The 288358-nt window shown below is 43.8% G+C and overlaps 2 protein-coding genes, 1 non-coding gene and 1 pseudogene across 10 annotated transcripts; 3 read left to right on the forward strand and 1 right to left on the reverse strand.

Moving 5' to 3' along the window:
- The first annotated feature begins 37628 nt into the window (after window positions 1-37628).
- Window positions 37629-218063, forward strand: RREB1 (ras responsive element binding protein 1). Of its 6 annotated transcripts, XM_037158662.2 has the most exons (14): window positions 37644-37722; window positions 45927-46016; window positions 141907-142026; window positions 147660-147783; window positions 148370-148581; window positions 154471-154560; window positions 155556-155719; window positions 178196-178343; window positions 178884-179020; window positions 195737-195926; window positions 197115-200031; window positions 207192-207356; window positions 212528-213352; window positions 214664-218063. In XM_037158662.2, the coding sequence occupies exons 5-14, from the start codon at window positions 148411-148413 to the stop codon at window positions 215170-215172; spliced, it is 5316 nt and encodes a 1771-aa protein (XP_037014557.2). In that variant the 5' UTR covers window positions 37644-37722; window positions 45927-46016; window positions 141907-142026; window positions 147660-147783; window positions 148370-148410; the 3' UTR covers window positions 215173-218063. The 6 variants fall into 6 exon arrangements, with proteins under 6 accessions (XP_037014558.2, XP_037014557.2, XP_037014555.2 ...); XM_037158663.2 differs by lacking the exon at window positions 45927-46016 and having other exon boundaries at window positions 37629-37722; XM_037158660.2 differs by lacking the exons at window positions 37644-37722; window positions 45927-46016 and adding an exon at window positions 80852-81144.
- Window positions 69516-69697, forward strand: LOC119051418 (uncharacterized; annotated as a pseudogene).
- Window positions 218064-237157: 19094 nt separating the features above from the next.
- SSR1 (signal sequence receptor subunit 1) lies at window positions 237158-275277 on the reverse strand. Of its 3 annotated transcripts, none has more exons than XM_037158657.2 (9): window positions 275094-275277; window positions 272540-272652; window positions 267357-267444; window positions 266168-266430; window positions 264523-264599; window positions 263851-263929; window positions 261953-262046; window positions 251095-251158; window positions 237158-237912 (listed from the first exon to the last, which is right to left on the reverse strand). In XM_037158657.2, exons 1-9 carry the CDS (start codon window positions 275170-275172, stop codon window positions 237888-237890), a joined length of 882 nt encoding a protein of 293 aa, XP_037014552.1. In that variant the 5' UTR covers window positions 275173-275277; the 3' UTR covers window positions 237158-237887. The 3 variants fall into 3 exon arrangements, with proteins under 3 accessions (XP_037014552.1, XP_053520061.1, XP_037014554.1); XM_053664086.1 differs by lacking the exon at window positions 237158-237912 and adding an exon at window positions 238205-238238; XM_037158659.2 differs by lacking the exon at window positions 237158-237912 and having other exon boundaries at window positions 248913-251158.
- Window positions 243308-243497, forward strand: LOC119059113 (U2 spliceosomal RNA). The gene has a single exon (XR_005084371.1). It is a non-coding gene; the product is annotated as a U2 spliceosomal RNA (small nuclear RNA).
- Window positions 275278-288358: the final 13081 nt, after the last annotated feature.

Genomic DNA, 288358 nt, shown 5'->3' on the forward strand with positions numbered 1-288358 from the left:
ATGAACGGCAGGTTGAGAGGGGTCACGGATTGGTAGTGCGTGTGGCTGGCCATGATGGTGAGGGTGAGTGGGGTGGGGAGGGAAAGCAGAGAAGATGGCTCACTGCAGAGGGTCCAGGAGTTCACACTGAAAATTAAGACCCTGGTGGAAAAGCATGGAATCATCTTGGAAAAATTGAATGCCAAGAAGGCAGGGAAGATGCCCTCAACTGCAGCATGGAGGCTGGATAGGAGAGAGCTAAAAAGAGACAGAACTACCAACCAGTGTGAGTCAATCATTCTTGGAACTTTCTCTTTCATTCAGTGACACGATATAAATGAAAACATGGTACAGGAAACTGCAAACTAGCCAATTGTATGGTGCCAGGATCAATTTTCTGGTTTTGATGGTGAACCATATTATGTAGAATGCCACCGCTAAGGGAAGCTGGGAAATGGGTTCATGGAACCTCTGTTTTCCAAACTTGTTGCTCATCTATAATTAAATTAAAAGTTTGAAAACCTATTGGATTGAACTATATGAACTTGTTAATACTGGGTTGTTTCTGACCCACAAATACAGCAAAGTTTGTATAGCTAATTCTAGAATTCATCTAAAGGAAAGCTTTAACCTAATGAGTTATATTTGAACCTGTCTGGAGAACTCTAGTAACAGATGTAGAGTGGTCTTTGTGGACTATGAGAACTCAGTGGCTTCGTGGGGCAGCATTAGTCATGAGGCTTTCTCAGGGCTACTAGCTTCCTTCATTCAAGCCCATCCTCACTAAGCAGCACTGGACTAGAAGCATGGGTACTCCAATTCCCAGAAAGTCACATACCTTTTGACATGCATGCTTACACATCATTTCCTTAAAGGTTTCATTGTTACAGAATAGTCTGGGTAAGTGGACAGAATTAAGTTTCAGGCTCTATAAAGCTGAGGACAGCCCTTAAGAGTGTGAAGGTCATGTGTGAGTCCACTATGGTGAGGCCCTGACTGCAGAGGAGACTGCTCAACTCTTTGACCTGGCTTCTGAGTGGTTGGTGCAGGCCAAAGACATACAAGGATAGTGGACCTCAGAGGGACCCACAGTGAGAAGTGGGACCTTTTAGCAGCAACTTCACAGAACCAACGATCCTGGTGCTCTGGCTGCCCCTTTGACAGCTAGGAACCGTGAGTGACACCTAGGCCAAAGAAGGGGAACACGTTGTCTATTAGATCAAGTCTGACACCAATCTTGGAAGCAATAGAAGCTCTGGGACTGGACTGAAGGATCAATAACCTTGGTGAAAATGTCAATAAAATCCCTATGAAAAATTGTCAAATAATTTGTTTTAGAAAGAGTTTTTCACTTTGTGCCTTAAAACTAAACATCCTAAAATGAAGCAGCGTGATTATTTTTCCCTTAATTATTTTGCCCCATTACCACACACTTTTCAGGACTCAAAATGTATATATTAGGGAGCGTAAAATATGTGGGTGACAGAAAAAGCTAACACAGAGCGTGCAGCAGACAGCCAGTGAGGTGTGCATCACGGGAGAGCGCCGAGTAAGGGGAGCACGTCCATTTGCTAGGAGGGCATGACAGAGGGCGGCACACTGGGTGGCTTACACAACAGGAATGTCTTGCTTCACAGCCAGAGTCCCAGTCCGAGGTGTCATCAGGATAGCTTCTTTCTGAGGACTGCAAGGGAGATTCTGTCCCAAGCCTTTCTCCTAGCTTCCAAGTGGTCTGCTGTAGCAGGAATATCTTTGGCATGTAGAAGTATCACCCTGATCTCTGCCTTCATCTTCACATGACGTTCTCCCTGTGCACATGTCTGTGTCCAAATTCCTTTTTTTATAAGGACACCCAGCCTATTGGATTAAGGCCCACCCTGCTGCAGTATGATCCCACCTTAACTAATTACATCTGCGAAGCCCAGTACCAAAGAGGGTCACATCCTGTGGCTGGGCTTAAGACTTCAACATGTGAACTTTATGGGACCAATTCAGCCCACAATAAGGGGCAGAAGACAGTATTCACAATGAAACCTCCCAACCTCTTTCTCTCATACGCACTTGCTTGGTAGTTGTCTGTAGTTACACCTCTTTCACTAAGTAGAAAATGTATTAAAAGTGGAATATCTGAAGCCTCAGGAAAGCTGCCAAAGTAGAGAAAATCTGATGCAGATTCACTGGAATCAAATAATTTTAATAACAGAAGACACCCTGGCCTGGACATTGAAGCATGTGGGCTGCAGTCCTGGTTCTGACTCCACTCAACAGAAGTTCAAGCAAGACAGAGGGGTGCACAGCAGCTGCCCAGGGGCTCCAAGTGGGTTGACCCACCAGCGGAATCAGAAGCAGAACCAGATCTCTTTTTGCTTGGAACTTTCTCCAGTCTATCTCCATCGTTCTGAGATTCCAGGCTCAGACTTTCCAACTGTATGCTTTAAATCTAACCTTCTTCCCAAACCCCTGACCCACCTAAAGACTGGTAAGTCACCCCATAATCTTTCTGAAGGCCTGGTGGCCGGGCGGCCTGTAATTTCTATGACTTGCATCACCCATCCCCGCAGAGCATAGAACTGGTCTTAGCAGGACAACAGCTGGCATTTAGGAAACTCTGGATTTGCTCATCTCAGCAGACAGTTTTCACAGCCACAGTCCTCAGAAGGCTGTCTGGACCCATGCTGAAACCAAGTTTGGGCAGTATTACAGGTTTTCCTAAAATCAGATCCAACACACCAAAGTTTGATCACTCCCACTCCTGTGCCCAGTGAGGATCTCCACAGGGGTTCCACACCTCTGAAAATGGAAAAAGCGCTAATACCTTAACCATTCACCTTCTCTCCGACTGTGCCATTTTCCAGTCCCAAACAGCACAAGAAGTCCTTTTTCTTCCTCCCCATGAGAACAGTCTGAAAAAGGTTAACACAGATTGCTAGTTAGCATTAACCACAGTGAGGGAATATGTAAGATATTAATGTTGCTTTTTTATACAGCAGTGTAAGCATTTGAGGATAATAATAAACTCTTATTTACAGGGTCAAACACCACAATATGTACATATCACTCAAGTGTGTTTGCAAAATAAGCAATAACTGCTCTAAATAGACTGTCTCTGAATGACTAATAAGTAATAAGCATCTTGCCTTCAAAATTAACAACAGAGAAGAAGCATATTATTTGGGGCACTACGGTAAGACGTAGGTTTCGTTGGGAGGGGTGAGGGCCATAACAGGAGTTCAGGCCTCAGCTCTTGTCCTCACATTACTCCCCACAGAACAGGGAGGCAGGGCCACGTAAAGTTGTGGCAAGAGCAGAGCCTGCAGAGTAAACACTGCCTGAACTTCAGAATGTAGATCTGGAAAGAACCTTCATATCCCTTGAACTCCAGCCTGCCTGGTCCTCAGTTTGCAGTAACTTGCCCAAGTTCACACAGGGCAAAGCAGGAAATACCCATGGAAACTTTCCAGCCAGGGACATTCAGATTCTGGGGCTTTGGTAGAAATACAATGGCCTTGAATGTCGGAGCATTCACCCCCAGCTCTGCTCCTGCATGACGTGGGATAAATCACTAAACCTCATGAGACAGCATGTTCCTCTGTACTAGAAGTGGCAGCAGCTACTTCATGCTGCTATAGGGATTAAATGTAACAGAACTGTACAAGTGTAAAATGATAGCAAATAAAATATGTCCGGCAATAATGTAAGAAATGCTAGATTTTTTAAAGTGACGCTGTTACTCTGATAATAAAATCTGAGAGCGCTAGTTGTTTTTAAAGTTGATCAACACCACCACCATCTCTGCATCACCAAATAATTGCCCCTGGCCTCACAATGACACAAGATACTTATTTAGACCTTTTCTGGTTCCCAAATCCCTTTAAAAGAGCCATCTGAGTTGATTCTCACTAAGGAAACCAAGGGAAAAACCAAAATTCAAAGAAGGGAGCAACGTCCCCAAGGTCACCAAGTTAATGAATGGCAGGGCTGAACTTCCAAATCTGTGTTTCCATCGACAAAACCACATGGCCTCTGGAAAGAGACTGGCTAGTCTGGGCAGACCAGAATCACTAAGCCACTGCCCACTGTGGACAAAGATCAGTCAGGACCAGGACTGCTGCTGGACTTGTTTGTAACGTGGCATGGGGAGTTCCAGAGGATGGGGTTGAGTGCCCAGCCCTTCCCCATGCAGCAAGGACCTCACACAACCATTCCAGTGGGAGACCCTCCATCCCAGCTTCACTCTCAGAGTAGCAGGAAGTGAGGCTAGTCATAGCCCACAGGATGTCCCAGATCTCACACCTGCCCTCGGGCTATCATCAACTCCAGTATGTACAAATCCCTGAGTCCTTCCCAGTCCCTGATCCTGGATCCCAGCCAGACCTGCACATAGTACTAATATCCTGTCCCTGCATAAAGAGACATGTCCAAGTACAAAATCTCTGATAGATCATGGAGGGAAAGAAATCAATCAAGTACCCAGATATTTGATTTGTGTGGTGAAATTACTCAGTTGAATGTGTAAGTCTGGTTTTCATCAGAATATTTTTTTCACTGTAAAGAGATCCATAAAGACACAAAGAAAGACTCTCTGCTACTCAATTTTCTAGTGTTAAAACTGCAGTTACTTCTGGAAAGCATTTTGGCATTATCCATCAAGTGCTTTAAAAATGTTAACACCCACTGGCCCCATCACTTCCTTTCTCAGAAACATTATCAGAAATTTAGACAAAGAAACGTTGGTGGAGATACCTTCCCTTACGACTGGGAGGAGTTAGCCATAGTGCCATTGTTCACTATGAAAAGGGACTGTGCCAAGTGTTCACGGTGATTGCCTCTCGGCAATGGGAGCATATTAAAACTTTATTTTTTTCTTTTTCTTGATGTGTCTTTGTCTTTTTCAAATTATCTTTGGTGAGAAACAACGCAAATATCCATCAACAGATGAATGGATAAACAAAACGAGATAAATGAGATATATACAGAAAATTGAATATGGTTCAGCTTTAGAAAGGAAGTCGATCCTGACACGGGCTACAGCCTGGAGGGATCTTAAGGACATCATTCTCAGTGAACTCAGCCAGTCACAAAAGGACAAGTACAGTTATGTCCCACAATGCTTATACAAGGTTCCTGAAGTAGTCAAATTCATAGACGAAAAATGGAGCGGTGGTCTGCAGGAGCTGGAGGAAAGAGGGGCTGGGGGGTTAGTGTTTAACAGATGAAGAGTTTCAGTTTGGGAGGATGAAAAGGTTCTGGGGACGGATGGTGGTGATGGCTGCAGAACAACGTGAACACACGTAACGCTACGCAACTGGTTAAAATGGCAAACTAATGTTATGTCTATTTTACCAAAACAAAAAACTTTAAAGAAGAATATCTATAATGAGTATGTGTTTTACTCTGATACTCGGGGAAGAAATAAAATCTAAAAAATTAAGTGAAAATGCTAGTTTTGACTAGATGGCCTCCCTTCAAGCTTCAGCCTTTCCTGCCTTCACTCCACATTCAACATCCAGCTTCAGGATAAACATGGTGAGTGCCCCAAGGCTGAGCTAAAGAGAGTGCTTCAGACTCAAAACTCAGATTAATAAAGGGACTGTTAATTAAGTAGAAAGAATTAAGCCTGATTATTTTTTTATCCTCACTGAAGAACATGATTATTGATTTTAGAGAGAGGGGAATTGAGGGAGAGGGAGGGAAAGAATCATCAATTGGCTGCCTCTTGCATGTGCCCCCACGGGGGCCTGAACCCTCAACTCAGGCACGTGCTCTCACTGCCCTGACTGCTCCAACAAACTGAGCCACACTGGCCACGGCAAGCCTAATTATTTCCTTTTAATAAGTTTTTAAAATATTTTATACTAAGTATTAACACTTCCCCTTAACAGAAGGGGGAAAAGGAGAGAGAAAGAAAGAAAGAAAAAATAAAGAAAATTACAAATCTAAACTCAGTGCTTTACACTAAAAGATACAAAAATTTTCATAATAATAAGAAAGAAATTGAGGCTAGTGACACATTACCTGTGAATTCCTATATTATGTCACATTTGTTCCATTTATTTTTTAATAGAAACTTTTTAAAGATTTGATTTATTTTTACAGAGAGGAGAAGGAGAGGAGAAAAAGAGGGAGAGAAACATCAATGTGTGGTTGCCTCCTGCACACTCCCCACTGGGGACCTGGCCTGCCACCCAGGCATGTGCCCTGACTGTGAGCCTGTGACCCTCTGCTTCGCAGGCTGGCACTCAATCCACTCAGCCACACCAGCCAGGGCACATTTGTTCCATTTAGATGAGTGATAATACTTGGCAAAAGGCACTATCCCTCCCCGTTCAATGATCTGAAAAACAAAGATGTGGCAGAATCATGACTGTTCAGACCACTGTCCCTCCAGGCCAACTGTGGTTGGCAGACCTGCTGTTTAAAACCAGCTGAAGAGCTGTGGCAACACGGTTCCACTACTTCTAGCAGGTGCAAACCAACAGGGTAAAATAAAATGACTACAAGGTGAAATGTGATACACTTGTGTTCTCATATTGATCAATTATCAAGTATCAGTACTCACTCTGTGTTCAATGCAAAATTTTTCTTGTGACAAAATAGACATAACATTTTAAGCATTTTTTAGTGTACAGTTCAATGGAACTAAGGAGACTCACATTGCTCTGCAGCCATCCCACCGTCCTTCTCCAGAACTTCTTCACCTTCTCACACTGAAACTCTGCGCTCATTAAACACTAACTCCCTATCACCACCGCTCCCAGCCCCTTGCAGGCACCATTCTAATTTCTGTCTGTATGAGTTTGACTACTCTAGCTACCTCAGTATGTAGAATCTCATAGTATTTGTCCTTTTGTGTCTGGATTACAGCACTCAGCATGTTGTCCTCAAGGTTCACCCACGCTGTAGCTTGTGTCAGTATTCCCTTCCTTTTTAAGGATGAATCATATTCCATCATGTGTATATACCACTTTTTACTTATACATTTATTCATTGATGGATTCTTAGGTTGCTTCCATCTCTCAGCTATTGTGAATAATGCCACTATGAACATGGGTGTACAAATAGTTGATGCAAGTTTTGAGAATTGGCGAGCTGCTTATGTCCAGGAAAGTTAAGTAGGTGACCTCTATATCACTGGTGCCAAGAAATCACTCATTTCATGGAATCAGAGCAGGAAACTGTTATAAAATCGTCATCTATATTTTTTAACAGATGAGGAAATGAACATGAAGTGATTAACTAGGAGGTTTGTAAAATGTTTAGTTTCTACATTTTTTGAGTCAAATAACCCCTCTCCCAGGCAAAAACGTCTACCCAACTCATCTTGCTGCATACCTCAAATTCCCAAAACCAGAGTTGGATTTACTTAGATGAAGGCACTGGAACCTTTAACAAGAATCTTCCAGTAAAACTAGGTCTGATGGAAAGTCATTATTGTCCCCTATGCCTTGCCTTGAAAGACTGGTTTTCCACAGGACAATAAGATCAGTGGGGTTCTTAGGGAATAGCGACTGCACAGGAGAGCTCAGTGAAAGGACCGGAGGGGGTGTCCCAAAGAATGTTAAGCACAGATGCCTCACAAGGAGACCAGCATCTCCTGAGGAGCTCCAAGCATCCAGGGGCAGTCCACACCAGTGTTGTGTCTTAAAACCCAGAAAAGTGAAGTTTAAAAAAGCTACAGACCTACTTGGGCAACATTACCATTTCTCTCTGGCTTGCTTCTTACTATATACCTTCTTGATGCCAAAGTATAGGTCTTCCATTAATGACTTGGGACCATGAGTCAATTCTAAATGTTAATAAAATATTTTACTAGGTTTCCTCAGCCATATAGGAATGACAGTTTTTTTCCTGTTAGCAAAAATGAAACATGCTCACTAACAGAGGAGTCACTAATGTATCACTAACTGAGGAATCACTTTGCTTCAACAGGCTTCAATCTCTCCTTCAGATGTGCTTCAGGATGAAGCTGAGGGAGCTCTGTCAAAGATAGTGTCCAGAGACCAGGAGTACTCTATGATGACTCCATGGTTAGCACAAACATCTGAACATTCCTCGGATCAGAAAGTGCTTGCTGTAGGTGCACTAAGTATATTGGCTTCATAATTACAAGGTTGAGTTCTTAAGAGGAGTGTTATTTCTACCTCTAATCCAGTGTTGTGCAGTGGTTCCACTAAGCCTGTGTAAGAAGTTTGCAAATAGTATTATGGTAGCCTGAGGAAAGCATATGCATGCAAATATATTTGACAATCGATACAAGTGACGTATAGAGATTTTTGCAATCCTGAAAATCAAGGCCGGTGACTCCAGAGACATTTTTACTTGTTAAAATAACAACAATTAACCAGGCAAAAGGATATAAGATTTACTGTTACATCTGCAGAGAAGTCAAGAGGATGTTGAAATTGAGTAATTAAGGCAGAGCCAGATAGTAGTAATTAGGGAAGTTTATGCACATTACCTTTATAGATTATGAAACTAGGAATCTATCATGCTCTCATGATAATCCAGAGCACAGTATTTCCAGGGTTCAGCCATAATGTGTGTTTAGTATCTGATAAGTAAGTCCACACTAACAAAATATGTTCACACTAAATTAACCTAAACAATAAAAATAAAATAGCAACATTAATCCAATTCCCATTGTGGTGATGTTTAGTTTGCATCACTGGCAAGTCAATTGAGCAAACATCTGTTCTATTCTCTCACATTTCCCAGTAGGGCAAGCTCACATTACCTATTAAAGGCCTTCCCAGAGGTCTTCTTATCCTCTGTCTCAGACAGCAGAGGGAAGCACCCTAGGCTGCTTTTAGCTAACCCCTCGCTGACAGGGCCCGAGACCGTCTTCCTTACCGATCCTATCCTGTTGTTGGCCACCACCAAGGACCGGGTTGGGATAGTCAGGGACACCAACAAAAGTTTAAAAAAATTATATATATATGAAACACACTTTATTAGCACATTCTTGTATAAAAAAGCTATAGAATGAAGAACAGAATATTCCTTTTGTTGGTTTAGTATACTATATTCTTCTAGCACCTTTTCTAAACATTTATACATGTCCTTTTCACTGTTGTACAAACTACAGTAGTGCGTTTTGTTCAGGAAATAGGGTTCAGATCCTAGGTCTTCTGTAGGTTTCCTGTAGGCTTTTTAACAGAATTAGGAGAGGGGTTGGCTGCTAGACTGCCTCCTCAGAACTTGCCCCTTCAACCTCTCAACTGAGTAAAAGTCACATAGAAGCAAAGCAATTGCCTGTCTCTACAAAATGCTGTGCCAGAAGGGCTTGGCTCTGGCCAGACCAGAAAGCATGCTGGAGACCAGAGATCCAAATAGAGGTAGCCAGAGAGATCAAGAGCCACATCTCGGAAGGCCAGAGGGGGAGACTGTGGACTGAGCTGCAGTACAGAGCCAAGGGCCCAGAACAAAATGAGAGCTGGAGTGCAAATGTGCAAGCAAGGGTGGAATGTGTAGGCTGGTCAGCCAGATTTAAAGAGTTCAGGGCAGAACATACCAAAGAACAGACCACTGGAACCTGGGGAAGGGAATAGGAAAGTGGGGAAAGAAGAAGACAGCTGCAAGAGAAGAAGAAGACAGCGTTTGGACCTGCCCCAGCAGGCTCTGGGTGAGTGAGAGCAGCAGGGAGTCCCACATGACCCACAGTGGGTGGAGGGTGATGCGGGCACAGAAATGGGGAAGTCAGGGCCTGGACAGCTTGGAAAGCATAGGTGACATAAACATGCTGAATGGAGAACAGAATAGTAGGCTTTTCCTTATGGTTCTTTTTCCTCCCTTACATTATTTAGTATAGTGAATTCATGAAGGAAAGGGGTGTCTAGGTGAGAAAGCGGGTTACTTGTATTGCCCTAAAGAGCCCCCAGTCCACCATTCTTTGGGTTATAGCCCCTGCCTAACTTCTATTCCCTACTGTGCTCTGGGCTCCCCAAGAAAAGCCCATCTGTCTTTTCTCCCTATAATACTTCATCTGCAACTGTGGTCATAACAACAGAGGCTCTGAAGCCCACCTAAGTTTCCCAAGGGCAGCCTTCCCAGAGAAGGTGTGATGCAGACTGTGGGGAGAAGTGCCTGCCAACGATCATGGGATGGAATCTGTACGAGATGTCCTGGTCACTGCCAAGCCGCAGGAAGAAAGAGGCAAAAAAAAAAAAAGGAAAGATGAGGAGAGACTATGCAAAAGAGACCGAAGTGAGAAATTCCAGGCCATCTTCATAGAAAGCCCTTACAAAAATATAAGTGGAAGGTATGCCTAGGGGAGAAAAGCAATGGCGGACAAAACCCCCATGGTTTAGCAAGCTTAAGTGCTGCACAAAACATTTGGAAACACTGTGACTCCTTTTTGGCATGAGAGCAAATATGAAAGCTGACAGATTAAATTGGGATCTTGAGTGGCATGGTGCAGACCCAAACCTGGAAGAAGATTCCACAGGTGTCCTTGTAGGGACCTGGGTTCAAGGTCAACCAGGTGGCTTCTCCAACCAGCCAGACTGATTTACTGACAAAAGGCAGTAAGGACAGCCATCTTAGCCCAAGTCTGGAACAGTAAAATTCAAGAGCAAAGATGAAGTTAAAAAGTTGTCAAGGAAAAAGCAGACTTTGCCAGGAGTGGAGGTTACAGCCTCTGGGAGCCTTCATCCTACTCCAGTCTGTCCAAAAACCAACAGTAGAACAAGTTTCTCAAAAACAAGTGAACATAAAGGAGGGGGAGGGGAAATGATGGAAGCATTTGCAATGTAAAAATGATAGTTATAATAAAGCCACTTGGCTGCCTCCACTTTTGCAGATGCATTGAGGAGTCAACCAAGGACAGGCCTTCCTGGGCACCAGCAGCCCATCTCCCAGAGTTCTGGGACACCCTGTCCCACTGGGCACTTGTGAAGGTGCCATGGTGGGAGGTCCTTGCCAGTGTTGGAGTCAGTTTGTCACTGGGCAGTTGTGTACCTGTATATAATTCTAGGTGAATAATAATGATTTCATTGTATTGTCTCTCAGGGCTCCATTCTGCCACAAACACTTCCCCCTTGTTTTTGTCATAGGGAGATTCATATCCTGGATTCTACCTGTTCTGAGGCAGTGCCTAGGGCTCTAATTTTGAACGATGAAGTATGACTTGAAAACTGTTTTTGGAGGAGTTAGTAGTAAGAATTGGTGGAGGAGAAGTGAGGAGAAGGGATTGAGAGAGTCCAGAAACGAGAATGCACAGATAAGAAGAGGGGAATGAGATAACCAAAAAAGCCATTCATTTCATTGGATTTGCTTTTCTTAGTTTCCGATTTCAGTGTGTTCTACTTTATTGCATTTCCCCTTAGCAAGAAAACCAAGTGTCTCCTACCCCACGCTATGTAATTAGCTCCAGCACCTCAAACTTAGCACCACCCCTACAGAAAGGAAACAGGGTTAATGCCTCCAGTGGCAATGAAAAGAAAAACAACTAGAAATCTAAGTTTTAGGGATATTGATTCTTAAATAATGTTCGCCACTTAAATCCACGTATTTGATTTTTAAAGTTCTTATGATTACTTCACCCAGTTCAGGTTGAGTAAAACCATTTTTGTCTGAAATGATTTTGCACCTGGCTGGTATAGTGGACTGAGCACAGGCCTGTGAAGCAAAGGGTCTCTGGTTCAATTCCTAGTCAGGGCACATGCCTGGGTTGCAGGCCAGGTCCCCAGTGGAGGGCCACACGAGACAACCACACATTGATGTTTCCTTCTCTTTCTCCTTCCCTTCCCCTCTCTCTAAAAATAATAAATAAATAAATAAATAAATAAATAAATTGAATGATTTTGCAGATAGTGATTGTTAACTAATTGTTTTGTTACACTTTACACCATACAAATTCACTGAAAAGCAGATGGAGAAAAATCAGCCAGGTCAGTTTCTGGACATTACCCCCTCCCCAACAGGATGAACCTCCAGAGCACTCTGCACCTTTGGGACTAATTCCCCCAGAGACACTGAATCCCTGGCTCTCCCAGGAGGATTTGCTGGCATTTACCCGGAACAGACACACCAGGAAATGACAAACACAGAGGTGCAGGCAGGTCCTTCACTTCAGAAAGATGGCTGCCTCTTGCTTCAGCCTGTTTTCCAGGAGTCTCAGGAAGAGGGACTCCTCTTTGAGTCCCTCGTACTTACCTCTTCCTTGTCCATCCAATGGACATTGATTGCAGGTCTGTACTGGGCTAGGAGCTTAGCCACACACTGGGAATAGCAAGATGAGTCATCCTGGGCCTCCAGGCTCACTGGGCAGTGGGATGGTCAGATGGGAAGGCAGTTATAACCCAGTGTAGAAGATGCTTGACCCAAGAAGGCAAGAGTCCATGTAAGCATGTCAGAGCAAGGCTTAAACCAGACTGGGGTAGAGCGGGAGTCAGGGAAGACTGGCTGGAGGAGGTGACCCTAGCACCTACATCCATTCAACTGATATTGAGTGCTTATTATGTGCCCTGAGCTGCTCTAAGGATTGAGACAGAGCAGTGAACCTGACACACAAGGTCCTCCTGACTAGAACTTACATTCCAGGGGGGAGAGACCCACTAATGCACAGAATAATGTGACAGAGAGTGACTTCATGGCCAGGGAGGCTTGAGAAAGTGCTGTTTAAGCAGAGACTTTAATAATTAGAAGGGAGGGGTTTTTCAAGCAGGGAAAATGGCCTGCAAGGACAGGCTTGGTGTGCTATTGGAGTAGGGAGGAAAAGGATGAGTGTGGCTAGAATTTAGCAGGCAAAGAGTGGTGTGAAAGGGCTGAGATAAGCAAATACCAGATCACACAAGGCTTTACAGATTGGGGTTGCAAATTCAGATTTTACTGTATACGTCATGGGATATTGTTAAAAGGTTTTAAGCAGAAAGTGACATAATTAGATTTATGTTGTAAAATCCAGCTGCTTAGGCAGATGAGGAAATGGGGAAAAGAATGATGAAAGAAGCAGCATGTACAAAGGCCCTTGAAGAGATAGCCCATTCCAAGAGATGTGTGCAAGGCTGGGTGCAGAGGACCAGCTGGGATGCAGAGAGGTGAGGCTGGAGATACAGGCCAGGGCCAGACCCCTGGGGTTGTAATGTTCCACACCAGATGCAGTGGCTTCACCCTGAAGGCTCCAGGCAGGCTCTGGAAGCCTTGAAGCAGGACTGGCATAATCAGGATTTCTAGGCTCACCCAATAGCTTTTGGATTGGTGGGTAGTGGATTCCCCAAACAGCACGGACCAAGCATGTGGATTAAATTATACCTTTAACAACCCAAAATGTATATTATCTTTCAGAGTTACCAAAATGTATTAATAGGTACCACATTCTTACACATCAAAAACAATGATTTTCTCATTCTCCAGGGTTCAGCAGGTAGAGAGAAATAACCCCCAAGGTGATTAATATCACTACTTTATTGTTGTTGTTACTTACCTTCCTACTGCATCTCGCACTGATCACTCACTTCCTTCTTCAAACTCTAGACCATTCTGACATTCCTTCTTCTTCCTGGCTGCTCCTTTTCAAATTTTTTCTTCTTCTTCTTCATCTTCCCACTCCTCAGAGCCCTGACCTCAGTCCCTCCTCCCTAGCCTCACCCCTGCAGCTGTCTCAGCTATTACTTCTCTGTGAATGGCTCCCACACCCTCCTCTGCTGCTCTGCTGTCCCCCACCCCCACCCCCGCCCCAATGCCACACCCAGGTTTCCAACCTTGGTGCTCTATTAGATGTCACAGCAGCTTCTCAGGTTCTGTGGAAGTCAGTCTGCTTGGCATCTTCCCCAAACCATTTCCTTCTTCTGAAGTTCTCCTTGGGTATGTGGCCCCTATTCACCCAGATGAGGGTCCCCAGTCATTTTCGACTCTTTCCTCTCCCTGGCTCTCCACACCCAATTGGTCAGTTAAGCCCCTTCTATGTTTTCTCCTCAATGTCTTTGGAATACATCCCCTCCTTTCTTTTTCTGCAGCCAGCATCCCAACTGCAGCTGTCATTCTACACTGTTGTAAGTGCCTCACACTGGGTCTCCTAGTCTACAGGACTTTTCCTTTATCTCTAGGTGCTACCCTCAAGTCCCAACACCACCTCTGAACTGGCCTCATGCCACTCAGAGTAAAAAGAAGCCACTCGATTTGAAATGTATTGCTTTCCATCCCCAAATATGAAGTCAACATAGATGAAAATATGGAATACAACAACAAGCAGCAAGCAAAGCAATAGTTTTACTATGGTAAACTTGTGGTAAAATTTAAACACATCTGTCTGACATGGTAGACAACAGCTACCTGAGACTATTGAGCCTTGGGAATGTGACTAGTGTGAACTGAGATGTGCTGTACATGGAAATCATGCCTTCAAAAGACCTTATACAAGAAAAAAAAACAGTGAAAACATACTATTAATTTTCTTTTTTTTCTTGATTATTTTTAATGTGTCTGTGGCCACTAGAAAATTTTAATTGCATGTGCAGCTGGTATTTGTGGCTAGCATTGTATTTCAACTGGATAGCATATATAATTGGGGATGGAATGGCTGTGACACTTGCTGTAACTGCTCAGAAACTGCTCCGAAGGGAACAGTGGAAGTACAGATAGCCCAAAGGAAAGTGGGCAAAGGATGGGAACATACATTTCTATAAAGAACATACACAAATGGCCAATGTTCAACAACGTTACTCATTAGGGAAATGCAAATTGAACTCACTAGGGTGACCATACTGCAAAAAATGGAAAACTGCAAGTGCTGGGGAGGACGTGAAGAAATTGGAACCCTTGTGTTTGGTGTAGGAATGTACAATGGTGCAGCCACTGTGGTAAACAATTTGCTGGCTCCACAAAATGTTCAACATGAAGCTACCACATGACCCAGAAATTCCTTTTACTCCTAGAGAAATGAAAGCATATTCGCACAAAAAGTTGTAAAAAATGTTCACAGCTGCATTATTTGTAACAGCTAAAAGGTAGAAACAACCAAATATACATCAAATGATGAATGCATACACAAAATGTGGTATGTCCATAAAATAGGTATCAACCTTAAAAACACTATGCTAAGTGAAAGAAGCCAATCACCAAAGACTACATAATATCTATTATATGAAATATCCAGAATGGAAAACCTGGAAGCAGAAAGTAGATTGTGGTTGTCTAGGACCAGGAGTAGGGAGATTGGAGAAAAATGGAGAGTGGCAGCTAATGAATATAAGGTTTTTTTGAGATGATGAAAATGTTCTAAAATTGAATGTGGTGAAGGATGCACAAGAAACAGATAACAGTTGTCACCTCTAGAAAGAGAACTTGACAACTAGGAGACAGGGGCACCCCTGTATACATATTGTTACTGTATATCCTGTGTGCATACTGAATTTTGTAGCACATGTATAATAACATTCACAGATAAAATTTTTATAAGAAATTTACATAAGCAATGGCAAAAGAGTCATAACTATTAATCTGATAAAAATTCAAGAAGTATTCAGAGAACCTCATTTAAATGTTTGTACCAATACATATCGAAATCTAAAGGGTAGTTTTTAGAAAAATATAAATGTTAAAAACTGTCTCAAAGAAAAGATAGAAAAATAGACTAACCAAGCTGATGGGCAGACAAGGAATTAAAAAGATAGCCCTGGCCTGTGTGGCTCAGTTGGTTGGGCATCCTCCTGCAAGCGAAAGGTCGTCTGTTCACTCCTGGTCAGGGCACATGCCTGGGTTGTGATTGGTCCCCGGCAGGGGCCTATGAGAGGCAACCAATCAATGTTTCTCTCCCTCTCTTTCTCCCTCCCTTCTCCTACCTCTATAAATAAATAAATAAATAAATAAATAAAATCTTTTTTTAAAAGGTAACCAAAACTATACCTTTTCCAAAAAAGGGAACATCAAGTGTAGATAGGTTTATAGGTGATTTCTGCCAGTCTCTCAAAAGCCAGATAATTCATACTTATAAACTATTTCCAGACATGGGAAATTACCCAAGGCATCCTCACTCATTTAATAGAAAGAAATATCATTGTACTAAAAAATGAGTAAGGAGAGCAAAATGGAACGAAGTATGGGGAGCACACTAGTGGTTTTATGTGACCCATAAAATTGGCTCTACCAATTTTTTAAATTAAAATATAGTTGATCTGTCTATTACTTTTGATTGGCTGAATTTGTTGCCAACATTTTAAAAATGGAATTTTTTCCATAAAAATCACACTGAAATAAAACATATGCAATGATTGTAATAAGAGTAATAAAATATTTATATATTTTTTAACACTAAATTTTTTTATTATTGTTCAAGTGTAGTTGTCTCCATTTTCCCTCCACCACTTCCCCCCAACCCAGCCATCCTCACCTCCCACCCTCGATCCTACGGTACATTTACCCAATGAAATACTACACAACAGAAAGAAAGAAAGAAGGCACTCCTACCCTTTGTAACAGTATGGATGGATCTAGAGAACATTATGCTAAGTGAAATAAGCCGGGATGTGAAAGACAAATACCACATGATCTCACCTCTAAGTGGAACCTAATTAACAAAACAAACAAGTAAAATATAATCAGAAACACTGAAATTAATAATATAAATATTAAATATTTATATAAATATTCTTAATTTCAATGAATCAATAGTGGTAAATGTGATGATGCTAATGATCACTAACATTTATCAAGCACTTAGGATTACCAGAAACTTTTTATATCTTGTTCATCATAGAAGAAAAATACCCAAACTTTATACAGTGAAAAACAAAGAATATTTTTATTAAAAGACAAAAATGAGATACCATTTTTATTCTCAGGTTTACAAAACTTAAAAACTGATAATAATCAGTGAGAATATGAGAGAATAGACAGTTTTATTCTCCCCTGGTGGGAATGTGAGTTGGAGGACAATTTGAAGATAATTACTAAAACTGTAAATGTGCATACCTTCAAACTCCATGAAATCCACGGCTTTATGTCTGCCCCAGGGAAATACTAGAAAATGTATTCAAATGGTCATGATATTAGTTTTCTATTGCTGCATAACAAATTACCACAATTTTTGCAGCTTAAAGCAACACAAAATTATCTCAGTTTGAGGGTCAACAGTTAGGCACATTTTAGTTGAGGCCTCTGCCCAGGATCTCACAAAACTGAGTCAAGATGTTGGCCTGGTGTGTTACAATCTGCAGGTTCAATTCAGGAAAGATCTGCTTTTGAGCTCCCTCAGCTTGTTTGCAGAATTTCCTTGCAGTTGTGTAGAGAGGTCCTGTTTTCTTGTTAGTGTCAGAGACAGACCACTCTCAGCAACTGCAGCCCACTCTCAGGAACTTGCCAAGTGACCCCCTCCTTATTCTCCTCACACTTCAGATCTTTCCCCTCAGAGATTGCTTTTATGGGATTCCCTGTTTAAACCAGGCCCACCCAGAATAACTCAGGCTCATTAATCTAATCATGGAAGTTCTATATCCCACCCTATTCAAAAGACTGTATGAGGAAAACAAGGTTTCTGGTTGAAATTGGCCCCAGCACCCCTTCCTCAAGGTCATCCATTTGGGTACATGGGGTATCATTTTAGGTGCAAAGGACAATATTCTCAAAATTGGGGGGGATGGATTGTGATATGGTCTGTGGTCCAGTTGGGCAGCAGAGTCCTGTCCTGGGACAGGCCTTATTGGATCCCACTATGATCTCTTACTCATAATGGGGTGTACTCTCAGGGCCCCCCTTTCCAGTCAAGACACCCTGTTCCTTGCATTGGGTCCTCCTGGATGCTGATTAAAATTCTATCACCTATTGTGACCCTTGCAACTGACCATCTTCCTCTTGAAAGGACCTCCCTCCCTCCCAGCCACTGCAATGGGACTGCCTCTTCCAGAGCCCGTTCCACCCCTTCCTGCTGCAAGAGTGCTGGCTCCCTGCTGGGTGCCCCAAGGCCCGGAGCCACCCCCAAACAGGGGTGTAGTGGAGACAAGGGTGAGGCAGATTGTTGTCCATTTGTTCACCTATCACCCAGTTCCTAAGCTCTTCTCTGGGCTGAGTGCTGAGCTGAGTGCTGGGCTGGTTGTGATGGAGAGGAGCTCACAGTCTGCCAGGGAAGCTGTCTGCAAGCAAATGATCCGGTATAGACGCTGAGTGCTAGGAAAAACAGACACATAGATGAGGGGATGTCTGACAACACAAAAAGGCAAAGTTCCCACCAGAGGGGGAATCCGGAAGACTAAGAAGGGAATTCACTTGCTGCCTCATGAAGCAAATACTGACTGGGCCTCTATTTTGTGTCAGGCCCCAGAGGATGCAATGATAAGCAAAATCAAATAAGGTTCTGCCCTGGTGGAGTTTAGTGTCTATTGGGGGAGACAGATTATCAATCAAATAAGCACAAAAATAATGAATATGGAAAAACTGTAGGAAGGATGAGGGAGCATGGGGAGTTGACAGAGGACCTGGCTGGTCTGGGGGGTGGAAGAAAAACTGAGGTTTGAAGAAGCAGTCAGAGTTAGCCAGGTGTAAAGGGGTTCACTGAGTGTATTTCAGGCAGGGGGACAGGGTTGGCGAGTGCTCAGTGGTTCGGGGGAAACCAGGTGTTCAGGGAGCTGTGGCTGGAGCACAGCAGTGAAGTAGGGGAAAGTCCAGGATAAGGATTTGTTTAGGCTTTCTCCTAGGCATGATGGGAATTTAAGGTCAGGTTTTGAGCTGGGGGGCGGTGGGGGGGAGGAAGGATGGTACAGGGCAGATGCAGGACCAGATTCTGGCAGCAAAATGGGGCATTACAGAGTATAAGAGTAGAGGCAGAAAGTGAATATTTATCTATTTCTATATAATGGGATTCTATTGCATGTATTGTTCTGTAACTTGCCTTTAAAAAAATATTATGTCATATTGATCTATCTCATTCGGTTTGATGATGCCTCCCAGTATTCTGTAGTATAGATGTACATGGTCTCCCCTGTACAGTTGTATTTGTCACATACAACAAATTGTAACAATTTGTAATCTATTTGATGATTTCTAAGTTGTTCTTAATTTTTCGTTTTTACAAAGTCTACTTGGCAAAAACATCCTTGAACGTGGGTGTAGTGGGTAGAATTCTGAGATAGCCCTAAGATTCCCACTCCCATTCCATGCCCCCAATTTTGAGAATATTGTCCTCTGCATCTAAAACGACATCCCATGTACCCAAATGGGTGACCTTGAGGAAGGGGTGCTGGGGCCAAGTTCAGCTAGAAATCTTGTTTTCCTAATACAGTCCAGAGGGAGGAGGAGCCTGAGCCAGCTGGAGAGAAGACCAAGGTCAACACCCATGTGGCTATGTCCTCTCCCAAGGACTAGGCTATAACACTGAGACTCCAGGGCAGAAAAGGGCAGAGCAAGCAGTGAGAGCACAGCTCAGGGGGGAAGCTTGTGAACACAGCAATACCGTGGAAGTTCCCCTACATCCTTGTACCTGATACTCGGATGGGGTGGCTACTTAAGGGCCATCTGCCACATTGGACAGCCGCTCCTCTATTATGATTTCCCAGATCCTCAGCTACAAACATCCGCTTCCCTCTCTCCTCCTATCACCAGGCCAAATCATATAAAACTGCCAACAGTCCACTGGGTTTGCCCTGCCCCCACCCCCCCACACACACACAAAATGGCAATTTCATGTGGTTTAATTTAAAAGACCAAGAGCTTTTGATGGCAGAGCCTCTGTTGCTTCATTCATTTCTCCATAAGTCTTGCCAGGTAGTAGATAAAACAAATATGAACCAATGAAGTCGTTGGTTTTATGAGTTTAATTTTACTGTACCAATTAATTCACCAGTTCTTAGAGAGTTACTCTAAGGCCCTTAAATAAAACTCAATGTGTGCACAACCTTTTGTTGTGTACAGTAGGGCACAGTCCAGGTACAATAAACACAAAGAAGGGGACTGAACTGGCTGAGAATCTGTTTGTGACATTAGCTGTACTTTCATTCACTCTTTCACTGATTCACAATGACAATCTCAAAAGGACAATATTGTTGGTCTCATTTCAAAAATTAGAAAATTTGTCATATTATCTTAAATATAATAAATGACACACTCCCTTAAAAAAAATAGGGAATTGAGCCCTGGCAGGTAGGACTCAGTGGACTGAACGCTGGCCTGTGAACCAAAAGGTCACTGGTTTGATTCCCTGTCAGGGCACATGCCTGGGTTGCAAGCCAGGTCCCCAGTAGGGGATACGTGAAAGGTGATTGATGGTTCTCTCACACATTGGTGTTTCTCTCTTTCTCCTTTTTTTCCCCTCTCTCTGAAAATAAATAAATAAAATCTTTTTTTTAAAAATAGGGAACTGGGGCTCCCAGATGTCAAGAAATATATTGATGATCAAATAGAACTGGTGTAAAGAACAGTTCTAATTCTGGTCTATATGTGGCTGATAATCTTTCAAACTCACCACCAAAGAGATTTTCTTCTAAGCCTTTCATTCTTACTTAGTGAATAAACACCCCCCTAAAGAACATGAGTCCATCTAGGGAAAAACACACACATGCAAAGCTTACAAAGAAGAAAAATTATTGAAAAGTAATGAAACCACCTCTTTAAAGATTCTGATAGTATGGTTTCTTTGCTTTTGTAAAATATTCCATTCTGGTTTGAATTGTGCACAACTCACATGTACCTGTCATTGCTATTTGTCCTGTGTGTTCCAAGTCCTTTTTCTGTGATCCTCCTTGTCATTGCCTGGTAATTGGGAATGGTGGATTCTCATGTATTTCTGGATCTCTGGAAACAAAGCACCTTTCAAGTGTAGCAAGATTTGCTATGCAGATTGAGGTGTTTTAAACAGTGTTGATGAGTTTACAAAACAGGGGCCTTGTTTCTGAGGCAGCCCACATTTATGCTCATAGTAATGTTGAAAAATACCCCCCCCTCCACCCCGTGAACAGCAAGCAGCTCCTGATATCGCCTGTCAGTGAAGGACAAGAAGTGGAACCTTGACCCTGAATTCTAAGCCCTCTAGGCCAATATTTTCCTAGCAGTTTCCCCTACTGCTCCTTGCTCTATGCTCTCTTGCTACTTGGCACCAAACTCTGAGAAATTAAGTGCTGAGCAGTGATGTGGGCAGAAAGTAAAAGGAAAATGATCAAGTGCAAAGCAGAAAAATCAAGAAATGAAAATCGTAAGGGGTGTAAAATGAAAGTGGTCCTTGCTAACTGTTGAGACCAATACCCTCCCTCCAGTAAGTGATGCAAGTCACAGAAATTTGAGAAAATTGTCATATCCAAGTCACTTCACACATTTATTGGGTGAACCAAAGTTCTAGGCACTGGATCACTCCACTCCTCTGTTAAAAGCCATTACTCTCCATCATGCAACTCACTCGGATAAATGTGACTTTCAGAATCTAGCCCCAGAATTTACAAAATAAAATGAAGGCAAAACTAGGAAAAACCACCTAAGTTATTCAAAGGGACTTCCAAAGTAAAAATTCCTTTTTAATAAGGAAATTCCTTATTTCTAATAAGGAAATTCCAAAATAAAATTCCTTATTAGAAAGGAATTTTTCTAAATAAGTTTATTACTTACTTCTTCCTAATAAGTACACTTGGGTTTTCAAGAATAGCAGCTCTTGCCTTTCGTGCCTTTCAAAGGAGTGTGCATCATACGGCAGGCGCTGTGAACAGCGAGGCTATCCTGGATTGCAAAAAAGAATCACTGCCAAGGGACAAAGGGGAAGGAGAGGAGGAAAGAGAATGTCAGCACTTCAAAAGCAGAAAACAAGCTGCTGTCCCTACCCTCCTCCTTCCATCTCTGAATGTCCTTAGTAAAATAAAGTTGGAATTGGGGTTAAATAAAGCCATCCAAGTTCCTGACCCTATTTGGTCTGTGCCACAAATAATCCATTTGCTGCCTAGGACCTTATCTGAAGCTTATGTCTTAAGTTATCTGCATGGGGATAAGAGAATCAAAAGAAATTTAAGCTATGTGCTTAAGCTACTGGGGTTATGTAGAAAGTTGGACTCTGTTTCTGCAAAATAGCTACAAGGGGAAAAAATAAAGCAGCTACAGGGAATTTTCTAAGGGAAAATTTCCCTTTGGAAGAACTAAAAGGAAAAAAATCACCAATGCTTTGGAAAATGATGAAGCACAAGAAAGAGCATCACGAGTGGGCACAGGATCCCACTGCAGTCATCCAGGCAATGACACCTGGCCGACAAATTTGCTCAGGCACTGCCGGGTCTCATTTGAATGAATCTCATTATTTTGATTATTACCTCAGGGAATTGTGATACAGGTTTATCCTTAAATAAAATTATTCTCAACTTGCTTTAATTAAAAAAAATATTGGCAGAGGGAAAGTCATTAATCAAACAGAAAGCAACATGACAAAGGAACTTTAAAATACTCAGTATTTGTTGACTTACTTTATGGGTCCTTCCTCAGATGCTAACACCCACCTTTAAAAATGTTCCCTTTCCCTAAGAAGTATAAATGGTAGGTACAAAATAGACAGGGGGAGGTTAAGAATAGCATAGGAAATGGAGAAGCCAAGGAACATACATGTACAACCTGTGGACTAAGGTGGGGGAGGCAGAACACTAGTGGGAATGGGGTACAGGGCAAAGGGAAATAAAGGGAAGAGAAAAAAATTGGACAACTGTAACAGCATAATCAATAAAATACACTTAAAAATATTCCTCACTGGGATGGGAGTAATAGACAGAAAACTGTACTTGAAAAATAATTAAATTTAAAAAAAATTTTTTTAAGAAAAATATTCCTTTTCCCTTTCTCTTCTTATCCAAGTAGTTAAGGAAAATGGGCCCCATTTCACTCTCCATAACTCATGCAGCAAGTAGCCAGTCTCTGTCACAGTTGAAGTTTCTGCCAGTATCTCAGTTGTATAGGTATGAAACAGGAGTCTTCAATCAGGCGATCTTAGTAGAGTAGTACCACCAACAGTCTCATTACCAATAGCGGACATTCTGACAGTAAGAAATTTTCTGCAGTATGTCAAACAAATAGCATACACATGCCGCCACCACCACCTAATCTTAAACTGTCAGAAGCTACTAGCAAGATTTCTATTTCAGAGAAATATATATATATAAATTATAAAAAGAATGGTTCATTTGAAGTTGCTGAGTTAGGAAACAAAAATGAGGAAATACAGATCTTCAACTGACATGGGTAATATGAAATTTTTTCTAATCACCTACCTCCACCCCCAATAAAAAACACATAAGAATGGTATAATATTATACTGCTAATATTCACTGAGCACTTATATGTCAAGCTCTGCATGGATTATCTCATTTTGGCCTCACAGCAATTATTGTTCCCATTTTACAGATGATCACCTGAGGCTTCCACTGTCTAACAAGTGGCAGCACCAAGCTGCACACCTAGACAGTCTTTCTACACAGCCCATATTTTTAACCATTGCCTCCTTGTTGAATAGTAGGGACAGAGCACACGATAGGAGTCAGGAGACTGAGCTGGCCTCGGATACGTGACTTCTGATACGTGCCACTAGCTCATTTTAAGATATTGAGTAACATGGAGGAAGATCTGAAAATGTTTGGCCAAACTATGCTCTACTGCTATTTTCTACTCTGGTTTTCCAGAAACTACAAGTTTGACTTCCCTGAGTATTAGGAATTGCTGGGGAAGGAAATTAGGATATCTCTGCAAACAAGTGTTAAAAAGTAGGAAGGGCTGTGACAGAGGTTGGCAACCTATCCAAAAGTGAAGTCGAGGTTATAGCTCTTCACATGGGCTTGGGGACAGGAGCAGAGGTGGGAGAAGGGCCCTGGGTGGTTCCCCAACTCTCCAAACAACGACAGTAATAGCAGACCTCTGTGCTGTACAAACCGAAGCTTCTGTGAAGTGCACACCCTCACTCATCTTAGATAGATTGTACCTACACAGTTAACATTTATTTGGCAACTGGTGTGTGCAAAGCTCTGCACTAAACATGACACACTTCAGCTTTGTCTTCCAAGAGCTTATGGTCTGAGGAGATAGAGGACAAATAATCATGAAAAAATGGTTCCAAATGTACATTAGGAAAGAAAAACAAGGAAGAGCTATCATGAAAAGCACAGGGGTAGTGAGAAACAAGCAACAGAAATGGGTGAAGATAGACTCGGAACTGGCATAGTATAAGGGCAGCAATGACAGGACTCCTGGGGTAGAGTGGCCCTTTGGCCTTTGTCACACACATGTTTGAGAGATAAGATACCAGTGCCAACTCTATTTCTATGTTTTCCACTCTCCCAGGGGAACTTTCAGCCTTCTTCTGCCCAGGGCAAGTCCTTCAGTAGTAGGTGCTCAGTAAGTAACTGGCTGAATCAATGAATGGGGGGAGGAGCCTTATATTGGTGCATTTATTCAAAATGTTTAATTTATTCAGCAAGTCCTGGGGTGGTTTCAAAATATATTCATACATTATTTGATACTCTTGCCTATCAAAGTAAGCTAAATACAATATGACTGTGTTTAGTCAGTTCTAATTAGTGCAATGTGGCCCATCGGCTGTAATAGTGGCTTACCTGCAATTAGGACATACAAGCAGTTTCCACATTCTCTCTTGCAAATCACTCTCCCTGGGAAAAACCAGCTGCCCTGTCATGAGGATACTCAAACAGGCATTTGGAGAAGCTCACATGGGGTGAGTGGCTAAGGCGTGCTGCCAACGGCCATGTGAGGGAGCCAGCTTGGAAGAAGAGCCTCTAGCCCCAGTCAAACCTACAGATGACTGGGTGACATTGTGACTGCAACCCCATGAGAGAACCGCCCAACTGAGCTGCTCCTGAATTCCTGACCCACAAAAACTGTAAGACAATAAATATTTGCTGTCTTAAGCCATAAAGTTGTGGGTCTTTTTTTTTATGCAGCAATAAACACCTCTACTCTACTACTTGTAAGGCTCTAGAGAGAAGATATAAGATGTTCTACCCCTGCCCTCACGGAGCTCAGCTTTTTAGGCAGCACAGACAAAAAAACAGTTAATATAGAGCAACACATGCTCTAACAGAGGGAATGACATTCCAATGAGGGGGAGCCTCAGAGGAGCGCACAAAAGTGTCATCTGGTCCAGTCTAGGAGGTCATAGCTAAGTGATTACTGAATTTAAGATTGAGAGGATAAGCAGGAAATATCCATGTGTCTTAGTCTGCTAGGGCTGCCATAACACAGTCCCATGGGTTGGATGGCTGAAACCAGACATGCGTTCCCTCACTGTGCTGGAGGCTGGAAGTCTAAGATCAAGGTGAGGCTGTGAGGGAAGAATCTGTTGTAGGCCTTGTTCTTTGGCTTAGACATGGCCATATTCTCTAGATGTATCTTCAGCCCCTCTTCTCTCTATTCATATCTGTGTCCAAATTTCTCCCTTTTATAAGGACACTAATCATATTGGGCTAGGGCCCACCCTAATGACCTCACTTTAATTCGGCTACCTCTGCAGGGACCCTGTCTCCAAATAAAGTCCCACTCTGAGGTACTGAATGTTAGGACTTCAACATATGAATGGCAGGGAGGAGGTCACAATTCAGCCCCTGACACCAGGTAGAAGCATATTAGGAGAGAAGAGAATAGATCAGGCAGAGAGATTAGTGTGTATTAAAGACTAAATAGGCAAGATATAGCATTTCCAGTTGTAGAATTGTGAGTGTGAAGCAAGGGAATACAGTATAACACAGGGCCCAGACCATACAGAGTCTATAAGCCACATTAAAGCATTACAATTTTATCCCCAGAGCAGTAGCAACCACTGGGAAGTTTTAAGGAGGGGAGTCACATCATCCAATTTGCATTTTAGAAAATCCACTCTAGCTGTCTGGATTGGTAGGGCAAGAATTTGCAAAGGGAAGACTCATAGAAGGCAACTGCAAGAAGCCAGCAGCAGATGATGGTAGCATGAATGAAGATGGCAATAGCAATTGGTTGGATAAAAGCAAAATATTTCGGTAGTTAGAGAATACACAACAGAACTTGTTGAAAGAATAGCCATTGTAGGGAGAAAAGAGGGAAGAATCAAGAACACAATCATCAAGGCCTCTGGTTGGGCAAGTGGCACCTTTCACAGAGACGTGAGAGAAGAGAAGAATTCACAGAGAGAATGTGAAAAGAGGGTTTGGGGTAAAGGGGAGAAGTTTGGTGTGGGGTCTTCTGAGTTTGAGGTGACTGTGAGCCACAAAAACTAGGTGGGCATATGTTCCACACCTCAGAAGAAAGAGCCAGTCTGAAGAAAGACTTGGGAGCCCTTCATATCAAGCTGTTAACTGAAACCTGGAAAATGAATGAGATCTCTGAGGATGAGAGTACTTTGGAACAAGACAATATATCTTTGGAGAGCACCAATGCCAAAGAGACAAATAAAGCACTTCCAGAGAGACGGGAAGAAAATCAGAATATCAAGAGAACAGATTCAGCCCCGGCTGGTGTAGCTCAGTGGATTGAGCACGGGCCTGCGAACCAAACAAGCACAGTTCGATTCCCAGTCAGGGCACATGCCTGGGTTACAGGCCAGTTCCCAGCAGGGGACACACAAGAGGCAACTATACATTGATAATTCTTTCCCTCTCTCATTCCCTTCCCCTTTAAAGATAAATAAATTTTAAAAAAGAGAGAGAATAGATTCATTCAAAAGACCGTAGTTAGTAGCACATTATAGTAAAGGGCAAATAATGAGAACCGTGATGTGCCCCTTAAATATAACAACAAGGTCTTTGTTGATGATCTTGGTAAACATATCAGCCTCAGGGATGCTCATCTGAGATCTACAATCTAATCTTAATAGTTTTAAATACATTATTTTTATAATAGTTTTATAATACATTATAAAAATGTTTTTCTTCATGAATAGGTGAGGGAGAGCTACTTTGCCACCCCAAAATTTCCCTTTCTAAGAAGATAACCCCTCACTGCATTGGCAGAATGGCCAAAGTTCAACAGAGAGCTCACTAAGATAAGCCTGAGGAAGCACTAGGTCAGAAGAACCTAGAACCCAAGGCATCGATACGCTTCAGAACACAACAACTATATCCAATGTTGTGCTAGGACAAAAGTAAGAAATTCTTTTTTATTTTTTTTTTCAGGGAAATGTGGAGGGGAGGACTTAATTTCTAGTGCTATTCCACGTATGGGCAGGACTAGGTCCAAAAGGGCCCTGGTCAGCTTTTTTTCCCTGAATAGCACAGCCTCCCTGCTTAAGTTTGAAATTAGCTAATAACCTACACTCTTACTTAGGCTCCTCAAGCCTCTATTCCCTCACTAGGAAAATGAAGATGAGAATAGAATTCAGCACAAAGACTGAGTGAGGGTTAAAAGAGATTACTTAACACATAGAAAAAGCTCAAGAAATATCTTTATTATAATAAACAATAACATCATTCTATGAATGACTCTTAGGAATATTATTAGTACTAGATCCCAAGTACCTCTAGAAACCTTTCTCTTTGCACCATGACTTATGAGTTAGTGGGTCTTTCTAACCCTCCCCATCACCCTGCACCTCCACCCCCCTGCCCTGCCCACAACACTGCTCTCAGAGAGCAGGGACTCAAGCTTCACAGCTCCCATCACACACGTAGAGTCTAGGGTGCCTCGCACATGCAGTAAGTCAGTCACGCTTGTGGAATGAATTAATCAATTCCAAGTGTATCTACCAAAATGTACTGATGAAAACAGAGAAATGCTCTTTCCAGGAATGGCAAATTCATCTGTGAGGAGCCCAGGAAAGGCTGGTTAAGTCTGAAAAGGAGGAGATCTGAGGTTGGCACCACATTCTGGATGAGAAGCATGGAGGTCCACTCTTAAACGAGGTTGAGATAATGAGCAAAGCAGCAGAGCGGCCTGATGGAACAGCAGGAAGAAGAGATAACAGCAGTGTGGGTTTTGTTCGCTTCTGCCCTTGCAGGGGAACTCCCTTTGCAGGCAACAGAACCGAGGGGGCAGTTACACACAACGCATTATCTCTTGGTAAATGCTGAGGCCTACACATTTCTATCACACTGTGAATCAGGAGGCAGAAGTGGCAAGGGTTCTGGTGACCAGTGATGGTTTGGGAACACAAAAAACAAACAAACCACCAACATAATTCAGCAAAACCCAACAAATTACATGACATTTCAAACACAGCGGGAGACAAAACACAGGACCCTCTCCCCAAAAGAGGAAGTGATATATTCACCCACCCTAGGCAAACAATGAGGCCAACACTTAGAAAAGCACAGATGGACAGCAGAAATTCTCTAAAAGAACATGGAGGGTTGTGTCTGCAGTTAGCAGCACCCCATCCCTTTCCTCAAAAACACTCCCCTCTCTCTCTTTCTCTCATCTAAGTTCTGGAATGATCGAAAAGAAAGTCTCCTGTTTAGAAACAAAACCATGCAAAAGAAAACGTGAAGTCAACAGGGAACAGAATAAAAGGACAGGGGGAAGGAATGTCTTGAGTGGATAAGCAGAAAGATTGCCTGGAAGACTGAAGCTATTCCGCCTATGCCTTGAGTTGACAATAAAGATGTAATCTTCCATGTAATGATGCTTTGCAGTAATAGGACCTCTTAATCCCAGTTATCTCAAAGAAGCATAAACAGTAATTAGGTGTTCCCAATGCCTCTAGGGGAATTCCATGCTCATCCCTCATTTAACCAAGAAACTGAGGTAGAGCAAAGCAGAAGGATATCGCCTAAGGATGGTAGTGTGAGTCAGCAGCCTGACCAGGAAGCTGGGTCTGTGACTGTCACTTCCTGGTTCCCTCTATAAATATTAGAGTAAGTTCCCTTCAGAGAGGCAGCTTTCCAGGAGGGAAGTGGAGGTTCAGGTCATTCCGGGGAGGGGCAGGTACCCGACATCAGGCACATGGGTCAGCAGATACTGAAACTGCTTCTTAGATGGGGCTTTCCCTTTCCTTCACCAGCCTTACTCAGCCTAGAAAATCAATGTACCTGATGCCCCGACTTCCTACTTCTTACCTGGGTATCCTCCCCATTCGCACTCTAAAGCGGTGGCTGCAAAATTGGCAGCACTCTGGCCCAGGCCCTCCAGAGCCCACCTGTGCCCTAGTGTGTGCTAGAAGCTTCCCATTGATGTGTGTTGTGATTGTAAAATGTTGGCACGTGCTTCACCAAAGAATTTTGTCCTTCTTAATGGGCACCAGAAAGTTCGTTTGGCGATCTGTCCCTCTAAAGCCAAAAAAGGAAAAAACAAAAAAAAGGCTGTGAACTGCTTATTATAAAGCTTCCAAAGCTCAGTGGAAGCTTAACCAACTTCAAAGCAAGTACCCACACACTAAACGCCCAACTGCTTGAAGACTTTCCACTTCTTAAATGCACTAGAGCTACATTCTGGAGCAAAGGGCAACAGCGATTATTCTAGAAGTTATGTCATACATGGTGTAACATTACCTTCTGCCCACTGGCATCTTATCAGCCATGTGTGCTGGCTCTATTTTGAGACCCATCTGAGCCTGCTACCTGGGACATGGGTAGTGTTAAATCAACGGACAGTTCACAAGGGTTTAACCTACCTCATCTGGTCAAGAACAACAGCTAGAGCAAATGGTCTCTCGGCAGCTGAATGTGGTTTGAAATACTGCATTTTCTTCCACGTGAAATCTAGAGGCGTGGTGCAAACTGCAACTGTAACCCAAATCAACCTACTAGGGGGGAGAAACATAGACACACATTTTTATTTCAATTTCTTGGTTATTCAGGCAAGAGGACAAACAGTAGTGAAAATTGAGCTCTTTCCACAGGGCAGGGCTGAGGGCAGGAGTCCCAGGCAGGCAGGCAGGCAGGTAGGTCAGGCAGGGGTGAGGAAAGGCTGTCATCTGGCCCTATGTATGGGAGATCCTGGCTTCTCTCTTTGCCTCTGGCAGGCAGCCAGCACTCTGGGCCTAACCTTGCGCTGTATTTTCAGCTACTTGCACAAAGCATGCAGCCTCTCAGACTCACTGAGGGTTGTTAGCTGCTTTGAGAGGCAGTGTCTGGTCTTCCCACTGTCCTGTTCCCCACCTCTCTCCCCACAGGCTTCCTGCACCCCCTCTCCCCTGACCCCACTCTCGCCAGCACCAGCACCAGCACCACCACCAGGCCCAGGGCTATCGGCTACCTGATGGCTGTCACATGCTCTCAGCTGTGCTGTCTCAGTGCTTCCTAGGACACAGACACCACTGTTTCTGGCCTTGCTGAGATACTCCCCTTCTTCCCAACTCCCAAATGCAAGTGGCTTCCTCCTACTTCTGTGCCAAAGGAGTGGTGATGATTTATGCAGTGCATGAAAGATATTATGTCAGCTACTGCCTGTATTTTGTTTGGGTCTTCCTGATAAAAGAAGGGAAAGAGTTTATTTCTGGCAGACAGTCCTATTAAATTTAAAGTAGGGGTGGTTAGAAAGGCTTACTCTTCATCCATCTCAAAATGAGAGGTACATTGAGGAGACCGGCCAGATAACAGTCCTCAGCTGCGATGGCAAAATGGCTTAGGGTCCTGAAATGAGTTTAGGAGTAGAGAGAGTGAGTTCATGTCAAAGCCCTCGAGAGCCTGGGGGAGAAGTCACATCAAGATGTCCCAGTTTTTTAGCCATGTGTTAAATAGTGGGATCATTCAGTTTTCAAGTGTCATTACTGACTTAATAGCTATTGTGTGCAATATCCTTTTAATTAACTTCTACTTCGACAAATAATAAACAAATAATCCCCCTTTCTAAAAACTAGGACTCATTTGCCTCAAAAATAATTTCCCCCTTCTTTAAGGTAGTAAGACCTAAGTAAGTCTTTCAAAATCTCCCCTTTTTTGATGACTATCTCTAGAAGTGAAATGTTAGAAAGGCCAGAGTAATTAGGTTAAGTCACGACTAGCCAGTGCCATCTGTGCATAAAATGCGCAGATGATCTTGGTAACAGTTAAGCCACTTACTACCTACTATTCACTGGGAAGTGATGAAGGAAAAAGTGACTAATGATGGATGGTCTAAGGAAACAGCTGCCAATATTTTGGTTCAGTTTATAGCACTTCTTGCCTCTCTAAAGATAAGAATAGGCAGGTGCTTAAGGCATTAAACCTAAGAGCTAGAAAGAAGGCCCCAGGAGAACTCCTGTCTGAGGTGGAGTCGTCTGTACTGGTTAAGGGATTGGAGTCCCAGTCCTAGGTTTAGCTTCTACTTCTTACTTCTGTCAGCTGTGTGGCCTTAGATAAATTACTTAACCTAAAATTCCTCATCTGTAAAATGGAAGAATAATAGTGTTCACCTTGCAGTGTTGCTGCAAAGATTAGCACAAACATGCCAGATGCAGACTGAGGGCTTACTTAGTAGGTGGCAAATAATTATTGGTGAATAAATGAAGTGAAGAGGATTTGTTAATGAACAAGACTCTCCCAACTAATCCCACCTCCAGTTATGATTTGGGAGCTCAGTGTATCATCCTCCATGCTGGATCTGCTCAGCAACGATGCCATCTGCTTGTTTGCTGTAATAATTCAAGACTAATGTCCCCTAAAACAACAAGATACCATGCTGAAGGAAGAGTGCATAAAGAGCAAGTAGAGAAATTTAGAGACTACGAATTTATTGTATTAGCCTTCTGAACAACATCTGCATTTCTGACAATTTTAAGTTTCCAAACCTAATTTTAAGTTTCCATTACTGTAAAAAGTTGCTGCAAAGCTCTATATCCTGGGTATTTCAGGTCTGATAGTACGCATAGATGGCAAAACCTTTTCTTGGCTTTGGACACTAGAATGTAAAGAAATAGCAAAGAAGGTGTGCCTTCTTTAGCCAAATAATAAAACAAATCATGTGAGTGCATTGAATTATTCCTGGTACCAAGAGACTGTATCATATACCACTGTATGTAAGTAAACAAAAAAATTATGTTACTCAGAATAAAGCTAGAGAGAGAGTTTGCTTTACCAAATTGATGAAGAACAGCCTCTCACCTAGACAGCCGGTTCTCCTGTTTGGGCCTCCTCCATACAGAAGATGGTACAGTTGGCCCTTGAATAACATGGGGGTTTGGGGTGCCAACCCTCTTTGTAATTGAAAATCCATGCATAACTTTTGAGTCCCCCAAAACTTAACTGATAGCCTACTGTTGACCAAAAGCCTTATGTTAAGTTACTGATAACATAAGCAGTCAATTAACACATATTTTGTATTTTAAGAAAATCACAGGTAAGGAAAAATACATATATAGTACTGTACATACTTACTGAAAAAAATCCATGTGTAAGTGGACCCACACAGCTCAAACCCATGTTGTTCAAGGGTCACCTATATTGTGCTTTCAGTACTCATTGATTTAAAAGACACTTAAGAACAAAGCATACATTTGAAAAACTTTTGTATGATAGCATACGTGTTGAAAAACTTTTAAGCAGAGTTTTTCCAATTTATTTATTTAATTGTTATTCAAGTACATTTTCTTTTACTCCCATCCCAGCCCACCCCCACTGTACTCCCCACCTCCCTCCCATTTCCACCCCCTTAGTTGTTGTCCATGTGTCCTTTATACTAGTTCCTGTAAATCCTTCCCCTTTATCTCCTGAAATTCCCTCCCCTCACCCCTCTAGTCACTGTCCCCTTGTTCTCTGCTTCAGTGTCTCTAGTTATATCTTGCTTGCTTGTTTGTTTTGTTGTTTAGCTTCCTGTTAAAGGTGAGATCATATGGTACTTGTCTTTCACTGCCTGGCTTATTTCACTCAGCATAGTGAGGATTTTTAGTTCATCGACTGACAAACACCTCCATTTGGAGAAAGTACATCTCCATGCCAGTCATTTTACTATCCAGTCTATGGAAAGCATTTGACACACATAAAGTTTCTCTACCCCTTGCAATAACTTGGTGTCCCTGAGGGGTATTCAGCCGGCCAACTGGGAATCACTGAAAGATGACGTGGAAACAGGAAGGGATGCTCAACACATCCTTCAAGTGCTTTGTGCACGTAAGCAAGGTGAGATGCAACTACTTTCCCCCTAAACACCTGCGCGCCTGAAGTTAGTCTCATCTTGAAATCAGTCTCATTTTTATGTGCTTGGAAATCCCACCCATGTTACAGTTTTCCAGCTCTCTACCAAACAAGAAGTGTTGCCAATAAAATCTTTACTGAACGATAATGATCTTGCTTATAACTTATGTGGTGTCTATCCCTTTAATTAACTGCGTTCATTGTGTTGTCTTTGTGATATTTTGATAGTTTCCAGATGCAGGTATAACATCTGAATAGAAAGGGGGAAAACCCAAAGTTACTCCAAATAGAACCAGAACTGTAGCTACCACATGTGTTTTAAATATATTACCCATACAATTAAGAATACAGTATTATAAACCAGCTCTATAAATCTTATAATAAAAACAGTAACACACCAACTCTTCTTAGCCACAAAGAGGCCCTTAATAATACTGTAGATTCCGTGATGGTGTGGCTTTGGGATTGACTTCATACTCCATAAGAAGAACGTTAACTGGCTGAAATAAATCCTAGCATGTCCCCTTTCACATACCTAAAATGAAGGGCAAAATAGCTTCTTGCAAGGCAGAAGCAGCTCAGCATGTACCTGGGGTCAGTACTCCTGAAAATCCTTCAGATTTTTATTGCCATTTAAAAGTGCTAGGAAAATTTAATTTTCAGACAGGGCTTCAGGCATTGTTCTGTACAGAACACCAGTGAGATCCTTTGCCTTCAACTTCAGACCTAAACAAATCAGAAGAGTGAGGAAGGTCTGTGTTGATGTGAAGAGAGTCTATAAATTATAAGGGGCCAGCCTATGCAAACGTCAGCAATTAAAATGACTGATTATGCTTCTTCTAACCTCAACTCAACTGTTAGGAAAAAGAACTTTCTGAAACTTCCAACAAGAAGTTATCCCAACACCACGAAGAGCTTTTCTTCCTGGGATGGTGGGGAGGGAAGTAACAAGTTTTTCTGTTACACAAATAAAAGTGTAACTGTGGAAATTTTTGAAGATACACAAAAACAGAGGTAATAGTATAATGAATTCTCACATACGTACCTCCTAGTTTCAGGATGTGGCATCTTAGCTCATTGATAGTCATTGCTTTCCTTCCCTCCGACAAAGAAAGATGGATTAATAGCAGACATCACATAAATTCAGTGCAAATATTTCACTACGTATGTGTAAGACACGGAACTCCTTTTTTAAAATAGCACAATCACGAATTAACTCATACTTTAACCAGTAACCACAATTCCTTAATATTCTCTAATATGTAGTCAGTGTTCAAATTTCCCCAAATGTCCCATATTTATTTTTTATCAAATACATCTTCAACTTTTAATAACAGTGGCTGTTTTTAAGGAACTCACACTGCTGAAATCCCCTTGCAGTTCCTCTTAGAAATAGTTTTTAAGTAAGTGCTTAGTCATGGGACATTTTATCACAGATTTAACAGCCACTCTAGGCCTTTACTGAGGTGGGTCCACATGCTGTACAACTGAAGAAACAGACCCCACTAAGCCTATTTGTCACCCTCTCTAACTGTAGGGCAGCACCTTATGGTGCAAAAACACCCCAGGAGTCAGGACACCCTGATTCTAATCTTAATTCTGTCACTACATTAACGGTGTAACCTTGAGCATACCCTGTTTCTCAGTGTCCAGGCCTGTGGAATGAGTGCGTGAGCCTACAAAATCTCTACATTTCTTTCTGGCTCCTAAGGTTCAATATGTTCCATTGTACATTAAATTTCAAAAACTGTATCTACATGAAGTCATTCACAAATATAAGAGCATGTCTGTTATAGAAGAGAGCAGCGATTTAACTGATCCTAAGACCAGTTAAATCCTGAACTCCAGTTCCCTTGGGTAAGTCATGCACATTTCTAAATCTGTCCTACTGTATTACAATTACTTATCTTACTTATCCATCTCTCCTACAGATGTAACTTCTACAGTGACATTTTCTTATATTCATCTTTCTCTTATCAAAGCCTAGTGTCCTGTCTGGAACCTGGTAGAGACTTGATACATGCATGTTATATAAACAAGTGGATGGATAAGAAATCTGAGGTGAAATGAGCTAATATATGAAAATGCATCTTTTATATTACGTATTAAAAAAGTAAATGTTACTATTTGTATTTTAAATATTCAAAGTAGAATATTTTATTCACTTATAACAATCTGACCTTGCTTTTAACCTTTGGTAAGGGATGAACAATGGGCATGTTTTTCTCTCCCATGCTAAATTTCATCCATCTTTGGTAATTTTTATATGCTTCTTTCCTTCTCCTTTTCTTCTTAATTAAAATACACTTCTACACACTCACCATTTAATTTTTCCATGATAATCACTTATGGAGTTTTTTTGTTTGTTTGTTTTAGTAACTGGTTAGTAGCTTAGTGCCAGTCTAATTTAAATAAGGCTTAAACTTCTACAAAAGGAAATAATGCAGAAGGTAGAATATAGCAACTGTATATACCAGACACATTAATCTTCTGAGGACCTAAATATGCACTGGAACTAATTCCCTAAAGATGACCCTGATTTAGTTTCTACTATACCTGAATGTGAACAGCTCTACCACTGAATATGTCCTCCAATGGTCTCTCCGGTGCCCCAGGACCAGGCTCCCCTGCCAACTTTCCACCCCACCAGTGCCTGCCTCTTTTTGTAATGATGTTAAATTTAGCTTATCATTTAATGATTACACTTGGGTATCATTTTGAAGGGTGAATATTTCCCTCTACTGTGTTCAAATCTGGCACAACCCTCTGAGTAGCATTTCCTGAAAGCAATACTAGTCCTAAGCAATAAGGCTCACCAAAAAAACGGTGAGTAGACAAACACATTTAGGAAAGTTTGCTTATTTTAACCTCTTTTTTGGTGATTCAAAAACACCTCAGCACACAGAAGATTCTCAAAGGCCTTGCAAAAAGCTCTATATTGCATTTTTGGTTGTAAAACAACAACAACAAAAAACTTGTTTAACCCAGCATTTCTCAAACTTCCTTATTTTATATACCACTATGGAAAAAAAACCAAACACTGTTAAACTAGGACTCAATGCTAAGATGCCTCAAACATGACAGTAGAGATGTTAAATTTATAAATATGTATGTGCATATTGGGATAGATGAAATGTGTATGACCACAGGATCCACCCACCCCACCCCCCTTTTTTTTAAAACATCATCCCTGGACATACTGCAGATCTTGTGTCCTCTGGAACAACACTCTGGAAAAACTATGCTCTAGTCTAGAGCTTTCAGTTATTTCGGGGGAAAAGGGTAAAACCCATTGCTTCATAGTAAGAAGTAAAAGAAATGTAAAAACTTGAAGATAAAAAAAGAAATATTGGTCACCCGTTTTTGGTGTGAAATAGATCTTGTTCAGTTAAACGAGTAATTTCCAGGTCCACATCAGGATGTAACTGTCCAGCTGTCCTCCGTGAGCATACAAAGCTCTTTAAATTAAGGTGCCATGTAATTAAATCATCCAGCCAGTTGACAGGCTTCTCCAGAAAGATGGTTTACTTTCGCTTGAAGTTACTAACCCCTTTGCCTCTGAAAAGCCCCACACCCAGTAGGGACTGACTCAACTTCGTAACTTAGTCATTAAAATCTCTAGCACTTTACAGGCAACAGGCTGGGGCATAAAGTATCAGTAACTACAATCAGTCAGACGGTGTGAGTGTTGCGGGTAGTTCGGAAGATTAGTAAATCTGTTTACAATGAAAAGTGTGCGGTGGATGGTCTGGCTCTTAGGGGGTCCCTATGCAATCGCGCAGCCTGACCCAAGTCCACCCACTTACACCCCTCTCCATTTTGCTAACCCAACTCCCAGGAGGGCGTGGGCATGAATTCTTGGACAGCGTGTGCCACTCCCCGCCTGGCCCAGGGCCCCTCCGCACGTCCAAGTTCAGCCCCTCCGACGCTTCTTAAAGTCTGAACTGGATGTATCCACTTTCCCGAACAAGCACCTGGCGTTTCCCTCAAGTTCTCCGGGTTGACGGGACCGGTCAGGCCCTCACGCCGTCCTTCGGGCCCAGAACAAACAGCAGATGAACCCCCGAGGGCCGGGTCACCTTCGCACTTGCATTTACTCCGCAACTCGCAGCTCTCTCCTCTGCCCCAGGACCGGTCTCCCCAGCCGGCTTTCTGACCCGCCAGGGCCAGCCTCGCCAGGCGGCGCCCCCTTTCCCCAGCCCGGAGGAAGCTGTGAGGTGGGAGGAAAAACTTGAGCGTGCTCATTCGCACTTCCTAGGGCTCTGCATCCGCCACTGAGATGCTGGCAGTCTGGGGACGGCCTCCAGAGGCCCTCTCCGTATTTATCCACCCCGCACAGTTTCCATGGCTCCGCTGCCACCCTCCGCCCCCTTTTCGCGCCCAACCGGGCCGGTGGGAGCCGTGGGGGGCGTAAGCGCCGCGGGAACCCCGAGACCGCGCGTCGCTTCCAAGACAGGAGTGCGTGGAGGCGCACCCCGAGTCTGACCCTGGGGTAGCTGTGCTACCGCCGCAGCTCCAGCACGGCCCCCTTCCACTCGCCTGCACCCCGGTCTGTTCCCCGCCGGGCCTGGCGCCGGGGCCCCAGGCGCAGCACAGCCCCCTGCCCGGCCCGGCGGCACGGGGGAGGGGCGCGGCGCAGGCAAAGTTGCTGAGTTGCTTTGCACGCTCAGAAGTTGCAGCTGAGACGGCAGCTTCCCTCCCCCTTCCTGGACTCGGCGGCTCGGAACACACACACACACACACACACACCCGTCACTACCCGCTACCTGCCCTCGCCCCAGCGGCCCCCGCCGGGACTCCGCAGCATCCCTCCCAGCGCCCGCAAGGAGCCCAGGTTTCCAGCGGAGACGGGCTGGGGGAGGACGCACCCCACCTCTCCGCTCCGCCGTGGGTGGAGGGGGTGGCGGACAGGGAGTGGGGGGAGGATGCCTTCCATCAAGGCGCCGCACCGCCGTGGCGCTTTTGCACTTTGCTTCGCCTGCTGGGCCCCGCGCCCTCTGGAAGCAAAATGGGGTGTGCGGAACGGGAACCGGGATGTGTTTCCATCCCCTCCGGCAGGGGGCTTCGCTGGAGGCGGCGGGAGGGGCTCCGCCAAGGGATGAAGTGGCCAACAGGTGCTCGCTAGCCCATGTGACCAGGGAGGGGCCGCGCGGGGGAAGCCAGCGATGGGGGCAGGGGCTGGCTCGCTTCTAGTCAGCAGTGGAGCCCGACGGCCTGTACGCCGGGCCGGCCCGCAGCGGCCTGGGGAGTTTTGGCGGGTGCTCTCGCGGCCTGCCCGGGAGGAGGAGGAAGAGGAAGGGGAGGGAGAGTGAGGAGGAGGGAGGGGATGCAAAAGTGGGTCAGGAATGTAACTGGACGCTGCGCACCCACAACGCAGCGCCCCCTCTCTGCCCCCGTTGCGAGTAGAAGCGGCCAGTACCAGCTGTGGAAAGCAAGTCTTTACTGTTGTGGTTCCCCAGCACTATTGGTGGACGGTTACCAGGGGATCCCGAGCGACATGTTTCCCTGTGACTCTTGGGGGAGAAAAACTTAGTTACCTCAGTAACCGAATTTGGCTTGGATGCAATGATACAGTGAGTGTTCTAGGTGAGCCTGACCCAGAGGAGGCTGCAGTTGCACTGATGGGGGTTGGGAGGGAGAGAATTCACTTTTCTTACTACCGACCCAAAATGTGAAAGGAAAGCTGGAGAGGAGGTGTTTTTTCTTTTGCCCTGTTTCATGTTTGTTTCTCACTGTTTCAGAAAACATGAAAGATATTGCATCAGAATTTGAGTCTCTCAAATGCAGTCACAGGCTGCCATAAATTTACCGAAGTTCTTAGCAAATGCCAACTTAGTTGATACAAAGGTTTGAAGTTGATATCCTACAGTTCGAAGGAGCAGGGGACAGTGACAGTTTTGTATTTGGGGCAGGACTGAGAAACAAACGTGAGAAGGCTTTTATTAAAACGAGAAGAAGAAAAAGAAGAAGAGGGAAAAATAGCAACCCCCAAACCCCAGGCCTCCTCAAAGCAGGAGAGCAGCCCAGTTAAGTTTCCTCCCCAGCACAGTGGCGCCTTACACCCAAACCTGTGATCAGGAGAGGGAGGGAAGCAGATTTAAAAGTAGTGGGCTTTGGATTTGAATGCTGGTGACACAGGCAGAGTCCAGAAAAAAATAAAGGTAAAAGATGAGACTGCAAAGACAAAGCTTAGTTGTGTTGTGTTTGCAGCCAACTCTACCTCAACAACTTTCCCAAGTATTGTCCCATTTTTCCATCTGCTGGTTTTTGTCCAGTGCACTTTAGTCACACAGCACAGGATAGGCCTGCAGAAGCGGGCCCAACAGCCATGGTGCCGAAAACTCAGAAGAAATGTATAGTTGCTGGAGTTTTATTCAGAAGTCAAAACGTTGTTTTATCCTGTAAAAAGATGTTAAGAGTTATCTGAATAACTGACTTAGGAATTCATGTAAATTTCTGTTTCCAAGGCAACTCTAGATACATCTAAATTTAGGTGTATTTTGAATTAAAGGGTATATGTTCATAGGGAGCAAAACTAGTAAGTTGAATTTTTATAAATTGAATTATAGTCTAAATATGTGAAAGAGTTCATTTTGTTGTGAAAACTTGTCATCCCACCATCCTCAATTTGTCTTTAACAAATAAAAAAAACCTCCACTGAGTTGCTCATTAGTATAATAATAATAATAATAATAATAATAATAATAAATAATAGTTGGCCTTCTTTGGAGTGGTAGACTGGACTTTTTTACATTACTGTCTAGACAAAGGATCTTCAGTACAACTGGCAAAAGCCTTTATTTTCACTTACGGTGTTTGCCGAACCTGTAGAACAACCATAGTCGGAAGCTGACGAATGCCATACATTCAATAGTCTTTCATTCTGTATGAAAATGACAGAGTTATATAAAGGTTTTCTGGAAACTTGGGGAAAATGAACATATTCATGATCTTAGATTTTGTCACTCTTAAAAAGCATGATTTTGTTCTTTGTGAGATAATTAGACTTTAAAGTCTTAGTTCAAACCAGAATTGTTGCTATAGAAATGAATTGAAATTTAAGTTAAAAATGAAGTGGCAAACTTCTTTTCACTCTGATTCCTTCTCCCTAACCCCAAAATTTCATCTGAATTAATGAAACGTATATACGGTGATCTTCATTTTAGTTATAAATCAGATTATAAAGCAAATTTAATTAAAGAATAAATATCTGCTAAAGGATTAACAGGAGGATTCTTAACGTGAAATGTTCTTGTTTAATGTGTAATGTTCTTTAAAACATTCGTTACATAAGTTTGTGGGCACATTTTAAGAGACCATCTATACGTAAGCAGGTTTTTACATAAGTTATTTTGGACAGTACCTTTGAAATCATTCACTGTCCTCACAATATATTTTAATGAACATATGCTTTAAACCTCTTAGCCATCTATTTTTTATATAGAATTATGTTAAGCACTGTGGAGATTACAGAGAAGCATATTCATGTTCCTAAAAGAGTCAAGTCTAATATAGTTTAGTCGGGGATGACAACTAGATGACAAACATATGCAGTTTAACTCTTCACGCCCTGGCCAGCTGTCTCAGTCAGCTGGAGCATCATCCAATACACCAACAGGTTGCCAGTTCAGTCCCCAGTCAGGGCACATACCCAGGTTGTGGGTTTGATCCCTGTTTGAGTATGGGAAGCAACCCATCAATGTTTCTCACATCAATGTTCCCCTCTCCCTCCCTCCCTCCCTCTCTCTTTTTCTCTCCCCCCTTATTCTCCTTCTCTAAAATCAGTAAGTATATCTTCATGTGAGGATTTAAAAAAAGAAGTATAACTGTTCATTAATTAAATAAAAACACGGTAAACATGCATATATGCATAAAAAGAGATGATGGCTTCATAGGTAAAAGTTACGAGTTAAAAACTGGAATAATGAGAGATTTAAATTTTTTCTTCTACATAGTCTCTAAAATGTTAACAATGAACTTGCTTTGTTTCTGTGGAAGAGTAAAGGCTTGGTTATTGTAGGGAGATGTTGCCAGGCAGCCTTTATATAGTTGACTGTCCATGGGAGTTCAGTCATAAAGTGCCCATGAACTTCCTGGGGGGGGGGGGTGAGAGGCAGAGAGCAGAGGGTGGGAGGGAAGGTGAGAGAACATACCCTTACTGAAGAAAGGCTGAGATGTTGCAGGGTGCTCTCCGAGTTCTGGGAGGGTGGCTGACAGCTGGCAGCCATCGGGAAGCACTCCAGAGGGAGTTGGTAGAACGTGTACCTGGGTCTTAAAGGATGCACCCAATGTTTATAGCTAAAGAAATGCATTTGTAGTGGTGGAAGTGAAATAAACCAAGAGGCAGAAAGTTGCAGGAGATGGAGCAACTATGAAATTCTGTCATTTAAATGGTAGTTTAGGGACAGGCCAATGATGGACCATAAATGCTCAGCCAAGTTTGATTTAGAACTGTGTCTGCAGTTGATGGGGAATTGTGGCAGTATTTTGAGAAAGGGAAATGCACAAAGCTAGATTTGGGGAAAATTAATCTTGTGAGTTAGAGTAGAGTAGGAGTTTAGGGAACACAGCGGCTATTGCAGGGGTCCGAGGAGGCCTGGAAAGGGGGACTGCCAGTGGGAATTGGTTGGGAGACAATGCTTTGTGAGTTGTTATAAAAGAAAATGGACAATATTAATAGTGTCTGGATGTAGTAGGCAGTGGACTTGAAGAGAGATCAAGGATTTAAATCTAGATGCCTTGAGAGGTAGTATGTCAACAGAAATTGGAACAGGAAGCCAGTGTCGTAAGTAAACTGAAAAGTTGATCTGAAAAAGGAATTTGAAGCCGTGATTGGCAGTTGGGTTCAGGAAAGATGGATGGGTCTTAGCTGAAAGTCGGAGATGTAATTTATCTACAAAAAGTAGGTGAATGTCGGTCAGAGGTGCAGAATGAACTAAATTTGAACTTGGTGGCAAATAACCAGTTTTAGGGGACACTAGAATATATATATAAAATTTTCAGAGTTCTCCTCCTTCCTCATAAAAGCACAAGGGAGTCATTCCTGGGGCTTTAGTTAGAAATGATGTCCTGAATCAGCACTGCTTCGCCCAAGTGCTTTAACCCCGCAGCTCCCTAACCTGGCTCATCAGAGTAATGGGTCCCACCCAGTAGGCACTGAATCACAATATCCTGGGCTGGCTGGCTGCATTTTAAATACACTTTACGTGTCAGTCTTGTGTGGATTGGGGGTACCAGTGCTTTAGCCAGTTTGTTAAAGCTCTCCCCCTGAGGGTACTGCCTCCCCTTGGGAGAGCAAGAGCTCTTACTTTTCATGTGTTGGTTTCAGCCTATTCTTTTGCTTTTGTATCTGATGGACAGTCATTGATAGGCAGTGCTTGAAGTTGTTTATATCCAGATGACCCGCTGCTTACCAAATTTAGCACTGGTTTAGAAGCCTGGATGAATGTGTCAAAAGCTCTCTGCCCTCCGAGGTAGGAAGGATTGGGGCTGACGTGCCGTGTGTGTGCTGAGTGACTCATACTCAGTCCACCGAAGCATGTTGAGGATGATGCAATAACCCAGGCCCTGGGCAGACCACTTCCTGTACCTTTGGCTACGCAGACTCAGGGTGTGGCATTTGGCAGTATTCTTAGGAGGAGACTGGCTGAGCCTCTCCTAGGGAACAGAGTAGTCAGAGGTAAGGCAAAGCAAGCTCTTGGCTCTAAATACCACAGGTCTTCCAGTTTAGAGAGAAATGAGTTGTCAGAAATGTGGGCTTGGGTATCTGAAAGGTGGCAACTATTCACACCTCTCTCAAGGAATACCTGTGTATCTGTAATACACATTTCTCTATTATCAGAAAAACAAGTTTCCCCTGAGGAACAGCAAACATTTTGTCACAGCCAACTAACTTTCAGTTAGCCTGATGCCAATTGTCTGGCTACAAATGACCATTTGCCCTTCCTTTTGCTTTCTCGTTTATAACCTATAAAGAGACAAATTCACATGTCCATATTACTGCATGTCTGGTGGACTAGTAGGCAGAAACTAACGATTAAAATTGATGGTGGAGGTTGTAGGGACAGCAGCCCTTCCCCTCCACCCACATACTTAGTTTAAATTCCCCATTTTTTAAGCCCATAACTGTTGCAGCCAAGGGTGGGTTACTCAGTTGCTGAGCCTTTTCCTCTCACTGAAGAATAGTAGAAGATGATAGACTACAGGGTTTTTTCCTTCATTGTGGTAGAATACATATCACATAAAATTTACCATCTTCACCATTTTTAAGTGTGCAGTTTACTACTGTTAAGTACATTCACTTTGTTGTGCAAGAGAGTCCAAGTGTTTTAATCCATTCAGAATATAAAGGAGTATTCTTAAAATGTCAGAAAATGAAACCCAGGTCACACACCAAAAAAAACTGTGAGTGGGACAGAATAGTGTTACGTGTAAACACAGAGCATTCATATTTTCTCTCCCAAGAAGGCAGATAGAGCCTGTGCATGTGCCCTTCCCAAGTGCAGCCTTTCACGGCAGCTGATGTGTGGTTAGTCAGTGCAGAGGGAGCAGACAATTTTGTGCCTGAGATTAAAGTTTTTCTAAAGTTGTAGGTGTAGAATGAGAGAAGGTGCTCAGTCAAATGTGAATTTACAGAATTTAATTTACATAGTTTCCTAGAGTTTCTGGAGTTTGTTGTTGTCTAATCTGTGGAAATACTTTCTTGATGTACACTGAGGGCCAGGTAATATTTGCTGCTGCTCTCCTAGTTTTTCTAGTGAAACACATCTTTTTATGAAAATATGGGTATCAACAATAAAAAATTCTAAATGAGCAAGCACCTTTATATTTATTATGATGTAAATGGTCGCATCATTATATGAAACAATGTTAAGTTTAAAGAGTTAAGATTCACAAGAAAGACTGGAAACATTGCTGTTCACCAGAGTTCTTAGTAGACCCACTTCTTTTTTTTTTTTTTAACATTAGGAAATTTATTTTTACAACCCCTTACTGTTTGCACTCGGTCATTCATAATACCCACAAAACAGGTTTGAAGGCAGTTGGTCCAACAGGATGTCAACTGCAGTTCCAAAGGAGTTGTGGGTTCGTGTTTTACCAAGGGAGACTTGCCCTCATTCATCTCTCCTGGCTGTGGGTGTTTATAGCTTATTTAGCAACCCTCCGTTGAAAAAAAAAAGTCCTGCCAACTTTGAGAAAAGTTAAAGAATACTTCTGAGTTTACCTTATTCAAAACTGCCTTGGTAAACTTTTGCTTATCAGTCCTGAGAAGATGTGTTAAAACCAGTTTGGCAACTTTTTTTTTTTTATAAATATATATAGCATGCTAGAGGGCCTTGAGAAAGGAGTTTTGAAACAATGTCAGTGTTGGAACTAACTGAATGATTTTTTAAAACAAGTATATTCATGATATATATTTCTCAGTGCTTGGAGGACTCATCTTTGAAAAGCCAAGATTTCATGGTGGGACTTAATTACCAATGGAAATGTAATAATACCAGGCCTGGGCAATTGAGAGTTTCACTAAGAACTCAGAGGATAGTTTCTTTTGTATGAATACTGCCGAATTCACAATCCTGCACACATGCATACCCAATATAATTGACTACTTCTGGGTTTTTAAATCATTTTTTTATTGTACACAAGTCAAAATACATTGGTAGCATGAGGTAAGTTGCTACTTTTGACTTTTCAGCATTCTGAATTTCTTTTTGCATCTTTCAATTTTTCAGTTGAAAAAATTAGAGTTTACTTTTCACGTTGTTTTGTATTAGTTTCAGGTGTACAGCATAGTGGTTAGACAGTTGACTGATTCTGTTTAGTATCAGACTTTTAATACTTTGTAGTCTCCTGATGCTGAAATACAGTGTTTCAGATGAGAGCTCTCTCTCTCTAAAGGACTAACCTGGAGTCAATTTGAAAGGTATGAATCAACTATTTCATAGGGCAGTTTCAGATGCAAGTTCAGATGATTCTGGGAGTCTAGCATACCTCAAATTTGACTTTTAAAACTGGGGTTTTACTTTTTACTGGAAAAATGTTTTTAAAATCCAACCACCCTGCAATCCGCAGGAGCCTATTTTACGATGAAACTCGGTGATAAACGTAGGACATTTCTGTGCTGCGTGTTAGCACAGAAACAGATTGTTCTACTGCAGCCGTGCCCTTGGCTTTGTCATCACTGTGTGGGGCTGGGCCTCTGCCTCCTGAAATGTCAGCCCTCAGACTCCTGTGTATTTTGCTTTTGATTACCTTGGTCCCCAGCCAGCCTCACATTCGACACTTTCCGCATAGGCTGTGTATAGGTGCTTCTTGATGTTGAGCTGTTAATCTTTTTATTATTTCCTGTCACTTTTGCCATGATTGATGCTCTTGAGCCTGAGGGGGGGAAAGTGATGAAATGACTTTGAAAACAGCTTTGAAAAGGAGCGTTTTAAGTTGGAGTTGGGTCTTACCTGAGACCATAATGACGAGTGAGAAAGCGCACAGTCTGTTTTGTGAGGCGGCGCTTGAACACTTTACAACAGAAACGGGGAGGCTTTTCCCTGATGTTTCTGCAGTGATTCAAGTCTCCAGGTTTGTGGGGTGGGGTGTGGCAAGAGCTCACAGGAGGTTGGGACTTGGTGCTGTGGGAAGGTTACAAAAAGTGGTCCTCCTCCTTTGGGATTAAAATAAAATTCTTTTTGAGTTGTAGGCATTACCAAAACTCAGACCCTGTCATCTCCCTGCCATTTTCCCTACCCCATATGCACTTGTCTAATGCTTGCCTTGGCTCTGGAAGTCCTTCCCCCACCCTAGCCCGGGCCTGCAGCATGCAGGTGACCCACTAGAATGTGAGAAGAAAGTGTTAGAACCTCTATTCTATTTTCAGCGTGTTACTTTATTTTTTTACTTTGTTAAAATTGTGGTAGAATAGATCAAACATAAAACTTGCCGTTATAGTCATTTTAAGAGTTAAATTCGGTGGCATTAGCCATGGTCACCATTATGTACAACTGTCACCATGGCCTGTTTCCAAACTTTTTGTCTCCCCTACAGAAGCCTGTACTCGTTACGCAGCACCTCCCCATGCACACCTTTACCCTCCGATCTACATTCTGCCTTTCACGCTCATTCTAGATAGTTCATGTAAGTGTGATCATACAATACATGTCTTTTTGGATCTGGCTTATTTAGCAGAATGCTTTCAAAGTTCATTCATGTTGTAGCATTTTATTTTTATAGTTGAATAATATTCCATCTCTATATAAACACATTTTGTTTATCCGTTCACCTACTGAGGGAGATTTGGGTTGTTTTCATACCTTGGCTATTTTGAATAATGCTGCTGTTTGGTGCTATACAAGTATCCATTCAAATTCCCATTTCTAGCTGTTTGGGGTATATACCTAGGAGCAGAATTGCTGGGTTGTGTGGTGACTCCGTGTTTAACCTTCCGAACCACCACGCTATTTTCCACATTTTTACATTCCTACCAACAATGTATAAGGGTTACAATTTCTTTCCATCTTTACCAATCTTTATTTAATTTTTTTATCATAGTCATCCTAGTGGATATGAAGTAGTATCTCATGGCTTTGATTTTCATTTCTCTGATGACTAATGATGTTGAGCATCTTTTCATATGCTTATTGGTCAACTGTATGTCTTCTTTAGGGAAATATCTATTAAGTCCTTTATATTTCCATTTTATATATGTTTTATAATGTCTAATAGTAGAATATAGTTTATAAATAAAAAGATGCATATGCTTAGATATATGCATCATGTTTTTTAAATTTGGGGGGCATTTAAAAGTTTGGAGACTATTATTATGGACTGTAATAATGATCTATTTTATTTATTTGCTTAACATTAAGAAATAATTGATGAAAATTCTTAAGCAATTCTGATTTAAAACAAATATAATGTTTTTACTGGAGCCCCCATATGAAACTAACTGCAGGGTCCCAAGGCTGTTTTGTAGGATGTTTTCTTTTGGTACTTAAGAAAGTATATCTTCTTGGATGGGTTTCAAGTTAGACTGGCCTTATGCTCAATCCTATTTTGTGGTTAACAATGGGATTTCAGGGTTCTAGTGTATCTTATTAACAGATAGAAATGGCCTTTCATGCTGCGTCACATAGGAGAACCACAATGTATAGAATAAATCTGAAGGGAGAGGCTTGGCTTAAAATAGTAATAATAATAATTAGAGTGTCATTTATGAGATTTGTTTGGTTACGTAAAGAGATTAGCTTTTGGGGCGATTGCACTACCTCATTTAATGACCCAATAAGAGCATTGTAGGCCTTGGGTTGATTTTTTTTTTAACAGATAGGTTTTCCTGTTCTATTCTTTGAAAGTAAACTTTGCGATGTCGCCCTAAAATGCCAGCTTCTATCAAGGGAGTGACATCACCATCCTAGCACATCCTGGTGTATTTCTTGGATAGGGTCCACTCTGGCAGGCGTTTTCCAAATAAAACATTTGATTCAGTAAACAAGTGTTTTATCCAGCAGCCCAAGTGGAGAATTTTAAAACCAGTGTTTGTTTGGCCAGCAAACATTTTGTTTCAATCCTTGCAGCTAAACAAGTGGGTAAACTTTAAGTGGCCTGCTAGTAAAAACAAATGCAGAACTGACTTCGGAAAACTCTGGATGAGGAGAAATCTATTTGCTGTCAGAATGTTAGTTTAGACGTTTGGGGAAATAATTTGTACTTCTGTATAGTTTTGTGCTTAGCTACTGTCAGAGTGGAAAGTCTTAGCTTTGGGCAAGGGCTCTTTCATTCTTTTTTTTTTTTTTAAGAAAGGAAGAAGATGAAAAGATCAAGATGAAGAAATACAAAAATTATTAAATAAAAGGCATTGTTGTATTGCTGTATTTAACCTGCCTTTAAAACGTGACTAAAACATCAACACATATTTGCTCTGCTCTGCACTTCTTTCTGCTCCTCTAAGTCTTCAGTGGTAAATTCCTTCGGCATCCGCCGCCACCCAACATCCATGTTACTTGTCAGGCCCTGTCTTTTAACTTTTCTAGAAATGGCAGTAAAATCAGATTTTGATGAGCTTGTTGTTGCTTTTACTCAGGATTTCTTGTAACCAAATATTCTTGCTGTCTTTAATGGATTATCTTCTGAAATACCTCTTTGAATTTTTAAATTTGGAAGTTTGTGGTGCACCTTTCCTTTTAAAAGGCAGGCCTCTTCTAATCAGGAAATGAATTGCACTTTCTTAAGAAGATAATTAGAAATTAGGGAACATAGCATACGTGCAGAAGAATGTAGAAAATATATGTATGGTTGAATGAATAGTTGGCAAGTGGACACACATGTAACACCATCCAGATTAAGAAACAGAACATTGCCTTAGAACCTTCTCTACTTTCAAAACCACCTTCCTTTTCTATCCATAGGAAGCTTACAATTATGTAGATATACTTAAACGACATCATTTAGTTTTGCAAGTGTTTGAGACGTAATGCTTTTTGTTTTGTTTCTATCAACAATATGATCGCAAGACAGCCACGTTGATGCCTGTAGGTGTGGTTTACGGGTGTCCACTCTTGAGAATCACTCTGTACTGTGATGGTGCATTAATCCATTTTACTGTTGATAGGTATTTCCAGCTTTTGGTTTTATGAAGAAGCCTGGTAAGAACATTTATATCTGTGTATATATAATTTCCTAGCACAGATGTGCCAAAGATCTCTAGGATGTATGTGGGAGATGGATTGTGAGGTCATATGGTATTTGTATGTTCAACTTTATGCTATAATTCCAAACTATTTTCCAAAGTGTTTGTTTCAGTTTGTATTTCCTTGAATGGTGGATGAGAGTCCTGTTGGTCTTCATCTTCGCCACAGTTTGGTGGTGTTAGACTTTCTAATCAGTCTGGTGAATGTGATGTGGTGTTTTATTGTGGTTTTCATTTGCTTTTTCCTAATTAATAATAAAGCCTATTGGCCATTTGGTTGCCCTTTTCTTCTTTTAGCATTTATTCAAATGTTTGCCCATTTTTTTCTTTTCTTTCTTTCTTTCTTTCTTTTTTTTCTTTTTACTGATTTGTAAGACTCCTTTACATATTCTGGAATTAATCTTTTGTCAATTGTATGTGTTGCAAATATCTTCTACTACTTTGTGACTTGTCTTTTTACTGTTTGTGGTGCCTTTGAATACACACAAACTCTTAAACTCTTACTTTTAATATTTTTGGACTTTATGGCTAAGAATTTTTGTATCTTTAAAATAGAAAAATTGTATCTAGTTTAAGAAATTCTTTTTAGTCCCAAGTTCATGAATATATTCTTCTTTATAGTTTCGCCTTTCATATTTTATTTTATTGTATTTTATTAGTCTGAAACGGATTTTCATGGAAGTTGTAAGGTAGGGGTGTGTTTTGTTTCTTGCCTGAATGAGTAGTTGTCCAGCCACTATTTACTGAAGTGCTCTTCTTGTCCACATAATCTGGAATACTGCCCGTGTCGTATATCAAGTGGCCATCTGCGCTGCATCTGTGTCTGTGCTCTCTACTCGATTCCATTGGTCTTTCTGTCAGTCCCTCATTCAACCCTACAGTGTCTTAATTATCACAGCTTCCCAGTGAATTCATGACACCTGGGAAGGCATATTCTTCCCTAGTTCTTCAAGCATGTCTTATCCTTGGCTTTTTGCCCTTCTGTATAAATTTTATGAACAGGTCAAATTCTCTAACAGAACCTATTGCAGTTCTTATAAGGATTGCACTGCATCTGTAGACCAGTCTGGGGAAAAGTGACATGCTTACAGTAGGGAGTCTACTGGACTAAAATGCAGCATGCACGGTCTTCAAAAGGATGTTGCCCAACTTCCTGGGTTTGGATCCAACACTGGAGAATTTATTTCAATAAATCGTGTGCCTCAGTTTCCTTACTTGTACTATAGGGACCATAATAGTACCTACCTTAGAGGGTAATTGAAAGGATTAGAGGATTAACTGTGGTACGTGTAGTATGTGTAAAGTGCTTAGAATAGTGTCTGGCACGTGAGGCATTATATAAGTACAAGAACATTGATTTCTCTATGTCTATTTATAACCTCTTCAATGTGTTAAGAAAGCTTTATCAATTTCTTTATAAAACTATACAAAATATATAAAACATATTGCTACATATACATATATGGAAAGATATATAATCCTGGGAACTTAAAAAATTTAATGCTATTGTAAATGGTACTTTTAAAGTTTTTGTGGCTGTAAATGTTATTGTGGTTTTATTAGTATGTGTTATGAGCTAATTATGATAATGTTTGATTACTACTTAGTAAATGCTCGTGTTGCCTAAGAGGCTGTTAAGAGCAGGCAGGAAGCATGGACACGTCCATCTGAGTGATTTCCCGCCACAGTGGCTGCTCTGGTCTCACAGGATTGAACATTTTATGAATTTTGCATAATTTTAAACCATTGTATCTCATTGACTTCTGTTGAAATCTGTCTGAGGGTTTGGGCAGTCTGGCTGGCTCATTTTATCTTGTATAGTGGGCTACTTCCAGCTCATTGTTTATTTCAAATATATGAGATCATTATGTATCAATATTTGCTTATAGACCACCCACAGTGTGCTTCAGAGCCTTGTAGGGGTCTTTTATTTCCAGTGCTCCTATTTCCCCCTAAATTCTGCACTAAAGACGCCACATCTCTGAGCCTGGAGTCACGGCGTTGTGCATTCACTCATATCCAGCATCAGGAAGCTTTCTCTGGATGAAAGTTCGTGTCATTCCTTTTGTATTTGTCAGACATGTCACACACATCTCTTTGAGGTTCTAATTTTTTCTTTTTAAAATTTTTTATTTATTGATTTTAGAGAGACAGAGGAAGGGGGGAAGAGAGAGAAACATGCATTTGTTGTCCCACTTATTTATGCATCCATTGTTTGATTGTTGAATGTGGACTGATTGCGGAGGGAGCTCAGAACCTTGGTGCATGAGGATGACACTAACCAGTGAAGCTACCCAGCCAAGGCAGTTTTTTTTCTTAATAAAAAGGAAGAAAGGAAAGGAAAAACTAGAGAGATTCCCCTGACAAGCATCTTCCTCTGGTCTCAGTTCTGAGCTTTCTGGTCACGTGGCATTTCACCTTACGTGGGAGGGAAGACCCAGACTGCCAGGCTCTGTGTGATTTCACTTCGTGTCGCCGGAGGCAGAAACTCAAAATGAAACCAATGAAAAAAACCAATGTGTTCTTAATGGTTTTACCCAAACCATAAATCTGTCTCTTGGAGGGAGAGGGGAATCACCCAACATTTGATCCGGTTTCTTCAGCATCTTCCAGAGTAATATGTGTCAGTTCAGTGAGCACCAGCTGGGACTCACTCAAGGGGTTTGTTGAAAATGTAGGTTCTTGGATAGGAGGCAGGGATTTAAATATTTTAAGATGCCCTTGTGGTACTGACAGTCATCGGGACCTAGTAACAAGGCTGAAGTTATGGTAGGCTCAGGTTTTCATTGATCACATATCACTTAATGGAAAGTTTCACAAGAGGTTTAAAATAATGTAGCCGACACCTGTGAAGTGACATGTGCCAGGCATTTCACATTTAAATCTAGGACTACTCTAGGCTACTGTTATTAGTGTCACTTTATAGAAGAGGAAGCTGAAGAACAGAGAGGTTAAATAACTTGCCTAGAGTCAAACAGCTGATACACAATTGTCATTTTTTTCCTGGACCCTCAAAGCAAAATCCTGATCTTTGTTAATTACAAGAAAGAAAAAAAAAACCCAAACAAAAAACTGGCCTAGAGCAGAAATGGGCCCAAAAGGTTAACTTATATTAAACTAAACTGTGCCTTGATATTGTGTTATGTGCCTTATAAATTATTCCTTTAGGAAGTCCTCACTGAACGTTTAGAGACCTCATGGCCTGGGATAGGATTCCACAAAGGGAAGGCATTTATAGGAAATTATAGTCTCTCAGACCAACTAGTAACTTCTTAGCAAGTGCCTGTGCAGAGATGAGAGGACTTGGGCGTGAAATAGAAGAATTACTATTCATTGAGCTGTTTCCTTGTACCAGGCTCTGTGATATGTGTTTTACATGTATTTTCCCATTGATTTCTCAAAGAACTCTCTTCATTAACTTCTATTAATAATCAGTTTGACAGGTAACTAAGGCTTAGTGATGTAAAGAAATTCATCCATAGTCATACAACTTCTGCATTGAGGTTGTGATATGAAGATAACGCCTCTCTCTCTCCAGAGCCTATCCTTATTCCACTGTATTTTATGCTTTTGGCTACATAATCAAATAGGATTTTCTGTTTTCTAGAGAACTGTCATCCATGTGATAGCAACCCAGGTGTCCCAGTCACTGAGGTCATTCTGGGGTTTAAAGAGACCTTTTTGATGGCTTATAATGTCATTGATCATTTGCTTGGCTTTCACATTTTGTCCCCTGGTTCTGTTCTCTTTGCTTGGTGTCTGGGACAGGTAAGAATCCTTCAAAGCTAATATTATCATGGCCAGGATCATGGCCTCTAACAGAACTGACAGATGTCTAGGAACTGAAAGAGGACCAGATGTTTTTAAAGAAACATTAGAGCTTTGTCTATAAGTACTCCATTTTGTTACCACAAAAGGGGTGGCCTTCTGTGCCCTAAGTGGGTTCCTTAATTTTCATGATAGGATGTTCAAAGTCTGGTAATGTGCTATATGCAGGCGAGAATTTAATAAAATTATTTTTAGAGTTCTTGGTCATGAAGAAACCTTAGTAATAATCTGGCGTGCACAGAGTAAACCGTGAACAAAGTGAAAAGACAACCCACCAAATAGGAGAATGTACTTGCCAATGATAAATCTGATAAGGGATCACTAGCCAAAATTTATAAAGAACTTACAAAACTCAACACCCAAAAAACAAACAATCCAATTGAGAAATACCAAAGGTCCTGAATAGATACTTCTCCAAAGAGGATATATAGATGGCCAATAGACATATGAAAAGATGCTCAATATCACTAATCATTAGATGCAAATTAAAACCACAGGAGATATCACTTCACACCTGTCAAAATGGCCATCATTAATAAATCAACAAACAAGCGCTAGTGAGGATGTGGAGAAAGGGGAACACTCATGCACTGTGAATGGTGGAAATGCAGATTGGTGTAGGCCACTGTGGAAAACAGTATGCAGTTTCCTTGAAAAATTAAAAAATGGAACTGCCTTTGGACCCAGCCAGACCACTTCTGGGAATTTATCTGAAGAAACTTGAAACACTAATTTGAAAAAATATATGAAAAAAATAAATGTTCATTGCAGTCTTACTTAATATCACCAATATTTGGAAGCAGCCCCAGTAAGTACCCATCAGTAGATAAGTGAATAAAACAGCAGTGGTACACTTACACTAGGGAGTACTACTTGGCTGTAAAAAAGGGAACCTTTTGCAACAGTATGGATGGATTTGGAGAGGTTTTTTTTTTTTATTTTTTAAATGTAATTATCTTTCAAGTACAGTTTTCTGTCTTTTACTACCATCCCAGCCCACCCCCACTCCTGTGCTCCTTACCTCCCTCCCATTTCCACCCCTCTTAGTTGTTGTCCATGTGTCCTTTATACTAGTTCCTGTAAATCCTTCCCCTTTTTCCCCTGAAATTCCCTCCCCTCTCTCCTCTGGTCACTGTCCCCCTATTCTCTATTTCAGTGTCTTTGTTTTTATTTTGCCTGCTTGTTTGTTTTGTTGTTTAGCTTCCTGTTAAAGGTGAGATCATATGGTATTTGGCTTTCAACGCCTGGCTTATTTCACTCAGCATAATGCTTTCCAGTTCCATCCATGTTGTTGCAAAGAGTAGGAGCTCCTTCTTTCTGCTGCATAGAATTCCATTATGTATATGTACCATAATTTTTTGTTCCATTCATTTACTGATGGGCACCTAGGTTGCTTCCGACTCTTGGCTATTGTAAATTGTGCTGCTATGAACATTGGGGTGCATAGGTTCTTTTGGGACCTGGAGAGTATTAAGCTAAGTGAAATAAGCCAGTTGCTGATAGACAAATACTATATGATCTCATTCATATGTGGAATCTAATGAACAAAATAAACTAATAAACAAAATAGAAACGGACTCATAGATACAAAGAACAGACTGACAGTTGTCACAGAGGAGAAGGGATAGGGGTCTGGGTGAAAAAGGTGAAGGGATTAAGCAATAACAACAACAAAAAACTTCATAGACACAGACATAAGTATGATGATTGCCAGAGGGAAAGGGGGGTGGAGGGACATAGAAGAGGATAAGGGGAGATAAGTGGTGATGGAATAAGACTTGACTGGGGGTGGTGAGCACACAATATAGAGATGATGTGTTATAGAATTGTGTACTTGAAACATACAGTTTTATTAACCAGTGTCACCTCAATAAATTCAATTTAAAAATTATCTAGCTCACCCTGGCTGGTGTGGCTCAGTGGATTGAGATGGCCTGCAAACAGAAAGGTCACTGGATCAGTTCCCAGTCAGAGCATATGCCTGGGTTGCAGGCCAGGTCCCCAGTGTGGGGCAAGCAAGAAGCAACCGATTGATGTTTCTCTCACACATTGATGTTTCTCTCCCTCTCTTTCTTCCTCCCTCCCCTCTCTCTAAAAATAAATAAAATCTAAAAAAAATTTTATCTAGCTCAATTTCTCCATCTTACTGAAAAGGGAAGGGAATACCTCCATATTAAGTGACTTGTCCAAGATAACTAGTAGCAAGACTGGAACCTGCGTCCTGACACCCAGAGCCATACATTTATTCTACCCCTTTAGTCTGATTTTATGCTGGCACTGCCTTAAGCTGAATATGTCATGAATAAGCCATAAGAATTTTAATTTTAAAATGATTCACACGATAAAGCTTTCCTTTAAATGCTAGTGATAGAGTTATTTTAGATTTCTAAATATACAGTGGCAGATGCTAAGAGAAGCGCTCCTAAAATATTATCAAGCCCACAGGAGAGTGTAATACTCAGCAAAGTGGAAAACCTACTTAGGGATATTACATTCGTTTATACATGTATTTAATGGTGAAGAAGAAAACCTTACAAAAAATAGTAAAGGAAGAGATATATATTGCTGTTACCATCCTCATTACCTTTCAGTCTATTCGAGGCCTCCTGCCTTATGGTGGAGGCCTGGGTCCCACTCACATGGATCCCTCTGACCCAGTGTCCTTGGAGAGTGAACATAAGAGCAGAAGGGACCTAATAAAGAATCCATTCATTAAATTCAGTATTTCATTCATTAAATATAATCCCATCAGTGTTGAATAGATAAGGCAGCAACATCAGGGCCCCTGCCTCTTAATTCATTACTTGGCCATTCTGCCCCCCTTCATACTAATTTCGTCCGACTGACTTTGCACCGAGAGAGTAGAAAAGCCCCGTGGCCTTTTTATTTTTAACATTTTACTGGTGTGACATTCACACAGAAAGCGGTTGATATTATAAATGCACTATTCCCCGAATTTCACAAGATGAACACACCCCGGCAGCACTGGAGGATCACACACCTGGTTTCACAGTCTGGCTTCACCACTTAACCATCTGCATAACTTCAGGCAACCATTTTAATGTTTTTGAGCCTCAGTTTGCCTACCTATTAAATGGGAAAGAAACATAAGCATTTCATAGGTATTTGTGGGGAACAAAAGATAATACAGATAATTTACCTGGCATTCTTCTTCCTTTCCCTAATCCCAGAAAAGTTCTGGAAATGAAATCTCTCAAAGTGAATTAGATATGTGGAAGCTAAAGTTTGTAATGTTTGGTAATAGCTCATATGAATCAGGAATCGTAATGAATAATATGAACTATAGAAAACAAATGGGTACATGTTAACTGCTTCTTTGCTACAGCTGATTTTGGCCCATTCTCTTCAAGGCTCATCTGAGAAACTTGGTTTGAGGTAGATTAAAGATTCACACTATGTATTTATTCATACATCTCCTGCTTCATCACAAAAGGGGATTACAGAAATACACATAAAACAATAGTATTTAAAATAAATAAATAGGTGAATGGAGGCCAAAGTAGAAATGTAAGCTAAAGTTTGGGGTACGGTTGATACAGAAAGTGCATGAAATGCAGATCATTTGCTAGGTGTGGTTTTCGGAGTTGGCTTTAAGCTTCGTACCACTCAAAACAAGTAAGGGGAATGATTAGTAACAGAGTTCAGAGTGCCCTTGTGATATGAAAACAAACCAGTGGAGCAGGGGAAATACAGTTATATTCTTGGCACCAAGACCTTCCATGGGTCTTCACAAAGAGAATTTAATGTAAAGTGGTGGGATTCCCCATATTAAATAAAAATGATCTGGTTTATATTGCTGCGTCTTAGGTTTTGCTTCAGTATATAGGTGGCACAAAACAAAAGCCTAATTTAGTACAAATAGTCTTACAAATGATCATAAACTGATAAAATTCTACTCTCCACTTTATGACAATGATACAATGCAAATCATGTGTCCTATAAATCTATGTGTCCTATAAATCTATCTATGAAGTTTCTAAAACCCCCCGAGCAGTGGCATGGCAAACGGGAATTGTATGTTTAGGCTGGATGGGGAATAATGAATTTGTAACAACTCTTCTAAAGAAGACTCAGAGAGGGAAGCATCATTTTTAGGAAGTGCTTGGGAAAATGAGGTTGGGAAAAGCTGAGGCGGAGTGGACTTTCTAGGCGTCAGCTCCATTCTGAGAGAGATGTAGGCCTGTCCCGTGAAGGACTTGACCTTGGGGAGGCGAAAAGTATGCTTCACTGAAAAAATTAGGGTGCCCTCACTACTGAAGAGCAGGTTTAGGGGTAGGATGGGAGTCATTTTGGACAGGTTGGGTTTTCAGCGTTCCTGCATGGGAGGTTATACCCACACACGCACCCTTGCTCACTCGTACTCTTGTCGTCATGTTAGCTGCATCGTCTGGCAGACTCCAGCTGAGTGAAGGCCTGTCCGTTGAGGCAAATGACTAAAAATAGGGTTCAGTTTTGAAATTTGGATGTTTATAAAAGAAACCACCCTTAATAGGAACAAATAAGATGTTTTACTGTTATCAGTGGTCAAGTAGTGGATCTCAAAGTCTGATTCAGGGGCCCCTGGGGGCCCCTGATATTCTTTCAGTGAATGCATGAGGGAGGTCAGGACTATGGTTATGACAATAAGATTTGCGGGTTTTTGTTTTGTATTGTTTTGTTTTTTATACTGGTTTACTCTGTAGACTAACCCAGAGGATACCTGACGTGATATCCAGTCACCTTCCCAGAGCCTGGAATTAAAAGAGATTTGAAAAAATGTAAAGCAATACACATTTCTAATAAAGTTTTGTTTTAGAAAAATAGAGTTATTTTTCATTAAAAATATATGCTATATTGTGTCAACATGTGATAGGTTTATCATTGTTATTTTAGACAAATTAGATTTAGATTGAGTTCTAACATGGCAAATACCATTGTCTATAACTGACATCATCAAAGGGGACCAAAACGAGTGAGAGCTCCGGAGCTGGGAGTGTGCGAGCCATCGCCTGTGTGGTGCAGCATCCACCACAGCTCACCAAGCGGGGTGGCCCCCAAGTTCTGAGAAATGCTCCCCCACATCACTGCCTGGACACGAACCCGCAGGCACACACATGCAATTGTTCCAGACAGTGCGGGCATCTCTGCTCTGTTTATCAGTGTGTTCATAGATATTTAGTTAACATTGGAGTTATAACAAGTAATAACAGAAAAGGTCTCAGCCTTCGTGGAACTTATTTCTAATAAACGTGTGTTGGGAAAGCAGAATTGTCAAGTGTTTACAGGACTGGATAAATATATACATATTACAGATAAATACATGCACTTGGTATCCAGGTGTGACTCTGAAATTGGTACAGAGTGAACCTCTGACTAAATGAATACCTCTGTCCACCGTGGGCAAGGCCTTGTGCTGAGTGCGTATGTGTGTGTTAACTTCATAGCAATCCTATGTAGTGTCTAACATCATGTGCCTTTGTAGGTGAGGAAACTGAAACTCAGAGGGGTTAGATAATGTGTCTAAGTTGTCAGCTAATAAGAGATCAAATCAGGATTTGTGAATTTTTTTTAGCATCTTTGATATAGGTAGTCTTTCTGCTTTAAGGAAACAATAGACTTCCCCTTTAACAATCTCCATATCTGAGTTAGAGAAGGGACTGGCCTTGCTGTGCTAAAGGCAGCTTGTCTTTGGACCACATTCTTGCACAGGTGCAGGGAGCAGTGGTATAGAAACCTTCACAACCAGCCTGGGAATCCCACACCACCAAAGCGGCCAATGGAATAACCACCGCAAGGACCGTTTTCTCATATCACCTTTTTGCCAAGGCCAGTGAAGATTTCCCATCTTTTCTTTCTTTGCCAGAGCTGAATAGTGTTAAGTCTCTTCTAGAGCGGACCTTCCTGGACCTGTAAATGGCTTAATGTGGATCCTGATACGTATAGTGTGCCCAAAATAGTAGGACCTTTGGCTTCAAAGTCACTAAGTTTCAGCCTCTTGGGTTTTTCCTGGCAGCTGCCACAGCAGAAACTTCTGTCCTGGAAGAGCTTCCTCTGAGCTTTCTGGTGCCCCAGCTCCCCTGCCCCTTCACCCTCCCACAGAATTCTCTCCATACCTGCCAGAGGACATTGTCACTGGTCAGAGCCCTGTGTAGTGACTGCTTCGTGTATTGACCCCTCCGGAAAGAAAATCCAAAATCCGTGCCTAATTCTGGAGTCTTTCAGAAGTCTCTGGACCTGAAAATGTGCAATCTAAATGGAGAGTGCACATGCATACATACCCACAAATAATCTTCATTTCCGGAGGGACTTAGGGCCTCTGCTTGCCAGAGTTTTGAGTGACATCCTAACTCCATGCATATTGTTCTGTAATTTGAAACACTTATTGTAAGTGTAGCTGATGACACACACACAGAGGTAGCTGGAATGGTGAATGGTGCAGAGCGGAACACCATTTATTGTGTAGCTGAGTTCAAAACCTTCAGGTGTACCAGTTTCTCGGGATGGTTCCTCCTGTTGAAACTGCAGTTAGCTTGTCAATGAAGCCCCCTCACCTGCGATGCCATGTTTCCTCTCACTGTCCTCTTTGTGGCTGACCATCAGAGCATGACTTAGCTATGGCAGTCTCAGCTGCAGACCTCTTGCCCAGCTGATCAATGGCTCCCTAACCTTTGTACTGTTAGCTTGGTGAACTTTTGGTACATTCACAGGGCAGGCAGGAAAACAATACCTCTGTGCTCAGAACAGTGTCCCCTGACTCATTCCCCAGTCTCCTCCTGACCACTTGTAACTCTTTGGACCATGGTTTAAGTAAGGGCCATTCCCCAGCTTTCTCAAATCTGGCATCCTGGCTTGTGTTTGGGGGCGGGGGGAGAAATCCCAGGAGGGTATTTACAGCTAAGTATGTTTTTAGCTGGCAAGCAGTAGTTGTGAATTTACTCCTTTTCTCAGAAACGGGCAGTCCACTTCTGCCTTCCACCTAGCACTTCAGCAGCTGTGTCACGTCCTATCCTCAGGGCAAGGCACATCGTCTGGGAGGGTGGTATTCAGCAGACCCCTGCCCTTCAGAGTTGGACACCTAACAAAGCAAGTTAGATTTGTTGGTCTGCTTTAACCACAGCCCCTTTGAAGAGAGTCAGAATCCTTATTTCAAATAGGGACCAACCCAGTTGGAGAGCTCCCCCGCCCCGCACTGGTGTTAGCCCATTGGCAATTATGATGGTAAAGTAGGGACTTTGGAGTGAGCTGGGATCGTTTTGACCTTAGGCAATTTAACCTGTCTAAACCTGTTTTCTACACAGTGGGGGCATCTATCTGCCTCCAAGGGCAGCGGCAAGGGTTAAATGGATCACGTAGACAAACCTTTGGGCTCAAGATTGAGTCAGGGCTCTTGATACATGCAAACTTTTATTTGTATCCAACTTCATGATCTAAACCTGCTCACAGTGCCAGTTTTTGTTGCTCTGATACCCACCCCCCCTACAATTAGCATTAATAAGGCCAAAGGACACCATGTCCACAAGGGTGTCTGACCTTGGCTGCTTGGAAGGATGGAAGTAGGAGAGAACAGAGGAGTAAGTAGAAGTCATGCTTCAGGCAGCCCGGGACTCCTGGAGGATCTGCTAGAGAGAAAGCCTGGAGGTGGACGGAAAGCACTGAGAGAGGTGCAGGCTAGGGGGGCCATCTGCGTGTGTCTGTGCCCCAGCCTGCTGGCCAGTTAGGTGCTTTCCCTCTTTTCCTGACTTCTTTTACTACTTAACGGGCTGCCGCCAGACAACTGGAGAGCTCGGCAGGGTTCTGGGACTCCGTACCAACACCATGCCTCCTGACGACAGAGCAGACACAGATGGTGCTTGCACACAGTAACATGGCCTTGTCCCACCGCCCTCCCACTGTGCTAGCACCAGTGAGTGCAGTGCCACTCCAAGGAGTGAGAAAGAGCCTCAGCTCTGGGAGTCGAGAGGCCCGAATGCAAGTCCCAGCTTTGTGTAGCTTTGGACCTTTAGCGAGTCACATTTCTGTGACTGTGTGTGTGTGTTACACTTACTAGGCCCGAGGTCTTCCCCACACCGACATGTATGCTTTGAAACCCTCTCTCCGGGCTTTCTCCTCTGAGGCAGCCCCACTGGTCAGGATTAGTACTCAAGGAGCAGTTTCTAACTACCAGCACATCTCAGACCCCGATCTGTTTTTGAAAACTTAGTTTTTGTACTCTTCTACACAACTGTGACCAAGGTTGCTGGAACTGGGAACTCGCCAGTTCCCAGCACACCCTGCAGCTGCCTAGCTGCATGTCCTCAGTTCAGCCTCTCAACTTCCACCAGGAACCTGCTTCTCCTCTGCCACACGGTCCGGCCGAGAGTTAGAAACTCACCCATGAATCTTTGGCTCTTGCTGTGCTCTTCCTCAATGAGTTGTAACTCCCTTTTTTTTTTTCTAGCTTTGCTCTCTGATCTCAAGAGCCACATCCAACAGAATGCTCATTTAAAAAAAAAAAAGGTTGTTTTTTCAGTATCTCCATTAATCAAAATGACTTCAGTTTAAATTATATGCCTTAGACAGAACTCACTTAGAAGACTAGAGTTGTTAGTTAGAAAGTGAAAGTAGCCGATAATCCTTTTTCATATGTGAAAAAAACTGGCAAGTCATTTAAACCTTTTTCCTCCTGGTAACTTAGAAACAATAGCAAAGTTACTCGAATTGTGTAGCCTTTTATTTTTCCCTCCTTGTGCCCAGGATAAAGATGTCATAGAAGCTTTTATGTTCCACTCTCCTGCTACACTCTTTAGGTAGGAAAATAATTGGCCTTTTCCTTAAGAGGAGGGTAGGAACAGACTGTGTCTGAGCTATTCTCTTGCAAATCCCGGTGGGTACTGCATAATAAAGTCTGTCTAGCTTCTAGTCTGCAACTCTTCTCACTTTCCTTTGAACAAGGGCAGTAAGTTGCTCTTTTTCTGCTCAGTTCTCACACTGAAAAAATCCAGTAGGTGGCCAAAGAGTCTTTAAAAGACTAAAGACAGCTTCAGAGAGTCATTGGAAAGAAAAGTGTGCTTGTAACTTTGTCCAGCAAACAATGCAGGAGAAGTTGAATAGGGCTTCTGGATCCCGGCTTAGGGACAGGTGACTTATTTAGGCAAGTTACAAATGGACGTGTTTGACTACAGCTAAATTAAGTTCTCAAAATAATCCCCCCAAACTGGAGCTCAGACTGTTGAAGCAAGTACTCAGACCAGACTTCTCAGCTGGCCTCTTTCTAGCCTCATTTTAGAACATGGTGTCATCCTTTGCAGTGCCACAGAAAGAGTATCCTAGGGGTTCTCTGTGGAACTTGAAAGAACTCTGTCAGCACCGCAGGAGCCAAACCCCAGGAGTTCCATGGGCTGAGAACTTTGCCCTTTGTAAATTGCTTTTGTAAAAAATTCTAAGTTGAGGAGACAGAGATAAGGAAATTGCTGTTGCTCGGCACTGTTTTATGGTTCTAGCGTTGGATCCTGTGGTGTGCCATGTTCTTTGATTTGAGTTATATGAAGCTTAGAAGCAAACATCACCCTGCTCTCATTACCTAGAACTGGCTGCAGGTCAGTGCACATATGGTTACCTGTATGACCTGTGTCACTGAGTGTTGCCAGGAGCAGTCTTCGTCTTTGAGTAAAATACTCACTGAATGCAAGTGGTGTCTTCAGCAGTATACACACACACACACACACACACACACACTCATATATATAGCAGTAAAATATACATTACATAAAATTTAACATTTTAGCCATTTTCAGTGGCATTAAGTGCCTTCATATTGTCGTGCTACCATCCATTGCCCCACCACCCAGCCACCGGCACCCACCATTCTAATTTCTGTCTCATATAAATGATCATAGAATATTTGCCTTTTTGTATCTGGCTTGTTTCAGTCAGCATACTTTCCTCAAGATTCATCCATGTTGTAGATCCTGTCAGAATGTCATTCCTTTTTAAGACTGAATAATATTCCTTTGTATGTGTGTATACAGCATCTTATTTATCTATCTGTGAACACCCAGGTTGCTTCCACTTTTTTGATGTTGTGAATAATGGGCTTGGGCAGACATGCAGCAGTGGAATCACTGGATCACAGGGCAGTTCTATTTTTAATTTTTTAAGGAACTGCCATACTGTTTTTCATAGAGGCTGCACTATGTCACATCTCCACCAGCAGTGCACTTTCTCCACATCCTTGCCGACAGTTGTTGTTTTCTGATTTTTTGATACTAGGCATCCTACTGAGCAGAAGGTGGTATCTCATGTGGTATGAAACAGTGGTCGCCGTAATGTTGGTGTTTGCTGGCATGCACAGCTGAACCTTCCTGCTGGGTTCTGTGTGATGCAACAAGGCCTGAAGAGAAGGCCCCTTTCACCCTTTGTGTTTCCTGGAGTCGGTAGCTGCAAGCATGCGCTCTGTCTGCTCTGGCTGAGCTCTGAGGCTCTTCTGGGCAGCTACAGAGAGGAGATGTGTGAGCAGGACTTGCTCTGAGCTCCATTCCGAAAAAGGGAGATTTAGTAGCTTGGGATGGGTCAGGACTCCTTGAAGATCTTTGTCCCGAGCACATAGGCAGGAGCTAAGGCATTTAACTGGACCAGTCTGCCGAGGTGTGTGCTTTCATTGGGAGGCTGACTCATCACTGACACATTTTTTAGTTTTACAAAGATCTACTGCTTTTAAAAAAGACACCTACTGCAAAAGCATTAGTTTTCTAGGGTAAATAGGAAGATGCAAGACCTATTTATCACAGGTTTATGTTTTAAGTGGAATGATTGATTTTTGGATGATTTTGAAAATTGTGTCTCCAATCCCAGATTTTGTAATACAAGAAAACAACATATACAGTTCAATATGTGTAAGATTCTCTACTAGAATTAGTAAAATACAGTAATGCTATTACATGAAATTTGGGAAATAGAAAAAATACAACCCTCTTCACTTCTTCTTATTATTTTGGTAAATTTATTTCCAGTGCTTTTCATTTATTTTTAAACATGTACCTGTAATAATATGTACACATAGCATAAATAAACTTTCCTGAAGGGTTATACCCATTTACATTGCCATTAACAATACAACATATGAAAGTGTTCTCATTTTATTATGCCTCGATGGACTTTGATTATGCATTTTTTCTAATTTAAGAAAAAACTAAAAGCTACTTTGCTTAATATATATTTCTTTTGTAATTTTTGTTACAAAATATTTTTCCAGATTGTGTTTTGCTTTTTTATTTTTGACATGGAGATGATTCATATTTATTTTTCCCTTCCTTCTCTTCTCCTGTCCTCCTTTCCTCCCTCCCTCCCTCCCTCCCTCCCTTCCTTCCTTCCTTCCACCCCTTGGAGTGTAGGAGAGAGAGGGAGGCAAGGGAAACGAACCTGGGGGAACAGGGCCCGGAAAGGATTAGACCTTCCCTGGCTGGTGTAGCTCAGTGGATTGAGCACAGGCCTGTGAACCAAAGGATCTCGGTTTGATTCCCAGTCAGGGCACATGCCTGGATTGCAGGCCAGTTCCCAGCAGGGGATGCACAGGAGGCAACCATACACTGATATTTCTCTCTCTCTCTCATTCCCTTCCCCTCTAAGGATAAATAAATAAAATCTTTAAAAAAAAAAAAAAGAAAAGGATTAGACCTGCTCTATAAAGAGAGCTGCAGAGATGGTTTATATTTCTGTATGGTTACGCCAGTGATTTCCAACCTTTTTCATCTGTGGCACACATAAACTACCAAATTCTGCAGCCCACCACAAAATATATTTTTTGCCAATCTGACAAAAATTGGTATAATTTTGATTCATTCACATCACATTGCTATTGTTGTGTTGACTATTGTCATTTTTTTTATTAGACAGTCTAGGGGGAAAAGGTCAGTGGCCCTGACTAAACAGTCAGGTAATTACATGTTTTAAGAATTCTTGCAGAACACTGGTTGGAAATCTCTGGGTTAAGCAATTTATGTTCCTTTTTTTAAAAAATATCCCTTTAATTTCTAATTGTATGTAGTCTATTCCTTATTTGCATTAAAGTTTTAAAATTTCTTCCCTTCCCAGTGCTATAATACATTTTTTCTCCCCAACAGTATGACAAATTTTGTTTTAATCTTATTTTTCTGTTTTAAAAATACATTTCTAACTGTTGACCCTAAGGAATTTATATTTGGCATAAGGTGTGAGGTAAGAATTTATCTTGATGTTTCCCCCAAATTGGTAGCCAGTTGTTCCAACAGTAATTAATTACTGAATAATTTCTCCCATCTCCGATGATTACTGATGCTACCTTTAACATAAACCGACTTCTAGTAAATATATTAGACAGATCTAGTCCTAGTTTATCTATTCTTTTCTATTAATTGCTTTCTTTTCTTGCATAGTCTCAGGGTCTTTTAATTATAGACTTACAATTGTTTTAATGTATACTACCCCTTTTGCCTATAGTTCTTTGCAAAATTTTTTGTACTATTTTTACTTGTTTCTTTTAGACACATGTGGGAATTATCTCCCTATAAAATATTTTATCCAGTTGGGGTTTTGATCAGAATTGCATTTACATAAAAATTAATTTAGAATATACATTTTAAACATTGAAATTTGTTCTTTCTATCTAAATCTTGCCTCATCTCTATTTCTTATTACATATATATATGTGTGTATGTATATGTATACATACACACACATATGAGGTTTTTTTTCTTGCTTTGTTTATACACAAACCTTGTTGAATTTGTCGCTTTGTGAATGGGGTTTTTTAAATTGGACTTTTCTGATGGTTATTACTTTCATATAGGAAATGTGTGTGTGCACACATGTGCCTTATAACTATCCATTTAATAGAGCAAAGCATTGAAAAGAACACAGTCTGTGCAGTCTTTGGGATTGGTCAGACCTGAGTTTGCATTTCAGCTCTCTGCTACTTAACAGATGCCTGAGCCCGAGAATACCATGTTACAATGTTGGACATTGTGCCACTGTATTTTACAGTTAAAACAGGGTTTTATTATTATTTTTATTTAATTATTGTTTAAGTACAGTTTTCTGTCTTTTACTCCCATCCCAGCCCACCCCCCCAGTGCTCCCCACCTCCCTCCCATTTCCACCCCCCTTAGTTTTTGTCCATGTGTCCTTTATTAAAACAGCATTTTAATAAATGATAGCTATTACTGTCAGATTTCTTTGAATATAGTTTCCCCTTCATGTCTTTGGGTTTTCTATTTAGACAGTGATATCATCTATAATTAATGATAATGTTAAGTTTTTCTTTCCAAAATTTAAATCTCTCTGTTTCATGTCTTATCACATTGGCAAGAAAACCTTGCAAAACAATACTACATAATTTTTTTTTCCTTTGGGGGATATTTTTATTCTTATTTTTAAAGGAATTCCTCTAGCTTTTCACTGTGAAGTATAAAGTTGGCTGTGGTTTGAAATGGATACTGTTTATATGTTGGAGTTCTTACCTTTTAAGTGTTTTAAAATTAGAAATCAGTTATCTCAGAAGATTCATACAATTCAAACAACTTTGTTTATAAATTACAATATTGATGATACCTAAAAGGAAAGGTAGAAAATTAAGGATCAATCCTATCTTGAATATACATATTATTATTTCCTATAAAAATACCTGTCTCTGTTTGAGGTTTTTATAGGTCCTCTTATGGATTTTAATACTGAAAAGCAATTAATCTCCTGGGGGTGAGCTGGTGATGGTGGTAGGTTGGGAACCTTCCTTTTAATGCCTGACTGCTGGCTTCTTTATACCGAAGTCTGTGCTGTGCTTTTATATCTGGTTTGGGTCACATGGGAACTTTTAATCTTTGATTCTTACTTTGAATTCCCACATGCACCAAAGCTTAGAACATTTAAATTTTAGGTAGAAACCGTATTGAAACTTAATAATCTTAAACTAGATATTCATCTTATTAAAGTTAATTGGTATTTTAAAATAACAATTGTCTTCCTGATAAAAAAGTAATCTATATTTATTGTAGAAATTTGGAAAATGTGGACAAGCCCCAAAACAAAAATTAATAATGGCACATACAGTTTTATAAGATTTTTTTCACTTACTGTATTTTGAACATTTCCCAATTTTAAGTAACTTTATACTTAATGATTGCTAATGGTTAACATGTTATTCCACCATGAAAATATTTTACCATTTATGTATCAAAGCCCTATTAGTAGACATTTAGCTTGTTTTTAGATGTTCATATGGTAAATAATTTAATGATAACCATCCTTATATTAATATCTTTGTTATATCTCTGAGAAAGTTTCTCAAATTCTTTTTTTAGAAGTTGAATGGCTGGCCGAAAGAGGTATACATTTCTAAAAACAGTATGCTTAAATTCTTAAATCTCTGTTTAAGGTAATTGAGAGAGTATCATTCCCAAAACATATATTTATTTTTCTCAGCTTTGCCAAAGTTAGATGTTGCAATTTAAAAATATTTTTGCTAATTAATAGGGGAAAATATCTTACAGCATGTTTCGATACACATTTCTTTTGTTACCACTGACGTATAACATAAAAAATATGTTCATTAAGTATTTATATGTGTTCTTCTATAAATTACTTTGCCCACTTTGTAGTTGAGGTGTTCTTTTAATATTGACTTTATAAAAAGTCAATAGAGCAAAAAAATTAGGAGCATGGAACTGAGAAAGAATTCTATATCCAAATCTCCCTTCTGCTACTTATTCACTATGAGACCTTGGACATGTTACTTCTTAGCCACTCAGTGTTTCCATTTCTTTATTTTAAAAGTGGAACTGCCCTGACTGGTGTGGCTTTATCCCGCCAACTGCAATGTCACCAATTCAGTTCCCAGTCAGGGCACATACCTAGGTTGCAGGTTCAGCGTATGAGAAGCAACAAACCTGTTTCTCTTTCACGTCATTGTTTCTTTCCTCTGTTTCTCCCTCCTTTACCCCCCTAAAAATAACAGATAACAAAAATTAAAAAGTACAAGTGGAACTAATTTTATCTCCCATATAGGGTTATGATGGGATCTTATGTGCAAAGCAGTTAGCTTGTCTTACACGTAATAAGGGCTAAATACGTACAGTGTAGCTTTCATCACATTGAGGTTCTTTACCAACTCTGCCTGTAAAGATGCTTTTTTCCCAGCTTGTAATTTCCCTTTTGATCTAACCGATAGTGTCTTTTATGTATTTAAACTTACCGTTATTATGTAAATGAAATGTGGCTTATTCTCTTATGGCTATTCCTTTTCCCTAAAAAACCCTTCTCTACCCCTGATGATCAGATAAATATGTACCTACTTTTCTTCTGGTTCTTTTATCATTTTGTATTTTACATTTAAATTTAAAACATTAGAATAAGTTTTATTTAGCCTTTGGTGTAAAGTTAGTGTGAAGTTACTATTTGGTATAATCTTTTTCTTTTAAAAAAATTGTTGATTGATTGTAGAGAGAGAGAGGAAGGGGGAAGGAAGGAGGGAGAGAGAGAGAAAGAGATTGAGAGGGAGAGTTGTTGCTCCACTTATTCGTGTATCCATTGGTTGCTCCTTGTATGTTCCCTGACCCAGGATCTAACCCACAACCTTGGCATATGGGGATGACGTTCTAATTGACTGAGCTAGCCAGCCGAGACAGATTTTTCCCTGTCAGTTGTTCTAATTATGTTAACTAATCTATCCTTTTGCCCCAGTAATTTGAAATGCCTTACTTATCACATACCTGATACTTCCAGAATGTCTGCCTGATTCCATTGATTTGTCTATCATTACATAGGCACCATAGCATAGTGTATATAACATATGTGCATTATGTGCATTCTGGCTTTATTGCATCTTTAATATCTGGATGCACTCATCCCCTCTCCCTCTTGTATATATATTTTTGAAACTGGAAATTTGTTTGTGTATGTAACTATAGGCTCACAGCCTACTCAAGATTTAAATGTTTCTGCTACTCTGTTCAGTGCAGTAGAGAGAACTTGGGCTTTAGACTTCTAGGACTTGGATTCCACACTTGGTTCCACCACCTCCTAAGTGTTCAAGTTGGGCAGATCATTCACTCTCTGTGTACCTTGGGCACTCTGTTAAAGTAATCATGTGAAAATCAGCACCTATTCCAAATTCATCTAAAGCAGCAAGACAAATCAAAGTCATATCACTCACTTCTGTCCCCCTCTAGAAAATAAGTCATTGTTTTAAAGCTGCAGAAAATTTCTAATTCAGTAGTTTGATTATAACTGTTGTATTTTGTCTATTGTCACCATAATATAACTTAAATAACATGAAGATGGTATGAGCCATTTATAAGCACCTTGTATGCATAAACATCATGCATGTATAAATTCAGCTCCATAATCATACTCATAAATGAATAATGATCATGTGGCAGTTAAGAAATAATGACCTTGATGTGGCACTTTTCTAGTTTATTTTTTAAAAAATTACACGAGGAGTATGATGCAACCTTAACACTTTCATTGGATTAAGATGTATGTTGTTTGGCTGCAAAATGTAACTATTAAATATCAAATTTTTAAACGTATAATAACAGTTACAGTTTACTGTATGCCTGCCATGGGCCAGATGCCTGTTTTGCATGCCTCATACATGTCATCTCTTTTAATCCTCATGACAGTGCCCAGGTGGTAGTGACATCTGTTTTGTCATTGAAGGAACTGAAGTTCACCAGATTGGACACCTGGATTATTGACAGCCAGTAAGCGATAGGGCCAGGACGGAACCCAGAGCTGTCTCATCTCCCAGTCCGTGTTTTCCATGTAATCGGCCACATCCAAGTACATCTGTAGCTCTTGTTTTGCTTCATAAAAGCCAATTTCTGAGAAGCTGGAAGAGAAAGAAAAAACTTCTTTTAGCTGAAGCCTGACACTTGGATTTCAGTTTAGGAATAAAATATCATCTGATACACAATGTTATGGCCGTAATCCATAGGATAGTTGAAGAACGGATGCAATTATAGTGTAAAGATAAATTGTGGGGAAGATGAATGGATTTGATGTGTGTTTTAAAATTTTAATTACCTGTATTGTCTATCACACTCTGTAGATAATTGCTTCAAATCCTTGACTTTGATGGAGATATTTATGACATTAAAGATAGTCACATCAAACTCACCTGGCAGAGAAGATGCCCTGATCACAGAGGTGGTTTTCCCAGGGCGAGGCTTACACACTGCACTCCGGACACACTGGCCCCTGCGTTCCCCCAAACGCGGGAAACTCAACTGCATGATTCATGGCCGTGGGGGACATGTAATGAATTTAATGAAACGACTTAATATTTCCCCTTATAACAAAATCATTGCATGTTTATTGTAGAGAAATAAGAAAATAGAGCTAAACAGAATGGTGAAAGAAAAAGTCCCTCATAACCCCACATCCTGGAAATAACCACTGTTTAACTTTCTGGTGTCCACAGTTCTGTATCTCGTTTAATTTATCTGTGAATATGTAATTTTTCATAAGTATGGGGTTATGTATTTGTAGCCAGATTTTTTCACATAAAAATATATCATGAACTTTTAAAATGAAATTAAGTATTCTCCAGGATCATTTTTAATTTAATTAAGTATAGTTGGTATACGATATTTTATTAGTTATATTAGTTATGAGTGTATAATACAGTGATCCGACATTTTTATACCTTCAATGCATTTACCCAACTAATTCTAGTAACAATCTGTCACTGTGCAAATCAGTCACAGTATTATTGATTATATTCCCCTACCTTTTTCACCCATTTCTCCCACCTCCTCTCCCCATTGGTTTCTGTCCAGGATCATTTGTAATAAGTATAAAGCATTCATTTCATGGATGTGTGATAGTTTAGTTTCCGATTCTTAAACTGGTTGCTTCCAGTTGCCTTTCCTTGTGGGACTGTCACAAATTTTACTTACTATGCTGTCTAACACTGTCCCGTTCCTTTAGGCTCTTCTCATTCCACTGTGTCTACTCATAGGTAATTCTATCCCAACATCCTAGCATACAGTTTTAATGAAACTCAGCTAGTTTGTAGTTATTCCCTGCAGTCGGGCAGGTGAGGTTTGGCTGTGGAGGCTGTGTCAGTCTGCTAAGGCTGCCATAGCAAGGTGGTATAGAACAGGGGTTTAAGCAACAGACCTTTATTTCCTCACAGTTCTGGAGACAAAAAGTTCAAATTCAAAGTGTCAGCAAGGTTGGTTTCTTCTGAGGCCTCTCCTCTTGGTTTGTTGATGCTCTTCTTCTTCTTCCTGTGTCTTACATGGTCGTGTGTGTGTGTGTGTGTGTCTGTGTCTTATCTACTCTTCTTACAAGGACATCAGCCATTTGGATCAGGTCCCACCCTAAACACCTCATTTCACTGTGTAAAGTCTCTACGCCCAAATACAGCCATGGTCTGAGGCGCTGGGGGCTAAGACTTCAGCGCGTGCATTGGGCAGGGATGCAGTTCAGACCACAACAGAGGCATATGGCTGTATTGTAAACGGTCTACTGAGGAGGCAATTTGTAGTGCGGCTTTGAAAGTTTCATGACATGTTGTTTCACACACGTTAAACAAATCTGTAGGCCTGCTGATTTGTTGCTTAGCAAATCGGTAGCCTGTGAGGCTCACTAAGGCAGGGATTGGGTGTGCTTTGCTTACTGTTGTATGGAGAGCTTGGAACATGATCAGTGTCCGCTAATGTTGATTGAATGAATGAGTGAGTGAATGTCAAGCTTCTTTAGTAACATGAAATAACAAAGGCATTGTACATACTTATTTTTTAAATTTTTTGCATGTATTTCATTATTTCCCAGAGATGTGCATTTGATGAAGTGCCTGAAATTGCCACATTCTTTACCATGTAGAAGTCAGAGACAATGGGTAAAATCACCCCAGCTCTCTACTCACTGTGAAGTAACAAATGCACAGGCATTAGATACGACTTTCTTTCTGAGGGCTACACACTTATTATTTCCCGTGTTTACAGATGGTCAGGGTTTTTCAGGGCTATCCAGTTGTGTGATTTACTGCAACGTCTTCAGCACTTTTTACAGTTGAAAACTCTGGTCTGATGCTTGGACCTGGGAACATGGGGACCTGTTCTGTGAGCAAGATGAGGCAGGCAGTGTGAACAGGGTCGCTGGGAATATTAAAGCACGGTCAGTGGCGTCCACTTATAAGTACCGTTTGGGGGTGCACTTAACTGAACCTGCAGGAATTTTACTTTAGTAAGTAAAATTCACTTACTTACAAAGTAAGTGAATTCACTGAACACACAAAGGTGCACATACATGTTCTTTATTGAAGAAGTAGTTCTTTTATTTATTTCTATTCTGGTTTGTGAATGAAGAGCTCCATCTTACAAAGAAGCAAATATTGAACTCTAAGTATTTTAGGCACAGAAAGCATCTTCATCCAGTGAAAATAGAACCATGTTTTTTAATATTTGCTATCGTGTTTGAAGTCAGAAGGAGGAACAACTGTCCCTTTCTGTGTCCCCTGAGGTTAAATCATTTAAAAACTCTAGTAAGCGATGAATGTTACGTAATAGAGGAAATGTTGGTGAAGAGAGTTAGTTAACCTTCCCTGATATTCTGATATCTTTGAAACGACTTTTACAGTTTAGAAGTATGATAATAACTCATCAGTGTAAAATTCAACTGAGAATCAGTAAATAAGCAACTTTTGGCTTCTGGGCAGCAAAAGGCGGTGCTGGTACTCATGCTTACTATCCATATATTTCTGATATCTTGATATTCCAGTTCTCTAATGTCTGTAGATGAGAAATGATTGATGAGAAAGGCAAAAGGAGGTTGCTATTAGCAGCCTACTGAGTTCAGAAAGAAGTGACAAGTGATAGCTGGATGGTAAGGTTGGAAAAAGAACAAAACTAGACAAAAAACTCAAGCTGGAATTTACTGTGGAGTCCTAGGGTATGCTAGCTACCTAAGGTAAATAGCTACCTCAAGGATGTGTAGTTTCTGAGGATGTGATGATCTTGTGGCCTAGTTTAAGTCTTGTTTATAAAAACTAATCTTTTTTTTTTTAATCCTCATCCAAGGACCTGCTTACTGATTTTAGAGAGAGGGGAAAGGAGTGAGAAAGAGGGGGGGAAACATTAAAGTCCTGACCCAAAATTGAACCTGCAACCTTTTGGTTTCAGGGAGGACATTCCAACCAGCTGAGCCACAGTGCTCAGGGCTAGCTATAAAAAGTAATCTTTTTATGACAATCCAATGTAATATTTGAAGTTTATGATAATATTTTATTTATATATTAATGTTACAATTTTTTAGGAAAGGGAGAAAAAATAAGTCAGTGTATAATACATTTTAGAAAAATTCTACTCCGAGTGGTTAACATTTAAAGGGAAAGTCATTAGCCATCAAAATAATGCATTCCTCGTGTTATCTGGGTAAAGTAATGATGTATTTCGGGTAACGGTTATACAAAGATGTTGTCAGGAGCCCATCCCTAGGACTGCACTGTTTATCTGAGAGGGAGAGCTCAACTGGCTGCATTACTATGGGGATTTGGAAATTTTAAATGACATCTCATCCCCTGCTTTGAAGCCTCTGCTTACTTGCCACTCCTAGCAACTCCCTTATCCCCCCAACGCTTTCCACATTGTGCCACTCCTCCTGTGTGCTTATTCCACCTCTGCACACTTCAAAAAATATATTCCTTAAGAACCCGCGATATGCCAGTCCTCTGCTGGCACTGGGTTAGAGAAATCATTAGCCGAGACTTGTTTCTACTATCAAGAGATGTTCCATCGATTAAGCCTGTGGAACCCCTTGTTCTGAGAAACTCGAATTCTCAGGCTTCTCCACAGCACTCTCCCTACTTCCACACCCCAGCAGGAACTTGGTTTCTTTTTAGAGATATCAGTTCCTTCGAAAGCCCTTCCTCAGGAAGACTAGTTCACTGGGGAGGCCTTGGAGTCTACGAATGAGTTTTCTACTGTCCCTTCCACACCAGGCTCACCATCTCCTTCCAGCACCCGCTTCCTGTTTCAGTCAGCTTGGGATGCCATAACAAATTACCTTAGGCTGCGTGGCTTAAACAAGAGAAATTTATTTCCTTGTTTAACGTTCCAGAGGCTGGAAGTCTGCGACCAAGGTGTTGGCAGTGGTGGCTTCTTCTGAGTTGTCTATTCCTGGCTTGTAGGTGCTCCCTTCTCTCCGTGTCCTCACTTGGTCTTTCCTGTGTGTGTCTGTGTCCTACTCTCTTCTCTCTCTCTTTTATTGTAGTTTTTAAAATGTCCTCTCAAGCTTGCTTTTTTTTTTTTTTTCAAGGAAACTAATCCTTGTTGACTGTAGATATTTTTCAAGCTGCTGCTGCTTTTTCTCTGGTTCATTAATGTCCATGTTTGAAGTATCAGTAGGCATACTTATTTCTGGTCTCTGTGGTTCCACCAGGTACATTCGAATTTTCTGATGCTAAAGATGTGATGAGTCCAGCATGATGTCCTACTCTCTTCTTATAAGGACACCAGTCCTGCTGGGTTAGGGTTCATCCCAGTGACCTCGTTTTACCTCAGTTACCTCTGTGAAGACCTATCGCCAAGTACAGTCACCTTTGAAGGAAGTGGGGACTAGGACTTCAACAGATGACTTTTGGGGGACACAGTTTAGCCTGTAATACCTTCTCTGATGTTGGTGACATCTGTTTATGCTTGCTTCTTCTCATCTCTACCCCTGTCATCTGCTGAGCTTCAAGACACCCTTCCTTCACCGTAGCCTGAGACACTAACTTCACATTTTTCTTTTCCAGCCCATCCCCATCTTCATTTTCAGTGACAGCACCATCCATATCAAGGACACCGTCCTGGCCTTTTTTTCACAGTTTTCTCCATTTCCTCAACCCTGTGAATAGGATTTCTGCTCCATCTCACAAGCCACTGAGCTCTCTCTCCTCTGAGGTCCCCACTCTCAACCCCCTTTTCTTCACACCCTGCCTCCCCCTTCGTGCCACTCAACCTGCTTCTCTCCATCTTCTTGTCCCCAGACCACTCCCAGTTCTCACAGTCTCCGCTTCCTTCCCGTGTCATCCCCCCTGTGATGGATTTTACTCATTTCGATTTCCAACCGTCAGTAATCCCTACCATATGTTTTCTTTCCTCTGTGGCTCCACGGTTTTGAAGCAAAAGCAGAACTGCACTTTTCTACCACCAATTCCTGGTTTCTTCTCTCTGGCTTTGCGGCACTGCTGCTTCTCCACGTGCAGAACCATCAGATAGGAACCCCTGCGCCTTGCCTTTTTCAAGCCATGGCTGTTTCTCAGTATGTTCCTATATACTTTCCCCCTTTTCCCTCCTGTCATAGAATCCCAATTGCCTTTTTTCCTGAGGAGGATCTCCCTGCCATTCCTTCTCTGCCATAGACAGACAGATAAACACCCACCCCCTCGTTTCTGTCTCATATATGTGCTCTCTCCCCTCTGAAACTACATTCCTTTCCTGTTGACAGAAATGGGCTGGGTGGTTACCTACTCTAAAACCCCTTTGCAGACTCCGATATTCCTAGAGATCATTTCAAGGCACTATTGCGCAGGGAGTCTCCACTTTGGCACTATTGCCATTTGGGACTGGATCATTTTTTTTGTTCTGGTTGCTGTCCTGTGTATTGTAAGATACTAAGTAGCATCTCTGGCCTTGACCCATGACCCATAGATACCAATGATACCATTCCCCCAACATGTGACAGCCACATTGCTGATCACCCCTTAGGGGTCAGAATCCCCCCCAGTAGAGAATCACTGGTGTAGATGTAACGAGGGTAGACTTTGCTAGATCATCTGTAGCCAACAGTGCTGGGTACAGAGAATATCTAGCTACAGCTTTAGAACATAGTCTGCACATATAAAATACAATCCTTGGAGAACAGAAAGAGGTTTGTACCTTAGGTTGATGTGAAGGAGCAGTAGTTAGAAAGCAAATTAACAATATTTAATGCTGTACATTCACTTACCTTTCCAATTAAATTCTTGTTAAATAACTGTACAGACAACAGTGGCCCTTCTGCAAAACTCTAATCCAGAGCCTTTTATTGAGATCAGTCAAGACAGTCAAGTGGGCATCATTACTAGCAGACTAATTCACAATTGACTAACAAGTGGTGGCAACAGCTTTTGGGGTCAGACAGCCTGGTGTGCGTCCCAGCTGTGTGATGTACCTGGTGTACCTGGTGTGTGACATTGGCACTTGGCTTCGGTTCCCTCAGTTGTGGAATGGGGAAGATAATAGCACCTACTAGATTGGAGGTGGAGCAGACCGAGCAAGATAATACATGAGGCCTTTGACAGTGCCTGGCACATTGTGGGTGTTCAATAAATATTAGCTGCTGTTATCCATGCTCTTGTTACTTTCCTTTCTGTTCCTTTCATCACTGCACTTCTCATGGATCATGGCCTTCACTTCCTTTTCTTTGAGTCACTATTTAACCATTGTTTTCTGGGCCTTGCCTTCCACTCTCAGGTCAACTTAGTTTCTCCAATCTCACTTTTTTCTTTTTCTTCTTCAGCTATGTGCCTTGATTTCTATTTTAACGCAGTTAACCATCTTTTCCCTTGGCAGTGCCCCCCCACCCCCTTCCTTGATTGTTCTGCTTCTTTACAGGAACATGGGAGGGCACTTGTCACTCCTTTTTCTTTCTCCACCTAATTGCAGGCATTTCCCTGGGTTCAGCCTCTAGCCCTTCGCTGTCTACCCTCTTCATCTCTCAGCTGTGTCCCTGGGCATTTTTCCTGGACCTGACCTCCTCTCGCCTTCCACACACCACCTCCTCCTCCCCGCCACCCACTCGGTGCTCGAACCTCCAACCGGAGAAGCAGTCTTCCTTCATGCTCTTTTCTTCTCACTCCACAACCACTTGGGACCAAACCCAGTGGATTCATTTCTTTGACATCTACTTCTTGTCCCTCTCCCTGTCCCAGTTTTTGCTTTAATCCCTTACTGTTATGGGTCACTCTACCACTGCTGCAATGATTTACCTTCTTTTGCTGATACACTTTTGGTCAGTGCTCCAGAGAGATTTTTTTTGTTCTCTCTCTCATATATTGACCTGGTCAAATTCTGTTGAATCTGTGTCCCAATTGTGTCTCAAATCAATCCATTTCTCTCCACCCCTACAGCCAGTGGTTCTACCTACTGGGTCCTTATTGTTTCTTAGATGGACTCTTCTAATAATTCCTTACTAGCCTTCCTGTCTTGAGTTCTCCAGACCCTTCTGCACAGTACCCTGAGGGATGCTCTGTCTACCCTCCTTCGTAAGCCCTTTCAAGGCCTCACTGATAAAGTACGCGTCACCTGTGAGATACACGGAGCTGTAGGTGGTCTGGCCCACTGGCTATTTCTCCAGCTCAGTCTCTTGCTGCCTCCCCCCCCTCCCTCTGCTTTAGTCACAGAGGGAAGTATTTGCAGTTCAGGAAACTGACCTTGTTTTACACCTCATTCTCTTGCACTTACTACTCACAGCTCCCTCTGCCTGGAGGGCCCTGTGCCCTCCTCTCTGCCTGTGGGACACCTATACATCTTATAAGGTTCAGTAGATGTGTCACCTTATCCAAGTGGCCTTTTCCAATGTCTACATCCTTTTTCTTCTTGATTCTCTTACTTGGCAGAGCTCTGTTTTCCATAGAGTTCAATATCCCCTAGTCTATCACCTTCTTACTGCATTGTGCTCCCACCCCTGACTTTCTCCTTTTGTCATTCATTCTCTCAGTCACCTGGCTAAGACCCAGGCATTATCTTGGCCCTCACTTCTTCATTCACCTCTGCATTCCCAGTCTATCAGCTGATACTCTATCACTTCCTCCACTGTAGAGGTTCTTGATAATCTCTTCTCCATTCCCTCTATCTCTACTTTAGTTCCCCCTCACACCTAAGGTTTTCTCCATGGATTGCATTAAAAATCCTTGTGGGGGGCAGCTTCAGCTTGCTTACCTCCCAGTCTTATCATCTCTGTATTACTGTATACATTATAATCCAGCCACACTGGAATCCTTGCTGATCTCCAAACAGGACCCGTGACTTGCTATCATCCTGCCTTTGTAGCTGTTGTTTCTAATCCAGTCTCCACCTACCAAATTGCTAGCCATGCTCCAGGGCTCCGCTCCAGTAGCTTTCTCTTCCATGAAGAGCTTTCTCCAGTTATTCTTATTAGAAGTGACCTTTTTTCTCTGAATCCCCAAATTTTGTACTTATTTAATTGTTCTTATATGTCGTGGATTTGCATTTCATGATTACTTCATATACATCTAATCTCTGTAGATTAGATTGTGAACACTCTTTTAAGACACAGATGATAAATTATCCATTTTTGTGTGGCTTCTCCACTACAGAACCCTTCACAATTTCATAGAGGTATACACATATCAGCTTTATTGATATATAACTTACATACCATACCATTCACATGTTTAACATATACAGTTCAAGGGCTTTTAATATATTAAGGGTTGTGCAGTCATCACCACAGTTGATTTTAGAACACCTTTTATCACCCTTAAAAGAAACCTCTTACACCGAGTAATCAATCCCCATTTCCCCCAAACTCTCAGCCCTAAGCAAATTATTTTCCGTCTCTGTAGATTTGCCTAGTCTGGACTTTTCACAGAAACAGAACCATGGAATATTTGTCTTTTCAAGTCTGGCTTATTTCATTTAGCAGGTTTTCTACATTAGTCCATGTTGCAGCATATATTTGCACTTCATTTTTATGGTTGTATAATATTCCATGTTTGGATAGACCACATTTTGTTTATTCATCAGTTGATAGGTATTTGGGTTGCTTCTACAAAAAAGCTATTATCAATAATGGTGCTTAGAACATTCAAGTACAAGTTCTTATGTGAACATATGTTTTCATTTCTTGTGTATGTAGCTAGGAGTGGAATAGCTGGGTCATGTGGTAACTCAATGTTTAACATTTTGAATAACTGACAAGCTGTTTCCAAAGGTGGCTGCAGCATTTTACTTCCCACCAGCAATGCATAAGTGTTCCAGTTTCTCCACACACTTGTCAACACTTAGTGTTTTTGATTTAGCCATCTTAGTGGATATGAAGTAGTATTTCATTGTGGTTTTGATAGCATGACTCTTTTTACCTGTTAGATATTGGATATTTGTCAGATAAATGATCTTTATATAGAATATGAACAAACAGATCTTTCAACAGATCATTTGACTGGCAAGTTTATTAATCAGCTAGAAAAGATGAACACAGTACCCAGTATCGTCAGAATTCAGTTTTTAAAAGTTACTTTTAAACTGTTTTCTCTCTCTCTTTTTAGTTGCCAGTATTACCTGGGCGACATTATAAAGGTGGTGATTTGTCATGAAAAATTCATGTAGCTTTGCAGATTTGAATGTATTTTATAGAAGAAGCTAAAATCACAAGCAAAATTCCAATTTCAGTGTTTTTCCTGCTGAATGAGGAAACCCTACCACTGAATGATGGAACCAGGAGAGGCTGACTCCCCAGGGCAGGACGGAGCGAATGCATAAAGTAGCATTCCCGACATGACCCTTCTTTTGCCTTGTCACTGGAACACGTTACAGCTTGGAAGCTCCAGACACCAATTCTGTGCTGACTGTGTGAACTATTACTCCTGCTTAAAAACTTGCCGTTTCCTCCCTTTTTTGAAGGGCACACCTGTCTTCAAAAAAGCATTTGATAACACTTGGGGACATGGGGTAGGAGAGACTTAGAAAAATTCAAGTGCTAAAGCTTCTTTGCACAGAGTTTTCCTCAGTAAACAATAGACCATGGGAAACATAACAGGTTCTGAAAACTTAATTTTGATGAATCTGGACATCAGAGATACAGCCAGCTGAATCGGTTCCCTCTTGGGCAGTGGTTTAGCCTTATCTCAAGTCAGAGGTAATAGTCCAACTGTTTTTGCTTGGTTCTAGAGTTCTGCCTTGGCCAGAACCCATCCATTTAGTCCATCCCTAGTTAGACACTTCTATCTGCAGCCCTGAAAACTGGAGTGCCAGTGAAGGCTGGCAATTAAAGGCCTATGATTGGGCCTAAAACTGTGGTGTGCAGGTGTCTTCAGGGGAGCTGGTGTGATAGAGTCATGGTCAAAGGTCAAAGTAAATAGAGTAGAGACCTTTCTGTACATGTACAACATCATCTTACCTAACTAATCTCAAGTGCATAATTCTACAGTAGTATTCTCTGCAACCAGTTAGGAAGCATATTTGTCTTTAGGATTTGGGGTGTGTGGTGGTGTTTATTTTCCACAACCACAGTCACCCTTTATCTGTCTGAAATTGTTTCCAAAGGCTGAGAACAGGCCCTTTCAGTACCTCGGTAGGAGAAGCATTAACAGTTGGAAACATGTCAGCTGCTTTAAGAGGAAGCATAGCCTAGGCCTGTTTTCCCTGGGCTCCGTGATAATTTGGGCCACAGCAGCCAGGGCTGAGCCTGGTGGTGGAGGGAGCTGTAGAGATGGAGAGGGGCTCGGAGGAGGCCCCTGCTTTTCAGAGTTGAAACAGGAGCCCTCTGAGAGAAAGAGATATTGCATGTGGCTTCCCTGATGCCTAGGAGGGTGATGTGGATGACACAGCATCAGCCGTTCCTTCGCGGGGTGGGGACACTGTGACCCTAGAAACCTCTGCCTTTCTGCCCCTTGGGGGCCGGCAGCTCCCGCCTAAACGTGGGTTCTGGAAGGTGGTGAGGAAAAAGTGACAAGAGCCAAGTTGGCGTTGAGTTTGTTAGACGGGGAACACGCTCCCGGATGGCAGCACCGAAGTTTAAAGTGCCAAGTACCGCCCCCTGCAAGAAACAGCCCGAAGTTCGGGGCCGAGTAAAGAGGCCGTTCCTTAATCTCCTGCCCCATCATCTACTCGTCTCACCTGGATGCGGAGCGAGAACCTCGTGGATAGGGAAGGGCATGGGTGGGGTTCACCTTACCATTCGCCTCCAAGACTAAGAGGGGCGGCGCCAGGCCAGGCACCTGGACCCCCACGCCACCCCCCTCCGGGCCTCCGAGGCTCCCCTCTGACGCCTCCAGGGTATTGCTACCTCTCTCCTTTCCTCCGTTAAAATAGTGGAACAAACCACGGAGTAAAGTGATGGAAAGCTAGGGTAGGAGAGCCGCCTGCAGTGAGGGGATGGAGGGGAGGGAGCGCGGTGGTCCTAAAAGGTGGCGGGCCAGCGAGCGCTGGGCTGATTGGGATCCGGTTCAGCTGCAGCCGCTGAGACCCTTACCCTGGGGCAGCCGGACCCACCCCCTGGCCCGGGGCGCCCGCGGAGGGCTTGGGGCAAACCTGGGGCTGGTGGGGGTGGGGTGGGCGACTCCACCTCCATCCATCCTGGAATGGAAACAGTGGTCACACAGCTAAAATCAGGGCGGGGGGATAGGCGGGTACCGCGGTCCCTCCCACCCCCAGCCCGAGCCGCCGCCGCGGCGGTTCTGTAACACGTCCCCAGGAGACTGGCAGGAGCAACACGTGATGTGTCTACTTATCAGGGCGAGAGGGGGAGAGCGAGTCTCCGAGCGTGCGGGCGAGGAAGCAGGGCTGGGGGCTGAGGCGGGGGCCGGGACGACGGCTGGGGCGCCGGGGTCGCCAGCTCCTCGCCCACCTCCCTCCCTGTGGGAGAAGAGGAGGAGGGGAAGTGACTACGGAGTTGATGAACTTTGCACATCCAGAAACGCCATTTTGATTCCTTTTCCGGAACAAGTTTGCATCTCTCCTCGTTCGCTCCCCGAAGCCCATCAGTCCCCACGACATCATGCCTGGGAGCCGAGCGCCCAGCCCGGCCGTAAGTACGCGCCCCGGGTTCCGGCTCCCGGGACTCGGGTGGCAGCGAGATGTCTGGGGCTGAGTGGGAGCGACCTTTTAAAGAACTTTTGGGGATGGGGAGGGTGAAGTCTACACAGCGCGTCGTACTTTTCAAACTTGCTGTTTCCCGGAGTCGAGGACCCGAGCGCCCTGCGCCGCGCTGCGTGCTCTCGGGGCGGTGGGGCTGGCCCGGGATGAGCTGGGCAGCCCTCTCCCCTCGGGCTGCGCGCCGGGCCGCTCCTCCCCCTCCCCCTCCCCCTCCCCTTCCTCCGCTCCTTTCCCCTTCCCGAGCGGCCGGCTCTGCCAACTAGCTCCCAGCGCGAGCCGCCGCGGCCGCCGCAGCGCCCCGCCGCCGGGACCTGATGCTCATCCGTAGTAGCCGTCCGAGCGCAGGAATCCGGCCCGACCCGCGCCGCCGCGCCCGCCGCGCAATTTATTTTTAACGACCACTGCGGGGACTCGGATGGTGCACGCACCGCCGCCTGAAACATCTTCCCAGGGTTGCTCTCCATCTTCCGCCCTCGCTCCCCCGACATCCTCCCCCCCTATGTGGGAGGGGAAACTTTTCTCCTACATACTTTCGAGTCCCTCTCGGGCCGAGCAGCGCGGAGATGACGGCGCCCGCCTGCTGCCGCAAGGTATCTGGGGGTGCCCGCCCAGGGTGCCGGCTCGGGGGTGCCGCTCAGGGCGACGCGGTGGGAGCATCCGCCGCGCCCTGCTTTGCGGACTTTGATCCTCCCCGGCGGACCGCGCCGGCCGGGAGGGGGCCGCGGGCAGCCCTGCTCCCTCGCTCGTTCCGGGCTCCTGGCTGCGGGTCACGCCGACCACCGTCCCGGGTGACCAGGGGTTGCGGGGCCCGGAGCCCCGTCCGCGTATTGTTCGCTTGCCCTTCCGTTGGCAGTGTACGTGTTTTCGTGGGAGCCATCGGTGTGGAGCCGAGCCTGCATCGCGGTGGGGGGTGGGGGGGCTCGGCGCCCGGCGCCGTCACGAGCACAGGAAGGAGGCCGGGAGCATCCGAGGCGGGGCCGGCTGCCGGGGCCCGCTTCGCCGCCCAGCTGTGGAGCGCTCTCGGAAACTTTTGTCCGCTGCCCGCTGGACCAATTTTTTGCGAGTTCCTGGGGCTTCCTTCCTCGTCCCATCCCGGCCCGCAGCGCCCGGCGAGGGTGTGGGGGCGGGGGGAGCGGCGTCGAGAGGCTGGGGACCCAGCGCCCGCCCCCCCCCCCATCCCGCGGCTCAGCCCCCCGCGCCCCCTCCCTGCTCGCGGTTTCTTAGGAAACTGCGACCTTAATGGTTGCTAAGGAGCGGGGAGGTCCTTCCCGTCGCCTGCCCCCTCCCTGGGAAGCGGCGTGTTTTCTGAACCCGGCCGAGGGTCGCGTCGAGGATGTGGTGACTCGTTCCCCGACCGTTCGTGGGGCCGCGAGAGGCGCTTGAGTGCGGGACGCGGCGATCGAGCCCGCTTCTCGGCTGGGCTACTTTACTTTTCGGGCGGTTGTGGGTGGGTAGAGGTGGGGCGCGGGGGGCTCGAGGACCCGCAGGCGGGCCGGCTGGTTGACAGGCGCCGTGGTGCAGCTCGCTCCCAGCGTCCGCGATGCATCCGTGATGGGTTATAAAAGAGGAGGAAAGTATTTCTCCTTGCTCAGCAGATTTGCCCTTCCTCGCTCCTTACTGGTTAGAAGATAGAACGTGAGCCCAGATCCGGACGAGCAGTTCACATTCCATTACGAAATTCTACACGGCTTCAGAGCCAGCAGCAGCACACATTCGGGGCACTTTGGAGTTTTTTCTTCTTTGGGGGCGGGTGATGGTGGTGGAGAGGTGTAGAAGGTGGATAAAAAGTATAACTTTTTTGTATCCTGAAAAACCTGTCTGAGGATTTTCATCAGTGGTGGTGTTAACCCTCATGCTTGTTTTAGAGTTTAAAGCTTAGCCTTTTGAAAGCCAATGGAACTAAAGATTGCTTGTTGGATAGGATGCTGGAAATAGCTAGGTATTTCTCTTGAAAAGGAGACTTGAGATGATTTCTGCAAAGACTGAGTTGTTAGTGTACATCCCATATTTTTGAGATTTTTCTTTACGTATGCAGTGGTCTGTGCATGCACGTGAGTGTATTCTGAAGTTAAGTTTAATTGAAGTGGAAGATGGAGAAGGAACTGCAAAGAAAAGAATTTTTTTAGGGTGTTGTCCCCCTCCTCCACCCCCGCCCCCCACACACACACACCACCTTCACAGTCCTTAAAAAGCATCCCCCAGATCTGGTGCCTTTTTGAGTAGGCAGGTATGGTTCTAACACATAATGTAACCCGGAAGTCTAAGGCTGTCTTCGCTGAAACTTCTTTCTTCTTCTTTTTTTTTTTTTTTTTGCAAACGTTTAGTTCTGTGCTTCCTTCAAGAGTCACAGAGAACTTTTGAAGGACTGAGTTCGAAATTATTCTTCAAATTTATGCAAAGGTGAACCACTAATTTTAGGGATTTTGTTTTGTTTTGTTTTGTTTTTTTATTGCTGCTCTTTGGAGGGAGCCTTCTGGGTACCGGCTGATGGATCCTGCTTTGATGTGTTTTGAGCTTTGGTTACACTGATGAATTAAACATTTGAATGGCTTTTATCAAGTTTTAAATGTGTGAAAAAATACCTTCCCTCCTACCCCATTTTTACAAAAGAATGGGAGAACCCTTTGATTTAGTTACTTGTTTAGCTTATGCTTCCATTTTAGGTTGTTAATGAACTTACACTGTTTTATCATTCTGAAAAATACTGTTAAAGCTGCTTGCATTTTAGGATGTTTTGTTTTTAAAGAGGATTTGCTGGTTAGGTGATACTCTTAAATGCTGCTGCTGCTTACTCTTATATGGCATATGAATCTCAGGGTTTTTGTAGATGCTACTTATTTCTCATCAGAAATGTCAGAGAAGTGTTTGTTACTGATGGGGAATGTGCGTCTGACTCAGCTGGCACAGGTGGTGCATCCATTCCAAATTGCTCACATCATCCAGCAGGTGACCTTTTGACTCAGGGGTCTTTTATTTTAGATTTCTTCAGGCTGACCTCTGAGGTCCTATTTGCATGCAAGACAGGCACAGAATATTGAAAATAAACCTAACTTTGTTAATCCTGCACCGGATCAACAGCTGTTTATTAGTTACCATAGCTAGTTGCTTTCATTATGTAGCTGTCATTTTTATGTACAGTTTTTGAATTGCTGTGTTGGTTCACTTCCTAGGCCAATTTGGAAATCTTCACTTGCTATCTTATGCTCAGTTGTCCACATCATTTATTGCCATCAGCAAAGGAGATTTTCTGATTTATAAAGTTTTAAAAAATCCTACTCTTTTAGGGTTTTGTATGTCATAATGAACATAAGTTTAGCTTCTGCAACAATTGGTTAAATGTTTTTACTAGAAGCAGAAGTGAATCCTTTTGATGTGTCTATTCATTATCCTTCTGAAAAGTAGGTGATGCTCAAAAGGTCATAGGATAAGGGTTGCTAAGCAGCTAAAAAGAAGGATGCTAAAATTAACCAAAGTCTTCCTGAAAGGGAGTTCTTTCCCATTTTGCATTATTTACTAGATTTAATTAGTTTCTGAGTCCTCCATGTCCTTTGACCCAGGAAGGTAGGGTGTTACGTTTGTTTTGTTTTTGTTATCATATTTAAGTAATCTCTCTTTTGTAAGTGTCTTTTAATTGAAGTTCATGCAGGTCTGACCAACTCTGGTGTCAGATGGCAGCTCGTCTGGGCGGACTTCTTGTCCCTCACCTGTGTGTTCAAGGTAAACTTCCATTCTGGAGTGTACCTGTGAGTAACATCACCGCCCTTATATTTATTAATATAATTTTTAGTTGTTTTGGAAAATCTACCTAACCCATAAAGGGATGTCTTACTTCACTCCCTGTTAAACAGATTTGCATTTAAAAGATAGAAATGGAACATAGTATCAATAGAAAGTATGCAATGTAATCTCTCCTGATAACAGGACACAGTTTTCTTCCCTCTTTGCTGAGATTGTCACTCCCTTAGGTTTCAATGGCGCTTCTCCTTTGCACTCCACTTCTCCATCTCCTTTTACTCAGCCTAGTTCTTAATACCTTTTAAAAATAATTATATTAGGTTTAGAATATCTTTGGAAAGACTGACCAAATGGTAGGGGAAAAATTGTGATTTACATTACGTTTCTACCAGAAGTATGTTACAAAATCTTGAGTTTTTTTTCAGTGAGATAAAATGGTTGAATGCTTACTGAATCCTTGGGTGGTAATCATCTCCTTGTTGAAAGGCAAATCCTGTATAAGTCAAAAGTTTCCCTGCCTCAAGGTTACTTGTGTACATATGACCTACTGAACAAGCGAGTTGGGTAATATTTTTTATATCCAAATATAATTAAGAGATTGGATGGGTTCCTTTGAGGGGGCGGGCGTGTGAGTTTTCTCTCTCTGACTTAGGAAATGATTTTTGGGTAGAAATAGCCATGGCCCTCTTCAAAACGCAGAGGTCACGTGCTGGTTTCCACGTCTTGGGAGGCCTCCCCATAAACTAGAGGTAAAAGGTGGACCATGTGAAACCCACAGGGAAGCATGCGGCTCGCTTCCTGAAATGCATCATTTATTTTTAATCCCCTCAAGTCCCATTGGAGGCAGAGTACAGACAGGAACGCCATTTGCCGTGTTTGCATTACGACTGGGGTAGAAGAGTGAGAAAGATGGAGAGTGAGGGTGATGGACTTTTCCCTTTTGTGTTAGCTGTCCTGTGGGACAGTGTCAGCAACTGTGCTGGTCTGTTTCTCTGCTTGCCTTCCCTGGGCAGTGACTGCTGGTGGAGATGGGGTGCGGTGGAGAGGAAGGGAGGCTGGGGAGGAGGGCGCAGGGAGCTGCTTCTTCCAGTTACTGGTGCATCTTGTTTCTGATGGTACTTCAGGATACAGGTGAGCCAGTCAGCCATCAGTAGAGATGGCTGCCAGTGAATAGGTGCTCCAGACAAAAGGAGTGGGAGAGGGTGGAGACTGTTTGTTCAGTATGATGCAAGCAAGTAATGCTAAGAGAATTTGAAAGCCTCTGTAAAATCCCCAGGACCGGGCACTGACTGCTCCTGTAGGATTCACCTGAGGCCTTTCAGACTCCATGAGGGCGGGTGGTCCTGATAGGGTGGAGAAAGCCCAATGAAAACCCCCACATTCTTTGTGAGCCAGCCAGACTGCAGAGAAAAAGTCTCAGTGGGGGTAATTAGATAAAGCTTTTAAATGGCTCTATTTGTTTTTCCCCTGGCCTGCTTGGTATCTCATCTCCCCCCCCCCCCTTTTTCAGACTGTGGGGCAGGATTGTTATACGAATGTTTGGAGACTTTTAGTGGTTTAATTACTTAGGAAATTTCCTTTTTCATTAGGGTGTACCTTAGACAAAGTGAAGAAGATCTTTAATCAGATTCCAGTTTTATCCTCAGAGCAACACAGTGAGGGTTCGGTTGGGTATATTAACCCATCTTATAGCTATGCTTATTTCCACCAAGTGGTTGGTCATAAATCAAACCTAGGATCCAGAATTCCTAACCCCAGCCTAGCTCTGTACAACGCATGCATTTTTCTTTTGTAAATTTTATTTGTTGATTTTTAGAGAGAGAGGGAAAGGAAGAGAAGGAGAGAGAAACGTCAGTTTGTTGTTCCACTTAGTTAGGCATTCACTGATTGATTCTTGCATGTGCCCTGACTGGAGATGGCACTGCAGCCTTGGTGTCCCAGGATGGTGCTGCAGCCAGCGGAAGCCATCCGGCCAGGCTCTGCAACACCTGCTTTTTAAAGTCTTCGTGGCCTCAGAAGACTGAGCAATAAACATACAAAATACCTCTTTATCTGTGTGTGTATGTGTGCGTATGTGTTTAAAATGGGACCAGGTCATTTTAAAAATAATTCTGTGGTTGAATCTGAAGATGTAAGCCAATTAAAAAAGAAACTTTTTAGTCTTTGGCAGCACTTCGGTTAGTGAATACCATTATCCACATTTTTTTCAGCAGCTTTTCTACACCATGGGGTTGTTATAGGAATGAAATAAAAGTTCCAGAAAGTCAAAATCTATATATGGAAGAGAGTAGTATATTTTGAGCTCAGGAAGCTTTGTGGGTGTCCACTCTGGATTTCCTTTCCAGAATTGTGTGCAGCACCATTACTTTAGGCAGAATTTGCCTAGGAGTTTATGTTCAAATGAGGGAAGGAAGCACTTTCTTTTTGCTTTGAGTGCCAGGAGACAAACGGAACTGGCAAAACACTCTTAGTGGATAAGGGCTGGATAAGGAAGAGGTAGATTGGAAGCTTTGGACTCTCCCTTTAAAGCCGTGATTCTCAACTTGGCGGTTTTGCCTCCAGGGGGCATTTGGCAGTATCTGGAGACATTTTTAATTGCTTTGCTGCGGGGGAGGGGTGCTCCTGGCCTTTAGTGGGAAGAGGCCAGAGATGTAGTCCACGGTGATGGCCCCACAGCATAGGATTACCCAAATGCCAGTGGGGGGACAAGGAAGTGTGCTTTGAAGGTGCTGTAGCTGTAGCCTGTGTCTTATGTGCAGGTAGCCTGGGTGTACTCACAGCATTACATGTGATGTATTTGGACATCTGAAATTTCATAAAGCAAGTAAGGTCTTATTACATGCCTGTAAGATACCATGGTTGGCAAGTTCGAGGTTTCACAGAAAATTTGGGGTTGGGGAAACCATTAAGTGGCATCAAATGTATTTTTAAAACTCTTAGTAAATAAAAGTTCTAGAACTCATCTGCTTCTAAAGCAAACCAGATTCATTGGCATGGGGAAGCTGTTCTGGTAGTTGGCTCAGCTTTCCAAGTCGCTTCGCATTTAGGAAACTGGCTCGTGCTGTCATCCGCCAGTCCTCCCCCCCACTGTAGCTTACACGAAGTATACCACCGTGGCCCCCTCCCTGCCCCCGCCCGCCCTCTTTTCAGGTGTTGGAACTAGCCCCTACTTGCTTGACAGCTAATGCTTCTGCACTCCTGGTCTCCTTTATTTCACCTTCTCAAGTTTTCCCAAAATTCTTACATAACTATTCACCCTTTTTACTGGGCAGTGTTTCGGAGTCTGGTTTTCTGTGCATACATTTTCTCTCTGAGAGGGGGGACGGCAGACCTGCTGCCAGGGCTGGAAGTAGTCGGGAGGAAACACAGGGAAGAGACCGTGGTTGTTTTCGTGTTCCTGGGACTCCTGGACCTTGATTTAAAGGAAAAAATGTGGTGTACAACTGTAACACTGAATTCCTCCAATCAAAAATGTTTCACATAGTGACAGGAGTGATGTTTTAGCCACAGGTGCCTCTGGTCCTGGGTGCTCCCGCCTCCCCCCTCCGGCCCCACTCTGGGCCTGTCATGCAAGCAGGAGGCATGGATGAGGCTCTGATGTAGAGAAAGACGTAGGAAGAGAGTGACAGAATCCAGAAGAGGGAGGGCTGCCTGGGTGGGGGGTGATAGTTGCCCCCAAAATGACCTGGACTCCCACTTACCGTCTAGAAATGTGAAACTCACGAAGGTAGCTTTTTTTTTTTTTTTTTTAACATTCTAAACCAGTGGACAAAACTGTCAGCATCCAGTTCACATCCATTGGTGCTGATGGTGCTCAGTGACCTGCTCTGAGGCCACCTAACCCTCCTCGTCACCTCCCCTAGCCAGAGGTTTTGGTGCTTTTCTGCCTTTTCCTCCAGCTTATAAATTGGCGACCTGCTGCTCTCTGTCTCCATTTACAGCTTTTCCCAACCTGGAACCTTCTGTCACCCAGGTCACCTATATGTACCCTAAGAGGTAACTTGTAATATAAAAGGCATTTTCCTCACTTCTAGAATATGATCTGAAATTCACCATCCACCCAGTCTTCCAGGCCAGAAAGCAGGTTGCTGTCCTTGACCCCTGTCTCTTTCAGCCCTCAGCCCCCAGGGTCAGTTAGCACATCCTCCCTGAAACTTCAGTTGCACTCTGAAACTGACTGTCCCACTGCTCCTGACCTAAGGCCCTCATCATGCTGCAAACGCCTCCTCAGTTAATTTCTTGCCACCAGTGTGTCCTTAATCCAGTTCACTCTCTGCTCTCCTCAAAAACTAAAGCTGCACATGGTGTTCGCCCGCTGAAAAACATCGCTTGGCTCCCTGTTGTCTACAGGAAGAAATCCAAACTCCTCAACTTGGCACACAAGGAACTTTATCATCAGCTTCCAAACTGTCTTTCTAGTTTGCTCTTGCCACTCTGTCTTTTACACCATTGCCACACTGAATGCTTTCTCACTACTTCTGCTTTTGCATGGATTGGTCATTCTGTTTTATCCCCATCCACTTATAGCAAATGACATTCCTCAAGTCTTTCAAGATGAATCTCAAACAGCACCTCCAGGGAGAATGAGGTCCTCCTCCACCCAGAATAACCCTTATCCCCAGCTGCCTAGACTGTCAGTTGTAATTTACCTGTTGACATGTCCCCCACCCCCAAGACTAGGGGCGAGACTTGTAGTCCTATTTTCTCCATCTTTTGTACCTAGCACAAGTACCTTGTAGTTGGTGCTTATTTGATAAGGAGTGTTGATTGGAGTTGTTTTCTGATACAAAAATGAGTTTTTGAAGAGGTGCAGGTTGTCTTTGGAGAAGAGCATGTGTAATTTGGGAGCTAAGTCCTGGATAGCAGTACAAAGTAAGAGAAGGAAACTAACGTTTTCAGCACATCCATCATGCAGAAATTTGGTGTTAAGTGCATACTAGTGAGAAGGAAGTTTGAGTTACAGACATTTTAAAATAAAAGGTTGCTCAGCTTAATTTACTCGAAACTTAAGAGAAAAAAACTATGTTAACACCTGATCACAGTAAAGGCTGTCACACTCGGGCCCCCACTAATGCCACTTTAAATAGGAGAGGTGGGCACACAGGTCAAAGACCAGATATCATTTTAGAGCTCCAATGTGTGGGCCCATTTTCTCTGCTTAGTTAGATTTTTGTTTCATTAGTGGTATGAGTTAATAAGAGTATTTGGTCTGTGGATGAGTTAACTTTTCTTTTTTGTTGTTACTCCTTGGATTCAAAACAAAATACCACACCAGAAACCTAGAGGATCTGGGTCTTGTTTTCTTTGTGTACGCACATGCTCAATATACGGGCTTGAGTGAGGTCGCCTATATGCAATACTTATAGGCAGAATCATTTTCACTGTTTTAGGGGAGCTTTGTTTATGCCAAGATTTAATTGTAAAAAAAGAAAACCTACTTATGAATATACAAAATCATCTCAATATCTTTTCTTACCTTTCTTTTAAAAGTGGTACAGATATCTCCAGAAGTAGGAGAGGAACCAGGAAGACAGGATGAGTGGCATTTTGCTTACAGACACTCTTATGCCTTCACATTTTGAACCATGTGAATGAGTTTCCTTTTCAAACAAGGAATTACAAACATTTAAAAAGCCATTTTCTCTTCCACTTTAGGCTTTAGTTGTTTTGAGGGATAATTATATGAAACTGCTTAGTGACATATCAAACAGCTGTCCTTAGTTAAACCTATATTGGATTAAACTGTCCTACTTAAAATTTTAAACCAAGTATAATTTAAAGGAGGCTTAACTCTTATGTCTCTGAATTTATAAGACTTATGAGAACCATTTGTGGTTCAAGAGCTTTGTAAAGCTTCATAACCCCTTTTTTTCTAGAATGTTATATTAATTTGGATTCAATATCAGATTCAATATCCTTTTGGAGTATAGGCAGTTTTCTAACCCCAAATTCGCCAACCTCATAGTGTTTTTTATTTTGTTTTGTTAACATTTATAGATTGTTATTAACTTTTATTTATGCAATAAATGTGTGAATATCTACTATATGTCTGAATACCAGGGGTATTAGTGTAAGAGACAATTGCTTCCTCCTTGGTAGATGTTGAAAGACAAATGTAACCACTAAGTCATTTTTACATCTGTGCTAAGTGCTAAAAGTGAAGTTTGACAAGAACTTGAAGTGCAGTTTGGCCTCTGTCTGTAGGAGAAGCAGAGGATGCTGGGAGGCAGGTCAAGGAAGACACCCCATAGAAGCAGCATATGAGTTAATGTCTCAAGGATGGTGAAGAGAAGGAGGGTATGCTGGAGAACAGCTTATACAAAGGCCCTGAGGTGGGAGAGGAGGGTATGATCACTGAGGTGAGGTGTGAGTATATATATATATATACAAAGGTGGAGGGAGACACAGTAGGAGTAAATGATGTGCGTGGTGAAGTAGAGAGGGACTAGAGCCTACTGCTTGCCTTTATTTATTTATTTTTTCTAACTCTGGGAAGCCATAGAGGGTGTTTGGCCAAGGAATGGTATGATGAGATTTGTGTTTGGAAAGATTACTCCTGCCCAGAGTGAAGACTGTGGAGAATAAACTAGGCGAGTAGGCTAGTTTTTCAAAACTTTGAAAACCAGTGATGGCTTGCAGAATGGTGGCAACAGAGGTGGGAGCCTTGCTGGGTTTGATGGAGATTTAAGTGGTAGGAAGGAAGGACTTACTGCTGGGCGGGGTGGGCGTGGGTGGGTGTGGGTGGGGTGGGAAATAGGGGATTTTCAGGTTTCTGGCTTTTGTAGTGAGTGGATGGTGGTACGCCTTTCTTTGAGGTCAGAAAGTGGGATTAAGCAGGGATTATGAGGAAGGTACATTCCATACCCTTTAAATAGTTGGATATTTATGTTTTCAGTTTTTTTTCAGCATTCGTTTTCTGTTGGTTAAAAATTATATACCTGGTATGGATGAAGCTCGAAAAGTACTTACAAAAGTGAAAAAGGAAAGTCAGGATCTGCCTTGTGGAAACAGACGAGCGTCCCCCGCCCCAGCCCCAGGCTTTTTCCTTCTTCCTTTTAATTTCCTGAGGCCAAAAGGAACAGGGATGATTTCTTGTAGATAGCCTGAGCTTCTAAATGACTTTCAGATGAGATATACAGTTAAATCTGAAAGCCTTTAAGTTGCTGTTTTAGTGATGCTTTACCTGCTTGACTCTGCAGCAAGGTGCTGAGAGGAAGAGCTTCGAGTAAGCACCAAGGTAGGACTCTCAGAATTGCTTGAGCTTCTTTTCCACCGGAGTGTCATCTCATGACCTCATTTTCCCGTTTATTTCTTAGTTTCTCAGTGGTTACCTGACGCTCTGAATATCTCAGATGTACATCAGTATTTTGCTCGATGAGTAATTGGTGTGAAAACAGAGTTCATTCAGTGAACGAAACTTGGTGTGTGTCTGCTGTGTACCAGGCTTTACACTAGATCTGTGGGTGCCAAAGGAAAAGATTTAATCCCTTTCACAAGGAATGGAGGCTGTCCCCACTGAGCGATTGTGTAGCTTGTATTTGAACACCTCTGGCGATGGCTGACTTGGTACCCCAGGCAGCCTTGGGTTTTTACTGCCTTAATTATCTTTCTTTTTTCAAGGCAAACAAAATCTTTGTGGAATGAGATGGAAAGTGGTGTGTTTTCCGCTGAGTGGGTAAAAACTAGAAGCTGGAGTGTCGGCGGGCTGCCTTGTGCATTCAGATCCTCTCTGGGCAACTCCGTGAGGGCCACCCTCAGCGACTTTCCCTCACACCCCACTCCTGCTTCTGAGGGGTGTCTGCCACCCTGTGTCTGAGCTGGGTTACCATCCTTGACTATAGCAGTGCTCCCAGATTTGGGTAATGTTTGTTCTCTGATGTCATCCAAATGACTCATCAGAACCTCAGGTGAGCCTCGGCCTGCCCCAAAGCTGCTTCTCCTTTCTGGCGTCAGTCCTGACCAATGTAACCTGAAGGTCTCACTGGGCTCCAGAGAGCCCCTGTGTCATGCCCACATTGGGGAGAAGGTGATTTTCCACCTCTGGCTTAGGACACATGGGTGTTGCTGTGTCACCACCACTGTAAATCCCATAGAACAGGTCACGCTTTATTCTAGCCCTGTCTTTGATGAGACTAACCAGTAAGGGGGGAAGCATCAACAAACACCTCGCCCCCCTCCCACTTTTTAAATGAAAACAAATAGCTTGGTAAGGAAGTGCTGGGATGAAAGGTTTTTAAAACTGGGTTAAACATGTTTTTTGAAATTTTTAATCTTAAGGTAGTGTGTAAAGTTATAGCTCAAGTCTTTCACCCTTCTGTGACCTAAGCAAAAGTGTGGATTTAGAGGTCTAATAAGAAGTTTGTTGTAAATACGGCTTACGAGATAATGGCCTTGGGTTGAATCCCCAGAGTCGGGAGCTCATTTTCGGAGAACTGTCCATAACTGCAAGGTCGTGGTGACTCTGCACTGTGTCTGCTGGTGGTTTCTCCTTCCTCCGACTTGTGTACTTGGGTCCTTGGTGTTGCTCTTGGAGGGGTCTGTGGTGTTAGGTTTCCTAGCCTTTGGGGTTTGGGAATGTCTTCTACCTAGCTGCCTTCTGCTAGACTGTCTGCTGTGGTGGGATTAACTGAGTGAAAATTAAGTATATTTTATGTAAAGTGCATGAAGAGGTTAATGAAACAAGTTTAAAAAGAAATGCATGCTTCGGAATTTAAGTGAGCATTCCTCAGAGAAGTTCAAAGTGGTGTCAGTCAGACCAGGCCACGTGATGCTTCTTTAGGGCGTGTGATTCCTCCCTTCATTGTAAACCCAAAGCCATTGTCATCTTGCTGCCCATGGCGCCGGGGTATGTGCTGGAAGATTCCTGTTTCCTCAGGAAGTGGCCGCTCTGCCTGGGAGTGGGTGAGCGTGGAGCGTGCACGGGGGCGGCCATGTTGTGGCCCCGGTGCCGGGAACCGGGGGGTGGTTACCCCTTTTTCATTTTCGTTGTTTTTGTCTCTTTCTGAGCAGCTCTTAATGTTGATGTACATGAATAATCATGGCAAATGTCTTGCAAAGCTTGCCGTAAGTCTTTGAGAGTCCACTGGAGGGGAAATGCTGTGTGGTCATGTATCCATGTTGTGGTTTAGTGAGGAAAAAAGAGGGGAGGAGTGTGTGTGTGTGTAGGGGAGGTAGTATGGTTAGCATTGGTCAAATGACTAGATTTAGAGAACATGATCAAAATTTATTTGATTGTATTCTTATGGTAAGTGTAATTTCTTTATTTCATTGTATTCTTATGGTAAGTGTAATTTTGGAAGGGCACCTCTGGCTTGCTTGTGTCTGGGAAGTCTAATGGAAGCCAGTGCTGCTACTGTATCTCCACAGAAAACAGAGGCATAGAATCTGGCCTTTAACCACAGTTATGATGATGTGGTTATTCATACAACAAACAGATCTCTGTAAGGTACATTTAAATATGTTCAACAGACTGCATTTGAGTTACAGACCACCTTTGGTGGAAACATCATTAGGCAAGGCCTGCCTGTTTTTGCTTTTGTTTTTTAAAAGATTTTATTTATTTATTTTTAGAGAGAGGGGAAGGAAGGCAGAAAGAGAGGGAAGAAACATCAATGTGTGGTCGTCTCTTGCATACCCCCTACTGGGAATTGAACCTGCAACCCTTTGGTTCTCAGTCCAGTGCTCAATCCATTGAGCCACATCAACCAGGGCTGCCTATATTTGCTGTAAGTCAGATAAACCAGAAGTTGTCTTTCAGTTTCTCTTTTGCCCTTGCTGGACTTAATCTGCATGACTCCATCTGATAAGTCCGACATCTTATATTATTCCACTTCAGTTTTCACCAGTTTTTGGTTGTTAGGCTTTTCACATCGAAAACTCTTAGCATGACAGTAGTGGAAACAGCATTTATTGAGCAAGTACTAGTTACTGTTGTCCCAAACCCTTGACATGGGTCATCTTATTCATTCCTCATAACAACCCTTTGATTTTGTGATGTAGGTACAATTATTATCCCCATTATTCAGATGAAGAAATTGAGACCCAGAGAGACAGATACCAGCTAGTAGGAGTCAAGCAGTGCAGCCTGAGCTTGTAGCCACTGCCAAACTGCCTCCCCTGGAGCCATGACATATTCACCAGGTCAGCATCCCCCCGGACCCCTGCTGTGTGCAGAGCTCTGTAGTGCACATCTAAGGGAAAGATGGGCACAAACAAGTATGTGATGGGGCCACTGGCTTCTGGAAATAGCCAGTTAAAACTTAACTATGAATCAGGTCATTCTGTCTGACATTTGAAAGTGAGTGAGTTAGACCATCGCTTCAGTGGAAGATTAGGAGGGGGACTTGAAGAGGTGCTAGGTCACAGGTCAGCCGGTGAGGAGGTGGCTGCCCCAGGGTGTCTCAGGCCAGCACTGTAGGAGAGGCCCTGTGGAGAGGTCGGGTGAGGCCCTGGACAAGTCCTGCTGGAGGGTAAAGTTGCCCCCAAGCTCCCATTCAGGGGGTTCCCTTGGAAGGGAGGTTGTCTTTCACATGGTGGGAGGTGCTCCTGCAGCGGGAGAAGGTAGATTTGGATTTGGTAACTTCTGCTCTGGGTGGTGGGCAGTGGGTACGTGCTTGGCTCAAATTCTTTCTTGCGAACACTCACTTTTAACTTCACTAAAAGTGCTTAAACTGTATTTTGAAGTAGGACTAGTCCGTCAGCCACTTTTGAGGGGCCTGGAAATTGTCAGTGCTGTAAGCACTTGGGAGATTGAGTGTTGCTTTGGGTTTCTATAGGGCCAATGCCTTGAAAACAGGCCTCTTGTGGTTTTATGTTATAATGGGTTACTGTCATTTTATTTAATATGTAAATTCAAGATTTTGCCTCGAAATTGGTATTAGGGGTCAGGACTGGTGAGGGAAGAGGCCCAGTGATCTGGGGTACTGGTGAGGTAGGTGCAGCAATTGAATTGCTCTAATTCCTAACCTAATCATAAAACATGGAGGAGACAGCCTGGAGGAGGTGGTTTTTTGTTTTTGTTTTGCTTTTTAAGTGGTAGGAGCCATGTGCGCTGGAGGACATCCAGTCTTTCTTAGGACGTTTTTGGGGTGAGATTACCAGTGTGCATCGTTTCTCCCCTTTTGTGAGGCTGCCCGAGCAAGTCACAAAACTGGCAGATCTTAAATTATAGGAGCACTTGATGGTCTGTTTCCTGTTTCTGCTGGGTCCGTGGGGAAGGATTATTTTGAAATTAGTAACAAATAGGAAATTTCAGCCCATGTGCCACAAGCTCAATTATAACCAAACTGTCTTCCATTGACTGCTACTGTTATTGTTATCATTGTTATTTTGTTCACGGCAATTTGCTAGTATCAGCAGAAGAGTCGTGAAAAGAAGTCTGAACCGGGAGACTAGCATTCTGTGCTTTCTCTTCCGCGTAATACTGCCATCGGCTTCCCTGTTCTGGAAGCCACCTCTCGACACTGCTGCAGGTATCAGGGTCTAAGGGCACAAGGGTGAGGACAACATGGTCTCTGCCCTAAAATTCACCAGGACATCAAACCAGCAGAGACCCCAGGATAGGCTGAGGACCTGGAAGTGGGAAGTGGTCAGGGAAAGAGGAAGTGATGTCTTCAGATGGGATGGGCTGACCGGTGGAGAAGCATGTGGGGAAGGGAAAATGAATTTCTAGGTAAAAGAACAGTGTAAGTACAAGTGCTGGAGCATGAAAATACAAGGTTTTAGGGAGACAGGGTAGGGCAGGAGTGTGACTAGAGAATAGGGTTGGGGTTGCTTTGCTGAGTTTGGACGAGGGGGCTTTTGAGAAATGACCAGAAAAACAGAGAGCTCCGTTGTGTAGGCAATTATGGGCCATCAAACGCTTTGAAGCAGGGTGTGACGTGAGCAGCTCTGTCTCAGAGAACACTGCTAAACCTTTATTAAAATGAGGCAGTAGAGGAGACACATTCAGCAAAGTGCAGAGTGAACTTAGAATTTGGTGCCATATTTAGCAGAATAATACCCCCCCACAGCCCCCTTTTTTTCCCCCAAGAGATTTTTCAGCCCAGGCAGGATCTGTGGGCAGCCATCTGCAGTGTTATTAAATGATTAAAAAGGTGAGACCTTTATTTTCAGCAAAAGGAATTCAGTTAACAACACTCAAACTTACTTAGTCGTATTTTAATCATTGGTACTTATTTAAGCTCACTGAGGGTAATGGAATTAATTACAGAGAAGAGACTTTTTCCCCCTCAAAAATACAGGGTGGGGCTAAAGCAGGTTTACACTTTTTTGAGTACACAAAGCACAGAGTTTATTCTTGTATTATTATTTATTAACTGTTGTATTTTCCATACAAATAACTGTATGCCTGCTTTTGCCGATCCATGTATGGAGGGTGGATACAGGTTGTCAGAAGGGGAAGTGCTTATTCATTACAAGCACCATTTTGTCAGCGAGGAGTGAAAGTGGGCTTCAAGTGGGAGCAGGCAGAGGGCTAGTAGGTATTTGCCTTCTTGATGGCCCTTTAGGGGCTGAAAGCCACAGGTGGGAATAGACCCCGTTTGGGCCATGCTCAACTGCATTTGCTCCCGGGCCTCTGCTGGGATTCCAGCCGTCTCACTCAGCCAGGAAAGGGAGTGCTGTGTGCCGCCCAAGGCCTAAAAAATCTGGGCAGGGGGTGTGAAGGGAGTCAAATAGCAGGCCTCAGAGACATTTAGTGGTTTATGAATTGCTGTAGAGACATAGTGTTGCCTTTACCCTTAGGTTTTTAGAGTCCTCTGTCCTCTCCAGAGGACACATTCACTCTTTTGTATGTGACTTGATGCATTTCAAAGTCTGTACTCACAGACTGAGGGACCTGGCTGAGAGGGCTGTGGAAAACTGGGCAGGCCCTTGTAGGTGCAGTAGGTTGGTAATTCTCATCATCAAAAGCTGATTTATATGTGTTACAATAAAACGAACTGTTGTTGGCAGCCTCTTTTTGTCGCTGTTGTTTAGTTTTGTTTTTTTTTAATGTTCTCTCATTTGAGCTAGAATTATGCAGGAGGAAGTGGGGTGCTGGTAAGCTGTAGAGGGGCTTTGGGGGCCCAGGAGGGAAATCGGGGTGGGGGGCATGTGAAAGTGCTATTGGGTGGTTCCTTTGCCTCTGTGACCTGCCAGGGCATACTGGTGAGGGCAGGAAGGTGCCTCGTGCCCAGGGCTGGTGCTCCGGGGGTTGCATGTGCTATTCCATGGTTAAGGTGCATTATTCTTTTTTAAAGATGGGACACAAGCTTAGAGATGTTCACATTTCTTGCAGCTAGAGTTAGACTACGGGGAAGTTTTTATGGTCCATGCCCTTAGGCTTAAGGGACTTTCTTTTGTTATACAAAATCTCATTAAACCTGGGTAAGTGCAGAGGTCCTAGCCCAACAATTCCGAACCTTGACTTGGTTCGTTTGTCTTGATTCTTTAACAGTTTGCCTGGATTTGAGCAAGGCATATTTCAGTGCCTCAAACTGTGTCTGAAATATCTCTAATTGAGCAACTCCTGCATGTTAGGATACTAGTTTTAGGCACCGTTGAGCATGGTTGGTTCTTGTTTTGGGGAGTGCAGTCTGGACCCTGAGCCAGGTATCCCTGGGAAGGCTGAGACTTGTGGAAAAAGCAAAAGTATGGATGAGGTCCAAGTGAGAAGGGACAGGGTGGGTTGGAGTTCTGGGTGTAATTTGGGGCTGAGGACCCTGTACTAGAAGATGAGAGGGTTGTACCAGATGATGAGAGGGAGGGCTACCTAGGACAGGGCGTGCTGGGGCAGAATTGGAGCTTTTCTTCTGTAAGTGGGAGTCCTGAGGTCTTGAGCACAGAATTGGCGGGCTGGCCTGAGGAGGCTGTGCAGATATCCTTGGAAAGGGAGCGTGGCTGTGCCTGTGCTTTGGGTCGAGGCTCACTTGGCTGTTTCTTTCTGGCCTGAGGTAGAGAGCAAGCATCCCACAGCTGCTAGTACCGGATGAACCGAGGGGCGCCCAGGATCTCCGAGTTGCCTGAAGGCACTGGAGTGATGCATACACACAGTCAGGCTTTATTTCTTTACAGCCATAGGCTTGTTCAAAAGCTGAATCACATACTCCAGCTCAATATTTGACTTCGTAGCTACCAACTCCTGCTGAGCCTCCTTCGGGAGGGTGAGGTCTGGTAGGAAGGGTGCAAAGGGCACCAGGAGACCTGTTTTCAGTTTGGGCCCCGACATTGGAGGTTTGGGTAAGGTCCCTTTGGTCTGCTGTATGTCTTTGGGGCTTTCTCTACTTAAATACTGTATCATGTGTATAATGTGGGTGTGTTGGTTTGTCTATTAATAACACCGGTTTACTGGAGGCAAGGCAGGAAGCTCTCCTGGCTCCTGTGCTCTGCCATGAGGTCTGTGGTGACCTGGCCGGCAGCACTGTGAACACCTTGCCCAGGTGTTGCAGCCCCGGGTGAGACTTGAGCCCTGCCTGACTCCCCCACCCCCACCAACTTTTCAAGTCTTTAGTGTTTGGCATTCCTGGTGGTGATAAATCAGCTGATACCTGCCGCGGCCCAAAAGGAGAGAAGGGGTGCCCTCTCCTGCCCTAATTCAGGGCAACAGGAGGCCAGGATGGCTGAGTTTTACTGATACTACCCCAAATCATTCTTACCCTTCACAGCCAATATGCCTTCCCGTAGAAATGTGCAGGGTATAAATCCCTTCTCACCCCTTTCCTTTGCTCCTTCAACCCTCTGGTAAAGCTGGAAGGGTCTAGAGGAGAGGTGACCCAGAGCCGCAGCCTAGGAGATCCACACGTTTCCGATGCCACCCCGGTGATTCACATTCGGTCGCTCTGTCACTCCACAACCTCCCACATCTGATTCTCTTCTGGGCACGCTCAGCACCTATGCTAGGAGCAAAGTTCTCTTCCCTGGCTCCTAACTCTGGGTGGCCTCCCCAGCTCTTTCCATTTGGAGCTCTGCCTGGGCGGGGGGAGGGTGCCATCCTTGCCCCTTCCTCATTCATTAATGTTAATAGTTATTTTTAAGAAGCGCATATGTACCATCATATGACAATCATGTGAAATGTTTTTTGTGCATTATCTCTGAAGTCTTCATAGCAGCCCTTCTGAGTTGGTGTCGTTGCCCACATTTTGCAGATAAGGAAGATGGGGTTGCAGGAGATGGTCCTGATCATACCAGGTGCCTTTAATATACAGGACGCACTTATACCCCCTGCTTTTTGTACTTTGTTTCATTAAATTGTTGCATTGATCTTAGGAGGTTGTTGTTATTTCCATTTTCCATATGGGGAAGCGCTTTGAAAGTTTAAGTAACTTGACTGAGGTCACACCAGCCGTAAGGGACAAGAGTCAGAATTTGAGCCCAGCCTGTGTACTCCAGTACATGTGCTTATGATCTTTGCTCTTTCGTGTTTGTTTATTAAATAAACCTTTCTAATTTGGCGCTTTCTTATAGCTCATGGCTTCTGAGCTATAAGAAGCTTGCTTTCTAACGCTGTTCCTACTTCTAAAGCAGGAAGGCACGGAGAGGGGGAGCTCGCGTCCATCAAGCACCCACTGCATTTTAGGCACACGTTGTCTGGTTTCCCTGGGTTAGAACGTTAGCTTCACAAGAGCCTTTTGTCCCTTTTCGTGTCTCTTGTTCACCCATGACCCTAAGCACCTACCCTCAGTGCCTGGCGTATCCTGGAGGTGCAGTCGATATTTGTGGAGTGAATGAATGAGGCAGGGATTATCATACCTGTTTTACAGGTGGAAGCTTTGAGACGCAGTTGTTGCGTGACTTGCCCATAGGTATACATCACAGTTGAAAATGTTCACTCTTCACACCACAGATCTTTTTTTTAAAAAAAACTGATCTTTTTTACACATGGGAAATTGAGAGAGTAGTCAGATTTAGGTCATGGGATTGCAGAGCATGCCATAAAGCACCATGAATACCCAGTACCTGGTGCAGCGTAAACATTGTATGAGTGGCATTGCATGTGTTGGGTTTCAGGCCTCTGTTCTGTAGATGCCCTCATTTGGGCAGGGTTACTGTACAAACCAGCAAGCTGAAAATTTACTAGCCGCTGAAACTTTTAAAAGACATGTTTTATCAATCTAATGTTCCTGTCTTTGGTGTACTCTCAGTCAAGCAATACAAGTAGTGAAAAGCAGTTTAAATCTACCCTGGTTGATCGGTGACATTTGATTCAACTGTATTTGCATCTTCCCTCTGCAGTCACAAAAGGCCTCAGGGATCACTGGCCTGTTGTCCTTACCTCCCTTGAGTGAACAGGTGAGGAACACTAGCCAGGGGAGCTGTTCCTGAGTGTAAAATGGTTTTTCCTGTTAGGTTTTTATTTTATTATATATATAACTCATTTTCATCCTAAAAAATTATAAATGAACAAAAAGGAAGAAAAGTACAATAAAGCACAAAAGAAAAAGTAAAATTACTCTGAGTCAGAGATTACTTTATATCTGTCTCCTTCCAGTTGGCCTTCTATGCATATATGCTCATACTACAGAAATGAGATTTATTACATTTGTATAAAAAATTTATGTTTGCACGTGACTTTAAATTATATCTATTAAAAATTTGTGGTATTATTCCTTCAAATGTTCTTTGACATGAAAATCACATTATTTTGATGTTGAATAATTTGTTAGGTGGGGGTCATAGGCTATTATTGTTTGAAGTATTGTGCATTTCCTGGGTATTTCCTGTGTAAGGTGAGGAAAGTATTTTCTACATTAATGAAGCCAATCTGAGGATTAAAGTTTTTACTGTAAATATATGAATACATAGTTAATCATAAATTGATTTATTCTAAAGAGGTAAAGACTGCACTTGCAAAATATATTTGTTTTTTGATTAGCGTATATTCTATCATTACTCCAAACAACTTAGAGTTGCCTATGAAAAATAAATTGAGCTGTTCAAAAGGTCCTTCTAAAGCGTCAAATACTCTTGAGAAGAAGCTGTTTTCCATCTTACAGATACTGTGTTGTGCATCTTATGGATGATGTTATATGTTAATTGCCTTTTTTTTTTTTTTTTATTCTCAACCGAGGACATTTTTTTTCTTTGCTCTTGGAGAGAGAGAACTGGGAGGGAGAAGCAATGATAGGCTGCCTCCAGTACGTGCCCAGATCAGAGACCGACTCCCACACTGGGAATCCTTCCAGACCAGGGATTGAACCCCACAACCTAGGCATGTGCCCTGACTGGGGGTCAAACCTGTAACCTTTCAGTTATGGAATGGCACTCCAACCAACTGAGCCACACTGGCCAGGGCTATGGTTGAATTTTTAATGGGGTATTTTTGCTGTAAAAGCACCTTTTTTAATGTAAAAATTTTCCAGAACAAAAAAAAATTTTAGTTATATTTTTAGAAATAGTTGGGAAGCTCTTACAAAAAGTTCCTTTTAAAAATACATCTAGTGGAACTTATCTATATTAATTACTTCATATGCTTCCTAAGTAATAGTACCTGCGTGTGTATTATTCACTTGGTTGGAAGATACTTGGTTTGATAAGCATATTAATAAATGGGCCCCTGGTCCACTGAAACATAGCTCCCTGGAAGCCCCTGCCCAAGAGGAAGATAGATTTTGCATATAACAACTCAAAGTCTAATATTAGGAAAATAGCAGATCAGCTCTGGAGGACAAGGGACATTTTCTAACTCCAGGATCCACTGTGTAGGTGGAGGATCTGGAGGCCATCAAGTGGCAAGTTAGGAAGACGCGTTTTTGTTCCCTCCTGCTCACTGCTCGGTTTCCCGAGTTGCTTGCCTCACCTCATCCTCCTCATCATTTCAGAGGAAGGAATGTTGTTGGCGAAGTGAATTGAACCAGAAACATTTCAGCATATCTCATGATATCTTTCTTGGCCCTTTTAATTAATTTCATATCATCTGTTAGAGAGGGCTGGATTTGTTAGCTAGGAGACTAAGGTCCAAAGCCACGCCAAGCCTTGCAGATATGCTACCTTGTGCCTCAATTTTGTCATCTGTAAGATGGGCAGAATCTGTTTCCTTTATCATATTCTTACAAGGTAATATAATAATGTCCCGGGAAGCATTTTTTTTAATCAGTAGAAACAAACAACAATTTTTGTGCATTTAGAAGCTGTTGTTCCTTTATATAAAGAAGTACCCTTACACTAGGAGATTCTAAGCATCCTGAAAGCTTCTTTAATAAGGCAGGTTAGCGGCCAAAAGACCAGCCAGTGGAGTGATTTACGTCAAAAACTATGTCTCCATTCTCCTGTGGTTCTGTTTTCTACTTTTTAAAATGTGGATATTAGTGGTTTAGCAATGGTTATTGAACAGTGATGCCTCTAATAAAGATATTACTGGGCTGTGACACAAAGTTTTTGCATTGGCTTGGCCCCCGAAATGCTGGTAGGAGAAGCTGCAGAGTTAGGGCTGGGAGCAGGTTTTCTGTTTATGTGGGGAATGTCGAATGTAATCTTTATTTCAGGCTGCTGTAGCACTTTTAAGATTGCTCCAGGGAATCTTCAATAGTTTCTTAGCAAAACACGGTGTACAGTAAGCAGGGTACTCATATCAGCCGAGCCTGGGAATGAGTACTGTTTGGGAAGCTACTATCCTAAAAAGACCATGCGGTTTGGATATTCTGCAAATAGTAAAACTATATCCTTACAAAGCAGGCAGAAAGAATTGTGTACTTCATTAAGTGGGCCTGGTGAGAGAGGCAGTGTGTGACTAGAGTCAGCTGACCTTAGTTAGAGAGCAGTGGCCATCTGCACAACGGGACCAGTACCACCCCTGCCTGGTGCATCACCCACCATGAGGCTCCTGTGTAGGCACTGAAGGTGACAGTTACTTTTGAGGGACACAATGGTTTCCAAGGAAGAAAACTCTCCAAACATAACTTCAAGAAATCCACCAATGCCTTCTCTTGCCTTGGTTATTATAGATGTTATAAATTATCATTTTAAAAATAGAAACGAATTACAAATTATGTCTTAAGAGTCTTAGTGTATTCTGAAGAATTGTTCAGTCACCCTCAGTAGATTGCTTCAGGTCCCAGTGGCTAGGCAATAATAGCAAATAACTGAGCTTTTTGTAAGAGATGTTATTTGAGGACGGAGTTATGAATACATAATAAACTTAGGAATACACAAGTAGAGTTTTCTCTTTTTGAGGAGAAAAGATGATTTTTTGGCATAATAGTCCACACACAAAGTAATGTATGTCAATATCTAAAGACATTAAAATTCAAATCTACAAACAAAGAATAAATATCTTTATTCAAAATGGATTGAGTTCTGAACCCTGACACTTCCAAGAGTGCTTTATTGTCAGGTGGCTTGTAAAAGCATGTTGTTGATCAAACCTGTTGTATTTTCCTGCAGAATCTCACTTAAAAGGCATGCATACATCAGTCCGTATACCCCTTGTGGCAAGAGGCAGTGAAACAGAAACTGGATAGAAATACTGAGGAGGGGAAAAAGATAAAGCCACGGTCGCACCTGGGCCTCCTCGTTTCACTTCCTTTCCCAACTCTGCCCCTCTGCAGTGTTCTTTGAGAAGATGGAGGAAGCTACTTGCCGCTGGGGTCATCACCCTGGATCTCGAGCTGCTGTGAATCTGGAGAAGGGAGTGGCTGGGCACTGGGAGTTGCTTCCCCAAAGTCCAGTGCTGACTCCTCACTTTCAGACCTGTCCCTGGGTTTCCTGTGAAGGCCTGGGAGGAGGAGGCGGGAGCAGGGAGGGACTGAGCAAGTGCCTTTCTCAGACATGCCTCTCCACAACCCGTGGGCCACCAGGGAAGGAGGTGACTTCTGGAATTGCAGGGAGGGGGACAAGGAGTTGGAATCCAGGGCAGAGGGTGAAGGGGCTGACTGTAGTTACTGGCCATAGTTTCTGTGCAGACCAAGCTATGGTTCTGAAGTCTTGCTGTTGGCATTTTATCTGCAGATTTTGGCCTTCAAGTGAATGCATGTGATAACTTTATGGTTTGCTAGAGTGAGTGTGATATGCATGTCCATATTTCAGGGTACGGAAAAAGTAATGAAATTAAAGTGCCCAATGTTAAAACAATTGTTTTACCGATTAGTTAAAACTAGTCTGTCTGGCCAAACTGTGGGAGTCATTTGCTCTAACTACTCCAGGTAGGAATTTTTGTTTGGTCTACTAAAAAAAATTACTTGAAAAGGTGCACTGTCAGATAAAGGAGTGGCAGGCTCCAGTTCTGCTTTCACTGGACGCCCGCTCTGGTCTCTTTCTGTTCTTTCTATGATGCAGAAGGAAAGGATGGGACATGAGAGTCCACCTCTCAGCTGCCTGACTCCTCCTCTTCCTCTCCCTGCCCTGGAGCTGCAGCTTCAGTTTTAAGAGTATGAGATCTGGTATTATGCCCAGCGGTTGTGCTTTAAAGTAGTTTTCAGGATTATCAGTCATCACTTGCAGAGTTCCTTTTCATTGTCAAGGGCACCCAGTATGACCATTCAGCTCCCTTTCAATTGGCCTCCTGACTCACTTATGCCCAGTCAGGAAGATTAATAATGTTAACTGATTTACTGTCACTGCAAAAAAAAAAAAAAAAAAAGCATTAGTTTATTAGACTTCTACACCTCAGTCAGATGGTATTAGACACCCTTTGTGTACTTTAACTTGAGGATGTTAAAGACCTAAGTCTTCAAGAAGAAAAGGAAAGGCACTTTTCCAGTTTAAGCTGCATATTGGTCCTCATGAATTAGGCATTTGTCCCTTAGTCTGGAGGTGATAGAAAATGTTAGTTACTGTCGTATCAAACTGACTTCAGAATCCTTTTCAAATATTTCAGTTGGGCCCAAACTTCTCCCTTAACTGATGAAAAGGAAAACTTCAATACACACCCAGAAAAAGGAGGAAACTGTTACTTACATTTAACATTAAAAATTTCATTCTGAAGGATCTGAAAAACACTTGCAATTTTTTAATTAACTATTCAGTTGAGCTTTTAAAAACAGTAACAGGAATCTCCCATAAAACTTGAGCTACCCAAAGTTGATTAGCTTTTATAAGGCTTCAACAAATGGGAGCTTAATAATTGTTATCCAAGGTCAAAAAGTTGGTTATTGTTTTTCGGTGCCCTTACAAATTTATGTACCTGTTTGGTGCCATTTTTATAAATTGAATTTAATTTTTAGCTTACAGTCAGATTTATCAATACGAGAAATCCACAAGTGGGTTAAGGTGTTCAGCAATCTACATATTTTTTCAGTGGTAGCATGTTAAAAGAAAAATGCCATTATAGTTTCTTTTAAAAAAAGACATGTTTTAAGCAACTTCTGTCTAGTTGCTGGAGAAGGTAGTTTTCAGTGACAAAAGTGTAGTTTGTCTTATCTATAAGGCCTGTAAAGCAATTCTAAAAACAATGAAAATATTTTTTTTTTCTGACTCGGGTAGCCTTATTTGACTTTAAACCCTACTTGCTTTGTCTATGGTTTCTAGCCAAAGGTTCCCATGTTTGAGAGCACTTCATTTTCCGTGCTGAACTACTTTTTCGTGCACTGAATGAATGCAATATGTTAGCACTCCTGTATGGCCCAGAATTGCTCGGCTGCCCCTTGGCCTGTCTGCCTGGTACTGGCTGAAAAGGTACCATTGTTTGTTCTGCAAACACTGGGTGATGTTTGTTTCCAAGGTGACTGGTTCTATTGCTGCCCTTTAAGCAAGGGTGGGGGTGGGGGGGGAGAGAGCAAGTTGGCTTTAAACACCTGAGCATCCTGTTCTGTATACAGTCTCTGTGTGGTACTTGTGTAAGTGGAAATATTATTTTAACTGAAATAATCGGAGAAAGGGAGACATTGTGGAGATGGGAGAAAAAGACATCATCACCAAGTTAAAAATATCAGGAATTTCTGATATTTAACTCAGATACACTTCAGAGTGAATGTAATATTGAAAGTGTTGGAGTTAAAGCTCTGCTTGGACTGAAATTAACTTTCCACATTTGAAAAACTAAGGGTCAAGGGGAGGAAAACATTTTAGATGGTAACCATTGAAATGTTAAGTTTTTGCATGAAATAGTTCTTCAGCTATAATCTGTAATAGCAGCCACTCAAATAAGTAGCTTAAGAATATAATTTAAACCAGTTAGCTGGGCCTTCCAAAAAGTGAGAGAAAACATGAGATGTAAAGAGATTGGTTTCAGTTTTAAATTCTGTAAAAAAAAAATTATAGAGAAATGTTAAATAGTTATAGTATACTTTCAGTACAAGTATAGAAGTATACTTGTATTGAAAATCTCTCAAAAAGAACAGAATAAGTTAAAAAGCATTGTTGGTGATATAGAACAACTTATTTATCAGTAAGAAATTTTAAGTTCAAACCAGAAAGAAAAATGATTCCTCCCTTCTTGTCCCTGCCCCTGCCTTTTTTTATTGTACATGGATGCTGTTAACAGAACTTTGCCTTTTCACTGCTATCAGGTTTAGTACAGTTCATGTGCAGGTTTCAGTAAACATTAACCATTTTATCAGGGCTTGCAGTGTGCTGAATGGTTAGCAAAGAGAGTGTACTGCAAGAGACAGATGAAAATGAGAGTCCAAGGTCACATGGCTGTTGAATATTTAAAAATTATTTAGAATTTAGAGAAAAGACAGTTTCACACTGCGTACTTTCTCTTTAGTTTTGTGAGCCTATCAAGAATACTGCTGCCTGTCATTTCTATGTAGCAAAGTTAAAACAAAATTTCTTCAGATGCTCCCTCTGAATGGCAAGACAAGTGATTTTAAAACATTGTTTTTCTTTCGTTTAAAAAAATCTCAGCTGTATTTCAGGGCTGCTAGGATGAAAGGTTCTCAAGGTCTCAGCAAAGAAGTACCATAGTAATTATAGTAATTCTAAAGATATCTTTCAATTTGATAGATTTCCTTCTCAAAGTTTTGGGATTGCCCTGTGATAACTAATTTCATTTCCGGAGTTAGCACATAAAACAAGTGCTAGAATGAAATATTGCCAAATATAGAATAAACATGCTTGTTTCGGAACTCATGTAATATTCTGAAACTCTCACCTCTGTCCTTTTCCATAATAGGAATGTGATTTATGCTCTTTAATTAAAAGGGCATGCAAGTTTTCAAAGATTACTGACAGTAAAAATTATCTTCCTCGTGCCTTCAGTGCAGTGCGTATGGAAGCATCCAAATAAAGTTTGCCACTGGGCTTCGCTTTTTGCTCTGTAGTTCTCTGGTCGTTTGTGCATCTTGCTCTGGCGAATATCGCAGACAGCTTTGAAGGGGGAAGCTAGGAAGAGAAAACACGAGTTGTGCGTAGGGTCCCCTCTCATTCCTGGAATCCCTGAATTAAGGCTGTCGGGCAGGATTTCGGTTCTTTGCCGCCCGTCAGCAAGGCGTGGTAACGGCTGAGAGGGTGCGGGGGGTGGGGGGCGCCCGGCTAGACCCTGGGAGAGGCCCGGCGAAGACAGTGGGGCAGAAGGCAGCCTGGGCCACCGGCCTTGCCTTCGAGCCTTTGTGCTCAGGGGACGCTGTCTAAGCAGATGTGTTCGCGCAGCTGAAAGCGCATCAGCTCTGGTCCCGGGGGACTCGCCGAAGTAGTTCCAAAGAGTTGCGAGTGGGAGGTGGGCGGACGATAGCCTGCCCTCCCCCGCCGCCGGGGTTGGCGAGGGTGCTGTTCCCCAAGCCCGGGCACTCTCGGCTTTCGCCCCACCTCGGGGCGGCGATGGGCGGACCCTGAGCGGGCAGTGAGGCTGTCAGTCAAAGTGGTGGGCTCCGATTGGTCGGCAGGCCCGCGGGCTCTTCCTCTGAGTGGGCAGCGCCGGCGTGTCTTCCAAGAAGACCTTGAAGCTCTCGTCCCGTGTCAGCCGGAGCAGCAATTTAAGGAACTACCAGAGATCTTCAGAGAACGCGTTCAGTAATTGAGCTTGTTTTTAAAAAAAAAATGAATTCCTCTTAGAGAGAGATTAGGAAATGTGTGCTTACAGAGTAAAGTCCTCCCTCTCCTTTTTTTCCCTCCTAATTTGAGGCTCTTTAGCTTGTGATCACTTTAAAATTTTTAGAAGTCTTGTATACGCGAGAGCTAGCCCACTCGCATTTTGTATTTCCCAGAAGTCTGCGTTAAGACGTTTGGTTTACCTAATTGCTATTTTTAAATGAAAACAGTAGGTAGCTAAAAAATTACCCGCAGAGCCCTTTATTACAAGGAGAAGGAGTGCGGACATTCCCAGCAGCAAACCCGGAACTGGAAGGAAAGGCAATGTGTGTAGGAGAAGGAGAGCAGCTTCTGTGTAATGAGACAGGAGAATGTCAGCAGCAGAGTGCGGAGAGCTTGGAAGCAGGACAGGACAGCTTGGGTTGTTTCTGTCCTTTTACGCAGAGGATTGAGCAACTGTTTTCTCCTTTCTAATATGACTCGCCTTCTGAAAGTGGAGGCAGAGGGGCAAAAGAGAACCAAACAAGCCACAATGGCATCAGGTTTTAAATTTCAGCCACTTCCTAGCAGTGCTGGAGTCAGACCCTATGCGCCTCTTCTGAAAGTGAAGCACCCCATTCTCCCTCCAGAATCAGTATTTTAATAATGATCCCATTCAGCTGGGATGCAGTTTCTTGATGCTCTGTACTTCCAGTACATGACCAGTGAAGACAACAGGTCGTTTGATAACTGACAACCTTACTTCTGATGTCCACCCCAGGCCTGCCTTCACAGGCACCCTGCTGACTGTGCCCTATCTTCCAGGCAGGCTCTTCGCTGTGAGCTGGCACAGTGGACAACACACATAGCTCCTGCCTGCTTCTCTTTGTGGTCATGTGGCTGGGGCAAAACTCGAGGCAGCTGGCTGAGCCAGGGAGACTTCCTCCTACACAATGAGCAACATAGGTAGAGTCTAGTGGCTTACTTTTCACAGCCTCTTTGCTTTGTGACTTGTCTCATTTTTGTTGTGCTTTTTTGGTGATCACTTTTCACTGGGCTGCAGCATCCAAACCATTGATTCTTAAAATGTGGGAAAACTTTCCCCTAACACACCTGCCAGGGCCCACTCCAGGAAACTCAGATTTGGTAGGTCTACTGTGAGGCTAAGGCTTGTCCATTCGAAAATGCTTTTTTCCTGGTGACTTAAACAGATTACTTTTAGATTTATATCTACTGAGACAACTGAATACATTTGAGCCACTGGGAATTTTTTAAATAGAGTTAGGAAATGACATAGAAACATTGAAATTTGCCCATCCAATGCTTGCTTGTTGTAACCCTGTGTTTCCTATTAAGCCAGGTATTGTGGTACCTGTGCTAGAACCCTGATAGGCTGTCTGCATTGGTGAGTGTAAATGCCACTAATTAATTTTTTAAGAAGTTGGCGTTGTGACAATTATCGGGGATGCTGAGTAGCTGGTACCAGATGTTTCTTTTGTTAAGGCCCTGGAGAGGTGATGTCACACAGGTAATAAGGCTACTGGATTTAATCCCTTAGTCTGAGGCTGTAAATTTTGGGATGCTGAATATTTTCTTTAAAATGGGTAGGGGAGGATGTACTCTCTACTTGGTTTCTACTTGGCCTTTTCCCCTTGCAAGGTTCTTGCAGTATTATCTTATGTACAGGTGTTTACTCAATTATCATTAGGCCTGGCTTTCTTATTGGAAGAGGGTATATGGTACTTGGGGCTTCTTTATCTAGATCCTCTTGCTCACCATTTTGCCACAGCAGAAGGGACAGCCTGTGCCTCTGACTGAATTCAGTCCTTTTTTTCACTCCTTTACTGTGGAAGAACAGCAAAGTCGGCTGCTCATCATTTCGTGTGCAGACTTTACAGCCTCTAACAGCCCCGGCTTTCGCAGTTTATGAATGCACCATTTGTTGTGTCAAGCACAACTGTTGCATACAACTGGCCTTGCAGCCCACTCTGCCTGCAGCCAGAGTACATCACTCACTGCCTTGGCTGCTTCCTCCCTCCCTTTCTCTCTCTCTCTCTCTCTTTTCCTTTCTCTCTCTCTCTCTCTCTCATTTCTGCATAGGCCACATTTTTGCCTTAAATACCACCATTTTATCCACACTGCAGTTTCTTTGATTCAGCTCGCATTTTTGAAATGTAAGTTTCAGAAATAAGGTTTTATTTGCTCAAAATATTAATATAGGGGTTCTGAATGAGTGCAGGTCTTTTAGTTTATTCAAGGATTAAAGGAGATTATTTTTGTGGCTTGGTTTTGTATTCATACTTTTAAAAATAATCTCAAAGAACCATGTGACTTTGAAATTGTGTTTTAGATTTCATCGAAGTTAGGAACTTTTGTTTTTTCCTGGGTCATTATATTTCCTTCTTTTTAAACTTTACACACAACCTTTTTGTCTTTAAGTATTATCTCCAGTTTAGAATTTAAGGGAAGCTATCAAAACCAAACTCTCATAAAGTGGTGTCTTAGAATATAGAATATTTGGATATCATCATTACAAAAAATTTTGCCATTTTTTTCTCCTCTTAAAACAGGGTCCTATCCAAAAATGACACCATTGATGTTAAAATTTTTGTATTCTAAATTGTATTTAGTTAAAAGAGTGTATTAACATACTTTTCTGATGTGTTTGACGTGTTCAACAACTGAACCCAGTTGTTGGTTGGTTCTGACTGCTTTTAGGCCTCCTTTCTTCTGGGTAAGGAGACACATTTCTTTTAAAACAGCAGTAAACATCCTACAGCAACCAACTCTACAATCCTTAGCATCCTAGAGCTTCAAAAAAGGAAACATTCATTTGCTGGAAGTGAAGTAGTTTTCTGTAGTTGAGTTTTAAAGCAGATATTTAGGTTTCAGGCAGTATTTGTCTTTCAAACTGGTTGCGGAGGCCTGGGGTTGCATTTGCATTTTCTAAAATTGAGATATACGTATTTAAGGAAAAAAGTGTAACATTTTGTGAGATTCCTGCTTTCCTTTTCATCTCACTATTTGGGTAGGGAAGAGAGGAGATACAGAGTCTGCCTTTCTGTATCTGTACCAATTAAGTCTCCTAGTCCCCGAAGAGTCCTTAAGGTCCATGTAAAGACTAAGCAGTTACAAACAAGCTCAGGGGGAAGTGAGCCGGGGTTTGCCGATTCCAAAAGCAGTTTTCTCAACCCTGAGTTTGCTCTGAACTTTTAGAGCATGTTTTCTCTATGCAATGCAGTCCTGCATTGTCATGCTTGGTTTGATCTGTACCTTTAAGCTGGATGAACTCTCATTGGACATTTCTCCCTGGTTGTTTCTTGACTGCTCTTTTCATGTGATTAATATGTGTGTTGCTTAAAATGGCAACTGAAACATCACCAGGTATTTTCACCAGGTAGAAACTGATTTTCCTGTGTCAAAACAACCAGTGTGGCTTAGTTGATGCTGCTGTTGCTAAGCAGGTAGATTTCTGGTCTGCAGTCTGTCTGTTAACCCTGTAAATGCCTAATGTCAGGCAAAAAAAAAAAAAGCCAAGAAGAAAAATCATTAACTTTATATACTTCCTTCTTACATAGTGCTTTGTTCAAGTGCATGAAAACTGGGCCTAGCTCAGCCCAACTTCAGCTTACCTGTTTTGGAGGGCATAACCTCACTTTATGTATTTTCAGGCGCGGGGAGGACATTTAGAAGATGGGGAGGGTTAGGAAGTTGATATTCTCCAGCAAGATGACAGGCTAGAAGCTAGTAGTGAAGGTCTCGTGCTATATGATAAAGATTATGGGTTTGAGTCTAGTTAGTATGGGTTTAGTCTTTTTCTTTGGGACCTTTCTCTACAAGTCTGCCTTAAATTGCACTATGGCTGTGGGAAAAGAAGAGGAAAGAAAGGGATTGCTGTCGGCATGCATTTGCCAGAAAGGAGTTAACAGAACATACCGCAGAACAGGTTGGGCAAGACTGTTAAAGCCAGTGATGAAGCCTGTCTCTCTCTCCCCCTCTCTTTTCCTCTGTCTCCCTCTCTTCCTCCTTCCTCCTCTGTTCCCCCTTTCCTCCCCAGAACTTTAAAACATCTTCAGATTATCCCTAACCACCCCCCCCACTTTAGCGATGGGCTTTCCCTCTCCAAAGCAGAACATTTGATGTGATGAAAATACTTTGTGCTGATGAGGAGCCTGTGCGAGGGGCCTCAGCATTGCCAGCTGTTTCTCGAGAATTCGATGGCGTGCTTGTCCTTTCCCTTCATCGTGTAACATAGGCCCCATTCAGCAGACATTCTTCAGTGAGCAGTTATGCTTCTGTGGGACTGTGGGGTGGGTGCCCTGTGAGGGGGCAGTGGGAGGTGGGGAGGGCAGGAGGCAAGGTCGGGATGGAGCGTAGAGGGCAGTGAGGGGGAGTCCCTACATCCGAGAGCCAGGACATTGGGAGACATTGCTTCTTGAAGCATCTGAAGTTAGCTTAGACTTAGGGGGTATCTTGTGGCCATAAATATGGACAACCCGAGCTCTTTTAAAGCCAGTGCTGGTCTGATATAAGTTCTTCGTGGTGTTTGTATCTCACCCCTCAGTAAACAGACCATATATAGGCAGGCTTCAGCTCACTATAACACACATCACAGGGAAGTCTCTCCTAATGCACAGATCCTCCTGTACTGAGGACCAGGGCCAGGCCATTTCTGATGTGGTTTTCTTTTCTTTTTCGGAGGGAGGGGGAAGGGGGCTTTTTCCCTCGCCATTTTTACACTGTTCAAAACATGTTTCTGATCCCATTGTGTCTGGCACTCTGAAAAGTAAAGAAACTATATTGCCATGTGGAGAGAAACTGAATGCTCCTCGTACATCTGTTTTAAAATAAAAACCTTGTTTTTTTTTTAGTATCTTTAACACCACACACGTTTTGTGTTTTATGGTCCCTGGTCTTCAACTGTTTTGTTTTTGGAGCATCTTTTAACACTGCGAGGGTGATCTCCCCTGTAACATGAATTATTGGCAGCAGGGGAGAAGTTGCTTTAATGTTGCCCCCCCCCCCCAGCACCCCTGCTTCCTCCCAGGTCCTCTCTGAGCTAAGCTGTCCTCTTGTGTTTACTGTGGTTACGACACTTCACCCTGGGATCGCCAGGGCAAAGTGTGCAGCTCTCCGCAGGACTGACGGCAGCCGTTTTCCACTTGGCAGGGCTGGTCTGTGGAGCAGAGCACGTAGTAATAAGAAAGAAATGCAGTTGTTTTTTCCCTTGGAATATCTAAGGATGGGCACTTCAGCTTGTTGGAATGAGACTTGTGGTTCAGATAAGAGACTTCTTCCTCTTCCTTTTTTCCTTCCTTCCCCGCTCCCTCCAAAGGCTATTGCTTTTCTTCTCAGGTCGCATGTATGTTTTTATAACCTTTGTTGAAAAGGTGGTCTGCAGTGCTGCATAATATCTGAGTATTATGTAAAGGGACAAGATGGACACTTTCTTTGCCTTGCTTTTTTTCCTTTGGCCTCATCAGAGTGAATTATGTCTGACTGTGTGACAGTTAATTGTACCATCCTTCCCATTTCCTAAGCTGTTAAGCTCCTTCTGTCTTCCTCCATCAGTCCTCTTTGTTTGAGAAGTTCCTAATGCAGTAGAAGAACAAAGTGGCAGTTTTCTTACTTACTGAAGTCTCTGAAGCATATTTATTATGTTCTTTATCGTCTCCTTTTTAGAACTTTATTCCTTCAACTTATATAATTGAATTGTTCCAAGTAGTACAATTGACCGATGAGTTAAAACTTCCCCCAAAACACCAGTGAGACCAGAAGAAAAAAACTGTAATTTTTTTAAGGCTATGTATATTCATTTCAAAGTCTTAACAGGGCTTGGAGGAAAATGTTAGAGTACACCACTGGGCACTGCCAGAGTACCAATTATAAGTATGGAAACAGCAACTAATTAGCTAGTATTGATGAACTCAGAAGTAATATGTCACTTATGTGGAGGTCACTTATTTGGCATTCTTAGGTCCAGAATGTTTAGCGTGTGAGTGAGGGAGAACTAACGGGAGGTGTGGGGGTTATGCAGAATAAAACTTTCAAAGGCCATGCTGGGTAAGAAGTCCCAGGACCAATCTGCCCCCCACCCCGCCCTCTTGATTCATGATGACCCTGTAGGCCCACACTTCAGCACTATGTGGTTACTTTAGACGTGGCCGTGGCAGGGACCACCTTGTTTCTCCCATTGCTAAAGTTGGTGGTTGGAGGTGGAGAGAAGCTGTCAGAAGGAGGTACCCTGATAGTAACAAGAAGGGATGCGAAGGGTTGAGACAGAAGAATGCAGACAGCATAGCTGGTTACCACTGGGGAAAAACTGGGCAAAGTGGACAGGGGAGCTCTCTCTGTTATTTCTTATAACCGCATGTGTATCCATGTGTTCTCAACAAAAATTTCAGTTTTGAAAAAAGCATGACCGACTAAGGCCTCCGGTGTAGGGGCAGAACTGAAGCAGGAGGGATATTACGCTAGTTTCCGAAGGTGCCTTGTGTAATTCTCGTTCATTGCAATGATCCTGAGTCACTGCCCAAAAAAGTTAGATTAATCACACATTGATTCACCATGCTCTGCTTAAGGACAGGGGAAAGTTTGAAAGGTGCTTCAGAATGGTTTACACCCATGAGTTTTATGTGGAAAATTAACTTCTGAATACTTCCCCCCCACAACGCCCCTCAGTGATTGATGTGCAGCTGCTTTATGCGTTGACATGAAGGGTTAGCACAAAACTTCCCGTATACTCAGATAGACACTAAAATACATTTTATGTTGCCCAGATTTGCAGAAAAAAGTGATTTATGAACAGATTCAAATGATGTCCCAGTTATTACTAGATTCTTTATCTGTATTCCTGATGTGAATTTTTTTATATTTTTGACTAAAATAATACATAAATATCATGGGTTTTAACAAGCAGCTGATAGAGAAGACCCTTTCTCTGTTGGGTACCAAAGAAGTCTTGGATACCCTGGGAGACACTGACTCTGTGGCAAAGGAGTTCCAGTCTCAGAGGAAGCCTCAGAAAACTTAAATATCTAAACAAGTTAAATTTAAACCATCAAATGACAAATAGAAGGAAGGAATGGTTTTTTTTTTTCCTCATCCCAACCAACTACAGGATTATTCTAAGAATCATAGAATTTAGAGCTGGAAGGGACTTTAGCAGTCACTTGGTCTGTTTTTATGAGTTTGCCTTCAGTGTACTCAATATTTTCCCATAATTCGTACCTGTGCCCACAATTGAACGTGTCACCTGGAATAGTGTCTGCGTGGCGTTTTTTAGCCAGGAAGAATATTCCTAACTTGAAATACTAAATGTGTTCACTGGACAGTTTATTATAGTTTTTAGGGGTTTTTTGTTAATTTATTCTCAGTAGCTCCACTTTATAGATGGAGCTGACTGCAGTACTTCATGGTGGGACGCTGCAGTTTTTCCTGCCATTACTAAGTATTTACAGACATTTTCATGGACATCTCAGGGCCGAAAACCCCCCAGGGTAGCTAATACCTACTAATGGTTTTCAAACATTTTCATTTCATCTGCTGCAGTATGGAACACTGCTGGGCCTAAGTATTAATAACCATACTTATAGATGTATTTTAATTACTCACATATTAGCTTCTAATAGTATTAAATTTAAGTCTTTTGTGCCCATAGATTTGATGTAATTCATAGTTAACATATGAATAAGGTTGGTATAAAAATTTCTGCTCCTGAATCAAATACTTTTTTTTTTAACTCAGAGGAATTGTCCCCATTGAAAATGTAATTAGTTCTGAAATTTGGTCTCCTGAGTGTCCATGGAAACTGTACTTCCTGATCGCCATGCGGAAGGGGGAAAGTATTCTCCTGTGGTTAGACACTTGTGCCTCTGTCAAGGAAGGGAAATGTATGTGAATTGCATTTAAAAATAGAAATTAGTAATCTGGGTATTAGATGCTCACAGCAGATGGAAAAGTAATAAAAACCTTACGTCCTAGGAAGCGAGGAGCAGGTAGGTCTTTACTGTGACTCTTTGGTTGGGGACAGGGCAGAGAAGGCTTACAGGAGGAACGAGGCAGAGGGTGAAAGAGCTTGTGCCTCTTTCTGTATGTAACCTGTGATGCGGCCTGCAGCTCTTTGCACGGGCTGAGTTTGAGATGACGTGCTTATAGCACCCGCTGGGGAGGCGGGTCACAAGGACAACTGTGGAGCTGGAGCTGGAAGTGCAGGGTAGGAGGACATCCAGGCAAGGATATGAACAGCTGCTGGCTGCCTAAAGATCAGCCTCCATGAGTCACAGGCACAGAGAACTCATCTGTGCCACTGGAGGCTGAACATGAAGAAGGAAGGGAGCATGTTTTCAGTCAATACTCTGACGCCCCCAGAGCTCTTTAAAGGCATGACAGAAATTTGTTGGGCAGTTACTAGTCTCAGTCCATAATGTCCATTGTTCATTTAACAGCTTTCCTTTGCTTTTATGTAAAGCAAATGCTGTCAGTCTGTCAGTATGCTTTAAAAGCTGACTAAAATGGCTTTTACTAGACATCGGATTATTTATTGGCGGGGGTGGTGTTGAGAGCCAAAGAAAAGAACTTGATCGATTGATTTAGCGCTTTTGGAGAATTGAAATGTTACTTGATTGCTGATCTTCTCCAGGATTTCAAGATTTCTAAGGAAAAATGGACAGAGCTTGCTTTTATCCAAGGGATTTCTGTTACCATATGATCTTCACAGCAGCCCCAGGAGCAGTCTCTGTGCGGAGGCCGTGGAGAGGAGGAACTCAGAGTCTGTGGCATGTGCTTGTTTGGGAGTCATTTAGTCAAGACTTGGTTTTCCTCCTGGCCTTAGATCTGCTTGAAAGTTGCACGTCATGGGGACATGACTTTTGTATGGCCTGAGGTTTGTTTGGGTGCCAGTTGGAGGAGGCAGCAGTAGTGAGAGCAGTAGGAGCAGCTCTGCTGAGACACGTGCTGCAGTTCCCTGAGCCGCCTGGGAGAGGGTGGCCTGCCCTGCTGGGCTGTGGCTGCGAGGAGAGAGAGAACCATCTTGTTCAGCTCCCAGAGTAATTCCCAACATGTGGACAATGTATAGAAGTCTGCAACCACAAACCTCTTGGGGCAAAAGTAAATGAAAAGGGGCTCTTGGCTATATGAGGCATAATGTTTATAAACTCCCAGAAATTTACTTATAGCTTGATTCATTATGAAAGCGACTTTAGAAGCATTAAACTAGACAAATTAGAGTCTAAAAATCACATGAGAGCACTTTTATATGGCTTTCATTTTCTAAATGTGGATGTTCCCATTATATTTCTTGCAGATGCACACAGTGACTGATTTGAGGATACATTATGAGTATTAGAAAATGAACTTGCTAGGTAATAAAGAGTTTTCAGGAGCTTTACAGGAGAATACTAGCAAGATGTGATGATGACATTTTTTTAGCTCTGTGATTATTAATGCATCCACCTATTACCTAATTGCATATCATTCCTGTTATCTTTGGTATTCCAAGGGTTAGCTCCTTAATGAAAAATGAAGAAGTAACCTTGTTTTCAGGCATGCACAGAGATTGTTGGTCTCCTTAGTGTCCTAAAGGTAGTATGTCATATGATTTTTTAAAAAAAGAAATGTTTAAATCTTCAGGTTTTCATTTTTTAAATGACTTTCAATTCTCCTGAAAGAAATGAGAAAAAAAATTCACTCACCAAAAAAACCCCCAATAGTTGCTGAATAGTTAAAGAAATTCCACTTTTAGTGTTTGGGCCTTTTTATTATTTTCAACTCTGATTTTACAGTTGAGTTGTAATATGTGACCAAATGCATTACATGAGTGTTTGCTTTTTTTTTCTTTTTGGCCACATGGAAGTACCTAAAGAGATGGAATGTGACACACCCGGAGAATGAGGCACTCAAGGGACCTAAGAACTTGAGAAGGCCAGAAGCAGCAGGATCCCTCCTCTCTACGCCAAGCTTTGCCAGTGCTAATTGGGGAGCAGAGAGCCACTGAGCTCCTGAGAGGATGAGTTTGAAAGTGTGTGTGCACCCTGTTACACAAAGACGTGTTTTCCTGGTCTTTGTGGAAGGAGTTAGGGAGAATTCCCTCACCTGTGAGATTAGTGTTAGATTCTGCTCAACTGGAGTCCTCCTCACATAGAGCCCTGCAAGAAAGTGCTCTTTTGCTCTGTAGACTAGGAAGGACCCATGTGATTCCAGTACATATTTTTTAATTCTCTCTCCTCAGTTGTTGAATTTTGTATTTCATAAATTTTCTAGTTTAAGTTGTTTTAAATTATACCTTGCTTTGGTTCAGTGTGTGTGTGTGTGTTAGTAATTTTTGTGAGAGGAAATTTTTTTGTGTGTTTAATTACACATGGCATAGAAGGTAAATTGCAGTTTTTTTCTAGGTTGACTATAAATTATTATTATATTTTTTAAAGAGCAGTTTTGTGGTTAAATGGTGATGTTTTAACTTTAAAGAGACCACTTTCTCCCATTTGGGAAAAAAATTGTTATCAGTTTGCACATGCTTTAATGAATAAGATGGAAACCCCTTTCCTTTGGCCACCACTGGAGTCAGGGATTCCAATAGTGTATGTGCTTTGTTCTACAGGCTCCTGGTTTGAATCCTTCCATCTATTTACTTTTCACATTTTCAACACTGCTTAGCACATTCAGCTTTCTAAACCATTGGCGGCAACTGTTATGTAATCGTGTTGCAGTGAAGAATTTTTACATTTGGTTAGAAACAGACCCCAACTAGGAGATTTAAAAAAAAAAAACAAAACAACTTGTGAAAGTGGATGGGAGAGTAGGGTGGAAATCCCAGCTAACCGATTTTAACTTCAAACTTCACATGTATGTTTGATAGGTGGGACCTAATAAGGCTAATGTGGAGGTCCCTTTTCTAGTGAAGATAGGAATTGTTTTAGTTGGGTTAAGCTAAGCTATGCTGAGTATCAAACCAACTTTATTTGAGATCTCTGTAGCTCAGTCCCTAACATGCCATTGCTTGTCCATGTGAGATTTACTTCAGGGTTAGTAGCTCCCTTCTAGGCAGTGGTCCAGGGGTCCAGCCTGCTGTCATCTGTGCTTCCAGGTCACCGCTGTAAGGAAAGTGGGTCACATCAGCTTTTAAAAGCTTCAAACTCAGGAGTGATGCACATCTTTGCTTACGGCCACTTATGGTCAGAACTTCTCCTGTGTCCTGCCACGTGCCGAGGCGTAGGGGTGCTAGGCAATGTGAAGGAACGCATGGATATTCTCTGAGCAGTTAACCTCTTTGCCACAGGCATATTTACCACTGTCCTTCCTTATATTACCTCCTTATTACCTTATTTATGTGCTCACTTTGCACATAAATAAACTAGGTAAGGCTTAGGCCTGAAGCATAGAACATAAGGAGTTGACTATCTCATAGAGCAATGGTTCTCAAAGTTTGGCCTCCAGATGAGTGCATCAGCATCACCTGGGAACTTGCGACAAGCAGAGATTGTTAAGCCCCACCCCCTAGGCCTTTTGAACCAGAAACTCTGTAGAGTTGGGGCCCAGAACGTGTTACCAAAAGCCCTCTCGGTGCATGCTCAGGGTGGAGAACCATTACCCTAGATTAGTGACTTTCAAACCTTTTCATCTCATGGCACACATAAACTAATTACTAAAAGTCTTAGGCACACCAGAAATATATATTTTGGTAATGTGAAAAAAATAAGTATAATTTTGATTCATTGACATTGAACCGCCATTGTTGTGTTGGCTGTTGTCACTTTTTTATTTGACAGTCTAAGGGAAAAGAGGTCAGTGCCTCTGACTCAGTAGTCAGTTATTGTATGTTTCAAAAATTCTGTGGCACACCAGTTGAAAATCATTCCCCTAGATGAACGGACTGTCTTTCCCACCTGTTGAACTGGTAGTCAGTGAATCAGCCCTGCAGTGCTGATACGCACTTTCTGATGTATTTGTGTAGTAAACACGTGCTCCGGCGTGAGCACATACATGTTAATAGGAAGCACTTTGAGAGTTTGTACTGTGTTTAAGCATTTTACAGATTTAACCCGTCTGTTTGTCACAGCCATATGTTAAAGGTATTATCATTGTCCCCATCTTATAAATGAGGAAACTGAGGCAGAAAGTGGTTCCATAACTGTTGAAGGGTGGTGCCACAAGGTCAAACCACTTACCGTAGCTGGCAAGTGGAAGAAGCAGGATTTGAACCTGGACAACTGGCTCCCAAATCCACCTAACTGCTGTGTGAATCTGCCGGCTGAACCTAGGGTGGAAGTCTGTTATGCCCTGCAGTAGTTCTTCACTTTTTCTTGAATGGAGACAGCGTCAGAATTAGCAGGAAGTGTGGCGTGTCGGCGGCAGTTCACACTACAAGTTCAGCCCTCTCCCCACCAGCTTCATTCGTTGGTGGTTTGCTTGTGTGGTGGTGGTTTGGGGGAAGGCCGTGACAGTGTTGGCCAATCTGAAGACGCACGGCTGGGCAGCGGTGGCCGTCATGTGAAACCGAACAGCAAATAGCATGGGGTCGTTAGGAGTAGAGCAGAGTGGCTAATGGGAAGGGTTTTCTCAGAGTGAGGCGGTTCGGTCACACCAGAAGAACATTTTCTTCAGTTAAACTGTGTGTGAGCTTCAGGCTTACGAGAGAAACCTGTTCTCATAAGATTCTCTTTTGATTCTTCTCAGGTCTTTCATTTTTCATCATCCTCTGCCCTCTCTGAGATGCTCGTCAGAGGCCTGATTCCCATGAGGCAGTCCCAACAAGGTTTTGGTTAAGTTTGTATGAGCTGGACTGGAGTTTTAATAGAGAAAGTGTGTTTTTGCTTCCAAGAAAATTGATAAAAGGTTATTCTTCTTCCACTTGTGATATTCAGGTAGAGTTAGACAGATGTGATATAATCTTTTGAATTTTGAACGGATTTGATTGAAAAGGATTTTTCAAATGACATTGAGAACTACTTTTCAAGCAAGTTGTTTTTCCTTGCATCCTTTAAAGTTTTTAAATGATTAACTGCACTTTCTTTCTTGCAGGTGAGTCTGTTGCTTGCTTGTTGTTTAGGCGTACTGTGCTGGCCCGTGCGTTCCCTTGCCTTCTTTGTCTCTCGTGCTCAGCAGAGTAGAACTGAGACAGCTTCTTGGCAGCTCTGCACAGCACGGTACCAGCTTTGACTCTAGGTAAAGGATAAAGATAGAATCGACCCTTTCGGTTTTCATGTTGGCTGGGAACAGCTGCTATGCTTTGTATAGCTCTGAACATAACATTTCATTCCACAATTGCTGAAATTTTTAGTTTTCTGCAAGCTAGGGCTTAACCACGGGGTTTTCACATTCAGACTTGGAGCCTAGAATTTCCCTTTGAGAAACAGTTGCTTGTCTAGGAGCTTAGTAATTTATAAGAACAGAAATGGTGGAAGGGAGAAGGTGGAGATTATTTGCCTGAGCTGTTTTAAAGATCCAGTTTCTTCTTTTCCTTTCCCTTCATCACTTCCTTTTCCATCCTCTCTTAAAATGTTTTAATTTGCTTAGGTACTTTACCAAAGATACAGATAATTAAAGTAAATCTTGAGTCAGATCTAAACTAAAGAAGAAAGAACTAACCTGAAAAAGAGCAACCGAACTCACACTAATTGAATCACTGAGCCCTGAGCACAGAATTGCCAGACCAGCTGCCTGGGAGAAAGATGTGGGAACCCTGTGCCTGTGGAGGGCTGTGGGCTCTTTAAGAACCAACTCCTGTGAGTCCCATGCGGTGTCCCAGTGGCATCCTGAGCTGAGGTATATCTGAGTTAGAGCTGCACAGTTCAGCCTGAAAAAAAAAAGTGAAAGCCATTTTGGGTTGGGTGTTTGGAAAACATTTTCTCCCTTCTCCGAGACCTAGTGCTCTTGGTATTTGTAGAGAGAATCCACTTGTTTTTTTCCCGTCCTTGCTGTTGAGGAGAGCAGCTACATGTGTGAATTGAGGATCTGTTGGAAGAAATATACCAGGGCCGCCTCAAAAAGCAGGAATAAACCCATTAGAAATCACAGTTTTTCTCCCTTCTCCTTAGCCAGCCATTCAGAGTGGGAAACAGGATGCCAGACTCACCTTGAGCAGGAGGAGAGGTTTCCCAAGGGCTGCTTTGCTTCCCCGAGCCCATTTTTATTCCAGGGCACCTGAAGGCCGTGTGGTTGTAATACCCAAGCTGAGCGTCCTCCTTCGTTCAGCTTCCTCGTGCTGCCACGGGAGGCCTTATTTATTACTAGTTGCCGCTGTCCTCCTCCAGCTTCCCGTGCTCCTAGGCCGCACACATCAGTTCCCCTTTTCTCTTCCTCCTGCTCACAACATATGATCCACTGCCTATTTTCTTGACATTACTAATCAGTAAAATAATTTGACTGCCTACTGTGTGCTCATTTATCTTTCCAGCCTCCAAAGGGTCATACCCATTCATTGCTAATGCTTTTACATTTTATTTGGATACCACACACACTGTCCTTCCTGGGGACTTCATTCCTACCAGCCCTCATTGCCATCTCAGTGGCTTAAAATGGGTGTTCCTCATTTTCCATCCTGGACCCTCTTATCTCTGAATGTCAGCTCACCTAGTTTAAGCCTCCTCACCTCTCTGTGCAGGGGTCAGTCCGACAAAGCAGTCATTACCCCTGATTTCTCACCAACACACCTAATCCCATAGTACCAAGGCCTCCCCTTCTGATTCCTCTCCTTGCCTTCACTTTCCAAGTGTCTAAAAGTGAGTTTCTCCCAACCTGCTTTAACAATCACCTTTCTGGTGCCTCAGGAAATTTAGCCTGTGGCAAGTGCAGTTTATTCTTTAGCTCCCCTTGCTTCTTCAGGTCCCTGCAGGTCTTTGAAAGGTGGTCAGGCTTACCTTTCCCTATCTGTTCCCTTTGTTCCCACTGTAGCTCCATCTCATTCCCCTTAGTATTCCATACCACCTTCAAACAGGCTTTCTTAAAACTCTTGCGGATATTTCCCCCTGCTACTCCAGCTTCCCACACCCTGTCCCCATAACCCGCCCCCCCCCCCATACCCTCTGTAGTCAGGTCCTTACTGGGTATCAGCTCCTTCCACCCTCTCTTCCAGTTTTAATCTGGGCTTAAAATTAGTTTTGTTTTGACAACACTTAGTTCTCTTACTTTCTCATGTTTTCTCTTTTTTTTCCTCAGCTGGGTGGGGAGCTCCTGGAATCCCCTTCCTCCTAATCTAGTTAGTAGATCAATTGTTACTGATTGAAGTAACTGACAGATGCATTTTAATATCAGGAAATATTTGAGAGCCTTAAGTGAATATCCCTCCCCCTTCCAGTCATTTGAAGGGAGATTTCAGGGTTCATTTGTTTATTTTTCAGAAAGGCTTTTCCATTCTTACCTTTAAAGGACACATGAGAAAGCAAGGACAGAGCTGCCCCCCCCAACACCTTTTAATCAATTACTGTTCCCACTCCCTTCTCTGTGACTCTTGAGTCCTATAGTTAACACAAACCCTTTTATAACCAATTTATTTTATTTATGCATTGCAATTTATATAAGAACTGTTTGTGCATAGAAGACTCAAGTTTTACTTCTTGGCCTCTATTTAAAAGGCTTATAACACGCCTATTACTTTTTGTTAATTGCAAAGCAAACATCCTCCACAAGACCCCACACTATTCTGGGACCCCTTTGAGATTCCCAGAAATTGCTAGTGCTTGGGCCACATTTACACCTATATGTGGATTTACAGAAAACCTCCTCCGTGCCTCTGTGGCCCAGAAGTTGTAATAATACATGTATTCAGTAAGTTTTAACCTAAGAGTCAGCATCAAGAAACTAACTCTTGTTAGTCTTCTGACAGTTAATTATTCCTGGAATAACTGGAAGGATAGAACAAAACCACAGAAACCAATGACATGGATGGGCTCATAAGCATCTGCCCCCTTTCTTTAGGAAGAGTCTGCTCTAAAATTACAACTGTTTATAGCAGGCGTGGGGAGATTGTTTAGGGGATTGATTTCACTAACTTTTATTGAGTTATTGCCGCTTTGTGTCAGATGCCATGTGAGATGAATTACATGGTTGGTCTTCTCTTCACAAGAAAAAGGAGGGTTTTTTTTTTTTTATTAAAGAAAAAGAAAGGTTTGAAAATCTGATCAAATTTATGGAATCTTTCCCGCCCCCACCAATGAATACCACATACATTTTACGTGGTTTCAAGGGTGTGGGTCTTATCTGTAGAAACCGAGCGTATCAGCCCTAATAGGCGGCCCACAGGAGACTCGTATTTACAGAATGAGTTAAGTAAAAAAGCCTACTGTGTGCCGGACAGTGAGCTGCACTGGATTAAATTGGGAGAGAGAGGGAGGTAAACAGTTTCATACCATAAGAAGTGCAGTTTGATTATTTTCCTTATTGTGTATATTTTTTAATAATTTTAAATTACAAAAAATTAAGTGTATAGCGACATTAAATTACGCTTTCATTTTTTGAAAAACACCATATTCCAATGGCATTTCAGGTTGCATTTAAAAAGCAAGACCTGGTCTACGGCCATACCACCCTGAATGCGCCCGATCTCGTCTGATCTCGGAAGCTAAAAAGCAAGACCTGCTTTTTAAGCTTGATCTTTAAACATATTTTCTCTCATTTTCACACAGTGACCTTCATGTTTGAGGTAGGACCAGGCCTGAGCAGGTCTGACTGGGGAGATGGGGCAGGGTGGCAGTGGCTCACCTGGGGGAAGTCTGGTTTAGGAGACGTCCCTCTGTTGTTGGTTTCAAGGCGTATTTCCTGTTTTACACTGAACCTGATAAACACTTCGAAGAATCATGGCTAAGTAAGTTACTTTTGGGATCAGCTTATCCCCTCCCCTGCCTGCAGGTAAAACCATGCAAGATCATCTTTACTTTTGCCTTAGGGCTTAAAAGCTCTAGGAGCAAACAAAATAAGGACTACAGTATGGTACCCAGGATCACTGGAGAAAAAAAATACGATAGACCTGTGCTGTACGGCACAATTGTCAGACAGCTCCTGGCCATGTGTAGCTATTTGAGTTTAAATGAAACTTAAATGAAAATTTAAAATTTAGTTCCCTAGTCACATTAGCCACATTTCAGGTGCTGACTGGTCATTGTGCGGCCAGCAGTTACCATATTGGGCAGTATCCACAGAGAATGTTTTCATCCTTACAGAACTTTCAACTGGACTGTTTGGCCCCAGGTCACACCAGTTCCACCAAATGTTTTCACTCAGTAGCTACCACGTTAGTTTTATGTAATAGGCTCTTTGAAAGTGAGAGAAGGGTAGGTTTCATTCTTGTTTTATGTTTGAAGTTTTGTGTAGATTTGTAACCTTAAGGTTAGGTTCTTTAAGCACTGTCCCCCACGTCAGCTGCTTTATGGTGGCCCGTTTTCCTTAGCAATTTCATGGTGTGACTCTGATTTTGCACATATATTTTAGAGCTGCATGTGTCAGGTATTCCGTAATCACAAGCATTTCCTGTTCCAGTGCCTGGGAGCCCCTGGCCCTCCTGTCCCACCTCCTCCAGGACCTTATTTCCCATCTGCTCCTTTCTCTCTCTGGACATTGTTAGGTTTTCTTTTCAAAAGAACTGGCTTAATTCTGCTGTCCACAACCAGTATCTTCCTGCTGTATTCTCTTTATTCTCTCCCAAAAAGGGTTTTTTCCCCCTGTATCTTGGTTAACTGCATTGCCTCATTCTGTTGCCAATACAGGAAGCCCAGTGTCTCTGGCACTCATTCCTCACAGCCAGGTTGGCCCCTTGTTCTCTTCAAGTCTGTCCCTGAGATGGCATTGCAGTAGCCGCCTAGCAGAGTTACATGCCTCTAATTGCCCATATTTTAAACTGCTGCCCATGGCTTTTAAAAATATGATGAATTTCACTGCAGGATTGAAAAAAAAAAATGGGAGACCCTCCAGTGGGTTTCTGCAGCCACAGGACATTAGCGTCCATCCCTGTGAGAAGGAACCTTGACCTCCTCGTAACCTTGCCAGCCCCATCTTTGCATTTCCCCCGTCCACTCTCCCTCCTCTCACACGACTGGCATAGGTGGGTCTGCAAGGGCTTTGCTTTAATGGGCCAGAAACCTCTGCATTGAGACATTGGATCACTGCCTTTTTGTGTACGTGCCAAATAAGGGCATTGAAAAGTCTCCATCGTCTACTGTCTTTGTCATCTCATTTTAAAAGGGCATTTAAACCTTAGAAAAATGGAATCAGCATTATGAGAAGCTCAATAAAGTTTTTCATTCCACCTGAGAAGGGTAAAAACTTAGGCAGGTCGGAGCTCATGCTTTTACGATGCCGTGCTCCCTCCAGAAGCACCTCTCCAGTCCCTGTGCTTCGCCGTCACGCATTCCCTTCTGACTAGAGGAAATGACTTCTGAAAGTGGAATCTTTCCTTCAAGCTCAGGTTTGCTTCTGCCCTGCCGCAGTGATATTCAAACAGTGCACCATGGGAGTTTTTAAAGCAGACAATACCTGAGTTTAGTTTAGGGGCACTGACCTCCTTTCCCTTATGTTGTCAGATAAAAAAAATAACAATAGTCAACACAACAATATCCATCTAGTGTGAATGAATCAGAATGACACCTTTTTTTTTTTGTCAGATCAGCAAAAAAATATATTTCTTGACGCGCCTCGGAGTTTTAGTAATCAGCTGTGAGATAAAAAGGTTGAAAATCACGCCCTGGTGTTTGACCCGTAACCCATTTTCCCCTGGACTGGAGTCCATCTCTTTGTGTCATGTCTCCTCTGTCCCCCAGCCCAAGTACCAGCGTTCAGGGCCAGGGGGCTCTGCCGTTCAGCTCTTGGGGGTTTTAACATCTGAAAGATCATCATCCCATTTCAGGTCTTCGCAGTGACACCACGTCTTGCCCGTCCTGTGTCTAGGGCACAAAAACAGGATGGAGCATCCTAAGTAACTCATCTTACCCGTACAGAGAATGCACGTCGTGCTGCGCACTCTGCTTAGGCTTTGCCTCAAGCACACTGAAAGCAGTAGGGGTGGCCCTGGACCTCAAACTGCAGGAAACTAAAGAGACCCACTTTTGAAATGACACCCGTTTGGTGGCTGAAGCCATTGAAATGATAAGTATGAAGAAGCTGTGAAAGCTCTAAGGCCTGGCAACTTCAATGGATTAATGTGTCTCTTTGTTTTCTCTTTCTACAAACTAAAAAAAAAGACAAGAAAGAATGAAAGGAGCACTTGCCTAGTGTTGTGAATGAGAATAATAATATTTGACTATAAATTTGGGTTGTATGGAATATATGAATAGCATGATTCTTTCACGATCTTTATATAAGGTAGGCAGAACCAGAACTACTTTCCATATCTATCTTCCAGACTCTCGTCCCATTAAATGAATCTTGGCTAGTAGCATACAAAAAAATCATCACCACAATTAGTACTTGTGTGTGTGTGAGTTCTTGTCTTGGCCAGACCGCAACATTAGGGGTTAACTACAAGAAAGAAAGAGAAACTAAGGTCTTTTTTTTCCTTATATTTCACAAATGGCATTTTCACTGTGGCCAGGTAGCAAATGGGTAATCTGTTAGACCTTTTTTTACCCCCTTAGGAAAATTCTGTTTCCAGATGGGAAACATTCCAGGATGTCACCGGCCTTTAACAGAGATGGAAAAGTGTCAGTTCCAATTCCAAATCTGTTAAGTGGGGACCAGGGCCATACTCTCGAGGTGGATTTTGAATGAGGTGTTTTGCTCGTGGGGCCGGCAGAGCATGAGGTTGGGTTTGTGGGAACATGTAGGTGCCTGGGTGTAGTGGACTACTTTTTCTTTTCAGAGTTGTAATGAAGCATCTTAAAGGGCTTTGAAAAAGTTTCCTCAGGCATGTTTAGTGAGCACGGCAGATGCCGTTGTTTCGCAAGTTTTCTGCTTTCCTTGTCTGTACAGGTTGTTCCTGACTTCGTGGCTGGGAGGAAATTGAGGATGTTGAAGAGTGCTTGCCGTTTGGCTGGTGGGGCAAACCGGTTGGCTGCCTCCTGTTCTCAGATGTCCCAACGCCAGGGCCAAGTCCTGTGGCTGTGGGAGAGGGGCCGCGGCTCTGGTCTCTAAACACCCTTTGTTGCCCCAGTATTTAGCCTCATAAAAAAAGATCCTAAAAATGTTGGCTTCATTTTGAAGTGTGGCATAGAGGTTAATGAGGTTAATGATGTGGATCTAGTCTGTAACCTGGTTCCTGTGGCTTCTTTGCCGCCGGTTTTCCCATGGCCTTGCCTCCGCTGCCATCCCTCCACCGCTTCGCGCGGGCCCAGCCCCTGTTCTCTGAGACGGTGAGGGGGGTGCGGTAGTCAGGCAAGGACGCTTTTCTTTTCTTCAGTTGACTTTGGAAAGGTTCTGTGCAGTCCAGAAACAGGAACGCTGGGGGGCTGTTTTACACATCAGATCTTATCATTCTCTGAACCCGCTGACCTCGCAGATGCGGGTGTGATGCCAAGAAAGTGGAACTCCTGGCCTCAGATGGCGGGGAGTCGGGGTCCTCTGCTCCGATGTGTGAACTCCGGCTGGCTGGCCTACCCCATAAGTGGCACGCAGCCCCACAGCTGCCTTGTATAAGGAGTGGAGTTTGCTGCCATTTCCCATCCTGGATATGCACGGGAATGCTCGTGGTTAGGCAGGTGGAAGGGCTTTTGGCACCAGACTTACAGACGTGCCAGCATTCCAGCAGAGTTGAACCTCATCCGAAGACTTGAGCCTGGGAGGGATATCAGAGATCACGTCCTCATTACTCTGCAGACGAGGGGACCAGTGTATTCCAGGCTATTTGCTTATGCAAGGAAGCACATGGTGTACTGTTCTGTGTTCCAGTGGTTCAAGGGTGTTATTAAATGCTGCTGAACTGTTTTAATACTAGCAGTTTAAACTCCAGAGTTTTGCTTGAGCAGCTACTGTAACTAGCTTCTGGGGTATGTGGGCTTTGAAGACAGCTCTTACATTTGTTGCAGAAAGAAAGCAAACACATGCGTGAGCCCAGAAAGTGAGGTCTCTTTCTTGGAGGTGGCCAAGCCTCTCCCACACTGAGGCACAAGGAGTGCTGGTACATTGGACTTGGAGACTCTCAAAGTTGGAGCTGAAATGGATGCTGGGTAGGTGTTGCTCAGGCATTGGTCCAAGGTTCTAGAGGCCAGTAATATTTTAAACCAGTCAAACAGCCCCTTGAGGCGAGCTGCAGGAAGTCCAGCCCTTGGTTTCATGTTGCTGCGTGGTCAGCGGGAGATAAAAGTGTGGACTGTTGGAGGCAAGGCCCCTCCTATCAGTGGATGGCAAACTGTTAAGGAAAGATAAAAGGAAAGAGCAGGGATGTTCTTTTTGAACAACAGGAGGGTGCCTTTATCACAGACATTCAAGTAAAATGAAGGGGGTGAGCAAGAGATCCTCTGCTTTATGATTACAAGTGCACTAAAGCAATTTCTGTTGTGAAAATATTGGTAGAGGCTGTTTTTTTTTTTCAACCAAAATAGTCCATTCCACAGGGAGTGTTTGCATCACATACTGCTGAGGTGAATAGAGATGAGCTTGGGTTTTCAAAATCTTGGTGCTCCAGAGACTCTCCCTGTGGAGTATTTGACCCACGGGAACCTGGTGGAAGTGTCAGGCTGTCTGTGAGCTGAGCAGATGAAGAGAGGGATCCCACACAGCAGCGGTGACCTGGTTTGCCAGTGGGAACACAGGCCAGGCCACTGTGACCTGGCTCAGGTACCAGAGAGGTTAAGGGAGGGGACCTGTCCGATTGGTGTTAATCTCCCCTTTTAGAGTTTCCTAACTGTTCTTTTTAACTTGTGGGGGTTGAGGGGTGGCATCTACGAGCTTGCCAACAGGTGTCTGTTTCTCAGGGTGGGGTTTGTAGAATGCGAACCCACGTGGAAGAGCCTGGGCGTGGTTGGCTCCCTGTGTGAGCTTAGTCAGCACACAAAGGGACCAATGTGCTTTGGGCACATTATGCAGGTATCAGAGGCTGCTGGGCTGGGGGGCTCAGCCCAGGTGTGGGTGCAGCAGCCATGCAGTTAGATACCCCAGTGGAGCAGTTGTCCTGAAGTAGTCACCCCTCCTCAGAAGGTCACGGGGGAATGCACCAAGGGCCTGGGCACCTCAGGCTTCCTCCAGGACCATGCCAGTCCACACCCCTGCTTTCCTTCCGAGGCGCCTCTGCTGGTCAGCTCAGTGCTGCAGGTGGGGGCAGAAACCTGCCCCATGTGCCACTTTCCCTTCCAATGCCCCGTCCTGCCCCTTGGTAGCTCTCGAGTTTGCTCAGTTTATGCTAAGAAAAATCCATTGGCGTGCTAGTGTTTTTTTGGTTGGTTGGCTTATGGCTTACGAGAACCACCTATCAAACACATATATATATATATCGGAGTATTTGTTTTTCTTCATAGATATAGTGGTGAATAATTTTCTTAGAGGCAAAATACAGGGGGGAGAGGTCATCCGTCAGAAGGCACAGAGGACAGGCCATTGAGCTCTGTGCATTCACCAAGCACAGTCATTCTCAGCTGACGGGTCGTGACGTTTGGTTACCCACTGTGATATTTTGACCACAGCTCACCGCTTTTCCAGTGGGAGAGGAAAGATGTGACCTCCTCCTTCCACTGCCGTCTCTGAGCTAGTAGAGTAGAAACATTTCGAGCCGTAGTGTCTTTAACAAAGTAATTTTTATTTTATAGGGGCTGCTGTGCTGAACCACCCTGAATTCTGGGAATTTAAAGCCCAAATCCTAGGTTAGCCACCTGCCCTAGGGGTACTTAGCTTGCATCCAGCTCCCCCTCAGGAGAAAAGTAGAGAATCCTGTTTTTGCAGCTGCTGACCCTTTACCAGAGCATGTCAGAAAGGCCAGCCCCACGACCTCAGGGCCTGTGAAACAGTTGCAGGATATTGCCTAAAAGTCTCAGCAAACTGCTCCTGAACTTTACCCCACCTTCCTCCCTTAGGCTGTAAATGTGACTGAAGACAGGACATCCACTTCACAGGAGTGTCCACAAGAGTCCCATCACTAGGATCCAGTTGCCTCACAGGCTGGGGTGCGGTGCTGGGTGTCAGCTGCACTGTGCTGGGTTCCGTGGCTGGGAGGGAAGAGGTGTGGGGACTGTGGATGAGTGAGCCTCCTCCTGTGGGAGCCAGAGAGTGAACTTCCTTGATTAAGCAAATGTGAAGCGGACCAGTATTTATACCAGCAGCAAACTGAAGCTGGAGGGGTTTTATTTCCTTTTCATCATACAGCGTATTCTACTACTTATTGTCAGTGGGATTGCATTTGTGATGAACTCTATTATATTTATATTTCGTTATTAAACTTAGGGGCTGGAGCCAAAATATTTTTATGATTCTAAAACTGGCCCCTGCCCTCAAAGCACTGTCGATCCAAGCGTGGAGACCCAAGGGGAGGCCCGTGGGTGAATGGAAGCATCGGCAAGAGCTGGCCCAGTGGCTAAATAAACCGCAATGTTGGGAGGTAAAGAGCACAGCATCAGTAGCTCATCCAGGGGGGTGCCATACCATTTGTAAAGTGTTTGAATAAATATTCCTTTGATTGATTTTGTACTATAGGGTATGGTAGATAGGGTATTCTTCGCCTCATTTTCCAGGTGAGAGAACAAAGGCCCAGAGACTTAAAGCTGCTCCATTGGTGGCCAGTGGAATTTCCAGGCCAAGGTTTGGACTCCACACCATGTGCTCTTTAAGCTATACTGCTGTGGTTCATTCTCCTGGTGCATGCTTTAGAATCCTACAGTATTATGAAAAGGGGGCTATCCTCTTAGAAGCCCAGAATCTGGATGTTACAGGGATGATCTTGATCTGGTCTCCCAGCCACTGCAAGATCCTCTGCCTGAATATACGCAGGGACAGCAAGCTCATTCTCTTATGGAGCCTCATTCCATTGTGGGCACCACTAGTTGTTCAAAGCTCTGGTAGAAAGACTAATGCAGTCCCAGACCTGCTTCTCTGTGCCTCCCACCCAAGCCCCATTCCTGCCATGGTGGGCATGTGGGAAGTGTGGGCCCCTTTTCCACACACCAGGCCTTCGGGTGTTTGCAGCCAGTGTTGCGTGTGTCCAGTTCTTTCTCTTCCATGGGCTAAGCTTCCTTAGTTCCTTCAGCTATTTCTTACTTCCTCCTGGACTGGGTTCCCTGTTTTCTAGTTTGCTAATTGCCCTTCTTTGAAGGGTTTTTTAGTGGTCCTCCTTCTGATACAGCAGAAAGTACAAGAATTTTCACCCTCCCCCTTAAGAGCTTCTACAGGGGGTTGGTGACGCAGTGCAGTACACAGATGATGTGCTATGAAATTGCGCACCGGAAACCTGTGTGATTTTGTTAACCAGTGTCACCCCAATGCACTCAATAAAAAGGAAAAAAGAAAACCAAATAAATAAAAATTTAAAAAATTTTATTGATTATGCCATTACAGTTGTTCTATTTCCCCCCTTCATTCCCCTCCACCCTGTACACCCCTCCCCCACCATTCCGCCCCTTTAGTTTATGACCATGTGTCTCAAGTTCTTTAGACTCTATATTTCCCCTACAATTCTTGCCCCCCCCTCTATTTTCTACCTACAGTCTATGCTACTTATTTTCTGTACTTTCTCCCCCCTTTTCCTCCTCCCACTCCCCTGTTGCTAACCCTCCATGTGATCTTCATTTCTATGGTTCTGTTCCTGATCTAGCTGTCCTTTTAGTTTGCTTTTGTTTTAGGTGTAGTTGTTAATAACTGTGAGTTTGCTGTCCTTTCATTGTTCATCTTTTTTATCTTCTTTTTCTTAGATAAGTCTCTTTAACATTTCATATAATAAGGGCTTGGTGATGATGAACTCCTTGAATTTGGTCTTATCTGAGAAGCACTTTATCTGCCCTTCCATTCTAAATGAAAGCTTTGCTGGAGAGATCAATCTTGGATGTAGGTCTTTGGATTTCATGACTTGGAATACTTATTTCCAGCCCCTTGTTGCCTGTAAGGTCTCTTTTGAGAAATCCTCTGATAGTCTGATAGGAACTCCTTTGTAGGTGACTGTCCCCTTATCTTTTGCTGCTTCTAGAATTCTCTCCTTCATTTTAATCTTGGCTAATGTCATGATAATGTGCCTTGGTATGTTCCTTCTTGGGTCCAACTTCCTTGGGACACTGTCTGAGCTTCCTGGACTTCCTGGAAGTCTATTTCCTTTACCAGATTGGGGGAGTTCTCCTTTATTATTTTTTCAAATATGTTTTCCACCTGCTCTTTCTCCTACCCTTCTGGTACCCCTGTAATTCAGATGTTGGAGCGTTTAAAGATGTGCTGGAGGTTCTTAAGCCTCTCCTCATTTTTTTGAATTCTTGTTTCTTCATATTTTTCTGTTTGGTCATTTTTTTCTTCCTTCTGGTCCACTCCCTTGATTTGAGTCCCAATTTCCTTTCCATCACTATTGCTTTTCTGTACATTTCCCTTCATTTCAATTAGCTTAGCCTTCATTTGTTCCTCGAATTTGTGACTAAAATCAACCAGTTCAGTGAGCATCCTGATCACCAGTGTTTTGAACTAAAGTTTGGCTATTTCTTTGTTGCGTAGAGTTATGGGCTCTGGGGCTTTGGGTTCTTCTTGAGCCATGTTTTGGTCTTTTCGCACCTGTTACGGATGAGGAGAGGAGCCTTAGGTGTTCATCAGGGTGGGGCTACCCAGGTTGCTGGTTTCTGACGCTCTGTGGGGGCGGGGTCAGAGAGGGGCAATGGCGGTCCCTTCTGCTGCTTCCTGCCGCTGGGGCCTGCGTGGTCTGTCTCACTGCTCGCTCCTTCACCGGTTTATCTGCACTCGAATGTGTGACCGAGGTCAGCCTGCTGCCTTGCACGCCCTCACTGGGTCCGCCCGTCGCAACCCCACACCTGGGATCCGCCAACTGCAGCCTGCACGCCTGGGTCGGTCTGGCAGCGTTTTCCTGTGCAACCCCGCTCCACCAGTCCCTGGCTCCGCTCCTCTTACCGGTCTGGCTGAAGGGTTCATTGTTGTCGGACTTCGGTATAGTTCAATTTTCTGTGTTTTGGCTGCGTTTGTTGTTGGTAAAATTTTGTTGTCTTTAAACTTGGTTGTGTGAGAAGGCACAGTGTTTCCACCTACTCCTCCATCTTGGCAAAAGTTAAATGAAAGTTTTAAAATAGACTTACAATATCCAATATTGGTAAGGCTGCAGAGCAGCCAAAACTCCCCTATGTAGCCGGTGGGAGTGTAAATTGGTCAAACCTTTTCTGGGAACCCGTTTGGCAGCGCCTCCTAGAGCTTGTGTGTGCATACCCCGTGACCCAGCAATGGTAGTCCTAAATAAATAGGTATCTGTGTGTATGTGTACCCCCCAAAAGCTGTGTAATAACCAGCAAATAATCTAATATCGCCTTATAAGATTTGGGAAAGAATTGGGGGGTGTATGTAAAGTGCCTAACAAAGTTTCTGGCTCAGAGTTTATGTCACAAGCAGTCATTGCCCCGTAGTTATTGGGAAAGGGACATGTAATTGGACACACACTAGACTTCTGGCAGACTCAGACTTAGATTCCGTTTTCTGTTACAGTAGTATCCGTCTTTTCCGTTTTTAAACTCCTCAGTCAAGGAGTGATGTGGCAGCCGCCCCTAACCCATTTTTGATAAGCCAGCAGAGTAGATCTTAGGATGGACCCTTGGTGTAATCTCCTGCAGGACACTCGTCCTACAATGTCCTCTGCCAGGACCCCGAAGCCCTTCTCTGCCCGGGGGGTTGGAGGTGCTCCCGGGCCCTCTGCCCAGCACGAGCGCTTCCTCATCCAGGCTCCCTTGGCTGCCCACCCCCTTTCTCACCAGTTTCTTCAGGCAGAATAGAAAACCATACACAGGTTTCTGCTGAGTTGGGCAAGAAATGGATGAAATCCCAGACCCTGGTGGCCTGGCAGAAAAGCGGTATGTGGGGAGAGACGGGCTCACCTGGGGACAGGGGCAGGGCGCTAGAAGACAGGTGGCTGCCGGGTGGCAGCCGCATCTTGGCTTCACGTGTCTGGCAGTAGTTAGATCCTGTCTGTAAGACCTGTTCCCAGGAGAGCTGCGGGGACGGGGCTCTGCTTCTTCACAGTCTTTTATTTACTGACAGCAGAGCCTGCAGTCAGGACTTTGACCCATTTCCTCCCTCTAAAGAAGCCAAGAGCCCCATGGAGAGATGCAGGAAGAAGAATGGGGTATCCTAGGATGGTTTTATCTAGCATGTACCAGGAAAATCTCCCCACCTTTTCAGCAGTTTATATTTTAAACAGTAAATGGAATCGGACTTACATAGAGAAATCTGGTAAGCAGAACCCTGTCTTTCAAATGAACATTTGCCTGTCTGCTGAAATTGTATGTAATGTGACAATTAAAATGTCCAAATTATTTTTAAGAGGGAAACTCCTTCCAGTATGGAGCCTGTCACTCTCCCATAAGCCCCACTTTGTCCCCTCACTTTACTGAATAAAGTTCCTTCACCCAAGGACAGTGAACCATGCCTTTTGAGAAGGGCGTCAGCAGCTCCCATTAGACCCACTGGAGCAGCTGAAACCTCATCAGTACGGGGCCCGCTCCAGGCAGCTGGGATGAACTCTGATTTTTATTCCTCCAGCTGTGAGTCTCATTAAGACACAAACCACAGTAGGAGGTGAAGTAGTTCTGAGGCCAGAGGGGAGCCGTGCATAGGCTTGCTTCTTCTCTTGGCTTTTCCCCCAACCCCCCTTCTCACAGGCTTCTGTGGCACAATAACGTCCCAGGGGCATCAGAGAAACTTGGGGACTGTGAGGGTGCCCAGAGCCTCTGGAAATTCTGGCTGAAGGGCTCAACAGCACCCTCCAAGGAGCTTTTCCTTAAGTGGCATGAGCTGGGTGGGTGCCGTCTGCTGGGAAAAGACAGCTTTGAGGGTCCACAGCTGGGTGGAGGCCAGGCCGAGTAGTTTTGCTCCCCAAGAGCTGCTGCTGGCCCTGCCTTGTCTGAAGCTAACATCCCGCACATGCCTGTTTCTGAGGAAGCTAAAATAGCTCCTGTGCACATTCATCCCCCCCTTATTTATTTATTATTATTTTATTGTGGCAAATAAAGCTAAAGTTAGAATGAGTACCTGGATTTTTGCCCTGAGGGTAGCTCCTTTTCCATCTTTATGGCAGAAAGGTTTTTCAGGGAGATCCTTGGTTTGGTGTTGCCCTTTGTCCAGAATTCTGCGAAAAGACAAGTCCCCTGGGAGCTGACACACAGACCACTGGGTCTGAATTTTTCAGCCCCATGTACAGTTAAGGTGTAGTACCACATAATGATCTCCCTGTGTTGAGAACCTGGTGTTTGCTTAATTTTTGATCTGTGCACTTCTGGCTACTCACTCTCTACCATCTATGCTCCCTGTCAGCTGCCCCCCACTACTTCCCATGCACACACATTTTTGGAACCCCAGTACCTGACGTTTGGGCATCCCCATCAGAGGTTCCTTTTTTCCAGGTTTGCTTTCCATTTTCATGGAAGCACAAGTAACCTGAGCACACAGGTCACATCTCAGCTCGAGCTCACATTCGTAGATCAGTTAGATCCAGCCACCCAGACAGGACTGGGCTGTGTGGCATCTCAAGCAGAGCCTGGTGGCTTCCTTCCTTCCGGTCTCCTTGCCCGAGTTCTAGAACCCGGCTGTGCAGGATGTGGAGTTCCCCACCCCTTGTGCAGTGAGGGCAGTGAGTGGTTGCAAACTCTTGTCCTGCACAATGAACTTCTTAGTCCGAGATGGAAGTCCAGGGCTGTCTCCTGCACAGAGAGTAAGGCAAAGGGGAAGGTGGGAGGAGAGAGCTCCTTCTTCCTGCCTAGAGATAGAAGGAAGTGGCAGGCCAGGCACTGAACAGTCTGGAAGGGCAGAAGTGACTCAGAATGTGACTGTCGGAAGTCAGAGGATGTGACTGTGGGCAGCGCATCTGTTCTCTCAAGCCCTGTGCTAGGAGTTGGAAATTCTTCCCAGAAGAAACTCAACAGAGGTAGACACTGGATTCACATTGTTCTACCACCATGGGGTTTGGGGCAAGTTACTTAATTCTCGCCTATGTCTACACCTTCATTTTCTTTTCTGTACACTTCACAGGGTGTTTGTTACAAACATTAAAGCATGTGATACATAGAATTCAAAAAGTGTTAGCTGTGCTACTACTTCAGAGTTCAAGTTTGGAACTAAGAGCCTGGGGTGAGTGGGGATTGGGGAGGCTGGGCTGCATGTGGAAAGTGGCCCCTGAGAGAGGGGTTGGGGGAAGTAATGTTCTGGGAGAAGAGACTGAACAGAGGTAACTGTGGAGACTAGAAAGCAAAAAGGCCAGAAGAGGCCTTGAATGACAGGTTAGAAAGTCTGAGTGTTTCCTGTAGTCTTGAGGCAGAGATCAGAAGACAGCCCAGGGGGAAGCCCACACGCCCAGACTTGGGTCCCAGGATTACAGTCTCCCCACCCCTTCGTACTTTGCTGTCTTGAATGTGGACTTAAGGGTGCATCCCCTTCTTCTTAGCGGTCCCCGGAACTGGTGGAGCAGCTCACAGTGCCTGTTTGTGCAGGACCCACTCAGTGTGACCCTCCAAGGCCCCCTTGGACCAAAGCTCATGTCAGCTGGGGCAGGGTGACTTGCGTGGGTGCCGCCCAATCCAAGGCAGAGGCTGCACCCTAAGCCAAGAAACACATCAACTTCCTGGAACTCAGAGCTGTCATCGCAGCTGTCCCAGGCCTCAGAGCACATGGAAGGCCGTCCTGGTTAGAGGAGACGGTTTTTGCCCTGAGCTTGGCAGGCGGGGGAGAATGGGCAGTGCCACGCTGCGACATCCAGTCTGGTTTGGTTCTGGCCCCAGCTAGCCGAGACCGGGGAAGAATATTTCTTTCCTGCCTCAGCCCATCGTTCCAGAGATGTCCTTGTTGCTGTGAAGCTCCATAGTAGCTCACAGCATTTTAGTATCTAAACTCCTCTTAAACTCTCTCAGCCTGTCCTGGGCCGTGGGGAACTGGCCATCTAGTGAAGGCTGTTCCAATCAGTGGCTCAACCATCCCAGGCATTCGAGGACTTCGGTGCAGGCCCAGCACAGCCCCTCTCCTGGATTGGTCTTGTAAAGTTCACTGTCATTTGGCCCGGAGCGGGGGCAGGGCCGGGTGGTTTTTCAGTCATCCTAGGCATCCAAACTTAGCCATCTTTCTTTGGGGCCTTAGGACAGATTTTAGATTGTACCTTAAGAATCTGCAGGGTTTTCAGAAACTGGATAGCTTTGTTTCTACATTATCTTCCCTTTTATCTTTCATCTCTTTTTTTGCTATTTTGGACCCAGGGACCGGCTTCTTAATCTTCTAGGCTTTACACGGCATTGTCCCTTATCTCCTGTGGTGGGTGGAGGCTGGCTTTCCCCTCCCATCATCCTCACAGAGGAACCTCTGCCCTCTCCCCCACGTCATCCCACTTCCACTGGACCTGGGCAAAGCCTGTGTGGGGATGTGGACCCAGAAATGAGGCAGCCTCCCTTAGGAGCCAGAGCCTCCCCCTCCCAGCCTGTGTTGTCACATTTCCCTACAGGAGTCATCTTCTAGGGCACAGGCCCTGTCACCAGGCTTTCCCCTCCCCCTCTTTTCCTTTCCTCCCGAGGTAGTGTTCATAGAAGTGAGGGGCGTCTTGGGTTTTTGTCCAAGAACTGTCCTGTACTTTTCCACTCTGAGTTCTGTGAATCCCTCCAGCCTTGTGGAGCCCAGAGTAAACAGGGTAGCGACTCTTGTTACCGAGCTTATTCGAACTATTTACATTCGAGATCAGAGGATCGAAGTTTCAGGGTCAAGTCTGTCAGGTTGGCCCTTTCCTCCCCATCTTTCCCCAGGTGTACTAAGAGGCTACTTGGACTTTTTAAAGTGTCTTTTTAAAAATAAAGCGAGAAAGCCCTGGCTGGTGTATCTCAGTGGATTGAGTGCGGTCCTGCGAACCAAACAACCGCGGTTCGATTCCCAGTCAGGGTTGCAGGCCAGCTCCCAGCAGGGGACACACGAGAGGCAACCACACATTGATATTTCTCTTCCTCTCTCCTTCCCTTCCCCTCTAAAGATAAATAAATGAAATCTTTTTTTAAAAGCCATAAAAATAAATAAAGGGAGAGAATATGTCCAAATTTTGATACTCTTAGTTACAGTCTGAAAAAATTTCAGAGACTTGTCTCTGATGTGTTTTTATTACTTATAGAAAATGTTCAGTTATTTGGAGATCTTGGTGGTTTCTAGAAAAAAAGCATGCAACAGTTCCTCTCTAGACTCTGTTCTTAACAAAATGTGCCATTAATTAAAAAAATAATAACTGGGAAACCTTTTTTTTTTTTTTACTTTGCCTTAGGCATCTTTAAGTTTAGATGGCTGGAGATGATCTGAAAGGATATTTTGTTCGGTATTTCTGAAATCTCATAGGAATTTTAATAAAATTGACTTAATTCATAGTTTAAAGGAACGTGGACTATATATCAAGTAAAACCAGGATTCTTCTTCCACTTATCCCAGATGGGTTTCTGGGATCCCTGGCTCTCCCAGTACGGAAAGAAAATGTTAGCTGTAGAGACTATGCGTATTTCTGTGGGAGGGTCCATAATTTTCCTCAGATCCTTGCCCCATTCAGGGGCTATCCCTATGAGTTATTTAATGTTTCTTCATACTGTATTTTGCTGTATATAATGCGCACTTTTTTTGCCCAAATTTTTGAGGGAAAAGTAAGGATGTGCACTATACATGGGTAGTACTAATTCTGTATCCATATAAAATTTAAAATTCTTTATTTATGCTTATGAATTAAAAGTATAACTCTAGAAAGCAATAACAATATCCACATGAAAAATAATACCCTGGAATATAATAATCGGCTTTGTTTCTAAAAATAAATAAATAATTGAATTAAAACATTAAAAGGAAAAGTTTTTTTTTCTGAAAGTTTGGGCCAAAAACGTAGGTGCACAGGATACACGGGAGCATATTATACACAAATGCAGTACTTTGTTCAAAATCCCGAGATCTTTTCAAAAAATGAAAGCCCCCCTGCCCCCCCCAAAAAAGATGGCGAATTGAAGCAGTGAGGTGTGCAGTGAGAGGCGCTGTCACAGCGTCAGAAACCGGGAGCGGCTGCTTCTAACAGAAACAGCTCGGCAGGCCCCCTCACTGCCCCACCCCCCGCGGCACAGCAGGCGGGTCTGGCAGAGGCTGCTGCCCTAGGTGCTCAGTGACTCCGTGCACACGGAGGCGTGTCACTGGGCACGTCACATGACTGGGCAGCTTTTCTCGACACCCCCAAAGGGAATAGACATGAGAAAACACACCAAGCAAGTATTGCTCAACAGGTTTTGTCTGTGTGGCAGTCCATTTTACTTAGTCTTTATTACCAGTTCTTCACTTTTAAGTTGGGCTACGGGATGCTGTTTCCAGAGACCTAGAGAGTGGCCAAACGCTGTCGCTCTGGGAAATGCTGCGTCCCAGTTTTCTCTCGCTTTGTGGAGGGCCAGACACAGCTTTCTCCCCGGCCAGGCATTTGAGGCCCTTGGCACCCAGAATAGACATTCTCAGGCTCTTGAAGGGCACATGTAATTTGAGTGGTTTTTCTGCATCTTCTTTACAGAAAAGAAAAAACTAGGTATTTGGTCCTGTTTGAACTGTTGTGGACAGTTCTTCCACAACTCAAGGAAAGATACATAATTCTTCTTTACATTGAAGGGCCGTTCCATGTTTTTTACTTTCTCCAGCTCTTTTTTTCCTTTCTGTTTCCGATAGTAGTTAATGATGTCTTGCCCTTCACCCATCAGCATTAACATGTCATTAAGATTCTTGAAGCTCCACCTGGAGCCAGTGGTCCAAGCCATTCTGAAGTGATGCCGTTGTTGGCCTTGTTGGAGCATGCTCTGAGAGTTCCTGGCTGTCTCAGACCCCCACTTGACTGCCGCTGCTCTTGCTGGATGCTAACGGACCACTGGGTGGAATCAGCCTAGGAGCTGGGAGCTTTGCTTGTGAAGTGCAGAAAGTGGGTGGAAAATGTTTTGTTCTCAATTTGTTCCTCCTGGTGGTATCAAGTGGAGAAATATAGAGATGGGATCATTTTTGGTGTTGGCTCCCTCATAATGTCACCTTTTTCTCATTTTTGTAGGTTGCTCCTGCTCTGCTCCAGAGGTGGTGGCTTTGAGGCGCGACCCTGCACACATTTGGGCCCAGCCAGTGCCAGCTCCTCAGTAAGGAGGCCAGTGTGATAAGACCAAAAAAAAAACAGGTCGGTTAAACTTCATGGACTTTCCTTAAGTCACAATAACTCTGAATGTTGAGTCTTCCTTTCTCTCCCTCCCCATGTTCCCTTTAAGTTGTCTTCCCTCTTCTCAGGTCACCCAAGGCTTTGATGCAAAACCACAGTGAAATTGTAACTGAGTTGCTAGTTCTTCTTGACCTATTGGGCCTGAGGTGTGGGATGAAAAATCTCGGAAAGGGTGCCTAGTGTCTTGTCTCAAAAGAAAAGCAATGCTTCAGACGACCCCATTTCCTGCTTCTTCCTCCCCACCCAGAATTCCAGACTATTTGCATTAAAAACTGAAATACAGCCCTGGCTGGTGTAGCTCAGTGGATTGAGCGCAGGCCTGCGAACCAGAGTATCGCGGTTTGATTCCCAGTCAGGGCACATGCCTGGGTTGCAGGCCAGTTTCCAACGGGGGACACACGAGAGGCAACCATACATTGTTTCTCTCCCTCTCTCCTTCCCTTCCCCTCTCAAGATGGATGAATAAAATCTTAAAAAAAAAAACAAAAAAAAAAAACTGGAATACCAGGCCAGTGCCCTGGGCCACGTCAATGAGGATGATGATTTCTTTTCATACCTGTGATTTGGGAATTTCACCTGGGTTCCCAGGCACCTCTGATCCAGTTGGAGGAGATTATATTAGCATGGAGACAGTGATTTTTATTTTTATTTAATTTATTATTATTATTACTATCTACAGTGGTGAGGCTGATGTGCAGGATGCTCTCAGGGAGAAGAAATGGGACGACAAAGAGAATAAAAATACTAAGACTATATAAATATCAAGAAAGAAAAATGTGCTTTGTAAATGGATCTTAAACTGTTAAACTTGTCTTTCATTCCCTACAATTGAGTATCAGTAACGGTTCATTAGTTTTTGAGTTACTACTCCAATATAGTCAGGGTACAGGCGTTGGGTAGGTAGAAATGACTGATACTGACCAACTGGCCTTTGGTTAAATTAGCGCATAAATGAGCTCAGTGTTAAAGTAGTTTTTTCCCAGCGTGGAGCAGTGTACTACATTGTGTTCCACACCAGGTTCTTCCCCTTCTTCCCTGCTCCATCACCATCATCCCAGTGGAGAATTCAAGTATAAGAGTGAACCGGAGTAAAATCTTGCAAATAGCTCCAAGGGGCTGGTTTGGGTCGCTTCCGAAACAGCTCTTCAGGCCTGTGTATAGTGATTCTTCAAAGAGTGTGGCTGGGAGTTTTTTGTTTTTATCCTTCCATTCTTTTTATTATTATTATTATTATTATTGTTAGTATTATTATATATTTTATTGATTATGCCATTACAGTTGTTCCATTTCCCCCCCCTTCATTCCCCTCCATCCTACACACCCCTTCCCCATTCCCTCCCTTTAGTTCATGTCTATGTGCCTCAAGTTCTTTAGATTCTATATTTCTCATATTATTCTTGCCCTCCCCCCTATGTATTTTCTACCTACCATCTATGCTACTTATTTTCTGTACCTTCTCCCCCCTTCACCTTCTCCCACTCCCCTGTTGCTAACCCTCCTGGTGATCTCCATTTCTGTGGTTCTGCTCCAGATCTAGCTGTCCTCTTAGTTTGCTTTTGTTTTAGGTGTGGTTGTTAATAACTGTGAGTTTGCTGTCCTTTCAATGTTCATCTTTTTTATCTTCTTTTTCTTAGATAAGTCTCTTTAAAATTTCACATAATGAGGTCTTGGTGATGATGAACTCCTTTAACTTGACCTCATCTGGGAAGTGCTTTATCTGCCCTTCCATTCTAAATGATAGCTTTGCTGGATAGAGCAATCTTGGATGTAGGTCTTTGGATTTCATGACTTGGAATACTTCTTTCTAGCCCCCTCTTGCCCGCAAGGTCTCTTTTGAGAAATCAGCTGACAGTCAGATGGGAAGTCCTTTGTAGGTGACTGTCCCCTTATCTCTTGCCGCTTCTAGGATTCTCTCCTTCATTTTAATCTTGGCTAATGTAATTATGATGTGCCTTGGTGTGTGTTCTTTCTTGGGTCCAACTTCCTTGGGACACTGTCTGAGCTTCCTGGACTTCCTGGAAGTCTATTTCCTTTGCCAGATTGGGGGAGTTCTCCTTTATTATTTGTTCAAATAAGTTTTCCATTTGTTGCTCTTCCTCTTCCCCTTCTGGTACCCCTATAATTCAGATGTTGGAACGTTTAGAGATGTCCTGGAGGTTCCTAAGCCTCTCCTCATTTTTTTGAATTTTTGTTTGTTCATTTTTTTTCTGTTTGGTTGTTTCTTTCTTCCTTCTGGTCCACTCACTTGATTTGAGTCCCAGTTTCCTTCCCATCACTATTGGTTCCCTGTGCAATTTGCTTCATTTCACTTAGTGTAGCCTTCATTTTTTCATCTAATTTGCAACTAAAATCAACCAGTTCAGTGAGCATCCTGATCACCGGTGTTTGGAACTGTGCATCTGATAGGTTGGCTATTTCTTGGTCACTTAGAAGTATTGGCTCTGGGCTTTGATTTGTTCTTCTGCTTGAGCCATAATGCTTCCATCAGGTCGCGCCTGTTAGGTATGAGGGGTGGAGCCTTAGGTGTTCACCAGGGCAGGTCTACCCAGTCACTGGGTTGTGACTGGGGGCGGGGTCAGAGAGGGAGCTGTGGCATTTTTTCCACTCTCTCTCGGATTTCGGTCCCCTCTGCCGCTTCCCACAAGCAAATGGGGCCCTTCTGGTGTTGGTTCCTGGGTGGGTGGGCTTGTGTTTGTTCTAGGACTCTGTGGGTCTCCCCAGCAAACTCTCCTGTGGGGCTAGGAGCTTCTCCCTGCACCTCAGCCCCCAAAAGTTTTTTCAATCGGTGCTTTTAGGCTTTATTTCTCATCGCTGGGGCCCTGGGTTGCATGGTCTGTCTCACTGACTGTTTTTAAACCTGCCTGGTTTATCTGCGCGCAAATGTGTGTCCGTGGTCAGCCAGCCATCTTGCAAGCTTTCCTGGGTTTCCGTCTGGGCCCGCCCGGGTCACCAACCACCGCCTCCTCCTGCCCGGACCCCTCTCCGCTGCCGACTCCCTCTCCGCTGCCAACTCCGCCCCTCTTACCAGTCTGGATGAATGGTTCGTTGTTGTCAGACTTTGGTACAGTTTACTTTTCTGTCTGTTTGGTTGCATTTTTGTTTCTAAATCTTTGTTGTCTTTAAGTTTGGTTGTGAGAGGAGGCACAGTGTTTCTACCTACGCCTCCATCTGGGCCAGAAGTCATTTTGTTTTGTTAACTGCATTTTCAGAACAGAGATGAGAGAGAAATCTCCATTGTTTTTTTTAAATTGCTATTTACTTACCTTTAAACCAGGAAAAGGAAGTAAATGTAAGTGATCTCAGTGTCATCAATGGGTAGGTAACGTCATGCTTCATCCCAAAGGAGGAAGTAAACTAAGCAAGTGTCTTCTTGTCTGGATGTAATGGGAAACAAGTTTATGTGACTTTTTTCCTTTTCCAGTTAGGACAAGCCCTTGTGACTTTCAGCCCTTATGCAGATTAACTGTTGTGGCTATTGCTAGGCATTCTGTATTTACTACACGAAGTTTGCAAGAATGTGTCTTTGATGTTATAGGGACTGCAACAAAAATTCTTACCAGCAGATTGGCTCAGTTTACTGAATATATTTTTGTTAATTTCATATTGACTGTTTTCCTCCTCTTCACTTTCTTTCCTTACATGTTGATAGAACTAAAATATGTTCTTTAGCCCTGACTGGTGTAGCTCAGGGGATTAAGTACAGGCCTGTGAACCGAAAGGTCTCCTGTTCAATTCCCAGTATAGGGCACATGCCTGGGTTGTGGGCCAGGTCCCCAGTAGGGGGCGCATGAGAAGCAACCACACATTGATGTTTCTCTCCCTCTCTTTTTTCCTTCTCTTCCCCCTCTCTAAAAATAAATAAATAAAATCTTCAAAAATAATAAAAAATGATTTTTATTTTAACTTAAAACTTTAGTTTTAAAGGTGTTTAACCTATTTTCAGATTTGAGTGGACTCTACTACATTTTTCTAAGTAGAGTCATAGGACAAAAGCAAGATCGCCTTCTAAGCTCTTATAAATTGGTAGAAAGGTTAATTTTCTTTTTATTGACATAATTATAGTAAAGATTACTAGTCAGCTATTTTATAATTTGATGTACATTAAAACGATGGGGGAAGTATATTTAAAGAATGAAGATGATTTGGGGATTGAAGATGTCTACTTATTTGGCTCAAGCAGTAATTACATGCTGGTTGATCACAACAGTTCCAGGGGACCCATGATACTTTAGTTAAAACCATGTTATAAAGAAGTGAGGTGCATGTGCACTTACATGTGTGCACTTGTGTCACATGGTCTTCTGCAAAGAGAAATCTCCCAAATAAACTTTCAAAGACAGTTAAAAATGGAAAGTTTGAAGCACAATCTTTAATAAGTTTAAATGGTCTTCTAGCATGGGGAAACTTCATGTAAAAATGACAGTTGGGCTTGTTTTGTTTAATTTTGATCATAACTTTCCTTTCTTTTCTTCAAACCCTTGTGTCGAGGGTTGACTTTCCGTAGATCGCAGCAAGGGATCTGCTCTACTAATAGCTTTTCCTTTCTTTATGAGGAAATATGTGAGGGGTGTTGGAGAAGAAAGGATCTCTTGCCTCATTGACAAGAAAAGCCCTGTTCCTGAGATCTTTAGTGATTTTCCTGGTAGGATTTTAGCTTGGGACTTCTGAATTGATGGCAACATCACTTAATGAAGTTATATTCCCAGGCCTTTCCTGCTCTGGTATTGCACACACTTGTAGCTGCTGTGGGTGTTGCCATTTGTACTGTCCTAGGTCTCATTGCCTAAAGTTGGAGGAAGAAACCACTAGAAATCATATTCTTTCTGGTGTTCTTCCTAAGCATTCACTGTGCTGCTGAGCTAATGAGTGTGATCATTGACTGCAGTGGTGAGCTGTTAAATTCACCGACGCACGCTGTGGGATAGCCGGGTATGTGGCTCACTGGCAGGGCTGCAGCAATAAAATATCTTCCGGCATAAAAGGAAGGAAATCCCTGACCTGTGAACTCATAGCTGGCCATGCCTATAGCCATCATCCTTCTGCTCGCATGGAGTGTAACTAGGGAAGGGCCAAAGAGGCAGGTTTTGATGTGGCCATGTGCCACAGTGTTTGTTCCCTTTGGTCATTCTTTTCACATTACCTGCTTTCCTTTAGGTCTGACCTATACCTTCCAGACTGTGGGCCTTCACTGAATTCCTTCCTCAACTGCCTTGTCTTTGGCCCGTTTTAGGCAGAGGTAGGAGGACAGTCAAGTCAGAGTCTGAGAGTCCTTATGGGTTATGGGATAGAGTAGGAAAGGAAATTTGACACTTATGCTTCAGAAAGTAAATTACCACAAAACCCTTTTGGCTGTTGGGACTAAGGGTGACAGCACCATACAGAACATCAGTGAAGGTTGGAAAACAACCATAAAATATGGTTTTGAAGAAAAAGGAGACTTAAAAATCTCCTTGTGAATATCTCCTCATTTGTGCTCCATGTGTTCTTTGTGAATATTGTGGTCTGAGATTGTAGCCAATACATGGCTTCATTTTTTTTCTTCAACTAAATGAAAAGATATGCATTGAATCATTTTGCCTTTGCTTCCCTTCCAGTGTCAACGAGTGATATCAAGACAAGAAAAAAGGAGTGAAGCACAGACTCATTTCCTACTCTGCGTGGATGATAGCTATAGCAAGGAGAAATCTCATAGTATATCAGTTGGGGCAGAAAATGGAGGTAATTGGCAGTGGGGGCTGGGTTTTCTTCTGTCCATTTTCTGGGGTATAGGTATATTACCTATTTGTATTTTTTAAGAAGCAGCCTTTTTTATGTTAAGTTGAAATTTGGTTATAATCTTGACAGGGTTTGTATCTCAGTTGTCTTACACAATTTGGGCTCCTTATTGAAATCACTGGGTTGCAGCAGTGGAGTCGAGTAAAGCCTGACGGTTCCCAGCTGTCAGGTCTCCACCATTCCTGTAGTAGTGAATGCGTAAGCACCCTGGGCTTTCTAATCGTTGGCTCAGCCTTTGCCATTCTGCCTAGTGAAAGATCAGGAAAGGCAAAGAGACCTGCCTCAGGTGGCTTGGGGAGTTGTGTCAGTGGCACGAGCTTAGAAAGGAGCGAGGTTATAGTTTGGTGTGACAACACTTCATTTAGATGAAAGCTCAGGTCGTTCTGGATATGAGTCTTGGTTTGAACTGAAGACGGCGGGCTGTCGGCGTTTTGGCCTGACTTAGAGTATGGTAGCCTTGGCCAGTGCCACTGGCTCTGGCAGGAGCCTAAATGTGCCAGCGATGACATCAGCAATTTCCGATTTTCAGTTCTATGGCAGAGGCTTCTTAGACGCATAACCCTTGTCCCAATGACGTCAAGTTCGCCCATTGGCTTGGAAGGTTCAGACTTGTCTTCCATCAACACCATGATGTCAGCGGTAATGAGTGTAGGGAAGGTCGCCGAGAATGGCGGGAGCCCACAGAGCATCAAGTCCCCCACGAAGCCACCAGGACCAAATCGGATTGGCCGAAGGAACCAGGTAAGCTTCGTGTGCGCTAGGTGGTGACATCTGGTGGCTTCCGTCTCAGAACATTGGGAGATGGATGTTTCCTTGATCCTCAGCTTCCTGAGACAAAATCTTGGATGTGCAAGAAGGAACCCCTCAAAAAACCCGGAATTTATTTATAAAAAATTCTGTATTACATGTTTAAACTTCACTCACCTTTCAAAGTATTCTCCACTTGATGTAATACACCTATCAAAATGTTTTTTCCACTTATCAAAACAGGGCTTTTTTGTTTGTTTGTTTTTAAGATTTATTTATTTATCTTTAGAGGGGAAGGGAAGGAGAGAGGGAGAGAAATATCAATGTATGTTTGCCTCTCGTGCATCCCCTGCTGGGAACTGGCCTGCAGCCCAGGCATGTGCCCTGACTGGGAATCAAACCACGATCCTTTGGTTTGCAGGCCCGCGCTCAATCCACTGAGTTACGCCAGCCAGGGCTCAAAACAATTTTTTAATTCATCAATTTTGATGCTTTTTAGTGTAACTGCCATTTTTTTGTTTCACCTTCTCCACACCAGCAAAATGTTTCCCTTTGAGGACTTTTTTCATCCAGGGAAACAAGCAAAGTCGCTTGCGGGAGATCAAATGAATAGGGAGGGTGGAGCACGGGGGTCGTGATGTTTTTGGTCAAAAACTGCTGAACACTCAGTTTGATGTGGGCAGGTGCGCTTTAAATCACCCATCATAAAGTAGGTAAACTTTCTGAAAGAGTTTTAAACTTACTGAAGGCCAGTGCAGCCTCTCAGAACATCCCCAGCTGGTGCACTGATACAGATGGGTTCCTAGAACACTCACCTAGCTGGGGGAAGCCTGTACTATACAAGGGGCTCGCTGTCCAGAAGATAATTCCAGTTTTTTTTTGGGGGGGGTCTCCCCTCATACTGAGAAGTAAATAGACATACCCAGAGGTTGTAATAATTTTTCAAGTGCAAACTTTTCATGGCTTACTTCAGTTTCCTTGACTCATGGAGAAAATTTTCTGTGCTGTGGTATCAGTGTGGGTGAAGACACCCTGATTCTCTGCCCTGTAAATTCATTTGAATGTCAGCTTTCTTCATTTGGTGTTCAAGACACAGAACCTAGTCCTCTACTGTGAGGTGGTTCATTTCCTTACTTACCTTACTTACAAAAACAGTTAATTTTGTTTTCAAAGCCACCTTATTGGCTTTTTTTTTTTTTTTTTTTTTTTTACGTCTTCAGATTAGGAAAAAAATAAGCACTGGTCGTGCTGGGGCTGCTCCCCGGCTTTCCACCCGTGACGAAGCACAGAATTTGGCTGCAGAGAATTCCACATCAGAGGCGAGTTAGTCCTTTTGAACCTTTAGCGGGCATCGGGTCAGGAGAAGAAGGAGAGAGTAACGAGTGGGCAGGGCTGGGAGGACTAGTGGGGCAGCGAAAGCCCGTGTCTCCTCCCTGGGGAAATGAGGTGAACCTTTAAATGACGTCCCAAGGGGGCACTTGCAAAGTGGTTGCATTCCTGTTAGCACCGTTGCAACAAAGCTCAAGGAATGAGAGTAACTAGATCTCATTTCTTCTCTGAATCTATATCATATGAACTAGCTCCTCCACATTTGATTTTTGGTTTGACTGATTTACTGGGCTCATACCAAACCCTTAGCAAATAGGCAGTCTTAAGAGTTTGCCTAGATACCAGGGATGGAGATGAAAGTAAGCCTGTTGGGCTTTTGGGAATAATTTCTTTTAACTAACAATCTTACAGTGACTACCCTTATCCAGAGTTGTCCGAGCACATCTATAATGATTTTCTATAAATTCTTAGAAGTAAAACATTAAGTAAGGCTTTTGATATAACTTATCCTCCAGGAAAAGTTGTGCCAACCTAAAATCCCTCCACAGCATGGGAGTCTTCATTTTCTTCACTCCTTTCTCAAGGCTGAAGACTTGGCAGAGTTAAACTGTTTCAGGGTTGGAGCATTGATACCTTTTTCTCTTTTTTTCCCTTGTCTCTACATGCTTCTCTTCCTATGGGTCCCTGAGAAAATACTCAGCCTGTATGACTGTGGCCTGAGTCAAGAAGGAGCACTAGCTCTGGGAAGAAAAGGTTTACTTCCACTCTCACACGACCGTCTTTCCTTCCATCTATTTGTTCATCTCTCCACCCATTCACTCAATTCACAGTACATACCCGCTCCGGCTTCCAGCCAAGTACTGCACCTGGGTGTCAGGCATTTCAGGGCGAATGAGATAGATAAGGTCATTGTCTCCTCTTCCTTCTCTGTTCTCGCAAGAGAAAGTGGTAGGTGGCGATCACCTCCTCCTTAAATAGCCCAGCTTAGGCAGAGGTGGTGCAGGTCCAGGCTCTGGGTGTTTCCCAGTGGTTCAGAGACAGTGGGTAGAGCCCTTCTGTCCCTGCATGTTAATTGGGGCTGACTGTGCACGTGTGGTGAAGCAGATGGTACAGGTGTGTGCCTGGGCTATTTTCATCTGCCTCCTGTGCCTCCAGGTTCCTGGGCACTGGCTTAGTGTTTGAAAGGGAAGCTTAGGCCACAGGTACCATGGGGAAGTTGGGTGCATTGGAAGAACAAACTAAAGCAGAATGCAGTCGGAGGGGAGCGCATGCCTCAGCCTGACCTGGGAGTGCGGTGGAGGGCTGCGAGGGAGCGCTGGGGAGGAGTCCCATGGGTGCTACCACCGAGTTCCAGGACAGATTAGCCACAGCCGGACGCTGACACAGGTGCCAGACTGTTTCATTATGGGATGGTTAGTTACCACATTAGCTGCTAATTTTATCTGTCATCTCAGGAAGTGTGCTCTTTCCACTAGCATGGCCCCACTAACTGGATTCAGACTTCTCCTGCAGCGCTTCTTGCAGCATCATGATGCTGTCTTTTCTGTTTGGTTTGTTTATAAAAATAAAGTCTGAGTTCACAGACATCCTTCTCCCAGAGCCCTGTGGATTTTTGGGGTCTCTGGTCTGGTCTGCAGCATGCTACTGCCAGCCTCAGAGAACGCTGGGGTTCCAGTTCATGGTAAACCCCAGGAGCAATGCCGGTTAGCGCCATCTACCTCGAGGTGAATGAAAGATGAATCTTTTAAAAAATTTTTTGCCTCCTCCAGAAGCCGGTCACTTGGAGACCTGGCTTTTTAACATTTATTTACATCCTACTGATGAATATTCCTCTAATTTTTTTTTATATGTAGTGTCGCTAATCTAATAATTCAACAAAAATACCCAAGACTGCGTTTTGGCCTGGCTATGAGACATTTCTCATTACTATAGTGAGTGCTCTTATTTTGTCATTGCTACTTTTGTTTTTGGTTTTTTCCTTTGGTGGTTCTTGGCCAGTGCCATTCTGACCGTGGGGGAACTGGACTGAGGAGGCAGGGTGCCCCCACCGCGCCCCAGGCACGTGCATCGGACGTCCGCCAGGAGGGGGATTCTGAGGATGACTCATGGAGTCTGGCAGGTTTTAGTTTTTCTAGGTTAATCAGCTTCCTTAGAATTCATGTCTGTAAGTTTTTAAAATTTGAGAGTAAAGAATGTGTAGCATACCTAGTTCTCAGACCCAGTGCCACAGACTAGAAAGAGGTTTGTCCAGTATCCTCTCCTTAGCCACAGAGGATACTTCGCAGGATCCCCAGTGGATGCCTGAAACTACGGATAGTGCTGAACCCTTATTTACAGCACTGTGCTTTTTCCTATACATACAAATCTTTTCACTCAAAGGAAGCACTTCATGACTTCTCTTTGGCATATTTGAATTGCCAGATCACTACTCTTGCACTTTGGAGCATTACAGGGTAAAATAAGGGCTGCTTGAACATAAGCACTGTGATACCTCAACATTCGATCTGATCACCAAGATAGCTACTAAGTGACAAATGTGTATACAGCATAGAGAAGCTGAACAAAGGGATGATTCACGTCCCAGCCAGACAGCAGGATGGCGTGAGATGTCATCACACTACCCAGAATGGCGTGCAATTTAAAATGTATGAATCGCTTATTTCTGGAATTTTTCATTTAATATTTTTGAATGGGGGTTGACCATGGGTAGCTGAAACTCTGAAAAGCGAAGGGGGCACTACTGGAGTGCTTAAAATGAGGCCTGCCGGTCTTTGAAGCGTGAGCGGGAATCACTGTAGGCAGCTATGTACTAGACATCATCGTGCATTCGCTCCACCCCATCTGGTTTATGGTGCTGCCATTTGTTTTTATAGTCTTCAGGGTGACTTTTGTTTTCATCATCTCTCATAGCCAACCACATGGGTGTTTCCTTTCTGTGCCTTGGGGTTCGTCTTTGTGTGTGTGTGTGTGTCAGATTTATATAGCACAGTGATTAGCATGGCCTGTTGAGAAGCTGGCCTGGGTTTCAGTCCTGAGTCTCTGTAACAGTTCTCTGATTTGGAGCAGGTTACTTGCCACTCTGTACCTCAGTTTCCTCATCCAGAAAAAGGGACCTGTAATAGTGGATGTGTCTTAGCGGTTGTGAAAAACCTGACACCTTTATATATAGAGTTTAGCACATCATAAGTGTTTAATAATTGATACTATTTTCAGGGAACAGAAACTCATTCAGATGAGCACAAGGAAAAAGAAGGCTATTGAAAGATGCCCGCCAGTCCAGCCCTCCCTCTGTCTGGGCCTGCCTGGTCTCCCACTTCCGTCAGCACAGACAGCTTCCCTGGTTGTGTGTGTGGCTTGGGCTCACCACACCTCTGGGTCTGGCCCCAACCCTGCGTGAACTTTCAATTCAAGTGCTGGTGATCACCCAACTTAGTATCTTAGTCATCCCCAAACCTGGGCACATACCAGGGTCTCCTGGGAGCTTGTGGAACACTGCAGGGGTTCAGCTGCCCACACCCCAGTGATTCTGATTCAGCCTGTTGTGTGTCTGATCTAGAAATCTGTAGTTCAGAAAGCTCCCCGGGTGATTCGTCTGATCTTTGGAAACCCATGGATCTTAGTCTCTCGGCATCTCAGTTCTACATTCCTGGGGAGAGGTGCCCAGGCCTTGATCCCGTTAGTTTTGGGGATGAGGACGGAGACCTGTGGTGCCTCGGGGTTGAGTGTATGAAGTGTGTATGACAGGCATGCCCATGACAACTGTCCATGTAGGATTTGAAAGAAAAGTTGTATAAGTAGAGAAGGAGCCTGTCATTTTCCATTAAAAGGTAAAATACATTGTGTGAAGGAAGCCTGTCCTATGTATAAAATGAGCCCCTTTTCCAAGTAGCGAGCTGGTTCTTTTGTCACCTCTGTGGAAGCCTTCAGTTTGCACTGTCATTCTTTATCATAGTTTCCACGGGGCAGCATTCTGATTCTTACTTACTAAATATTGTGAGCAGTGTTAACCAGGCACCAACAGGGAGTGAAAGGGGTCATGTTCATGCCTGTTGGGCACCCAGCTGGGCCCCGAGGCCTCCCACTGTTGGGAGGGTGGGTCTTTATCATGAGAACTTCATCCCATCCCACGGGTGGAAGAGTGGCCGGAGCCTGGTTAGATCGGGAGGGGATTCCTTTCCTACCTCTGCCACGACTTGATGCTTTGTTTTCCACCATCACTGACGACTCATTAAATGGTATCTGTCTAATAAGAGCACTAATATTTATTGAGCACTTACCCTGTGCCTGGCACTGTTCCTGTGCTTTGTGCGTGTTGACTGAGTTAGTCTGCATCACAGGGTGATGCGATAGAAGCCATTATTCTTACCATTTTACATGAGGAAACTGAGGGCCAGCGGACGGCAACTTGCCCAGGCTCAGAACACCAGGCAGGCTCCTGAGCCCCTCCTCGCAGCTGTTCCCTTGCAGCTTGAGACACGGGTGCTCAGAACAGAGACAAAGAGGCGCTCGTGCACCGAGGTGAAAGTGATTCTCCCTTTTATTGTATCTTTGCAGGAAACGAAAGAGGAGAAGTCTTCCTATAACTGTCCCCTGTGTGAAAAGATTTGCACTACACAGCATCAGTTAACTATGCACATTCGTCAGGTTTGCGCTGCTTTTATATTTTTGTTGTAATCATTTATTAAGAGGGCAAGGTGATTGGATTTCAGTGTATGAATTGTGGCTGTGTTTAATTTACATTTACTATTTTAATTATTTCGAGAGGTGGTTATGAAGTAATTTTTGTGTCCGTGTTACTGTGACAAAGTCCCAGATCAGTACAGAATACCTTTTCAGAATTTAGCAAATATTGCATTAACTGACCACATATAACAGAAGACTTTGCATCGTACATGGCTTGTCAGTATGAACCAAATCTCTTACAGTACAGTGAGACTGTAGTTGTACACCCCTGCTCTTTATACTGTTACAACCTTACGTCACGCAGCAGGGAATTGACTTGATTTGGGAATCTCTTGGCTTTTCTCCTTTATAATGAGATTTTTTTTCCTTCTCCTTCGCCTGCTATAACGATTCGTGATGAATCATCGATAAATCTGGAACAGTGAAGGAGTGCCATTATTAAAATTATAACATGATACTGAATAATAACATCATTTAGTAACTGGGTTTGGATAAGTAGATTCCTTCTTAACATGTTTCAGCTGTCAGGCCTCCCCAAACTGTGCAGATTTCAGTTCTCTTCCCCTGGCAGTAAGCCTGAGTCGTCAGACTTGGGGAACGGATGCTGACTTAACATGAGGACCGTATTTCACACACTTGCTTCATAGTTGAGTTTTCCTGTTCATGTGATATATGTGGTCAGTTAACCTATATGTGTCTCCAAGAAAGACCTTCAAAGATTCCAGCTCTCTCTGAGCCTTGCAGAAGTACTTTTCAAAACAAACAGGGGGTTAGAAGAAAATTGTACAGAATGTATATCTGCCTGTGTTCCTGATAGATTTTGACATTTGGGAAGATATTTAAAATGAAACAGAAAAAAAATAGCTGAGAACTTTTACTGGTTTTATTATATCTAAATTTGCATTTTCAAGTTTTGACCCACCCGAAGTGACCACTGCGGTGATTGCTTTCTGCAGCACAACACGGACACTGGAGGGGCAGACCATTCATGCAGCATCTGCGGGAAGTCGCTGAGCTCAGCCAGCTCCCTGGACCGCCACATGCTGGTGCACTCTGGCGAGAGGCCTTACAAGTGCACTGTGTGTGGCCAGTCTTTTACCACCAATGGGAACATGCACAGGTGGGTGAGGGCCACCTTGGCCTGGTAACTGGCATCTGGAGGTTGACAAAAAGTAAAGTGCCCCCTGAGCCATTATCAGAAAGAGGACTTGCCTAAAAACTAAGAGTTCTGAATCTGTTCGCTCTGTATGGAAAAGCCAGAGATGGTTTTGTTTGCCTGTGATACTATCTCCAAAGTATTAGAGGTGTCTCTTCATGGGAAACTGAAGTACCTAGGCTGAGTCTTTGGCCCTTTGGGGATGAGGATGAAACAGAGTCCTTCCCCTTTGCCAATTACAGTTTCTTTATTTGGGTGCCAGAGTTAGGCAGCTTATCAGATACAGAGGAGCCCTCAAGGAATAGCACTGTAACCCCTGCCTTTTAAAAATTAGCTGCATATGCCTACTAGGTTCCCTTCAGGTCTTTGTCTTAAGAAAAATTTCTAGGGCCTTCAAATAGATAGTTAAGTTGTATGGTCCCGGAGCTTCAGGGTAAGATAGGATAAAATGAAGAAATAAGAAATCTGATAAATGTCAGGAATTTTTACTTTCTTGAGGGAGAAAGAGGTTCACTCAGAAGTGGGAGGGAGCTCAGTGGTAGGCATATTAAAATTTTGTGGGGTGAACCAATGGAAAATGTACTTTATAGGATGGTTGCATATGTTTTGAGGGGTTAAAACACGAACATTTTAGGAACATTAGAACTCTACAAAGATTTTTTTAAAGGTACTCAGAATTTCAGCTTCTCAGAAAATCAGGCAGTTTTTTTCCATATTCTCTTTTAGTAGTTATGCTGTTTTCTTTTTAAAAGTTGACTAATGTCTTTTTTTTTCATATTTGTTTGAAAAGAAAGCTTTATATAAGTATTGTGAAGTTGATGTCTTCTTATGGATAATGCTAATATGAGATGGTCCAGTCTATTCCACCTAAAATTGTTTCATGAGCACTGATAGTGTACTTGGGACACACAAGTGTATATGATAGTAAATTTCTGGACTTCGAAATTAGGCACCTGATTTCAAATTTCAGCTCTGCCACTTGTAGATTTTCTGTCCTTGAGCAACTTACTTAATCTTTGTACCTCACTTACCTCTTCTTTAACATGAGATTCAGAATACTGAACACCAGGATGAGGATTAGGAAATAAATTCAGCACGCACTCCCAGTACATGGTAAGCACTTGGTAAATGCTATTAGTTGTGTTTCTGTGTAATGTTGCAAAAATTTAAAGCCTGTGAATTACACAGTGGGAAGTCCTGTAAGTTAGAGTATAATATGACTTTCTGAAAGTTACAAATATTTAAAAGAATTTTTTACAATGTATTTTACTTTTCTTTCCATATAAAAAGTTCACATCTCTCTATTTGCCCCTCATTTCCTCCTAGGAGTATTTTTGGGTACCAAGAAGGAAGTGAATACTATTGCCATTTTTAAATATATTTCACATTTTACCTTTCTGCTTTTTTACCACCATAGCAGCCCATTAGTATCATCTTGCCTTCTCTTTGCCATTTTGTTTTGTTTTTCCTGCCCCTCCTAGTTCCCACTTCCTCCTACCAAATGTCCTCCCTTACTTATTCACCCTCCTAAAATCTGGCCCTAAAATCTGGTTGTCTGTCCCTTCTGGGGCAGTTCCCCTGCTTTCTCCTACTGAGCTTACTCAGTGGACTCCCCAGGGGCCACCTGCAAGTTGGCAGAAGATGATGCGGTGCATTAGTGAGAAGTACCCTCCTCTTGGCTGCTTTAGCCCTAACCACGTATTGCATAGGATCCTGCACGAGCCATCTCTGGCCTTGGACCCAGTCACTTCCAACTTGCAAATTTCCATTTTGAGGCAATATCTGTTTTTGAATATGACACCTGTTAAATATACCTATAAAAGGCGTAGTTTACCACCTTCTCCAGTGGTGTCTCTGACAACGCGTGTTACAAAGAATCCTCACTAAAGCTGTGGTGCACTCTGCGTCTGGCACTAGGCTGAGCAATTTCTGTTTTATTTGTTTACATCTTCATGAGATGCAGTTTATGTACCATACGTTACATTTAACCCATTTAAAGCATGCAATTCAGTGTGATTAGTATATTCACAGAATTTTGCAACTATCTCACTATAATCAATTTAATGATATTTTCATCATCCCCAAAAGAAACCCATACCCATAAGCAGTCACTTCCCCTTACTTCCCACCCTGCAGCCCTAGGAAAACACTAATCTACTTTCTGTCTCTGGATTTTCATCTTCTGGACATTTCATATAAATGTAAATATAGATGGTCTTTTGTGACTGGCTTCTTGCCCTGGGCATAATGCTTTCAAGAATCGTGTATGTCGTACCATATTTTAGTACTTCATTCTTTTTTATTGGCAAATAATGGCCCATTATCTGGTGACACATTTTACTTGTCTTTTCAGTTCATGGGCATTTGAGTCATTTTACTTTTTTGGCTATTATGAATAATGCTGCAATGAACTTTATTGAACAGATGTTTTTGTAGATGCATGTGTTTATTTCTCCTGCATAGATACTTAGGAGTAGAATTACCGAATGATGTGGTAACTCCACGTGTAACATTTTGAGGAACTGCCCCACTTTTCCAAAGCAGCTGAACCATCATTTTACATTCCCACCAGCAGTGTATGAAGATTCCATTTTTTCTGCATCTCTGTTAACACTTGTTACTATCTCTGTCATTTTTATTATAGCCGTCCTAATAGGTATGAAGTGGAATCTCATGAGTTTCGTGATTTCAATTCTTACATTTAAGTCTATAATCTGTTTTGAGTTAGTATTTGCATATAGTATATGGAAGGAGTCCAAGTTCAGTCTTTTGCACTGTTTACTGAAAAGACTTTTGTTTCCCCATTGAATTGTCTTGCTACCCTTGTCCAATGACCTTAAATGTAAGGATTTATATTTGTGCTCTGAGTTCTGCTCCATTGGTCTACATGTCTTTTCTTGAGGCTGACATTACATTGAATAGTGTAGCTTTTTCGTAAGTTTTGAAATCAGAAGGTATGGGTCCTCTAACTCAGATCTTTTTCAAAATTGTTTTGGCTATTCTGTGTTGCTTGCATTTCCTTATGAATTTTAGGATTAGCTTGTAAGTTTTTTCAAAAAAGGCAGCTGGAATAATTATAGGGACTGTAAAATATGTAGATCTATTTGGGGGCATTGCCATCATAATATTAAATTTTTGATCATAGGGTATTTTCCATTTATGTAAGTCTTACTGGATTTCTTTCAACTATGTTTTATAGTTTTTTCAGAGTGCAGGTTTTATATTTTGTTGAATTTATTCCTAAGTGTTTTTGTTCTTTTTTGTGGTATTTTAACGAACTATAGAAATGATCCCTGAAAGTATAGTCTTTTTTTTTGTGGTATTTTAAGTGGAATTATTTTCTAAGTTTATTTTTTGATTCTGTATAAAAAATAATCATTGCTAGTATATAAAAGTACAATTCAAACTTTGTATTGATTTCACTTCCTGCAACCTTGCTGGCCTTGTTTACTCATTCTGATTGTTACTTAGTGAATTCCTTAGGCTTTTCCGTATACAAGATCATGTCATCTGCAAGTGGAGATAGTTTTATTTCTTTCTTTGAAATTAATCTTGTGCCTTTTATTTATTTTCCTTGCCTGCTAGCCCCCCTTAGAACCCCCACCACAACGTTAACCCAGAAATGAAGAGAATGGACATCTTTGTCTTGTTTCTGATCTTAGGGAGAAAGCATTCAGCCTTTCCCCATTAAATATAGTGGTAGTTGTGGGTTTTTTATAAATGCCCTTTGTCATTTTGAGGTTCCTTTCTACTCCTGCTTGGCTGAGCTTTTTTTTAATCATGAAAGGATGTTGGATTTTGTCAAATGCTTTTTCTGTATCTACTGAGATGGTCAAGTTGACTTTGTCCTTGAAAGATTCTATTCTGTTTGGGTGTTAAACTAACTTTATTCCTGGGATAAATCCCATTTGGTCACAATGTATAATCATTTTCATATATTGATGGATTTGATTTGCTAGTATTTTATTAAAGATTATTTTGTTTGTATTCATGAGAGATATTGGTCTGTAGTATTCTTTTCTTAGGATGTCCTTAACTGGCTTTTGTATCAGAATAATACAAGCTTCATAAAGTGAGTATTTCCTCTTCCTCTGATTTTTGAAAGACTTTGTGGAGAGTTGTTAATTCTTCTTTAAATATTTGGTGGAATTCACTGACGGAGCCACGTGGGCTTTTCTTTCTGAGAAGTTTTTTAATTACTCATTTTTTCTCTTTACTTGTGACAGGTCTGTTCACGTTTTCTGTTTTTTCTTGAGTCAGTGTCAGTAGTTTATGTCTTTTCTGGGAATTTGGCCATTCATATGTTATCTAATTGGTTGGCTTACAGTTGTTCTTAGTACCCCCCCCACCCCCGCAACGATCCATTTTACTCTGTAAAGTCAGTGGTATTACACGTTTTTTTTTCATTTCTCACTCATGAATAGTGTATGTTGGAGTTGTGGGTAAATTACTGCTTATAAATATATTTTTTTAAAGCAGGCCTTCGTGGTATTTGTGTAATTTTGGGTTTTGTTCTAACTTTATTTATTGTGAGTCATCTTGATTTAGAGGAGAGGACTAATTATTGGGGACCAAATTCTAGTTCTAGTTCTAATTCTGCAGAACTGAAGAAATCTCTTAATATGTCCGTAATAATTTAACAAAGTGGTAAAATGACGTAAAAATCTCATTTAGAACTTGTGCTCAAGAATGCAGTATTTATGAAAGCTTTCTGAAGGCTTGTGGTGTGCTATGGAAATGTCTGTGGTGGAGGGTGCTTCTGAGTTTGCATTGTCAGAGCTGAAGGCACCCTTGCAATCACCTGTAAGAGGTGCGCCGCTCTTCGCTTTCTGACCCTGGACAGGCTGTTTGACCTCTCTGTGCTTCAATCACTTCCTCGGTAGACAGTGGTGACACCTGTACTGACATGGGAGCATTGTGTCGACTCACAAACTAGTAGATGCAGAGCATTAGGGTGATGTTTGTGAAGCAGTGCTTATAAATAAATGGCCGCTGATCCTGTTATTATGTGCCACAGAGGGAAATACCAAGGAAGCATTCATAGAATCCAGAGAATAAATTAAGAGGTTGTTTTTGTTTTGCTTTTTGCTACTCAAAATATATAACTTAAATAACAAAAAAACTTACTTAGAATATTTGAGTTTATCACACTGCATTTATTTTATGTTCTCTGCAGAAAATTGCAGATAATGGGCTAAAAGAATATTTGAGTTTTGGTAATCAATCACAGTTATTAACATCTTCATTTGTTGGTGAAACTGTACTTTTGAAAAAATTATGAAAATGTGAAAACAGTTACAAAAATCTGCCAGAGAGAGTGGAGTTAGATCTATTGGTCCCGGTGAATCCACACTAGAATCTGAAACTCAAATGGTGAGCAGATACCCGTGTGACATTAATCGGGGGCCAGAGCGGCCCTGGGATGTGTGTGTGCAGTAGTGAAACAAAATTGAATCGTCAAAACCCAAACTGATTAGCTGCATCCTCCTCACTTGATTTTGAAAGCATGGAAGGAGGTCAGTGGACTGCGAGTTTTGTGCTGAAGACCAAAGTTCTTTTTCTCATTTTCCTTCTGTTGTTTCTGCTGCCTGAAGCCTGCGGATCAGCTGGGATTGAGGAGGACCCGCACTGGCCGGGGCCTGGAGCCCCTGCTGAGCGGCGTGGTTAGAGACCCTCCAAGCCTGGCTTCCCTGAGAGCCCTGAGCGCACTGCCCGCCTGCCAGCGTCTGTATGCATCTTGTTAATAGCCTGCTTGCTCTGGACCCTACTTTTCTGTCAGCTTCGTGTGCTCTTTGATTCTCAGTCTCTCCTCTGAGCACCACAGATTGAGTAGGGCCCCTGCTGTGACAAGGCTCCCGTTGTGTGGATTTCAAGATGCATTTCTCCAAGGCTCAACTCCACAAGGTTGCTCTGGAGCACAGTGCATTTTGAAGCACACGGTGCACCTGCCCCGGCCTCCCCCGCACCCCGTCTGAAGGTCGCCTGCACATGCACACGTGACACATACCTCCGCGTGTGCACATTCCTGCAGGGGAGCCTTGCCTGCCAGTGTTCACTGTGAGCAGCTGCTGTGGGAGACACGCCTGCGCTCACCGCAGATCTGTGTCGCTGCAGCTCACAGAGGTCCCACAGCACGTGTAATGAGGACCCCAGGAACTGCATCCTTCTCAGTTGCAGGTTGTTCTTAACTGATACTGAGGTACTCTCTGTAGTCACCCACTTCATAGAAGAACTTTATTTCCTTTGACCACTAGTCATGTTTTGTTAAGTTATTTTTGTTTATAAGGTGAGTCCATCTTTTTGTTAAGTTTCCTGTATCTTAGTTTTGTGAGACGACCACCAGCACCTAACTCAACTGAACTGTTAGTAAAGAAAACAAACCTCACAGAATCGGTAGCTTATTAAGTGAGGTGTGCTCATGTTGACAGTTGCACTGTAGCTCTGATCAAGTCCATGACTTCTTACAGTTTAATTCTAGTCAATAAATTTACATTATATTTGCAAAGTAGTTCTGTATTTGGTAACTAGGGAGACAGGAGCGATGCAAATTCCAGCTCATTCTGAAAAAGGATGGGGAAGAGACCATCTCAGCTTATTACTGACTGTATCTGGCATAGTACTTCAAGCTGCCACTTCCCTGTATGCAGATTTTTGTGTTTTTGAGGTTTGAAAATCCTTTATCCCAAACCTTTCTAACCACAGCCTAGTTCCCGGGCAGAGTAACAGGTTGCCGTCAAGCACAAAATATGTATCATGGAAACATCGCTGTGGCTCCAACTTCTAACTTCCCAGAACTCTTTATCAGTTGCTCGCACGTTGAAAATTTGGATTGAGCGGTGCTTGTCTTCCAAAACAAACTTGGGAAACTGAGCCAGAGCCCGCCCTCGGGAGAGCTGGATGTAGGAAAAAGGGCACTGAGCTTTGGTGATTTGCAAATCTTTCCAGAAAGTGCTGGGCTGCAGAGCTGTGAAGAAGTGATGACACTTGACAGAGAGGATTGAAACAGACCTCATTTGGGAGAAATCCGGTCTCTGAAATCGGTGTCCCTTTGTTTGTGTTTGTTTGTTGTAAACTGTAACGGCCTTGGGAAAATAGAAAATTAGCTCCCACTTTGCTCCTCGTTTTACAAACCATAGGCTTTTAAGCTGCAAAGACAGTTGTGGAATATGTGTTACGGTGAGAACACTCTGGAGACTCTGGCAGGAGCAAACTTTCCTGACTGACTTCCCCGTTTGTTCTCCAGAGAGCAGGGACGTGTGCTCATTTCTGCTGTGGCATCAGGAGGGTGAAGGGGAGGGAGGGAACCCCCTGGAACCTCCTCTAGTTGTTTGCCGTGGACTTCTTTCATCACCCAGACAGCGTGACTTTTTCTGTTGCTAAGTAAGGAACATAGACCCTGAGGATGCTGTTGGGTGATGGACAGTCTTCAGAAACAGAGGTTTGTGGGTTCCTGTTACGCTGGAAGAAAACACCCACTGCACAGCAGTGTGACCTACTCCATGACAAATGAGGCCGTGACCTCTCTGAATTTAGTGCATGGCTCTCTGACACTTAGGCCGAGCCAGCCCCTGGCATGTACAACTGAACTGGGGGTATGTGAACAGGTGGCCAGCATTAAAGGATAGAAGGAACAGAGGTAGGACAGTGACTCGGGAGGGGATAGTCACTTCCTTTGCAGAGCCCGACAAGAAGAAGGGCTCTGCGAACCTCTGTCGTGGGACTATCCAATTTAAAGATACACCGTACCTAGCACTGGTACTTGCTACTTTCAGGAGTGGAGCCAACCACTCAAAGGCTCAGCTAGTTCCACCTCAAAATGAGTCTTATCACCAGATGCCTGCTACCCCGACCAAAGGAATCCAGTGTGCTAATCCAGTGTGCTAGTCTCGTGTACACAAATCTAGTGTGGGTTTGTGTACACGAGACTTTAATGGTAGAGATGCAGGGTGACCATGCAAACTGGCCTGGACATGCGACCCTTGCATATGGTGGGTATTCAGTGAGTATTGGGTGGTTTCCTGGGCATCCAGGCAGTTTCACTACATTTAGTGCTCCGTGTACTGAAATAGACACACTTCAGGTATAGTTTAAAAAAACATTTCTTTAATAAGCATTGAAACTCTCTTTTTAACCAGAAGAAAATTCTGTGCTGTTGTTTAATTATAATTAAATGTCTTTAGCCTTTCTTTACATCGCATTCACTGGAATTGAAACCTGTTTGCTTTTATTCTAACTTCAGTCGTGGTTTATATAAAGGCAGCCTGTCTGTGTGTCTTCTCTGGTAGGGCCAGTAAAGATGCTCCATAGAACGGCAGAGGGAGCCTTCTTTTCTTCATCTTTAACAGGGTGACATTTTGCTCACGGATTTTGTTATTGTCAGAATTAAATGCTATAATATATACCCAAGCCTCTGGTTCACATAAGATATTCAATTGTAGTTTACTTCCTTTCTCGTCTCTCTTAGGAAAACTTACGGTGATGCATGAGTCCCTCTGCAAGCTGGTCAACAAGTGTATTTTCAAGGCCAGGGAAATAGATTCTTGTGCCCTTCAACCTTAACAGTAGCCAATAGTCTGAGGACAGCGTATCATAGCTGTGTGCCTTATGCCTAACTTTCCTTTACTAAATTGTGCAGATCTTTATTACCTGGACACCTTTTTAGGGATTTCATGTTTTGTGGTGTTCTTACATTTTTCACATGGATTAGCACTTACACTATTAGATGAGCATCTGTGGTCCCTTTCAGAATTCTTTACATTTTAGAAATCTGCACAAAGTAGGAATTCCCTGTCCTATTCCCTGAGAAAAAGGACAGGTCAGTGGCAACAGTGAATCACAACGCCGTACACCTGGAACTAATACAATGCTGTGTCAGTTGTACCTCAGCTTAAAAATAAGAACAGGTCAGAGTGACTTGCCACAGGACTTTATTACTCAAATAAGATAAAAAGCATAAGGGAATCACAAAACTGGAAGTTGAGGCATTTCAGTTGACAGTCTCTCGTGCTGCCTTTTTTGTGTTTGCTGACATTCTCAAAGATTTTTTCTTCCACTTTGATTTTTTTTCTTTTCCAGTGTCCATTAACAAACCAAATAGTTTGTTTTTCTTTGAAAGGATATTTTGAAAAATGTGCTCACTTTTGAGTCTGCATTTTCTGTGAAGGACAGGCCACAGATCTCAGTCATAAGACTCCCCAAGCCCAGCACAGCAGGGAAGCCTTTTTCATCCTTGAAATGATTCTTGACTTTACAACCTGCTTCATAATTAAATAGTTTATTATCATTTGGCTGACTGGATACTGATGTTTACAAGTCAGGTCCTCTTCTGTTTTGGCAGAGGTGGTATTTGTGTATTTGTTTTTTGGAGATTAAGTAGATGCAAAAAAAAAAAATGTTCTTGCATCCAGGCAATATGGTCGTTTTGACGTATCTCGTTGAAATATTTCAAAAGCTCAGTTGCACCAGGGAAGACTGATGAATGGCATCACAGTCTGGAGCGCCACAGCTTGCCCGCACTTGAACAGCCTGGCATTTGTGAGAGCTAGAAATTAGGTCACAGAAAGGAAGGTATGTGTTTGCTGGGGGTAGGAGGAGGAGTGGCGAGCTGGCCGCTGCTCCAGAGTTGCCCAGACTCCCCTCCCACCGTGCCACTCTCTGCTGTTCGAAGCACTTTGAATAGATCTTGAGTGTGGGTTAGGTTTAGTGTTAAAATACGAAAGTATTGAAGTAAAGAGAGGAGAAGGAGCCGGGTTACCAGCGTCAGATCCCAGACGTAAACCTGCAGGTGCTGGCCGCAGTCCCACCTCAGCACGTCCTGGTTTATGCCTTGCATTTTTCCTCCTTTGTTTAAATATTCAACCTGTCCAACCTGTTTGGGCTGAACAAGCTGGTGCTAGCAAATATCTAAACATGCCCACTCACTGTCAACGGTTTTCTGATTTGTTAAAGAAGGTGATTAGCAACAAAATCTGCCCCCCACCCCCACACACACTAAACACTGAACGAGCCGCACAGAAATCTCAGTGTACACACACAGCATAGGGTCCCCTCACCTCCTCTTGGGTGTGTGTGTAGTGCCCACGGGCCTTTCTCCTCTGTGTCCTCCTAGATGCTGAGTTAGTAGAGAGCTTGTTGGCCTTCAGTGGGAAGAGATTTTGTATTTCCTTAAACCAGAGATTCAGTTGCATAATGGGTTCCTTGCTATGTGGTGTTAGTACTTAATTCTTCATGCATATATAGCACAGCTCACACGGAAGGGTTGTTCTAGTTCTACAGATGGGAGAACTGAGGCCTGCAATCTTCTGGGGTTCAGCTGAGATCAGAAGTAACCTTGGCCCCCTCCCTGGAGCACATCACTTGGTGACAAGTCACCTGTAGGGAGCAGAGGTCAGTGTGTACCACCTTAATCCCGGTTTTGGTAAATGGTGACTACACTGCTGCAGTCAAGCAGGGCCATTGTTTTTCACAGGTGACGTTTCTCTTTGGATTCATTTTCATCATTTCTCTCTCAGGGTTGGACTGATTTTGGTACGCCATTCCTCCTCAGCGCTTTCTCACGGCCCCTGGAGAATGTGCTGCGTGCCCCCGTTGTGATGCTGTCTGTCCTCTTCTCCGTACTGCGTCCCCGCTCCCACCACCCAGCATCCCAGGTGCCTCCGTGGCAACAGGCCCTCTCTAAGGACCCCGCCTAACTAAGCATTACTTGTTGCTCTTTTGGAAGCAGCTGAGGAGCAGCAAATAGTGACTTGTCACCACCTTATTATGGTGATAATCATCTCTTCCTCCTCTGTAAGAAAGAGGATGTGAATAACTAGCTTCTGCCATCTTAAGAAAGCTGAAGCTAGTTCCCTCAGGGCTGAAGGGAGAAGAGGTCTCAGTGACCAGTGACTTGAGTGTTTCCATTCTACCCTGAATCTGTCTTGGGGATTAGCTTAACTATCGTTTTTTTTAGCTATTTGCCATAGAAGGGCCTTCTCCAGCTGTGGAGATAGGATTGCTTTCCTCAGGGGTAATGGCTCTGAGAATGTCAAGTTCAGATGGGCTCCATCATCTGGTAAGGGAGCCTTGCTTGCTACAGGGCCAGCTCTGGGTGTGGGATTGGGACCCCAGGCTGTATGAGAAGACTGAAGAAGTGGAGGAAGTGTAGCCTGGGGAAGGAGAGCCCACTCCAGTACAGCACCTGCCCAGAAATATCTAAGGGAAGGTGGTAACTTTCTACTTGCTTTTCTGGATTAACACGGGAAGGTCCAGGCAGGCCAGTTTCAGCTCTGCATGAATGAGGGGATTCTCTTTGGGTGAGGTAGAGATCAACTCATTCTACCCCTGAGGTCTTTTGTGTGTTTTTTAAGAATTTGCGATTTTTACCTAGATATGTGGATGATGTATTTTTGTGGGTATTATAAACAGGTATTCAGGGAGCCAAATAAGTTTTGAAGCATGTTGTAACAAATGAACATTTGTTTTAGCAAAACAAGGGAAGGCAAAGGAAAAATAGTTCAGGGGGGTTTAGGGTATACTGATTTAAAGGCATGGTCATTAGGAACAGGGTCTAGAATCAGGATTTTTTAAAGGTTGATATATTATTGACACAGGCCACCTGCCAAGCTCTTCTGCACTGTATCTGAAAGTCAGGAGAGGAGGAAGGGGCTTCAGGATGAGCAGTGAAAAGCCCTCTGTTTTCCAAGGAGATAGTCAATAACTGGAAAATGCACCTCGAATCTGTTCTGAGGCCAGTGGCTTCCAGTATCAGCAAAGAAATGGGGGGGGGGAGAATGTAATAGCCAAAACGTTACTTTTCTCCTACTTGAAGGATGGCTGACAGATTGGGAACACTGAGGGGAAAACGTTCTTCAGGCATCATCCTCCCAGCTCTGTCCATCAACAAGGAAATGTTTACACCAAGGTCTTACATGAGACCAAGACGAGGAAGGAATTGCCTTCCCCGTCATGCACGACCAAGGAGACAGGCTCTGATGGAGCAGGAGAGCAGGGTGGAGTGGGGCATCTGGCTGAAACTGCACCCTGGAGTTGGGGTGGTGAGCAGCTCTGGTCTGAGGAGCAGTAGAGAGAGAGAGAGAGTGCCGACACATTCGTGAAACTGAACCCCTGGCACACCCCTACTTTGAATTAAGATTCCTTAACTTTTTATGCAGTTTCAATTGATGGCACCACCAGAGTGTCAGGCTGTATTCAACAGGGCAACATGTGGGATGTGGTCTTCTAGACACCTCCCTCTTCTTCTGCCCCTGAGTGTAGACCACGGCAGCAGGAGTATGCTTGAGTATCAAGACCAAGATGCAAACCTCCCCTTCGTCCTGGCCCTTGCTGGTCACACTGCCTGTGTCAGAGGACGTGGGCTCTCACTGGCTCGTGTTGGGGTGGGCACAGCATCTGCAGAGCCTTGGCAGCAGCCCGGTGGCGGCACCCCCACAACCGGCCCGCGGACAGCAGGACGCCTCCCCGAGGTGGGCACTTCATGCCGAGCCGACTTCGAGATCTCTCTCAGAGAGCTCTCTCCTCGGTCAGCAAGGCTGCGTACACTGCTGCTCAGCCTCCCCCCACACCCAGGCAGAGCTGGCGTGACCTGCCTTCTGGATGAGCATGACTGAACCTGAACAACACCCAAATTACTAGAAGGTGCCTTTGAGCTCACAGGTGGGGCCACTCTGGGAAAGGCTGGGTTGACGCTTTGCCATCCTGTCCCTGGCCTTGCGTACACCTTCGTCTTCACTGCCCAGCCCCTCTTTTGGTGCACAGGACTCAGTTGACATTGCAAGTATCACAGCTCCCTTCCCCTCCCCTACCCCTCCCACACATCTGTTACAGAAACATACACAAACCTTTCTGGAGGCTTTCTTGTCTTTGGCTCAGAACATAGGTTGCAGAGCTATGATGCTTTCAAATCTCATTCATTCTCTCTTTGATTGTCAGATGGCTTTGTTGGGAAAGCAGAGGTAGCACAGGGTACGGGTAGGAGCGGGGATATGCCCATACCCAGGGTGTGAATACCTGTTTGGAACCTGTTGACCTCAGTCTGTGGGCCCTGAGCAGTGCTGGCGACTATTTGTGTACAGCGTGTGTCCTGAAAGAGTGACCTTTTTTGTAATGCCATTCACTCAAAGGATCAAATAATTCAGCTCCTAGGTAAATAAAAATCCATGAGGAAATTAAGACTGAAAAGTTAGCAAATGCTGGAAGTATATAAATCTCTCCTGAGCTTTGACCTTCACAAATTAGATATAGGAACACTTGAAGAATGTTTGATTGAGACTTGCCTTGAGGACACCTTCTACTAGTTGAGAGTTTTTTAAAGGATTTTTACCCCGAAAATAACTTTATGAATGTTAAACTCTACATCTTTTTTTGTTAGGTATTTGTATCAGTAAACATGTGCAGGGACTACGGGTGACCCTGGGAGAGGCTTAATGTTTATGTCCAAAAAATGTCAGCGTCTTAGTCGGAAAGTTAACCAGATCTGTGAACAGTGTGAAGGGTTAGAATTTCCTCGTCATTATTGGCCTTCACACTTGAGTGTCACCTGGAGGGTTTGTGGAAACCCAGGACACTGGGGTCAGGCCTGAGAACTTGCCTTTGTAACAGGCTCCAGGGGGTGCTGATCCTGCTGGATGAAGGACCATACTTTGAAAACCAGTGCTTTAGGGTCAGGGTCCCCAACCTCCGGGCCTCGAGCTGGTACTGGTCCGGGCCTGTTAGGAACTGGGTCGCGCAGCAGGTGGTGAGCTTAAACGTAATGCCCTTGAATCATCCCAAAACCATCCCCCTAGCTCTGGTCTGTGGAAAAACTGTCTTCCTCGAAACTGGACCCTGATGCCAAAAAGGTTGGGAACTGCTCCTCTCGGAGACTGGTTGTATTCTCCCAGGACATTTTACAGATGTGAAAAACCGAAGCTGAGGTTGCCGAAGTAGCTTAGGCAGTCTGTGTGGTTACTAGATGGTAGAACCAGAATATGGCAACTGACATGCCTCGTACTCCCAGGCTGCCCCAAGCCTTCATTGCCATCACATGCTCTGTCTGTCTCCTACACATCTTCCCACTCACATTTGGGGTTTTTTTTTCCGTATATCCCAATTCCTACTTCTCAGAGCAAGTCAGTGCTTGAATGGTCAAAAGTTTACTTCAATTCCCAGGATGACAGATTTGCATACCTAAGAAAGGTCAGCAGAAAGTTACTGATGTGGAACTGGAAATCAGGAAGTTCAGGGAGGGAGGGAGGGATGTGCTTTAGAAATGGATCTGTGTCCTTTGAATTACTCTTGTACAAGGTGTATTTATTTGGTTAGCTCTGATACATTCCTTATTGTCACAGACAGCCTAGCCTAGCTACAATGTATCTTTTCACATTTTAGAAAATAAATGATTATATCCACAGGAGTAGGAGTAAAACTTTGAGTTGAAAATCAGCATCCATCCCAAAATTCAAAGCAGGCTCTTATCAGTGCTAGAAAGTACTCAGACTTTTTTCCTCGTTCAAGAAACATCTTCAGTTTAGGGTGGTCAGTAATGTGGACTATGAAAGAATTCACAAAGAGAAGAAAGTATATAAAAACTTTGTTCTGTGCTCTTTCTTCTTGTGAATTCTTTCATAGCCTGTGTCACTGACCACCCTAACATGTGACATTAGTTTTGTATCATTACTGTAAAAGCTCCTCAGAGTGCTGTGAATGGGAGAAAGCTTCACTTGACTCCCGAAAGAGTTCTGATAAAATTTCTTCCTTAGACCACAGTGTGGCAGGATTGCTAGTGTTGAAGCGGCATGCCTCGAAAAGAAAATTCTAGAATTTTATGCAAAAAGCAGACCCTTGCTTTGCACTTATAGTAATTCCTTTCTACTGTGAATGTAGATATAGTTTTGAATGTCTAAACACAAATTAACCCCACTAGAGAAAAAATCAGCGTGTGCCCAGAGTGTTCACATTTGGGGTGTTTTTCATTAATGTCTCTTCAGTACAGCACTGTTTACCATTTCATATCAGGTTTGCTCACAGTAAATCTTAGTAAAGCAAATTATTAGCTCTCTTAGAAACCAAGGACATATGTTGTAGTGATGCTGGAAGTGAAACAGATTTTCTGCATTTACTTCATCCATCCTTCCTTCCATTCAGTGATTCGGCACTTAATCGTTAGTTTATTTGTCTATTCCTCCGTTCGGGCAGGTATTTATTGACTCTCTACTATGTGCTACCAGGGGACTATTGCAGAGTAGTATACTTCACGGCACGAACATTTTGTGTTTCTCATCCTTGCCAATCTGGAAAGTGTGAAAAAATGGTAACTGTTCAGGCGCAGAATGGAGGAGACGTGGCTTGGTAGCAGTTGAGTGAAGAAATCATGGAGCCCTTATGAACCGAGGGTGTCGTGGTGCTGGGGACACCCACAGGGAGAACCCAGCTGTGTCCAGAGCCGCTGGAAGGTGGTCCTGGCCCTGTGGCGTTCACTCAGACCACATCCAAATTGCTATTCACTCCTGATCCAACATTTTGTGAAGGGCAGTCACCAACTGGAGAGTACTCCAGGGTTAACAGTGACTGGTAGAATTAGCAGACTTGAGCTCGAGCCTGGGAGAGCTGGCTGAAGGAGCTGGAGGTGTTTGATGTGGAGGACATTTTAGAGGAAGGCAGTCGTCATCCCGAACCATTGGAAGAGCTGCCATGTATAAAGAGAACGTAGACTGATTCTGTGTTGCCCCTGAGGACAGATAGACATTTAAAGGAAAGACGGAATTTTTGACTCAAGGTTGGGAAGGTGACTTTAACAATTAGCAGTGCTGAACACAGAAAAGTCCTTGTGGCTGGAAGTATTCAGTCAGAACTGAATGTGTGCTTACATCCAAAAAAGGGGAGAGGACTTTCTGTGCTGAGTGGGAAGTTGAATGTCATCTCAGCTTCCTTCCAGTTCTAAGGTTCATTGTTATTTATTGATTTTTGGGGCACATGGAAATCAGACAAACTAGCCCTTGAAACAAAACCTGAGAGAAAAATAGACCCAAACCTTCCTCTCTGTTTTGGCCATGTTTTCTGGGAGAGAGGCCATGAGCGGCTCATGGTGACTCGCCCACTTCCTGTGAGGGTATGGGAAGAAATGGACAGCTAGAGGCCAGGCAAGGAGAGTAGAGGTCAGGTGGAGAGCGTTGTTAACCACAGAGCACAGGCAACTCCAGAAATGGCTGGAGCTCCCAACCCTGGTAGCTCCACTGTTGCCTGAAGCCTGCAGCTGTTGGTCCCCAGGTAGCTGAAAGGACGGATTGGGGATGCCCTGTGTCTTGGCCTGCAACTGGAGATTTAACCCTAGAATGGATATTGCTGGAGTTTCGAACCTAGGGTTCCAACCAGGCTCAGTCTGAAAATAGGAGTGGGTTGATGTGTTTGGCAGCCTCATACTTGCCACCGACCCCCCAAGACTACTCTAATCTCCACTTTCTCTGCCTTTGACAGTGATGCAGTTCAAGGGAAGTCTCAGGTTTTTTGTTTTTTGTTTTTTCCAGAATCAGACAGGCAGGACTGGAGGTGGGGAATATTCTTGCCTGACCTTGGACTCTTCACTCCCTGTTGAAATTTTGTTAGTGTTTGCTATCAGCTGCTAGGCCTTGGGCAACAGTCGCTCAAAAAGGAAGTGTCCTGGCTCATAGTCGAGCCCTAAGATTGTAGCCCATCACCCAGAACACAGATCCAGAGGCTTGGCCTTGGTAGGCAGTCGAGGAATGGACTCGAGTCGGCATCTGAGGTCCGTCCCGTCCCAGTCGTGAGGCCCTGGGTGTGTCAGCCTCTCCACACCTCAACAGCCTCATCTGTGAAATGGAAATAATAATCTGTGTCAGTTTCCTACCAGATACTGAGTGCTTCCTAGTCCCTCTTGTTCTTTTCTTTCTGTGGAAATGACTTGTCATAAATCCTAATAACTAGATAATAAAATATCATTTTGCAAGTAGTAGTATCATGATAGAAAAGGTGCAACTTGACATGAGCTAGTGAACAACTGACAACCTTTGGTCTGCAGTATTCTCACAGGCTATTGTAGCCTCATGTTCATCTGCACAAATAACCTACCGACTGATGAAAAGGGTATTCGAGCTATTCATTGAAAGGGTAGGTTTCATACTAATTTGCATCCCTTAGTATTAGCATGCTTCCTCAATTCTTAGATGCTATGAAAAAAATTGTTTCCCTTTCTAAAGTTGGAATGTGCCACACATTCAATGTCAGAAGAAACTTGCCAGCCTTTCTTTTTCCCTCCAAACACAGATGATCTCCTTAAGTAACCTTAGAATGCAGCAAGTACTTAGAATAAGGGTACTTCTTTTCATTAACTTTAAGGCTTTAGGTGACCTAGAGCTAATGATTAAGCATCCTTTCCTAATAATCTAAGCAAGAATTCTGTGGATGTGGGCATTATGGTTGGGATTCTTTTCCCTTCTGCTCCACCACACCACCTCCCCCTAGGAGGACAGAGATTTGACCTGAGCCTTCTTCTCTGAGGCCCATTTCCTCAAGGGTTAGGCCACATCTCACCTGCCGTGGAAGGTCGGGCTGGTGCTCTTCAGGCAGGGGTTAATCTTCTGGAGTGTGTCTGTGGAACCGAAACAGGGGAGGTCAGCATGTTAGCGTGCACACGCTCAGCAACAAGGACTCCCAGGTATCGCAGGGCAGGGTTATGTGAGGGAAAGGCAGTCTACCTTAGCTGTCATTGAGATGGTGGCCTGAGAGCCTGTATTGCTGCTGCTGCTTCTGGTTCACCAGCTTCTTTGCCTTTTCACCTTCATCCTGTCTCCTCTGAAGATGGCCCAGTAGAAAATCAGCTGAACTTTTTTTTTAAAGAATTTTTAAAAGATTTTGGTTATTTATTTTTAGAGAGAGGGAAAAGGAGGGAGAAGGAGAGGGAGAAAAACATCAGTGTGTGATTGCCTCTTGCATGCTCCCTTCTGGGGATGTGGCCTGCAACCCAGGCATGTGCCCTGACTGGGAATCAAACCAGCGACCCTTTGGTTCACAGGTCAGCAATCAGTCCACTGAGCCACACCAGCCAGAGCTGAGCTTCTTTTTACAAGTGTGACAGGATAGTTTATGAAAACTTGGTTGTTTTTCCCATTCCTAAGAACTCCAGTACAATAATCTTGTAAAAGTTATTTATAAAAAGCCGTGGCTACCTTCTGACATCTGGCAGTATAACCCCCAGTCAAAGACGATGCTGATGCTGATGACTATCTTCAGGAAAACTAAACGTTTTAGTTCACAAAGCAAGGAAATGGAGATGACTATTTTTGTAATGTCATTTTTTTTTCTTTCCCTATACATCTCGGGACCTTGTTCTTAGAGTGTTTGTTTTAGAACTTGTCAAGCTAGGTCACTTTAAATCAGGTATCTATAAAACTCTCTTTTTGGAACCCATAAAACACTTTACTATAATATATATATTCCTAGTCTCATAGCAGGGTTGCAGCATGTAACCTACAAATTTTATTGTCCCGGCTCATTCCATGAGCTGTTAATCCGTGTAATACTACATGGACAACACGGAAGGGTTTTGGGGTCTTAATAAGCAACCCAGATATTGTTTCAGTCAGCACTTCTCAAATTTGTCCCCCAGTGTTTTTCAGAAGGCAGGAGAGAGAATGCACAGTACTGCTAGAGGTGAGGTGGGGTATAGGGGCAAATACAGAGTGATTACTTATTTTATGAACTAGTGGTATCTGGGAATTCTTTATTCTATAGAATTATGTGTTCTAAAAATATAGGGTCTGGCAGAATTAACTGCCTGCTTGATTGTGGTTGGTAGGGTAATAATATAGCTGTAATAATTTATAGTTTTAACCTGAATATTTCACCTAAAATGTCATAAATGGCATTATTTGTGCCAGACCTTTTAGTATTGGGTTGGCCAAAAACTCTATATGATTTTTTCATAAAATAGAACACATTTTTAATTTCCATCAATAATTTAATTGATTTGGATATTTTGAGTGTGTTGGCTCTTTCCTGCATTATATAATGTTGATTGTTCTCAATTAATGTCTCAATTTGATTGCTGTCAACTTCCATTGCTCAACCCGACCAGGAAGCATTGTCCAGCGAGAACTCTTCAGCATGAAACTTCACAAATCACTTCTGACATGTTTGATTAGTCACAGCACCTTCTCCATCCACTGCACAGATCTTTTTTTTTTTTTTTGCGTTTTTACCTTTCTCGAAATAATAAAGCATAATGTGCTAAAAATGTCGCTTTTTCTTCTATCTTTATATTAAAATAGCTACATAAAAATTCACCAATTTTTATATTTTCACTTTTTATTATATTTTATTGATTATGGTATTACAGTTGTCCTGATTTTTTTCCCCTTTGCCCTCCTCCACCAGTCACTACCCACTTTCTCTGGCAATGCCCCGACCATTGTTCATGTCGATGGGTCATGAATATAAGTTCTTTGGCTACTCCATCTCCTTTATTGTACTTTACATCCCCATGGCTGTTCTGTAACTACTTATTTATACTTTCTAATCCCCTCACCTCTTCACCCATTCTCCCCACAATTCTCTCCCACCTGACAACCATCAAAAAGCTCTCTGTATCCATAATTCTCTTGGTTCGCTTTCTGTTCTCGATTGCTTAGTTGTTTTAAAAAACAATCCAAAGATTCAATTGTTGTTACATACATATTTTTGCCATTTTACTGATCATAATTTTGATCTTTTTCTTAAATAAGTCTCTTTAGCATTTCATATGATAATGGTTGCTGATGATGAACTCCTTTAACTTTTTCTCTTCTGGGGAGCACTTTATTTGCCGTTTGATAGCTTTGCTGGTAGAGCAGTCTTGGCAGTAGGTCTCCATTGTTCATGACTTTGAATATATCTTGCCAATCCCTTCTGGCCTGTGAAGTTACTTTTAACAAATCAGCCAATAGTCTTATGGGAACTCCCCTGTAGGTAATTAACTTCTTTTCTCTTAAATTTATTTATCTTTAGACAGAGGAGAAGAGATGGAGAAGAGAGAGGCAGAGAAACACCAATGTGCAAGACACATCGATTTGGTTGCCTCTTATATACCTCCAACTGGGCACCTGGCCCACAACCTAGGAATGTGCCCTGCCTGGGAACCAGTGACCTTTCTGTTCACAGGCGAACACTCACCAGCCAAGGCTCTTGCTGCTTTTAAGATTCTCTCTTTATCTTTAACCTTTGACATTTTAATTATGATGTGTCTAAAAGTGGGCCTCTTTGCATCCATCTTGTTTGGGACTCTTCGTGCTTCCTAGACTTGCAGACTTGTATGTCTATTTCCTTCCCCAAATTTGGGAAGTTTTATTTCATTGTTTTTTCAAGTAGAATTCATAGTTTTACCAGAAGCTGTTTATACTATTCTCATTTGGGGGGGTTCTTTTTACTTCTCGTTGTTCTGATTGGTTGTTGTTTGCTTCCTTACGTTCCAAATCATTGATCTGAGTCTCAGCTTTATCCACTCTACTGTTGTTTCTCTGTAAATTGTTCTTTATTTCAATTAGTGTGCCCTTCGTTTCTGACTGGATTTTTTTTTATGCCGTTGAGGCCCTCACTAAGTTCCTTGAGCAATGTTTTATCCTTATAACCAGTGTTCTGAACTCAGCCTCTGATAGATTGCTTATCTCCATTTTGTTTAGCTCTTTTTCTGGAGTTTTGATATGGTCTTTCACGGGCCATATTTCTTTGTGTTCTTGTTTTGGCAGCTTCCCTGTCTTTGTTTCTATGTATTAGGTAGGGTTGCTTTGACTCTGTGTCTTGGTAGTGTGGCGTAATACAGTAGATGTCCTGTAAAGTCCATTGGCACAGCCTCCCCCATCACCCAAGCTGGGTTTTCAAGGTGCGTGTGCCCTTTGTGTGGGCTGAGTACACCCTCTTCTTGTAGTGGAGCCTTGATTGCTGTTGGCAGATCAATGCAAAGGATTTACCCGGGCCAGTCAGTTGCATGGACTGGCTGTGACCACTGACCACCAACTGCTGCCCTCTGTGGAGGATCACTGTGCAGGAGCAGGGTGGTAGTACAAGACTGGTCTGTAGCTGTCCACTCAGTGGACTGATCCTGGGATTTCCCAGGTGCTGCGGGCCAAGGTCAGTCACCACTTTCGTTTTGCCAGGGCCACCCTGCCTGAGCTATAAAACAATCAGAGATGGCTGCTACTTGTGTTGGGCTTGGAGATCCCATGCGAGGCCAAGCTATGAATCTAGGCTGGCTGCTGCTAAATGCCAGGCCTGGGGCTCACTGAAGACAACTGTTGCTTGTTTGATAGGATTTAGGAAGAAGTTGAGCCAGGACCAACCATTCATATGGAAAAGCAGCTTGGGTGGGCCTGTAAATTGGATGGGAGATAGTCTCTTGGGATCTCAAAGTCAGGTCAAACAGTGTTAGCCAGGTTGATGGAATCTCAAATCCAGGGAAGAGGGTTTAGAAAAGGGACAATGGCCTCTGCTCCTCTTGATGCCAAACACTTCAGTTCCTCCCTGTGTACCACTGGTGCCTTTCAAGTTTCTGCCCTGGTGTTAGAGCTCAGAGGGAGTGAGTCTGAGTAGGTGAGTCCATGTGTGGGCTCTTTAAGAAGAACTTGGGGCTCCAGCAGCTTCTTCCACTGACTGAATTCCCACTGATTTTTGCAGCCAGAAGTTGTGGGGATTTATTTTCCTGGCACTGGAACACTGGCCTGGGGGGCCTGGTGTGGGACTGGGACTCTTCACTCCCAAGATACACCTTCCAAATTTTTACCCACCACACCTGGTTGTGCCATGAATCTGCTCCACATCTACACTCTTCCTACCAGTCTGGGTGGATGTGCTTTTCTTATTCCATAGTTGTAGGACTTCCATCCAACTCGGTATCTGACGGTTCTGAGTGATGGTGGTTCCATACTTTAGTTGTAATTTTGATGCGGTTGTGCAAGGAGGTGAGGCTTGTCTCCCTATGCTGCCATCTTGACCAGAAGTCCTAATAAGTTTTTTTTTATATGATAGCTGTTACCATACTATCTAACAAAATTGTTTTGAATGACATTAAAGACAACTAAGCACTACTAGAGCCATCTTATGGGGAAAAAAACAAATGAACTTTTTGGCTAGCTGAATACATTTTGCCTGATAAGAAGAATGGGTTATCAGTTTCTTTTTATCTCATTAGTGCCAGTGAAGTTCATGAATGTCTCCCAACAGACAACAAAGTATTAAGTGACATTTTTGAATAGCACTTACAAGAGACTTAAGAGGGTTAAAGGAAGTTATAGGTTTTTAAATGAGAGAAGTCACTGTATAAATTGTACTTCATATCTCTTAAGAAAATTTATGAACACCTAAATATAAAATGTAAACATTTAAAAGAAATAAAAGAACTCAATGTTTTGCTAAATCACATTGTGTGTGTGTGTGTGTGTGTGTGTGTGTGTGTGTGTGTGTGTGTGTGTTTTCCAGACACATGAAGATCCATGAGAAGGACCCTAACAGTGCCACAGCTGCAGCCCCTCCATCCCCGCTGAAGCGCAGGCGGCTGTCCTCCAAAAGGAAATTCAGTCACGATGCCGAGTCAGAGAAAGAAGACCCAGCTCCTGCTAATAAAAAGGTCCTCTGCCCCTAGCCTGGATGTGCCCAACCACGGGACTCTAGGTCGAAATACTCCTAGTCTTTATTTTCACAGTTCGGGGTCTTCGCAGCCATCCTCCCTGAGCCCGTGGCCTGTTTCCCCCACTGTTTTGTAAGGTGTCTACAGAAAAAAAGAAGTGCCTTTGTGCTTCTCTGCGGAGCCCCCTGGCTGAGCCCGCTGATGAAAATGAAGAGCTCCTTCCGTTACTTCTCTACTTCTCTTTTCTCCTGACTAGAATGGGGGCTCATACGTGTTAAAGACTCTTGTCTTCACTTTTTGATTCCCAGTGGCAGTCAGATGCTAGGTGCTCTGTAAATATGTGTTGAATGGATGAGAGGGTGGGTGACATTTCTAGTGAGTATTCATTGCATAAATGAAGGGCTGGTCAGTAGTGTCCCAAATACCTAGGAGTTGGTATCCCATTCCTTTTAGATAGCTTCTGGATTGAGTGGGCTTCTTTCAGAAGCAAACCCATTGGGGAAGCCTCTTTCATGACTTCACTTTTTCCTTTCCCCTAAGATGGTGGAAGGTGGGCACTCAGGTGACTTGAAGACGAAGGCTGATGAAGTATTTCACTGCCCAGTATGTTTCAAGGAGTTTGTTTGCAAGTATGGACTGGAGACCCACATGGAGACCCACTCAGATAATCCACTAAGGTAGGAGAAAGGGTGGGATATACCTGCTCTCTGGAAAACTTTCCATTCCTGTTTTTTCTAGTAGATGACATTTCCTTTTTTGTCGTTACTACATACTGGGCTGAAATCATTTAACTTGGGTATGAGGACATTAGTAAGGCCATTAACAATGGTGTATGAAGTCAGGTTGAACGGTGTGCAACAGGAGGTGGCTGTAGCCACAGAATGTGTTCAATGAGGTTCACTCTGCTTCCTTCACCCCTGGCGAGCCCATGCAGCTGTCACTATGAGCGCCCTGTACACAAGAGGTCTCCTCTCATGGGGCTTTTAGGCAACAGACACACTGTCTTTGCAAAAGGTGTTTACAATCCAGTAATTGTTAGAGGTGCAAGAGTACGAGGCAAGGATAGGAACTGCGGGTGTTTACACTGAACTGGACTGGTGACACAGAACACCGAGAATGCCTTTTGGGTTGACACCAAGTTCAACTTCAGGCAAGGCATTCCACCTAAAGGGGAGTGATTGTTCTGCTGGTCCAGCCTCAATTTCAGCTTTTTGCTGGCTCTGGTTTTTCTGATCCTCAGCCTTCCAATGTAAAAACGTAGATGGTAATAACTGTCCAGCAGAACTTGAGGCTATGGGGGGCATGGAACTCAGCTTTTATCTCTACCTTCCCTGAGAACTTTTACATCAGGCAGGAAGCCTTGTGTTCTTAGTGAGCAGGTAGGCTTGGGAGCTTTTCCTATAGAACTACCATTTTTAAAATGCCATGCCACTGTTGTTGAGCATTGAAAAGAACAAGGCACCATCGAGAGCCACTGGTGCAGTGTGAGGCTGCAAAGTGACATGTCCGCTGGGGTCACCCAGGGCAGAGGCGAGCACAGACGTGGCTGCAGGGTTGGGTTGCAGAAGACATTTTGGGAATGTAGAACTCTGGGCATCTGCTTATGCATCTGACTCACTGATATGTGCACCAGATTTCCTTCCCAAAGGCACATGTTTGGTTTAGACGTAGGAGTGAAAGGGTCTGAGCAAGCTGAAGACTTCTGTGTTGAGGGAAAAGCCTAATTAATTGTACAGTAACTTAAAGCTGTGTCAAATGTCATTACCTTAAGTCACATTAGCTTGACATTTTTCCATTGGGGTGAAAAAGGATTTATGATAAGTTTAAACTGCTTAGCAGTTGAAGTACTATAGAATGTCTTTATATAACTCCCCCATCTTGGGAAATTGCATAATGTGTGGGAGTGGGCACGGGCTGCTTGTCAGGACCCTGGATCCTAGTGCTGTCTCTGCTCGCGTGGGACCTTGACCAGCTGCATGTGAACCTTGAAGGAGAGCTGGACCAGATAATCCTGGTGTTTCCTTTCAGGCTTTAATTTCTGTGATTCTGACACCTGTCTCTTAATAATTCTCTGTTTACCAAGAAAAAGCATCTGGCGTGCTCTCTTATAGGCCCTGTAGCTCTGAGAGATTCAGGAACCTGACTTCATGGCTTCATTAACATCCACAGCATCCCTGGATGTGGGCTTGTGGTGGGTAATGAATATTGAGATAGTTCTCTAGACTGAGGACCTGAGCAAACAGATGAGCCTCACATGGCGAGTCGTGGGCAGAGGCCGGAATAGCCCGTGGGGCCCTCAGCTCCTGTCAGTGTAAGGTAAACACACTGCTAGTCTCCGAGTTCCTTCATATAACTTTATTTCACTTCATGCTTTAATCTGTGCTCACATGTCATTAGGAACCATGCACTTGCCTCCTTCTAGATAATTCTGCCTCACAGGGAACATAATTTGACTCTCTGTAGAGGTTTCTGGGTGTCTGGAGCCTGCATAGCACAGTATATAGCACTGAGAGACAAAGACCAGGTGTCCCCTTCTTAAAAAGGCCGGCCTGCATGAGGGTGTGAGTTCTCCTGGAAATGGAGCCTTCTAGACAAACTGCTTCCCCAGGGATAGGCTGTGCTTGCTACTAAGAGGATGGAGAAGGGAATCTCACTGGGCACTGGTTGTTCCATTCTGTACAGTTTGGTGGGTAATTCACTCACCATGTTTCCAAGGCCTCCAGGGCCACCAGTGGGCTGTGATGTTCAAACTCAAGTTCTGCCTGATTTCTTTGCCTTCTCAGTAGTAATGCTTTTTGTTTGGTAACGGGTTGACTAAAGAAGTTTTATAGCCTGGCGGGGACTCAGCTCCTCCCAGCAGGCCTCCCTCCCGTGGAACTCCTGGGTGCTGCCCCCCCAGTGCCTGGCAGTGGCCACAAGAAGGGGCTGCCTAGTTTCCATTGTGGGGGACAGTGAGGCCATCCCCTGTCTAGTGGCTGTTGCTAGGTGGGGTGAGGCTTGTGTCTGGAAACCAAAAGGAGCTGATTACAGAACATAGTTAATTTCCCTTTTCTCCTGCCTGCTCTGACTTTCCGCATAATGGCCTGCTATCAGAGGAGGCCATGGAGCAGGCAGGAGCCAGTGGGGCCCAGCCGGGCAGTGAACTGTGACAGTAGCTGGTGGGAGAAACTGCTTGTTAACCCAGAGCTAAAATAGGCACCAGCTCCATTTGCAAACCCCAAAGGCAGCGGAACCACAGTGGGATAGATACTACCAGTTCAGGCAGAAAGTTTGTAACTCAAAACAGCTGTTGGCTTCTCTGCTCTCCTGCCCATAGCCCCCCATCTCCAAAAGCTGGCAAGATGCCCGTCGTTCCTTAATAAAAAGTGTTGGAAATCCAAACACGTGTAAACGCTGAGGCCGTTGTCCTCCATTCTCCTGTGTTTCAAATTAATGAAGTGTCAGCAAAGAACAACAGGAAGACACGAAGCCACTTGTAGCAATTCTAGCTCTTGTCCGTCGTTGCCTGGGCCCTGGCGTGACCAGCAGTAAATCCACCCCTCTCTACAGCTCCCCAGACAAGGAGAAGCACAGGGCTTATTGAGACCTGGTATGTGGAATCAGAGGTGATGGACAAGAGTGTTCAGCGAGCAGGTGGATGCAAAAAGGACCTCCCTGTGTGCGGATGTTTCAGGGTGTTGAATGTCTTGCTTGATTGTAAGAATAGAACAGAGCAGCAGGTCATACACTGCCATGAATAAAGTTAGCTGAGAGGGAAGTGCAGGTCAGTGCCAGCCCACACAGGATGAGAGCCTCATGTCATTGTAAATTTTCTAGGAGCCATATTTTTTAAAAAAATTTATTGATTAGAGAGAGAGACATCGATTTGTTGCTTTACCTGCTTATGCATCCCTTGGTTGATTCTTGTGTGCATCCTGGCTGGGGATCAAATCTGCAACCTTGGCGTGTGGGGGTGATGCTCTAACCAACTGAGCTACCCGACCAGGGCTAATCTAGGAGCCACATTAAAAAAAAATTTAAAGGAACAGATGACATTGATCATGTTTTGTTGATTATATCAATGTCCAAAATGTAATGTCAACATAGGTTCAATACAAAAATTGTCAGTGATATGCTTTACATTCTTATTTATGTGCTAAGTCTTGACAGTCCAGGGTATGTGGTGTGAGCACAGCCCTTCTCAGTTTGCACGAGCATGTCACAAGTGCTCAGCAGCCCACCTCGCAGGCGCAGGTCTAGGTCAAGCCTGCCTGTGGCAAGGAAGGCCCCAAGGCAGCGAGCAGCTTTGCTTTGGAAGCGTCCGGTCTTGTGTCTGACTGACTTATCTCAGGCTGACTGAGGCTGGGCCTGGACAGGTGTAGCTGAGTGGTCACCATGGCAGCGTGACTGCAGATGGAGGCAAGACTTGGCAGTAGTTATTGTTTCATCTTACGTGGCTTCTTGATTGAAGGAGATGAGGTAATAAATAATTTTTAAGTCATTTCAGCAAATGATGTAATGTTTGTTATGTGTCAGGCAATTGACTAGACTTGAGAAAAATAATAGTGATGTTTGAGACAGGGCCCTTAAGAGTCAGTCAGAAAACAAGTAAACGGGCAGTAAAACGAGGCGAGGCGGGTGGATTCAGGGTCCAGGGGCCACAGTGCCCATTGTTCAAGCAGAGGGGGCCCCATCCTGCTAGTCTAAAGCTGCCCTCAGCATTTTGTGTCAGATGGGCTCCCCGCGTTTCCACCAGCGGAGCCCTCCTCCCTTTGATGGAATTGTGGGTCTTGGTTGTCTGTGAGGTGACTTCACATTGGAATGCAATGCCTTTGAATCTGTCAAAAGTTAGTATACAGGGAACCCAGGTGGGCTCCGACAGGGGGATTCTCCAGTGATCCAAAGAGTGTTCAGTTCCGAACCTTCACTGCACACGTGCGCACACACAAACACACTCACACAGTGACCTGCAGGAAGACCCTCTGACTAATTCACACGGCATTGGTCCCACACCTTTTAAATACCATTCTAAAAAGAGGGAGAGGGGATCACAGAATACTTGTCAGCATCTTGTATTTGAGTCTCAGGGGTCTGAGGCTCGGCCAGGTGGAAGCAGAGTTAAAGTGGTGCCAGTGGCTGAGGGTGGAGAGGAGCACACTTCCCTTCTCCCTCTTCTTCCCCGTGGGCCTGGTAGCTGGACACACCTTTGTCGGTTCTGCCCCCTCTCCACCCTGCTCAAGGATCTTCTCTGTCACTTGGGCTGTGCCAGGCAGGGACAGCCACCAGCTTCTGGGCTCGCCCCAGCCCTAGACCTGCCTGGGCATCATGCCACGCTGGTTTGGTTGAACAGTCCGTCCAGCATGTCAGGACTCGGTGTGCAGCCTGGCGGATTCCTGGGCGTGGGGTGGGCAGGCTGCTGCCCACCACTGGCCAGGGCCCTGTCACAGGGCCCGCACTCCTGCTCTCAGCAACTGAGAGAGATTAGTGCAGCTGTCGGATGTCAGTTCTCAGCTGGGCTGGGACTGGAGGGGAGGATGGGGTGGAGGGCAGAGGAATGTCTGAGCTGGGCAGGGCTCCGAGGAGAGGTTGTTTGCACTTAGCCCTACTTGCTTCTAGAGACAGAGCAGGAAAAATGAAGCCTGAAATCCCTTTTAAAAAGGAACGTCAGTCTGTTCATTAAAACACTGTAATGATCGAGAAATCCAGTATCTCAGGGAATTGGCCAGGGTGAGCACCAGCTTTCTTATCAAGATATTTTACAAGGTTCTGATGACGGGAGCTGCCTGCTGGCTGCTTGGGGCTGTTAGTGCTCAGAGACACTCCCTGTTCAGGGTCCAGGCATCAAGAATGTGGCATGGGTTGTAGAAGGAGCTGGACATCTGCACATTACTGTCCTCTGAATAGACAGTGGAGCAGGGTGACAGGAAGGAATTATGCCCTTAGCTCCATCCTCACTGCCTGGCAGCTCTGTGGCCTCAGTGAGTTGAGACTCAGTTTCACCATCTGCAAAATGGATTTTAGGACTGTTGTGACAGGCCTTAGACTGTAAAGATGCTGAATAAACATGTGCCTTTGATACTGTTATTTAGAAAATGTCCTTTTAAATATGTTAAACCTTGCAACATTTACATCTAGGGTTTTATGCCACTCTTTGGGTGCCCCATTCCAGTGGAATAAATAGAAGAGTCAAATTCCGGGACTTGTCCCAGGTACTATTTATTTCACAGAAAACATGAAAGCAGGTTGTCCTTCAAGACTCTGTTGTTATAAAGAGCTACTTTTATCTAATTTTGCTTTTGTAAAGATTGGGAAAACTGAGTGGCTATTTCATTTGGTTTGAGTCCTGCCTACCAAAATTTTGTAATCCATCTGTATTGAAAGCCAGATATTTAAAAGTTTGAAGGGACTTGATAACCTTCAAAGACTAGAACTGCACATCATTTTCCTTAAGTCATTGGAGAAACCTGAGATTCTAAAGAGGTGTGTTCACTGATGTTTGAAATTTGCCAAAGCATTCTTTTGAAAATACGTTTGACATAGGGGAAATTATTATTTTTTTCACCCTTTCTTGATGATGGGGTCATCAAGAGACACCATCATTTGTCTGTCCCTAAACTGCCACAATGGTAGACTTGATAGAATGATAGCAAAGTCAGGCACCCAAAGTGTATTGCTTTGGGCCACTCTGGAGAGCTTTTCTGTTGACTTGGGGGTTTTCATCTTGTTCTGGAGGGTGAGGGTTGAGGTCACCAGATGAATAAAATGTCACTGTAATAAGCACTGGGAGGAGCTAAGCCCAAAATTGTTTAGCTATAGGTGTGTGTGTGTATATATATGTGTGTGTGTGTATATATATATATATATATATATACATATATATATGTATATATATATATAGTTTAAGCTTTTTAAAAAGATTTTATGTTTATTTTTAGAGAGAGGGGAAGGGGGGAGAAAGGGAGAGAAACATCAATGTGTGAGAGAAACATGGATCAGTTGCCTCCCACACACCCCCAGCTTGGGACCTGGCCCACAACCCAGGCGTGTGCCTTGACCAGAAATCGAACCTGTAACCTTTCTATTTGCAGACCAGCACTCAGTCCACCAAGGCATACCAGCCGGGGAGGGGCGGGCTGGGGGGCGCTATTTGGTACGTTTTGGTGGCCTTGTTTTCCACTTCTATAAATCCCATTGCTGATGAATTTGCCTTCAGGCCTGACTCTTAATCTTTGATGTGTAAACATGCTCCCGCCCATTTTTACAGGTTTGGGAATGTGGTTTGGAAGCTTGATAGGGCTTATCAGGGCTGATACCTTTACTGGTGACAGTTACTCCTGTTGGTCCTGCTGTGAGCCACCCAAACGGCTGGCGCTACCGGGTCTCCCCACCTCACTCCGTGCGCAGAACGCCCGCACTGGAGGAGCACGCCTGCCACGCTGCACTTCTACCCCAGTCCAGAGTCACACGGTTTTCTCAGGGAAAAAAAAAACAAACAGGCATCAGGGCACCTCATTAGGCAAGCTGTGGTACACGTTCGTTCTCGATTCAGTGAGTTTAAAATTTTAACTTTATTTTTTAAGACTAGTCGTGGATCTGGCTATGAACAAGAACATCACTAATTTGCAGTAAAGTCCTTTGAGAATTGACAGGACTAACCTTCAGCTGACAAAGAAGAGTTTTGTTTTGGTTTTTTTTTTGGCCTAACAGCTGTGGCTTAACTCCAACCTCACCTTGTCAGCCCTGGCTGGCAGATTAGGCCCCTCTGTGGCTTCAGGGCCATGGCAGTCCACCATTCTTGTGGGAGTCAGACTTTACCATGGTAACCTTATGCTTTGTAGCCCAGCCAATGTTAAGTTCAGAGCCCGTGTGCTATGGGATTTTGTTTGTTTTGTTTGATTTCCAAAAGAGAAGGGACAAGAAAGGCTCAAGTATATGCTAAAGGCTCTTTCTGGTCAGGCACCTCCCTCCAGCCCCCAGCGTTGACAGAACCCCCCCCCACTGCCCCTCTTCCCCCATCCTCCCCCCCCCCCCGTCCTGCCATACCAGGGGCCACAGTGAAACTGGGCTCACCACCCATGCTGCCCCGGGAGCACTCTCCCACCCCCAGACCCCCACTCACCCTCTCCTATGTGTTTTTCACCCCTACCCATGCCCCTTCAATGACATTACAAGTGGCACTGAGGAAGAGCCAAGATAAGTTGCAGGCAGCTGCTTTTCCCCCCCTGCTATTCAAGAGAGCTCAACTGTGCATGCCCCCCAGAGTCCAGCTTCTCATTTCCACCCACCCCCAGAGCTGCTGGATCCCCTGCCCCAGTCACAGGGACCACCTCGAGGGCGCAGGGCCAGGCCTGGGGTGTCGCATGTGGCAAGGTGGGGGGGGGGGCTAAAATTTATTTTAGTATTCTAAATTAAGTTTCATACTCTCTTGTAGAACCACTTGCTAACATGTGCTGGAACTCAGGAGCTTTCTGGGTGACATAGGCTGAACCCTTGGGGGACAGAAGCACTGTTGACATGAGCAGATGATTTGGTGTTCATTTGCAGGGACCATCCTTTTGTAGGTTGAGACGAGCTGAATGCCCACAGTAGCTTTCATTCCTGTGTCTATGGAATCTCACCTTTACTCAAATTGTTCTTTGCAGGTTTTCCACTGATGAATTTTTGTTTTCCTTAGAGTAACCTATTTCCATGTGTGATTTTAAAAAAAGAGGAAGCAAGTTTTGGTTTTAGAAGAGTCGATGGACTTTTATTAATCTGTTTAAATCCTACAACTAGACACACTTTCTCCCAAATGCATTTGTCCTACTGAGAGGAAAGTCAGTTTCCATTTTGGAAAAGTTACCCTCAGTTTACCACCTAGGGCCATCTCTGTTTCCAGAAAATCAGAAAACAGCCTCTTAGGTTTGTAAAATTCCCTCCGGCACATGGTCAGAATCACTTGCAAAATGAAGTCATCCTGCAGGGCTCCCCTCTCCGACTCTTAAGTACAGTCCTCCAATGACATATTTTGCAATTGTGCTATTCACAAGTTCTGGCAGAGTCGAGAGATCCCCCAAACTAGGGGAGAGTTGTGAGGACCACCTGACCCCAGTGGCTGTGACCTTTATGAAGATAGGCCCAAGTAAGGTTAGCAAAAACCCCAGGAACTGTGCCTGCACCGGTTCTGCATCCAGCTGCATCGCTGACAATTTACAGTGACCTTCAGTGTCTTTGAAGAGCTGCTCAGAAGCGAAGTTGCAGAGCATTCTCCCTGGGGCCCTGAGGGGGCGCTGGTTGAACTGGGGTGTCTCCGACTGACAACGGCTGATCAAAATGTTCCTGGGTGATGGGTGTCCACACCGGTTTTATTTTAGGTCTGTCGGCAGGTGCCCAGTGTGAGAGGGGAGGTATTGTTTTTCTATGGGTGTCTTTTCCTTCCTTTTAACCAGCCTTGTGAAGTGCTTTTGGTTTCAAAGCAGTTTTTTTTTTCTCTGCCACTTTCAAGCAACGTGTTTGTGAGATAACATGCTATATCTTTTCAAAAGTGAAACGGGAGCCCCATGGTTGAAATCCCATGAAGACAGAGGTGTGAAGTTGTAGATCTAGGGCCTCATTTAGACGTTGTTAGAAGTCTCTGAGTGTGTGTGCCGGCTTCTCTCAGTGATCTGTGGCTCCGGGTGGGGCAGCAGGGGTGACGGGGAAGCAGGTGTTGTAGGTGGGACAGACGGCTGGCCAGGAAGAACATGCATTTCTCCCCAGGAACCTCAGGCTTAAACAGAAGTAGCAGAAATGATGATGAAGTTCTTGAGAGTGAAAAGAGAGAACATATCCTTTTGAAATAAAAACTCCATTTTTCCTTTTGCTCTGATTGCCAGGAAATGAGCTATTCCTGATTTTTCTTCTTGTTGTTGCTATTCCTAGCAATATCAAATAATGGTTAGATTTGTAAAAGCACCTTGCAGTTCTCCAATCATTTTGTTAGCTGTTATTCATAGGAGCTCTAAAGGTCCCCATATTACAGATGAGAAAGAAAACAGGCTTAGAGAAGGAAGGGAAGGCTCTAATAGGTTGTAGCTTAAGGTGTTTATAGGTTCAAGATTCTTTCACTTAATTCTCACTATAATTTGTTTTTCAAACTTGTCTAACTATGAGTCACCTGCTGTGCTTGTTCACATACAGATTCCTAGGCCTGTTTTCTCCTTAGCCGGATTGTGATTTCTGAACAAGTTCATAAGGGGATTCTTATTTCAGGAATGTTTGTGAACTTTTACATAGCAAGCAACTAAAATGCAGATGAAGTGAGTCCTGCAAGGTCACACAATTCAAACTTCCCCGCCCAGTGTCTCTGCTCCCTGGGCCGATCCCCCTGCCAGTCCACACCTGTGTCCACAGGGGACACAGCACTGTGGTTGACACTGATTTATTCTGTTATGTGTTTACTGAGCACCTACTATGTGTGAACTTCTGTCCTAGAAGCCAAAAACAAGAGAGATTATAAACTGAATTAGAGAATAGAGGAAGAGATAGACATGTGATGAAGACTTAGTCTTACTGAAAATTCATTGCTACAGTAGAAGTGCAGCAAATTCTGATTGCCCTATTAAGAGGGACCCTCCAGTGTTTTGTCTTGTTTTTTAATATATTTTATTGATTATACTACCAGAGTTGTCCCATTTTTCCTCCCTTTATTCCTCTCCACCCTGCACCCCTCTCCCACCCGCACTCCTGCCCCTTAGTTCATATCCTTGGGTCATACATATAAGTTCGTTGGCTCCTACATTTCTTATACTATTCTTAACCTCCCCCTGTCTATTTTGTACCTGCCATTTATGCTTCCTATTCCCTGTACCTTTTCCCCATCCCCCCATGCCCCTCCCCTCTGGTAACCCTCTATGTGGTGTCCATTTCTGTGATTCTGTTCCTATTCTAGTTGTTTGCTTAGTTTGTTTTTGTTTTTGTATTTTTTAGGTTCAGTTATTGATAGTTGTAAGTCATTTTACTGTTCATATTTTTTATCTTCTTAGGTAAGTCCCTTTACCATTTTACCATTTCATGTAATAAGGGCTTGGTGATGATGAACTCCTTTAATTTTACCTTATCTGGGAAACATTTTATCTACCCTTCCATTCTAAATGAAAGATTTGCTCAATAGAGCAATTTTGGATGTAGGTCCTTGCCTTTCATGACTTGGAATACTTCTTTCCAGCCCCTTCTTGCCTGTAAGGTTTCTTTTGAGAAATCAGTTGAGTGTCTAATGGGAACTCCTTTGGAGGTAACTGTCTCCTTTTCTCCTGCTGCTTTTAAGATTCTCTCCTTATCTTTCATCCTGGGTAATGTAATTATGATGTGTCTCGGTGTGTTCCTCCTCCTTGGGTCCAACTTGTTTGGGACTCTGAGCTTCCTGGACTTCCTGGAAGTCTATTTCCTTTGCCAGATTGGGGAAGTTCTCCTTTCATTATGTTTTCAAATAAGTTTTCAATGTCTTATTTTTCCTGTTCCCTCTGGCACCCCTATGATTTCGATGTTGGAACATTTGAAGTTGTCCCAGAGGTTCCTAAGCCTCTTTTCATTTTTTTGAATTCTTGTTTCTTCATTCTGTTCTGGTCAAATGTTGATTTCTTCCTTCTGGTCCAAATCATTGATGTGAGTCCCAATTCCCTTCCTGTCATTGTTGGTTCCCTGTATATCTTCCTTTATTTCACTTTTCATAGCCTTCACTTTTCCCTTTATTTTGTGACCATACTCAACCAGTTCTCTGAGCATCCTGATTACCAGTGTTTTGAACTCTGTATCTGATAGGTTGGTTGTCTCTTCATCTCTTAGTTGTATTTTTTCTGGAGCTTTGATGTGTTCTTTCATTTGGGTTTTTTTTTTGGTTTTTTTTTTTTTTTTTTGGTCTCAGCCTGCCTGTTACATAGTAAGGGGCGGAGCCTTGGGTATTCACCAGGCAGGGCAACCCATGTGGCCCATGGCTGGGTTGTGGTGCTGTATGTGGGGGAGGGGTCCAACAGGGAACAGTGCCTCTTGCTCAGCTCTCTGCCAGCTTTCAGTCACTTCCTTCTCTACCCACAAGCAAATTGGGCCCTTCTGGTGCTGATTGCCAGGTGGGTGGGTTTGTGTACATTCTAGGACCCTGCGGAGTCTCTCCAACGAACTCGCCTGTGAGGCTGGGAGTTTCTCCCACCACCACAACTCCCTCAGCTTTTTCAGTCAGAGGTTTTGAGGCTTTATTTTCCTGCATAGGAACCCTGGGTTACAAGGTCTGTCTCACTCGGCAGTTGTTCCTCCCAGTTTATTTGCACACAAATGTGGGACCACCCAGTCCACCAGTCACCACCTCACCTGCTCCACCAGCTTCCACTTCACTTGCCCAGGTCCTCTAGCCACCACCTTGCCAAGAGTCCTTTCCACCCCAGCTGCCTACCTCCACCCTTCCTACTGGTGAATGAATGTTTCTTTAACTCCTTGGTTGTCAGACTTCTATACAGTTGGATTTTCTGGCAGTTCTGGGTTTTTTTAATTTGTTTTTTAATTTGTTGTTGTCCCTCTTTCAGTTGTGTGAGGAGGCGCATAAAACCTGCTTAAGTTGCCTCTCCCACTAAATACTCATGGCCAGTAGGCTGTGCACTAGTGCAGTAGTCTCAAAAGTGGAGGGTGTTCAGAAAGATCTCTAAGGTACCAGAAAAAATAGTGAAACTCTCTTGTCTCATCCTTTAAATTTTCCTGTTTTTATATTTTGTAATGACTTGGCACATCTCATACATAATACACACACTTCTCAGTTAAACAGCCAATAGATATGAGATGCATGGTCAAAAATTTTTAATTATAAGGTGTACAGTTCACAGAGTTTGCAGCCCACTTCCGAGGCCTACCTGCTCCCCTTTTGCAGTTGACTTGCATGTTCTAAGAGTCAATATTATTTCTTCCCAACCTGTATATTTTAGGAATACTTGTAATTATTTGATATAATTTTATTGAATTTTATATAAACCACTGAAATGTTGTTTTTTGAAAAGAATAGCCTAAGTTGGGCAGACTTGTTTGAAGTCCAAACTGGACCCTTTTTTTAATTGGTGTCATCTTAAGGTGGGTAAGACACCTATAAACAATTGTGAGAAATAATCATAAAAATACAGGATTCTGGTTTAGCTTGGCTTGCAAAAATGTAGTTCCGTATTCTCCCTTAAGGAATCTAAGCTGGAAATCAAAGGTGTTATGAGTACGATTCATGCAGCAACAGCAACATGGAAGTTCACTCAATGGAAGTAGACTCACACGTACAATGGGTGAATGAGTGTACAATCAGTTATTATTCAGTGTAGTTATTTTCTGTAAAGGCAGTGTGAACACAGAATTCAGAAATATTGAACCATTGATCCTAAAGGAAACAGGGTCACAACACTCATTTTATGTGTGTTTCTGTTTAAAGACACCTTATTTAATAACTACTATTGACTCATTAACATTGACTCAGAACTGACCACACTATAACTCATGCCTGAATGAAGCTTATCTAAAACAGGTGCTTTCTCCATAAGGTACATCACAGCCATCTTGCACAGAGGAACTAGACAACACTTTAGCTCTATGCTTGGAGGCCATTTTAAACAGCAGAATCACCAACAAAAAGCACTATAAATAGACTGTGGCACTAAATAGACTGCGAGAAAGACACTTGTTTACAGTGTGAGAGCTGAAACAAGAAGACAGAGTGTCTCCTCATTTGAACTCAGCTGGGAAAGTGTGCCTAGGACAACTCAAATTTTTCACAGCACATGCACATCCATGAATGACCAAGAAAGTGCTGCAAGTACTAATTTGGGGTTTACAAGTAAATTTTAATGAACAGGCAAATTCACAAATACAGAATCCAAAAATAATGAGGATCAACTAAATGTATTTTGTCATCTGATGGTTGTTGGCGCCAATTCAGACACCAACAGGAATCCCCAATTTGGGGTGCGGCGAAGAAGGAAACTTTATTTAGTTCAAACAGCTCAACAGTAATACAGCTTGGCTGTGAAAACAGCAGTTATGCAACATCTTGCTGTGAGGCTGCTTGGGATCCAGATGTCCCCAAGACCAGGCCCTGCTTCAGCTAGGCAGCTGGCGATGGTCTGCCCCGCTCTGTGTAGGTCCGTTCTGCTACAGTGAGGAATCCGTGTTTTAGCTCAAGGCAGGGAAAGGCAGTCTTTGTGGAAGGTATGGCTCCCACAGCCAGAGGGGAGCTGGCTTGTATAGACTGGAGACCCCACCATTGGTCCCTGATTTTTCAAAATGCAGCTGCTCCGATTGGTCAGGCCTATGCAGCTCTGATTGGCTAGGGAAAGCCTTGGTCCTATTGGTTGAAATAGGATTCCAGGAAACCCTAATAAGGGCTGGTTCTGGCTGCAGCAACACAGTGCAGGCAGGCAGTTCTGTGCAGAGACTGGTAGCTTAGGGAGGAGGCTTCTCTTCTATGTGCAATTTGTGTGAAAAGCCCCTGTGCATAAATGGCTGCTAGGCTCTGCTTACACTTATTTATTTATTTATTTATTTATTTATTTATTTATTTATTTATTTATTTTATTGGCCCAGTTAGAAACCAGGAGTCCTTCTTAGTCCTCAGTGTTCACAGTTTATTTAACTGTGTAGGTTAAGTAAGGTACTTAAGGTGTGCATGAATTATTTTCTGTGAGCCCATCCCCATCTTTACCTGACTTTGGTTAATGAGCTCCTCTCTGCAAGGCAAAGTAAGCCCTACAATTTTCACAGGGGAAAGATGAGCTTCGGAACAGGCCTTGACTTTCAGGCATGATCGAAGGATCACACAGTCATTGCATCTTACTGATGCTGTTTGTCTCACTGGTTGTTAGGATGAAATGACTTTAGGTATTTGTTGCAGTGTCCCAGCATCCAGGATAGTGCCCGGCACTGGTAAAAATTAATTTAAAACACTACAAATGTTCTACACAAAATGTATGTAGGCAGTGCTAATTATGAATTTGAGAAGTGTGTTTTAGTGTAGAGTTCAAATGGAGGATGCGTGTAGGGCGGACTGGGTTACAGCAAGTACCAAACCAGATGGCCCATAGGCTTAACCACCCGGCCCACACTGGGTGGCTCACTCTGCCTGCCTGTAAATCCCATGCCGTGAGGACTACCTGAGCCCTGGGCTGGGTGCCTCCCTCCAGGCCCCCGGCCCCTTTGTCCAGAGCATTAGCTGAAGACATAGGCTCCTTCACTTTGTCCATGTTACAGCGAGACTCGGTGTAGGGGCTTCTCTTCTGGAGTTTTTATACATTGAGCCCCAGCACACACACCTGCAAATAGTGGTTTGGACATTGTTGAAACTTGGAAAAAAAGAGTCAAAAAGTCAACCCACTCTCATTAACCGTTATTAATGAGATTTTTTATTCATTCACACCAGATGGCTATTGTTGTTTGTTGTCAATTTTTTATTTGACAGTGTAAGGGAAAGAGGTCAGTGCCCCTGACTAAATAGTCAGGTATTGTCAGTTTTAAAAATTCTTGTGGCATACCAGTTGAAACTTGCTGATCTGAAAAATTAGCAGTAATATCATAATATCTAATGTCTGGTTAGTGTTAAATTTCCCCAATTCAGATGTTTTCTGGTCCTTTCAACATAGTACAAAGCTTTCAGCAGATGATGGCATGGGGATTAGTGGCCACATGGAGCGTGTCACTGAACTTGAGCCTGGGAGGACTAAGGGTGATAGAAGAGCCAGTGCCCTTTCCAGGGCAGTAGGACAGGACAGAGTGGCAGTGGGGCTGCGAGGGTGGCAGCTCCTGGAGTAGACAGTGTGGAACTTGACAGTGTTCTGGCCAGAAAGAGCCTCGCCCGGAGTGGCTGCGACCATTCTGCTTCCCTACGTAACTGTCCCACAGTCTGTGATTTTGCCCTTTGGTACTCTGGCAGGGGATGCTTTCTGTGGTTTGAGGTTTGCCTGGTCCCGCTGCTATGAGAACTTTCAATACCTAAAGGTATTTGGGGCTCTTTGAAGCCATCTCTTCCCCAGAGCAAATGGTGAGCTTGAGCAGAATTCCCTCAAAGGCATTTCGCATTTCGAGTGGCTTGGAGGGACCCAGTATTCTAAATTTAGTTGAATGATGACAGGAGTCTTGATGGCAAGATGCAGCCGAGTTGGCAGAGGAGATAGGAGAGGCAGGCATACAGCAGGACCACACTGGCCATGTCCTGCCTGTGTGTAATGAAGGAGGCAGAGTTGCACATACTTGGCACTTCTTTCATCACCAGATGAAAATGAGCTTAGCTGCTTCACAGGTGACTTCATTATCTCTTTATTTCCGAAGAAGAATTTCAAAGCAAAAAAAGTTGCCACTAAGGTGTATGCAGTGTTGCTTTATTCCTCTGTGCTCCACATTCTTTCTCTGTAAAGCAATAATAGGACCTGCCTTGGAGGTTTTGTGTGGGACAGATGCACATACACATGGAAGTGCTGGGATGATGCTTGGCACCTGGTGATAGCCCCATGTGGCTCAGTGATGGTACAGATTTTCAACTCGTGTGCCACAAGAATTTTTAAAACATACAGCACTTGACTGTTTAGTCAGGGACCTTGACCTCTTTCTCCTTACATTGTCAAATAAAAAAATGACAACAGCCAACATAACAATAGCCATGTGGTATGGATGATTCAAAATTATACCTACCGTATTTTTCAAACTATAAGACATACTCCCCCCATATTTGGGAGGAAAGGGGGGTTGCGTCTTATAGTCCAAGTGTAGCTTGCCTGACTCGCTGTGGCAGGGTGGGGCGTTCTATGCTATTTGCGTTATTAAGTATTTTACCACATTTTTTTTCTATTTTCTTTCTCTAAAACCTAGGTGCATTTTATGGTCTGGTGCATCTTACAGTCCAAAAATTTAGTATATTTTTGTCAGATCAGCAAAAAAATATTTTTTAGTGTGCTGCAGAATTTTAGTAGTTTGTGCGTGCCATGAAAACATATCCTGGATATTCATCCTGATCACATGCCAGGGATGTTGCTGTGATTGCTCAAAATATGTAATTCTGTGCCTTTTGACTTTCAAACATGTTTTATGATCAGGAGCCGCTGAGCAGAGAGAGGGAGAAAGACCTATGAAATGATCCCTCTGTGGGACATAATTCGGGTAAGAGTGAGTAGGCCCGCCACAGTGTATACACCCATGCTGTCTGCAAAGCTTCGATATCCAAGTAGTTAGGGTATAATTTTTTTTAAAGGAAGAGGGTTTCGTTGCTAACCATGAGCAGACTGGCTTCTCGATGTCATATTATTTCTAATATTTTCATTTATTATAATGATATGTTATTTTGTTTTTATCAACTAAAAAATGAAGCAACCAAAAAACGCAATAGGACTAATGGACAGATGGAGATTCTGGCTTGGCTGCCTCCTTATATCCTGTCCTTTTCTTCCTCCCAGATGTGACATCTGCTGCGTCACCTTTCGGACACATCGGGGATTGCTGCGCCACAATGCACTTGTCCACAAACAGCTTCCCAGAGATGCGATGGGAAGGCCTTTCATCCAGAACAACCCTTCCATTCCTGCTGGCTTCCACGACTTGGGATTCACTGACTTCTCCTGCAGGAAATTTCCTCGGATTTCTCAGGTATGCTCATTGGCCAGCAGAACCAGCAGCCTCCTCCTCCATGGTCCCCGTAGTTGGACTTCACTTCCTCACCCTGAGGTTCCCTTTTCTTAAAAAATGAGGTCCATTGGGTTTTTCTTCTAACACCACCTTTTCTCTTGAAATTCGGTTTGACCCTTCTAGTCTTCTTTGAGTTGCTGTATTGAGAAGCATAGGTGGCCTTTCATTTTTTGAATTTCAGATTCATTTGTATCTGAGTCTAGCCCATCCGTGCTTTTGCCTGTTCTTCAGGCACTTGGATTTAAAATTATGAATTGTTCACCACCCCAATCAGAACAGAATTTGTTATTTTCTTAATGTTTCTTTAATTATATTTCAAGCTAAATATTTTTCAGCATTACAGTTTTTGTAAAAAATGTTTTGGGTCTTTAATTAACCTGAGTTATATATATATTCTATGCTTATAAAGCACCTGCTAAAAGAACTTTGAATCTACTTTTTTTTCCAAATTTTTAAAAATTGAGTCCTGGCTAGCGTGGGTCGGTGGATTGAGTACAGACCTGTGAACCAAAAGGCCACAGGTTCGATCACTCTCAGGGCGTAAGCCTAGGTTGCAAGCCAGGTCCCCATCTGGGGGCGTGGGAGAGGCAACCTGTCACATCGATGTTTCTTTCTCTCCCTTTCTTTCTGCCTTCCCCTCTCTCTAAAAATACAAGTAAATAAAGTCTTTTTAAAAATTGAGATAGAAGATAAGTGAATGAAATTCTCACCATCCGTAAGCCTCAAGTTCAGTTCCAGATGTAGGCACGCGTCTGTGTGCGCCCACATAACCCAGGTGGCACTCCCCCCTCTCCTGACAGCACAGAGACAGCTGCTTCTCCACTGACGCTAGGTAGTCCCCACGGTTGCAGGGCACCTGTTTTTAAAAGGAAAATCCTGCCGTTATGGTATTATTACTTCACTATACCTCATTGTTTGTCTGCAGAGATATCCTGGAAGTTGATGTCATTCAAGGAAACATGATTCTTAAGGTGTTTGTGGGGTTTTTTTTTTCCTTAATTCAATCCAGGAGTTAGTGATCAGGGAAAGGTAGCTCCATGTACATTGAGGAGAAAGCTGGATCCTGGGGCAGCCATGCAACAGATACTTTCTGCATCTCAGTTTGGTGAAGATTTTTAAATCCTCCTCTCTGTTTTCTTGCTTTTGCAGGCCTGGTGTGAGACCAACCTGCGCAGGAGCATCAGCGAGCAGCACCGTTTTGTCTGTGACGTCTGTGACAAGGCATTCCCCATGCTGTCCTCGCTCACCCTGCACAAGCAGTCCCACATCACTGGGGACCAGGGACGGGAAAGGCTGCAAGCCAAGATCGTATCTGGTGACACCCTGGACCAGAAGGTTTTCCTGGCCTTGCTGGGCCTGCAGCACACCAAAGATGTCAGGCCTATCCTGGCCGAGGAGCCCCTGCCAGATGACAACCAAGCAATACAGCTCCAGACACTCAAGTGTCAGCTACCTCAGGACCCTGGCTGCACCAACATGCTGAGGCTGTCTCCTTTTGAAGCCTCTTCCCTGGGCGGTTCTCTCACGGTCCTCCCAGCTACCAAGGAGAACATGAAGCACCTGTCTCTGCAGCCCTTCCAAAAAGGCTTCATCATCCAGCCTGACAGTAGTATTGTGGTCAAGCCCATCTCCGGGGAGTCGGCCATTGAGCTGGCTGACATCCAGCAGATCCTGAAGATGGCAGCCTCAGCACCCCCTCAGATCAGTCTTCCACCTCTATCCAAGGCCCCTGTCACCCCTTTGCAGGCGATTTTCAAACACATGCCCCCTCTGAAGCCAAAGCCCTTGGTCACACCACGGACAGTGGTAGCCACCTCAACACCACCCCCTCTCATCAATGCTCAGCAGGCCTCCCCCGGCTGTATCAGTCCCAGCCTGCCCCCGCCACCCCTGAAGCTCCTCAAAGGCTCAGTGGAGGTGGCCTCCAATGCCCACCTGCTGCAGGCCAACTCTGGGGCCCAGCCACACACGGCCATGCAGCTATTCCTGCAGCAGCCAGGCATGGAGCTACCGGCCCAGGCGGAGATGAAGACACAGTTGGAGCAGGACAGCATCATTGAGGCCCTGCTGCCACTGAGCATGGACACCAAGATCAAGCAGGAGATCACAGAGGGAGACCTCAAGGCCATCATGACGGGTCCCGGCAGCAAGAAATCTCCAGCCATGCGCAAGGTGCTCTACCCGTGCCGATTCTGCAACCAGGTGTTTGCCTTCTCGGGGGTGCTGCGTGCGCACGTGCGCTCCCACCTGGGCATCTCTCCCTACCAGTGTAACATCTGTGACTACATTGCAGCCGACAAGGCTGCGCTCATCCGCCACCTGCGCACACACAGCGGTGAGCGGCCCTATATCTGCAAGATCTGCCACTACCCCTTCACTGTCAAGGCCAACTGTGAGCGGCACCTGCGCAAGAAGCACCTCAAGGCCACCCGCAAGGACATTGAGAAGAACATCGAGTATGTGACCAGCAGCGCGGCTGAGATGGTAGATGCCTTCTGTTCCCCAGACACAGTGTGCCGGCTGTGCGGAGAGGACCTGAAGCACTACCGCGCCCTGCGCATCCACATGCGCTCGCACTGTGGCCCCGGCCTGGGCAGCTACCCCAAAAGCCACAAGCCTTTCGAGTGCAAGGAGTGCAGCGCCGCCTTCTCAGCCAAGCGCAACTGCATCCACCACATCCTTAAGCAGCACCTGCACGTGCCAGAGCATGACATTGAGAGCTACGTCCTGGCAGCGGATGGCCTGAGCCCCAAGGAGACCCCCTCTGCCGAAGCCTCGGGGAGGATGGAGGAGGGCAGCGGGGCTTTTGGTGAGCACAGATCCCTTGCCACCTTCCTGGAGTCCCAGAACGGCTATCTTCATGGGAACCCCACCCAGCCACCACCCCCCCATGTCACCATCAAGTTGGAGCCCACCAGCAACTTCTCAGTAGACTTCAATGAGCCCCTGGACTTCTCCCAGAAGGGCCTGGCCCTGGTCCAAGTGAAGCAGGAAAACACAGCCTTGTTCCTGAGCCCTTCTTCCTCAGCCCCGTATGACTGCTCCATGGAGCCCATTGACCTGTCTGTCCCCAAGAACTTCAGAAGAGGAGACAAGGATTCTGCTGCTCCTGGTGAAGCCAAGAAGCCTGAGCAAGAACCAGGGAGCAGGGAGCAATCCTCTCCCTGTCCACCCCTGTGCCCTACTCTGCCAGTGACCTTGGGCCCCAGCGGGATCTTGGAAAAACCTTTGGCCCTTTCAGCAGCAGCCTCGGCAGCCACTGCTCCAGAAAGCCATGCTCAGCCGCTGCAGGGCTCCGTTCAGGTCGCTGTCCCCATTTACCCATCAGCCGTCATCAACAGCTCCCCTCTCTTGGGCAATTCCGCCCTCATAAGCAGCCCGGCCTTGTTGCGGCCCCTACGTCCCAAGCCCCCCTTGCTCTTGCCAAAGCCACCGGTGACAGAAGAGCTTCCCCCACTGGCCTCCATCGCCCAGATCATCTCATCTGTGTCCTCAGCCCCCACCTTGCTGAAAACCAAGGTGGCTGACCCAGGGCCCACAAGCACTGGCAGTAACACCACAGCTTCGGACAGCTTAGGAGACACCGTCGCCAAAGCGGCCAGTGCCCCCACCAACACCACCAGCCCAAAAGAACCCAGCGACCCACCCACTGCTGCCAGCAGTCCAGAGGAGGCTTCGCCCACGGAGCAGGGGCCAGTCGGCTTGTCAAAGAGGAGGGGCCGGAAAAGGGGGCTGAGGAGCCGACCACGCACCAGTAGTGGTGGGGTGGACCTGGACTCCAGCGGGGAATTTGCCAGCATTGAGAAGATGCTGGCCACCACAGACACCAACAAGTTCAGTCCATTCCTGCAGACAGCGGAGGATGATGCTCAGGACGAGGCGGCCAGCGCTGCCACTGACCACAATGGGCCCAGTGATGAAGAACAGGGCGGCCCCCCGGAAGACAAGCTGCTGAGGGCAAAGCGGAACTCCTACGCCAACTGCCTGCAGAAGATCAACTGTCCCCACTGCCCCCGCGTCTTCCCTTGGGCCAGCTCCCTCCAGAGGCACATGCTGACACACACTGGTAAGAGCCCACCAGCCTGTGGGTGCGACTTCCCGGCAGGGAGACTGGCCCGGGTGAGAGGGAGAGTGAGGAGTGGTTTGAAAGTGTGAGACCCTTTTCTCGTGGCGCTGTTCCCAGTTTCTCTTCCTCCTCAGTCTCAGAAGCAGGGGGGTTGCCTGCGGAGGCCATGTGCTCACGTAACCAGAATGACGGGTTCCTATTGTGTGAGCCCTCTGAGGGCTGCTGGTGAGGGGAGGTGTAAAAAGTAAGGTTCTTAGGTGACAGATGGTCCCAGACCCATCAGTCACTCACTGCCGTGCATCCCATCCCTGCAGTGAGGTCATCCACGTGGTTACCCGTGGGAGGCAGCTGGGGAGAAACGGGACTTTGTGTTAAGACCACGCAACTCTCCATTGTAATGTACTGCATAATTATACAGGGTTTGTGTCATTGAACAAAGGGTAAGTTGGGCAGGATCCTCCACCTTTAACTATTTGGATAACCCAGATATTTACCAGATAGTACCTAAAACCAAATAAAATGGTATGTGGTACAGAATTGCCGGATAAACTACAGGAAGCCAATTAAATTCTAATTTCATATAAGTAAATGACAAATAATTTTAATATAAATATTTTTTCATCCGGTATCTGGGATATACTAAAAACTTATGTGGTGTTCACCTGAAATTCAGATGTAACTGGGTGACTTGTATTTCTAGTTGCGAGGTCTGCAACCCTAGGCGGTGAGGAGGCTTGTGGTGGTGTGAGGGGACAGTGGTGGGAGCAGGGTGTAGGCCATGCTCGTCACCCAGGTAGAAACACTTCATTCGGGTTGGTCATCACTTGAAGCTTCGGAGAAGCCCACACAGGGTGGCCGTTCCCGTGAATTGCAGGGGCAGAGAGGATGCAGAGGGGGGGTGGGAGGGGAGCGCAAGCTGTGGGGTCTTTCTAAGGCTGGTGGTCACGCAGATGTGGCATTTCTCTCCGGGCGGTGGTATCCGGTGACGGCATGTCAGGCCAGCATGTCCCCAGAAGACTTGTTTAACAGGAACCAGAACTCCTAGGCTTGTGAAGTGTGTGCTGCATTTTCAGGCTGTCAGTTATCTCCATCGGAAACCACTGAGGCCTAACAGAGAAGTAATAGTTCTGATGAAGGGAGCAGTTGGGAAGAGGATATGCATCTTAAAGAGAAGTTGCCCCACACGGTCTGTCTTGCTACCCTTTTCGGGTGACACTTTTGGTCACCTGCAGAGTCTGGAGAAGGGAGTATTTCTGCTCCCACTTTTTAGAAGGCAGGTGGTCTGGACCTGACAGTGAGCGTGGCTCATGCTCCGCCTCCCTCTTCCCCTCACGGTCAGCCTCCCCACCTCCTCCCTCCAGCTGGGAGTCCTGCGCTCAGTAGGTGGATCCCATGCCCATTGCCCTCAGATGAGCCTTTTATTCCTGGACGTTCTCCTCCTAGCAAACGGTCGGTCTCCCCAGGAGGACTGCTGAGGCCAGGAACTCCTTTCAAGAGTCATGCCCATGTCTTTGAAGATGTCTGATACAAGTTCCCATTTGTGAATCCAGTCATTTTGATTGCATGGCTTTTGAATGCCAAAAATTGTCTAGTTGGTTTAAAATCTGGCAGCATCTGAAACCAAGCAAGGAAGATGGGAGGGTTGTTGGAGACAGGGTAGGGAGGGCGGGTACATAGAAACATGTTCTGCCACTTCTCCGTGCTGTGCCTACACCTGTCGTGGCTGTCTGTTTAGGCCCATCCCTGACATCCTGTCACACTGTGTTCTTGCAGTGAGGCTGTAGGCCTTGACCCTTGTGAGGAGCACTCAGGGTTGGTAGAGAAGGTTTTCAGAGCTAGTCTTCCTCATTCTCCCATGAGGGCGATGATGTCCACATTTTGCCATGAGGAAGTGGAGGTTTAGAAAGGCCAACTTGCTTATGGTCATATGAGCAATGAACAATTAGCAGAGCTAGAGTTCAAAGCCAAGGTCAAGATCCCTGCAAGTTCCCCACAGTCAGGGTAGTGTGGCTGCTGGTCCTCTCTCTGAACAAGTACAGTCCATGTCTCCGCCCTCCTCATGCCTGCACATGCCCGGTGAGGAACTCTGAACAGGTCTGAGAAGGGAGAGGTTGGAAGACAGATGTGGACCAGAATGCTGTTAGCAGAGACTAATGACCACGGAAGGGTGTGAGCCACACACAGACACAAAGGTCAGCACCCATCAGGCTGTCAACTTCCTTTGCTGTGTCACTGCTTTAGCTCTCAGCTACGATCTGCCCATCACCTCTGCTAAATCCCTTTACAGAGAGCACTTGGCTGTGCCTGGTGCTGTGTTAGAACGCTGCCCATTCATCAGGTGCTGGCACTGGACAGAGCCGGGGAAGCCACCAGTCCACCCCCTCTCCCTGAGACTGCCGTCTTTCTGGTAGGCGACTCTGCTCTTGAGGAATCTCTGAGCTGCCTGTCTCCGGCTCCCCAGCTTTCTGTGACCTTCTCCCTCCAGAAACTTTCAAATAAGCCAAAGGCTCACACGAAAGGGAAATTTAACATGGACTCCGAGATGATCTCGCAAACAAGTGTTACACAGGGAAGAGGTTTGTTTTTGTTGTCGTGTTTTCATTGTAGCCTTAAAATCTAGCTGCACTGCAGCCAGAAGCTTTGGGCAACCTCCAGTTTTAGATCGCACATGGGCGAACTATGTCTGTATCTTGCCAGTCAGCTTTCTCCTGACCACTCAGCAAATGCAGAGTTATCATTGTGTCTGTCTGTTGTCTCATAGATATGTTTCCAGCCTACCCCACCACCCAGATGGGCAGCATTGGGTAAAGCAGGTGTTAAGTGTCCAACTAGGGGTTTAATGTTTCTGTGGGCAAGGGGCACCTGGTCTCGGCCCTCTCTCTGTGTGGCTCAGGTTCTAGGAATTGTGTCTTACAAGGAAGCTGGCACTGGCTGTCAGATTGCACATCCCCTTGGCGTGTTCTCCACTTGCAGCTGAATTCCCAGCCTCCGCTCCTCACCCAACCCACAGTGTCCTGTCGCTCAGGGACATTTCCTGGTTCCTTACCTTTATCTGCCTGGCCAGCATTGGGGGAGGGCAGTTCGTTGTTCCTTCCTTTTCCCCTTTGTGAGTATTTTGTGTGTTTTTAGGCTACAGGTGGAGGACTTGAGTGCCAGAAGCACACCAGTCCATTGCCGCCCTGTCCTCACCTTCTTTGTCCTCTACTGCCTTTTCCCCCACAGCACGAAGGGGCCAGGACCACGTGCCTGCCAGCTCCCACGTTCTGGGATCCTGGCTTACTCACTTTCTCACCATTGGTTTTAACACTTTTTCATTACCAGCCTGGGTCCCTGCCCACTTATCTCTCCTACCTACCGCTCATGGGCCACAGACATCACAGTTAAAATCAGTAAGATGTGCAAACCTCAATGTGTGAGTCGCTCCTGACACCAAGTGTATCTGGCTGCTTGTAACTTTCCTAAGTGGCAGCTTTGGCCCTTTCACCGAGCCAGCCCTACCCGACGTGCACCTCGGCAAACACAGAAAGAGCCCTTCCCCACATGGGCGGAGGGATGGCGGAGGGAAGTGTGAGGTGTGGAGCCACATCATGAACCTCATTCTCAGTGTCCATTCTTCTGCTCTCCGTTGCCCCGGTGCCTGCCAGATCGCCCTGTTTAGTACACAATGTCTCTTTTCCTTGTCTGGCTGTTTTGTGAGAGTGAGAACTGGCTGGCGATGGCTTTTACCAATGTGGGTGGAGGGCTGTCTCAGGTCCTGGCACAAACGTAACTCCTTGTGGTTACAGGCACATTTTAAAACATCCTTGCTAAAGCATTAATTTGTGGCAGTGCCAAGTAAATAAAATCATTTGATACTTTCCATGTAGATTACCAGTCAACAAGTTTGAAACCTGTGCAGTTACAAAACACTGAAAGAGCTCATATTTTCCTCTGTCCATGCAGTCAAAAAGCACACTGCCATTTAAAGTGTAAGATTTATGCAATGAGATGTGAATTTTTAAAGACTCCTGTTAGTGTCCCTTTGAGGATCTTCATAATTTGATGCAGTACTTTGGTGTCACTGAATTCTTGTCTGAATTTAGCATTAATATGAATCTTTATCATGGGAATCTTTATCCTGGCTGTCCAACCCAGTTATAAAAGTGAGACATTTACCAAATTAAATATTATAGAGTAAATCGTGTAATAGGTAGAAGCAAGAAACCGACTGTTCTGTCTGGAGTGAAGAGCCGTATCACACACAGTTCATAGTCACAGCCTCGGACGTGTCCTGCTCTTGGCCTAGAGCTCTCCCTGTTCTCCAGCCTCATTCAGAGACGCTGTGACGTTGCCTTTTCACAGTAAAATGCTAGCGCAAAAGCATTTTTTCTTACTTAAAACAGTCCAAATAATTAAATATTATTTTCAATTTAAAATGCTTTTAAAGCTAGTCTTTATGCAAAAGCGTGATTTTTTGTTTGTTTGTTTTATAATATTAGCAGAAACCGCCGACTGAGCTCTGCAGAGGTGAACTGGTTCCACCCCTGTCCCCACCCCTGGGTTTCTGATTCCCTGGTCTTGGACTGTTCCAGGCATCTGGTTCTTTTCCCCCCTTATTTACTTACTTACTTACTTACTTTTTATTGGATTTATTGGGATGACATTGGTTAATAAAATTATATAGATTTCAGAGATGTAATTCTGTAATACTTCATCTGTACAGGCATCCATATTTTTGAAAAGTTCCACGGGTGATTTGGAACCGTTGCCTGCAAGAGCCTGTCAGTTCAGACGGGGGGAACAGCCCCTTTCTTTGATTAGCACTGACGCTTGGACTTAGCCGGGCAGGGGTTCCGTGGTGCTGGGTCCCACAGCAGCCCTCTCGGCATGACTGGCACCTCAGGAGTTACGCGGCAGGGAGGTGATGACCCTGGTGCCTCCTTCCCCTCGGAGAAGCCCGGGAGCCGCCGTGTCCGTTGCAGTGAGTGCCCGGGCTCGTGCACCTGCACTGGTTCAGGCCTCGTTCATGGTGTCTGAGTGGTGCAGGGTTGCTGCCCTGGCTGGTGTGGCTCAGTGGATTGAGTGCCAGCCTGTAAACGGAAAGGTTGCTGGTTCAATTCCCAGTCAGGGCACATACCTGGGTTGCAGGCCAGGTCCCCATTTGAGGGTGTGCCAGAGGCAACCACACATTGATTAGATATTATCTTTCTCCTTTCCTTTTCCTTTCTTTAAAAATAAATAAAGAAAATCTTGAAAACTAAATAAACAGTGCAGGTTGACCTTCCTGACAGTTCTTCATTTTTCCCAATTGTCATAATCAAATTCCATCAGCTGACCCAAAAGTGTCCTTTTGAGCTACTTTTTTCTAGTCTGTAATCCAGTTTGGATTCATGCATGGCATTTAGCATCATGCTTTTTAAAAATTATTTTATGATTATTTTTCATTCCCAACTCCCCTTCCCTTTAGCAACCATCAGCTTGTTCTCTGTGGGTCTGTTTCTGTCTTGTTTATTCATTTGCTTTGTTTAGATTCCACATCTAAGTGAAATCATACAATATGTGTCTTTGTCTGACTTATATCACTTAGCTGAATAATATTCTGCTGTGTGTGTGTGTACTCATGTATATTCTCCTGTGCAGATACCCGCTTCCCTCCTCCGGCCCCTCCAGAGCCACAAACAGCAGCCCAGGGCATCTCCTGCCACCTTTCTCCCCCATCCAGCTTCTGTATTTCCTCATGCTCCTTGCGAGTACCACTTCATGTGAGGGCAGACATCTAGGTGACTTGTTACTTTGGCTGTTTCTCGTGATGCTTCAGTGAACATAAGGTGGATGTCTTTTCCAACTACTGTTTTTGTTTTCTGTGGATAAACATCCAGAAATGGAATTGCTAGATCATATGGCGGCTTTTTTTTTTCTGTCATTTCTTTTTTTTTATTATTATTAATTTTATTTAGTTATTTTTCAAGTACAGTTTTTTGTCTATGTGTCTGATTGTGGCGTTCCCAAGGTTACAAAACAGGCAGATTGGGCTGCCACTCTGAATCTGTGTTTGCTAGTACACAAACCTTTTATCTCGTAAAATAAAAACCTGGGATCTTAGAATCTGGAGATGGGGGGGAACAGAAGAACCCAGTGATACAGTAAGTGACTTACCCCCCTTTCTCTCTCTCGAGGCCCACCCAGTCGCTTCCTTCCCCTGCCCCTCTCCCTGTCCACACTTTGTGCTCTGGTTCTTGCTGTTCACTTCACACCCATCATGCAAACCAGGCACAGGTTGCAGAGGAGCCCGGCTTGCACTCTGAAACATGTTTACCGCACAAAAGGAATCCCCAAAAAAGGAGAGGCAAGGCAAACCAAAGCAGGTCATTCCTGGAGAGACGGAAGGGCACGCCCCTCTCTCAGCAGGTGGCCCCATAGTGGAGTTGGGTGGGACAGGGGGCTCTTCAGTGACTTCTCTCCGATCCGTTGAGTGGAACATACGATAGCCTAACGCAGACTCAGGATTTGTTGGTCACTTATTTACTACTAGCCAGAGCCTAAAGCAGCAGAACAAAGAACCTTTTATGCAGTGACCAGACCTCCTCTGGCTTGCTGACTGAGGGACACAGTGACCTTGAGCAGAGGTCACTGCAGGGCGTCTAGTCAAGTCAGACAGGAGGAGTCCTGGAAGGCAGAACTCACCGCCCCCCTCTGTGGGGGTGGGGGGGCCCCCTGCAGGGGCTCCAGGTTCCTGCAGGAGGGCTGGGCGTCCAGTGGAATTTCCAGCCTGTGTGGTAGTACTTGCAATGCTAGAAATGATTCAAAACTCTTCTCCCGGGGACAAACTATACATGTTTTCTTGCTGTGCTCTAAAATCCCTTCACTCACTTGTAATTATTTAAGAGTTTAATTGTAATACTGTTGTTTAAACATTTGTATCTTGGTTTTATTGTTCAGTTTTAGTATTTTGAAGTCAAAAAACATTCATTCCATCCCACTCAGACTAAGAGAAGATGATCGTTTGGCTTGTTTGTTTGTGTTCAGGGTTGTTTTTTTTTAATGTGTTTTGTTTATTTTCTTAAAAGAATGGGGTGGAGGAGGGAGAAGCAAATGCCAATGATCCCAGGAAAATGAATCGAAAGCAACTTTTTTACTGCAGTGGAAAGCCAGATAAATATCTATTTTTCTTCCTGCTTCAGGTCAGAAACCCTTCCCTTGTCAAAAATGCGATGCCTTCTTTTCCACCAAATCTAACTGTGAACGCCACCAGTTGCGCAAACACGGAGTTACCGACTGCTCCCTGAGAAGAAATGGGCTTGTTCCCCAGTGCAAAGGGAGTGCTGTTGGACCCCATGACAGCACAGGTAGTGCTTCCTCCCCCAGTGCAAAGGGAGAGCTGTTGGACCCCATGACAGCACAGGTAGTGCTTCCTCCCCCAGTGCAAAGGGAGAGCTGTTGGACCCCGTGACAGCACAGGTAGTGCTTCCTCCCCCAGTGCAAAGGGAGTGCTGTTGGACCCCATGACAGCACAGGCAGTGCTTCCTCCCCCAGTGCAAAGGGAGTGCTGTTGGACCCCATGACAGCACAGGTAGTGCTTCCTCCCCCAGTGCAAAGGGAGAGCTGTTGGACCCCATGACAGCACAGGTAGTGCTTCCTCCCCCAGTGCAAAGGGAGAGCTGTTGGACCCCATGACAGCACAGGTAGTGCTTCCTCCCCCAGTGCAAAGGGAGTGCTGTTGGACCCCATGACAGCACAGGTAGTGCCTCCAGGTGGTGGGAAGGACAGGGACACAGGAGAACTGGCCGCTTGGCCAGGTGAACCTTGCTGAGCTTCCCAGCAAGCCCCAGCCCTCCGAAGCATGGCGGGCTGCCTTTGCCACTTCCCTGTAGGACTGCACAGTCCAGGAAGGTGGGCCCTGGCTAGGGCTGGGAGCATGCAGCCGGGTGGGGGTGGGGGACACCATGGCAGTGCCCCTAGATTATTACTTTTCTGACTGCTAGGGAAGACCTGCCACCCTCCCAGCAGACCTCTTTGCTCAGGCCGTGGGCCCCACTGGCGGTGGGACATGAGGGAGGGTGTACAGGTTTAGCTCCTGGTAGCAACACAGCAACGACCTTAAAGGCTTGGGGTGTTTTCCTCAAGCCCAGCCTCTGCTGGACCCTGCTGAGCAGGGACCGGCTCACAGATGTCAGGGTGTTGCAGGGACTAGGGGTGCCCAGCCCTTGTGAGGGACGGCGGGGTGTGGTGTTTCCTTTTCAATAACTCTCTTCCCAGTGAAACAAAACTTTGTCTTGTTTGAAAAAGCACTCTGCATGTCCTTTCCTTAATCACATCTCTGCTTGACCTGAATCCGGGTATTATTCTCCTGTGCTGATATGCGCTTCCTTCCTCCAGCCCCCTACAGAGCAATTAACAGCTGCCCAGTGAGTCTCCTGCCACCTTTTCCCCCTTACAGCTTCTGTATTTACTCATGTTCTCTATTCAGTACATTGGTTATTGCAGCTGCTGGGGTTCGGCACTCTCACCCCGAGACAATACACAAACGGGCTCCTGCAGGTCACTTAGACACACAGGTTCCTGGCTGTTGGTTAATCACAGTCTCACTGGTATGGATTCAGTTCTGCAAATCCTGAAAGCTTGATGTTCCATTGCTTGGAGCTGATGAGATCCCCCCAGATGTATTTTTGGGGGGTTGTAATTCTGTCCCGTGCTTTTCTCCAGAGTTGGGCGGAGATGGGGTGCTCTGCTGTCTGGGAGTCGTCCCCCAAGGCAGTGTGGACGTGACTCTCAGGCCCCCTTATCCTTTATCTCAGTTACTTACTCAGGGAGGGGGACATCTGGATGGGTAGCGTGTCCAGGAAGAGGATGTGATCTGGAACCCTCTGCTTTTTGAACTTCATACCTCCCACTGAGCCCTAGTGAAACAAGCCCTTGAACTGCCAGGCCCTTTAGTTAAAATCAAACCCTCTAAGGGTGTAAGAATGTAGGCCAGTTTGCTGGCTCCACCCCTAGCTCGCATTCCCATGTAATTTGCCAGGATCTTTGAGGAAAGAAAGATGTGGACGCCTACGGAATCTCGCTGTGACTTGGATCCCCTTGAGCTAGAGGTGGTGGGTGATCTGCTGTTCAGCCCCAGGAAACTCAGAGCGATGCTGGCAGAACCACTGCTCTTAATGTTTAACAGCGGGTGCTGCGTGACCTGGCCGCAGCCCGGCTCAGAAAGTGGCTATGTGATTCTTTTCTACCCGCAGTGATTCCAAAGGAGGGTGAGCCGCAGAGAGTCGAGGTGGTCGAGGGGTACCCTTGGCTTCCAGATTCCACAGACAGGTCTTAAAGAGTAGTAACCGTGTGTTGGATGCACACATGGAATTCACCTTCTCGATCACACTGAGCAACACCAAGCCTGGGACTCCCGCTGCCGCCTAAGGGGGAGACTGCCATAGAAGCCCGCAGACACCAAGCTAATTGGAATTTGTATCTTAGCTTTGGTTTAGTACCAAGTTTTATATTGTGGTGTGCTTAGTTTTTGAATTGCAGTTAAGAGTTCGTTTTTCCAAGTCCCGTCAGAGTCCTTCCTCACCTCCACCCTGTAGGTTTTCTTTAAAGGAAAAAGCCTCTGGAAAAAGAGAATTCACTGAAAGTTGTAATGTGAGACCGGCAAAGAGAAAATATACGTTTGGTTTCATTGTGGCCACAATCCATGCTAAGAAAGGGGACTGAGATTTAAGAAGGGGAGGAAAGGGGTTTGGGAGGTGGAGTTCAGTGATTTCAAGAAGTTTTCAAACCAGGTGAGCATGATGGAGGGGTGATGGTTTCCTTTGGGCCGTCCCTCCCATGAAGTTGAAAGTGGGGCCTTAGAGGAAGACCATAAAAAAACAAAGGCAGGAAATGACCAAGGAGGTTCTGGAGGGGATTTCTAGGTTTATACGCCTGGGTTGCATTTTCTCCAAGTCCCTAAACATGTTTTATAACGTAGGTCTGACTTTTTCCATCACGTGAGGTCTTTCACAAAAATACACCCTAGATCTTCCCCAAAGGAACGCGGGAAAGGCTGTGGTGGGAGAGCAGTTCTGCTCACAGGGGCACACTGCTCATTCAGAGCTGAACTGGGCCGCTGTGTTCATTTCTCACAGGCAGAGGCACCCGGGCTCACCTCACCCTTGGGGAATTCTTGCATGTTTTTTCCCTCAGATGATGCCTTTAGGAGCTTTCATATTTGTGGGCACCTACATGTGACTTTTCAAATTGGCATAAATGTGAAATGTTTTGAACTGTCCCATAATGGTTGGCTCCGCTTAGCAGCCCAGAAACCCCAGGTGCCTCTTGGTGGGAGAAGTACAGTCGGAGCAACCCAAGCAGCCTTGCCCCTGCCCACTCAGGTTAGGTATGTAGGTTGGTGCTTTTTCACGTCAGCTGAGTAACTTGGGACTTCTAGAAGACAGTAGACACTTTACTGTTGAGCTGACATGGAAGGTCCCCACTTTCCTGTAGGAGGAGGCAGTGCTGTCCAGATTCTGTCTGCTGCCTCAGAAATGTTCTTAGGTGTAGCACCACGAGAGGGACGGATAGGGACAAAGAAATAAGGCGTTAAATTAAGGTAGGTAGCATTGCTTGTAAAAGTCATTGGCTACCTCTGTTTGGAAGTGTGGGTTGGTGGAGGAGGGCAGGGATCAAAACAGGACCTGGAGTTATAAACTGGATATTCACGAGATGATGAGAAGAGGTGAAGCCTATTGTTCCCAAGAATCACTAATCACGGTTGCTTGGTCCTTGAAGGGCCTAGGCTGCCCTGCTAACACCCTCCCCCTAGTGGAAGTTTGGTAGAGCGCAGCCAAGCCCCTTTGTTCACCAGAAATTGGCTGGCCTTTCACTGAATTCAGGGTGAATGCTCCATTACCCACACTAAAGAAAGACCCAGGAGTTAGAATGATCTAATCTTAGTATATTTACTTGAGTTTAGTTTTGGAATTCATTATGATTTTTTTCCCACAATCATCTTAATATATTCTATAATAGAAATTTAAAATAATTCATGTTCCTTAGTAAAAAAAAAAAAAAGAAATTAATAGGAGAAGCAACCTAGAATGTACTGGAGCAAATAGGAAGTAAGCAGAGATTAAGCCTCTTATTTAGTAACTATTACAAAGCCAACAAGCAAGAAACTGAGTGTCTTGTATTTTTTTTTTACTGAAGAGTTTGTACCCAAATCCATTTACTAAATGCTCTTTATCGGAATGATTCAAGAAAATGAGCACCTGGTTTATCCTGAGCATATGGCCTAGGCCTTGGTATGTATAGCTCAGGATTCATCTTCTTTAAACTTGTGGATAATTTTTTTAAATCACTGTCAGAAATTTTATAGTCACACCATAATTATTTGTTTTCCTTCTGAAACCTCTTGAGATACTCAGACAGTGGCTGCCAAGTGGCACAGGCAGAATAAAACCGAGGAAATGATGTCAGCAGGTGCCAAGCAGACGGTGGTAGGTTCACCAAAGCCCGAGGCAGGTGTGCCCCGAGAGGGCCGACGCCAGGTCACTCGCCCGAGCCCAGGACCACCGTGCTGGCAGATGGGCGAGCACGTGAGTCAGAGTGATGGACGTGGCTGGACGTCACATCCGTCCAGGGAGGGTCCGGGCAAACCGCAAGTCCACTGGCTCACGCACTGCGTAATCAGGGCTCTCCCATGATGGGGGTGCATCTTATGTATGTGCTGTGAAACAGCAACTTTCATGAGCCTAATAAATTGGGCATCAGATCTGTAGTTAAATAGTAGGTCTTGGCAGACAGCTTCACTGCTCTAGCACGTGATTAAAAGCTCAGTAAAGCCCTGTCCCACCCAAAGGGAGGTGATAAATATCCTTCGGGTCTGTTTTGTGTCGTTGGTTTTGCTCTATAGAGTGGACAAGCAGGAACAAATCAAGTGACAGAGATGTTTCTGCTCCCTGTGTGGGGCGCTGACAGGAGCCAGGGAGGCTGGCCAGTGCGCACACGTCTCCTTTTGCTTTAGAACTCCGTGTGGAAGTTAGGCGTCAGGCAGGAGCAGGTACCATAGCATTTCGGTCCATTCCGTCATCAGACACCGTGTTTGGGGGTAGTTCTGTGTCTGTTGCATGTTTGTATAATCTCTGCATTCAGAAATAACTTACAGCTCGGCTTCCTCAGCCTCCCTCGCACTGTGACTCTCTGGAATGCACCAGCTCTCCTCTCGCCATTCCTTCTGTCTGTGCTGCCCGCAGTCGCTCACACCTCCCTGGGGCCTGAGCATCCCTGCGTGCGGCAGGGGAGGGCGCCCGGCGCCACCCGTGGGCAAAAGGGGGAGCACAGCCAGCCCTGTGACCCCAGCCTGTGTGTATGTGGGAGGACTTTCTGCCTTTTATAAATACATTAACCCCAGATTCATTTGGGCCCTGAGGGATGATATAAGGGGTGACATTTTGGGGTGGGTCCAGCTGAAAGTCACAACAGAGCCCCTGGAAGGGGCATGTGTGATGGTGTTCGGTCTCAGCCCATGCCCCTGTGTTTGCCCCCACAGACAGCCAGTCGGACGTGGAGGCGTCATCCGCAGGAGGCGAAGTGCTGGACCTCACCTCTCGGGAGAAGGACCAGCCGTGGTCCGAGGGGGCCCCTGAGCCCAGCCAGGTCAAAGAAGAGCTCCCTGTAGAGGAGCTGACTCAGGGAGTGGCTGAGCCTGTGGATGGGGAGGAGCGGGGAGCCGAGGAGAGCCCAGAGGCTGAGGGGAGGCACAGTGCAGAGGACAGGGAGGAGGACGCGGACGGCCCGGAGGAAGACACAGTCAGCAACAAGAGCCTGGATCTCAATCTTGCCAGCAAGCTGATGGGTTTCAAGCTGGCCGAGGGGGGCTCGGGTGCTGTGGGCAGCGGAGGCCCGGCCCCACAGGACCAGAAGCACACCTGCAACACCTGCGGCAAGAGCTTCAAGTTCCTCGGGACCCTGAGCCGCCACAGGAAGGCCCATGGCCGTGAGGTGCCCAGGGAAGAGAGTGCGCTCCCGCGGGAGAGCCAGAGTGAGAGTGGGGTGGCCGAGGGGTCGATGCCTGTCCCCGCTGCTGTCACCCCTGCGCTGGAGCCGGAGGAGAAGCCTGAGCCCCCGGCCGAGGGGGAGGCCATGTCGGAAGGCGGGTCAGAGAAGCGGAGTGAGGAGGCTGAGGGCACCTCTGATGGGGAGGGCACAGCTGAGAAGAAGTCCTCAGAGAAGAGTGACGATGACAAGAAGCCAAAGACAGACACCTCCAGAAGTGTGTCCAGCAAGGCAGACAAGAGGAAGAAGGTCTGCACCGTGTGCAACAAGAGGTTCTGGTCTCTGCAGGACCTGACCCGGCACATGCGGTCCCACACGGGTAAGGGCGGCCTGGCCTCGGGTGGGGGAGGGAGCTGGGGTTCTCTCCGGAGCAGGGGCCCGTTCCCCAGCCTGCTAAGTGGGGACGAGTTTGGTTCCATCTCTTCCCTCTGGCCCACCTGTCTGGAGGACGTGCTTCCCCAGAAGCAGTGACAAAGAAGCAGAACAGCGACCAGGGGCAGAGAGAAGTGGCAAAGCTCGCGCATGTGCCCCACGAGCCCTGCACACTGGGAGTCTAAGGAGCTGTTTCCTGAGCACCCGAAACAGACAGGCTCCTGCCGGGGCCGTGGGGTGGGCCCTCAGCAGCGCTCTTCCTGAGAACACCTCCGTCGGTTCCCGAGCGGCATTCTTCCTGTCCCTAGAGTGGGGGCGAGGGCTGCATCGGGCCCAGGGTGTTACCAAGTCCTGAGCCTGGAAGGACTGGGCGGTGCGGCCTGGAGAACAGGTGGCAGGGTCAGGTGCTCTCTGGGGCTCTGGAGGCTCCTGGGTTTATCTTACGATGAGCCTTCAGGTGGGAAGTTTGCCCGTGAGGGGCTTCTCCTGTCTGGGCTGTAGGCCCATTGGAGGGGGGCCAGTCTGTTTTCACTCCTCCTGGGACTCATGGGTGTGGGGCTGAGGTTGCAAACCCCGCAGCAGAGGCTGTAGTGTCGGTAGAAAGAAGGAGACCTTGATACACTCACGAAGCAAAGAGATGCAAGCATATTGCCCCCCGAGTCTGGGACGAGGGGACAAACCCTGGTCTGAGATGGGCTTTCCTCCTGCCTCCCAGCCAGCAGGGTGCACGCACATGCTGCCCACACACTGCCCCACCTCGTCGTCGGTCCCTTCTGCCCCGGGCTGGGGATTGGGAGGGCTCTGGGGCCGGCCCTCCTCCAGAGAGGTTTTCTTGGACCCCTGGCAGGTGGGGGTCTCAGCTGCTCACGGCCTGGCATTCGAGCCAAAGGGGAGCCCCAGCTGCTTGATATCAGGACACACAGTGTCTCCTGCCTCTGACGGAGGAGGTACCACTTTTGGTAGAGCCCTCGGGACCAGGGGGGCGGCCCCTGCGGGAGGGAGCCGCTGCTGTCCTTCTGCGAGGCGCTGGCTCCTGGGTGAAGCGATGGAGGGAGAAGGGAAGCCATGCCCGGTGCCTGCCATGTCTGCTTCCCCATGCTGCCAGCTCAGACGAGGGTTTCCCTGCATAGACGGAGTCCTGACCCCTACCTCCTGCTGCCCCTTGACGTTCCCGCACAGCCGCTCTTGGGCAAAGCCAAGAGGTGTTACTGGTGGCCTTACCATTAACAGCCCTAACATCTTTCCCTCGTTACTTCAGGAGAAAGGCCATACAAATGTCAGACATGTGAGCGAACCTTCACCTTGAAGCACAGCCTGGTTCGCCATCAGCGGGTCCACCAGAAAGCCAGGCACGCCAGACATCACGGGAAGGACAGTGACAAGGACGAGCGGGGTGAGGAGGACAGTGAGAGCGAGTCCACCCACAGTGGCAACAACCCTGTCTCGGAGAACGAGGCCGACTTGGCTCTGCCCGCCAGCAACCATGTGGCTGTCACCCGGAGCCGGAAGGACAGTCTGGCCAAGGACACCAGCCGCAGGGAGGACCGGGCCATGGGTCGGACGGCTAGTGCCATGCAGGCTGAAGCCGGCAGGGGTGCGCCCAAGGCCGTTCCTCCGGGCAGCCCCAAGGAGCAGGCGCCTCAGGGTGACCCTGACCCAGAGAGCCCGGTGGCCCTCGTGCAAGACCTGCTGGAGCTGAATGGCAAGGGCCCTGCCCACCCCGGCCTGGCCACCGACGGCGCCTCGCCACTGCTGGGGATGGAGTGATGGCCCCTGCTGCCCCGGCACACAGACAGGCAGCAGGGCACAGTGCCCCAAATCGACGTTTCAGCAGGTTCCCTGGGGGCCCCTCCGCTGTTGGAGAGAGGCCAGCCGCAGAGGGCCCGCCCCCTCGGTGCCTGCGCAGGAGACCAGCACAGACAGTTCGAGTGCCTTAACTACTTACCGGTCCTTCAGTGTCATCCTGGATGTTGTATTGTCCCAGATGACTTTAAAACACAAAGCAAATATTGTGATGAATTATTTGGAGAGAACCTTCCATTTAAGCATCAACGTGACCTTCTGTGTTGCTGTGTGAGAGCTCAACTCAGCAAGTCTGTGATAGTAATGTCTGTTCTGTGAGCCAGAAGCAGAAGAAAAAACGTGCCCTGGGACACCCACAGCCAATAACTGGAAGAAAGTGATGTGAATTTCATGTAAATTACCAGGGGTAATGTGGATAAAATGCTCATTTCTAAAATAGACTTTTTTTTTGGTCTGCTATGTGGTGGTGGAGCTGTAACTTCGTCCTGGGTGTTGCAGAGTGTCGTTGATGGAGGTTCCCAGTTTGGCTCAGGCTCAAACCAGGACAGATTCTAGCATCCACCTCATACCTGTTCCCACTCTTTCAGCATTAGACAAGCTGTTTTCTGTTCAAGACACTCAAGACATTTGTTCTTAACTTACAGAGAAGAGTTACCCCAGCAACTTAATGTATGGAGAACACACACAGACGTCATGTATCTGGTTTCCCCCTTTCGGTATATATATAATTAATATTATTATTATTATTATTATTATTATTAGTTCATCAGTTTGCTGGTCTCTGCAGTCAGCAGAAACAAATGGGCAATATTTGTCCTGGAGACCTGGGTGCCTGGGTCACGCATAAGCATCTGCCCGTAGCTTTCCTTGCCACCCGAGGGTGGGAGCTCTTCTACTGTACTCAGACAAGCCTTTCTTCCGTGACTGCAGACTCCAGCAGGTTCTCCACGTGTGGCTGAGGAGCAGCTCAGAGGGGAGAGGAGGGCACAGCGCCCGGGGCTTCCGAGGAAGCCAGGCCGTGAGGAGACCTGCCACTCACTGGTCTTCTGCCAAACCCAGCCCAGCCTTCCCCGCGTGTGCTACTGTCATTTGCAAAGCGAGAAAATACTACTACTGGTAATAAAACTGCACATGCAAGATTGAAGACAAGACATAGATAGATTTATATTTACCTTCCTGCGATTTGGGATTGGTGCTTGAAAATAAACGTCGTTTCTAGTTTCTGAAATAACGAACCCCCGGGTGAAAAAAGGCAGGGTTTTTTTGGTTTTGTTTTTGTTTTTTGTTTTTTGTTTTTTTGTTTTGTTTTGTTTTTTAAGCATCCTATGCAGGCAACAGACTTCCCTCGCTGCAGGTGCCAGCAGTGAAAAGAAATATATCCTACTGTAGCTGAGATTCTTCAGCATCCGGCCTGCAGCTGGGACCCCCAAGACGCCGAGGCCTAGTGCTGCCGGGCTCTCTGTGCTGCTCCACCCCTCAGACCCTCCTGCCTCGCCCCCGGGGAACCCCCGAGTGCCCCTGCCTCCCTCCCCAGGGCCCTGAGTGCACCTCCTTCACACTCTTAAGTGTGCAGCAGAGGCACACGGACCCTTTTCTCCCACTTCCTCACCAGTTGCTGGTGGCCAAAATCCAACCACCCAGACTTCAAAGGAAGATACATAGTCTTGAATTAATGGGAAGTGATATCTTTGCATGTGAAAGGAAAGAAGTCGAGGTATATATAAAACTTTTAACTGTATTAGGGATGTATGAACCAGTCTCAGAACGAGGTGGTTATTTGCTCTAGGTGAATGCACATCAGAACCAAGGATCCCTGTGTCACTTCACACCCAGTGTGGTCTGCTCAGTTAAAACAGCCAGTCCATGCATCCCTTTGTTTTTTATGACGATTGTTGTTCTTTTTGTTGTTATTATTTGGGGTTTCTAGTTTTGTTTTGTTTTGTTTTGTTTTCCTTTGCAACTCTCCACGCTAAAACTCACAACATTGTGGAGAGAAGCCGTGACTTAACTCGATGCTGCAGTGAGATGCAGCAGGAACCGCCCCAGCCGTGCAGCGGGGGTTGCCGCCCGCAATAATCACTATTGATTGAAAGCTTTATTTAGCCTTCCTCTGTGCCCTCTTAGTCAATAAGGTCTTGCCACATTTTATTAGTGAGGCTGAGAAATGTATTGTTTGTTGTTCTGCCCCCTTCCCCTGTATTAAACTGTGAAATTTGTGATTTGTTTAAACTCTGGGTGAATCATAGCTTAGTTGCATGTCCAGCTAATTTGTTTCTATACATTTTGTTTGATTCTCTTTCTCCTCTCAGGGCTTTTACAAAAAATATATATATATGGATCTTCTGAAAAGTTTTTTGAGGTGCAAGTTTCTCTCTTGTTTTTCTCTTTGATTTGTGGACACAGTGCTGAGATTCAATCACTACATGAGACTTCTGGCTGTGAAAACGAAACAAAACACCCAGGCGGCTGTTTTCGCCAGCAGCCCCAGGGAAGCTACGTGACAGTCGGTTGCCAGTTTCAGAAAGATTCGTCCTACCCTCGACCCTCTGTTTGTCTTTCTTCTCCTCTCTTTTCTTCAAGAAGGAAGTTGATCCTAGCGATTTCAGCCCATGCATTAAACAGGAAACAATAATAAGTATGTAGAATTCATATTTTTCTAAAGGGAACTTAAAAACTGCTGCTACATATTATGTACAAAACTGGTTTATGCCACATGAACAGAATCACAAGTTTAGTTTTGGTACTTTTGTTCCTCTTTGTATTCAGTTGTATAGTACTTTCAAATTCAAAATGAGAAGAAAAGCTGTTCTGTATCAAACCATCTAAGCAATAAATGTTATATTTTTAAAATGGCAGATCGCTTGTCACACAGTTGTCCTGTGATTTGCTGTGGTCCCATCAGTTGGTCCTGCTGCCGTCAGCTGGGCACCTGTGGCTCCCACCAACACTCTGTCACCCGCTGGCCCCCCAGGCTCATCCGTAGTTGTGAGGCCACCTGGGGTGAGAGCCTGGTCTGGAAGCACCAGCACAGCGAGGCCTCTCCCAGGGCCAGCGGGTGGGCCCCGGGTGGGTTAGCACCAGCTAAAGCCAGGGATTCTGTCTTCTGGGCAGCAGCTGCTGAGAAGTGCGCTTTGCCTTTCCCTTCTTTTGCCAGTTACAAGGGATAGAGTTACCCCTGTGGGGGGAAAACCCCCGTAATTCAAGGGCGGGGCCTGTATGGGCTGTGATCCCAGGGCTGGGGACAGAGGAGATCCAGACACATGCATGTTTGCAGAAGGTCTGTCGTTAAAAGCGGCGAATGAGCATTAAAGTCCTGAATGCTGTAAGCCGAGCTCTCAAAGCACAGCTCCGGAGGAACCTGGGCTCTGGGGAAGCCAGTCCTGGATGGTGCTGGCTGTGCTCAGGTTCCGCGTGCCAGGCCTCAGCAAGACGAGACTTGCAGCACGCTCTGGTCCTGAAGGCCTCCTCTGCCGGGGCCCTGCTGCTGCCCCACACCCCACGCACCAGCCCCAGGAGGCTGGCTGGGCTGGGATGCCAGTGAGGGGTGCTGACTTGTGCTCTGAAACAACCGGAGCAACTCGGGAATGGTTATGACAGAAACAAGCAGCTCACCAGAGACACGCCTCCTGACCCCTCCCTTTGGGGGGCCAGGGCTGGTGGCCACCAGTGAGCACCGTTCGCAGGCCTCGAGTGGATGGGATCGTTTTCCTGATGGAATGTGGACTCACCCTGGGCAATGTGAGGGCGAAGGGAAGTGTGGAGGCGGGGAAGGCCCTCACCCGCCCAACGCCACAGCTTGGGAGACGTTGGGAGGAGGCACATGGGAGGTGAAAAGATGGAATTTATCAAGAGTTCTACCTGTGAGGAAGTGATCTGATGTGAGCACTGGGGTCCCTCTGGGCTGGTGCCTCTCACCTCTGGTTGTGAGCCAACTGCGGTAGCCAGGCCTGGGCTGCCCTACCCCCCAGCCGCCGGTCCCTGCCCCAGGTCCCTGCCCCACCCTCTTCCGAGGCCCCTCACTCGGGTGTCTGTCTCTGCACTGGCCGACACCGGACAGACTTGGAGAAAGCCCAGGTATCGGGTTACATCCAGTCCCCAGACAGTGGTCCTGAAAAAAGAAGGGAGTTAGGCAGGTGCAGAGGCATTTTGCACAGAATTTATTAACTCCAATAATGACTCAGCCTCATCATTAAGAATAGTGCATTTATTAAATTTTAAAAAATGGGTTTGGGCGTTCTCACCTGCTGTGCCTTCAGAGAGTCCCAGCCAAGCACAGGTAACCTCACAGGCAGGGCAGGGGCGGCCGCTGGAGGCCATGCTGCTCCGCCTCCTCCCTTCAACCCCGTGCTCCACATTGATGTGTGACCTTCCCGGCTAGAAGAGGAAAATGAAAGGAGCTTGTGTTTAAAAATCAGTTTCAGTTCTGTAGTTGTCAAACCTCACCAAGGCCTGTGACCTAAACTGAGCCTTGAGTTTGGTTCTGCTGTCTCTTGTTCCGGTCCAGGATCCAGTCGACCTTGACCTTGCCTATTCCACAGAGCGTTTGCTGGGCAGGCACTGTGAGCCAGGCACTGTCCCAGGCACAGAGAACACAGCAAGGAGCGAATATTTCTTTCCTATGAAAGTTGGTTTTTAACAGTGGAAGACAGTAGACAAACTAGACTAGGGATGTACAGAGATAGTGCCAAGTCCAAGGGCACTAGGACTGTGAGGGGCAGAGCCTGGAAGAGATGGGCAGGTGGACCAGAGAGGTCAAAGGACAAGCAGTGAGAAAATCACATGCCCGGCCCTGGCCAGTGGGGCTCAGTCGGTCAGAGGGTCATCCTGTAACCCCGAGATCAGATCGCCGGTCCTGTTCCCAGTCAGGGCACACGCCCGGGTTTCAAGCTTGATCCCCAGCCGGGCGCATGCAGGAGGCAGCCCATCAGGGGGTCCTCTCTCCCCCCACCACTCCCTCTTCCCTTCTCTCTTGAGTGAGAATAAAACAACCCTTTTAAAAAAGTCACCTACCCAGAGAAAAGGCCCCAGTGAACACGGTGGGCCCGGCGGGAAGTAGCAGGACTGGAGTTGGGTAAGGGGCAAAGGGGGGGGGGGCGGTGATGGGGGAGGGCGGGGCCTGCTGGCTGCGTGTTGACAGTGGGGACACGGGCAGATGCAGGGAGACAACCAAGAGGCAGGCAAGAGCTGGCAGTGGGTTGGAGCAGAGGGACGGGCCTGACGATGTTGAGAAGAGGTGAGTTGAGGGTACTTTTTCAAGGGGAGCCAAAAAGAGTGTTATGACAGATCAGAGATGTCTGCAGAGACGTCAAAGCTTTGAGACTCCCCAGAGCACGCAGGTTGGCTGTGACTTCTAGTGTTTGGAATTAATTCTAAAAGAAATGGCTCCCTTTGTGAAAAATAGCCTTGGTAGAGGATGTGCTGCCAAGGGCGAGGAGAGGAGAGCACTCCTTGGTCCTTCCCGTCCACCCACATGAGCACCTCGCTGTGGCTGCTCACACAAGCCTTCCGGTGGCGGGTCCCAAAGAAGCAGCAACCCCTCCCCCAGTGCAGTGTCTGGCCTGCTCGCCCGGCCCTGGCACCTGCTTCTCACCCGGTACTCCCACTGCCCTCTGGAGGTCACGATCCCGGCAGAGGCTGCAGGGTCTCTCCCCGAGAGTGTGCCCGAGGGACAAGGGGCAGCACCACAGGCCGGAGCACCAGGCAGCTTGTCCCCGATGGGACTGGTCCTGCAGCCCAGTGGCTGTGCCTGAGCAAGAAGAGCTTCGAGGGGCTTAGTGGACATTAACCCCAACGGCCCTCCCTCAATTTCTGGGACTGTCCCCAGGCAGAGAAAGGGTCAGGATAACAGATGCAGGAGTGTGTCCGTGACCGGGTGGGTGTGCTGAGCGCTCTCACACGTTTTCTCACTTGGCCCTTGCTGGGGGAGCCAAGGCCAATAAATGTGGGGCTGTGCTTGACCTTGGCTTGCTTGACTCCAAGGTCAGTGCTCCTGACTTCCCAAGGTGACCATCAGTCCCTGTGTGCCCTAAGGACTGAGGTCCAAGCAGACCCTTTTATCATTGCCCCCACCCCAGAAATGGCGTCAAGGAGTGAGTACTTACCTCTTGCCACTGGTCCCAGGTTAGAACAGCACGTGTGAATTTGTGTGTGATAAAATACATAACTTAGATTTTGCCATCTTACCCTTTTTTTCAGGTGTACAGTTCAGTGGCGTTAATACACCCACAGAACTTTTCACCTTATAAAACTAAAACTCCACCCTGTCTAAACACCGCCTCCTGTTCCCTCTCCCTGCCACCCCGCCCCGGTACCCACCACTGTGCTTTCTGCCTCTGCGGTCTGACTACTCTGGGAACCTCTTGGAAGCAGAGAGAACATTGTCCCATGTTTGAGAAATGTGGGGGCTCGGGCAGGGGACATGGCTGAGGGGAAGCACCCAGGGCGCAGGCGGAGGGGAGCCAGCCCTGCACTCAAACACCAGGTCGTCCTGCCTGAGCACACAGCCAGCCGCGTGCCCTGCATCGGGCAGAGTGGAGAAGTGGCCAAGAGCCGGTCTCAGGGCAAGCTGGCTGGCCAACAAATCCCAGCTCTTCCTCTAAGGCCTGATGAATGGCCTCAGTTTCCTCATCTCTGAGGAGGAGGTAACAACAGTACCTGCTTCACAGGGCTGTGGTGCCGACCAGGTGAGTTAACACACACAAGGGACTTGGACAGCACCTACCAAGTAGGTGTGATGGGCGTGTCGGGGTCTCCTGTAACGTGGGTTCCACGGACATGTCCTCACAAGAATGCTGCGTTGGTTGCCCAGAGGCAAGAGGGCGGAACTTCCATGGGGCACATTCGTTCCACAGACGGTGGGGGATGCCTGGGGGCGTGGCTGTGCAAGATGACCGGGCTCAGGCACTGCCCTGAGGACCACTTCCTCTGCCCCGGCTGCCTCCGAGCCCCTGCTTGCGTGATGCCCGGGGCGAGGGTATGGGAGACAGACAAGCAGGGATCCGCAGTCAGTCAGGAGTCCACAGAATGCACAGGTTTCTTCCCACAAACTGGCCCACCTAGCCATTGCCAGTCTGAGTAGCTGGAGAAGAAAAGGCCCAAGAGAGAATTCTAGGAACCTCCTGCCAGCCCCTCGGGCCACCTGCTTGGCTGCCCACCCAGGGCTGGGGAATGGTGGGGTCCCAACCTCACCAACCCGACAGAACCCTCCCTGCAAAGGAAAAGGGTCCCAGAGAGCGGCTGGCCTCCTTTGGCTCTGTAGTTCAGTCGGCTGCCTGTCCCAGCCAGCAGCCTCCTGGGGACCCAGGACTCCACTTTGGCCTGGTGTTTATCACAGCCGCCCACCCTGGGATTGTGTGAGGAAGGCACCTTGAGCTCTCATTCCTCCCTCACACCGGGCAGCGTCCTAGGAAGCCCCTTGTCTCGGCCCCCACTCAGTGCAGGCCTGGTCTGTGGGATGGCCCAGACCTGCCCTCACTTGGTAGCAGGGGATTCAAGCACACAGTGAATGTGTGAGAGGCTGGTGCAGGGCCCGAAGCCGGGTTCTGAGGGAGATGGCCCTGGCAGCTGCTGCAGAGACAGCTACAAAGTCTCCTCCAAAGACAGAAAGCAATTCAGGGGGAGGACTGCGAAGCCAGATGATGGGATTTGAGAGCGTGTGGGTTGGGGCCCTTCTGGTGGCCACTCCCCCGGCCCCTGCTGCAGCCACAGCCTGAACGCGCACGAGCCACCCGGGATCCTCCTCACAGCTTCTGCACCTCCACCCTACGCATGGACTCCAAAGGCTCCTTGAAGGGGCCAAGTAGCGAGAAGGACAGCCCGGCTGGCTGCCCCACATCCGGTGCCAAGTGGCCTAGGCCCCTCCTTTTCCACCCCCAACTCCCCGAGGGGCCAGGAACTAGGGTGGACGGCCGGGTTAATTTTAAACTTAAAATTGAGGGTTGTTCTTTAACAACAGCAACAACACGGTCCCCTCCAACTCTAGGCTGCCAAAGTCGCTGTCCTAAATTAGAAACCAGTGGGCATTCCTTTCCCAATCGGCTGCTGCGGGAAGGAAGCCACAGCCAAATGCGGACTGATGCACCTGGTGGCCCTGGGCGGTCAGCGGCTGCCTCAGCCTCACTGGCTGTCCAGGCAGGGTCAGTGCAGGCCGGCGGGGGCCAGCGCGGGGCACTCCTTTGTCCTTGGACCTGTGACAGCTCTTTTACAGGGCTTTTAAATAGAAGGAATATCTGCTCAGGTTAGAAAACTTAGGAGGTGCAGGAAAATAGGAAGAAAAATATTTAAGTCATCATCTTGCTTCTCAGATACCATTTTTATTCATTGAAAATTACTGTTTTAATGAAGCCCAGCTTTTTCCCCTTCCTCACTCTTGGGTGTGTTTTTACAGCACTTCGCACATTGTGGTGTGTTTTCCTGTGCCTTTTGGTTTTTGTCATCACCCACGCCCAGTAAAGCCAGGAGGAAAAAATCCTTATCACCTCAGAGCAGAGACAAGAGTTGAAACGTTTTGCCCCTGTCTGCCAGCTAATGAGGCCTTGTTGGGGCAACATTGCTCACCAGAAAAACCCCCAATCCGAGCGTGGCTGATGCAGGTATCGCAGGGTGTGTTGTCCACTGAAAGGGCAGTCACAGAACACCGAGAGTATGTGCTTAGATCACCCCTTCACGCCGAAGTCATGGGGGGACCGAAGGCAGAGGCAGACCACCCCAGACTGGGAGGCGAAGGCTTACACGCGGGGCTTGTCTTGGGCGGACGAGGGACGTGCTCTCTGCCCCCACCTGCCAAGTTCACAGAGAGGCCTGAGCGGCGGGGTCAGTCACAAACACCGTCCAGGGGCTTGACAACACCTCGCTCTGTCCGGGCCGCACCCTGGAAACAGCTCCTGCTGTGGGAACAGTGGGCAGAACGCGCATTTCAAAGACGGCGGCAGCAGGGAGAGCCTCAGGTTGCCCAAGGGTCAACCAGTGGCCAGGCCCTCTCGAGGACCTCCTCCAACACACGCTTCTGTGACACAGATGTGACTGGGGTGGATCCACATGTCCCCAAGGCCACTCAGTGACCCCCCAACTGTTCCAGCTCGATTTCGCTGCAGAACCAACACCCAAACCTCCCGTCAGGACTGGGCAGTGGGCAGGGCTGTGCGGGGACGGCCCCCTCCGCCCGCCAGCGTCTGCCGAGCCGGCACCTCCTGAACAGTTTCTTCTCCCTTCCACAGAGCAGGCAACTTCTCCACTAAAAGGAATCGCCTGAATCACTTATTAAAGATACAACATCACACCTCCCGATTCAGCATCTCAGGGGGTGGGACACAGACACTTGCATTTTTAGGACATTCAGAGAGTTCTGAAGCCCAGGGGAGTCAAAGACTGTCCCAGGCTCCTGTCCTCAGTGGTACCTTGTCGCCGTGGCCTGTGAGCAAGTGCCACCACTGCCTGATTTGCCTTCCTGGGACTTCGGGCCGACTTGGTTTCTGACACCTGCTTGCCCATTAGCCCCTAGGACCCTGTGAAAAATGAAACTGTGGAGCCCTGATTTAAAAAGCAGGCAAAACCCTTTTTCTTTTCTCTCTCTCCCGATGTTTTTTAAAATTAGCTATTTAAGGTTGTATCCCCTTGAACACAGAGATCCTTGTGGCCGCAGGCACCGGGGGCCTCACTGGAACCCAGGCCCGTGGAACACACTCGCCCACCTTTCCTCCGTCCACACCCAGGCCTCTACCAGGGACCCAGGGAGCTGCCATCTCTAGGCAAGGGGGGCAGTGAGTGTCCAGGACCCCGTCGGGGGGGGTGGGGGGGAAGTGGAGGGAGACAGGCCCACACGTGAGCCAAGGGTCCAAGCACACTCCATGGTGTCACTGCCCTTCACCCACAACATCCAGTTCAAAGGCAAAATCGTAAAGGATTTCAAAATGGCACCTCAGGGCACTAAACTCCAAGCACTGGCCTGTGTCCCTGCACTGGCACAGACACATTCTCCTCTCTCTAAAGCCTTTCCCCGCATGTCTAGAACCCAGGACCGTGTTTCCATCGGCCCTCCCCAATGCCCAGCACCCCTTCAGTGTCTCCGGCCAGGCTGCTGGTTGCCTGGACGCTGCTGTCCCCCCACTGACCTCAAGCCAGAACTCACTTGCCGTCCCTGGGTCTGCACCCAGTGGCGTTTGCTGCTTTACTAAAAATGCTACCTAGTTTCACCATCAGCACTAGTGAGGCTCAGCCGCGCCAGCGGTCACGTTGGGTCCGCCTACTTTCTGTCTTCACCACCCAAGGCCTGCGCTGAGCCCGTCTCCAGCTCTCGGTGCCACTGCAGGACTTGGACTCAGGTGGCCTGTGCCCTCTCACCGAAGATGCCCGCGCTCCCGCTCTGGGACATGCAGACCGCAAGGGGCCACACCAGCCAGCGGGACTGCCTCAGCTCCCTCGCCAGCCCCTGGTACGTCCAGATTCTCAGGGGTTTGCACCCTGCTGGGGGGAGGTGGGGCTGCAGTGCAGAGGGGGGGTGGGGGGAGGTGCCACGAGGGGAGTAAAGGGACGCAGGCGTCAGGGAGGGGCCCCCGGGCCTCTGCCTGTGCCAAAGGAGAGAGTGAAAGCAAAAGCCAGGGAGGATGTCGGCCCTAAAAGCAGAAAAAGGAAAACAGTAATTTTTTTTTTATTGAAACTGAATTCCACCATGCCCAATTTTCCTGTTATGTATTGTCTCTTCTTTATAAGACTGTTTTTACAACACCCGCACCAGAGAGGGGCATTTGTTGCGATGATGAAGCTACACGACACATCAGAGTCACCTAGTCCATAGCCGACACCAGGGAGCACCCTTGGCCTTGCACATTTCGTGGGTTGGACAAAGGTGTAATGAACCCATTATTACAGTATCACCCAGAGCAGTTTCACTGCCCTAAAAATCCTCCCTGCTCGTCCCATTCATCCCTCCCTCCTTGCACTGGGTTGTGTCAGGACACCAGCACGAGGGGGGGGGGGCGGTACCAGGAGAACACAGCAAGTTTTATGTTTAATTGGGGAAAAGAAAGGATCAAGGGTTGGGATGCTGGCCAGCCAGGCAGGACGCGGGCTCTCTGGAACGTCGGAATCGCCGGCGGAGCCAGAGGACACGAGGGAGCTGGGGCTCTGGGGGCCTCGTGGGGGGCCTGCCCTAGCCTTTGCTCATTCAGCAAATACCTGTGGGCGCCCAGGAGGCGCAGGCTCTCACAGGAAATCCAAAGATGGACACCGACTCTGCTCAGCAGGAGAGTGGGAGGGAAAGACGTGGGCAAGTGACCTGGCAGTTGGAGGATGTTTTTCAAGGTGCAGGAGCACCAGGTGTCTGGGCGCTGAGAAGCGGAAGGATGCAGCCGGCTGGGGGCTCAGAAGCCCTGGAGAGAGGCACCTGGGGGAGTTTCCGCAGGTGGGGCGAGGGGGAGGGCGGGCCAAGGGCCAGGCCACCTGGGGAGAGTGCTGGGGCATTGGGGTGCAGGGTGTGGGGCCTGCCAGTGGGGCGGGCCAGTGGCTGAAGTGTAGGTGGGGACACTGCCCGGCCCACACCGTGGACAGTGAAAAATGCTGAGCAAGCGAGTTAGGGAATTAGGAGAGCTTGGAATACTGCGGCCAGACTCTGGTGGCAAGTGCGGCCACAGAAAGACCTTCAGCACATCAGTTAGCAGGTCCGAGCTGCCTTCTGGACGCAGGCAAGCCGCAGAGCGTAAGGCAGAGCGGACACAGGGAGCCCACGGAAGGAAGTATTAGAACGGCCCAGCCTGCGGAGAACAGGGGTTGGCGGGAGACAGGCGCGGTCAGAGGAGCAGGCGCCGGGCCCTGAATGAGGCCAGGACACGCGGAGGAGCGGCTCTGCGGCCTCACGGCGGCTGGGGGTTCAGTCCTGTCTGAGGTGCCTGTAGGAGGCCTTCGATGGCAAGTGACAAAGTCCAACGCAGGCCAGCTTATGCACCAGTGGGAATGGATTGTTAGCCCCCGTCGCCGAAAGTCCCGGAGCGGAGGCTTTGCTCACAGCGTCCACATATTCCTAAACAGTGTTGGAACTGCCTTTTTCCTTCTCCCTCCTTCTGTCTTTACACTGCTTTCATCCTCAAGGAGGGTCCCCGACATGGCAGAAAAGGGGCCCGGCAGCCGGCCCTCACATTCATCTGTTTTGCCGACCCAGCTGCAAGGTCTAAGTCCACACAGGATTTATTTGTCTGGCTGGCATGAGCCACATGGGAACAGAGGAAGAGAGGAAAACGCAGGACCCTGACCCAGACCCAGACCCTGACCCTGACCCGCCTAGGACTGAGGAGTAGGAAGTGAGCAATTCAGGTAAGACGGCCCCTTGTTGTGATGCAGTCCCTGGTCACCTGCGAAGAGCAAGGTGGAAGGCCGGAGGGTGTGGCACCTGGGGTGGAGGTGCAGAGCAGCCCCCACAGAGACCAAGTGACAAGGACCAGTTAGGGCTGGGTCAGTAGCAGTGCAGGTGATGAGCACCAAGGACCTTGCTCAGCTTTGCAACATAAGATGCACTTCAGTTCCAGACAAGCCTCGCGGTGTGTCCAGGAACAGGGCCTTCATTCATTGCAGCCCCGAGCTCCCCCAGGGTTGGGAGGGGCTGCTGGGGAGCACCTGGAACAGAAGAGAGAAGTCTGGCAGGACAGTGAGGCGGAGGGAAGGACTAGTGGAGTTGCGTGGGCTCTTTTGAATGCAAAACAGCAGAAATAGACTCACGTTTATGGGAGTCCAGGTCCTTCTCTCTGCAGGGCACCTCAGGGTCTCTGGGTCTCTCCCTGTTACCTCTTGAATTCCCAGGCAAGGTCATCCGATTGAGCTGGCCGAGGTCAGGGGGGACCCTGAATCAATCGGCTATGGCCAGGGACAAGGACCGGCTCTACCCCGGGCATTGGGATATTTCCAGACGAGAGGATGGTGGGAGGAAAGCCAGCTGCCTCCTTGGGAACAGGACTAGGGAGTTAATTGAAGCCTTTAGGCAGAGCAGCCAGAATGAACAAGGTGGGAAGGGCAGACCAAGTTTTCTCCGAAAACAGGCCTTGCTGAAGGCAGAGGCCAGGCTGCCCCGAATCCTGGCCAGGAGCTGCAGCAGGGGCCGGGGGGAGAGCGGGGGAGCGCTCCAGCCCAGCCCTGACCTGCAATCTGGGAGATGAGGGAAGCATCTGAAGTAGCCCTGTCAGTTCCTCTCCTGCCTGCAGAGCCACCAGAAGCAGCAGCACTTTCTCCTGTCCCTGGAAAAATGTAAACTGACCCCTCACACTGGAGCCTTGGTGAGTGTGTGTGGTAAGGCAGTGTGTGGGGGGGGGGACGGGGACGGGGAGGGGATTCAGACCAAGCTTACAGTCACCTGACTCAACAGCAAAGACCTCTCTTTTCCTTCCCAGCAGCCACTGTCACTAGGAGTGAGTGCTTGGCTATAGGGGGCCCCAGGGATGGGGACACTGACATGTGGAAGCTGGCACACACCCAAATCTTCCTCAAGAGTCTTCCCCGACCCACATCTCCAATGGCCCCAGGGCTTGGAAAATGAGCTATAAACCCTATTCCCCAAATCTGGCACAACCTGTCTCCTGGTAGGTTGTTCCTCTACACAACCACAGGCCCAGATTTTCCCAAATCCAATTCTGTGCCTTCAGTCCCGCTTCCTCCTGGAGGAAGTGAGCAATTCAGGTAAGATGGCTCCCTTGGTGTGGTGCAGTCCCTGGTCACCTGCAAAGAGCACGGTGGAAGGCCGGAGGGTGTGGCCCCTGGGGTGGAGGTGCAGAGCAGCCCCCACAGAGACCAAGTGACAAGGACCAGTTAGGGCTGGGTCAGTAGCAGTGCAGAGCTGAGGGACTACTCTGCTCTTGAAAGATCCCTCACTTGGTTCTTACTATATTTCTCTCCCCCCCCCCTTTTTTTTGGCTGAACTGGGTCTCCTCAACTAAATTGAAGGGCAGGGCAGGTGCAGTTACACTTTTTGGTGCCCCCTCTGAAATTTAGCCCAGTGCCCTGCACATTTAACTACTCAATAGTTATTTTCACAGATGGAAACAAAGCGTGAGTGGCATCCATGAGGGGCTGTGTGGTTTGGGTGGTGGATGGGACATCAGGTTTTGGCTTGTCCCCAAAGCAGGCCAGCAGCCAGCTTGGGTGTTTCTGCACAAGCCAAGATGATACACCAGTTTTCAATGAGTGATTCCCACTCACTCTCAGAGAGCACACGGTGGCTTTGACCTTCCGCCTGCCGTTCACAGAAGGTGGTTGTTCTTTGTGTATTGGACCCAGCTGGGGGCTCTTTAGATGCCAAGGGACGGGCTCCACCCCAGGCCAGTTCCATCAGTGTCTGAGGTTCCAATGCACACTGAGAATTTTAACCTCCACCCCTCCTCGCTCTTCCTCCCTCCCTGCTCCCGAGCTTTCCATTGTGCAGAAGGCTGGAACCTGCCACTGACGGGTACCCTGGAGGGTGATACAGTACCAAGTTTCCCAGACTTGGGGCCAAACAGCCCTGAGTTCAAATCCCAGCCCCACAGTCTGTGTACAATTCTGCTCTTCTGGACCTTGATATCTGCTTCCAAAATGGATATAAAACATCCAGAACATAAGGTACATATGGAGCTTCAAATAAGTAGAAGCCCCCTAAAATGACAGTCCCCAGGCCTCCCTGAGTCCTTCACTGAGCTAGGCCCCCAGTCTTCCATATCTAGGGACACGTGGAGACGACAAAACCCCGTGAGTGCCGTGACTCGAATGATTGCAGCTGAAGTCATTTCACAGGAATGGGGAAAGATAAGCCTTAATTTCGCTTCTGATTATAGAGAAAAGATTCATAGTCTACCTAACAACGCATTAAATTCTACATGTTAACAAAATTACGTATTCATTTTAGAATTTCTCTTTTTCTAATAGGCACTGGGAGACCCTGAGTCAGGCCATCTTGCAAAGTCAGGTGCTGAGTCCCTCTGCTGGTGAGTCTTGCCCCTGCCCCTGCCCTGAGCAGGGTCCCGGACTCTGAGGAACAGCCCCACCTCTCCCTCTCTCCCTGAGGGAGTGTGAGCCCTTCCTCTGGCCTGCACTGTCTGTGGAAGGCAACACATTCCGACCCCCCCGGGAGCCTTGGCCAGTGGCAATCATGGGTCTCTTTGATGTTCCAGGACAGTTGGATGAGATCCCGTACATTGTATTGCAGCCGGGAAATTCTGGGACAAAATTTTATTGATACTAGAGAGAAGCTCACCAAGAAGTTGCTTAGAATTCTAAAACTAGGATGGACTTCACGTGTTTTCAAAAGTTAGGAGGCTGACAACCTTTCATGTTTATCTAAAGACAGACTTCACAGAATCATGAGGTAAGAAAGGGCAGCTTAAATTTGAAAGATGCTACTTAAATTATTTTTAAAACATATTTTATTGATTATGCTATTGCAGTTGTCCCATTTTTTTTCTCCCTTTTATTCCTCTTTGCCCTGCACCCCTCCCCTCACCAGCATTCTCCACCCCTTAGTTCATGTCCGTGGGTCGTGCATAGAAGTTCTTTGGTCCTATACTATTCTTACCGCCCCCCCCATCTATTTTGTACCTACCATTTATGCTTCTTATTCCCTGTACCTTTTCTCCCATTCTCCCCCATCCCCCTCCCCACTAATAACCATTCATGTGCTCTCCATTTCTGTGGTTCTGTTCCTGTTCTAGTTGTTTGCTTAATTTTTGTTTTCTTAGGTTCAGTTGTTTATAGTTGTGAGTTTATTGTCATTTTACTGTTCATAATTTTGATCATCTCCTTCTTAGATAAATTCCTTTACCATTTCATATAATAAGGGCTTGGTGATCATAACTTTACCTAATGTGGGAAGCACTTTATCCACCCTTCCATTCTAAATGATAGCTTTACTGGATACAGTAATCTTGGATGGAGGTCCTTGCCTTTCATGACTTCAAATACTTCTTTCCAGCCTCTTCTTGCCTGTAAGGTTTCTTTTGAGAAATCGGCTGAGAGTCTTATAGGAACTCCTTTGGAGGTAACTGTTTCTTTTTCTCTTGCTGCTTTTAAAATTCTTGCTTTATCTTTCATCTTGTGTAATGTGATTATGATGTGTGTTGCTATGTTCCTCCTTGGGTCCAACTTCTTTGACACTCTTTAAGCTTCCTGGACTTCCTGGAAGTCTATTTCCTTTGCTTGATTGGGGAAGTTCTCCATTATTATTTGTTCAAATAACTTTTCCACTTGTTGCTCTTCCTCTTCCCCTTCTAGTACCCCTATAATTTGGATGTTGGAACATTTAAAGATGTCCTGGAGGTTCCTAAGCCTCTACTCATTTTTTTAAAAATTCTTGTTTCTTCATTCTTTTCTGTTTGGTTCTTTCTTTCTTCCTTCTGCTCCATTCCATTGATTTGAGTCCCAGTTTTCTTTACATCACTATTGGTTCCCTGTGCATTTTCCTTCAATTTCACTTAGTGTAGCCCTCATTTTTTCATCTAGTTCCAGACCAAAATCAACCAGTTCTGTGAGCATCCTGAGCACCAGTGTTTTGAACTGTGCTTCTGATAGGTTGGCATCTCTTGGTCACTTAAAAGTATTGGCTCTGGGGCTTTGATTTGTTCTTGTTTGAGCCATAATTTTTTGGTCTTGTCACACCTGTTACGTATGAGTGGCGGAGCCTTAGGTGTTCACCAGGGCGGGGCAACCAGTGGCTGAGCTGTGACTCTATATGTGGGGGCGGGGTCAGAGAGGGAACAATGGCACTTTCTCCACTCTCTCTTGGATTTCAATCCCCTCTGCCACTTCCTACAAGCAAACTGGGCCTTTCTGGTACTGATTTCTGGTGGGTGGGCTTGTGTGCATTCTAGGACCCTGTGGGTCTCTCCAACAAACTCTCCTGTGAGGCTGGGAGTCTCTCCCGGCACCTCAACTCCCACCAGTTTTTTCAATCGGTGCTTTTAGGCTTTATTTCCCATAGCTGGGGCTCTGGGTTGTGCAGTCTGTCTCACTGCCCTTTTTTTCACCTGGTTTATCTGCGGGTGCATGTATGACCACAGTCAGCCAGCTGCCCTGTGCCCTCACTCGGTCTGTTCGTTTTTCTCCCAGAAGGGGGTCTGCCAGCAACCCCTTTTTCCTGCCATGACCCCTCTCTGCCGGCCACCAACTCAACCCCTTTTACCGGTCTGGATGAATGATTCATTGTGTGACTTTTGTACAGTTCACTTTTCTGTCTGTTCTGATTGTGTTTTTGTTTCTAAATCTTTGTTGTCCTTAAATTAGGTTGTGCGAGGAGGTACAGTATTTCCACCTACACCTCCATCTTGGCTGGAAGTCTTTTTTTGAATTCTTGTTTCTTCATTCTGTTCTTTTAAAAAAATGTTTTATTTATTTCTTTTTAGAGAAAGGGGAAGGGAGGGAGAAAGAGTGGGAGAGAAACATCAACCTGTGGTTACCTCTCATGTGTCCCCTACTGGGGAGCAGGCCCACAAACCAGGCACGTTCCCTGACTGGGAATCAAAACAGGGACCCTTTGCTTCACAGGCCTGTGCTCAATCCACTGAGCTACACCGGCCAGGGCATCTTCATTCTGTTCTGATTGAATGTTGATTTCTTCCTTCTGCTTCAAATTGTTGATCTGAGTCTCAGTTTCCTGCCTGTCTCTGTTGGTTCCCTGTACATTTTCCTTTATTTCACTTTGCGTAGCCTTCACTTTTTCCTATATTTTGCGATCATACTTAACTATTTCTGTGAGCGTCCTGATTGCCAGTGTTTTGAATTCTGCATGTGACAGGTTGGCTGTCTCTTCATCACTTAGTGGTATTTTTTCTGGATCTTTGATCTGTTCTTCCATTTGGGTCATGTTGTTTTTTTTGTTTTGTTTTGTTTTTTGTCTCAGCCTGCCTGTTACATTGTAAGGGGGCAGAGTCTTAGGTATTTGCCAGGGCAGGGCAACCCACATGGCTGTGTTGTGGCACTGTGTGTAGGGGAGGGGTCAGAGAGGGAACAGTGCCACTTGGTGGGCTCTCAGCCAGCTTGCAGTCACTTCCCCTGCTACCCACAAGCAAGTTGGGCCCTTCTAGTGCTGATTCCCCGGGTGGGTGGGTTTGTGTATGTTTTAGGGCCCTGTGGGTCTCTCCAATAAACTCTCCTGCGAGGCTGAGAGTTTCTCCTGCCACTGCAACCCCCACAGGTTTTTTTTTAGTTAGAGGTTGTGAGGCTTTATTTCCCTGAACTGGAACCCTGGGTTGCACGGTCTGTCTCACTCCCTAGGTGTGTTCCACCCAGATTATTTGCATGCAAATGTGGGACCACCTGCTCCACCAACTTCCATCTCCCCTGCCCCAGTCCTCCAGCCACCACCTTGCCACATGTCCTCTCCACCCCAACTGCCCATCTCTGCCCCTCCTACCAGTCTGAATGAATGTTTCTTCTTTAATTCTTTAGTTGTCGGACTTCCATACAGTTTGATTCTGGCAGTTCTGTTATTTTTTGTTTTTAATTCTGTAGTTGTCCTTCTTTTGGTTGTGCAAGGAGGCACAGTGTATCTACCTATGCCTCCATCTTGGCTGAAGTCTACTTCTTAAATTAGTATTTAAAGTCCTTCACCACGTATATATTCAAGTTTATAGTAAAGGAAATACTGCCTGTAATGGGCAAATTGTATCCCCCACCCCCAAATTCATATGTTCAGTTTGTTAAAGAACAATCAGAGACCAGCCTGGACTATTCCCGGAGAGCCAGAACCAGTTCGGTCACACAAATAAAGCTTACTTTAGCTTATTTTGCTGGGCTAACTTAACTTGGGTCATTTCTTGCTTATGTCTCTGGAAAGTGTAGGAAAAACTTGAACTGCTTCCCAAGGCTGATATGAGGTGGGCACTGAAAATTCTGACATTATAACCAATCACTGTGAAGAGTAAAGTGACTTGGTTCCTCACTATATAAGCTGCTTTATAATACTATATCCTTGAGCCTCCTTCCATGTTTTGGTTCAAGTGCTCTCATTTGCGAACTCTTTTTAGTGTCTGCACAATAAACTCTAATTACTACAATACTTTGGTGATTTAAGTTTTACTTCTGTTGTTTCTAAACTTTTAAGAAAGTGTATGCCTCAAAAATTCGATACATAGTATGTCGGAATGTGACTGTACTGGGAGACAGGGCCTTTAAAGAGGTGAGTAGGTTAAAACAAGGCTGGTGGCGCGGGCCCTAATCCAGTCTGAGTGGTTTTCTTTAAGGAAATTCAGTCACAGACACCAGAGATGCGCCTGCACAGAGGAAAGACCATGTGAGGACACAAGGAGAAGGCAGTCACCTGCAAGCTGAGCACAGGGGCCTCGGGAGAAGCCACACCTGCCAATACCTTGATCCAGGACTTCCAGCCTCTAGAACTGTGAGAAATAAACCACAGTTTAAACCACACACCCCCACACTGACTGTGGTATTGGTTATGGCTGCCTAGCAGACTAAGACACTTCCCTGGTTTGACTTTCTTGGTTATTTTCGGGTTAGAGAAGAAAATGGACTCTCATGAGCTTCTGCTTGTGAGGCACATAGCAAAGGTTGGGTACTCAGAAAGCACCGATAAATGCTGGGGTCGTTACGGCATTGCTATTAGTGGTTATCTTGATATTCGCAAGAGGAGAACACATGGCCCACATTCAAAGGGCTGTGCCAAGTGAGGGTGAATCAAATCAATAAATCTGCTGGGCCAACAGGGCCAAGGTTAATAGGTAGAGTATGTGTCACAATGTCTTCCCCTCACATTTCATTAAAATGTCTTCATAGAACCAGAAAAACAAGAGAGTGAGTTTTGTCTTTGTGTTTTGAAAGTCAGGATGTCCCCATGGCCTGTACCCAGACAACCTGTGATTCAGGTTGTTTCAGGGTTTGGTCATCCGACTCGGGGCGCCTCACTTAAGACAGATGTTAATGGTCTACTTGCTTATTTAACTGGCAAAGCCCCATGGGAGACAGAGTGAAGCAGGGAGAACAGGCCGTGTGGCTTGAGTGAAGTCACTTGGCATCTATGATGTGAAGAGATTTGACAGAGAAGCTCCTGGGCCCCTTCCGGTCCCCAGTTTGATTCCTCTGATCAAAGAATACATTTGCCAAACTCCTGTAACCTGGACTCTCCTGTCGAGAACTAAACAATTGTGCCACTTGTCAATTTAGTGCGGCTCCAAGGTTACCCTTTGTTGGCTGCTCTGACAAAGTGGATCTGGGCCCTTTAAATCTGTGTCCTTTGCTGACTGGCACAATGCTAAATTCTGTCAGCAGAGGGCAGTGGAGAGACACCGAGAGAGAGGGCTCCTGGACTCAGCAGGTCCTGTGCCAGGCTCCTGCAGGGCACTGTGGTCACAGCTCCCAGTCCTTCCTCCACAAACACACTTCAGTGAGCGGTTTGCCCTGGGAGCCTAGAAGCTGGATTTCCAGCAAGCCCCACCCACCCATGTGGCACCACCAGGACTTGTCAGATGGAAGGAGGGAGGCCGGGGGTGAAGAGAGAGGAGAGAGAGAGAAACATAGATTGGCTGTCTCCTGTACATGCCAGAACTGGCCTGATCCTGCAACCTGGGTCTGTGCCCTGACCAGGAATCGAACCCACAGGCTTTTGGTCTACGGGATTGATGCGCCAACCAACTGAGCCACACCAGCCAGGGCTCCCTGTTCCAATTAATTAGTAGTTTCCTCTTTCTTAATTGATCCTTGACTGGTACAGAAGTGATACCATGAGTAGTCCCGGGAGACAGACCTGCAAAGCTGGGACTCAGGAATCGGTTTGATTGTGCCTTTGGGCTGGAGCGCAGTGCTGAGCCCCACAGCAGTGGGAAGTGGCACGGTGGCAAGAACAGACTTGTCATTTCAAGTGCGGCCTGATTTCAGTTGTGTGAGCTGCTCATAAATAAATGCCTCTGGACCTAGGCAGTGACCAGGTCCCAGGGGCGAGGCCCCCCCAAGGAGCACCTGGGAATTTCACCTGTTACCTCAGGAAAACCAAAACCGTTTCAGGGTGCAGGAACCTGGGCACTGCATGGATCCCTAGGCGGATCTGGGTGGCCTCGGAGCACCAGGCCTCTGCAGGGCCTGCGCGGGAGACCGCACACCCGAGCGCGGGACGCCACGCACCCCGGCAGGCACCACTGACAGCCTGGCCCGGGCAGGCCGTGGGGATCAGCGAGCACTGGCGTGTCACATGCCCCAGGGCCACACTCCTGTCAATGGCTTTGAAACCTAGAATCCATGTAAAGATAAGACACATCTGGTCAAATTTAAATGTTCATATACCGTCTCTTGACTCCTGAGAGTCTCAGTTCAGTCTGGCTGGATTCCTGGAAGTCTCTCAACTCAGTCTCTCTCAAACTCAGATGAGTTTCCTTTGAATGAGCATCACCCCCTGGGAACTTAGCAGCAAAGCAGGTCCCCAGGCCCCTCCCCAGACTGGCTGACTCAGAGTCTCAGGGGTGGGCCCAGCAGTCTGTGTGTCCACTTGCTCTCCAGAGGATCCTGACTGCACTCAGTGGGGCAGTCAGTCTGCCACTGGACACAGGGACTAACCATGACCCTCCCTCCCACCTGATCATTTAGTGGCTCCCTACCACCCAGCAGAGGCCCAACCCGCAGCCCCCCTCGGTGAGTCTCCAACTTTAAATTCACTTGCAGAATCTGTTTCAAAGTGCAGATTCCTGGGTCAGCTCCCCAAGATTCTGATTTCAATAATTCTGATGCATGCGGTTCACAGGCTGCATTTGAGATGTGGGTTTGCCGTGGGAACACACTGTGCGTGTGTCTATCTGCATCATCTACCAGCTGGGCAGTTACTGGCCGCTTCATGCTATCCCCCTTCTAGTCCTCAAACACAGTGTGCCTTTGCTCCTGTTACTTTCTGGGTCCACAAAGTCCTTCTTGCCTTTACCTCCTTCTCTCCATGGTAGTATAGTTACAGGCCCAGCTAGAGTGAACACAGGGATTGTCTGATTCCCCAGGGCCAGACTCTCAGCAAGAGATTCATACTTGTTTGTAGGCCTTTCAATTCAATTTATTTCAGTCCAATTCAACGCAATGCAATGCAACTCAATTCATGTCAGCATAAAGGAGCCCTGCAGAGCCCTTTATGAGCACCCACTTTCGGAAGCCAGGCCTCAGAGAGTGGAGGGAGGAAGAACCCCACTCACGGATAAGGCATGATGACTTACATTCACATGAGCTCCTCCTCCACCCGAGACCCAGTGATTGCTGTGGTTACTCAGGGCTTTTGAGGCACCTCCCCACCCAGCTCACCAGGAACATTTCCTTAAGATGAAACTGGAAACTGCTAAGGTACCTGCTGCAACCATCACATAGCAGGGGCTCGAGAGCTCACCTCACCCACAGCTGTCTGTCTCCTGACCTCAGTCACCATCAACATGATAGTGTAAGAGCAGGCCCAACTGAAAGCTCCTGCAGCTTATCTCCACCCACAAACAATGCACAACAGCTGTTGTTCACAAGCCACAAAGCCCTGGTCACACAGCCATTCCCAGGGATGATGTCTCAGCAGGAGCCAGTTGCGAATCTAGCAAAGTTGGATTGCTGCTGTCCTAAGTTTCACAGATAGCAAAACGGTGCAGAAAGGATGGCCGGGCTCCACGAACCACATGTCCAGGGGGTCTCCTGTGGCAGCCCCTGCGGAGCGCGCTGCCTGGACACCTGGAGACCACGAGAGGGCAGAGCTGCAGAGAGGCCTGATGACATCAGTGTGTCTCCCTCCTCCTGCGTCTGAAACAACAAAGGGAGACAGTGATCTGAGAGGCTCCAGGACTGCCCTTGATCACTTCCTGCCCTCCCAGCGTGGCACTATGAAAGAAACTTCATGCTGTGCTTACAAGCCCAAGTATTTCACACGATTGATTAATGGTTAACAACAACCAGAGAGAATCTTCTCTCACTCTATCCCCTTCTCCCCATGAAGAAACAAATGGAAAACTCTAGGACCAAGGTCCCAAATTTCTAAAATTAGTCCATTCTGTGATTCCCAAAAGGAAGGATAAATACTACACCTCTCCATTGGGATTTAGTCAGACTTTCACGCATTCATCGACAATCTGGCATAAAAAGAAATCCAAGAATTTAGTCATCTCCATGAATAAAGCAGGAAACACCACAGACCAAGACTCATCTGGACAGATTTGGAGGGTTTTGCTTTGTAACTGAACCAGCTCCCAAATGGTCTCACTCATTCTTTCATTCACTCCACGAATGTTTATTAAGCTGCCAGTGGAGCAAGGTGTGGTCCTCCCTCCCACGGCCTGTGCTGCAGAGTGGGGAGGGCGGGCACACCACCACCAGGATCCAGTCCGTTGTCGTGAACAGTTATCGGGCCTGTTATGGGAGCAGATACCTGACCTAAGTGTGTGTGACTGGGGTGGGGGTGGGGGTCCTTACAAAGCTTCCTTCAAAGAGGCGACAAGAAAAACTGAGGTTGAAAGACTCAACAAGACTCCTCCTTTCCCAAGTCCCCAGCATCAACGCCACAGTGAAGGGACAAGCCAGCCCATCAGGTGCCTCTTGATTGGATGCACTGAAAAGGGTATGAGTCACTTCCATGCTGTTCCTGCCCTGGAGGCATGACGTGAATCTAATCACGAGGGAACAGCACACAAGCTCTGGCTGAGGACACTCAGCAAAGGAGGAGCCTGTGCATCTTAAAAATGCCGTGTCCCGGAAGATTGAGGAAATGTTTTGGATTAAAGAGACTAAGGAGACATGCCAACTAAATGCAACACATGGTCTGCAACAGGCTCCTGAACCAGGAAAAAATAGCTGTGAGGGGCATTACTGAGACAGCTGGTGAAATGTGGCTGTAGCCTGTGGAATAGAAAACATTGCATTTGTGTGAAACTTGCTGATTCTGATAACTGTCACTTGGTTTTGTCAGATACTGTTCTTAGATCAACTGTGGTGTTTAGGGAAAAAGGGGCATAATGTCTGCAATTCACTTGCAAATAGGTCAGAAAAAAATGTGCGTGTGTGTATATGTATGACAAAATGTTAACACCGACCTGGGTGAAGGCGAGGGGTACAGGGAATTTCTTTGTACTACTTTGCAACTTTTGAGTAAGTTTAAAATTGTATCAAAATTAAAGGTGACCCCCCAAGCACCAGATAGGGGCAGGGAGTCATTACGGCCCCTCTGGGGTGAGGTTGGGCTGTGCGAGGGTGGGAGGTGGCAGCTGTGTGGTGTGCCCAGGAACCGAGCGGTTCGGCTGGGACAGCGGTCCAAAGCAGCGGCTGGGAGAGGTCAGGCTGAAAGGTTTGGCAGAGGCAGACAGGAGCGGGCTGGGTGTGTGACCTGCAGGCTGTGGGGGCTGTTGAAAGGTTTGAGCAGAGGAGCAGCATGGGATCAGGCCATCTTAAGGTCATCGCAGTGGCTTCGAAAGGACAAGATGGCACAGGAGGCTGGGGCCAAGCTCTCACAACACTTGAAGCCACGCCAGCACCACCACGTACAAGGCCTGCACATCCACCAAGTGCTTCCTTAACGCACAGGGGCTGAGCTAAGGGCTTCTGTGCATCCAGGATGAGGGCTGGCAGCAGGGCCCTGCCTGCCTCAGTGCCTGGGGGACAGGGAGTTGGACTTAGCAGACAACTGTTAACAGGTAGGATGAAGGAGAACCTGTAAAAAAGGAATTTTCCCGTGGAAGTGATGGCACCAACCGAGAAAGCGACCATCTCTGAGAAAACAGTTCAGGGAAGGAAGAGGTCCAGTTCCCATGTGAAGTTGGAGGGGCCTTTGTGACACTGGGTGTTTGGCGCATGTATCTCAGGCTCCCAGGAGAGACCAGGAGCTATGGCAGTGCTGGTGGGCAGGACCGTTGGGAGTTGAACTGCCTGTGTCCAAACTCTGGGGGGCCTTAGTCTCTCTTACTAGATGGGAGAGCACAGGCAAGTTTGTCGTTGGTGCTTCCAGTTCCTCAGCTGTGACATGGTGGCACCAGAACTTAATTCAGGCAGGGCTGGTTGCTCAGAGAATGAAATGAGCACAAGTAAAAGCCCCCCAGATCAGAAGAAATGCTCAAAAGGGTCAACCACCACCACCACTTCCAGTTGCCCTCTCAGGTATCCACAAGAGGATAGAAAACAATAGAAAGGGGCAAGTGGACCAGCCCCACCTGCACAGGGAAAAGGCTACTCTGGCCCAGGCTCTCTACCACGGGCTGTGGTGCATGTGCGCCCAGCCATGGGCTTCCCAGGGTGGGCACAGCAGACCAGCTCCCTGTGTTGCAGCCGGGCAGTGCCTTCAGGCTCCTGGGGAATGTTTTACACGAGGGCTTTGTGAGAACCATGCAGATTCCTGGTCACAGCTCAGGGCTAGAGTCAGAAGATCTGGGGATGGTGCCCAGATCTTTGCACTTCAAACACGAGTTCTGCCCCTTTTCCCCTCACCCCACTCTCCCTCATCTTATGGGTGATTAAGTTTCTGAATGCTGCCTCAGACCAAGAAATAATTGTTGTAGTAATGCATTTTGCAGGGAGAACTAATGGCAATTATTTTAATTCTGTTATCTCAAATAATCATTTGCACCCTTTAATTTATATAATTCAATGAAATATGTAAGATTTTGTGTGGCCAACTACAAGAAGTTTCTTTGGGTTCAAGAAAGAACGGCTGAGCTGTCCAGTAATGGGACAGGCCGCCCAGCCAGGTGGAGGTGTCCTCATGGGGGCCCTACATGGGGCAAAACGCTGCACTCATTCTTAAAAAGATTCTTTCCCACTCTAATATTATACGAGGCTCCACTTAGTACAGAAAAAAAATAAAAGGATCACACCTTTTAACAGAATTTCAGCTCTAGAAAAAAAAACAATGATTTTTAGTTGACTGTCAAACAACTACCATATTTTGCTGTATATAATGCGCACACACCATGGCTATAAAAACCCCATGTATAATGAACACAGAAACACGGGTGTACATTTTACATGGCAAAACTGGTACTTCTTATGCAATGAGGAACAGAAATATTCCTCAAAGTGAAATTAGGTTTTTCTGGGCTAGGCACTGTGATCAAGTCTTTTTTTTTTTTTTAGGTGCAATAGCTTTAAGAATTCAACATAACACATTTGACATATAGTGAGGGCTTTATATTCACTGAATATTAGTAACAACTCTAATCATTATTATCCACATTTTACAGATGAAGAAATAGGCTAAGACCAGTTAGATGACTAGCTAAGGTTACTGTGCCAGTAATTGGGTGAGTTTTGATTCAAACGAGTGCTAATTCCAACAGCAATTAACCATTATACTGTAACTGATACCCAGTGAATGAAACATTTAATTCACCCAAAATAAACATGATGGAGGGGGCTGTTGGCTTTGTCTATCCTCTGCGACAATATTTCTCTCTCAGGAGGCAAGATAAATCTAGAGAACACATCTTGAGTGTGGTTGGCTAGCTCTCAGGTGATCCACAGGGGGCCTTTTACAGCATTCAACTCTCTACTGACATGATCATTCAAATAACTTAAAAGCCCAAGCCATTTCATTGGTGTCTTAGCAAAAGCAGAATTTTTCACTTTGATGTCTACTTTTGGGGTGTGAGGCTGCCCACAGGCACGCATCAGCTGGCTGGAGTAAGTAGTACCTTCTTTCCAATCCTTTTGTACCTTTCTGGCAACACTGGGAATGAGTTCACTGCTATACCACTCATGAGCAGCAGAGGGCAGCAAAAAACACTCATGATGATGGTTATCAGGGGAGCCTGGGAACAACTGCTATGCTGTTAAAATGCTTTCAAATCATTTGGAGAATTCTTGCAGCATAGTACTACAGGTTTAAAATGAAAATGAGCTTCTTTAGTTGTTTCAACTTGGTATATAATTTGCTAAGCTTAGCATTATGCATTTAAGAAAAAAAATATTTAAGGTTGTATTTTTAACATTGTAAGATGCACCAGACCATTAGACACAACTATGTTTTAGAAGAAAACAGGAAAAAAAATTTTGAAGCAAAAATTGTGGTAAAATATTTAATAACATAAATAACATAGGCCACCACCTCCCCCCCCCGGCCGTGAGCCAGGTAAGCTACATTCGGACTATAAGACACACCGTTTCCCCCTTCCACTTGGGGGGGGGGGGGTAATGTGTCTTACAGTCTGCAAAATATGGTAATTCACTCACAATTCCAGAACTAACTTTTCGTTTTGAAGCTCTAGCTGTTTCACTTCCTTTTCTAGAACTCACCTAAGGGACTGCACACGAACCACACAGCAGCTCCTGGGTGCTTGCTGGCCAGTTTCCTTGGTTTCATTTTGGTAAGTGCTTCCTAGTGGAGCTGCAATGTAAAACCAAGGTGTCCCCCACCCCGCCATCTGCATGAGCCTGCAAGGTTTGTGCATTATGTGCAAAGGAGACTTGGAATATGTGAACCCAGAGCATGACAATTCCAGAACTTCCATATTACGAGCAGCAGTATCACGTGAAGGCTCTGCACAGATGGGCCTGTGTTCCAGTTCTCAGATTTGCCACGTGACAGAGTGACTTTGTTATTTAACTTGGGCATTCAATTTCCTCATCTACAAAATGAGCATGTGTACCCACTTCACTGTATGGTTGTGATAATTAAATAATTCATATTGATGAAACATCTACCATGTGCCACGTACTGTTTTTAGAGTTGGCGTTCTGGAAACTTAAAATTATTGCTGTCATGAAGCTTATATTTCAAGTGTGACAGGTAATGGAAGGACAAAGTCATTTCAGACAGTGGTGAGGGGATAAGGACAACAGGCAGAGTGGTATGAGGCAGGTGTTCCCCTTCAATGAGGTAAGCACATCAGGGAAGGCTAACGAACAAGCAAGGGATGATGCGGGGACTGAGACGGGGGCAGAGGGACTCACTGCCAAGGCCAGGGCAGGAAGAAAGCAGAGGGGAGGCTAGAGGTGGATGAGGACCAAGATCCCAGAGAGCCTATGGATGATGGTGGGTGGAGACTCCAAGTTCACACAAGTGCAAGGTGAGGCCAGATGAGGGTTTCCAGCCAGACAGGGGCAGAGGGACCAGGAGGCAAAGGGTGGGACAGGAGTAGCAGCACCGAGCACACTGCCTGGCACAAAACCAGCTGTAGTTAAAGGTGGCATATTAATTTAAAAAAAAAATAGTGGATGGCTTGCTTCTCAGCCTTGGACTAACATCAAGTATAGTATCTGTTCTTATTAATTTAATATTTGATATGTGCTTTATCTGAGGACAATATATTAAATGGATTTTTGGAACCAGGAGATGGAATAGGACATTGCTCCATCCACTCCACACATCAACCTGGTAATGCAGCACTTCCAGGAATAATAAGAACAACAACGACAACTGATGAGAAGCTTGGGTTCCTTTAAAGAAAAAACAATTTCACCAATTTTTCAGCGAGTATTTTCCAGCAATAATCTACTTTGATTTTCTTTGAATACGTAGTGACAAGACACTCAAGTTTTAAAAATGGGCTCATTTTCTTTTTGTTACAGAAAAGCTGCCCACAAGCACCGTGGCTATCACACTCATTGTAAAAGGCTCAGATAAATTTAACATTTACATTTACTTCTTCCATTATAAAATATATGTATATTACAAACACTTTAAAACAAAAAAATCCACCACCTCACCACAAAAACTGCTTTAATTTAGCATTTTGGATATTTCTTTTCAGATTCTGGACAGACCTAAAATTTACTTAATCCTCAGCACTTTAAGCATTGTAGAGAAGCTATCTGTATGATGGTTCTTGCTATCCTAATTAAATACTTTTGATTCTTCCTATTCCCTTTCAGCAGAAAACCGAGAACATCACATAGTTAAAAAGACTAACTCTCCAGTTTTCACAGACCTTAATCAAGTTATTTTTTTCTAAGTCAGTTCTCAAATCTTGTAAAGAAGTGTCTAGGTACTACTGAACTCACTGACACACAGACAAAGAAGTTAAATCAAAGGCCTACCTCTGCTCACTTAAAAATGTGGGAATGGTCAGAGCACTCAGTCTCCATGACTACTGGGAATGCAAACTCTCGCTACGTGTCTTACGATCCTCACCTGAAAAGTCAACTAGCTGACAGCTGAAGAGCATATTTAAAATCACCTTAATCATCTCTGTTAAATAACAAAACTTTGTAACTTAAAATACTTAAATCTTATATGCAGAAAATGTGTGAAGCTTTTTTTACAAATTCCAGGAGATAATTTAAACTATTTCAGGTTTTTCTTTTTTGCTTAGTGTTTTAGATTTCCTTTGTGCCTCTCATCTTTTAAGATGTAGGAAAAAAGACCCAACTGTAACATGCATTGGCATTTTAGGAAACGGTCCGTATTGCACACAAATAATTTGAAGATCACCTTTAATTAAGGGCTGTTTAAATAAAAAAGATGCATTTGCCAGGACAGCAGACCAGTTTAAGTGTTAGGTCAGACTGATGCAAGTAACCAAGAAAAAAAGCTTCTCTTGGGTTTACCAGACTGTGATTTCCACATACTTCTTCAGTAGGGGCATTTCTCAAAGCTGCACAAGAGTTTTATGGATTCACAACCCTCACTTTCACTAGCCAGGTAACATTCTCAGTTGACAGATAAAAGCTCTCACATCGCACAAGTTTTGTCATAAGCAGCTTGATGAAAACACACTGCTAGAAACCACAGTATAAGTGTGTAAGAATTAGAATTAAAATAGCAAACCCAAGACCTGAGGATTTTAGGAAAATATATAAAAAGATAAATTTTGAACCAGAGGTACATTGCCTATACTGAATGATTTCAGGGTTTTTGTTTTTTTTTTTAAGATTTCATTTATTTTTAGAGAGAGGGGAAGGGAAGGAGGAAGAAGGAGAAACATCGAAGTGTGAGAGACACATCAATTGGTTGCCTCCCACACACCTCCAATTGGGGACCTGGCCCACAACCCAGGCATGTGTCCTGAATGGGAATCGAACCAGCAACCTCTCAGTTCATAGGCCGGCACTAAATCCACTGACCCACACCAGCCAGGGCTCATTTTAGTTTTTTTTGAAGTTCTTAAGTTGTTAGATTTTGATATGGCATAACTGAAATCTAATTCATGGCAGAACTAAAATTAGTAAGAATTTTTAAAATTCTTACATTTAAGTCACCATACTTGGGACTCTTAAGATTTAATGCTGGATAAATGGGAGAATCCTGTTAGTGAAGAATGAAGAAGTTAGACTGGAGAGGCCTATGGAGGGAATAAACATCTGTGATTTGTTGGTTTGGGGTTACTTTAGTCTCCTCAAGGCTGTTTCAACCTGGGTAAGGGGTTACCCAGAGTAGTTGTGAGAATTTAATGAAAACGCATGTGGAAGAGCAGAGGCCTGATACACAGCTGCTCAATCTAAATACTATTCTTGACTGAAGCATTTCTCACTGCTTTCTAAAATGCCACAAGGTAAACACGATGGGTGACCAAACGGATTTCTGAAAAACAACAAATAAGACTGATCCTCTTTGGGTGGCTTACACACACACAGCATCCCCAAGTGTTGTGAAAAAGATAACTCTCAGTTGGGTGTGCAGGTTCTAACAGATTTACTACAGTAACAAGAACTCCCCGTGGTAACCCTATTACTCTGGTTCTGGTTCATTATTAAACCCACAGAACTAGCCACATGTCCATCTTAAAATTTACACTTTTGTTAAAATAGAACACTGTTTAACTTTTCTATTCAATAGAATTTAACTGCCACTCCATGTCAAAGTCAAAAAAGTACCACATACACTTGCTCCCCACATGCTTCACGGAATGTTACGGCAATATGGTGCTTTTACACGAGCAGCAGCAATCACTCACTCACACGGCTTCCTACGTCCTGGACAACGTTCTAAGCAGCCCAAACTAAAGCCCAGTGAGGTTATTCACCTCCAACTAAGGGAAGGCAGCCTGACATAAGTTCATTCTAGACCCTAGTTCTTTTTTCTGCTGCTGAGTAAACTAAAGGAAGAATCATTTAACATTGTCTTAGGTAAGAGTATATAGGTAACAGAATCAGAAAATTTAGAACTCACACTTCAAGTACCTCTTAATTGAAATTTAAAAAGCACACACCAAGACTCCACAGATAAGCTGCTTCTGAAGGTCACCATGGGTTAGAGGGCTGACCACATCCTAACCCCCAAGCTAAGCACACTCTCTCTTCATGCAACCTCACAGAACTAGCAATGGGCTTGGGTAGCACCAGAAATACTTCTGAACATAACGTGTGGATGAATGGCCTATGAAAACTGGCCCACATCATCTTGTTCTTTCTCTGAAACCTATGATAGGGTTTCCACCTTAACAATGTGAACTAGAAGCTGGGAATAAAAAGCAAACAAAAGAAAAGACAGGGTCCGGGGGTCCTGGAGTCGAGCAGAAGGGGGACAGATATGTCAACAAGATGAAAGATTGTCACAGGTGCCCCAACAGAAATCTATGTAAGGGACAGCAGGGGAATAAAAAAAGCCCTAGTCAAATCATCTTTGGCTATGATTTGTCAGTTTTAATTTATAATCCCAGTTCTATCACTGCCTGGTCATATAACCTGAAGAACAGGTACTTCACTCCCATCTCTTAACATGAGGATCAATCTTTCAACCCTTTACAACTTGCAAATACAATCAAACTACGAAATCTATTTTGAAGAAAATGTTTTTAAAAACTATAATTTTATTAATCAAGGGGACATTTAAAGAGATGTGTCATTGTTAGAGATTATCCAGGGTATTGTGGATAATTATATAAAAATGCAGTATCAAATTCCCCCAAATTATATATACATACCATAAACATTAACACACAAATATATTTATAACAAAGAAGACTCTTTGGAGTTTAACTGTGCTCTGGAATTGAGTGGCATTTATGCACTATTGTACAGTACGGCCAGCGTGTACATACAGTATATTCCATACTGGCATTATGAAATTTCTGATTGCTGAATTCTGGAAAACCAAGTATTTGGAAGCTGCCCAAATAAAATTTTCATTTTTATTTCGGCTTTATAAAATTTTCATTTAAAAAAAAATCCATCTTAAACATTATGTAGGAGAAAGAACATGTGAGTTTTAGAATAAGAAAGCTCTGAATCCATATTCAATGTGTAACCCTGAGCAACCTACTTAAAAAGTTTTGGTTTTTTCCACCTACAAAATGAGAACAATACCACCTTCCTTCAGTGAACTGTTGTGAAGGTTTATAAGATGAATTAAATTTCAACAGAAAAACACTGCATGGCTGATGCTTAAGAAATAAGTCTCTTTCCTACTGCCTTAAAAAAAGGCAGCTAAAACCTTATTCTTTTTGAAAAAAAATTATTTATTTATCTTTAGAGGGGAAGGGAAGGAAAGAAGGAGAGAAACATCAATGTATGGTTGCCTCTCGAGTCCCCTGCTGGGAACTGGCTTGCAACCCAGGCATGTGCCCTGACTGGGAATCGAACTGCAATCATGTGGTTCGCAGGCCTGCACTCAATCCACTGAGCTACACCAGCCAGGGCACATGCCCTTATTCTTAAATAATCTCTAAATCCAAAAAAAGAAAAGCTCCAGACCTTTAGGTTACATAATTAGTTACTAGAGAAGTCCAGGTTTTTATATAAATAAAAAAAGGATAAAATCATGCAAATACTAATTAGTAAAGTACATAAGAGTCCTATAAAAACCATTATTTTGCTTTGTAAGTTAGTTCTTCAGTTTTGTTCATCCCTCCTAACATCCTCTGATGATGTCCTAACATTCCACTTATACTGGTGTCAGCTTGCTCCTCAGTAAGCTGGAGATACAGTTCAAGAAAAAAAAAAAAAGGATATTATTCAATAAAATCCAAAGAAATTTATTAATTTTACGGCTATAAATGGTGCTGTCCCAAACTGGTAATTACTTCAGGTGTATCAGAGGTGTTTTAAAATTTAAGCTAACATCTAATTTTGGAACTAAAATAAAGACGGAAAAATCAAGAGTGTACCCTATAAAAATCTTAATAAAAGACGATTGCCACGTTCATCATTAAAAAAAAAGTCATTAAACGCACTAAACAAGTAAATTTTCCTTCATTCCAAGGGTATGATACCATTGTACAACCAAAGATAAGTGCTACATAACAGCCTTGGATATTATATTACATTTATCTACTACTGTAGTTCCAAAATAACTCAAGTCATTAAAGGAACGTTTTGACATCACACTACCATTTACCATATTTTTCAGATTATAAGACGCACTTGAAAAAAAAAAAACAAACAAAAAAAAAAACATTTTTTGCTTCAAAAAAGTTTCCCGTATTTTCCCCCTCTAAAACCCAGGTGTGTCTGGGGTCCACACCGTAAGACACACCTAGGTTTTAGAGGAGGAAAATAGGGAAAAAATTTTTGAAAGAAAAAAAATGTGGTAAAAAAAAAAGTGCATTTTATAGTCTGAAAAATATGGTACTTCTCCCAAACAGAGCCAAACTACAATACCGGCTGATGCATTGCAAATACACTTTTAAGGCAGTGACTTTTAAATACATATTTAAGAGCTAAATTTGCCCTTTTCTGTTAATGTCACTATTTTATGAAGCTTATTTAGAATTAAAAACATCACTAACATCAAGTCAAGGCTCCTTCTGATCTGCTGCCCACAGGCTTCTACCTTGGAGGCCCCACTTCCCTCCTCACCCGCTCTGAGCACCTTAGATGGCAGAGACAAGTTTAAAGTCACTTGCTATTGAAATCCATGAAATGAATGATGAAGCTATACAACCAAAGCAAGATCCATGCTTTATAAACACATACTCTCAAGTGTGAATTGATACACAAGATTCTTAGTTCATTTTACAGATTCTGAAACCAAGCTGTTCAAAAGGTTAATTCTGAAACCAAGGTCCATGTAACAAATGAATATATCAAAACAAACAAAAACTTCATTCAAATATTTACATTTAAAAATTAGGCTACTTATTAAGTGTGCTTGAACAAACCATGTGTGGAATTGAATTCCATTTACTATGGAGTTAGTTTCTGCTAAACACTTACTGACATTAGAGAAGACCCCTGGCATCTGAGTTTTCAAGTGTTCCCAATCTATGTTAAAAAAATAAAATAAAATAAAAATGACAATTTCTGAGGCACTAACTTGAACCTCAGAAGTGAAAGGGCTAGTATGCAGGGCAAATTACTTGGGATTCAGAGGGTTGGCACCTGTAACTCAGAATCACCAGGCATTCAATAAAATTCTCTAGAGGTCATTGAGAGTTTTCAATTACATCTCACTGCGTTATGTTCTAATAGTTTCACAATCTTGGAGTTTCACAAAAATATCCGGGAATATATTCCTTGGAAAGGTAGAGGGGTCTCCTTATTACATTAAACAAAAAAACCATGTAGTTTCTTGGAGCTCATAGAGCTTTTTCAAAATAAACTACTGATCATACAGCCCAATTAAAAACTCCAACACTTTATATAACAGGTATAGAAAGTTTATAGTTCAGCAATGCCAACATACATAATTTGAAACCTTCACCCTTACTTGCGATGTGATTAGTAACTATACACTGACTTCTATTTTATTGTCACTGAATTTGGCTCAGATGTTTTAAATACTTAAACAATTTGGAGAGTTTTTTGTGTGTATTTTGCTGTTTTTGTGTGGGCATGGGTACGATGGGGATTATAATGAAGAGTAGTCAGTTCACTATAACAGAGACAACCAGGAATTTAACAGCCACTAAAACTTCACTTAGCATTTTCTTACAAAATATATGTGGGAGAATATGGCTTAAAGACAGAGGGGAAAAGCCTCTTATTTGCTCATACTATTGTACTTTACCCTTTATTCAGTCTGACAATAATGCCAAACTTATTAGCTAGGACAAGACTAACTCTCTAAGAGGATTTTATAAAATCCAATTTATTTTGGTTTTTAGATACTGAGTGCTTAAAATTTTGGAATTCTTCAGATTAACTAAAAAAAAAAAACAACTGGTTAACCATTTACAAAATACCCAACTAATTTTTTTAACAGGTTAGAATTAGTTGAAATATATCTCTGCCCCTATATTGACTTTTTGCTTAATCTATAGTCAAGGCAACATTTCTTGGGCAAAATGCTTCTATTAGGACAAAATATCTCTAAAAAACAAATTAAGAAAACAAACAAAAAAAACCCCAGTAGGTCTAAAATCATTCCAAGGCTATCCCTTGGGTAAGAAATAGAACAATGAACAAAACAATTCAGTTTCTACAAACATACCATTTTCTTTTTTATAAGAAAAAATGTGGTTGATTTGACACATATCAAAATCAGCAGAATTTTCATGTTTCACAATTTTGTTTCTAGAGATCCTCAAATCTCTAACTCATTTGGGAAGCGTTCTGAAGGTGCATATTATAGTAAACAGCAGCAAAATACCAAAACAACTCTATTGCTAAAAAGCAGCTGCTCCTGCTTGTGCCTTTAGAATACTAGTTGTAAGACAGCAACAGTAATGACCAATGCTAATTTGTGCCATCAATTGGGATTCTAAGGAAGAAACAAATGGTTTTCTTTAGACAGTCCAACGTGGGACATATACAATCATATTGGACAAATACTGACTTTTGGGAGAAAATACCAGAAAATATTAACAAGAGAGACAAGAGCATTATATTCAGTATTCTAAAGGCATGCTTCAGGTAGTTCAACAATGATTCTGGTAACACCAACTGCTCACATACATACACACGCACACACATAGATTTTAATGGTTTTAAAAAAATTTGTTACTTTAGAAAAATGAATGCAGTGCACTTTCCACAATATTATCACCACAGACTCTGATTGCTCAGTCCACACATAAGTAGTAGTTGCCTTCTATGGTGATATGGCTTCTCTGCACTAATTCCCATCAGGCCGAAAAACATTAGGGCAGGTTAAGCAAAGACTGAATTGTTGCACAAAGGAACATTTACTCATCAGATCCCACTGGTCTCTTCTGTGCCCGTTTCCTGGGCAACCTTCTTGGTGAAGCTTTATCTGGAAGAAAAGAGAAAGTTTTAACTTGCCCGACTATTATAAGTATGTTAGATTCAAAAGACATTTTAAAAAGCATTTCCCTTCAATTTTACAATTAAGTTAAAAAAACAATACACATACCATCTAATAATAAATGCTTCTTATCTAGGTTAGGCATTTTAACAACCCTTTAAAATAATCTTTCAAGAGGTAACAACTAAAATGAAACCTTTTGCAATTAGGCTAGGAAAAAAGCTACTCTTGGTTATCTGTAATGCTGAAGCTACCATGCAAAAGGTTCTTGAACTCTGCAACTGAACATGATTATGCATGTTTAAGTAAACACTTTAGAAACAGAGTAAAAGGTATGAAACTTACAGCTCAAAAGACTTATATTGGTTACAAAATTAAGACAATTACAAATGCAGCCATGCTGTTTGCATAATATTGGCAATTTCACAAATTACCTGCAGAAAGCAGGATAAAGGAAATGAGGCAGTTGATTATTAATACTAGAAACATCCTACACACACAAACTTTTTCTCTTTATAGCTTACGTTAAGAGTCTTAGTGGGGGCATCTACCAAACAAAAAATAAATTGGTGAATTTCTTCTATTTCCACTCAGTAAAAGAAGCCATCTCACGTGTCTTTTAAAACAGGAAGAGCTGTCTTCTTTCTGACCAATGTATCTTATTATTTTGTATGAGCACTTTTCAAATTAGGAAGGTAAGTTCTCTTGGTGAACTAAGTAATTATTTTTCCAGTTTTTTAATAAAGGACTGGCAAAATGTTTTCATCAAAGTATGGGGTTCATTTGTAAACATTTCAAGAACACTGGTATGAAAAATATCGTGTGCCAAAAAAATTTTAAGTTTTATTTTTCCAAAATTACTAGACCATGCCTGTGCTTAAAAAACACGTTAATAGATTTTTATCAAGCATGTTTAGAAAATAAAAATTACTTTAAAAATCTGCTTAAGGGTTAATAACCCAGAAATATTGACTAAGTCTAAAAATCAGGTAAAACTGGCCTTTATTTTTTAAAATGTTTTATCAATTATGCTATTACAGTTGCCCCATTTCCCTCCCTTCATTCCCCTCCACCCTGCACACCCTCTCCCACCCACATTCTGCCCCCTTTAGTTCATGTCCATGTGTTTTAAATTCTTTAGCTTTTACATTTCCCATACTATTCCTGTCCTGCCCCCATCTATTTTCTACCTACCATCTATGCTACTTATTCTCTGTACCTTCTCCCCCACCTCCTCCCACTACCCTATTGCTATCCCTCCATGATCTCCATTTCTGTGGTTCTGTTCCTGTTCTAGTTGTTTGCTTAGTTCGTTTTTATTTTAGGTGTGGCTGTTAATAATTTTGAGTTTGCTGTCCTTTCACCGTTCATATTTTTTATCTTTTCTTAGATAAATCCCTTTAACATTTAATATATATAATAAGGGCTTGGTGATGTTGAACTCTTTGAACTTGACCCTATCTGAGAAGCACTTTACCTGCCCTTCCATTCTAAATGAAAGCTTTGCTGGATAAAGAAATCTTGCATGTAGGTCTTTGGATTTCATGACTTGGAATACCTCTTTCCAGCCCCTTCTTGCCTGTAAGGTCTCTTTTGAGAAATCCGCTGACAGTCTGATGGGAATTCCTTTGTAGGTGACTGTTCCTTTATCTCTTGCTGCTTCTAGAATCCTCTCCTTCACTTTAATCTTGGCTAATGTAATTATGATGTGCCTTGGTGTGTGCTTCTTTGGGTCCACCTCCTTTGGGACTCTCTGAGCTTCCTGGACTTCCTGGAAGTCTATTTCCTTTGCCAGATTGGGGAATTTCTCCTTTATTATTTGTTCAAATAAGTTTTCTACTTGCTGTTCCTCTTCCCCTTCTGGTACCCCTATACTTCAGATGTTGGAATGTTTAAAGATGTCCTGAAGGTTCCTAAGCCTCTCCTCATTTTTTTGAATTCTTGTTTCTTCATTCTTTTGTTTGGTTGTTTCTTCCTTCCTTCTTTCTGGTCCACTCCATTGATTGGAGTCCCAGTTTTCTTCCCATCAGTATTGGTTCCCTGTGCATTTTGCTTCATTTCACTTAATGTAGCCTTCATTTTTTCATCTAATTTGTGACTATAATCAACCAGATCTGTGAGCATTCTCATCACCAGTGTTTTGAACGGTGCATTGGATAGGTTGGCTATCTCTTGGTCGCTTAATTGCATTATTTCTGGAGCTTTGACCTGTTCTTCCTTTTCAGCCATTTTTTTTGTCTTATGGTGCCTGCTATGGATGAGGGGCAGAGCCTTGCGTGTTTACCAGGGCAGGGCAACCCAGTCACTGGGTTGTGATGCAGTATGTGGGGGTGGGGTCTGAGAGGGAACAATGACGCTTGCTACACTCTCTGCTGGATTTCAGTCCCCTCTACCACTTCCCCCAAGCAAAGTGGCCCTTTCTGGTACTGAATCCCATGTGGGTGGGCTTGTGTGCGTTCTAGGACCCTGTGGGTCTCTCCAATAAACTCTCCTATGAAGCTGGGAGTCCCTCCCTTCATCTCAACCCCAACAAGTATTTTCAATCGGTGTTTTGAGGTTTTATTTCCCAGCACTAGGACCCTGGGTTGGGTGGTCTGTCTCGCTCCCCAGTTATCTGCACTCAAATGTGGGACCTCTGTAAAGTCAGCCAGCTGCCTCGAGTGTGGTGCCCTGCTTCTCAATCATCATCTCGCTGAGTCTGCCCAGCTGCCTGGGAGACTACGGTCCACCCATTGCATCTAGTGCACCTGCCCGGGGTGCCTTACATGCCCAGTGTCACCTCGGCCACCCGACTCCACTCCGCCTACAGGTCTAGATGAATGTGTCTATTTCAGCTCCTTGGCTGTCCGACTTCCATGCAGTTCAATTTTCTGTCAGTTCTGGTTGTTATTTTGTTTCTAAATTCTTGTTGTCCTTATTTTGGTTGTGCGAGAAGGCACAGTGTGTCTCCCTACACCTCCATCTTGGACAAAGTCTGACCTTTATTAAATAGATCAGTAATGTTGTGTTTAGGAAGTTCATCTCTCCTAAAACTGATCACAGAATCATTTTTCTGATGAAGATAACCTACAGCTCTCATCCAATTTACTACTACGTTCACACAGTTGACAAATTTCCAAATAATTCTTAAAACAATATGCTGAACATAATTTTTGAGGATTCAAGAAGTATTTTAGAATCTAGTAGCTGTGTGAATATAGCTAAAGGGGATAACTTTAGCTATAAACAATTTCAACAATTTCGACCACCTACAGCTGGCTTTAAAAGATGGGAACATATGGGAAAAACCCTTTATCACCCACCTGTCTAGCATGTCAAAGTCAGGAGGCAGACAAATGAGAAACAGCATTCTGGAGTCACTGAGCTTTTGGGAAAATGGCTCTAAATATCTCAAATAGCCCCAAAAGCAGCATTTATTTCAGCAAAGAACAAGGTGTATAATGATGCTTTCCAGCCCAATTTCCCACTTACCGAAAGCACCACAAAGCCTAAAAAACCTTAGAAATGAATTAACTGTAGTAAAATCACAACTCACTACAACGCTCTTCATTTTTAGACGACAAAGTCAAACTCTTAGTGAAACTTAGAAGAAAAAAGTTAGTAGTAATAGATTCAGTTTCAAACCACCCTTTCTTTGTTTACATTCTGATGAATGAGACAGAGATGAGTAAAAGCTCTTGACAAATTAGATATTGGCATCTTATATATCCTTCTCTTCATACCACCCTCCCCCAAAAGTAATTAATTCCTTAAAGCTTGAGGCACCTTCCAGACATACCTCCTCCTCCAAGATCTTCAAAGTTCCTCTGGGTTTTCTCCATTATTCTCAAATATGCAAAGTACATGTCTTATCCAAAAGAAATAGGTAGTTTTCCTAAATTACCTGCCATTTGGCTTTAACCCCTCTGTGCTGGGAAAACAATGTTCTAAGACAGTGGTTCTCAAAGTGTGCTCTGAACAAGCAGCCTCAAAATCCCTCTGACATGCAAATTCTTAGCTCCCACCTCAGAACAACTCAGGTGGAAACCCTAGAAGTCCAGGTGATTCTGGTGAATGCTAAAGTTTAAGACCTGCTGCTCTAACCAATGAAGTGTAAGAGAAAAAAAGCACGCAAAATTAAGTAAAAATACTTTTAAAGTTGAACTGAAAATATCAATGATTTTATGATTTGAAAAATATGTATCTTCTATCTCAGTTCACAGAATGGGCCTGGAAACAATGTCACCCAGTATCAATGACCTTTCTCTAAAAATAAATAAAATCTTTAAAAGAGGGAAAAATATAGTTAAACACACAAATCTATGAAAATCTGAATTTAGAGGAGATAATTTTTTAAAAGGAGGAAAAAATTGTAAAAACCTCATTTGTCAACATTTGGGTGCCTCCTTACTTTGAAAATTCAGAAATAAATACAAGAATTTAGCATTCATCCTTTTTCAGTAGAAACTGTTGTAGGGTAACCAAAGTTTCAGGTGATGAGGAAAGCTCTATCAATGTTTCTTCCTCTTGCTGTAAAAAACAATGAAAAAACATCCTCAGGTGAAGAACAAAAAAAGAATAACATGGCTCTGGGGGGGGCGGGTGGCTCAGCTGGTTGAAGTGCCATCCCATATGCCTAAAGGTGAGTTGGAGTCCCAGTCAGGCCACATGCCTGGGTTGTGGGTTCAGTCCCCATCAGGGCGGATTTGAGGGGCAACCTATTGTTTTTCCTCTTCCTGCATCTGTGTTTCTCTCCCTTCCCCTCTTTCTAAAAAATCAATAAGCATGTCCTCCAGTGAGGATTAAAAAAAATATCTTTAAAAGAATACAAGTTAGTAAAAATCAAAGAAATTTCAATTGAAAATCATCACAATCTCTGGAACACTGATTCATGTGAGCATTATCAACTAGTGAACGGTTTAGAGAACTGGACATCTGTGTGATGCTAAACTGATACCCCATAATGAACTTTTGGCTGAAAGCAGAAAGAACTCATCTTTCCTTGTCACACAGAAATATATGGCTACCACCCTAATCTAGTGCTCACTTTAGCATCCCAAATGATGGGACATGATACTTGATGTGATACAGAAAGATATACTCATGAGCTATGATGTATGCCAGAGATTTTCGACCTGTGTGCCCCAAGAATTTTTAAAACATGTAATAACTAACTATTTAGTCTAGGACACTGACCCCTTTTCCCTTTGATCATCAAATAAAAAATGTCAAGAGCCAACACAATTGTCACCTGGTGTGAATGAATCAAAATTTTACCTATTTTTTCTTGTCAGATCAGTGAAAAAGAATTTTTTAGTGTGCCTTAGAATTTTTGTCATTGGTTTATCTGTGCTAAGAGATGAAAAAGGTTGAAAATGGCTGAGATATTCTACTAGCCAAAAAGATCAATTTAAGTCTAATCAAGCCTACAGATTTATCTTCCAGGTTAAATAACTTTTAGCTAAAGACACCAGGAAAAAAGACAAATCTGGCAGGTTGGACTTTTTAGAGCCTTATTGCTCAGTGTGATCAGTAGGTCACACTGAGTAATAAGTACGTTTCTGGAAACGTACCAGAAAGACCAATGCCCTGTCTACTCTTTTTGTTTCTCCTTTTCAGACCCATCAGAAGTGTAACCACCCTCAAAAGGGCATATAATCTTGTTAACTATCCTGTAAAAAGATTACCTTGCCTCGCTTTCTTCCACTTCACATAACCTTCCTTAAGGTCCCTCCTTAACTCCCAATGTATAAAAGAAACTGCAAACTGTACATTCTGGAGAGCATTTGAAATCTTCCTTACTGGCATATTGTTAGTTTGCCTCAAATAAACTCTATACAAATTTTCTTCTACAGGTTTAGATGTTTCTTACATCAACATGTCATATCTGTAATTTAAAGTATCTCATATTATAGAAGTTTTAAAAAGTGACTTTTGTATTAAAAAAAATCTATACTCTAAAATAGAAAATAATCATGCTTTTTGCCAACTACACACATTTTCCACACCCTCTAGATCTCTGATTTCTGAAATGCTCTCAGGACCCCCTTTGATTTCCCAGAATATGAGGCTTCATCTGGGGCCTCCAAGCTCCCAGGGTTTGCTATAATAGCAATAAAGGATTGTGGTTTTATGTGTTATGTACCTCTCAGCCATTTTCAAATTCCAAAAATTAACCAATAAGATGCCTCTCAATGGCAAGCTTGAAATATGGTAAGTTTTTTCACCTCAACTGGATAAATGGATCAGCTTAAAGCTGTTTAGAAGCTCCCTTATTGTTTATAAATCCTCTCAAAACAAGGAATTTCACTTAAATAGGGAAAGAGAAGGAATAATAAAAGTATCTTTGGAGGTGAAACATGGTCCTAAAACAAACTCAGGCTGGATAATCAGATTTTGAGCACGATAAGCAAGTGCTATTAAAAAAAATACAGTATTTAGCAACTTTAATTCTACCTATCTTTGAGTATTGGGTCTCACTGGGAAATATAAGGGCTTTAGAATGAGACAAACGTAGTTGTGAAGCTTGGTAAGTTACTTTTTCTTAAGAGCAATTTTTCATTAGTAAATAGAGGCAGCAGTTTACCTTGCAGAATGAATGCCCAGTCTACACAAGATACTAATGTAACTTCAATTCTTCCTTCAACAAGGCCTCCGTAAGTGATGCATATTATTTATTCTAGCACATAATCACATACCACCTCTGATTATTCAAATATTGCATGTATGTGCTTTATTTTCAAGAAGAAATGTAAATTCTTGAAGAAACAGTAACTAAGTTCTTAACATACCACTCAGAACCTAGTAGAGTATTATGATATAGTACATACTTAATACTTGCTGAATAGACACAATTATATATGGTTCAAATTTTGCTCTGAGTGTAATTCTCATCTTTAAGTTCATGTCAGGGAGGAAAATACTATAAAACGAACCCTCCCAATCTATCATTTAAAAAGTCTTTTGAAGAGGTAGATTCCATAGCAGTTCCAGTGACTATAATTTTTAATGCTTTTCTAATGCAGTTTTACCTAATTCTATGAAACTTCAATTTAAAACACAATGTTTGAAGAAATCATATTTAAACATACCACAGACTTCAAAATTCTGATGCATTATAAAGGCGCTATGGTATACTGTATTTTTCAGACTATAAGACGTACTCCCCCCATATTTGGGAGGTAATGGGGGTGAATCTTATAGTCCGAATGTAGCTTGCCTGGCTTGCTGTGCAGGGGGTGGGGGGATGGGAGCACAGTGGAGCAGGGTCACAGGTTATTAACTATTTTACCGCATTTTTTGCTTCAAAAATTTTCCCCCTATTTTCCTCCTCTAAAACCTAGGTGCATCTTATGGTCCGGTGCATCATATAGTCCTAAAAATAGAGTACATTTCAATCTGATATTTTCTGCTATGGTAAATGTCAGGATTATATGAGAAATTTGTCCTTAGAATAATTTACTCCCTCAGCTACCACCTATGGTGTATGTCCCATCATCTTCAAATCTTGTGCTCAGAACACAACTTCCAAATGCTTACTCAACTGACTTCCTTATCTGAGAGTTCCATGGGCTCCTCACATTCAACAGATCTAATCCAGATTCATCTCTCATGAATACTTGTTCCTCTTCCTATATTCCCTGACATCAATAAGATCATTTCCCACAAAGATGCCAAAGCTCAGACTACTCTAACTCCTCCCTACGATATCCAAACAGTCACCAAAAGCCTGGTCTGCTCAACTTCTGAAACATCTTTCTACTCACTTTCACTCCCATCACTGCTGTCTTAGCTTACTGAGGCCCTAACAATCTTACATTTAAAAGAAAAAAATCATCTTCCAGTAGCTCCTGCTTATTAGCTAGCCATCTTCCACAAAACTATCAATTTCTTTTAAAACATAAATTTGTTATTTCTCTGCTTTAGTTATCTGATGGCTACTTTTTACAACCCAGAAGGAAAAGTCAGAAGTCCTTAGAAATAGCACATAAAACTTTGATGACTCCAACTCCCCTAACTTTTCAAAGCTCTGGTCAAATGTCAACTCCTGTGAATGATTTCCCTACTGTCCTATAGGGGGAAGGCCCTCCTGTGTTCTCAATACTTTGTATTCACTTCTATTTTTTTAATTTTAATTATTGATTTTTAAAGAGAAAAAGGGATAAATATCAATGTGTTATTCCACTTACTTATGCATTCATTGATTTTTTAATTTTCATTTTTGATGTTTGTGATGCACAATGGCTACAACAGGGGTGTGTCTTCAAAGCATGAAGGATTTGCTTGTATTTAGTAGCAGAATCTAACTGCTGGCTCAGTGCATGTATATGTGAACCATTCTTTCACATCTTAAGAAATCATCCTCCATTCTCTGAGGTAGTATGGCAGAGGCAGCTTCAGCAGAAGGCCTAGTTTTACATTACCACGCTTGGGTATAAGGAAGGCATCCTGTGGTGGGGCTCCTTACATTGACTGTGAGTGCATAAAAGAAACATCTCTTCAGAGTTTGCCAGCCTTGGTTTCCAGTAATGTCATCTCAGTATTGAGAAACTTCAATTGTATGCAATGCTTAATTAGCCATGTCTGCATGCAGATTGTCAATTTTCTTCTCCAACTGTTCTAGTATTGAGGCAGATTTACCATGGATTGTATTTTCATCATGTGACTCGCCATCAAATGGCTTATTGCTTCTCTTCCTATTCGTTCTTGCAGCAGTTACTTTTTCTGTGGTAACTTCTTCAGCTATCAGTTCTGAAACATCTAAGGAAGGAGTCTCATTATATCAGACTCAGATTCTTCCTCTGTAATCAATTCAGGACATGCATAGTATGATGAGCCTGCTGGGGGATTGGCAGGCAACGGGAATGGTTGCTGAGATCCAGGGGAGTATTTGGGAGGCCTGCTTTTTTTTTTGTGGGCTCAGCCATTCTGCATCTTTTAAGATGATTCCCACTGGTTGATTCTTGTACGTGCTCTGGTGTACTGGACGATGCTCTACATGAGCCATTTGGCCAGGGACTTTGTACCCACTTTTAGTAAAGCACCTACTATTCAGTAATTATGTTTCAATAGAGAGTTCACTGAGTAATATGGAAATAAGGAAAACAATTCAATTTGCAAACAAATTTGCAAGCAAAACAATTTGTAAACTGAGAAAAGCCTTGAATTCACAGGAAAAGAAATATTAAGTGGCCAGTTAATATGTATAAAGAAGCCAAATGTCATCCTTAATTGTAATAAAAAAAAGATGTCGTTTTTGTCATTGACAGATTAAAACATTTGATAATACTTGAGAATGGTAAGTGAGAAGAGAAACAGGCAATATTGTACATTAGTGAAAATAAAAATTGGTACCATCTTTTGGGAAGCAAACGAGATACTTTCCTTAAAACTACTTAATTTTAGACCTAACTGTTCTACTTTTTAGAAATTATTCTGTGTGGGGAATGGGAAAAATGAGTGAAGGGAGTCAAAAGGTACAACCTTCCAGTTATAAGTCATGAGATGTCATGCTTATCATAGTGACGATAGTTTACAATTCTATAATGTACATTTGAAACTTGCTAAGACAGTAGATCTTGAGTTTTCATCATAAGAAAAAAAATTATCATTATGTGTAGTGATGAATATTAACTAGGCTTACTGTGGTAAGCATTTTGCAATACATATGAAAAAAATTTTTAACCCCATAAATTAAAAAATAAGTACCTTCATTTGTGTTTTTTAAAAATAAATACTTACATATGAACACTGAGTACTATTTGATCATTCTGCTTCACTCACTTTTATAATACTACCACTTTAGGTAGCATAGTACAGCATTTAGTTGCACAAATTCATCTGCGTATTGGCTCCACTGCTTAATAACTGTATGACAAGCTTCTTCATTACAGGTTTAATTGTAAGATTGAAAAGCTCAAAATAACAAACATCCTTCAATACAGAATAGATCTACTCTATCATGGCACATTTATATAAAATACTATCTAGTTATTAAAAAGAATAAAGTATCAAATAAGTAACTATCACAAAGATATCCAAAGCATGAAAACTCATTGTACAACATGTGAGATATAATGCCAGCTGTGTAAAACAAAAACAATAGACACATAAGCTGACATAGGTATAGAAAATACTTAGAATAACATGCAAATGCCAATTACTTATGGAAATTGAATCAGTGGATCCAAGAGGTGATGTTAGCTTTTCGCTTCTGTACTCTTTAGTTTTTACAATGAGGCCTTATTACCTTTACAACAATTGAACAAAAACTTCTATTCTTTTATAAAGATTAATATTCTAACTAATTGCATATGTAATAAAATTGAAATATATCTGTTAAGGAAACTATCATGCAATATTTTAGGTTTATTTTTCAAACTATTCTGGGTACTTAGGAGTTTTTCCAACAAACACAGTGCTAAAAACTGCTTTATTACTTATTAAACTTACTGTAAAGTAGAGCCCCCAATATATAGCAAACCCCATTAAAAAATTCATTGCCTCACCTCTTCTACTTTGCACTGAAGCAACAGAAAAAAAAAGAGAGACAGGAAAAAGATTAGAAAGAGAATTCACACATTTTTATGCAAACTGCAGATATGGAAGTATTTCTAAATTAAAATGTACAAATACTATACAGAACAAAATTTTAAAGTACTTATTAAACATATTATACTAGATTCTATACGAGTAATGGAAAAGATTAAGTGTTAAATAGCACTAACCAAGCACTTTTGCTAAATCTAAAATATTTCATTTCCATTTCAGAGAAAAAGTTCCCAGCCAAGTTAGAGTACTTACTGATCTGATTCAAAGTTTCCTGAGGAATCCAACTCATGTCAACATCATTCTGACTTGATGTACCCATCTCTACTTTCTGTATGGGTCTCTTGCGCTAAGAGAACATAAAAAACAGCATTTTAAGGGAGTTTCATTGCATTGTTTACTATAATTTTTTTTTAAAGATTATTTTTTATTTATTTATCTTTAGAGGGGAAGGGAAGGAGAGAGGGAGAGAAACATCAATGTATGGTTGCCTTTCATGCATCTCCTGCAGGGAACTGGCCTGCAGGGAACTGGCCTGCAACCCAGGCATGTGCCCTGACTGGGAATTGAACCGCGATTGTCTGGTTCACAGGCCCGCGCTCAATCCACTAAGCTACACCAGCCAGGGCTGTTTACTATAATTTTTAAAAAAGACTACTTAAATATCTTAAGCTACCTATCAAGCTACTCAAATGCCATTATAGGCAAATATGTTTTCTCCTACACCTATTCAAGTTTTTATTAATCAATGAAGGGCAATCATGTCTTGCACCAATTATAAAGAGTAAGTAATAAAAAAGAGATCTTTAAACAATGATTTATTTTCAGGCTTTAAAGACATTTTCCTCTGCTACAAAGCTTCACATATTATCAATACTTTCTACTTAAAATAATGAGTTTCCCCCATTTAAATGTTAAAGAATACACAAAATCTTTGAAAAAATGAAAATTATAAAGAATACATTTATTTTTACATTCAACAAAATTCAGGATAAATTCCTGAAAGGTTGCACATAGGCAGATTCCAGCATTGTTAGTTAAATACACTTAAACAGGTGTCATAGATAAAATAAAAACATAAAATCTCATTTAAGCTAACAACCTAAAACTGTGTCCCTAGACTTTTTGTATCAAAACTGCTAGAAAGGTTAAACATAATTCAATTATATTATATAGCCCTTTTCTTAAAAAACAACAAAAACCCTAATTATTTGCCTAAGAGAGTATTAAATATACAGTCTAAAAATTAGATTCTGAATATATAAAAAGGTAACCACAGCTAATTTTTAAAAATGGCTTCATTCAAATGGGAAGAAATTGGAGATGCTATTATACCTAATATATAAAATTATAGCAAGTGTACCAACTATTAGGAAAATGAAGCAAAGAAAGTTACAGAAACTAACATTTAAACACTAAGTGTTTCTCTTTTAAAGAGCAAGTGCTTAGTAATAACACTTATTGCTAATTTTAATGTAAGGGGGGGTCCAGTGGGTATGAATATTTGACACAAATCATGTCGTACTTTCCCATGGAAGAAATAGTATGAGTGGATTTATTTTGTTTTGCAGGGCCAGGCAGTGAGCTGAGGACTGCAGAGAAATTAGCTACCATGTCGAGAGAGAGAGAGAAACCACGATTATATTATAGCAAGTGATTCGGTGTTGCCTCTTTATTACACTCACAAGAAAACAGAAGTCAGACTGATAGAACAAATACAGCCAAATTCATTCTTTCTCAAACAAAAAGACTCACTTAATTGCTAATTAGGAATTACCTCTACAGTTACAGTACTGAAACAAATAGAAAAGCTTCAGTGCTAACAGATAAAATAACATATCTCTGAAGTACAGTGAACAGAAAAATAAAATCTTATGTCAGAGTGTAAGAAGTAAGAATTCTAGCACAATTTAGAGTTTCAACAACATCCGGTAAAGCTCACTCTGGAGGATACAGACTAAGGACACACTGCACATGTGTACAAAAGCCTGAACGAATTCAGGTCACATACCCAAGGTTTTATTTTAAAAGGTACAACAAACCTGTAAATATATAAACTTACAGTGAAAGCCAGAAGCCACAAATAACTGGACTGAACTTAATTTAGTACTGTTAACAATTTTTGGCTATAAGAATCATTCACCCATAATTACCTTTCTGGATTCCAGGAGTTGATGAAGGCCAACAACAACCAAGAGCCCAAGACCCGCAAGGAACATATACATAAAGATACTAATATAAAAGGAGAACATAAAAATGCCTTAATTCATAGGAAATATCACAGCTAATTAAAACTATAATTGTTTTAACTTATAAAAAACACCATAGCGAATCACATCTATAATGCTAACACTATATAAGCTTTCCAAATAACTTGGTGGTAAAAGGGATACAGTATTTTAAATTCAATTTAGATCCAGTTAATACATTTTATAAATTTCTATAATTCAGCACTTACAAAGAACACAATTTTCAAAATAAAATCTTATAATAATTTATATTTTCAATGGCAATTTTTCAGGCATGCAACTTAAACTAGGCTAGTGATCAGCTTAAGAGAATGGGGTGAAAAAGATTTTAGAAGAGGGGAAGAATGGAAAGCCAAAGCTATCTTTTTAAAACAAATTGTTGTCCGTTTCAACTTCCTTTCTGACTTGGTATAAATAATTATAAGAATCATCTAAAGTACAAATTTACCTAGTTAGGATTTCACGAAATCTATAATCCATTCCATTTTCATCATTTAATAAAGACAAGTTGATAGGAGCAAGCCTTCTAGTCCTATTTAAGGAGATCAAGAACTATGTATTTCAACTTTCACTTACGTTTCTCCATCTAACCCATCCTCTCTTTCAATGATTGTAACTGTTTGATTGAAGACAGCATCTTGAAATACATTACCCTGTTAGGAAAAAAAAATCCCCCAAATCTGAAATGCACTGCAACAATGAAAGCCTACAAGAGTTCTTAAAACCATCACTCTAAGATATAATGATAGCTTTTTTATCACTTAGAATGTAAGACTTGACAAAGTCATCTGTAATGGCACTAATTCAGTGTCAGGGATTCAACATTATGAAGTTTATTACTTTCTCCTATAAAATAAAAATGCCTACAACTTGGCCTAAGTTGCCCCCCATTTTCTTTTGGGGACAGGAAAGTTAAAATGTGTAGAATGAAATGAAGCCCACAGAACACTCTTACAAATACCAGCCTGAGGTCCTGTTACGTGTAACCCTTCAAAACAAGACAGAAAGAGCACAAACATGTATAGCAGAAGCAGATCATTTTAAGAACTAGATCTGAACAAGTCAAATTCATGTTTTAAATTAACAATGGGTTGAAAATCAATTTCTTTGTAATAAATGAGTTAGTAAATTTCAGTATCAAAATATTTTTCTGCTATGATCTTAAAATAATTTTGTTAGTCCAATACAATTTCAGTTTTCAAACACTGGAACAGTATATAGCCATTTTCAATGTTTGATGCTTTGCACAAAGGTAGTTTTTAAAAAGTGTTACTTATTGCTAAACTCTATATATAAAGTTTTACTTCAAGATCTTGCAGTCTGTACTTCTGTGTTTGCAACTGCAAGAATCAGAATACACTCATAAAACTATCATTTAAAATGGAACTGAAACTACAAATATAGGCATATTTCAACAGGCATAATATATTTCATCTTGTTTCTGTTTGAAAACAAGATGAAATATATAATTTTTCAAGTCACTTAAACTATAATGTTAAAATAAGCTTAATATGCTATTTTGAAGAAAGGGTGAAACCCTTCCTAACTTCTACTAAGTAATTTTTTTAAGAAAGGGAAAGCTTAATTGCAGCACAAGAAATTTAACTAAGACATAAGGTAAACATGTTGACACTACATGATGATAACAGTTTGAAGAAGCTTCCAAATGGGATAAAATTTCCTTCTCTGAAAGCTTTCTGGAAAGGAAAAGCTTTAGACAATGCTCTTATCTGCAGGTGGACATGATAGCTAGCATCTAGAGATCAATTCCCAGCAGTATAATTGTGGTGGGCTTCTCTCATTCATTCATTGAATAAATACTGTATAATTAAAAATTGCAAGAAAGACAACAGAGCTTATATCAGGCTATTTCGCTGACATAAACCACAAAACTTTACTTCTAAATCTGTATTAAAAATAGTAGACTCTATTGTGTGCTTTACTTTAAGATCTAGCTCGTCACTTCTACTTTCATATTTTAGCATCTTACACTTATCTCTAGTCACTTATCATACTGTGATATTGCCTGTTTACACCCATCTTCTCCAGTGGATTGTAGGCTTTAAGACAGAGACAATTTTTCTTTGCCTCCCTGGTACCTAACAGTTTCAACCACAAAACAGGCACTTGAATGATTAAACACAAAAATACTCAAATGTAAACTGTCTTCACCCATCTCTAACTAATAAAAAAAAAAAAAAGAAAGTTTAGAGGGTCTTACATTCAAATCTTTGTAGTTCAGATTGATGACTAGACCAAAGGGTCGTCCGCCCATGGGCTCTGCAGGAATGAAGGAGTACTCAAAAGTTGCCTGTCTCTGGGGTGGCACTACAGTGTTCAGAGGGAGAGCTGTGAAATTCTGGATATAAAACTGGTAGTCCTGAGGATAACGGAATGAGGCATCTAGGGATTCAACAATAAAATCTTCTGTACCCTTGTTTGTAAAGCCTACCAGGAATTTCACAATGTTATTTGCTGGAAAATCTAAGAAAAAAGAAAAAAAAACCAAAGAGATAGATTAGAAAATGTTCAAAGCGTGTAAAATAAAAAGTAGACATGTCTAAGAGGCTCAACAAAATTCTATTTTCTGTTAGAACATTAAAAAAAAAATCAAGCAATCCCTACCCACTTTGAGCAATTAGTCAAAATACAAATTTGAAGGTAAGACCCAAAGAGGGAGCTACAAAAATAAATGGGGGAGGGGAGAGGACTCTCTTAATCAAATTATACTTTTTGTAGGAATAAAGTTGGAATGTATGTGGGAATAAAACACAAAATTTAAGAAGGCAGAGGAAAATGAATAACTTCAAATAGTAAGTCTTCAATTACACTGTAGCCTACAGAGCTGAGTTTTACCCAGTACAGCACAGGCTTTGGGGTCAGACGGGTCTGGGTCTGAATCTTGTCTCCACACTCTATTTACCACTGGGTAACCCTGAACGAGTTGTTAAAATCTCTAAATCTCAGTTTAGCAATAGTAACTAACCTCACAGGAGTTCTGTTAGGGTTAAATAATACATGCAAAGTATTGAGAATACTGCCATACAGGCCATTATTTATTTTTTTAAATAAAATCTAGGCTCTGCCCAAGTCCAAATTATAAAGATGTAATATTCCACTCAAAATATGAGTTACTTTATTGTGGCAGTTTTAAAAAGTTTTAAAAAGTTTCTTTCAAAAGAATATTTAACTTCTAGTTAAAATGGGTGGTATTTCTTTTTCACCTTAATTTAAATGCCAGGAATACTACTCTATAGACATGGGTATTCATAGAGATTTCCTCAAAATGCATATTTACGCTACACTTGTAAGAAAGGAAGATGAATCTTAAGCATTACTACTGCCTCCCCAAAAGGTAACCTTGTCATTTTAAAAATTCCTACACCTGAGTTAAAACTAGTATCTATTACCTTCTCCTTTCACAAACAGGATAGTTGTATCTGCACTTGGTGAAGCTTCAGGTTCACCAGATACATCTTCTTCCTCTTTATCTTCTGCCTAAGAAAAACATTAGAAAAAGATTACTATGGGGGTGGGAGGGGCAGAGAATACCACCATTTAGAAATAACAAGTTCACTAAGATCTGGGACAAAATATTGTTTCTCCAAGGCTTTGTGGAGATTAGCAGTAGTATGATTTCATTGTAGTTCATTGGTTAAAATAAAAATTCTGGATCAATGCATCTCAAACAGTAATGTGCGTTCCCAATCCCCTGGGATTATGTAGATCTGATTCAGGTCTAGAGTGAAGCCTAAAATTCTCTATTTCTAAGAAGTACCCAGAAAATGCTGATGTTGCTGGTACTCAAACCACACATTGAACTGCAAGGTTCTGGAGTGTGGGTTGGTAAACTTTTTCGGTAAAGGGCCAGATAGCAAATATTTTTGGCTCTGAGAACCACAAGGTCCCTGTTGCAACTACTTGACTCTGTGGCTGCTTTCTATGTGGCTACAGTGTGAAAACAGATACACACATCACATAAAAGACAGGCAAAGCTGGATTTGGTGTGTAGCCACATTTTGCTAACCATGTTCTAGAGTACCTTATCCGCCTACAAAGACATAAATTACACCTCAAAAGTACTTAAAAATGGGAACAAATTTTAGTTTAATACTTTAAACCTCAGAGATTTCTCCCATCATCACTAAGGATTACAAAAAGATTCACATATTTGAAGTGTCCATGCACTTAATAAATCAGGATGCTCAAGGGCACCATTTTTATTAGCACTTAACTTTTTCATTTATGTAAAATACTTTTCTCAGTAGACAGGATTCTGAAGGGCAAAGACTATCTCACAATTTAAAACTTCTCCACACCCAGCCCATATGCTTATGAGAGAAGACATTCAAACATCAGTTTCATGACTGTGCAAGTCTGGGTTTTAAGTATCCTTAATGATAGCATTCATTTAACAAGAGTTAGTGAATTTCTGCTTTTGGGAAAAGATACCCACAAGTAGGAAAGAAACCAAACACAGGAACCATAAGCTGTAATAATAAAGAAGAAGGGTATACTTGATGAACAGTTAAGAGGAACCATCTCTAAGATTTGATTAATGGGTTGTGCAACAAAAAGAAAAGTAGCAAGGCACAAGTTTGAATCACTAGAGCCATATCAAAACAAGAAATGGTTATGCAAGTGGGATGGATGGTATATACTGAATTCCATTTTGGACATACAAAATTTGAGCATCCAGATGGTGCTATACTGCAAAACGAAGCAAATACAGGTATAAAGCTCACTAACTGTAAAGTAGGTGTCCAGAAATGAGAACTGACAGTCATCAATATAAAGTGGTGGTGGGTGAAACCACAGGTTTCATCTACACTAAAGGAGTGAGCAAAAGGAGAGAAGGTGAAGCGGCAGTAACTGGGCAGGGAAAACTAAGAGGGTTGCAGCAGAAGCTAACATGAAGGGACTTAAGAAAAGGGTAGCCTGCAATTGTAAAAAGTGTTCAAACAGGTAACAATGGCAAACACACCCAGAATTTGGCAATTAGGTCACTGGTGACTTAGCGAGAACATTTTTACCAAATACAGGTGATCAATCAATTCAGAGAACAAATGTGAAATGAGCACAAGAGAAAAACTGTAGTTGGCTATTTCAAGAAGCATGCTGGTAAAGAAAATGTAGAAAGGACGGGTGAATAATATAAGTATAAAGTTAAAAATTTGATGGAGTCCATCCTTCATGGCCTTCATTTTCTGACACTGAAGTCAATGTTGCTAAGAATGAAGAGGACCGATTTCAGAAATTGAAAGTGGTAAATGTTTGGAATAACAGTTGTGAAGAACGAGAAAGTATATGGAAGTAAAGGTAAATAACTCATTTATTTTATAGCTAATTAGTGTAGGCTAAGATGTACATTGCTTAGTACCTGCTACCTGGTTGTGCTCTAAAATATGTTGGCTATGACAGGTTTTCCCCAGGACAGTAAAGAAACTGGCAGTACTGTGAAGATGACCTTAGCACCTGGAGGGCAGGCATGCAAGAGAAACTTTTCACTATATACCCTTAACTTTTAAAATTCTAATCCACTTGAATGTCTTATCTATTTTAAATAATACTAATATTTTTATGTAAGCATCACTACAGTGCTTGTTTTAACAACAATCAAAAGTTACTATCACTTCTGTTAAGAAAAATACTTTCAAAGAATGATGAGAAGCTACATTGCAACCTATAGCTTTATAGACTAAAAAGGACAGTCGAGAGGGTAGAAAAGCCCAAGGCTTTAAACTTTAAAAGTTTTCAGTGCAAACTTTTAAACCAATAACTTGCATCTAAACCAGCTGTTGGTATCTCAGATCTTAGGAAAATTTCCCTTCTGTCCCTTAACTCCAGACATAGGCCCAGTGGCAGAGGACCCTTCCATAACTCCCAATTCCTTGATACCTAAGGCAGCTGTATACAAGTTGATAATTGTGGGGAACAATAATAACAGGGTAAATTCTAAGGCCCTCAGTTCTGGAAGTTACTTTTCTAGCCACTCGTACCCTAAGGGCCTATCTTTTTTACTCTACAGGGTTCCACACAAACCTACCACTGCTGATACCAACTTAGTCTAAAGGAAGGAAACATTTTCCCTGCCTCCCTGCTTCAATTTTCCTTAGCCAATTTCTGATTTGAGAAAAGCAACACAGCAAAGGGTTCTAACACTTTTGAACTGATTGGTCATGGTATGAAGTGGACAATTTGAGTTACTCTTTCAACTCTAATAGTTCTCAAGACAAGGGATATGATCAAGGCAAAAAAAAAAGTTCTGGCTAAACTGTAACTATAGCAAAGATCTAACAGTTTCCTTTTCTACTCTTTTCCTCCACAATAAATATATTCCAGTGCTAGAGAGCTGAAGTAATTTCAGAAAAGTGGTTATAACAATATCATCTATTACTAAATTTCTGTGCATGCCCAAATTTCAAAGCCCTAAATGCCAACTCTAATCCTCATTTTCTGGATTCCCTCCTCCTCCCAATGTTCACTCCAATTTATCTCACCACAAGTGGCACTTTCAGAACACTCAAATTTTTGTTACCAACAACAATGGAGGGATGTGCTGACCTAGTCAAATGAACTGGGTCAAAGATGCAGAGCCTAATATAGACCCTAAAAGTATGGGTATGCATATATGTGAAAAGCTTGACACATAGTAATTAGTAAAGGTGTCTTAAAAGAGGGAGATTTAGAAAAGTACAAAAATTAGTAGGGATATTCTAAATCAAGTAAAACAGTATGTACAGATGCACAAAAATGGTAATTCAGAAACCAACAAAACAGCAAGCAGATTAGCTTAGTTGGAAGGCATACTCCCAAAGAAATGCTATGTGAAAAGAGGAGCAGTATCTATATACAAGGCTAATTATTCCGATGTCAACATAACACAAAAATAGGGATGTGGTTTAATCTCAGGGAAAAAAGTTAAAATCTAGAATCCAGTATGGCATAATGAAAAGAGAAAGAAAAAACATCTGTGTATCACAGATTATAACAATCCAAGAGAGGAAATGAAATTAGCTAGAAGCATGCTGCAATAATTCTTATTCTAGCTCAATGCTGCCATACTATTTTATAACAAAAGTGTGAGCTGTATGTTTTTTTTTAATTGAAGATCTCTCACTGGTCCTGCTTCCTTCCATGAGTGGCCACCACCAGGTAGAAAAGGGGAAGTGAGCCAGGTGGCATGGGGAGAATTCATCTCCACAACATTCCATTTATACACAGAACTAGACAGCCAAGCACAGAGTCACTACTGCAGATAGAAGTTGGCAGCATGGGAAAGGGCGGGAACAGGTAGGGAATTGGGGTGTCATTAAAAAAAAAATAGAGGTCCCTGCCCTGGCTGGTGTGGCTCAGTGGATTGAGCATCAGTCTTTGAGTCAAAGGGTCACCGGTTCGATTCCCAGTCAGGGCACATGCCTGGGTTGCAGGCCAGGTCCCCAACAAGGGGCATATGAGAGGCAACCACACATTGATGTTTTTCTCCCTCTCTTTCTCCCTCCCTCTCCCTCTGTAAAATAAATAAATAATTTTTTTAAATGGTTTGGAAAGGCCAAAACTGTCAGGGGTAAAGGAGGAGGAAGGTCCAAGGGGTCGGGGGCTGTTTGGAAACTGGGTGAAGGAACTGCCCTTCCATTGCTGGGATTCCCCCAGCCCCTCTGATCCGGCAGGAAGGGGGCAGCCTGCAATCCCCACGGGTAGGTCTCTGGATGCCAGATGCTCCAGGCATAGGGCTGGAGGGGGCTCACAAAGGTTTGACCTCCAGGGACATGACAGCACTGCCCCCACCTCAGCTTCTCTGCAGAGTACAGCCGTCCTTAGCCTCCTCTTAGCAGTTTGCTTGTAATTCATGCTTTATCCCTGTCAGCTTATTTATTTATTTATTTTTAGAGAGAGGGGAAGGGAGGCAGAAAGGCAGAGAAACCTCAATGTATTCACGAAACAGCAATCGGTTGACTGTGGCACACCGCCAATACTGGACCATGTGCCCTGACAGGGAATCCAACCAGTGACCTTTTGGTTTGCAGGCTAGCACTTAATCCACTGAGCCACACCAGCCAGGGCAGATGTTCTCTAGGCCCTTTACTATTCGCAGAACACACTGCATATATTTTTTATTGTCTGCTCCTCATGCCCTGCCACCAAAACACAGACTCTGCTCCAAGAATATGAATGCCACAACAGCAGAGAAAATACTTGGTTTGTTCACCCTAGCATTCAGAACGGTGCCTGGCACACAGCAGAGCAAGTATTTGCTTATGAAAAGAAAGAAAAAAAGAAACTCAGATTCAGAGAGACAAGATACCCAAGGTCAGAAAGTTACGTAGTATGTATCCCAAATCTATCAACGAATGGTCCAGATCTATTCCCACTATGCTGTTACCCTCATAGAGATGATCTCTCTGCCTGTTCCAGAAAATTCTAAAGATCCATCCCAATGACTGACCTCTATTCTCCCAATTCAATCCATACCAACCACAGTAACAACAGTACCACGGAAGTCACTACAATTAAGAATTTTAAAACACAAATTTATCTACAAAAAGGATAAATTCTAAATATATATGTGCATTAAATCACACATCACACTAACCAAATCTGTGGGTTCATCTTCTTCCACTTCTGCTTCATCATCTTCATCTTCAATTATTGAATCTTCCACCGTTTCTTCATCTTCTGTAAGATCTTGAGCTGCTGCTACTGAGCCTAACAAAACATAAAACAAGCAGTTAACTACCCTGAAGTTAACTAATGTTTTGCACTTCAACAATATTCAACAAAAATTTCCTCTTGGAGCAATTTAAACACACAATGTACTTGCGTGATATCAAATTATAATGCATATAAGAATATTCATATGATTTTTATATTAGTAGTCTTAACTGCATGTTAATTTTAATGGGAAATGCTATTTAATTTTAAAAAGCACCTAACAATGAAAATGAAAAAATGAACTCCTGAAACTAAAGATGCCTTGAATTTCAAATAAAAAACTTTAAGCAATTTTGTTAAGCGAATAAAAATAAGTTTTAAAAGAAATTCCAAAGTTTAATCTGTCATTAACCATACAAAATGAAATAAAAAAGTACTCGTGTCTGAAGGAAATAAGCAATCTCAATATCAAGGCAAGAAACACTGTTATTACAGTTGATTACAACTCAAAACTTAGAACCTGACTGCATGTAATTCCAAGGAACAAACATCTGTGTGGCATCTATGTAAAAACTAGCTTGCATGAAACACATCGTTTAGTAAAAAACCTATACTGTCAACTTCAGGGTTGGCAGCAGAGAAAGTATGCATTTATTTTTGCATATGGCTTCAAATATGATACTTTTTATTTAAATTTCCTCTATACTTAATATGAAAATTAGTTAAACAGAACTATAATGCCAAGAAATTATAGATCTAATTTTATATACAAAAGTATTCTAATTAAGTCTTATTAAATCTATTTCAGGCAAGACATTCAAAAGAAATTTCAAAGATCTAGCGACTCCTCCAACATTTCTCAGGAAGAATGATGATGTGGCAATTCAGCAGAGGGGGAAAAATGTGGGAAAGGAAGCGTGTGCATATGCTGCAATACCCAAGAGAAACTGTATATAGTAAGGACCACGCATGTTAAGTCTTTTCAGTCCTACCTCTCCCTGAACAAGACATTTTTAAAAACTGGTAAGAAAAAAGATCAAGGGAAAAAAAGGAAAGGAAAACATAAAGAAATAAAAAGCCAGTAAGAAAAACATCTAGGTATGACATAATAAAATTGTATTTAAATTTCAGGACTGAAATGTAATGGCTTTTCATCGTACCTTTCAGTGGATAGTAAACTATTTTAACGTTAACCAGTAACAATTTTGTGCCTATGAAATCTAATTAATTTTCAACTGAAAAAACTTAAGAGGAAACATCTTTTGAAAAAAAAACTATTTCTCACACACAAAAAAACTTAAACATATCCAGTTCATTATAGAGACTGATGTCCCTTTTTAAGAAAAAAATTTAAAGCCTGAAAAAAAGCAGTCTGGATTCTATACAGTAAAACTGGCAATTTATCTTTAAAAAACAAAAACAAGAACAAACTGAGAACAAACCAGCAAACAATTAATGAAGGAAAAGAATCCCTCAATCTGCAAATAAATTAAGAGTTTTGATTAATTTTCATACTTGGTTTTCTACTCACTGAACAGAGTCACTTCACTTTGCTTTGCAAAACTTGTGGATACTTGTCACTATCATTCATTGCTTCAACTACGAATTGTAGTGATCATTTAGTCAGACTACAATTTACAGATAAGATCGAAGTTCACGATATAACCAGGGCAAAAAAACAAGTCTGCACATTTTTAATGTTCTGCTATCTAAATTATTTTCAAATCAGGTTAACAGTTGTAAGAAATAAAGCTAAATAATAAGTGTAAAACTAGAATTAGACAGTAATTTTCCAGGACATGGTAATTCAAAAAATAAATAAATAAATAGCGATTTTTAAAAGGAGAGGAAAAAAGGGGGCATAAGTAATAGACATCCCACAGAGAGTCTTAAATCCGCCTGGGACTACAGGATGGACAATACCGGGTGAGAATGGGGAGCTTTTCTGAAATCCAAGACTCTTGGCAACACACAGGGACCAAGGGCTGATAAAAGGGAAGAACAATAGAAAAATAAAAAAGTGCTCTAAGAGTTTAGATGCCTAGAAAACAAGGGTTTCAGCAAATGAATGAAGCCTGGAAACGAAAGACACGTCAGCCCAGAGCCGAGGGATGGGGGTGGAGCGGCGCTGGAGGTGGCCAGAATAAAACTGGCTCGTAGCGCATTCTGGGTTCAGCTGTGCCCCTGGTCCCCTCTCTTTCTCCCACAAACGGACCCGCGGGCTCCGACTACAGCTGCCGCCGCCGGTCCCGGAGTCAAGCCCTCGGGCGGCCACCCAACAAGGTCACCAGCACAGCGCTCCGCGGGAAGCAGCAGAGCCCTCAACAGGATCTCATGCCTCGCGGGACCCGATACGAGCCGGGGGTCGAGGTGGAGGAATATCGGCGAGGCCGACTCCGGCTCCAGAAGCCGCTGCTGCCGCCTCTAGCTTTATGCTTGCCGTCACTGGTAGCTCCTTCCCCTCCGAGTCCCGCAACCCACTCCCCTCGCTTCACCTCCAGGGCCGCCTCTCAGCAAGAGAGTGGCAGGGAACACCAGCAAGAGAAGGAGAAGCAGCCGTGGGAGGAGTCTCATGGCTCGGACGGTCCAGTGTCCAGTCGCGGTCCACGAAAGCTCTCAGCAGCTCCGGGGATAATGGCGTTACTCTTCATCCGGGCTCCCGGCGGGGAGGGAGGAGGCACGTACCACGTACGGCCCTTCGCCACGCCCTTTTGTGTGGCGGAGAAGCGCCGCCAACGTGGCTGTGATTCGGCTCCCGCTGACAGTGCGCCGGAGGCCCACGGAGTCACGTGGCTGGTTGCCTGGGCCTCTGAGATTACCGCGAGAATCAGCTTTTCGCCTTTCTACGGCCTCGCGACCTGGGCTTAGTCGCAGGTCGTCCTCTGTGTGGCCCACTCCATTCAGTATCGTTCGCAGGTGCTTATCTCGCTTGAGTGGCATTCCGCCTGGCTCGATAAAGTCTTTATATAATTTTAAATGGTAGGGATAGTAGGAGCATGAGCTTTCTGTATGTAACGTTGAAAAGCAAAAATATGTTTTGGAATACTTTTTAAAAACCAAAAGCATAAAAAATATACAGTAGTAAAAATTTTTCTCTATCTGCCCATATCCTCACCCATAGTAAACAGTTCTTAAATTCTTAGATGACATTCCAGTGTTATAAATCACCTCAAGCAGTGCCTGGCATATAGAAAGCATTGGGCAAATATATAATGGGGGCAGCAATATCCTTCAGTTTCCTCATCTAGTTTGGACTTTGGGTTGCTTCCAACAGTCTGGTATTTCATGCATTTAAACAATCTGAGTATCAGGTATTGTTGGACTAGACCAATGTGACAAATCATATGGATGGTGAAACAAACTAACCCTTATTGTGTGCTTTCTATTGCCATCACTGCCCCTTAGAACTGTGCTTTCATGTATAATTTAATTTAATTTTTAAAAACCCCTATGAGCTGGATATTATTTACTTAGAAGGAAACTGAGACACAGAGAGGTTAGTAATTTACCCAAGACTTAAAAGTTAGTCAGTGGCTGATGGTAAGATTTGAACCTGACAACAGTCTCATTCCAGCCTCCATGCCCCATTGTCTTAGAACATCTTCTGTCCTGCTCCTTCATTGGCCCAGCTCCTCTCTGCCAGACCACCAATGCCGGGGTGGCTACTGCCACTGAGGCAACCCGGGCAGAAGTAGAGGGTCTCCCTAGAAAGGCATCCTCCCACTTTGCTGCTGATTGCACTCCTATGCATGGCTACCAAAGCTGCCTCTCTGTGCCAAAGCCCGGACTGGTGACCTCACTTTCATGTGGCTGGGAATCTAACTTCCCAACTCTGAAGCACTTTCTGTTTCAGACCTACTCTGAGTTCCTGAGTCTGACAGGTGTTTTGACAAACACATCCTTCTACTTAACTTGCTGCTTTCCCCTAGCACCAGAAAGAAACTGGTGTGGACTGCAAAAAAAGTTGCAGACATTCTGCTAAACTCAAAATCACTCTCTCAGTCACTGGACCAACAGTCACTCACAGACTTTTTCTTCAGAGGACTGATTTCCGGTGGAGAAGATTCTCATTCTTTATGTTAAAGGGAGTCCTGGTAGTTCTGTCTCTTCAGTTCTTATGACATGCTTAGACATAGCCTAAACCTGTGAGGATAATCCAGTTTAGGCTTAACCTGGGACTTTCACTCCAATTATATTATTAAATGATCACTAATGGATTTTAATGGCCACTTGAATTTTAGACAACCAGCTACTAAAAGACACAGGAAGGACAAATACAAGTGTCCTGGACACAAATACAAGCCTACTCTGGTTGTGACTGATATGATGAACCTAGGGAAACCAAAAAAGCATACAAACAGAAAACAGAGACCTGTGTCCAATTGGCATAGAAGCCGTAGGCTATGGATCAGAGAAATAAAATCCTCACCCTAATCTTAGTACCCACAAATTCTGCATTTTTTGTGATCTACATTCTCTCTATATAAGCAGATTTCCCTTGGTTCCCACGCAAAAGCTCTCTCCCCTAGTTGGTTCCAATCTTTAATTTACAGAACTAAGAATTCCATCTACTAGTTTATTTAGGTGCACTCAAATATTCCCCCGTGTTGTCTCACTGTCACCACTACACCTATCACCTTGAAGATAACTGCTTTCCAGGAAAAGAACAATCCGCAGTTGATTCTCCACTCTTGTTACTTTATTCACTTAGAATTTATAAAAGCAGAGCCTTCTTTCCCTTTGATTACTTAAGGTTTCTCTTATCAGCATTAGCAAATGTGCTTAGTAGCACTGGTTTTTCTTCTGCTTTATTCTGCAGGTAACGGTGTAGCTACGGAACTTCCTTATGTCTTTTAAACCTTTGCTCAACCATCACTTTTCAGTGAGGCTTAGCCTCACATACAATGTGAGAAACTACAGCCCTCCTCCCTCCTTCCCCTGCACTCACTCGTGCTTGCTTGGGCTTGCTCACTCTCTCTCTCTCCATTCCCTTCTATGTCCTGTTTTTCCTAGCACTTGTTACCCTCTAACAGTATATATTTTACTGTGTGTCCTGCCTTTCTCCTGTCAGTGTTGTGAGGCCAGGAATCTGTTTTTGTTTTATACACTTTAAAAAAAATCTTCCCCAAAGGATATGTTTATTGATTTTAGGGATAAGATGACACTGATTTTTATAGAGAGAGGAAGGGAGCAAAACGTGAGAGACATCCATTGTTTGCTTCTTGGACACACCCCAACTGGGATTGAACCTGCAACCTAGGTATGTGCCCTGACCAGGGATTAAACCCATAACCTTTTGGTGTACAGGATGAAACTCCAACCAACTAGGCCATCTGGCCAGGGCAAGGCCAGAAATCTTTGGGTCTTTGAATCGATGTTATAGAATAGTGACTGACACCCAGTGGTAACTCAGAAAATATTTATTGAATTTGTTGTAATGTGACATTTTTCCTTCTCATATTTGCAACCTAATTTCAATTGTAGACCTGATAAGAAATGAAAAAGTATCAAGTAAAAAAAAGTTATGTTTATTATATGAAAGCAAAGACTTAAGTGTTCTTTCACAAAGCAAAAGCTAAAAAAAAGCCCACTAGGTTTTGCATACCATACATGTGACAGAAAAAAATTTTTTGTGATCCTTATGAAAAGGGGGCATGATGGGAAAATAAGCAAAAAATAAGGAAGGCTTTCAAAGGAGTCCTGGTTCACCAACCCAACTCTTCACCAAGAAGGAGGGCCTGCCTTCTTTCCCACCCTCCCAAAGCACTATTCCCATCTGGCCCTCTTTCTTCATCATTCACAGAACTCCCCACCAGCTCTCCCATCTCATTTTTCATTGAAAAGAAGAGGAAAAAGTCACAAGCACATGATTACTCACCACAAACCCCACTGCTTACCACCACCTGTACACTCGTGGTCTGCCCTCCTTGCTGTCACAATAAAAAAATTTATAGACCTATCAAAAACCATTTATCATTTGTGGTTTAGATCCCATTTCCTGCTCAAGACATGTGATTCTGAAAGTAGTCCTCTTTTCTCTACCTCCTAATAAATTTCTTTCTCCAATTCACTGCACCTATCAATATACGAATAAACTATAATATTGCACATCTTAAAAAGCAAAATTCTCCTGTGGCCTCTGTTCCCTTTCAGCAATGGCCTCATTTCTGGGCTCTCTGACACAGTAAAACTTCACTAACTCACCTTTTAATTTTCTTATCTGTCTTCCAGTTGGGCTTTTATTTGCACCTCTGCTCTACAACATCTTCATTTTGCTAAATCCAAAAGTCATCACCTAAGCGCCCCCAACCCCTCTTTTAACACTTATCTAGGCTCAATAACAACCATGATTTCCTAGTTTCCTTCCCCCTCCCTCACCCACTCCTTGTCTCTGCCTGGCCCCTCAATGTGGCCTGTTGGAATGGATATAATATTAAGGCTGGAAATTCACCAGTGCGTGTTCTGTGAGAAGCTGTGGAGGTCACTCTGTTACCCAAGCAATAAGGAATACATGGGTGAAAGGGAATCCAGGCTCGCTAAGACCAGTGGTCAGCTGTTCTCCATTGACCAGGGCTGAGGATAAGAGATACTGTGTATGGAAAGGGGCTGATAGCATTGGGGATGACAGATGGCCAACGGCACTATTTAACCAACAGAAACAAGGTGGGCACAATTATCACCATTAGCTGCAAAGTCAAACTGGGGGAGAGGTAATAGGGATGAACAGGAGGAGCAACCTGTAGAGAGCCATGGCACTGGTTAATGAGATAGATGAGCATCCAATGTATTGCTTAATTTATATAATTAAATAAATCAAGAAAGATCAGTAGGCTGAGGACAGTCACCCCAATAAAAAATCATGCTCTTTTTTTCAGCATGGCCTGAGCCAGTTCCCGGTCCCAGAACCCAGTAACTAACTGCAGAGAAGCCAGCTTCCTGTGATTAGAAGCCCTGAAACAGCACCACAATTGACATTCAATAGCGAACACCCCATCCGTCCTCAAAGGAACCGATGGACATTTACTCACACTAATTATGCATCGAGGAAGGGGAACACCCAGACTTTTATAGGCTTATTGAATACAAGGTCTGAACTGACATTATATCCAGGACCCGAAAATACCAACTTGACCCTTTTTTAAGTAGAATTATGTGGGAGCCAGGTCAAGCTAACATTGGGTCCCTGAGGTTATCAGACCTGTCCATATCTGGTTCCCGAAAGTACAGATGGAATGGTGTTTGAAAGAACCCTCATACTGTTTCCCAGTAAGAGCTATTAAGAGTATTAAGGGTATGAAAGCCTAGTGGAAGTTTCTGAAACTGCCACTACCACCCCCTCCCCAGACAGAATAGTAAATTAAAAACACAACCACCCCCCAGGGCAATGGTAGGATGTGTGTCATTCTCAGAGGGGCATTGGTGTCTATTAAACTCCAATTTAACTTGCCAGCTGGCCTCTACAAAAAAAAACGAGATGGATCATGACAGAGGACAAGAAAATACTAAAACTTCACCAAGTGGTTGCCTCAACATCTCATGCTCTAACACAGCAGTTGATCACAGTTTGTCCAGTAACCTTTCTCCTGCATGTTCCCTGGAACAAGACTGACCAGAATCCTAGAGAAATTGGGGGTGGAAGCAATGATGGACTGCAAACAGGTCAGAGGAAATTTTTTGGGTGGAAGGGATGGAAATAGTCTAGAATTAGATGTGGTGATTATTGTATGACTAAAATTTTACCACAAATCATTACCTTGTACACTTACAGTAGGTGAATTTTGTGGTATGTAAATTATCCCTCAAATTACAAATATTATTTGTAATAAAGGGACAAATGCATAAAAGGATCTTAATCATAATAATTCCTCAGGTGTTTGTGTACTGTAGTCTTTATACCTATTTGTAATAGAAATACCTATAATAGAAAATATATATTTTGGTCTGTGCTCCAGTTCCTGGCACAGAACTGCTGAAAACCTTACAAATTCTTAGGTGATAAGAGCACTAGGAGCATGTTTTGTTTTAATACGGTGACCCTGGGTGGACTTTTGAATGGGGCTGCTCACCAGAAAGTCCAAACCATGATTAGAAGCTTGGAATTTTCAGTCCCACACTCCATTCTCCAGGAAGAGAAGAGGAAATGGAAATGGAGTTAATAATCAGTCATGCCTCCGTGACATGCCTGCATAAAATCTCACAGGTATGGGATTCAAAGAGCTTCCAGGTTGGTGAACACATTCAAGTACTGGGAGGGTGACGTACCCCAACCCCACAGAAGCTCCTAGACCTAACCTGTGTGTCTCTTGATTTGGTTGTTCCTCTGTTTTCTTTACTAAACTGGTAAACATAAGAGTTTCCCTGTGTTCTGTGAGCCACTCTAGCAAATTAATCGAACCCAGGGAAGGGGTAACTAGGAACCTCTGATTTATAGCTGGTCAGAAGTACAGGTGACAACCTAGACTTAGGATTGGCATTTGAAGTGGGGTGAGGGCAGTCTTGTGGGACTGAGGCCTTGATCGGATGCTGCCTCTGGGTACGTACTATTAGAATTCAGTTCAATTATAGGACAGTCGGCTGATGTTGCAGAGAATTGCTTGGTGGAGGAAAACACACCACAAATGTGGGGTCAGAAGTGTTGTGAAAGTGGTAGTAGACTGAGAGTGAAAGAGAAACACAGAAGGGAAAGAACTGAGTTTTTCCTCAACGCCATTTTTCCAGTACCAAAGCCTTTGGTCAGGGTCGTTTGTATTTTCTCATCCAAATGGAAATGCAGGATTGCATCAGTGGAGTAGTTGTGCTGTGAAATCTTGAAAATTCTGTTTCTGTAACACCTTTGACCTTGGCCTCATTTCCTATAAGTATCTCCAGCTGTATTTTCACCATGTCATACTAAAAAGAAATTTTTAAAAAATGCTAATGGTTCTTCAGGCAAGCTTGGCCTTACTAAATACAGGAAGATCATCCAGTTTCACAATTTACCCCTGAATGAGGTACAATCATGAATCCATACTAACTCCCACAGTCCTTGTATTTTTCAGATCTACTAGATTTGAAATATATATGTCACTGATTCATATTGAGTTATATTTTATAGGTAAATGTTATAATCTATTAAAGAGAAACATAATATACAAAGTATTTACATTTTTACATCAATAGTAACACGGGCCTATAATTGCTCTTAAAATAGTGTGACTATGAACTCAGTTTCTTATAACAACTAGTATGAAGGAGTGGGGTCTGAACTTCAATCTCCTGATGCTATGTTGAGTGCTATTTGCTGTATATACTATCTCCCAAGTGCTACAATTTAGAACATAGATAAGATGGAGGAGGTCAGTATTACTTTACCACAAGGATGAAGGTGACATTTAAATTAGGCCTTGAAGGATACCAATATTTTAAATGTGAGGAACTGCATAGTGGAGCTGGCAAAAGGAGGAAGTGTAGTGTAGTTAGGACAGGGATGGCATTCTCCCACAAGGAAACGCTGTGGGCCAAGTCACACAAGCAGCCTGGGCCGGGCATGGAAGGCAGGACTGTGAAGGAAGAACTTGAAGCCCTGTCCGTAAAACATAATTAAATAAATTATATCATAAATAGATTATATATATTATATATAATTTATATATATAATGCATATATATTCATTCTGTGGAATATTATATAGCCTTTAAACATGAGAGTGGCCTATTAAAACTGCCACTGTGAAAAAAACGTTTAACAGAAACACTGTCAGTTGAGATAGTCACTTGATTAAGATAATATATGCTTTGTAAACTCTAAAAAATAGCTTTCAGAAGGTACAATAGGAAGTGAAAAAAGAGGGACTGCGACAGTTTAAGGGGGGAAGAGGGTTCAGGATATATTTGTTTTTTAGGCTAGGTTAAGAATTCAATAAAGAGTTATAAACTAAAGGTGGAAGAAAGTAAAAATCCTTCATGCAACAAGTACTCCAGAAGATGCAATGGGTCAGAATCAAGGAAACAAGGGGGGAGGGAAGGAGAAAAAAAGTGAAAAATACAGAAATTGAGGCAGAGAGAAAATTGTAACTCCTTGTAATATCCTGTGTTGAGAACCAGAGCTGTGCGCTGTGGAGGCAGAAGCTGTGGCTATTTCACACCTTCGCCTCTCCCCTCCAGCCTCCTACTGCCAGAAAACAGTGAAACTTTCAGCCTCATATGAGGTCCCTCAACTTACTACATTACAGCTCATAGTTGTTGAACAGGCCTGTCCTGATTTCCTTTCTTCAGTCTCAAAAGAAGAGGTGTCCCTGTTCCTATGCTGTGCTGTGGAACCTAGTTCCTCTTTTTCCCTCTGAGACCTTGACTCACCAGTTACACCTACTTTGTTCTTTATCTTTAGTCCCTTCCTGGACCACTGGATCCTTCTCAACATATATTTAACTACTTACTAAAAATCTCAGTATTTCACAGCAGCCTCACACTCAGCATATCTTTCTCCAAAGCCAGCTGTTCCTCTTGGATTCTCTCCTTCGGTTAAAATGACCACCACCCAGTCAGAATCCTACTAGGCTTCCTAGACTATCTCTTCACTCCCATAGCTAACCAGTTCCTGAATCATTTTCATTTTGCCTTTGAAATCACTTTGCACTCATATCTCCCTCTTTATTTCCACTGCCACTATTTTAGTTCCTGAATGGAGTTTTTCTTGCCTGGAACACTGTAGCAGTATGTTAACCAGTACTTCTGTTTCTAGTATTGCCCACCATCAACCTACCCTTTATGTTATTAGGGTGATCTTTCAAAAATGCATGCCTGATTCCATCACTCCTGTCTTTATCCTTCAGAACTTATATGATGAAGACCAAACTTCTCTGCATGGCATTTAAAACGATTATCTTCACCTCTTGTCATAGTAAGAGCATGGGTTTTAGATAGTACTTGTGGTTTACCGACACAACAGGGTGTCTCAGGCCTCCGTGCTCTGAGTGTGCTGTTGCTTTCCTCTTCCATCTATGGGACACCCAGTCAGTTACAATGATTTGGCTCAGGTGTCACCATTTCTGTAAAATCTCCTCTGAGATTGTCTCACATAGTCCAGGGCCATTTCATCTATGCTTTTAAAGCACCCTGGGTGATTACACCTATAACATGGTGGAACAGAGTTTATTCATCTGTCTCCCCCAATAGATTATGTCATCCTTGGTGATGATCTTTGCTTGATTTTTCTTCATATCCTTGACATCTAACACAGAGTCTATCACATAGTTTATTGACAATCACTAAATGCTTATTGAAAGAAGGATAGCCTTAGACTCTGCATGCTTGAGCCATGCACCAAAGGAGGCACATTCATTTTGAGACAAACTGAAGGTAAAAGATCATAAACATCTAATAATACACGCGGCAAATGTAGCACTAAAGTACACAGTCCTGTATTAACAACCCGTGTTAATCTTTGCATTCCAACTGTTTGTTGCATTTGTGTGCAAATTCTGGGTGCTGCATTAGCCATCATTATCTTAATATTTGTTTTTTGCCTATAGTATTTTAATTTTCCCCAGAGGATACCATGAAACTGATGGTGATGATGATGATGATGATGATGATAATATCTTTTTAAAACTTGAATCACTTCCAAAGCTTTCAATGCTTAATTTTCTGAAACACTGTTATACCTGTAAGCTCTGTGTGCATTTCTGATGGTTTGTTTATATTTAATTGCAACTTTTTGAATTTAAATTTTTTATTAATCTAAGGGGAAGGAAAGAGAGGGAGAGAAACATCAATGTGTGGTTGCCTTTCGCATCCCCTCACCCTCAGGAACTCTCAGATGTGCCCTGACGGGAATCGAACCCGATTCTCTGGTTCGCAGGCCCACGCTCAATCCACTGAGCTACACCAGCTAGGGCTGAATTTGAGATATTAAACAGATTTTATGTTTCAAAATTTATCTAAGACCTGCCTTAAAGAATTCTCCAACAAAAATAGTAACAATAATAACAGCTTTTATTAATTCATCACTTTCTTCAGGACCAGATATATATATTTTTTTCCTCTTGTATTTATTTAATATAAGTGAAAAACTAATTTCAGTGAGATAAAATAATTTCTTCCATTTTCAATCAAGGTATATTTTTGATTAAACACACCTCCACTCTGGCTCTGAGATTTATCAAAAACAAAAATAAGTATGTTATGTTCAGATATCTTTTTGATAACATCTCACAAAATCAGATATTTCTGCTTCCTCTGTTTAAATTTAGAACTAATTCCTCCAAACTATGTTAAGGTGGAAATTAGAAAGGTTAGGTCTCAAAAAACCAGTCCTCTCCTTCCATCTGGGGTTTAATTCCAAAGGATTTAAAATTAGTGTCCCTTTAAATTTGGTACCAGTAGGCAGAGTCTACATGCCTGGAAAGAAAAAGGACATCCTGCAGTGGGGTCAAAGGTTGAAATGAGATACACGACCATTTTTATGTGTCGTTAAAGACCTGATAATATGGGAGTGATATTCTGTGAAAATGAAAATGGACATTTGGAAAATGTCCCAAATGAGCTATTGTATTCATCTAGTTTTATTAAAGTAGAATATGTTTGTTTATAGGACGAAATTTGAAAGTAATCACATTTTTTGGAATGTAGAATTTCACCATTTATGCAATTTTAATGTATCATTTGTACAAGTTGATCTGGGTACTATACTTAGTGACTCTGCTCCTGGAGTGGTTGACAAAAATGATTAATGTTTAATCTTCAGTCCTGTATAATCTAAATCATTTTACTTCCTTCCAAAATATCTGGCATCTATAAATAAAAGGAAAAAATGTTAAATTTTCAGGAAAGACAGGCATTCAGTGTCAGAATAGCTGATTGTTGATTACACATAGAAAAGTGATATAAGGAAAACCTATAGATAGATGAAGGTAATAAATAATACCAGTATTATATTTTAATAATTGTTTTTGTTTGTTTCAGCTTTTTCCCATTAAGGAACATGATAAGGAAAAGGCTGTTGTGTTTCATCTTCCTTGGCTTGGCCACCAGCTGACAGAATGATGAAAAAGGATTAAAAGCAAGCATCTAATAGTCCATGAAGTGACTCACCAGCACAGTATAATTAAGAATCAGTAGTATTAAGGTGTACTCATAACTCAACTATTGCAACAGCTGGGTCTGAATGGGGCATACAGAGTGAAGACCTTTGATTGTACTCCTCCTCCACAGAGCTGTGTCACAAGTAGGCCATGGTATTTATGAATACACACCCATGGCCTGGGACTGGACAGAGGCAGCAGCAGCAGCAGGTGTACCTTCTACCAGAAATTACACTAGTGAGTGTAACTTCGGTCCGGGTCCCAAGCCAGTCTGACATTCACTCCTGTTTAGCACCTATTATGGAATAGGTGCTTGGGGATACCAAAATAAATGTGAGACAATTCCTGCACTGAAAGAGTTCTAGTCAGGGGACAGGTAAGCAGAGAATTGTAATGAAATGTTAGGGGTGTTTCTGCATCAGAGGTTACCGTGTAGAAACATGGGAGGAAGCAAGTCAGTTCCATCTGGTAGACAGGACAGGAAAGGCTTCACAGGGGAGATGGAGCTTAAGCAGCAAGTACTTGTGAGGTGGAAAGTGAAGTAAGCAGGAGGAAAAGAGTCAAAAAGAGCATTCCAGGTAGGGGAAACTTCATGGGCAATAACCAGAAGGCATAAAAATAATGGCATGTTTAGAAAGTTTCAAGTGGTTAGACATGGTTGGTATGTATAATGACAAGAAGGAAGCAGTGAATAAGAAGATTGGATAGGAAGGAAAAGGCTACACCATAGACGACCTTATGTGCTGGGTTAAGAAAACTGGATTTGATACTGAATGCAACTGAGAATCACTGAAGGGTTTATGTAGAGGAAAGATATAATCATATTTTGCTTCTGAAATAGCACTCTCTCTACTCTGTGGAAGACAGAAGGCAGGGAGCAAAAGTAGGCAGAAAACTCTAATTAAAAGATTGGCCAAAAGAAAAATGATGAGGGCTTCATGTGAAGCAGTAGCTATGGGGATGGAGTTAAGGAAAGGTCCAGAGGGAGGGGCTTCTAATCACAGGATGAACTATGATCAGAGGTCAAAGGGGCCCTCATCTGAGGATAGAGGGGAAAAGCTAAGCTGAACACTACTGAAATGTAACTTCAGGAACTAATATCTACTCTTGTGTTATTGTCAAAATACATGGCAATACAACATTCCATGTTATTATATAATGTGATGATATAATCATTATATAATATGATGATCATCATTATAATGGTCATCATTATGACCTACCATGGTCATGAATTTTGGATGATTTTCTAATCTTCTTGGTCTGTAGGAAATAGAAGAGGAAATATATACATATAAAAGAGGTGGTGGTGGCATTGGAGAGCTAAAATATAGTGAACCAAGTATGCTGTTATTCAATATATTCTTTCCCTCACTCAAGGAGCAACTGACATTTGGTGTAGAACTATAAGATCCTAAAAGATTAAGATAAAGCTTTTCAGTATGTGTGAATCATTTTCACTGTAACTAAGTAAATATATTGGGCCACAGTCTCATTGTTTTAACATTCTCATAGATTTACTTAGGATAAAATTCTGGCTATGACTTGAGAACCTAACAAATTTCCTTGAAAGTGATTAAGAACTAGGAGCAAAAATAAGACATCTAAGGCTATTAAAATGCCCACTTTTTTCTCCCTATATCCCACTTTTTCCTCTACTGAAGATTATTGGCAAAAGCAGTAAGATAAATTTGAGATGATGCAGAAGTAGTCTACAGCGTGTTCCCATGCTGAATTCAGTGTAGTCAGTTGGCCATTTAAAGGCTTTGTGAACAGTGGTGGCTGAAGGCTGATATAAGTCTTAAGTTTTCTAAGAAAGAGTCTTAATTACTCTTCTGCTCTACCTTACCCCCTTGCTTCAAAGCCAAGCTTAATTTATACAAATGGGCCTCAAATTTGTTGTGAAAATAGCCCACGTGTTATTTATACAGTAAACAAATATCTGAACCAGGGAAAAATGTGTACATTTGTATGTAAATTTTCTTATTTTAAGATAATTCTAGAAAAAAGTATTTCACAGATTCTCTCAGCAACTCAGAAGATTCACATTCAGTTTAAATTAGCAATTACTGAGCATCTGTGATATGTCAAATATCAGATTATACCATTTCATATTAAGAAAAAAAATGTAGTTAATCTATCACTTTGCAAATACTAGTATAAATCTGCTAAGGGGGTTGATTTTTAAAACATAGGTGTATTTGCAAATGGTATGCTAAATAAATATGACCCATGATATAATCAAAATGCAAATTTAATGTCTGCCTCCTCCTTCTATTTTAGACTTTTGTTTCTCAGCGGGGAAGCTTTTCCTTTGCCATTGGCTGATTGCACAATGATTTTTTTTACTCACTCTAAGGTAACAGTCCTCACTGTGAGGCATAAATACAATCTCAATTCAGTAAGCAGAATGTTCAGTCTTAAATATCAAACCTTTAATCTTCATTCAAAAGTAGAACTTCTCCTCCTCCTTTGTCAGCCAAGGGTTTACATTAGTGTAACATTACAGCTAACGTGAGTATAAGAAAAATCTTGGCAAAGATTGAGGAAGAGGAGAGAAGAGAATTCTTTGACTCTGTCAGGTTGTAAACTCCCATTACCCCAAAGTGATTCTACCTCTTTTGCCTAGGAGATCACCTAAAGAACTTTTAAATTCTTTTCCTAAAAGTTGGGAAAGAGGATATGATGCACTCATGCCTG

The sequence above is a fragment of the Artibeus jamaicensis genome, unplaced genomic scaffold (assembly GCF_021234435.1).
Source record: "Artibeus jamaicensis isolate MK-2021 breed Jamaican fruit bat unplaced genomic scaffold, CSHL_Jam_final contig_335, whole genome shotgun sequence".
Taxonomy (NCBI): Eukaryota; Metazoa; Chordata; class Mammalia; order Chiroptera; family Phyllostomidae; genus Artibeus; species Artibeus jamaicensis.

Excerpts from the sequence above, each read along its gene's own strand:
- RREB1 (XM_037158663.2), top strand. The coding sequence starts at position 148,411 with ATGACGTCAAGTTCGCCCATTGGCTTGGAAGGTTCAGACTTGTCTTCC. Across the intron at positions 154,561-155,555 it reads TAACTATGCACATTCGTCAG|CACAACACGGACACTGGAGG; the intron begins GTTTGCGCTGCT and ends TGCTTTCTGCAG. Across the intron at positions 195,927-197,114 it reads AATTTCCTCGGATTTCTCAG|GCCTGGTGTGAGACCAACCT; the intron begins GTATGCTCATTG and ends TTGCTTTTGCAG.
- SSR1 (XM_037158657.2), bottom strand. The coding sequence starts at position 275,172 with ATGAGACTCCTCCCACGGCTGCTTCTCCTTCTCTTGCTGGTGTTCCCT. Across the intron at positions 251,159-261,952 it reads GGAAACTTTGAATCAGATCA|ATAAAGCTTCACCAAGAAGG; the intron begins GTAAGTACTCTA and ends CTTTTCTTCCAG. Across the intron at positions 237,913-251,094 it reads AGACCAGTGGGATCTGATGA|ACGCAGGAGGAGGGAGACAC; the intron begins GTAAATGTTCCT and ends TTGTTGTTTCAG.